At 50.0% G+C, this 288,358-nt stretch overlaps 1 protein-coding gene across 2 annotated transcripts; it reads right to left on the reverse strand.

Annotated features, from left to right (window-relative positions):
- Window positions 1-24,784: 24,784 nt before the first annotated feature.
- On the reverse strand, window positions 24,785-204,641 carry GLI2 (GLI family zinc finger 2). Of its 2 annotated transcripts, XM_063115748.1 has the most exons (14): window positions 204,497-204,641; window positions 81,863-81,968; window positions 59,094-59,296; window positions 55,449-55,634; window positions 44,047-44,248; window positions 42,431-42,644; window positions 41,025-41,147; window positions 40,446-40,451; window positions 38,328-38,504; window positions 35,003-35,152; window positions 32,383-32,547; window positions 30,491-30,772; window positions 28,662-28,998; window positions 24,785-27,225 (listed from the first exon to the last, which is right to left on the reverse strand). In XM_063115748.1, exons 1-14 carry the CDS (start codon window positions 204,639-204,641, stop codon window positions 24,785-24,787), a joined length of 4,737 nt encoding a protein of 1,578 aa, XP_062971818.1. The 2 variants fall into 2 exon arrangements, with proteins under 2 accessions (XP_062971818.1, XP_062971823.1); XM_063115753.1 differs by lacking the exon at window positions 40,446-40,451 and having other exon boundaries at window positions 38,328-38,462.
- Between the last annotated feature and the right edge of the window lie 83,717 nt (window positions 204,642-288,358).

Consider the following 288,358-nt stretch of genomic DNA (forward strand, 5'->3'; position numbering starts at 1 on the left):
ATGCCTATGGAATTGTTGGGTCATATGGTAACTCCCTGTTCAACTTTTTGAGGAACCACCAAACTGTCTCCAGGGCAGTTGCACCATTCCACATTCCCACTAGCAATGCATGAGGATTCTAATTTCTCCACATTCTCACCAACACTTGTTATTGTCTCTTTTTTATTTTAATCTTCTTAGTGAGTACAACGTGTTACCTCATTGTGGTTTTGATTTATATTTCCCTAATGACTAATGCCAAAGAGCATCTTTTCATGTGCTTATTGGCCATTTGCATATCTTCTTTGGGAAAACGTCTGCTCAAGTCATTTGCCTATTTAAAAAATTGGGTTGCTTGTCTTTTTGTTGTTGAGTTGTAAGAGCTCTTTACATATTCTGGATAATAAAACCTTATCAGATATAGGATTTGAAAATATTTTCTCCTATTCTGTGGGTTGCCTTTTCACTTTCTTAATAGTGTCCTTTGGAGCACAAAAGTTTTAAATTTTGATGAAGTCCAATTTATCTATTTTTCCTTTGGTAGTGTGTGCTTTTGGTGCCATATTTAAGAATCCAGTGACAAATCCAAGGTCATGAAGATTCACCCCCATGTTTCCTTCTAAGAGTTGTATAGTTTTTGCTCTTGCATTTAGGTCTTTGATGATTTATTTATAATTAAGTTTTGTGTGTGGTATGAGGTAGGGGTCCAAATTTATTCTTTTATATGTGGCTATCCACTTGTTCCAGCATCATTTGTTGAAGAGACTATTCTTCTCCCACTCAATGGTCTTGGCACCCTTGTTGAAAATTTGTTTCTTTCTGGACACCAAATTCCATTCCATTGATCTATGTGTTTATCCTTTTGCCAGTACTACACTGTTTTGATGGTTGTAGCTTTGTGATGACTTTTGAGATCAGTGTAGTGGTCCGAATGTCCCTCCAAACTCATTGAAGCTTGAATTGTGTCCCTCAAGTTTTGTGTATTAGAAACTTGGCCCCCACCATGACTGTTGGGAGGGTGGGAAATTCTTTTATGGTAATTGGAAAGTGGGGTTGAAGGTGATTAGATTGTAGGAGCATGCCATAATGAATAGATTAAAAATGGTGGTCAGGGGTATGGTTCTGAGGGCTTTAAAAGAAAAGCACATGAGAAGTTAGTCTCTCTCTGCTTCTACCATTTCTGCAATGTGATACCCTACCATCACTGTCACCACCACTAAGACCCTCACTGTGTGTTCCCTGGACTTTGGACCTCCCAGCCTCAGAAACTGTAGGCAATTAATTTCATTTTCTTATAAATCACCCAGTTCCAAGTATTTTCTTATATGCAAAAGAAAGGACTAATATAGAAAATTGGTACCAGAGAAGTGGGGTATTGCTTATAACAAATACTTGAAGAAAATGTGGAAGTGGCTTTGGAACTCAGTGTTGAGGAGAGGCTGGAAGAATTTGGAGGAGCAGGCTAGAAAAAGCCTAGATACTGGTGAAAGTTTAGAAGACAAGAAAACCAGGGAGAGTTTTAGGGATTGGTTAAATGATGGTGACCAGAATGCTTATGGAAATATGTATTGTAAAGGTCATCGTGAGAAGATCTCAGACATAAAGGAGAAAGGACTTATTGGAAACTGGGGCAAAGATCACCCTTACTACTAACTGGCAAGGAACTTGGCCACATTGTGTCCGTGCCCTAGAATGTTATGGAAGTTGGAACTTAAGAGTTGTGAACCAGAGTATTTGGTGGAAGAAATTTCTAAGCAGCAAAGCATTATGGAAGCTGCATGGCTAATTGCAACAGCTTATACTGAGTTGTGGCAGAAAAGGCATGAGGTAAAGCCAGAATTTATAATTCAAAAAAAAAGCAGAGGGCAAAAGAATTGGAAAACTTTCAGCCTGGCCACAAAAGTAAGGGTATAACTCTTTCCTAAGGAGATGAGTACAGAAGACAGGGAATATCAAGAGAAGGAAAAAAAGATCTTGAAGGCATTCCAGAGATCTTGGAGGCTGAGACTTCCATCACAGGCCCAAAGACCTACGGAGACAGAATGGTCTTGGGAAACAGGTCTGAGGTGCCCTCCATGGGCTCACTGCCTAGGGCCACCTTGGGAAGCTGCTTCCAGCAACAGTACCCCGACTGCTTTGGCTGCTCTAGCTGTGGCTAAATTGGCCCCAAGTGGTTTCAAAGCATGTATGAAAAAGCCTGGGTACCCAGGAAGAGATCTGTCACAAGGGTGGAGTCACCACATAGAGTTTTCACTAGAGCAACACCGAGAAAAAACATAGGGTCAGAGTTGCAGCAGAGAAACCCCATCAGAGCCATGCCTAGTAAAGCTGTAAGAGCAGGACGGCCATGAAGACCCCAGAATTGTGGAACGACCAGTGTGCAACACCAGCCTGTGAGAGCTAAAGCATCACCTGGGACCAGGAAAACCATAGGAGTGGAGTTGCCCGAGGACTTGGGGACCCAACCCCCACACCAGCATGCAGAGGACATCGAACATGGAGTCAATGTACATGATTCACTAGCTCTGAGATTTAATGCCTGCCCTGCCAGTTTTGGGACATGTTTAGGACCTGTTACCCCTTTCTTTTGGCCTATTTCTCTCTTTTGAAACAGAGGTACATAACTTATGCTTGTCCCACCATTGTATCTTGGAAGTAGGTAAGTTGTATTTTCACAGATTGGACTCTGAACTTTGGACTTTTGAATTGAAACAAGTTAAGACTTTGGGGATGAAATGAATGTATTCGCATGTGAAAAAGACATGAATTTGGGGGGCAGGGGTGGAATGTAGTGGATTGAATGTTCCCCCAAACTCATTGAAGCTTGAATTGTGTCCCCCAAGTTATATGTATTAGAAACTTGGCCCCCACTGTGACTGTTGGGAAGGTAGGAAATCCTATCATGGTAACTGGAAGGTGGGGTTGGAGGTGATTAGATTGTAGGACCCTACCATAGTGAATAGATTAAAAACGGTGGTCAGAGGCATGGTTCTGAGGGCTTTAAAAGAAAAGCACATGAGAGGTTAGTCTCTCTATGTTTTCACCATTTCTGCAATGTGATACCCTGCCATCACTGTCACCACCACCCAGACCCTCTCTGGATGTATTCCCTGGACTTAGGACCTTCCAGCCACAGAAACTGAAAGCAATAAGTTTAATTTTCTTATAAATTACCCAGTTCTAAGTATTTTGTTATAAGCAACAGAAATGGACTAATACAACCGGGAAATATGAATTTTCCACCTTTTTCCCCCCAAGATTGTTTTGGGTATCTGGGAGTCCCGTACAATTTCATATGAGTGATAGGACCAGCTTTTCTATTTCCGCCTACTTTGATTTCTGATTTCAGTAGTTTGAGTCTTCTCTCTCTTTCTCTCTCTCTCTTTTTGGGCAGTGTAACTACAGGGTTTTCAATTTTGTTGATATTTTCAAAGTATCAACTTTTGGTTTTCTTAATTCCCTCCATTGTTTTACTATTTTCTGTCTTATTTGTCTCTAATCTGTGTTATTTTCTTCCTCTGGTAACTTTGATTTTAGCTTATCTTCTTTCTACAGTTCCTTAAGGTATAAAATTGGGTTATTGATTTGGAATCTTTTTTCTTTTTAAATATATGCATTTACAGATATAAATTTCTATTTTATCACTGCTTTCACTGCATTTGATAGATTTTTGGAATGTTGTTTTTTTAATTTTTCCTTATCTCCAGGTGTTTTCTGATTTCCCTTGTGCTGTGGGTTGATTGAATTGTGTCTCCCAAAGTCCATATAATTTGAAGCTTAATCCCTACTGTAACTGTTGAGGGTGGTAAATCCTATTATGGTAATTGAAAGATGGGGCCTTGAAGAGGTGATTAGATTGTAAGACCATGCTGTAATAAATGGATTAATAATGGTGGTCAGGGATGTGGTTTGGAGGGCTTTAAAAAGAGAGTGAATGAGGAGGTTAGTTTCTCTCTTCTCCACCATTTTCACAATGAGATACTCTGCTGTTACTATTGCCATCACCAAGGCTCTCAGCAGATGCATTCCTTGGACTTTGGAATTCCCAAACTCAGAAACCGTGAGCAATAAATTTTGTTTTCTTTATAAATCACCCAGTTCCAGCTATTCTGTTATGCCACAGAAACGGACTAATACAGCTTGTAACTTCATCTTTGACCCACTGGTTAGTTAAGAGTGTATTGTTTAATTTCCACATATTTGTTCTCTTTCAAGGTGCTCTCTTCACCTTTTGACAATTTGATTACAATGTCTCAGGAGGAGGAGGCAAGATGGCCAGGTAGTCAACTCTAGTGATCATCTCTCCACAGATATATCAGTTTTGGATATCTATCAACAAAAAAATCCTTGGCTATAATGTATCAATGTGGGTCTTTTTGAGTTTATTTTGCCTGGAGTGTGTTGAGCTTCTTGAATGTGTAGATTCAAGTATTTCATCACATTTGGGAAGTTTGGGGCCATTAGTTTTTAAAACATTCCTTCTGTCTCTTTTCTCTGCCTTTGGGACTCCAATTTTCATATGTTTGTAAGACTGATGGTGTCCACAGCCTCTCTATGTTCATTTTTCTTCTACTCCTCAGCCTGGATAATCTCAATTGACTTACCTTTAAGTTCACTGATTCTTCTGCCTGTTCATATCTGCTCTTGAACTCCTCTGGTGAAATTTCCATTTCAGTTATTGTCTTTCTCAGCTCCCAAATTTCTATTTGGTTTGTTTTACAACTTCTACCTTTTTATCAGTATTTTTTATTTGGTAAGGCATTATTCTTTTGCTTTTCATTATTTTTCTTGGTTCTGTATTCATGGTTTCTTTAGCTTTTTGAGTGTATTTATGACAATTTATTCTTAAATCTTTGTCTAGTAAGTTCAATGCCTGGGCCTCACATAGACAGTTTCTATTAATTTGTTTTTTCCTGTGAATGCACCATACTTTCTTTTTCTTTACATGCCTTACAATTTTTTATTAAAAAACTGGACATTTTAAATATTATAATGTGGCAACTCTGGAAATCAGATTTCCCTCCTCCCCATGCTTTGCTGTTGCAGATTGTGGTGAGCTGTTGTATTTTTTTAAGTGAATTTTCTAAACTATTTTAGTAAAATCTGTATTCTTTGTTATGTGTAGTCACTGAAGTCTGTGTTCCTTTAGCTTAGTGGTTAACTAGTGATTTGGGTTTTCTTAAATGCCAGGAGCCAAAAAAAAAAAAAAATCTCTTCCAGTCTTTGAAGATTGGCTCTATGTTGCAGCACTTCTTCCCTGTTTAACCAGGTCATTTACCACCCTGCTTTAGCTTCCACTTTCTGCTTGTATGAAGCCTGAAAGTCAGTCAGAGGTAAAATCTTTGAGTCTTTGCATGCTTTTTCTGAGTATGAATCCAGCCCTGATTGTACATGACCTTGTCAGTACCCTGGTATATGTGTGAACTTTTAAAAGCACTTATTCCCCCATTGTTGCTTTGCATCCCACGGATTTGTCACCCCTTTTCCCCTGGGTGATGGAGCTGCCAAAGATTACTCAAAGCCCATCTCTTCTGAGCAGTGAGAAGCCCTGAAAAGGGGTTAATCTCCTGGAACTCTCAAGAGAGAGGCATTCCTTCCATTTGGAGAATTAACCACAAATTGGGGCTCTCTTCCCGCATTTATTCTCCAGACCAGGAAGTTACAGGAAGAGAGCATAGGTGAGGTTTTTTCTAAGTACTGTTTGACAAGTTTAAGAATAGAAGCTGGTAACATTCAGTAAGACAAGCAAGGTGACATTCTATAATGCAATTAAGTCGATCTACTAACAAAAGCTTGATTTTAGCAAACATTTTCTTCTTACAGCAATTTCCCAGTATCTTTACATATCAATCAGTAACCTGTCTTTGAGCCAGCAACCTTGCCCTGTTACAATTCTTTATCTTACAACAGAGACTATAGCCTGGGGAAAATTTCCTGTCCTTTGCAAGGTCAATATTTGAAACTGCAAGGCTTTGGAAAACCAGGCCCTGTGAAGTACATTTGCTTTATGCATACTCCACACCCCATGTACCTCCTTTCTCAACCTCTTCCTTCCCAGGTTTTTTGGTGTTTGTACTGCTTGTCTTGACTGTTGTCCCTTTCCTCAGGCTAATAACTGACTGCTTCTCCTGACTGTTGTCCCTTTCCCTACTTTGGCTAATATGTGAGCATTTAAATACTTTTGGCAAACACTATCCAGGAAGCCATCTCAGCCTTAAAAATGCTGTGAGTTGAGTGAAACAAAAGCAAGCCCTTGTAACAGCCATTCTGGGAGATGTCAGACAGGTCAAAATGCAACCACAATTCTTTGAGAATTAGGTCTGTATTGCTCCCTCTGGCTCTAGCAGTGTGCACGAGGAGTGAGGGTTGCTGTCTTCATGGCCGTTGCCGTAAAGTTGGAAGTGGGGCCTGGTACGTGAGCAATTTAAAAGCTACAGTGCTCACTAACCAAAAATCAGCAGGTTCTTTCTTCCCCAGTCCTTCCCCTGTACTATGGACTAAGTGTTTGTGTTCTCCACAAACTCATATGTTAAAGCACTATAACCCCCAATGTTATGGTTTTTGGAGGTGGGGGCCTTTGGGAGGTCATGAGGGTGGAGCCCCCAAGAATGGGAATAGTGCCCTTATAAGAAGAGGCATGAGAGAGATGATCTTTCTCTCTGCCATGTGAGAACGTAAAAAGAAGGCAGCCGTCTGCACATTAGAAAGGGGACCTCACCAGGAATAGCATTGCTGGTTCCTTGATCTTGGACTTCCAACTGTCCTGAATAGTGAGAAATAAAATTTTATTCTTTAAGCCACCCAGTATATGGTATTTGCCATAGCAGCCCAAGCTAAGATAACCTGGTTGTTGCAAGTTTTTGAATAGATTCCAGAGTTTTGCAAAAGCTGATTCTGACAGTTTTGTTTTGTTTTGTTTTGCCAGATCACAAGTTGCTTTTGTGTAGGGATGGAGCCCTGGAGTTTCTTACATTGCCATTTTCAGTGATATCACTCTTAGTTCAATATATTCCAACATGGTCCCAAGGTCTTCACTACCATCAGTGGAGTCTGGGAGGCATTTCCCATGGTACCCATTCCAGGCACCCCCATTTGCCCAGCTCCTCATGGTCTCTTCTCCCCAAGTACCCATTCAATGGTGTGGTTTCCACATCCCTGCTTTTCATGGTCAAGGTCTTCTAGATCTTTTTTAGTTATTAATGTCCCTCTTTAGAAATGGCCCTGGGGACTGCTCATCACACCCTGGTGTGGCCTGGCCCTCTCCATACGGGCACAGGGCAGCTGTCCCTTTTGTGGGCTCATTTTTCTTTAATTTTAATTTTTATTTGTTTATTTTATTTTTTTAAAATTTTACTTCTCAATATACATTGTAGTTGATTTTCATGCTCCTTTACCCATTCCTCTCCACCCTCTCCCCGGCCCCCACATCTTATCTGTTCACTTGACTTAAATAGTTCAAGGAATTTTTGTGGTTATTCTGTCTTCTCCCCACCCCCCCGATTTGTTTGTGTGTTTATTTATTTATTTATTTATTTATTTATAGCTCCCACAAATAAATGAGACCATGTGGTATTTCTCTTTCTGTGACTGACTTGTTTCACTTAATATAATCTTCTCTAAGAAGTCCATCCATGTTGTTGTGAATGGTAGTATTTTGATCTTTTTTATAGCGGAGTAGTATTCCATTGTGTAGATATACCACAGTTCCCTTATCCAGTCATCTGATGATGGACATTTGGGCTGGTCCCTGTGGGCTCATTTTTTGCCCCTCATCATGCAGCCTGAGAAAGCTGTAGTGTTATCAGCTGTTGAGCCTCTCGGTTAATGACCCAGGACAGTGCCCAGGGCTTTTTCACAGGTACTGCTGTCAAGGTAACACCTCCCACTCCACGGGCTTGGCATATTAAAATCGAGCATTTGGAACAGCTCGCTTTTCCTGTTGTTCATTTGAGTGGTTACAAATGATGACCAGGGAAGGGGCAGGGTCAAAGCTCTGCAGGACATGATGAAAGAACCTTTACCAGATGGACAAGGATTTGGATGTGAATAGCCTGTAGGAGGTGGTTCCAGGAAGCACAGGGAAGTGAGCTGGGGAAGGGAGGACAGCCAGGAGAAAATATGTTCATGAGTGGGTCACAGCTCTGGTCACCTGGGCCAATCCCACTGGGGACCTTGAGTCATTATATATAACACACTTCAAAATCACCTGCAAGGATTGAGGAAACTGTTCCTCATTGTTCGAGATCACTTCTGAGGCGTTAAGTTCTGGCCTGCCCTAACACGGAGCCAGCAGATGCCCATGGCCAGAGAATTCCCTCAGGTAGACACAGGAAGCTGTTGGTGTGTGCAGGAGCTGGGCTGGTGACCTGGGACTTCCAGGGTGGGCCAAGTGGGAATGGGAGGGACACTGACAGTGTCTGTGACAGTCCCCAAACATTTATGGAATTCCTACTGTATGCCAGGGTAGGGATGTAGCTGTGCCTAGCAGGTGCAGTTTATCCTGTAGTGGGGACAAGGGTGACAAGGCAGTAAATTTGCAGGCAAGCAAGTAGACCGGATGACATCGTGTATGATGAGGGCTACAAGGAAATAAAGCGGGACTATGAGACCTGGTGACTGGGGGGACTGGGAACTGTGGCCCCTTTAGATTGAGTGGCAGGGACATGCTCTTTGAGGAAGGAAATTTTAACTGTGAGCCCCAAGGAGGCAGCGATGGCAAATCCTAGGGCACAGTGGTCCAGGCAGAGGGAGCAAGTGGTAATGGTCCAGTTTGGTTTGTTTGAGGACCAAAAAGGACAGTTTATGAATAAACTATGGTACATCCACACAGTGGAGCACTATGAAACTGTACGTGGGGCGGGGGGGGGGGGAGATAGATCTCTATGAACTAAGATGGGTCATTTTCAGGATGTACCATCCATTTCCAGAACATTCTCTGGCCCTGGAAGTGGGCTAGGCTCATGTCAGGGCAGTGCAAAAGAATATCTGTAGTATGCCACCCTTCATTTAAGAAAGAAGGGAAATAAAATACACAGGCATCAGCTCATTTGTGCAAAAGAAGTATAGGGAGGAGAAACTGGAACTAAAAACAATGGGTTATTGGTTATATTTGAAAAGGACAGAAAGAAGAGTAGGAGGTAGAAGGGTGAAATGGGGAGGGGTAGCAGTAGGAGAAGAGAGTGACACTCCTTGAGTATGTCTTTCTGATTAGCTCCGATTCTTAGAACCACAATAACATTTCACATATTCTTCACATACCCAAGAAACGAAACACATAATCGAAACCAACTAGGATAAGCAGGGAACCCAAGGTGGAATAGAAACAATATAAACTTAGCTGTATTATAAATAGTGTAACTGCACTGTAGGGTGTGGAGAAGAAAAGAAATAATCTAAGTAACTGTGAAAAGGAGCATCTTGATTGTATATTGTGTGGTAAAGACAAAAAAGTTACACATAAATGTTATAACCCAGTTATTAAGTGTGTGTTGTTGTTGTGTAACAAGGGTAAGGTTAGCAAATCTGAAACACTTTATGTGTACACTAGAATTGAGCAAATAAGTAAATAATTTGTAGATAAATGAGAGCTGGGTTTCTCGCTATTAGAGAAGTTACAAATAAGGGAAAAGGGAAAGCTAAAATGAACCCTGCAGTGTTGGATTAATATAGAAAATATCAACATAAATTTATGATATTTAATGTAGATAGAGAGATGAATAAGGATGTGTGTGCACACAAGGATGAGTATACACACTTGTATTTCAGCTCTATCTGATGAGAGGGCCTGAAGCAATGACACCCAGCAGCAATGAGCATACCTGGTTCCTCGCCCTCGGTTACTAAGCACCATTCTCCAACTAAAGGAACCAGGAATGCTTAGAGAAAGGATAGTTTCCAGGGATGAGGCAGGGAAAATTCAAGCTGAGCTTATGGTGCTAGAAAGTAAAAACTCCTCAAAAAGCAAGAGAGAGAGAGAGAGAGAGAGAGAGAGAACCTCTGGGATCTCCTAGTGGTCAAAGCCAAAACAATTTGAGCAATAAAATAAGTAATGATGACATTAGATTTTAACCCAAAGAGTTAAACCAATATCCACCTGCCCATACTAATATAAATAAATAATAAAATAAACACATAATGGGGGAGAGGAGCTCTTTCTTACAGTAAAATTCCAATTAATACTTGTAGGAGAACAGAGGGAAACAGAGTCTTCATTAAATGAATGCCATTTTGTTGCAGACAAAATCTACCAATAGATGCCAAATTTGAAGAAAAATGGGACTTGCATAATCTCAAGGTATATCTCCCAATATAATAACTACAAAGGGAACAATAGTAACTTTACAGTGGAATAATTTGACAGACACCTGCTTAACCAAATGATTCAAGGTTAATGCCATGAATCCCTTGACATGATTCACTGAGCAGGACACTTCATTTCTGTTGTGTTCTTTTGCCAAACACTTGCAATTTAATTCCAAAACATGAAAAAACATCAGACAAGCCCAGATTGAGGGACACCCTTCAAAAGTGCCAGGTTATGAAAGATGAGGCAAGACTGAGGGACTGGCAGAACTGAGAGGAAACAACAGAGAAATAACTACTAAAAGCAATGTGGGATCTTGGATAAGATCCTGGAAGAGCAAAAAGACATTAGGAGAAAAACAGTGAAATAAGGTCTGCAGTTTAGTTAATAGCATTGTACCAGTGTTCATCTTTTGATAATTGCATTACTATTAAGATGTCAAAAGTACAGGAACCTGGGTGAGGAGTAAATGAAAACTCTCTGTACCACTTTTGCAAATTTTCTGTAAATCTAAAATTAGTTCAGTATAAGAGCTGAAGTAAACAAAAGGTCAGTTTGGTTAGAGGGAGTGAGTGGGTGGAGGGTGCTGAGAGATGAGATCTATAAGGTAGGCAAGGGCTACATGGTGGAAGTCTTGCAGAAACCATGGAAGGAATGTGGTTCTGTCCTGAGGTTGAAAGTGACCACAGGAGGGCGCTAAATCTGTCAGTGATGCGATCTGATCAGTGTTTTGATTTGGCAAGAACTGACCACCCCCAGTCACCTGCCTCTCCTCCAAAAACCTTCTTGTCAGCACTTGATGCAAAGGCCAAATCCAAAAGGAAATGAGTCATTTTACTTTATTTCATTTTTATAGCCAACATATTTAACAGAGCTGTTTCTGTTTTCCAATATCTGGTAAGTCAGGCAGACAAAGTTGAGTGGACACAGACATAGCTACACTTGTGCATGTGTGCTACACACACACACACACACACAGACAAACACACACACACACACACACACACACACACGTGCTGTTCTCTGGCTTCCAAATTTCTTAAGTGTTAGGTCATTTTCCTCCCTGGCCAAATGGCTGTCTGCAGAGTGCTGGGGCGGCCCATAAATTGTCCCGCCCGTAATATAAAACACAGTCCTTATTGACAGTGGGTCTGCTCGTTGAAGCTGCACTGCCAGCTCGTAAAGCAGGGCCCGGTGTCACTCCTGCCGAGCGGAGGCAATAAAGGGCATGGGGGAATTACCTCTAGCTGCAGCAGCTGGCCGCGCTGCAGGGACACCATACTGGTAGAGAGTTTAATGGGTCTCCCTCCCCCACCCCCACCTTGTAAAGCATTACACTTAGACATCATCCCTCCCAGCCCTAGAGCAATTTCTTTCAGGGAGGGAGGCAATTCCCTGAGAGAGCCAGTGTTCCTGAATCCCAACCTGGCACTGGAATCTCAGCATCTTCCCCTGATGTGTAGCTGGGGGCCGCTGCAAACTCCCTGCCCCCAGCCTGCTCATCAGAACTTCTCAGCCAGGGCCAAGCAATAACCCCGGCTCAGCTTTCTCTCTTCAGACTCCTGAGCAGCACAGCCCTACTGGAACAAGGCCTCCAGGGCATAGATGGCTCCCCCCCATCAATTGGTGGTTGCCATCCTCAGAAGTCCTCAGGGTTTTTCTAGACAACCCACTCCCCAATGACCAACCATCCCAAACCCTCTCCACCTCTTCCAGCAGACCACCTCAACTCCTAGGTCAAGGAAAAGGATGGAAACTCTCTTTTCTTCCCAGTGTTAAATGTATAAGCTACCTCCATCTGCCCCTCTCCTCTTTCCTTCCCTTCTACTTGTCCATCCTGCTGTCTGGGGCCAACCCTCCTCCCTGTTGACTGCCCCCCCCCCATTTTGGCTCCCATCACAGTCTCTGGCTATCCACGCAACCCCTACTTGTCTATTTGGCATCTCCCTCTCAACTAGATCACCTCAGCAATTCTTGAACATACTTAAGTATTTCCCATTAAAAAAAAAATCACAAACAAAATCTCTTCTGCTATTGGTCTCTTTCTCTTTTCCCTTCACTGGAAACTTCTGGACAGAGTTGTCTCTACTCGCTTTCATTTCCCACCTCCCACCCTTCTCGCCTCCCTCCAACCTGGCTCTGCTTCATCACACACCAACATAGTACCTGCTCCTGTCACCAATGAGCTCATTCAGCAAGTGTAAAGTACACAGTGAGTTAGAAGTTCATTTGTGCTGCAGGAAAAAAAATACAGCAGGTCAGGAGATGGGGATCACTTGTAACTTTAAGTAGGGTGGCTGGGATAGCAAAGACTTGGAGGCAGGGTATGAGTCATGTCAATATCTGGGGAAGAGCATTCCAGGCAGCAGTAACAGCCAGCACAAAGACCCTGGGGCAGTGCACAGGAGTGTACTTGGGACAGCAAGGAGGCCAGGTGGATGAAGTGAAGTGATAGGGGGAGGAAAGGTGACAAGGTCTGAGAGAGCCTTGTGGGCCATGGGACTTGGGCTGGGTGGGACAGGAGCACAGGGTTGGTGCTGAGCAGAAGAGTGACAAGATTGGAAAGTACTGCTCTGACTAGAGAATGAGAATGGGCTGTAGGTGACCAGAGTGGGGCAGGTGGACCAGTGAGGAGGCTTGGGATAAAATGGGGAGACTGCAGGGGAGCGAAGTGCTGGTAAGCCAGCTCTCCTAGAGCGGGCCAAGACAGCCCTGATCATTTCATGGTGAAAACGTTACCACTATGGCAGATTAACATTGCTGATGGTTTAACAAATGGCTAGCAAATTTCTTGTGAATTGGTATTAGTGGGCTTCTGCACACCATGGAGCCCCAGGGGCTTATGGTGAAACGGGAACAGATTCTGAATAGCTCTGAAGCAGAGCCAAAAAGGTTTCCTGACAGATTGGATGTGGGATGAAGAGAAGAATGAGGGTCAAGGATGACTATGACTCTGAGGCTGATCAGTCTCATGGTGAGGAGGAGCCCTTGCTGCTGTCAGTGCCGCCACCGCCCCTCCTGGGGACACCACTCCCTGGAGTCTGGGGCACTCCTAACCAGAGCCAGAAGTCTGCTTCTGCTCTGCCTCTTACTGCTCCTTTTCAGCCTACTTGGCAGCCTCATCCTCCTGGTCTGGCCCTGACTGTTGGTTGGGGTTTCTCAAGACTTGTGAGCAGGCCGTCACCTTTCCAAGCCTCCATTTTGCCCCCTGATGAGCTCATCACGGCTCCCACAATCTCCATGATCTCCTACAGGCAACTGACTCGCAGGCTGTCCTCGTTGCCCTGGCTGTCCTCGTTGCCCTGGCTGTCCTCGTTGCCCTGGCTGTCCTCGTTGCCCTGGCTGTCCTCAGAGCTCACTCCAGACCCACAAATCCTAACACCTCTCAGACTTGTCCTCTTGGATATCTCAAAAGCACATCAAGCTCAATGTGTCCGATTCTGAACTCACAGTGTCCCCCCACTGGCCCTGCCATCACCCTGGCCCTTGACCATCTCAGGTGCTCCCTAACACCTCCCGCTCTCTTGCTCCTTATGTGGAACCCATCGCCAAGTCCTATTCATTTCATTCCCACAGTAGCTATCGAATCCAACCCACTGTCCATTTCTACCAGCATCCCTCCCTGGGCAACTCGTGCCTGGCCTTCCAGTATTCCCGTGGACATCCTGTCAAGCCCATCTCCATCCTGCCACTAGATAGAGCTTTCCAACAGGCAAGTCTTCTTTAAAAAGCCTCTGTAATGCTCTCGAATGCTCTCAGGGTCAAGGCTATGCCTCATCCTGGCCTACAAGGCCTTGTGCTGCTGGCCCTCTTCCTGGCCCCTCAGCCCTCTCACAGCACCCTTGCCCTGTGTCAGCCATGCCAGCTTTCTTCAGTTACTCACCTGGGCCCTCATACCACAGGGCTTTTGCACGTGCTCTTTCCATTGCCTGAGATTTCCCTGCCTTTTTTGCATGGTCATCCCTCAGACCGAGGCTCAGTCACCACTTTCCCAGGGAAGTCTTCCCCAAACCCTTTGACTTGGGCCAATCTGCCTGTTATGTTGTCTCATGGCATCGTGTAGCTCTCCTTCACGGCCCTGAGAGCTGCGAGCTGCCATTGTCTGTGCAATGGCTTGATCGAAGCCAGCCTTCCCCATCGTCCATAAGCCTCATCTTGCACAGCTCTGTCCCCTCACGTGAACGGAGGGCACTGGGTTTGGATGGCCTGAGTCGGAATCGCCACCTGCCACTTCAACCTCGGGCAAGTTTACTTAACTAGAGATAATACGTGATGGTACTTCGAAAAACTCAAGGAAAAATGAAATTAAAAGATAATATGAATCTTTCCAGGAATATTATAAAGATCCCTCATAGCTCCTACCTACCTTGCAGGGTTGTTGTGAGGATACAGAACTCAATGTACTGTCACAGTGCCTGTCACAGAGTAAACCCTTGTGTGGTAGATAAACTCATTGGTCCCAATTCTTCACCTTTCCTGGAGTCCATGCCTGGCCTTGGCCTCCTTATGGGTGGAATGAAAATCCCTGCCCCTGACTTTGGGTTTGGCTATGTCACTTGCTTTGGCCAACAGAACAGGATGGAAGTGACAGTGCATCAGAGCCCAGGCCTTAGGGGGCCTTGTGAATTTCTGTTTGTCCTCTTGAGCTTCTGCCATTGCCATGAGAAGAGTCTCCCCCAGGTCACTTCTGCCCCTTCAGCCTGGGCCCCAGAATGACCACATGTGGAGCAGGGCCACTGAGCCAAGCCTGGCATAGACCAGCCAGTCCCTGGCTGACCTGTAGGTCAGTGAGAACAAATGATCATTGTGTTAAGCCTAGGAGTTTTGAAATGGTTGGTTTCTAGCAGCTTGTGGCAATAGATACCCTGCCCAATAAATGTAATGTGCTTGGCATAGTGTCTGTGACAGAGTAAACACATATGGTAGCTCCTGCCCACAAGTAGCTGTGGCATGTCCCCAGGCTTGCCCCCGAAAGCTGTGCCAGATCTCCAGAGCTGCCTTCCCTTCACACATCTTCCATCAGCCAGGGCTCATGCAGGGATGCAGAACCACGGTGATGGATGGATGGATGAATGGGTGGATGATAGATAGATAGGTAGATAGATGACAGATATAGATAGATGATAGATATTGATAGATAACAGATAAATAGATAAAAGGTAGATAGGTACATATAGATAGATGATAGAAAAATAGATGACAGATAGATAATAGATAAATGATAGCTAGCTAGATAGGTAGGTAGATAGAGATAGAAATGGATCTGTTGTTACAGGATCTGGCCTTTGGCAATTGTGAGGGCCGATCAGTCTTTGCAAGGCCCTTGTCATTGTGTCTGATGCTGGAACTTGTTGTCCACAGACAGGTGGTCAGGAAGGGAAGATGGAAATGGAGTAGGGGGAGCAAGGACAAGCTGGAGCCAAGAATGAAAGCCTCCAGTTCTTGCTGCCTCCGATCTTGATGGTAGGAGTGTCGTTCTGAAGCCAGGGCCCCTCCTCATGGGACTAAACTCAGACACCTGCCCAGAAGTGGCAGAAGGAGGAACTGAGGGACGTGGAGCAGCTGCAGCCCAGGCGGCTGCCCCAGACCGGGTGAGCAGACAGACACCTGACACCGCGGATGTGCTATACAATGCCCGCTGCATCCTTCCACCCCCAAGTCTCCCACAAGAATCTCTCATGACCCATCCTAACCGGAAACCCAGGAAAAGGTATTGTGGCAAGTGTTGATGAGCCTAGCCAAGTTGCCATACTGCCTCAGACCTACCCTGCAGACCTACTTTTAGGCCAGAAGGTATTGATTAAATGAGTTCTTGTAATGGCAGGACCAAGGGTAATCTTTTCCAGGGATATTTCTGCTTTGAGTCGGTCAGCCAAAGAACTGTTTCTGTGACACAGCTCTCAAGGTGGAGAAAGAGGAGGCAGGGCTTGTTGAATAACCCACAAAGGGAGACACATTTTACATATTTGGTCTTGTTTCATCCCTGCCACAATTTCCGGGGTGGGCAATTTATCAAACCTATCTAACAGATGGTGAAATCAGGGTTCATGGTCTCTGATCACTTCCCATAGGGCAGGGCTTGTAGCTCCAAAGGGAAGTGAAGATTTATTTTCACAATATAGAGAAGAGCAGAGGAAAAGTGGAGAATTGTATGGTTGTCTCTAACGGTGCTTAAATTTGCATTGCCCTAGGCTGATTGGCTGGCTCAGTAGGTTAGGGCGTGGCCTTATAACACCAAGGCAAGGGCATCAGACCCCCTTCCCAGCCAGTCACAAGAAACAAACAAACAAAAAAAGTTTGTATTTCCCTAATGGCTAATGATACTGAGCAGCTTGTCGTGTGCTTATTTGCGATTCATATCTCCCATTTAGTGAAGCATCTGTTGAAGTCTTCTGCCAGTTTTTAAGGTGGACTCTGTTAGTTTTCCTACGGTTGATTTTGAGAGTTCTTTATATATTCTGGATACGAGTCCTTTGCTGGACACGTGATGGAAAAATATTTCCTCCCAGTCTAGCTTCTCGTTTCATTCTCCTAACAGTGTCTTTTGCAGAGAAAATACTTTTAATTTATATGAAGTCCAATTTCTCAATTTTTCTTTTACAGGTCATGTTTTTGGTGCCATGTACAAGAACTTTCTGTCTAACTTCATGTCACAAAGATTTTTCTGCTATGTTTTCTTCTAAAAATGTTATGGTTTTATATTAGATCTAAGGTCTATTTTAAGGTAATTTTTGTATGAGATATGAGGTTTAGGTTGAGATGTGTTTTTTCATTTTTTTGTTTTGTTTTGTTTTGCCTATCCAGTTATTTCAACACCATTTATTGACCATCCTTTTTCTATTGAATTGCCTTTGCACTTTTGTTAGAAATCAGTTGTCATATTTGTGTGGGTGTATTTCTGGATTCTCTATTCCAGGTATTAGTAAGTGTTTTTTGTGAAAGGTAAAATTGTAAATATTTTACGCTTTGTGGGCCATATGGTCTCTGCTTCCTTTTATTTTATTATTTTTAAAGAACTCTTTAAAAATGTAAAAACCATTCTTAGCTCACCAGTCATACAAAAGTAGACCATAGCCAGAATGGTTTTTGGGGTTATAGCTTGCTGACCCTACTTCGTTCCATTCCATTGATCTGTGTCTTTCCTGTCACCAATACCACACTGTCTTGATTATGGCAGCTTTACAGCAAGTCTTCAAAGCAGGTGGTGTAAGTGCTCCGACTTTATTCTCAGTCTTTTAATTGGGGCTTTCAGGCCATTTTTATTTTATGTAATTATTGACGTTTGGATTTAGGTCTACTGTTCTACTCCTTGTTTTCTGTGTTTGTTGCTGCTGTTGCTACTATTCCTGTTTTCCCTTTCCTGACATTTTTTTTTTTAACTTTTGTTTTAGTATTCCATTTCAATTTATCTATTGTGTTTTTGCCTACGTCCCTTTGGATAGCTTGTTTTCCTGATGGCACTAGGAATTATAATACACATACATAACTTTTCACAGTCTAAGACTCAGAGCTTTACCACTTCAAGTGGCATTTAGTTATCTAACCCCACAGTGGTCCGTGACCCTCCCCCTTGTGTAGTACTTGTTTTATGACTTAGACATACACTGAAAATCCCATCAGACAATGTTGTACTTTTTACTTTCAACTGTTGAGAATATGTTAAAGAACTCAAGAAGGAACAATAATCTGCTATATTTACCCAGACACTTGCCATTTCTCTCTCTCTTCCCTCATTCCTTATGCTCCGAGTTTCCTTCTTGTATCATTTCTCTTCTGCGTTTTAGACCAGGTCTGTGGCCAATGAATTCTCATAGGTTTCCTTTATCTGAGAATGTGTACTTATCTAAGGGTGTCTATTTTACCTTCATCCCTCAAGGATATTTTCATGGATATAGAGCTCTGGGTTGACAGTTTTTTTCTTTCAGCATTTAAAAAATATTCTACTTACCTCTGGCCTCCATGGTTCCTGATCTCCAGTCCCTTCAGACAAACTCCTATTTGTTTTTCAAAACTCAGGTCAGATTTTATTTCTTATTCAGATTATGCTGATCTTTTGTGTCAACTCCCTCCCCCCATGAGCTGATCACTCCTTACAAGAGTGAGAGAGAAGGAACAGGAGGAGCAGGAGATAATAAGAAGCCGGCAGACTAACCACCTGAGGAACCTCAGAGAATGTCTCAGGAATCAAGCTAATTAGTAAACAAGGGTCTCATGCGTGGAGAAAGCAAGTGTGCAACCACACAGGTGGGTCTTCCATGCCCACCCAGTTGCAGGAGATTCCCAGGTGGCTCAGGAAGCAGTTGATGAGAGCTTAGAATGTTACTGTGGGCTCATTCATTTATTCAACAAATTCGAAGGTCCTGAGTAACACTGGCATCTTTCTCGCAGACTTTAATGCTTCAGTGATAAGTTTTCTGGAACCAAGACAGGCCGGTAGAGCGCATCTTGGAGCTGGAAGGGTCCATCAGGGACTGCTAGCTCCTAGTGACAAGGCAGCTATTGGTTCTGCGTGAGACTCCACCCCAAGGCCTTTGGTCTCTGCTCAGTCTCCAGCCTGCCCAAGAGGTTATGGCAAGACAGATTCCCAAAGTGCAGCAGTATAACAACCCCAAAGTTGGGCTGGAGGGGACATGGTTGGCAAGGCCAGAAAGTTCCCATACAACACCGCCTGGGGAGCACAGTGAGAGAGCAGAAAGTGTGGATTCTGGGAGATTGACATTGTTCATTACCACGTCTTCTTAGCTGACACTTCCCTTTTCTCCCCCTCTCCCTTCCTCTTTCCTTTTCCAGAACACTGGCATGTTTCCTCCTGGGATATTACAATAGTTAGAGATGGTGAATCTGATGAGGATGAGAAACATCATTCTGAGCATTTCTTCTCCTTCTCTCTCTCTCTATCCAATGGGAAAGAAAATCTCTTTCAAGAACACCCTAGAAGTTTCTGCAGCTTCATCTCTGTGTTCCAAATTCGTAGAAGACAACTTTAGATGTGGCCTCAAATACATTCTGAAGGGGCCACTCACCAGATCCAATGTCTGCCCGTCTCTCAAAGCTATGTTCACTTCCCCTCCCCATGAAGCCTTCTAGAAACCCCAAATTTGGAAACAAACTCAGCAGACTTAATGAAGACTACTGACAGGTTTCCATGTGCTGGACACCGGGAAACCAGGTAGATCAAGCTTCACCCCTGCCTTCTAGGAGCCCACAGTCTACCAGAGCAGAGAGAGAGGGAAAGGGTTGAATACTTCAAGAGTGCTGTGCTCTGTGTTTGGGTGTTGGGGGGAGTCAGCTTACTTCTGAGAGTCTAGACAGAGGTGTTAGCTCTTTTACTCCCTTGCTGACAACTTTTCTGGGATTCTAGTCATTTGGTGTTGAACTTGATATTCGATTTTCAAACTACTCTATGGACCCTTGTCTATGCTACTTCTGGTTGGTTGCAGGGGTGGCTGCGGAGGGTGGGATATGGAATGTGCATGAGCTCTGGGTCTCCTGCTCCCAACTTCAGCCAGATGAATTCCACTTTTAACTGTGTTCTTTACCTTATAGAGCCAATTCCATTTGAACAGAAGTTTCCATGGCTATTAAAGTTTGAAATCACTCAGCATTTAAAAAATATTCCACTTACTTCTGGCCTCCATGATGACCCAGGTAGCCATGCCCACAGCACTCTGGACTCACAAGGTGCTCCACAAAATGAGTTCTGTGAACATGTATACTTAGAAAAGACCTCTGGGCACATCAAGCTATTGGCAACTCACATTACTTGAGTATGATCTTAGGTATGCTCTGGGAGTGAAGAGGGGGAAGCCCTGATTTGTAGTGTTTGTTGATTCCCACAGTGTAAATTCTCTCAACACAGCCAAGTCAAGTTACTGATGTGATGCCTCAGAATGCAGCTTTGGGAAGAGAGGCACAGTGCAGTAACTGGCCTCGGCACATTCCTGGTTGGTTGTGGGACACCAGTGAATGACCCACTACCATTTTTCCCTTCTGAGTTTAGAACCAACTAAGACTACAGACTCAGGAGACAGACGCAGGTTGCGATGTCAGTTGATGATGACAAAGTTGGGTTAGAGGAACGGTGGGCTGCCTTGTGGCTCAGACACCTGCCTCCCTCGTTGAATGGTAATATGCTTCCTCGTTCTATTGACTCGGGCTCAGCTGGGTGAGCTGCTTTCCCTTCCTAGGCCTGAAGAGGCCTCCTGTGCTCTCACTCGCCCTTTTGTCCTTCTGCCATCCCCACTGGTGTCCCAGCGACCCTGGCCCAGGGAAGGACAGGCACAGGTACAGAACTGAGCTGCCTCTGCAAGTCCAGCCTTCGTGAGCCCACCTCGTTGACTCACAGACTCTTGAGCCAAACAAATGCTTCTCCTATGCTGTTTTTGTTAGACAACATTACTGAGCCATAGTTAACTTATTCAGAAATTGGTACCTAGAAATGGGAGGTTGCTATTCCTGAAATATGTAGCGTAGGTTTGGAACTGGGCAGTGAGGAGATTTATGGGAGGTTGGTTGGAAAAATGGCAAGAAAAATGATGACCTATGCTATGTGGTAGAGAAACATTTGGTGAAATTATTGCCTATAGTAATTTGGGGGGGAGAAAATGTACTTATGGATTAGTGGAGTTGGGCAGGATGGTTTCCAGGCAGAATATTGTGAACACGAGCTGCTTTGAGCTGCAAATAATAAGGTACTACGAGTAAGAGATGAAGTTCAGAAAGGTACTAGCCAGTTTGCAAGCAGAATTTAGAAAATGAAATTATTTCTCATCTCCAGTCTCTCTAGCCAGTCAAAGATCCTTAAATTAAGGTTTGGCCTTGGAGGCAAAGACCAGATCCAGAGCAGTGCCAGTGAAACATGCTTCAGAGTAAAAATGAAATCCATGGTGTGCCTTTAATTGTAACGCCCTTTGTCTTACAACCCTCAAAAGGAATAGGCAGCATCTAGCATGTCCTTTCAGTGACAATGGGGTGGCTAGAAACCTTCAGGCATGGCCCATGGAACCCTGACGTGGGGGTATCAGTCATCAAATGTAGAGAGAGGCATATCGCTAAAGGAACTGTGGGTGTAGCTTCTGGCACATAGAATGCCCTAGGATCGAATATATAGAAAACCCACACAGTATTTGAGAGAGTGACACAGGCAGGTGCATGACCAGCATGGGGACTGAGACTGTCCACAACATAAAGGGTCTCAAGCTCCCAACTTCCTACAGGCAGGAAGAGGTTGAGTTACTCCATGCCAAAGAGCACCTTTACCAATGCCCTTGTCAGAAGTGGGAAGGAAGACGGAAAAGGAAGAAGGCCTTCATGGTGGAGGTGGAGCTGTGGGCACAGTGGGATGGGAGTCACTCGAGGAACATTCCACCCCCGGAGCAGGGGCACTGGCGACACCTGTCAGCGGGACTTCAGAGGCTGTGAGCCAATGACTGCCATGTGCCTCCTAGTCTTCTCTTTTCACATGGGAGTGTTAATTAGTTATTCTAGCCCTGCATGTTGAGTGTTTATATGCGGACTGGTGGTTGGAGGCAGGCAGATAACTTGTCTTTTTGGCTCATATGTCTTTGGATCAAGAAGAGCCACACCCAGAACGGATGTGGGACATAAATAACTATGTCCGTGAGGGCAGACTGTAGTAGATTGTATCACTGTTGAGAAATATTCACTCTCTCCCTCACTTCCATAGAAAAGGTATACCGCCCCACTCCACAGCTATGAGTCTGGCCATGACACTTGCTTTGGCCAAAAGAAGGCAGTGAAACTGACGGTGCAGCAGTTCCAAGTAGAACCCCTGGGGGTTCCCGCGCTCACTTGACCAGAAAACCCTGCTCAGTCCACTTGGTCTCATACCATAGCCCTGGCTTGAACTGAACACCTGCCATGCAGGGGTGATGCCCCACGTGGCTTTGGCTTCCAGACAGCCTGCTCTGTGTGCTAAGGTTTTTCTTGTGGAGAGGAGGAGGCAGATTAAGCAGCCTGGCCAGGAGTTTGGAAGCCTAGCATGCCTGGCCCTGCAGAAGGTGCCCCTTTAACCTGGTCTTGGGGCCTCCTGTCCCTGTTCCCATCTCAGTTCCAGAATCTGTCCCGACCACCCTCAGGCCAGGCCCCATGCCTCATTCATGGGCTCCCCTGAGGTCTACTGAAGTGCCCTGATCACTGCCAATAACTGACTGCTAGCTCACAAGTCAGGCTCTCCCTGTCCACCTGCCAGGTGGCCTCCTAGGGCTTAGAGCCCCTGCTCATGCTGCTCACCATGAGCTTGTTTGCCCAAGGTCAGCTGCCGGGCATCCTGGAGGCTCTACCTGCCTGCCCCAACTCTCTCCTTTTGCCTGCATCAGGGCACACACTTGGGGTCTACCTGTCACCTCACCCCCCGACCCCAACTCAAATGTGCTCGATCAGACTGCCCACCAGAGAGAGGAGTCTGACTGAGGAGTGTTTGGATCTGGTATGTGTGGTTCTTGGCAAACCAAATTAGATGTTCAGACTGGCTCTCTGGAAGAACAGACAGATATTCACCATAAAACATCAACCCTGCCCACCCCCTGCCAAAGAGACAACAAACAGTCACTAAATGCCCCAACATTAAACATTTCTTGGTTAAGGCGGGAGAGTCAATTTCGATGCTGTTTAGAAAAAATACAGCCTAATTTCCGTTGAAATGAACCAAATTTACTGCCCAGGTTCTCATTAACTAATGTCAAGGGAGAAGCAGATAGACAAGATAAATTATGAAAAAATTACTTTTTTAATGTACAAAAAGACTTATTTACAAGTTGAGCATGTCATCTCAATTCATAGCATGTAGAAAAAGCTAAAAATGTTTTGGAGATATAAATTTGGCTGGACAATTCACCTACAGTATATTCAGTGATGGTGTCTTCTGTACAGAATATATACAGGTTGGGAATGGCGAGCGAAATCTTCTCAGAAAGTGAATGAACACCACCCCAGAGACACAGACCTCTGGCCATGTCCAGGACTGTCATTTGGAGTTGGCCTTGTCTCTGGACCTTAACAAAGGATTTGATGTGCTGGGATGCAGAGGGCCCAGATAATAAGGTTTTGGCCCTGTCCACAGACTCTCCTCAGAAGTTCCTCACTGAAGCCAGGATCATGGTCAGAATCGAGCTCAGGGTGGTACAGTTAGTTTGGCAAGGATGACCCAAATTCAACATGAGAATGTTTGGGGTGTGTATGGTGGGGAAGATGCATCAATTCACCCTACATTACGTTCAGGAATGATGCCTTCTGAAACCAGTTTCAAATTCCATTTCCAGGTGGGACTTGATCACACTGAACAGGAAAATTCAGTGACAGTCCCTCAGAGTCCCCCAAATCAACCCTTTCACCCTCCCGCACCCACCCCAAACACCATGCATGTCATCATTCTCTGCCAAATGACCAGGGAGGGCAGAGGGAAAGGAATCCAGAAGATGCTGGGACTGCACGTTGTGGCTTGGCACAGACCACCAGGCTGCTGGTGAGTGGACAGCACGGCCTGGAGGGGCCTGGGCAGAGGCTGCCCTCAAGCCCTGGAGTTTTCCATGGTAAAGTGGGCAGATAGTGCATTGGAGAAACAGGATTCGGTAAACATGCGACTTCCTCTTCCTACTGGGAGATCTCCTGGGTGCACCCTCATCTCCTAGAGGCCTCAGTCCATTCCTAACCCACAGCAGCTCCAGCAGCCCCGAGGTATTTAGAAACAAGCGGTCTTTTCAGAAAGGGCTACATTCTACATGCAGGAACACTGTAAACACTGTCTGGAGAGGCCAGGGCAGCTTCTGGGCTTGCCCCAAGTACCGTTGTTTCTTTCCTTTTTCCGGTGATACTTACATATTCTCTTCATTCATATACACTTGGACAGTCTGCGGTCCCAAACTTAGCTTTATGGAGTAGAGACGCCAGCTCTACCAAACCTGGAATCAGGATGTGCTTCTGAATCACCCAGGGAGAATCCATTTTCTTCTTCTCTGGCAAGGTACACTAGAGACCTAAAGAACTAAACTTCATAGCATTCAGGTGGGCCAGGAATTCCCTTTCTTTGCGGGAAGCAGAATGAAAAGCTCCTCTTCCTGGAGCAGAACATCCAGTATGGCTCTCAGATTCAAACCCAAATGTGGCTCCCCTACCCTCCTTCCGCATGTCCTTGGAAAGCCCTTGGCCAACGTCATTCCTCATTAACCAAATGACAGAGGTGGAGAAGCCAGAACAGAGTGGTCCTATAAACAACAAAAGCTGGAAAGCACTGTGTAAATGAGTTCTTCATTCCTTCCTTTCCTTTCCCATTGAGATGTTGTTCAGTGTTCTGAAAAATAATCCAAAAGACCAGCAAGGATGCCCATAAAACTTCTTTTAAAACATCTGTAGTCCGAACCAGCCATTGGCAAAAATCCCTCAGGCATATTTAATACTTTTTTGGAAAAAGACAAAACGGATGAAAGCCCCACGCTCTGGGAGCGATGACCCCTGCAGGCCCACTCGGTTCCAGGGGCTGGGGCCTTAGGTCATCATGTTCAGGAACTTGCTCTCCTCCGCCAGGCTGGTGAGCATGGAGCTCATGTCCCCGACAGCCATGTTGCTGATGCCCGTGGGGATGGAGGGCAGGGTCAGGGAGTTGCGGGGGGTGGTGAGGCGGGAAGAGCTCTGGGAGAGGCTGTGGAGGAGGCTGGGGCTCAGCGCACCTGAGAACAGGCTCGAGTGATCGCCATCATCCATGATAGCGTCGAAGTCAATCTGGGGTGCCTCCAGGAGCTGGGAGTCCACAGTGCTGGACACCTGGTTGACCCCTGGTGAGGGCAAGGGCTGGGGCTGCATACTGTCCGGGCAGGCCTGTGGCTGTGGTGGCTGGGGCCGCATGACCTGGCAGCCTGCGTGGTTCTCCAGGCCTCTGTTCTGTTCGTACATGTGGATCTGGCCATAGTAGTAGAGCATACTGTGGTCCTGGGCCCCACCCACATCCTGCAGGGGCAGCTGTGGGGGCAATGACACCATAGTGCCCATCGCTCCCTTGGGTACAGCCCCTGCTGTCTCCTGGTTGGCTGGCACAGCAGCCATGGCATGGCCAGTGGCTCTGGCATAGGCTAGCTGCTGCTGCCCAGCACGCACCCCACGGTGGCAACCAGCAGGATTGGGCTCGAGAGGTGGCCGGGGTTGCACCAGGCCAAAGCTTGATGCAGCCTCCCCCACTGCACCCTGCTGAGGCTCCATGAAGCCAGGCTGGTGGGAAGGCAGAAGGCTAGCCACCTGGTGGTAGCCCTCCTGGCTCATGGGGGCCACCAGGTGATGGCTCTGCTGTGGGTAGCTCTGGGCTGAATTGGGGACCCCGAGTTCCCTGTGGCGGCTCCCCATCATGGTGGGGTTGGGGGCAACTTCCATTTGCTGAGGGAGCCCCAGGTGGCCTGACTTGGCTGCCATGTTGCTGCAGGATGTGGGGAACGGGTTCAGGGCACCACTGACAGTGCTGGGGCTCAGCTGGGGGTGGGCTTGGCCATAGGTGGGGTGGGGGCTCGCAGCGGTGGTCATGCTGGGACACTGGCCACCTGTTGCTGGCTGCTGCATCTGCTGCATGTAGTTTACCCTGGGTGCGGAGGGGGCTCCACCGCGGGGCTGAAGGTGTGGCTGGGTGCTGTCCAGTCCCCTGGGGCTCGGCTGCAGGCCTTGTGGACTGTAGCCCGGGTACTGACCAAAGGCTGGCTTCTGCTGCACCACGGCCAGGTTGCCCTGAGGAAAGGGTAGAGGCTTTGTCTGGCTGGCCAGGGCATCCACGGTGCCGGAACTCACCTCATTCCACTGCACGGGCATGTTACTTTTGTTCAGACTGGAGGGTACCCCATAGCCCAGCTGGCTGCCTCCCAGCACAGAAGCAGAAGGGCCCACGTTGGAGTCCGCAGCCGCCAGCCTGCGCTGGCCGTGCAGTCCTGGGCTGGACAGTTTGGAGTGGTCAGAGAAGCCGGTGCTTTCCGTGGGATATCCCTGCCCAGCGCTCTCATCCAGAGTGCCACGGGCGTGAGCCTTGATGTACTGTACCACGTCGTCGGGCAGCACCAGGTCGTCCTCGGGCAGCCCCAGGTCGGCCTCCGGCCCCGCGCCGCCCACGCCTGCCGCCACGGCCTCCATCACCATATTCTCGCTGATGCTGGGCGGCCGGGGCGAGTAGGCGCCGCGGGCCAGGCTGCCGTCGGCGCTTAGGTGGCTCTGCAGGCGAAGGCCTCTCCTCTCCGCGCAGGGTGGCAGCGAGCCCGGGTTCACGTTGTGGGCGCTGAGGAAGCGCTGCACCCGCGGCAGAGCCAGGGCGTCGGGCCTCCGCACGGGGTCGCTGGCCCGCCGCGCGCCGCTGCCTGGAGCCTCGTGGGGGAAGGTGGGCGCCGCCCCCGCGTAGCCATGGCCGTGGCCGTAGGCCGGCCCGTCGCTGCCTCGCCGCGGCCCCAGCGGGCGTGGGCAGGCCCCGGGCAGCGCGCGCTCGGGCGCGTCCAGCAGCGCCAGCCTGGTCCGCAGGCTCATGCGCTCCAGGCCAGGCAGCGGCGTGGGCGGCGGGCCGCCGGTGGCCGCGGCGTACTTGGCCCGCAGGCTGTACTGCTGCGCCGGCGTGAGGTTGAGCAGCCCCGAGCCGCCGCCGCTGCACTGGCTGGCCTCGCTCGAGCGCCGCGACGCATCGGTGGAGATGGGGTCGTAGGAGTCAGCGGAGCTGGCGTTGTGCGGGCGGCCGGCGCCCAGGGGCGAGGCCTCGCTGGAGCGGCGGCTGGAGAAGTAGGGGGAGATGCCGGAGGAGCGGCGGCTCACGGTGTAGGCCGAGCTGACCGTGCTGGTTGAGCTGTCCCGGCGCTCCTGCAGCTGGCTCAGCATGGTCACTTCGCTCGCCGACAGCTCAGACAGCCGCGGGTTGGGCAGCAGCCCTGTCGGCCCGCCACCCCCACTACCGCTGAAGTTTTCCAGGATGGAGCCTGCGAGAAAGCAGAGGGGTCAGCTCTCCAAGACAAGGGGCGGGTGCTCTGCCTGCCTGGACCATGTTGAGTCAGTCTGCAGAGCCTAGAGCGCTAGAATGCAGCCTGGCACACAGTAGGCACTCAATAGATGATCTCTGCATGAAAGAAGGGAAGGAAGGGACATATTGCTAAGGGGGGACAAATGGCAGTCAGGAGACCTGAGTCCCAATCTAAGCTCTACCACTGCCTGCCTGTTTCCAAATCCTCCTTACTCTGGCCCTCAGTTTCTCCAGCTGTAGAAAAATGAGAGGAGGGGATGAGTAGCCTAGGAAGGCCCAGGCCACAGTCTCCTTGTACTCTCACAGTCCGTGGATGGGTATTTGTTGCCAGTTGGATCCCCTGAAACAGAGTTTAATCAGCAGGCAGCTTATAGAGAGTGCCCTGAGACCCACACCTGTGGAAGGAAGGAAAGGCTGCAGGAGTGAGCAGAGGAGTAGTGAGCCTAGGATGATCTCATAGGGAAGTCAGGACCTCCAATGGCCCTTCAGTACTGCCCCAAGTTGGGCTGAGACGGCTGGTCCTTTATATTCCTGCAGTGATCTGTCACTGGATGTGGGCCACACTGAGAAGGGGTAACTTTGGGTGAGGCAGCTGACTGCAATCCAGGAGATCCCACAAGGGGCTGAATTCAAGGCCATCTGCCAGCAGTCTCCCCAACAGCTGGGACAACACATCCTCCCTTCAAGGGAGAGCTGTGTGGTATATCACAATGTCCAGCACAATAGGCTGTCAGGCCCTGGAGGGCAGCCTGAGGCCTGAGTGCCTGGTGTCCAGCACAGTGCCAGGCACAGAGTCAGCACTTATGTGCTTGGTGGGGATGACTTCCATTTCAAAGTCTGGCCAACCTGCCCTGAGGCTGAGCACAGTGCTGCCTCCTCCAAGAAGTCCTCCTGGCTCTTCCCCACTTGGAAGTGCTTTCTGCTTCCTCTGCACAGCTCCACCCTTAGCTCTGTCTTTGGATCTTCTCAGCTTGTTCCGCAGAAGAGTGTGAATCTGGCAGCACAGGCTTCTTGGGGACTGAGATTATATTACTCTCCTTCCAAGGGCCTTTGTCAAGGGCCCATAGCAGGTGCCTAATAAATGACCGAATAACTGGACGAGGAGAGGATGATATGAGCATGGTCTGCCTATTTTTAGGTAGTTACAGGGATACAGCCTGGTGTAGGTGAAACAGCGTGGGTTTTGGAGCTATACAGGCTTAGGCTAAGTTTCAACTCTGCCAGATTTGGGTAAGGCACTTTCACCTTTCTGAGCCTCAGTTTCCTTATCTGTGCAATGATGTGTCCTATTGTGGGCATCCAGTGAGACGGCATATGGTGCTTGGTGGGTGTGAACCAGTTGGTGCTGCCCCAGGCCCTCTCCCGCCCCCACTGCAAGCCCCAGGCTCTACTCACCACTTCCCGGGAGGGGAGGCAGCTTGGTGTTCCGGGTGTGTGGAGCTGGCCCAGCCCATGAGCAGGAATCCTTGAGTGACTTGAGCTTCTCCTTCTTGAGCTGCTCGAACCGGTGCATGGCGGTCATGTGTTTGCGCAGCTGCAGGCCACCAGCTGCGGGGGCAGCCAGGGCTGAGGCATCGGCCCCTGGGGGAGTGTCATCCAGCGCTGTCAGGTCTCCCAGGCTCCCGGGCCCCGTCCCCGGCATCTCCACGCCACTGTCATTGTTGGGGGCACTGCCCAGGGGAGAGGGCTCACTGCTGCAGGATGACTGGGCACCGGGGCTGGACTGACACAGCTGCAGGGGATGAGGTGAGAAGGCACAGACTCAGAGGGTGTGAGAACCTCCCTGCTCCTGCATCCATGCCTGCACACACACCACACCCTTGCACACCCAGGGGGCAGGAGGTGGGGGCAGAGAAAGGAAGTTGCCTCGGAGGAGCTTGCAAACCATCACTGGTCTGTTTGCAAGAGATGGTGTTAATCTCGGCCTCCCCAACTGTGAGGTGGTCTTGAACTGCCTCTGGTGCAGGTCAGTGGATGGATGGAAGGCACCTGGCACGCAGAGGGCACCCAGTAGGCCATGGAAGAAGGCACTTAAGCATTCCAATAACAGCAATGTGCGCACAGTGAAGTGAGGAACACCAAAAGCTTGCCGACTTGGTGCTTTCTACTGCGCAGGGCAATCTCAACAGGACAGAGGCAGGTATTTGGAAAGGTTAAGCACCATAGCCATCCCAAAGCAGCCCTCCCTCACCTCTGGGTTGGGGTGGAGTGGGGCCAAGAGCTCATGGCACATGTACATAGTGCAGAACGCCGCAGAACTCAGGCTCCACTCCTATAACCTGGCATCTGAGCCCATCTCTGGGCTCAGTGCTAGGGTGAATGCCCCCAAATTCTAGCCCCTCTTTGAGAAGCTGCAATGTTCCTCCCTGACAAGTGCAAGCGAGCAGGGACCTTCTAGGTCTCGCCTTTGGAACAATCCACATTCCTCAGTGTAGCCCTCAAGACCCTCCAGAGGTCAGCCCACCTCACCTCTGCAGCCTGGACTCACACCTCCCCTCCATGCTGTCCCTCATGCAGCTTGGTCCCCACTGCTCTCTGGACCTGCCAGCTCCACTCCTGCTGCTGGCCTTTCCCTGTGCTGATGGTCTCATCTGCGGTGCCCTGCTTCTGCCTATCCAAAGCCACGTTCCTGGCCCTTCAGGCCTGGACTGACAGGTCAATCTCCACCTGGGAAGTGGCACTGGACAGGTACCCCATCCCCGCTCATGCCAGCCCACCCACACACCCCACCCAGCTCCTCTGCTCACCTCAGTACCGTCTATCCTTAGGGGAGGTACAGTCGGGAAGAAAAGAGGTGGAGACAAAGAACAGGTGGTTAGAACAAAAGGAGCAGAGGCCAAAGGGGTGAGGACGCAGAGACAGGACAGAGGGTTGGGGATCGGCAGCGGTGCAGGGTGCTGGCTGGAAAGGCAGACACTCAAGAGACCCCCCATCATCCCATGCACAGACTGATCACATGGGGGGTGGGCATCCCCATTGCCACAGCCCTGCCACATATGCCAGCAGGAGCTGGGTCAGAGGTGGAATGGGACCTGGACAAGGCAGGGTTGATGAGAGGTCCAAGCTGGTCAAGGGAGGAATGCTGAGTTGGAGAGAGGAGGGACATCATAGCACCCTCAGAAGAGGGGACACAGGGCAGAGCCCACAGCTGTCATCAGGTTCCGGGCCCTGGGCACGGCCGTGCAGTTGCTCTCATGCCAGCCGGGCCACCAGGCTCTGCTTACCCCGGAGCTCTCGGTCTTGATGGCTTTGATGTGCAGGCAGTCCTCCATGGCCTGGCTGGTGCTGCTGGCCTCAGCATTCTCCTCAGACCCCCGGCCGCCAGGTTCAGCATTGGTCTCATTGTCCCCATTCTCCTTGAGCAGTGGGGCACGGAGGTGCATGTCATTGCGTTGCTTCTTGGTGACATGTGCATCTGGGCCATGGACCGTTTTCACGTGCTTCCGGAGAGAGCTGGGGTCCGTGTACCGCTTGGTGCAGCCAGGGATCTTGCAGATATAGGGTTTCTGGGAGAAGAACGAGGCATGTATTACGGCTGGGGATATGAGCACAAACTCCGAATGGGTGCACTGCCCATTCTCCTGAAGCCATGCTATGTCCCTTGGCAGAGTCTGGCCGGCACAGTTGGTAGGTGCTCTGTCCCTTTGCAGCCAGTACCCTGTGGATGGAGCCACAGGCCTGCAGGAGCCCCGCCCCAGCCCAGCCTTGTCTGCCTCCTTTTCATGCAGGTAAGTACATGATCAAGGGAGCTCCTGGCACAAGACTGTGAGGACATAGATCAGAAAGACTGTGGTGGGGTGTGGGGTGAGGGAACATACATGCCTTGTGTTATCACAATGCTGCCTCCCCTGTGAATAGAGTACTTGGATTCCGAATATCAGCAGCAAGTGTATGAGCTCAGCATATCCTGCGAGATAGCACTAGCACCCTTGATCTCTCTGATGAGGAAAGATAGGCTCAGGGAGGCAAAGAAACTTGCTCAAAGTCACCAAGTAATAGGATGGAAACTCAGGATTTCTGAATCTCAGTCCTGGGGTTCACACTTATACCCACACAGCCCCTACACATACACGCATGCATACATATACTTACAAACACACATACACACGTATACACACACACTCCTCTCCAAGGCTGGCTCTTCTTTGTTGTGACTCCGAGGGGTTCAAATGCCTTTGGGGATTCATCTAACTTATCACATGCATTGGAGCAATGTCCCTTCAGGGTTCAGACGGTGTCTAAATTTTTAGAAACATTCCCTCCCGAGTCTGCCTGGGTGACAGTATCCTGGGTGACAGTCATTGTGTGGCTAGGCTGGGACCGGGAGGTGGGTGCAGTGGGCTCCTGCTTGACTTCCCTCTCTGGGCTCTGGCTACCTGGGGAAACAGAGGCTGTTCTGTGCCCCATCTGTGGGAGGCTGATGGCCACAGCAGGCCCAGGCAGTACTATTGGCTGAAGGTGTCATTGCCGGCTGCTCAAGCTGCTGGGGCCTGGGCCTGCCAGCACGTGCTGAGCTCAGACAGCAGCTGCTCCACAACGGGACGCCTGCTTGTGAGTGAATTTGGGGGGATGAAGTAGTGTCCCAGGGTGTTTTGACCGCTGTGGAGGAACCAGCACTCTTGGGCTCCAAACCCATGGGACAACTGGCAAGCTATGTGGGACTGAGGCTTTCTGAGAGTTAGTTTCCTCACCTATAAGATGGGGCAGCAGAACCCACCAAGCCCCCTGAGGATAAGGAGCAGTCTTATGTCCTGTGACACAGCAGGCACTCGGAGATAAGAGAGGTCACTCCCCCCAACCTCGGCTCCCATGGGCCTCAGATGGCCTTAGGGGAGGGCACTATTACATTTATTGCAGAGATGAGGAAACTGAGACATAGAGAGGGTAAGTATGCCATGGGACCTTACGGGGCATCTTCCCTTTCGAAGAGGATGTGGTACAGAGAGGGAGACTGGCCTATCTAGGCCTCTGAGTCCTGGTCTGTGTCTGAGGTTGTGCTGCAGGTTAGTGGTGGGGGAGGGGCACCTGGGCACCTGGACACCTATTGGCCTACACACATCTAGAAGCCAGGGGCAATGGGTCCACGCAGCCCCCATGCATGTGCCCGACGTGGTACCTCATTGGAGTGGGTGCGGTTCTGGTGCTTGGCTCGGTCCGAGGCATTGGAGAAGGCCTTGTTGCAGCCCTCGTGCTCACATACGTAGGGCTTCTCCCCGGTGTGGGAGCGCAGGTGCGTCTTCAGGTTCTCCAGGCGAGAGTAGGCCTTCGAGCAGCCCTCGAACTGGAAGGAGGCTGTACTGTCAGTGAGGGCACCCCAGACCTCACAGGGGCCTGACCTCAAGGGGTGGTCCCCACCTCCTCCAAGACCTCACCTCTGCTCTGCTGCACCCCATCCGTACACCCAGAAGCATGTGTTTTAACAATAGCAGTTACTTTCCTTCCCAGAAAATGTGGAAAGGACTGAAAAGGACAAAAAGGACAATGAAAACGGCTGGCTGCCCAGGGACAGCCACTGTTGACTTCCAGGTAGGTCTCATTCTGATGACTCTGCAGTTCTCCCCCACATGTTTTTAAAACCAAAAGTGGCAACATATCAAGTATTTAGTTACCTATTCCACTCTTTAAAATCAACAGCACATTGTGGGAATCTTCCCATATCATTAAGAACTCTTGGAAAATATTATTTTTAACTGTTTCCCAATACCATTCTCAATAATTTTTCTGTGCATTAATATGTGCCGAGAATAAAATCCAAGAGTCCTTTGAGTCTTCGAGTGAGCCTCACCACCCTCACCCCCGCGCCCACCGTGCTGCCTCCTTCCTTGCTTTACACCCACTGGTTCCTCTGGCTGGAAGCTTCCCCCACCCCCACCCAACCACCCCGACCCCTCTCAGTTTTTAGGTCATCTCCTCTGAGAGCATTTTTCTGATATTCTTAATCATAACACTCTACCCTTTCTCCTCTGTACCCCTTGACACAATTATTATCTTAATCATTTTGTTATTTGGCCTTCCTAGCAGGATACAAGCTCGAGAGAGCAGGGACCTTCTAGATCTGTTCATTGTGGTCTTCCTACTATTTAGTGCCTGATGAAAAGGACACACTCAAGAAATATTTTTGGAAAGGAAGGAAGAAAGAAAGGAGAGAACACGAGAGAGAGGCAGGGAGGGAAGGAGAAAAGGAGGGAAGAAGGAGAGATTGCTGCAAGAGGCTCTGAATGTATTCTAAAGATAAGGCAGGGACCCAACCTCTTTCTTTTGCATGTGGTTATGCTCAACACCATTAGTCACTAGGGAAATGCTAATGAAAACCACAATAAAATACCTCTTTATACCCACTAGGATGACTAGAGTCAAAAAGACAGGTAACAAGAAGTGTTGGGGAGGATATGGAAAAATTGGAACCCCCATTCATTGCTGGTGGGGATGTAAAATGGTACAGCCACTCTGGAAAAAATTACCATGTGACCTAGCAATTCCACTCCTAGATATGCATACCCAAGAGAATTGAAAGCATATGTCCAAACAAAAACATGAACATGAATGTTCATAGCAGCATTATTCATAATAGCCAAAAAGTAAAAAACAACACAAATATCCATCAACTGATGAATGGATAAACAAAACACCCTCCATCCACACAATGGAATATTATGTAGCCATAAAAAGTAATAAAGTGCTGATTCAGGCTATAACATGAAATAACCTTGAAAACGTTAATTGAAAGCAGCCAGACACAAAGGTTATACGTTGTATGACTTCACTTTCATGAAATTTCCAGAACAGGCAAATTCATAGAGACAGAAAGCAGATTAGTAGTTGTCCAGGGCTGGGGGAAGGAAAGAATTGGGAGTGACAGCTAGTGGGTTTGAGGTTTCTTTTTGGGGTGATAAAAATATTCTGAAATTAACTAGTAGTGAGGTTTGTACAACTTTGTGAATATACTAAAAACCACTGAATTATACATTTTTTTAAAAGGATAAACTTTATACCTCAATTTAAAAAAACTAACTTGCCAACAAAGGTAATATATTTTACTAGATCCTGGACACCATCGATTTTAAGACAGCCTGATTTCAGAGGTATTAAAACAAGAACTAAATGTGTGTCTCAGAATCTATGAAATACAGTGATTCACAAAGAAGGGTTCCCAGATGTCTAAGCCGCAGCCACATGAGTGGACTGGACCACCACTCCTTTTGAGGGGGAGCAATTTCTGTGCTAAAAAAAAAGTCTCACCAATTATAGACACGAATCCATAAGGGAGGTCGTATGAAATGTCTAATCTTTGAGCTTACTTTAAAAAAAAAACAAAAAAACCAAAGTGATTTTTAACCCATCATTGCTCAAGCTGTGAGTCACCAATGATGCTTTTCTCCCTGCATGGTGCCAGCCCCTCTGCCCAGTGTCCCTCAGCCAAGCACACTGTAGGGGTACAGCTGTGCCTTGGGCTCATAGTTGCACATAAGCAACCACAGAGACACTGGCACACTCTCGCCATGGTCACCAAGACTCTCACGCCCAGAGAGCAAGCTCACCAAGGTCTGGGACAGCAGCAGGTGAGGGGCCTCAAGGACTCAGGATAAGCAAAGGACCAGGTGGGCACAGACACGAAGACCGTTGGCAGGACCTGTGCCAGTGCAGCAGGTTGGCCTGCAGTCAGCCATGTCCACACGTGATCCCCCTTGCTTGGCCAACAGACCGGCCCTAAGGACACCACTGGCAGGGGCACTCACCGTGCACTTGTGGGGCTTCTCGCCTGTGTGCCGCCGCATGTGCACCACCAGCATGTACTGCGCCTTGAAGGGTTTCTGCTCCCGCGTGCAGGCCTGCCAGCGGCACACGAACTCCTTCTTCTCCCCGTGGATGTGCTCGTTGTTGATGTGCTGCCAGGACCGACAGCCGGAGGAGGGTGAGCCCAGCTGCCCGCCCCACAGGGCCACCTGGTGAGTGCAGACCACCCACCCCCTGGAACCCCCAGCACATACTATGTGAAGACTGCTACCCCACAGAGCCTGCCTAGTATATGCAGACCACCCACTCCCCCAGGACCCCCTGTCTACTGTGTGCAGGCTGCCCACCCCTCCGGGGCCCCCCACCTACTATGTGCAGACCACCCCACGGACCACTACCTTCTGGCAGTTGACCATCCACTCCACTGCATCCCCCCATTAGATACAGACCACTCACCCACAGGACCTCGGCTTCCTATGAGCCTGAGTCCCCACCCCACTGCCCCCTCCCTCCTCTTATGTGCAGACCACTCTCCTCATTGCCCATTCCACCTGCTATGTGCAGCTCACTAACCCAGCAAGACCAGCTCTACATGCCAGGCCACACCTCCTCATGAATTACCATCAACCAGCACTAAATGAAGATCTAGTGTGTGCTACTTGTCTCGTCTGTATGTTCCAGTTAGTCATCAGAGTGACCATCTGTGATGGTCAAAGGCATTCCGCTCACCTCAGGGTGGGCTCTGGGCTCTGGTAGGTACGGAATTGGTGGCTATGATGATGCTCCCAGGCTGCAAACACTAGGCACTAATTAACTGCAGCCAGGCAGACGTACACATGATGGGTGCACGAGAAGCTCCTCCCAAGCTTGCCCCTATTGTTTCAGAGATTTTCAAATAAAATTTATTATAATGGAAAAATAATGCATTCTCATCTCTATTTTTGGCATCGACCCATGAGATGATGGCTTTGTCCCCTTTTCACCGAGGCCCAGACAATTTAGTGGCCTGCACAGGGCCCTGGCAGTTAAAGTGTGGGTGGAGCCAGGTTCTGACCCTAATGGTGGGCTCTGGGCTCTGGGCACTGTGCAAGGCTGACCCTGAGACAAAACAGCCCAGGTGAGCAATGCTGGACTGCCACGGACAGCACAGCTGACTCCGTGGCATCAGAGTGGAAGCCCTGCTCCTCAGGGCAAGCTGAGAAGGGCACAGGCAAGAAGCCTTCCCTGGGAGAGTGGTCCCCAGGCTCATCCTGGCAGCACTGTCCCGGGCCAGGCACATGGGGTGAACACACACCTTCAGGCCTCAGCCCTGGATTTGTCACTGTGTGCTCTCCCTAGAGTGGCTCCTACCTTTGAACTTGGGATGTGTGGGCATGTGCGTGGAGGCCCTTTAAGTCCGCTTTAAGTCCTTAATCTTTTGGGTTGCTTACTTAACTGAAGAGTGGGAAGAAGTGGTATGAGTCACCTACAGACTAGAGTGGAGAGCATACAGATCTCCTGCTTCCTCTCCCACGGGGTTTCTCTCTAAAGGGCCCCATCCAGATCCTATCCTTCCCTTCCATCTCCCTTAGTTCAAGGTCATGTCGTACCTCTACCTTGGATCAGGGTGGGCTTGATTCCACCAGGGAGGTGGTGAGGGTGAGACTCAAGTCTTAGAGGCTTCCCATTCCCTCTCCTTTCTTCTCTGTTCTCATTCCCCTCTCCCAGCCTTCGTTCCTCCCACCTGCCCCTCCCACAACCTCTAGACCCGAATTGTCTAGTGCAGCAGGCACTTGCCACGTGTGGCTCTTGAACACTTGAAATGTGGCTGGTCTGAACTGGGATGGGCTGTAAGTGCAAACTACACACTGGTTTCAAAAACTTAGAATGGAAAATTTTTTTTAAATGATGTATAATATCTCAATAAATTTGTTTTATATTGATTATATGCTGAAATGATAATATTTCAGATATATTGGGTTAAATAAAATATATTACTAAAATTAACTTAACCTGTGTCTTTTTTACTTTCCTAGTACGGAAGTGTAAAATTGCATGTGTGGCTGGCATTTGTGGCTTGCAGTATCTTTCTACTGGACAGTGCTGCCATGGACCGTGCAACCTACAAGGCTGTCCCGAGAGCTGTGTACCAGGCACTGGCAGCACCTGGCCCCAAAGACGAGAAACCACCAGGCCCCCCATGCCCTGTGCAACAGGCCTAACCATCATGCATACAGATGCCACCTTGTGAGCAAGTAAAATCTATAGTACTTTGAACTTCCAGAGAAATCTTATCATATTAGCCTCACTTTCCATTTTTAAAGCCTTTCGAATGATAAAAATGCTTCCTGACAGTGCCCTTCATTTTTTTTCTTATTGGTTTACTTAGCAACAAATTGTTAATAATTGACTGGGGGCTGCAGCTCGCCTGTGTGCCTGTACCATCCATCTTCCCAGGGAGCAGAGGGACAGGCAGAGCTGGGCAAAGGGGCCTGGCTCCCCTTTTGCAAAGGAGCCTGTTCTTTTCAGGGCCAGGTGATGACTTCTCAATGTGAACAGGTAGCATATTCAATCTTGACCCCTCTGTGGGGTGGGCAGAACCACTCAGCTAACTGTGATGGAGCCAGGTTTGAAGCCAGGCACCTCCCATGCCGAGCCCCTGCTCCTCCCACTGCACACATCGCTCCTTGACTGCCACCATAATGGATGCAGTTGTGTAAGAGTTTGGAGTGGGGACCAAGAGACATACCCTGAAGGTATGTCCTTCTCTGATCACCTAAGCTGTCAGTACCCAGGCATTTTTAATTAGCCCCCTGCCTGATCTGGATATAGACCCCCAGCTGCACCCATAACACTGGGTATCTGTGAATGGTCTCCAAGAGAAAATTATCAACTCCTTCCTCCATGGGAAAAACTTCTTTCAGGTTTCAGAGTCAAGTTTATTATTCTCTTGTAGACATTGGCTGGTTTAATTAATCTTGTTTCCCTCTTTGCATTGGCTTCTAGGAAGCTCTGGAAAAAAGATGCTTATGTGCACTATAGCTCAGAGCACTTACTTTTTAATACTAACTCTATTCCTGGCTTCACCTTATTGTTCCCCTTTCTCTCATTTTCTCATTATTTATGTTTCTTTTAATCTCTCGCCTCATGTATATATTTAGAAGCCCCCTTTTAGAAACAGACAGGACACACATAAGTAATCATGCCTCCCACTTGGAGAGGGAAGCAGCATCTCCCGGGGTCTCCTACTCCAGCCCGTTCTCTCCCACAGAAGCCCTGGAAGGCTCAAGGTCTCGTGTGGGCTGACTTTGCCCCCAGTAGGCAGGCTGCTGGGGATCAGAGGCTTACGTGCACCAGCTGCTCCTGGGTGTCGTACTCCTTAGTGCAGTCTTCCCAGTGGCAATTGGTCTCGTAGATGACCACCTCGGCCTCCTGCTTACAGTCATCCCTGTCCAGGTCTTCCTTGAGATCAGCCAACTGCTCCTGGGAGAAAAGAACACAACCATGTAAGCTGTGTCCACATGCCTGGACTTTAGGAGAGGGCACTATTAGCCCCATGCAGTCTGTGCCGAGGATCCTGGACTAGTAGAGATGCAGCTGCACACCCATGCACATGTACACATGCACACCTCAGCTTTTTCAGCCCCTCCCATTGTTCTCTGGTCAGACAGCCATCCTGTTGTCATTACCAAGGTATCCCATCACATCCTGGGTCTACTAACATGCAAAGAGAACAGGAGAAGAAGGGGCCGTGATTTGTGCTTTTTGGTTTGGTTTCCCCTGTGGGGAGCCGGGGTGGGCCCCATAGGCTTTGGGGCTGGGGCATTTTTACCTATAATGTATACAGGGTCTGCTCCTGCCTGGAGGTAAGAGAAAACCCAACATGCCTTTCACCCTTCAGAGTTGTTACTCTCATATGGTCCCCTCCTCCTCAGGAGCACACAATGCACCTTGGTTCAAACCCAGGGTGGTGCTACGGCCTGCTAAATGCTCTGCCAAGTGAATGCATTAGGCACATTCTCCCAGCACCAGTTTTCCCTGCAATAGCCCTAAGCATGTGCATCTACATTCTTGCATTACAGCCGGGGAAACTGAGGCTCGGGGAAAGGTTGACTCATCGTCCTTAGAATACACAATGAGTCTGTGGCAGCCGAAATATGGACTTGAGTCTCCCAACCATATTAGGGCCCACATGACCATTTCAAGGAGATGAAGAAAAACTCCCTGAGACATTCCTTCTGCTGATCAGATGTGCTTGAAATTCCTTTCAAAGAGGTGAAAGTCTTTTATTCCCAAAATAGTAATAGACTGAGAACCCCACTGGCTCAACCTGCCCCAGCTGATGCTAACTCGGAGCTGGCTAAGGGCAGCCTCTGAGCAGAGGACATGGCAACAGGCTGGATGTCCCTGCCTGGGGCTGGGCGGAGGCCCTTTGAGAACTGGGAGTAGATTTGCTATTTCCATACACTGCTTGCTTCCCAGGAGACCGGAAGCAGCTGACAGATTGACGTGCAGAGCAGAGGGGGGGGACAGAGGCCGTGGCACAGCCTAGGCCACAATTTTGAGGGTTTCAGCAAAGAGGGGACTTGTTATGCCATATTTTTTGCCCACAGAAAGCAAGCCATCCACCTTGCAAATGAGCCAGGGGTCCTTGGTCAATCACGATGCTGAGTGACATGTGAACAATCCCCTCATAATAAACATCTTTCTTTCTACTAACACACTGGGAGGAGCCAGCTGGACAGGAAGGAGGCCTCTTGCAGCCCACCTGGGCTGCGTCTCCCAGGTGCTCCAGGCCTGCCTCCCAGCCTGTCCTCCCCACTCTGGTATGTTTATCTTCCCTGGATATGTGCCGTCCTCATCAATTTCAACAGCCCCCGCTGATGGCCAGCCTTGTGGAAATCATGCATCATGCGGAGAACGGCTTTGGTGTCAGCAAGGGGAGAAGAATTTGTCAGCAGCCCTTGTGTTTGCCTGACAATAACAGAACCCAATAATTCATGAAAATTAAGTGCCCAGAGCATGCCCAATGGTTTACAGTTTTGATAAAAGATGGTCTAGCAAATGCAGGGGGATGGGGAGTGGAGGCCTGGAGCATCCTTGGTGTCCAAGCTGGGGATTCTGTCATAATGGATGAATGAGAGGACATCAAGGGAGGGCCTGGGGGGCTAGGAGGCTTATCTTCGAGGTCAGCAGGCATGACAGGCCCCTGCTCCAAAAGCAGGGACTTCCTGTCTACTATCTTGGGAGTGTTAGACTAAGTGGTCTGCACAAGGTTCTTGGCTATGCAACAGGCCTTCCCCAGGCTGTGGGCTGCTCCTTACAGTCCCCACCAGGAATGGTCCTCCCTACACTCCCCCTCACCACGCCACCCACTCAAATGTGCAGTCATTGGAAATATGACTTTTCGGTGACTGCATGCTAGGCCCTGCGCAAACCCTAGTGACACAGAGACAAACCCTACACTTCTCCCTGAGTGCCACCTCTACAAAGCTTACAGTGTCGTGGGGGAGATGGGTGTGAACACGATTCATGCCCTGAAGTGACCCAGGAGCCAAGTCAAGTTACGCATTAGGACAGATGCCAGTCCCATTACCCAGAAGGGTCAGGTAAGTTGAAAGGTTAGGGAAGAGGATGGGCTGGGCGATTTAACACCAGGAAGGAGAACAGCCCACAGGGGCTTGAGCCATTCGGGGGACATGAGCAACTCAGTGTGGCTGAGGCTTGTGCTGCTCAAGGCTGAGGTGTTGGGTGAGATGGCTGCATGTGTGGAGTACAAGGGGGAAGGGGAGGCAGAAGTTCATGCATTCATTCATTCATTCGGGTTGTGTTTCCTGAGCATGTAGTGTGTACAGGGTACTGGGGACAGAGTGGTGAGACGATCACAGCTCAGTGCTCCCACCCCCTTGTCTTTGATTCATTCATTCCTGCAGGCAGTCATCCATCTGTCCATCCATCACTGGAGTCTTGACCCCAAGACAGCCAACCCAGAGGAGACCCAGCCTGGTCCCAGCCAGAGGATGGTCAGAATGGCCAGCAGGTTACCTGCGTCAGCGCCAAGGGGGAGGCTGGCCGCAAGCCCTCGGCCTCCGTCTTGACCTTGCTGCGCTTGTGAATGGTGATGGGGTTGACAGTGCTGCTCACGGCGGACTCGCTGTTCTGCTTGTTCTGAGGGAGGGTGCAGAGGACAGCCCGTCACACAGGCTCAGGGCAGGGACACCCTAAATTTGGTTTGGCCTTTGCCTTTGGGTCCTCCCCATACAGACTGTCTTAGGTCAACCTTGTATTTGAGGTATCAGAAACCAAGTGCCCCAGCTTGGTCCTCCAGCCAGAGGTATAGCCGGCCAGGAGAGAGCCCAGGCCTAGGCTGCCACCTCCACGTCCCAAGACTTCAGAGAAATGCAAAAGAGACCCTCTCTTTGGAAAATGCTGGGCACTCTTGCTCCATCCTGATGTGGTTCCACTTCTCAGCCTCACAAAGGAGGGGCGGCCAGCCCAGGGAGCAGGAGACAAGGGCATGGTTCTCAGGAGAAGGGGCTAGAGCTGTAGTATCAGGTGACGTTTTAAAAGCCAGCAGTGACTGTCCGAAGGAGGTGCTGGTGGCCACCTGGAGACCTGGGATAAAGAGGAAGGTCATTCTGGCAAAGGGGACACTTCTAAATTGTGCGGTGTCTTGTCTTCCTCCTCAGGATGCAGTCTTATCCAGGCTCCGCCACTTGCCAGTCGGTGGTCTGGGACAGTCACTTCACCTCTAGCGTTGCCATGGTGAATGCTTTCTAGGATCTAGGGTCCACAGGGGGGTTTGTGCACACATGTGCTCATTTATATGCACAACAACCCAAGCCAGGTGGCAGGCCTCCCACTTTGCAGATGAGTTAGCTCAAACTAGAGAGGTAGAGAGATTTGCTGCTTTTAGGCAAGTCAGGATCCAAACCTGGTCTGACTAATTCTAGAGGCTGTGCCTTCCCATGTCCTCATCTATAAAATATGTAACTTCATTCATTGCCAAATATTAAGGGCTCCTAGTGTGTGCCAGGCACTGTGCTGAGATGCTCAAGATGTCAAAGGCCCATTGGAGAGGTCAAATAAGATGGTGTGTGAGAGCCCACAGTATACTTGTGCTCTAAAACTAAACTGCATAGTATTATCATTGCTCATCCACCCATTTCATGTGCTGTGCATAGAGTACCTACAAGGTAACACTCTGTGAATTAAAGGGTTTCTCCATCTACTTATGTTTATTGGACAGGAGGCAGCAGGACTGAGAAGCTGGGAGCTTGCCATGGACTGAGCCCAGGTCTCCTGACCTGCCCAAGGCCCTTCCATCATGTGGCCTCTGCCCAGAAGGCCTCCCACCAGCCAGAACCATGTCCAGCATCCTTCTACAAGTTCCTGGCATGAGATGGCAGTGAACAGCCCTCATGGAGGCACTGCTCCCTGCACCCACCTACCTGGTTGGCATCGCTCAGACAGTTGCTGCTGCTGCTGAGCTGGGTGGGAGTGGCATTGATGGAGGTGAGGGCTATGGGCTGCTGGGCCAGGAAGGTGGGTGAGGGCTGGATCAGGGGTGGCGTGTGTCCGAAGGCTGAGCCCAGGCCCCTCTGTTGGCTCAGGATCTGCTGGTAGGCCATGGGGTTGATGGGGTGCGGGAAGGTGAAGGCTGGGCTGCAACAGAGAGCAGACAAGAAGGTGGGGAGGGGTGGGGGGCTCCGTTAAACTGATGCTTTTGGGGAAGAGAGGACACTGCCCAGGGGATTGGGATGGGTATGTTGCTAACCCCACCTTCATTTTGGCCTTCCCTCACTCAAGAACCAGCAGTGGCTCTCTACTTCCTGCCACTTGGGCTTCACCTTCTGTGCTTAGCTGCCAGGCCCTGCTGCAGGATGCAGCCTCCGCCCTGGCAGGTTGGCCCCCAGCAGGTTCTAGGCTCCATCTCACCCCCATACCCTGGCCCCTCCACTTCTCTGGCACCTGAGACGCATCCTGTACTCCCGCTCCCTGACTATTTGAACCTCATTCAGCCTCCGAAGCCTGCTCTAATGCCCCCCATCCAGGAAGCATGGCCTGAGCCCTCCGGATCATGTTATCCCCTTTTCTTTAACATCTGCTGCACTTGGTTCTGTCACACCACTCACACACGAGCCTCTCTTTCCACAGCAGGATCCCGAGGAAATATTGGTGACCTCTGAGGCTAAGCCATCAAAGGCTTCATGGCTTCCTCCTCGTTCTCTCTTGCATCATTCGCTCTGGGAGGCAGGGGGGTGGGGAGCCAGCTGCCATGTTGTGAGGACACTCAAGTAGCCCTACGGAGAGGCCCACGTGCAAGGAACTAAAGCTTCTGCCCACAGTCCTGAGTGAGCCTTCATGCAAATGGATGCCCCCGGCCTGGTCAAGTCTTCTGATGGTTGCAGCTCTGACTGACAGCTTGATTGCAGCCCCATGAGAGAGCCAAGCTAATTGTCTCAAATTCCTAATCCTTGGGAACAGTGTGAGGTAATAAATGCCTATGGTTTTAAACTGCTAAGCGTGAGAGCAATTTGTTATGCGGCATAAGATGACGAATACACTTGTTATGACTTCCATCTCTGGGTCTGTGAGCCAAAGTCTCCTGACATTCCTAACACTTCCTGGCCTCTTTCAAAAGGGTCAGGGCAAGGACACAAGTTTCAGTCAAGCTGGCTGGGGTCAGAGTCCTCAGACAGTCAGGGGTAGCACAGAGGGAGGCCTGCTGTCAGCCCAGAGACTTGCTTAGATCATGGGCTCACACTGCCTTGCATGGCCAATGTTGGTCAACACCTGGCTGCTTCACTGTACCTCGTTAAATGCTTGGAAAGCTACTTTTGATCTCAAACACCTTTGATTTCATGACTGACTCATTCATGACAGGCTTGGTGCATGAAACTGTACTCAAATATTGATACATTTCAATCTTATAGTTCTGAATTAACAAAAAAGTTGCAAATATTCACAAATGCAACAAGTCCTTTCTCCTCTGGTTGAAAGTATCAACCAAAAAGCCAGACTCTCCCCATGTGGTCTTGGCCCCCTGCTTGCAGGTGGGGCTCACCTGAGGGCACCTGCTGACAGGTGCCCGTAGGAGCCACTGGCTGCCGAGCTGCTGCGAGAGTTGTTGATGTAGGCCACCAGAGAGTTGGGCGAGGTCCGGATCATGCGCTGCAAGTCAAGGCTGGCATCTGAGAGTGGGGAGATGGACAATGCCCGCTTGCGGCTCAGGCGGGGGGTCACCCGTGGGCTGGAGAAACGTGACACTGTGGGACAGCAAACACAAGGCACATCAGCATCACTGGTGTTGGGGGTAATAGAGTTGGGTCAATGGGAATGGGGGACAGGAAAAGCCAGTAAGGATAGTCTAATGGGAATCACAGCTCTGCCAACTTTCCAGCTGTGGGCTCTTAGGCAAAAGACGTATCCTCTCTTGGCCCCAGTTTATTCATCTGTAAAATGGGACCGATCAGCATAGGGTGTGGTGAGGACTTGAGAAGTACACATAAGGTGTTCAGGTGAGTGAATGTAAGCCTTGAGGATCTGTTAGCATCTTTACGATTGGGTGCAGAGACCAGGGCTGGAATCCAGCAATGCTTAAGGCACAATAGCAAAGTGCATGAACTGTAAGTGAGCAGCTTGGTGGCCTCTCACAAAGCAAACTCACCTAGGAAACTAGCTCTGGGTCAAGAAACAGGGCATGGCCAGTGCCCACGAGCCCCCTACCCCCTCCGGGCCCACCCCAAAGGCAGCCACTGTCTGGCTTCTAACACGCTGCTTGGTGTTGCCTACTTTTGAGCTTTATAAAATCCCTTTAATAGCTAGCTTCTTTCATTCACACTATCAGTTAGTGAGATTTCTCCAAGCTGTATGTGAGGCAGCAATTTACTCATTCTCACTGCTTTAGAGAGAGAATTCCATGGGAAAAGAGTGAATGGAGTGAAGTGTTCCAGGGTCATGGGTCATGTTGTAAATGGGATCATCACTAAAATGTCCCCGATAGGCTATTTCCCCAGATTCTTAGCATGATGCTTGGATCTTTGGCTGGCTCTCCAGAGCCTGCTGGGCAGGCTGCCATGAAGGGGTGAGGAGCACACAAGAGGAGCAGCAGAAGCAGTGAGAGGACACCTGACGCATGCAAGGGCTCTTGCACACCAAGGTCCTCAGTTCTGGAGTTGCTCAGCCTCTTGCAGCCTGTTGCTTTAAACATGCACACCACATATGCATGCATGGATACGCACACATGTATGCAGGTGCACACACCACACATACCACACATGCATGCATATACAACGCACGCACACACACCTGAGCACACACACAGATACATGTACCCATGAATGCACACACACTCCATACACACATGCATGTGCATGCACACTCACACAAACACACAATACTGCTGCTCTAACCACCCTTTGGATATGCCCTCACCCCTTATTACTGCTGTCACACATACATAACCATGGGAAGGGAAGATGGCCTGCCCTAGACCAGGGCTCCATGCACCCCAGGGCCACAGGTTCTCCTGCTGTGGCTCCAGACTGCTCCCACTCACAGCATCCGCCACCCTGCATCAGGATTCTGAGTTTCTCCTCCAGACAAACAGTAGCCTAGAAAGGTCTGACATCACTGGATGATTCTTCACACACAGAGGTTTGTACCCTGTCCAGATCCTCCCTGAGCCCATTTCTTCTTTTTAAAGGGGACTGATAATAGTACCAACTTCCAGGGCTTCCATGAGACGTAAATTAGGAGATGTGTGAGAGGTGCCTGGCCTATAGCAGGGTATAGTAAATGATCGGTTGTGTCCCTGCCTTCTGGATACTTTTATGGGACAGTCTTCTTCTTGGGCCCTACTGGCCCCTGACCACCCTGTCTCCTTTCAGTGGCCCCCAGGTTCCCCACAGGCTGGAGGTGTTGCCCATAAACTACCCTGGTGACTGCTCAAAAGCACCCACATCTGTGCTCAGCTATTCCTGGGCTTGTTATGACTGCTTTCCTCCCTTCTGCCTGCTCAGTCCCTGCCTGGATACTCCCTCCTCCAGGGGACAGTAGGCTGCCCTGGCCGCAGGGTCTGGCTCACCCAGCCTCCTGCCCGCAGTCCACATGGCTCCGTGGGGCTCCTGCAGCTCTTCTACTGATGTGGCTCTGCCCACCAACCTCAGGGTTGTTCTCAGTCACGCGTGTTTCTGTGCCTTGTCCCCATAGTTGTGGAAGCACCGAGGGCAGTGGAGATGGCTTGTAAACCTTAGGGCCCCCACTCCATGCCCACCAGCCCCCAAAAGGCTGCATGAGCTCACAGAGCCCACACCCACCAACGGAAGAAGCTGCTCACCTTGGGATCCATTTCTGGGCCCTGGGGGGCAACCATGCCTGGCTTACTCCCCCTCCCCCCCACTTGGCCTGGGGAGTCCTGGGAATCCCCTTACTGCTGGGCCACTGGGAGAAGCACCTCTCCCAGGCTGTGGAGAGGACAGAGGAGGCCCCAGCATCCTTGGGCCGGAAGGGGCTTCCAGGGTTTTCTCTCCTAATGGCCTCCTCCGTGGATAAGGGGAGTCCGAGGCCTCAGAGTGGCTGGAGATGACAGGCTCTGGGTACAGGGATGGACACCCAAGCTGGACCAGTAAACTGCAAGGGGGTGAGGTGGGGTGAGGGGTGCCCACAGGTGACCTTGAGCTGAAGCCATAAGTAAGCAACATGGCTTGAGGCAAATCACTTTACCTGTCGAAGACTCAGAATCTTCGTCAATGACCTGAGCATAAAAACGTGTCTCCTGCCAGCTGTGGGGTTGTGATCTAGTGGATGATGGATGTGAGGTGGCCTGTACACACCAGAATGGCCCACGATTGTTAACACTACACTTTGCATACTTTGTTTTCAATAAGAAGGGTGAAGCAATTTTAGGAAAGCTCCCCGTGGGAAGAAAAAGTTGAGCAAACTAGAATATTCTTTTCTCTCACCGTCCTTGTCAGCTAAAGTTTTTGTTTTTGGCTGTCTGCTTATTCTATTGGGCTCTGATGATGGGGGCTGACAGATCTTTTAGCAAGCAGAGGTACGGTGAGTACCCAAAAGGTGACCCACAGATGCTTCTGGGGAGCTGGCTGGCTGTGCCCTGCAGAGGGGCTGGGGGCATGCAGGTAACTCACTCAGAAAACTCCTCCTTTGTGCTGTGGCAGGAAGGATCCCAGCCCACATGCCTAAGGACACAAGAGGCACAGGGGGACGGCAGAGCAGGCCCACTCCCCTGGCAGCACTACAGCTATGCTACAAACGTGACCTCCCATTCTGAATGAGGATCCCAGATGGCAAACAGATATATCCTGGCCAGTCAGCAAGTACAGCAGATAGGAGTCCCTTTGGTGCAGTATTTGGAGAAGGGCCTGCTTCTGAATCCTTGAGTGATTAATAATCCAGAGACAACCACCGCTTAGTGACATCTAGACCCACTGTCTCATGTAACAGCTACCTCCATCCTCTGATATCAGCTTTCCAGATAAGGAAACTAGGCATGGGAGGTTAGTAACTTGCTCAAGGTCACAGAACTACAGAGGCAGGATTTGAGCCCAGGTCCAAAGGAGCCCTACTGTGTGGACTTTCTGGGGACCCAGTATCTTCACTGTCCATCTTCAGGGGTTGGGGTGAGGCCCAGGGCCAGGACGCTATCTCCCCACAAGCAGTTTTTAACCTTCCACTTTCAGCGGCTCTGGATAGTGAACTTGGTTTCTCTACCTGACTGAAAGGCAGCTCCAATTCAGCAGCCCAGCCCAACACTCCTGATCTGTGCCTGGACGGGCTCCTCCTGCAGGGTCGAGCTCAGCAAGCACCCACCACCCACTCAGCAGCGGGGTGGGAGACCCATGAGTCAGTCAAGCCCTCCCCTCTCTGTTCTTTCACAACTGAGCCCACAGATGTCAGCTCCTGAACCCCTATTAGCATCCCATTTCTCCCAAACTCCACTATCCAGCCCAACTCATCACCGACTCAGATCATTCCAGGGGCTCTTAGCTAATTGCCGTCCAATCTTCCTTGCTGCGGCCAGAGAGAGCTTTTCAACTTGCAAGGGGGATCATGTCCGTGCCCTCCCCTAAACTTCCCAGAGCTCCCCACTGCTATTGTAAAAAAGGCTTCCACGGTGGCCCTGTGGGGGTGTCCCCGCCCGCCTCTCCAGCATCACCAGGCCTCATGTCCCGTTCTCAGCTCCAGCCACTCTAGCCTCCTTCCAGCTCCTCCATCATGTCACTGGCACAGGGCCTTTGCTCATGCAGCTTCCTCTGCCTCCTCTGTGCTCAGACCTCAGCTGAGTTGTCATCTCCCCGTGGAAACCTTCCCTGACTTCCCTGAGTTGGGCAGATCCTCCTATGCTCAGGACCCTCTCCCCAAACAAGGGTTGCCCTGGTGGGTTTGTATCCACTTGTGTGGTTATCTGCTTGCTTCTGTCTCTCTCACCTTCATGAAATAGGGACTCAAATCCTTTTCCCGCCTGACCATCACATCCCCAACACTCAAATACAGCTGGCTCAGCAGTGAGCCCAGGTGGAAGGTGCCAAGCGCTGACCAAATTCCCAGATACGACGTGTTGAGGATAAGCAGAATCACAGCCACCAAAAGTCAGCACTTACCGAAAACCTCCATCACGTGTTCTAGGTACTAGTCTGAGAACTTTAAAGAATGAAATAATTTAATCTTCACAATTGCCCCACAAGAAAGAGGCTATTATTACCTTCATTTTATAGAAGACAAAACAAACGTGTAGGGAGGCTAAGTAACTTGCCCAAGGCCACACAGCCAGGGGAAATGGAGACCAGGATTGGAAGGCAGGCTCGCAGACACCAAAGCCACCTGCCATGGTGCCTATGCCCACGGTGGGGAGGAAAGGTGTCTCGGCAAGTTACGACAACGGGAGGGCCAGGAAGGGTGCCCTGCAGGGGAGGAGGCCTAGGTGGACACGCTTGTGCATGCACATGATGTAGAGGCACACAGGACAGTCTGCGCCGATGGCCACACCGAGCCTGTCACTTAGGGGCTGCATTGGAGCACATTCCTCTGCCTCCCTGAGCTTCTCCCTATATAATGGGGGCTACATGGTTTGTTTTGCAGGGTTGTTGTGAAGAGCACCAAGGATAGTGTCTAAAACCCAGCAGACGTTCCAAAATGAAATTGCTAATTGATATAGCTTCCTCAGGGATTAGGAGGACTGTTCTGATGGGCAGGCTGGGCCTACAGTTAATCATGGAGTAAAGGACAGCAAGTCTGGAAAAGATGATCGGGCCTCACAGCAATTCAGCTGGCACGAAATGTTCAGCCATCAGCTTTCATTCAGTGTCCTCTAAGCTTCTTGGTTCTTATTTACTGAGTTACTCCTTGTCAATCCTTACTTCAAAGAAAACTCATAGGAAGATGCAAAAGTGAATCCTCCGAAAGACTCCTATTCCTTACAAACTGAGTGACAAATGGAGAAATAAGAGGAAAAGAAACATCTAACAGCATATAAAGTAAGAAATACAACGCATCTTTATAATACATTTTTTTTAAAAAAAGGTTTTACTGCTAATATTTGGATTCCCACCCTCTCGTGTGCCCCTAACAAGAGGAAACAGGCCAAATCTGACAGTGATATTCATCTCTGTTACTCCCACTCTCAAGGGAAATATGTTTAGTAATGTGCCTCTTCCCTTGATAAATTACTAAACAGAAGGAAAAGCCTGGCACTCATTTCCCGTGGTTTCTCCTGTGATTTATGACCAGAGACTGGTGGGGGCCTGGCTTCCATTCATCTGTGGATTCGCCTGTTCTAACACCAGTCAGCCACTGGGTGACCAGCCACCTGCCCGCTCTCACCTGGGTGGATGCTCGACACTGCCTATTCCTGTCGCCACTTGCCTCTGGATCCTATCTCATCCACTAGTTCTTTCTTTTACTCATCACATGTTCATTCATTCACCCATCAGACCCTCACGCAGTGCTGAGAGTATGCCAGGCACTGGCTGGACATCACAGGGATTATAAGCAAGGAAGACCCTCGGCCACGCCCTCGCGGAGCTCACCGTCCATGTGAGAGATGAAAATTTCACCCCACAGCACCAGGCAGGATTTGCAAAGTGCCACCTAAGCAGATTTACCCTAGAGAATCCTAGTGCTCAGGAGGGAGGGTCATTGCTTGCCCTGCGGCAGTGGGAGGGGCAGGAGATGTGAAAAGGCCCTGGACCCAGGCAGCCGAGATTCTGGCCCTGCTTGACCACTCTGAACTGGGTGGCTTTGGGCTGGTCACCAGCATATCATCCGCAGCTTTGGGTAGGCTTCCTTGGGGTCGGGGCCAAGAACTCCCCCACGACCTGCAGACCCAGGAACCTGGGCTAAGTAGCAGCAGGAGGGAGCTTCATCCTGGCACAATGTCCCAGGAGCCTTCTCTGTGCCAGAAGCCATCCTCAGCACGAGGCTAGGAGCCCCTTTCCTGGGGACATCAGAATGCAGCTTTGCGGTGGGGCTTGAGTGCCCTGAATCCTCACCAGCCAAGGGTGTTCCCGTGCCACCCAACTCCCTTGCACAGATATTTCCTGGACTCACTGAGGAGACGTTCTAAGGAAATCCAGCTTGAGGACCTTAACCTGCCCCACATGTAGCTGTCCACAGCCCCCTCGCCCCCTCTTAAGGAAGAGTAGAAAGAGCCCAGGGGCTTGGCTGAGGCCAAGCAGCACCATTTCCTAGTTAGGTGATAAAGACAGAGAAACTTAAGGCTCTGGGCCTCAGGCTCCCCACCTGTGAAGTGGCTTCATAACCCTGGTCTGGCAGGAGGGTCTGTGCAGGTTTACCCAATGACCCATATACACCGTTTAGCCTGTGCCCGTATCCAGCAGACCTGCCCCTCTGGGACCTGTGGCCTGGTCTCCTCTGCCTCCGTCTCCCCTCCTGCCCCAGGCTGGGCATGAACTCCCTGCCCAACTTGGGCCTCTAGCAGCCTCTCCACCAGCTCTTCCTGCCTTTCTGTGCTATGATCAATGTAATTGGTTTTTGACCCCACCCCCATCAGCACACAGCATAAAGAATGACAGTCAGAGTGGTGACATCTGAGTCAAATTAGTGTCAATATGACAATAAAATACACAGCGCAGAGGAAATATGGGCTGTAAACAGACAACATTTCAATCGGAAACATTTCAATCTTCTCAATGTGGTAGGAGCGGAGGCGGGGGGAAGACTGCAGCTGCTGCTGTTCTGTTGTTAAATCACCAGTATTCAACTGCATAACACGAGAAAATTCCATTTTAGGGCCGGGTAACAACCGGTGAATTCCCGAGAATGATAACCTTCAATGCCCTGACTGGCTCTCTGCATTGCTTCTCACCTTCCTGCTGTAAATCAGGCCCCCTTTAAGAACAAGAGGAAATGGGCCTCCACTGACCACCAGGAGGCCAGCGAGGATGGGCTTTCACCAGAGCTCAGGAAACCCCTTTGTCCTGCCCACATTCTGGCCTCGGTGTTTTGGGAGGAATGCAGGGTGTGGTTTTCCAATCCCACAAGCGCCCCATCGGAGCCTCTCAGCCTTCCAGCCTTTCTTCCACCACTGGAGTGTATTCCCAAATGGAGGGTGTACACACCACCCGACTGAGATTATCTTAGGCTTGACAAGAGACAGGGACATCCTCCTCAGATATCAGGTTTTCCATCTTAGGAAAAAATATAGAGTTCCAATTTAAGATTCATTTATTTAACCCAAAAAAGAATATATTAGTAAGAACACAGTCGTGCAGAAGGCACTTGGCTAAGGTGAAAACTGTGCTAGTGGTCTGCAAAAGAGTGGGCTAGGGACAGGGATCAGTCCCACTTGGCATTCCTGCACACCTGCCCAGCTTAGCTTGCCTCATGTCTGGCAGAGCCTGTCCCCATGCTTCAGCTTGACATTCAAAGCCTCTGGAACTTTCTCTCCCCTACAGTGCTCCTTCCTCTTGGAACATGAAGGAAGGTGCTGGGAAGGGAGGCTGGGGAAGAAGGGGTGACAGGTCAGGATGGGCATTCTGTGTCCTGCCAAGGAGCTTGCACAGAACAGTCCTGCTGCAGTCTAAGCGCTACAAGGGCAGGACATGCTCTGTCCCTAGCACGTAGAACTGAGCCCAGCAAATAGTATGTGCTCAATAAACTTGCTGAATGAACCAGTGTGTGGGTATGAGAGAGGGAGAAAGAGAAAGACACAGAGAAGACCTGGTTACTCCAACTTCCCATGAGCTCTCTGTCCCCCACTCCCCGCACCCGCACATGTTCAGAGCTAACATGTTCAAAGTCATGTTTACAGGCAGCTTCCTGGTGTGAGCATGCATGTGCTCAGAGAGACCCAGGACCCTTCCATAGGTGGTCTTTGGGACTGCACTGCCAGGCCCCATGATGGCCTACACAGTTTTCTCTGTGAGAGTGTTGAACAAAAAGCAACTGGAAGGAAATGCTCACTGATATTCTCTATGGAGTGGACCGACTCAGACCTGTGCACCTGGGAGGGATGCTCTGCAGACCTGTGCATCTGGGTTCCACCAACAACACAGGAGCTGGCAGGGCCTTCCCTGGCTGCCACGGTTCATAGGAAGGGAGGAGGCCAGGGAACGCCCCAGGGGCAGGTCTGGGCTGAGCAGAGTACAAACCTGGGCTGAGAGCACCAGCAATGTGTTCAGAGTCTCTTAGAGAGGCCCATGAAGCTCTAAGAGATTTTAATGCATCCACATAGGCATCGGAGCTGAGCAGAAGTGCCTAAAACATTTTCTAATTCTAGTTTAAACTGCTTTGAGAAAAATGTATTAAGTACCAACAAATACAGGAGATCACCTGGGACTACTCAGATTTCCTTGGACTATAACTGAGTGGGAATAAAGGGAAAGAAGTCGTCTGTTCCTAAAATCCATGTTAAGGAAAATGGCCCCACCCCCACCCCACCCCTGAGCCTGAGTAACTGAGCCAATCACGTGCCCACTACCAAAGCAGAGAAGGGATGGCGGGTGGCTGTGATGAGCGAACCAGCAGCAGGACATGAGTGGGAGCTCTCTGCCCACATGGAGCTCACCTCCTCGCCCCCCCGGGCCTAGCCTTCCCGTTTCCCGGTGTTACTCAGCCTCGGGTGCTGCCAAATGCTGAGCTGTTCCCAGCTGCCTTCCAGGCTCCCTGTGAGCCAGCAGCTGCTCACCCCCAGCAGTTTCTATCCTAGTTAGTCTGCAGCTTTCCATTCCAGGTTCTTTTGTAACTGCCACTCACACATGCACTCACCCTGCAAATGCAGAGGGCCTGCCTCTTGCCAGACATGCGCCTGGGCCCTGCGGGGTTCACCATCTCGTTATATGTAAGGGCACCAGCCAGGTAGAGTCAGGCTGCCTTGGTCCCACTGGTGCAGTGGAACCAGCTGGTGGCCTGAGAGGCCAGATTTGGGTAGTGTCTCAGGAGAAGTCCTAGTACACCATGCAGGAATGAGCCCAGGGAGGCATGTGGGAGCCTGCAGATGGGGTTGTGGGAGCCTGCAGATGGGGTGGTGTGTGGGGCAGTACTGCAACGTGCAAGTGAGGCTGGAGAGGAAAGCTACTTGCCTGCATTCTAAAGTCTGAATTTCATCCTGACAGCCACATGGGCTGATCACAGAATGGCGGAGGGGATGAAAGACAGGTATACGGGGCAGTGCCGGGGCTGCAGGAGCCTGAGCCGAGGAGCAGTGCTGGGGGAGAGGCAGATAATTGGCTGACCCAGGAAGGCTGACGAGCCATGCTTGGCAGGCCTGGGGGATGGGAAGGACAGGGAGAAGGGGAGGAAAAGGCCTGCCTGGGCTTAAGCACCTGGTGGACAGTGGTGCTGACAACTGAGAGAATCCTGCAAGATGGGGTGGATGGGAAAAAGAGAAAAGGATACTGGTGGCAAGTGACCGGAACTAGCATTAATTGAGCACCTACCACATTCACACATGTGATCTCATTCATTGTGTTTAATGCATACAGCTCACAGGGCTTGGTACCACCCCCTGCCCTGGTCCCCCGTGGTCCCATCACCACCTCTAGGCCCAACTATTATAGCTGGACATGGCGCAACCAGGTGCTGGCCCAGGTCTACCCTACAATCTCCCCAGTTCCTTCCCCAGGCATGGTCATTCCAGGAACACACTGCATATAACTACTCCCCTCTCCAGCCCAGCTGCTCTGGGCTGAGCCCAAACACATCTGGCCCAGCTGGCCCTCCCTGAGGCTCACAGCCAGTCAGGTGCACTGTGCTGCTGGAGGCGGCGTGACCCAGGAAGAGCAGATGGTGTGGTACCAAACAGAGCGGGGGTTGGAACTCCAATCTGTGGCCTGGGGCAAGTCACCTGATGTCATGAAACCCAGTTTGCTAATCTTAAAGATGGGATCGTAATTCTAGCCTCAGAAGGGGGCTAAGGGAGCTGCCTGGGAGAATGTGCGTAAAGCACACAACAGAGGCAGTTCTCATTCCAGTCTCCTCTCTCTTTCTCATGTGTGTATGTGTGCACACACATGTAAACACACACACACGCAAACACACACACACACAGAGCAGGAGCTCATGTTTGCCGAATCACTGGAAGACTCCTGGCTGCCTGGCTCAGCCTCCCCTCCCCTTTAGGGACACCTGCCTCATCTGACCCCTCTCAGACATGGATTCTCTGCCTCTGTCCACTTTCTAGCTGGCCTGGTGCCACTCCTAGGCCTTTGGAAGGAAGGCCACTCTTGGAGTAAACTGACATTTAGGCATGGTTGTTTGCCCACATCCTTGGTGACCTTCATGAACTGTGCTGCTGCTGTTTGGTTTCTAAGCAGAGGTGCTGAGCCTTCTGACCCCTTCTGTCTCCCGACAGAGGCTCCATGCTGACCCCAGGGCCCATGGTCAGGGGGCTGCAGGTATCTCTGTGGAAGCACCAGTGAGGATGGCATCTGGTGGAGGGAAGGACTTGGTGTCTAATGGGCACCAAAAACTGCACCTGTCCAGGACAGGTGACCTCCCTCCCTGTCAGATAGGCCCCACTGCAGCCTCCCCGTTTCAGTGACTCAGCCCTGTGCACCTGCCATTTTCTCTGCCTGGAGCGTCCTTCTCCCAGATTTCTGCACAGCTCCCCTCTCTCAATTCCGTCCTCGAATGTCATCTTCCCAGTGAGGCTTTCCCGACTTCCTCATTCTGAATTGTGCCCCGCTCCACCCCAGAGTTGTGTAGTGTCTATTTCTTCCCATCACACTGCAAGTTCCCCAGAGACAGAGATGAGAGTGTTTTGTGTGCTGTGATGTCTGCAATGCCTAAAACACTCTCTGGCCATTCAGTCCCCCTGTGAATGGGAGTTGTGGCAGGCATTAGCATACAGCCTGGACCTCTCCTTAGGGCCCCTCACCCCCAAAAGGAACAGTGAGGGCCCTCCTCCACCTCAAGGGCACCCCCATCAGCCCCCATCCTCCGTCCCCCCAGACCCTCACTGCAGGGTTCACGGGGCCCGGCACTCACCATCCACTGGGTTGAGGTAGTCATGGAGATGGGGAGTGCTGGTGGCACCCCCGCCCTGCATCAGCAGGTCCCCGTACGGTGCAGGGTGGCCTGCCATGAGCGTCATCTGGTGGTAATAGTCTGAGGGGTTGGCGCCTGGAGCAGGCAGGCCAAACAGTCCCCTCTCCTTAAGGTGCTCATGGGCCACTGTGGGTGGAAGGGAGAGAGAAAGAAGCCATTAGAATCCGTCACTGGCCACACCTTTTCCCGACAAAGAGGCTGGAGGGGTCTCTCCACGGTGCCCTCTTGCCCCCGGCCCCGCTGCCCGTGGTCGGCATGAGCTGGGCTGGGTCGGCTGGTGTGCGGGGCTGTGCCGCTGCTGCCGCTGCTGAGGGAGACCAGATCCCGGCCTCCGCATTCCTCCATTTCCTCAGATTCATAAACAACCTCTCCCTCCTCCCCCTCAGGCCCCACAGAAGCCCAGAGCCCCAGGCTGAAAGAATCCTCGGTCCAGCAGAGTCTTCAAAGGAAAGGAAGATGCAAAGGGAAAGGCAGTGGGGCAGGTCATTCAGGGTGAGGCCAGATGCCGAGAGCCTGCAGGGCCTGGCCAGCTAAAGCTGTCCCTGCCACAGTCCACCAGCTCCCTGCCCTGCAGGGCACTGCCTCGGGCTGTCTGCTCTGACCTGCACTCAGCCTGCCCAGGGCTTAGGAAAGAGGCTGGGAGGATGAAATTCGAAGTATGTGAGGGCCTCGCACGTGGCAATGTGGTGCCAGAAACGGCGGATGGGGGCTGGAAACCCACACCCGCCCACTGAAGGTCCTGGTCTTGATTAGGCTAGCAGGACCAGGAAATTTGAATCTAGAGCACACGTTCCTAACCACTGTGTCCCATGGCCACTCTGCTACCAGTCTTGGCAAATACCAATTGAGATCTCTTATGTGCTTGGCAGGGAGAAGAAACCAGTCAATGGGAGCTGACGTATTCCTCTTCCCCCCTCCTTCTCACCATCTCCTGCTGTGTCCTCCAGAGATAGTCCTGGCCTCCAGCCAGTTTGACTGCCTTGTGGCCTCTGCCTGCCCCGGACATGCCCCAAATGCCCTCCGCCTTCTTGCCTATCCACCTCAGCCCAGAAGCCTTCCCTGGAGATCCCGTTTGTCCCCAGTACACACACAGTTTGGCAGACACTGCCTAGGGTGGATAATGAACTTTGCAGGCTTCACGCAGGCAGCTCTGGGGCCGGCACAGAGCAGGGACACAGGAGCACTCAAGTTCAGACCTCCTGACATGGCTGCTGTGAGCCTGATATGCTATCTCTGCTTACTCAGTAGCTTGGTCCAGGGCTGGCGAGGCCTCAGGGGATCTGGTCTACCCCCATAGGAGTCAGGGCCATGCAAATGACCAGGCCCCTCTGGGGCCGAAGCAGCCCCTGCTGCCTCCTGGGGCTATGGCTGGGATAAGTGGGTGTTACAGGAGCTCCATCACGGTTTATATTAAAATCAGGTATAAAATGATGCTTCATCAATTCAAAATCTATCCTGCAAGGGCAGCCAGCTTTTCGTGGGCTACACTGCAGTCAGCAGAGGCCATAGTGCCCTTGACTCCCAAACATCTCCAAGAGGGCGCTCTGTTCCTTCATTCCTCCTAGGGATATCTTTCAGGGTGCTCACGGCCAAGGCCTCTTCCCTAGGGGCAGCTGTTAACAAATTAGCACAAACTTGGTGCTAACTGCTGTTAAAACAACAGAATTTCATTCTCTCACAGTTCTGGGAGCCAGAACTCCAGAAATTTGAAATCAGGGTGCCAGCAGGGCCACACTCCCTCCAGTGGCTCTAGGGGAGATCTGCTCCTTGCCTCTTCCAGCTTCTGGTGGCTGCCAGCTTCCTTGGCTGTGGCTACATCACTCCCATCTCTGCTTCTGTCTTCACATCGCCTTCTCCTCTGTGTCTGTCTTTTTTGGCATCCCTGGTTGCATGAATGTATCCATCTCCTCTGTGTGTCTCTTATAAGGATATTTGTTACTGGATTTAGGGCCCATGCAGATAATCCAGGATAATCTTCTCAGCTCAAGATCCCTAACTTAATGTCATCTGCAAATATCCTTTTTCCAAATGAGGCATCGCACACAGGTTTGGGGATTAGGATGTGGACATGTGTTTTGAGGAGGCAGCATTCAGCCCAGTATATCAACACCGGGCAGTGTTTGGAACCTGACTGCATCCTCACGCTCCTGGCCAGCCTATCACTGGCTGGGTCATCAGGAGTGTGCCTGGGCCCACTTCCCACATGATAGCAACTCGGCATGGCAGTAACAGAACTGTCAGGGTACTCCAGCTCAGTCAAGGCCACTCAGGAACCCATGCAGAGTTCAGGGTTGGGTTTTGACCCCTAGGGGGCATTTCTGAATGGCACCAAGGTCTGCTGGCCATTTTCAGGCCCTGTGGCTGCAACCATTCTCCTTATTTGTCTGGTTTTTCCTTGGTGAGGACCAGGCAAAGTGCAAACCTCCCAGCCAGGAAGATGAGCCCAATACTTTAGGGAGCCTTTCTGCATATTCAGAGGCTAGAAGCCTCCTTTACATTGTGAAACTCCAGCCTTCACCTTCTCAGGGCCTGGCCTCTGCTCCAGCTCATAGTCACATGAGCTGGGACGGAATACATTTCTCTGGGGAGAATGGAGGTAGCAACAAGCGAACCACTGGGTTTGTTTCCCAGAGCCTCAGCCCACAGGGCTCCAAGTGCACATTGCAAACATCCTCTAGCCTGGAAATGATGCCAGCCTGAGAGGTAATGTCTCAGCTGGGCATGTTTTGAGACGATGCAGTTTGGTTGCTTTTAAGGATGGGAACAATGAGAGGCTAACAGAGAACTGTCAGAGCACCACTGGGCAGAGGGTGATGCCCTCACCACATTGGGGATAAGGGTATATCTTCCCAGGAAGACAGCATGATGGGACCAACTCCCAAGTGTGCTTACTCTGTCCTGGCGTGTGTGTGTACATGTGTTTGCATGTGTGTGTTGGGGAAGTGAGGGTGGGGGCTAGAAGTATAAAATTTTAGATCTAAAAGACATATTTGTACCACGTGACCCTACCCTTTCCTGGCTCAAATTATTTGGACCAGGGATGGCCATCTGATCTCAGAGCTGAGCCAATCAATTCTGTCAAGCCACAGGTTCATCTCTGGAGGCTTGGGGCCTGAGCTGCTATCTAGAGGCCACCTGTGTTGAGGCAGGCAGTAGCCAGCCCCACTGTTCCTTCTGCTCTGGGGCTCCAGGAGACACTCTACACAGCCCCCCTTCACTAAAACCAGCTTCTGCAGACTTTGGTTTACTGCAACCGGTGAGCCTACCTGAATAGACCCTTAACATTATTACCATGATAAATCACGTATGGTTTTGCATGCAAAAGGGCGATTACAAAGGGCTCTTTAATAAGCACAGAAACCAATTGACCCCCAAATCTTTCACCATTCATTTACCTAAAATAACTCATTGTTCAGGGGGAGTGGGAAGGAATGCCAGTCTGGTCACTATGTGAGGGGATCCAGGCTGAGGAATCAACAGTGTTAGTGTGAGCAAGGCTAACCACATTGACAGAGCTACTGGGCTGCCCACCAGGCTCTGTCCCAACACCCCCCTGCCCCTCCCGATTCCCCAGGCCCTACTCACCATCAGCGGGGCTGAGGCCCCTGGCTGCAGAGATCATGGAGAGCGTGGGGCTGCTGTGCACGGAACGGAGGTAGTGCTCCATGTGGGGGTTCACGTATGGGTGGGGGGCATTGAAGGGGGACTCTCCAGGGCCAGCAGGGTGTGGGGAAAGCCGGATCAGGGAGATGTCAGAGATGACAGGGCTGCCACTCAGGGTGGGAGGCCTGCAGAGACAAAGGGCAGTGTTCTAAGAAGGAGGACACTCAGGAAATCCCACGAGAACTCAGAGCCAATATGGGCAATCCTTGACTCTCACATGAAGACTTTCCAGAACAGCCTGCACTTTTACTTTTATATGTCCACATCCCTCAGTCAACTTTCATATGGAGTCTGAACTCCTAAGCGTTAGCCAGTGAATTCAGGTTGAAAGCACCTGCAGGCTGATGCAGCCGCCCACTCCCCAGTCCCATGTTGGTGCATGGAGCTTCCTGCACACTTGTCTGGATTTGCTGGGCCACAGGCTCAGCAGTCCCCACATATGTCCGAGCTGCACCCCTGCTTCCCCAGTGCCTGCTCAGGGCAGGGCACACACACAGCAAGGGCTCAATGAATATTTGTTAAATGAACAAATGTGTGCATTCTACAAACATGTACGAAAAACAGAACGCGAACATACTAATACCAGGGGTAAAATGCAAAGAGCTCATATTACTAAAAGATATGAGAAAAAGAGAGGAATCAGGAGATGCCCTGCAAGTGGAGAATTTGGGGCTTCAGTTGGACAGCCACTGGTGTGATGTGCTCTACCACAGGATTAGCTGTGAAGGAAAAGATCACGGTTCAAGACGAGTTTTGAAATAGGTGAGCCAGAAGTAAAATTTTGAAATATTGTTCTATCTCTCCTTACGTGGAATTCCTTCTAATGCTAACAGAGCCCCTCCTTGGATGCCTAACAACGGTCAGGCATGCATCTGGCATGGTCCCTGCTGCCTGGGCTGGCTGCGGCCAATCCTTATGTTCTTTGGTCCACCTGCCAAGAGGTGCTGGCTCTCCTCAAAATGACGACTGGGACTCATGCTGGGCCTGCTAATTTGGGCCCCCCCCCAAACAGCTGCAGGGGTGTTTTGAGGTCATCTACTCCAAAACTCGCCCATTAAAGATGAATCAGACTTTGCAGGGAAGCAGCTACAAAACCACAACTAAGTCGCTGGGAACCAAATTTACCAAGATTTCATTTTCAATTTTTCAGAAAAATAGAGTCTCTCCATGATTTGACATAGTGCAAAGACAAACTTGGATTAGAATCCCAGCTGAATCACAGTGAGCAATTTAACCTTTCCAAGCCTTGGTTTCCTCATCTGTAAAACGGGGATAATGATGGTGTCTATTTCATAGGACTGTTTTAAGTTTGAAAGTCCCTAAAACTGTGCCTGAGATACAGCAGGCAGTCATGAAAGGGGAGCTATCAGTACAACAGAGCCCAGGGGCAAAACCCAGAGGGCCCAGGAGGCCCTCAGAATCTTCACACTGGATGGTGCAGATTTGTGAAAGGGCACTGTTAGAACTGATTGTTTCAGGGGAGCAATAATTTGTCTGTTGGCTGAGTACACCAGAGATAATTACTGATTATGCTTGACAGTGCATGGAAGCTGGGCTTACAATACTGCACAGACCAGGACCCAAACAGGTGACATCCAGATTTCACAAACTTCCCACTTGGAGGTTGTCCCCAGGGCCTGGAGGTAAGCATTCTTCCAATTGTTGTCTAGCTCTGGCAGATGTGACTGCCCGGGACATGCAGATCCAATGAGCCTGCCTGGCTACTCCTCTGTTTCTGTGCCTTTGCCCACACCAATCCTTGGCCTCGAATGCCTTCCTGCAGCCTATACCTTGTTGGGCAAATCCCTTCTCATCCTTGTTAGCTCAGCAGTGGACCTCTCAGTGACACCCTCCCTGAAGCGCCTTCCTCTGGCCTGAACTCTCTTCTCTCTGCTCCCCATGGGGTGCACTGTCCTGGTCTCAGGTTGGTGGGTCCATCTCCCAGGGTTACTGGCTCCACCTGGAAGCAGGGTGTGTCTGAGGCTCTTCTACATGCTCAGCACCTGGCAGGCAACTGGCACTCAACAGGTGCTCACAGGTATTTCAGAATCAGTCTGTGTGCCAGGCACCAAGCTTGGTGGAAGGGAGCTGTGAGATATGTCACGAGTCACAACCTCAAGACGTTCTTGCTCACAGGCCACCTACAGAGGCAGATCCACCTGACAGGGTACTGCAGTAAATGTGGGGGGCTTAAGAGATGGCTTTGCTCTGGGCAGGGGCTGCCATATGTGCCTAGCACAGGAAAAACGGAACCACACTGATGAACCCTCTCGCCAAGGGCAGGTCCTGCTGGCCTTGGCATGTGACTGTGGAAGGATGGACACTCACATTCCTGCCACGGTATAGGTGTTTTGTGAAGAGAAGACTTGGGAGAACACCACCTCTGTATGGCTTTTAGAGACAGACCTGAGGCTGAAGGATACAAGTTCTGGAAGGCTGACCATGGCTCGATAAAAGGCAGGCTGTCTACTGGCAGGAGAACAGCTGAGGTGCCTCCTGTCCTCAGCCTCTGAGGTCCTTGCCTGGACATTCCCATCAGGGCAGGTCCCCAGAGCCTGCAGGATGCTGGCCAGGGTGTGAGGTCACAGTAGCCTGTGGTCACTGAAGCCGGTGGCCCTACGTGGCCTGCCTAGGCCTCCAACCCAGGAACGCTGGCCTCCCTGACAATGGGGTTGCCCTGTGGGGCACACTGACCACAGCTGGAGCCCAACAAAACAAACCAGTGATAGCATGGGGATTTCAAGCAACACACTGAGGCCACATGGCAGCCCAGTCTGTCTGAGGTCACGCAGATCCCACTGGCCAGGGAGCCTCATCCGAGCAGAGGCTAGGAGTGGCTATCATCACAGCAACATGCACACACTGCTGTCTGGGGCTGGAAGTCACTCCAGCCTCAGCATCTAGGCCTGTAGGAGGCAGGTGGGGCCCGAGTTGCCACGCGGATGAATTAAGGCTTTTGTCTCCACACCTCATTTGCCATCATTTGGGGAAGGTGAACTGTACCTCCTCGTCCCACTGTGTGCAATGGCCAAGAAAAAAGGAAGCCCATGTTTCTCCTAGGGCACCCTCTTCCCTCTCTCAGGCCCTGGCCCAGTAGGGATGCCCAGGAGTTCCTTTAGGGGTGCCTGGCCTACCTCATCACAGCAGCCCCACGAAGGAAGCACCAGCTGTATGCCCACCGGGTGGGCACATGACAACTCCTACACCGACAGCTGCACTTCACCATGAGGACTCTGCATCCAGACGGGGGAGTCACTTCCCCATGTCATGTGGCCGGAAAGAGGCAAGCAGGAGTCTATTCAAGTTGGCCTCACTCCCAGGACGAGCTCCCCGCATCCAAGGGTCATCCCATCCCCTCAGAGAACTCTGTGTTCTCTTGGTGTGAGGGGGCTGGAAGCTTGGAGAGGCCACTGCCCTTCCCCAAAAGATTCAACAGGGGACACAGGTCAGCTCCCAATAACAGGTCTGATTAAAGGTGTGCAGGGCTACCCCTTGCTCTTCCCCAATGCCAGAGAAGGCTGCTGGTGCTGGGCCTGGAAGGCAGAGGATCTGGGTCATAGAGCTGCCCAGCAGGGACAGAAGCAATGCTCTTCCTGGCACATGCAGAGAAGGACTGGAGTCTGGAGTCTGATGGGGGGACCCAGGGCCTGGAAGTAGTGAGGCAGGACCCTGCATCTGGGCACTGCTGCCCCTTTGAGAGCACTGGTTCCCTTGCTAACCCTGATCCTTCCCACTTGGCTGTGTGGCCTCAGCCAGGCTGCTGCTCCTTCCTGGAGCCTCACCAGGGTGGTATAAACAGGCCAGTGCCAAGCACATGGTAGGGGGTAACATGCATTCACTCCCTTCCCTTCCCTTCTCAGCACCATGTCAACCTGGAATACGGAGCATCTGTTGACCTGGGCACCCAGCACCTTAGACAACAGGCCCATCAGCCAACACAGCCACAGATGACTGTCCAGACATCCCCCCCAGGAAGCCTCCGTAGATGTCCCCTCTGCACAGGATCACTTAGATTACAGCTGTGCCCTGACTTGCCATCTCAAGAAAGGGCTGACTGCATGCCAGCCATCAAGGGGCCACAGACACATATTTCCTTTTTGAATCCAGATAGAAAATCCACAAAGTAGGCATTTTATTACCATCTTACAGATGAGAACACACAGATAGGCTAGATCTCTCAGCCAAGGTCACTCACAGCAGGTGGTGGAACTACAACCATCCCAGGTGGGTCTGGACCGGAGCCTGTGCCTGTGTCATGGGCAGGTCAGTAGTGCTCTTGCTGACTGCTATTCTTTGTGAGCAGAGCTTGGGGCGGGGGCAAGATCAGGGACAGGGCAACACCTGAGAAGAGGACAACTTTCTCCCCAACCTTTTTCTGTCTCTATCACCACCACCCCCCACCCCATCATCACACACGATCCGACCCAGCTCTCAGGTGGGAACTGGAGCCTCTCCCTGACATTTGCTGTGAATGACTGGTAAGGATCCAAGGGCACAAATGCTCGAAGAAACGGTCATTCTGACAGACCAAACAAAGCCAAAGGAATGAATCTCAAATGGCAGAATTCTAAGTATTATGAATGCATTTGGGAGACTAGGGAGCTTCCCAGCAGCCTAGAAATCACACCAACATTGCCAACCTACAAAGCAGGTCCTTTAGGGACCACAGGTTTTTTCTTTTTTGAATACGTGGCCCCATCCGAGGGCCCAACCTAAAGTCCCTCTGCATAATGGGTGCTACCAGTGCCAGTGAACAGACGACCATGCCACAGGGACACCACCAGGAAAGATGTTTACTAGCGAAATCCAAGCCACTGCTTCAAGTCGGTCCCTGGCAGCAACCTGCCTTTCTTCTTCCACTTCCACACCACTGTGCTAATTGTCCCGACCCTGCCGCCAGTCCAGGCCTTGAATTCTAGCAGCTGGGCAGAGATTCAAGGAGGCGGCCTCGAGGATGATAGGAGGAACCAGCTGTATGAGCTCAACTTAAAAGACTGCCACAGTGTCCTGTGTCACAGATACACATGTGCACGAGCTCACACACTCCCAGGGCACAACCAACCAGACGACAGAGCCAGTCCTTCCACAAGCTGCACTGCTTGGACACTGATCTTAGGCACTGCCTTCTCCCCTCTGTCCAGCTCTGGCTCATCTGAGCCTGATTCTCCAGATAGTCCTTCTTACATCTGTTCATACTCCCAACAAGGCTGTCCTGAGCACTTGCCCAGGCCTGTGAAACAGGTAAGCACAGGGCGGTGTAACGAGGGCTCCAGCAGAGGAACAATTTTCTGACTCTGCCTGGAAGTGTGGAGAAAGCTTCTTAGAGGAGGTGACATTTGGACTGGGTTCTGAAGGATGAACAGGCATTCATGAGGAAGTACGTTACAAACACAGGAAGCAGCATGTGCAAAGGAAGTCTGAGCCTAACGCCGTGTGCGTGTGAAGGTTTTGCCTTTGAGGGTGGGGCACGGTCCACAGACAACTATGGGCTGGGTCTATATTGGACCCACTTCCTTTCTTCTGCTCTGGGCAGGGAGACACGTTACCAGAGTCCAGCTGAACAGAGCATTCCATATCCCTGCACACCATGTTTGGTTCAGAGACGGGCACGTGCCCCAGACAGCAGCTTTGACTGGGATCTTTGGGAAAGAAGTTCTTTCTGTGCACAGGATTGCTGAGCTGGTAGGATGTAAGCATGGAGCTCCTGGAGACCTTGAGAGCAAAGTCCAAGAATGAATGATACAGAGAACACCAGGGCTGTGAGATGGAGAGCCAGTTTCTTGATTTGAGCCCCTCTCCTACAGCTAGCACCCTCGGCCTTTTCAGTATTTGAGTCAAGACATTTGTTCGTTTGAACTGAGTTTTTCTGTCTTAGGTAACTGCCAAGGTCTGTCAAGGCAGGCCTTGACTAATACAGCCTCCCATTGTCAGTGTGACCTGGATGTGGCATCCTGCAAGGCAGACCTGGGCCACAGTCCCTCAGGCCTGTCCACCCACTCCCCTGCAGAACTGGCAGAGAGGGTCCCAGATGTACCCCATAGCTGCTGAGGCTGGTGAGGGCAGCTGTGTTAGTCCTTCTGTGTCCAGGCATGAGATACAAGCAGAGGACTCTGGGTGGGCAGAACAGCCTCTCCTCCTCGTGCGTGCACATGCGTGCATGTGTGCCTTGCTCACATGTCGGTGAGCAGCAGCGGCCTGGAGCAGCGGCCCAGGCGCACGGGCCATCTCTGAGGCAGCAGACGAGGCCTGTGCTTCCTCCCATCCTGGAAGGCCTCTCCCCAGCAGGACCCTTCCTCTTTCCATTTCCCCTCCCTCCTAAGAGGGGGTGCCTGGCAAAGCCCCTGGACAGGATTTCAGGACCAGGCCCAAAGGTCAGCATGGTGGCTAGAAGAAGTAAGGAGGAAAAGGAAAAAGGGGAGAACAGACAAAGTAAACTGAGGCATAACCGGACGGCTGCTCTGTAGCCTAACTGGACGATGCCCCAGGAAAGTTGCTGCTGCTGCTGACAAAGGCATCAACATTTGCTGAACTACTACTACACGCCACACATCCAACAAGCCTGCAAGGTAGGTTTGTTATTTCCATTTTGAAGACGAGGAAACGGAGGATCAGAGAAGTCACATGACTCACCAAGGTTGCAGAGTTAGTGGCAGAGCTGAATGGAAGGCAGGCCTCTCTGCCTCCATGAAGTCAGGCTGGGCATACTGACAGTTCTAATAGTCCTCATAGACGCAGGCTTCTGGTCGTCCTGTCCTCGCCACCTCTGCCCTTGAGGAGCTCAGCTGGTCCCCAAACTGACCCTGAGGTGGTGCAGGCTGAGGGGGCCGCCCATGCTCATAGGCAGAGGCTGGACTTTTAAGTCAGACACATCTGGGTCTGAATCGTGTCTTTGCATCTTGTCACTTTGGTGCTAACTGCCCCTCAGCCTCCGTGTCCTTGCTTGCAGGATGGGACACTGGAGCCTGCCTGCAGGGCAGCTATGAGATGGATGAGCCAAGTACAGGAAATGTGCAAGGTGGCACCAGCGCTCACCTCTCCTCCTGCATCTAACAGACAAGCCAACAGGAGTAGCCCAAGGGTGGAGGAGACGGCCCACCCCACGTCTTCCAGTATCAACTCCTAGGCCCCTTCCCCACATGCTGGCACAAGGTTTTTGGTAGGAGACAAACGGAGAGGCCAAGGTGATGAGAACCCTACACGGCCACAAGTAACTTTGCGCCTGACTGGCTGGGCATCAGTGAGCACACCCAGACCCTCAGAGATGGGTGCCGTGCCTGGCAGCTAGAACAATGGGGGCACATTCCTAAAGGGTGGGCAGCTTCTGCCAGGCTGGGGCGACCAGTAAAACTCTGCAGACAGGGAGAAGGGAGGGGTCTGACCCACAACACAGCCCCGGCCAGGACACAGGGGCAGAAACTGACATGTTCCTTAACTCAGGGAAAGGATGGGAAGGAACTCCAGTGATTGAGGCCCCGCACTCCATCCATGGTGCCTGTTTGGGGAAGCCAAATGATGCAGAGCTGAGGGGTACTGGTTCACCCAGCCTCTGCACGAGCCATTGGGGCAGGCTCTTCTTCTTGGGGGTCAGAGCCGAAGGAGGGACCAACCCTTGGCAATTCAGGACGGCTTCGTTCAGAGACCTCCTGTGCTGGTCAGTGAGGCCAGAAACAGGCAGGCCTGGGCCCTTGGTGTCCTATTTCACAGATATCACTACTGAGACACAGAGTGGCAGTGATGTGGCCACGGTGAGGTCAGCACAGCAGCAGGCTGACCAGTGGAACCTGGGTGTCCCCAGACCAGTCTAGGGGCCTTTGCAGAAGATGTAAATGGGGAGGTCCAGTCACTCGGGGCCTTGTGTCTACAAACCTCAGCTCCAGCCTGCTACTCGAGGTGACTGTGGCCTCACTGTAGCAGGAGGGAGACTGGAGTCCCATGTGGTCCAGCGCTTGCCTCTCCCCTCCACATCCTGTGTGTACCAGTCTGGTCCTGGGCACATGCCAGGCTTGGTCCTCACAGCTCCACTCCTTCACGTCTGCATCTCCAGTCACGCCCTTCTCCTCTGCATCCCTTTCCCCAGTTTCCCCCCCTTTTCCCCCAAGAGGTGCCAGCTCAGGTGCTCCACCCAGGATACCTCCCAGGCCCAGGTCAAGCTCAGGCCCCTCATGAGATGCTCCTTTGGAAGGCAGCTCCTTCCCTCACCCCTGAGCACATCCATCTCACTGGATGACCTGGCTCCAGCAGGGATGAGCTCACACATGGCTTGTGTCCCCACTGGACGGGCAGCCCCATAAGCAGGTGTCCACCCTGCTGTTGCCCACACTGCTTGCCTAGTACCAGGCTCTGTCCCCACTGGGTGCACGAAGTATACTCAGTATGTGCCTGCTGATGAAGGAAGACAGAAGCAACAGTGTAACCCGTGAAGAGCACAGGCATTGTAGCAGAAGGCCTGGGCTCCATCTCAGCCCAGCTCACCCCTAGCTGTGTGGCTGGGAGCAAAGTATGTGCCCTCTCCGAACCTGTTCCTCATCTGCAAAGAGTAGTGTCATGACGAAGGACATACGCAGAAGGAAAGCACATGTGGGGGCTGCTGCTATCTCCCAAATATGTGTCCACGTCCTAATCCTTGGAAACTGTGACCTGATTTGGGAAAAGAGACAGATGGGATTGCAGTAAAGATTTTGAGATGAGGGAATTATGGATTATTCAGTTTGGCCCTAAATACCATCATAGGGTCCTTATAAGAGGCAGAGGGAGATACGACAAAGAGGAGAAGACCATGTGACATGGAGGCAGAGATCACAGTGATGTAGCCACAAACCAAGGAATGCCAGCAGCTGCCAGGAGCTGGAAGAGGCAAAGAAAGGGTTCTTCCCTGGGACTTCTGAGGGAGCGTGGCCCAGCTGACACCTTGATTTCAGCCCAGTGATGCTGATTTCGGACTTATGACCTCCAAAACTGTGAGAGCATAAATCTCTGTTGCTTTAAGCCACCGAGTTTGTGGCAATTTGTTACAGCAGCCCCAGGCAACTAATATAGAATGTAAAGCATATTGTACTTGCTGGAGTTGGCCCTCTGGAGGAGGCAGACTTCACTGTCATTATTATTGTCACCTTCCTTTGAGACTGCAAACTCTCAGAGTTATTTCTTGGAATAACCCAGGCTCCAGAAGGTGCTTCCTCCATGGCAGGCTGGCAGGGAAAGGGACCGCCCCATACTGGGGTGCACTTGGCAGGGGAGGGCTTCTGAGCACCACATTCCAACCCCCCATGCTCACAGCACTCTGGAGCGTGCTTTCCTGCCCACCATCCGGATTACACGGTCACTGACTTCCATAGCTGAATCCACCCAGGCACGCAGCCCTGACACGCCAACTCCTCCTGCTCCGGGACCGCTGGCCTGTGTGCACCAGCCCTGCCTCTGGGCTATGGTGCCTACCACCCACCAGGATCACAGCACCATGGGGGGTTCAGCAGAGCTCAGAAAAGGGGAGACCAGGACCCTTCTGCAGCTGCTGAGCTGCTCAGGCCAGGTGCCCACGTTCTCAGAAACATTAGGCAGGTGTCCTCCGGGCCCACTGACCTGATGGATGGGAGCCAAATTCCCCACAGCCCCAGCCTTGCTGCTCTGTGCCTCTCTTCCCCAAACCGGGACTTCTTAATGCCAGGGCAGGGCAGGCATGTGGCTGCTCTCACCAGATCATCCCTGCAGAGCAAGCCCAGAGCCTGCTACTCTAGGCTCTCCCAACAAATACAACAGAGCTCCAAAAAGCTCTTCTGGATGGAATTCAATCTCCTCTATAAGGTTTTCATTTGATGGTTTTGGTTTTGTTGTGTTTTTTTTTTGTTATTTGGTTTTGTATGTGAAACGGTATGTTGGCAAGCTTGCTTACCATGCTTTCCATACATTCATTAAAAAAGCTCCAGAAATCAAGACTGTTCCAAAATGTACTAAGGGGATTTGCATGTTTAAAGAGATGTACAGCAGATTATTTTGAAAAACACTGGAGAACTGCCCCATCCCCAAACTGGAGCCCAGTTCATTTTCTGTGTCAATCTGCACTTCTCTATCAGGGTGGTAGTCTGCCCATGTGGAGGAGGCTCTGCAAACAGGAGCTGGGGCCACAGCATCCAGCCATTCATTGATTTGTTCCCATGTCCACACATCATTCCCTCCATCAGCCAATGTTCACTGAGTATGAGCCTCTCATGGCACTGGGTGGGGAGCTGGGGGTCTGAGGAAGAGTTGGACAGAACCCTAAATGCATCCAGGCAGTGGGACAGTGGTCACAAACCCCATTGACAAGTGCTGCACCAGAGTTGTGCCTGGTGGACCCTGACATTCCGCCCTGACCCACATGTGCACAGATCTCAGCAGAGTGCATGAGCACCCATAAGGCTGTGGTAACAACAAGGCTGTTGGGGTGCCGTGGCTGGGAGGGGTGCCCAGCTCCAGCTACAGGCTCAGGAAATCACAGCCCCCAAGCCTATAGTTCACATTGGTACTTTGCCAAATCACCATGCTGGGACCTCTGGGGTCATGAAGGGATAGTGGACACTGACTGTGGTACTTGTAAACAGTAGACAAGAGGTTGAAGCAGGAAGAGGGGTGGGAGGGAAAGGATTCATCCACTCTGCTGTGGCAATCTGAGAGGGCTTCCAGCAGGGGGTGGCATCTGACCTAGACTCTTACAGGGGAAAGGGAAGGAGGCACTCAGTAGTACAGGCCTGGTGTTCTGAAACAGGGAGAATAGCTGAACAAGTGCAGGTCATATCAGGGAATGGCCATTATGGTCCAGGGCTGAAGGTCTGGCCACACACCTGGGTGGGAGGAAGTGTACGAAAAACCATGAAGGAAAGGTCAATAACCTACCTGAGCTACTTTAGAATAGAAACTTCTCTTCCTCCAAACTTGCCATCAAGGGAGTGAAGAGCCCAGGCACAAATTGGGAGAAGATATTCACAACACATATTACTAACCACAGAACGGGTGGCCTTAATATATAAAACGCTTATTCAAATCAATAGGAAAAAGACAGCCCCACAGAAAAACGGGCAAAATAGCTGAACGGGCATTTTATAAGAGGGAAAAACATTAGTGGGCAATAATAATATAAAAGAATGATGAGCTTCATTAGTAATAAGGGAAGTAGAAAATTAGAAGCACGGGGAGATGCCATTTTGGCAAAAAGTACAACACTGACGACATCGCCCTGGTGACAAGGACGTGCCAAGCTCTCAAACCCCACTGGCAGGAGTGAGTGTTGGCAAAACCAGCTGGCAATAGTCTGGCAACATCTAGGAGGTTAAATTGTAAATACTCTACGACTCAGCAATTCCATGCCTAGACACACAGTTCACTCTAGAGAACCCGCTGCACAGGGGGCTGGAGGACAGCACGTGAGCGTCCCAGCAGTTATGCTCAAAATGGTAAAAACACAGACTGCTTCAGAGCAGCAAGAATAAACAAATTAAGAATTCCCATGCATGAATGAGTGAATCTCTGGGACATAATATGGAGTGTGAAAAGCAAGTTCCCAAAGAACACATCTGCAATGATTCCATTTATATAAAGAACAACAAAGCAAAACTAAACAATGTATTAGGGGTCAGACAGAAGGTAAAACTGTCATAACTGCGAACGGATGATAAACTCCAAATCCCAGAGAAAGATGGAGTGGGGAGGACCTGGGGCAGGAGCATGGGGGACACACGGCACCTTGAAGGTGCTGGCATGTCCCCAGTGCTTAAGCTGGGCAGGGGACAAGGGTGTATGTGTCATTAATGTGTGAGTATCTTAAACATGCATCTGGTTTTCTTCTGTATGTCTTCAATATTTAACAAGACCAAAATTTTTTAAAAGGGTGGCCGGGTGGAAACTGGCCTCTGTTTAAAAGTTGGCTGGGTGGACTGGCATTCTGGGGTGGGGAGTGGGTGGCTGTAGGGCTGTGGTGGAGAACTCATGTGGGCCACTGGAAAGCGTTTGAGGGCTCAGGGGTTGTCTCCCTGACCCACCTTGGCTGCGACATCTACCTGCTGCCTAGGATACCTGCTGACCAGCCCTCGCCCCGTGTGATGGGTCTGTTCTGCAACAGACACCCATCTGTGTACACATGCAATCCATTCAACCCTCCATTCCCCCTGTTCCCATTACAGACCCTCCACTCTGTCAGACCCTGCCGAGCACCAGCTTTCAACTGTCACTCCCCACGCAGGGCCATAATAAAGAAATCACTGTTTTCAGTTGACAAAGAGCAGATTTCTTACTAAGTAAACACTGATGTTTTGGTAGGGAAATTAGGTTATAAAAGTGCGCCTACAAAGGAGGCCATACAGATGGACTCGGTTAAGATCCAGCCGCATGGTCAACAGCGGTTTGCAATTGCCCACCCTTTCTCACATTTTTCTCCCTTGCAGCAGAAGGACAGGAAGGTTATCAGCTTTTTCAATATAAAAATCAAAATGTGTAAAAGACAAGAGGGAAATATCAGAGAGACTTTTTTCCTAGCAAAGTGATGAATTGCACGGAGCAGGGGTGGGGGACTCCAGAGGAGGCCTTGGATAGGCACCACATGTCTGGGGCCCGGAACACGGCAGGGTGCAGGGAAGAGGCCCTGAGAGAGCTGGTCTGGATTAGGCCCTCTCCAGGTGACCTGCCGCACTGGTTAACCTCTGGACATGTGGGGTCTTTGTCCGTAGCAGGAGACACCCTTGGCTGAGCACTTTTGAGCCAAATCTTCCAGAAAGTCAGGGCTTTAAAGCCATAGGTGGGAATAAGACATGTAGTCTTGGGAGTAGGGGGTGAGGGCTGGGAGGGATTTCACTCCCTTTGGTAAAGGGAGGGATTTCACTAGACTTCACTCGGGGCCTGGGTTAAGCAATGAGAAAAAGCCTGGGTGGACGGTGGAATAAACACAGGGAACCTCCTCCACAGTGAGAATTCTTAAACTCTAGCCTAGGCTGCCAAAGTGGTGTATGGAATTTCCTTTCCTGGATGTCTGTCAAAACTAGATGGATAATGCTGAATAGCTGAGATAAATCTCTTCTTAGAGGCGGGTGTGCTGCTAATTTTTAGCAAGCTTTTGAGTCCATTAGTGTGTGCTTTGAAAAGGTCCCCCTCCTTCTTAGTAGCACTGGTAGTGGGAGTGGAGGCCCCTCACTGGAACAGGGGCAACCCCAAGAAGGTGGCTGGGGCTGGGGTGGGGTGGGGGAGAGAGAGGCAGGCCTCCTCACCTCCCTGCTGATAAATACTTTCCATTCCAGTTTACTGGTGCTCTGGGCTCCCCCTACTCCCCTTCCAGCTTGCCATCCTTTAGCTATTCAAGTCCTGCCCCCTCCCCGGCCAGACCACGAGATCTCTGTAGGCACAAGACTGTGCCTCTTTGCGCCTGTATCCCCAGTGCCTGGCATGAGGCTGGCACATCACAGGCACTGGGTGAGTGTCCTCAGATGAACGAGGATTAGGAACACTCCCCCACTGGGTTAAGCAACAACTGAACTCTTTACTTTGCTTGGGTGGGCAGGCCAAGTGCACATTTCAGAAGTACAGCTCCTAGAAGGAGAGGATGGGAGGAGGGGCTCCCAACGTGCTCAACCTATTTCTTCTCAGTGGGCACCGGAACGTGTAACTGATGCTGCAACACTGGCTGCAGTCAGTGACGGAGGCTTGGCGAGCAGCAGCAATGGTGATGGACTTTTCTAAGCATGGGGACTCAGGCAGGTCACTGCTTACACATTCCCTCAACACATGGTGAGTGAGGCTGGCAGGAGTGACCCTGAGTGACAGCACTTGGAACACAGATAAATCCAGCAACAATGAATTAGCCTGAATAAATGAATGTGTTTTGGGCACTGGTATCAGCTTCCACCCAGAGTGGACAACCTGAATCTGTGCAGTCTAAGAGGAACCCCACGTCAATGGCCAACCTACCCCACAAATGCCTAAAATTCTACTGTTAGCAATTAATTCCTTTGGGTTGACTACTGTTGTGTTTCCATATGTGGTGGCCAGGATAACATGCTGAGGACTGTAGCAAGATTCTCCTTCCTCTCTGAGGATATCATAGCATAGGGAAGAGCTCAGGCTTGGGGGTCAGATCTCACCTAAAAGCTGAGCAATCTTGGGAAGCTTTTAAATTCTAGGAACCTCCAATTTTCTTCACTACGAGTTGCAGAGAATGTCACCCACCTTACAGGGTGTTGGGAGGACAGAATATGACACCATCAGCCCAGCACCCTGCAGAGTGCCTGGAACAAAATGTGGGTTTCCTTCTAGTGTCAGCATAAGAGTGATAAGAGCAGAGGATTGTCTGATGCTCACTATGTCCCAGGCACTGTTCTCCATGCTTTATATAAACTCAGTTACATAGTCCTCACAGCAATTCCATGTGGGTTACTATTATATCCCCATTTTAGAGATGGAGAAACTGAGGCTCGGGGAGGTTAAGTAGCCAGCCTAAGGATGGAAAGGACCTACGCAGCATAGGCAGGATCTGAACCCCAACACAACAACACCCTGTATCCTGGGGGTGTGGATAGGAAATCCCCAAGACAGTGGGAGCCATTGGAATAGGAGAGATCCAGAAAGGTCACCACCCAGCCTGCAAAACCTTCCCGCAGGCAGCCCCTCCCCACACTGCTGTGTACTCCTTCCCCCACTGCAGACCCACCTTGACTCTGCTCATCAAGATTTGTTTCACTCCCTGGGCCCTTCCTGCTCTCAGCTGACCAAGCTAGCTCTCTCCAAAGCCAGAGCCAGGCAGCTCCGATTCTGCAAATACTGGCATTCAGTAAAGATCAAAGACCAGGCCATCTTATCAGACACGTTCCTTATTAAAATTTTACAGGCCAGATTCCATTATAAATGAGCTGTCTGTCCCACGCAGCAGAGTACGCTCCTGGCGTTGGGAATCTGAAGCTCTCAGAGCCAGGGGAGATTTTAGCATGGGGCAGGGGGCCGGGGGAGTGTTCTAGGGTCAAACTGCCTGGGTTCAGATCCCAGCTATGCTACTTGCTAGGAGTATATCACTGAGAAGGTAGCTAGCCTTCCTATGCCTCAGTTTCCCCACTTACCTACTGGGATGCCTTCCTTGCAGGGAGGGTGAAGCGATGTAAGTAGAGGGCTGGCCATGGTCTCCTGCTCTTGCTCCTCAGCTGGTCTGACCTCAGCATCCCACAGCCCAGAGAGGGAAGGGGCCCACCAGACAGGGTCTCTAAGGGCCTTTCGCATCACAGTGAGTCAAGGCTCCACATTTTGTCACTCAGTCCTCAGGCAGCCACGGGAGGAGGGTGTGCTGTTCTACAAAATGCCTAGACCCAGGGTTTCTGGGTCCTCGTCTGCCTGCCGTCCAGTTGCTCTGAAGTGGTCAGCCACGGCGAGCTTTTAGGAGCACTCCCTGGGGATGGGAGGGCAGCGTGGACCCAAGGGGGGAGGAGGGACAAGGCCTTTGGTGGCAACCCTGGGCCCACCCAGCATCTAAGCCTAGGAGGCAGGCAGACATGCCCTTCGGAAGTCTCCTCCTCCCAAAAGTCTCTGAGGAGAAACACGCATGTTTACTGAGGGAGGAGAAGGCTCTTCGTGCAACACAAACAAAACCAAACCCTCTATGAATCGTGAACCTGGTGTGTTGTGCCAAGAGTTAAGAAGAAAATATCCAAATGTCTTTCTGCCCAACAACCCCACCTTGGAGAATGGCTAAGGATAGAGTCACAGGGCCCAGGACAATGCCGGTGAGTCACAGGTGGAGAAGACTGCTGTGTTTATTAATCTCACGACAAACCGGTACAGTCTTTACGGAACATTGACCTTGGAAAAAGCCATCTTCAAATCCCCCCAGACTGGAACTTTCATGAGCTCAGCCCAACAACAGCAAAGAAACTACTTTCTTAAGTGAAGCCACACCAACACAGGGGCTAAACATCCCCACTAATATGCAGTTGCTGGGACAAAGTGGGGATGCGGACATTCCTAACAGCTCTCTCAGGGGGCTCCTGGAAATGCGCACTTCATGTGGTCAAGTGTGCAGATGACGGGAGAGGGTCTAGGTTCCCACCCCCACCAGCTGGCGTCCCCTCTTCCTTAAAGTACCTGGGCCAGCGTGACTCTCCATGAGTTGGTAGCTACAACCCAGAGCCATCTGTCCCCAGCAGGAGCCCCCTCCTCTCCTTTTCCATTAAGGGTGGCCTTGTGCCGTGACTGACAATGCAACGCACACCGAGAACAGCTCAGGTCAAGTGATCTTCAGGGAGCAATTAGCAGCGGTCAGGCCCAGAATCTGGGTGATGCATGTCGGAGGTCAGGTAAGAAGCCAGGTAGGAGGAGAGGGGAGGGCACTGTCCTCCTGTGGCCGTTCCCACCCCATATGCTCACTGCCTTCTGTAAGCTGAGAATATGAATAGGTTTAGGTCAACTTGGAAAGCCTCATCTGTGAATGGGTTACCAAAAGGAACCAGGGGATTTTTAATAGCCCGTTTTCAGAGGCAGAGGCAGACGCATTATCAGTGAGAGAAAAAGCTCTACAATCTGCTGGCCCTGTGACTCCAGAAAGCCAGCAAACAGCTCTGGGCCTGCTTTCTTGGGTATCAAATCAACAGGGTGGCCTGCAGTGGTCCTCAAACTCTGGCCTGTGCATACCTATAAATAAGCAGATTCCCAAGCCTTACCTTAGCCTGAAAGAACCAGAACTTCTGGGGTCAGGGCCTAGGAATGTGCATCTTTATAAGACACACTCCACCTGTTCAGATCTGCAGCAGATTTGGGAACCGCTGCACGGCAGTCTCTATGAGCCCTTTGGGGTGGGAAGCAGCTGGAACTGGCCCTCTCTGAAGCCCCAGGGCAGTGCAAGGGTGGACTGGTAAGAACCCCACAAGCTACATTTATAGCTGGCCTTCTCTTCTCACCCTTGGGACTCAGGAGCATGTGCCCATGAGGGTCACAAGAGAACCTGGCCTGACCAGCAACGACAGTCCCTGACCCATCTGTCTCCCTATCACCAGCAGTTTACATAGACCAAGGATGCTGCACCAGGAGCTCATGGGCAGTGTCATTTCCTCTTCCTGAACCACGTGAGCTCTAGTGAGCAATGCAAGTCCTTGAGGTGACTGGGAAGAGTCACTCTGCAGAGGGGTGGGGAGTGGGTGTCTACATGGGAAGCCACCTGGCTGGGCTGGGCTGGATGGGTGTCCCCACGTGCGCTGCCTGTCTGGAGCAGTGTGGTCAGCTCTGGCCCTGGTGCTCTGCTGCCCGGGGCCCCTATGACAGCTCTGTACGGTCCCCTTGCTGTGTTCCTGCCCCTCTCCTGTCCATCCCCTAAGTTCTCCCACAGTTACCCTGGAAATAAATATGACCACTCCCTCCTGCTCCTGGTCACCAAAAGGAGGAAGTCCAAATTCCTCAATGGTAAAAATAAAGACTGCTCCTGCTTTTGCCACACTTGTCCCTCAGCCTGCAATGAACCCCCACTCGAGCAGGCAAATGGGGAGGACAACATAATAACAATAACCACTAACATCCATTGAATGTCTCCAGAGTGTTCTAAATGCTTTACTCACATCCCCCATTTCATTCTCAAAACAGCTCGGTGGCTGGGTTATCTGGTTTTCTCAGTAGATCTGGCCCTTTCACAGAGGAGAAAACTGAGACTTGTTAATTCACGTCAATCGACTCCCCTGAGGCTAGTGGCCTCAGCGCTGGGTTCAAGAAAGGCCATAGCAACAGCAGCTCCTTGGCGATGACTGCAGTAGTCCTGGGGGACTGAGGGAGGGTGGAAGGAGAGAACGCAGGGGAGCTCCTCACCTGGGGCCGCACATGTGGAGCTCTCCATCCCTGGAGCTATCAGGGTCCCCAGGGGGAATGGCGAGGTGTGGTGGGTGTGGAGTGCTGGTAAGCAGGAGGCGTACCCCCAGTGGGCCATGCAATGCAGCCCTGTGATTCAGAGCAGTGGGCCAAGGCTCAGACTCTGCTGACAAGAGATGACACCGCACCTCATTTGCTGTGCAATGTTTGTGTAATTAGACACATTTGGTGCCGACACGGAGTGGCTGGCTACATCATAGGCTTGATGGATCGGGGTGCTCCACCAGGCTCCGACCACATTAATCACACAAGCCAGAGCCATGGGGCCATTTTTCTCATAGGCTTTGTCCTGGTTCTCACCTGGGGCACTAAGGGGGGCTTCCAGAGCCCAAGGCCAACCTGAAGCACTCACAGTGTCCGCCGTTGTCCTGGGCAGGGACCATCTGTCCTGAGGATTACACAGAGCTACTGGAACACCCCCCCGCCAGCAGGATTGGGGGCTCTGGGAGCACTGTGCTGCTGCCCACCACCAGGGTTTAACCAGAGAGGCCCTTCTTGGCTGGGGAGGGGATCTGCACCTCAAGAGTCTGGTCTCCTCAGCCCTCACAGAAGCAACCACCTAGCGGTGATGATGCATGAATGTTATTGAGCCTCTCTGAGTCTCAGTGTCTGCATATGCAGGATGAAGCTTATAACCCCATCTCACAGGGCAACCAGGAAGATTAACTAATACCATATGCCAGGCTCCAGTGCAGTGCCTGTCCCGTGCAGACCTGTGTAATTTGTCAACACGCTTTACTGTATTCTACTGGGTGACACCAGGCTCCCCGCTGGAGCTTGGTGATCCCAAGTGAGCTGAATATTGACTCCCAAGGATGCCTGCCTCCTAATCTCTGGAATCTGGCAAAAGGGACTTTGCAAATGTGATTACACGAAGAATCTTGAGATGGGGAGAACAGCCTGGATAATTCAGGAAGGCTCTAAAAGCAATTGCAGGTGTCCTTATAAGAGAGAGGCAGAGAGAGAAATCTACCACAGACAAGGAAGAAGGTGACATGAGGACAGAGGTGGGGAGAAAAGGTAATGTCATGGGAAGTTGTGGTCTCAGGCCAAGGAAGGCAGAAAGCTTCTGGAAACCAGAAAAGCAAAGAAACAGGTTCTCTCCTGGAGCCTCCAGAAGGAACAAGCCCTACCCTGGTTTTAGTCCCACATAAGACTTTCTTCAGATTTGTGGCCTCCAGAACTATATGAGAATAAATTTGTACTGTTTCAATGCACTAAGCTGGTGGGAATTTGTTACAGCAGCAATAGGAAATGAATACAATGCCCTTCAGGAATCTAGCCTAGTGAAAGAGCCATGCAGACTAGTAGTGAGTGTCAAGGACGTTTCCACATCCCGCCAGCCAGTGCCCTCTCCTGCAGCCTGCCCTCATCCACGTTCTGCCTTGCTAGGTTCTCTGCTCACACCCGGTCCCTCACTGGCCAGGAAGGAAGCAGGCCCAGACAGGGTGGGTGGCCGCGTCCAGCCCAGAGCTGGAGAACAGCAAAACCTGGAGAAGATCTGGGTTGTGTCCCGGCCCACGGCTCCCCACCTGCCCAGGGAGGGACAGCACCGGGGGCTTTTCTCATTCAGTGGCAGGCCTGAGCCTGCAGCAGCATCACCAGGGCCTCATCCTCAGAGTCTCTGACTCAGCAGGTCTGGGCTGGGGCCTGAGAATCTGTATTCCTCATAGGCTTCCAGGGGACACTGATGCTGCTGGTCCAGAAGTTTTCTGAACCACTGAACTAGGGGCAGTGCCCTAACAAAGGGCTGTATGGCTGTCAAAAGGGATCAGCTGAACCTGTCAGAGGGAGCTGTGATCCATACTTATGCTCCAGGAGAAAGGCCAGCATGTGGTCAGGGCCTGGGCTCAGGGCGTTGCACTTCGATTTATAACTCCCCCACTCCCTAAGCAAGTGACCTTGAGGATTATCTTTTAACCTCTTGGTGCTGTCTCAGTTCCTTCATCTGTAAAATGGGGAAGACATGAAATGTCTACCTTTTAGGGTTGTTGAGAAGATTAAATGACATGAAACACATGAAGTGTTTACAATAGATCTTACACACAAGGTCAGAGTTATTATGAGAAATAGCAGTCATCAACATTGGGACCTTCTTACACTTCTGGTGGTGGCCCTAGGTGTGTGGGGAGATGTGAGCCAGGACATTCACCTGCAGAGTGATGCACACCCATGTGGACTCTCTCTACATGGAGCTCTCAGTATGCTTATGTCTCCTGACTAGCACTGGGACTGTGTGCAGGGAGCATTTTGAGGTGGGCCTGCTGTGCCCAGGATCTGTGCCACTGAACCAGCCAAACATTTCTCACAAACAGGAAATCAGTAACACCAACCCCTCAAAAAGGGACTGAGCTCCCTTGATGCTCTCAGTATTCTTTGATGTCAACAACCAAGCAATTTTCGGGTAGTCCAACTAAGTCCAAATATATGCACCTTCCAGAGATCACCTGGGCTGTGCTCTCAGCCACCCACACAGGGAGGGGCGCTGGAAGTGGGCAGGGGGTGGAAGTGGACCCATCACCCACCAGGTGGACTCAAGGGTGCTGCAGCAGATGCTAGTCAAGTGAGAACAGGTGCATGCACTTAAATAAAATTAAAAGTTCCCAGCATGTCAAAAGGACACAGAAGGCACCTTGAAGGGACAACCAATGGCCAAATTTGGGGCAATTTAAACAACACTATAAACAGTGATAACAATAGAGCATAACCCATAGAATAACACAAATATCTGTGCATCTTTATATATAGAATAAAGAAATGTGAGAGAAGGGACAGCTCTTCCTTACGGCAGAATTCCAATCAACAAATGTGGAAGGAATGATGGAAATAGGAAATTGGCATTTGGTAAACACTAGCAATTACTGTTTCTGGCAAGACTCATTAATGGACGTTTAAGTTAGTGAGTGAAAAATATGATGAGAAACAGAGTATTTACATATTCTCAAAATACCTCCCCCCAAATATTTATTAATTACAAAGGAAATAACTTGGAAGTGGAAAAACCCAGCAGACACCACCTTAACCAAGTGATCAACATTTCTGGTGATGAGAAGTATGAACACCACATGCCTCCTGAGATTGTGCAGTGGAAAGGACTCACGTCACTTTTATGGCATTATTCTCCTGAATGCATAAAATGAATGCAATTATGAAGCAACATCAGGCAAACCCAAACCAAGAGACATTTTATACAGTAACTAGCCAGTACTCTTTAAAATTGTCAAGGTCACAAAGGATAAAGACTGAGGAAGTGTCCTGGATTAAAGATGACTAAGGAGGCATGACAAGCAGTTCTGGATCCTGAACTGGGAAAAAAAAAAGACATTAGCAGGCAACCAACCAAATTTGGATAAGATTTGTCAGTCAGTTAACAACATTACATCCGTCTTAAGTGATGTAAGATGCTAACATTTGAGGAGCTGGGTGAAGGGCATACAGAAAATCATTTATGAGTGGTGCAACTGCTTTTGTACATCTGAAATTATTTTGAAGTAAAACATTAAAAGGTAAAAAAGATTTTTAAAAAGTAAATAAAAGTCCTAGGTTTGTCCTGTTTCGGGGAGGCAATGGAGGTCCTGAAACAGGGTCATCTGAGGTTTGGCTGGGACACGTCTCAGGCAGAGTGCTTTGGGTGTAGTGAGTGCTCAGCAAGTATTTATGACTTCGCTGGATGAGAGACAGGAGAGGCAGTAGGATTTGTCTCCAATAGGTGGAATTCGTGGAGAAGGTTCTCCACTTCAGCAAGCATTGATTATGCACCTATTGTGTGTTGGCTGTTATAGACAAAGAAATGAGAGGGAAGTTCAGAGCCTGCTGGTGGGGGTGGTACGCAAACAGATAATTCAGGTGTAAAAGTGCGGTGAGAACTTAGGTCAGGGGCCCTCACTCTGTGTGGGGGATGACAGTGCCCCCAGGAAGAGGTGGCTCCTGAGCTGAGGCTTGGAGGTGACCAGGTGGAGGGGACATTCCAGGCAGACATTCCAGGGAAATATGGGACAGGGTTGTGTGTGTTGGAGCCACAAAGAACAAGTTGGCATGCACCGGTGAGATGCTGCAGGGGCACGGGAGGGAAGGCACTGGGTCAGGAGGGGCTGAGGGGCCTTGGGACCAGTTGTTGCTTCCTAGAAGCTCCCCTCCAAGGCATGTATGGGGAGCAGCAAGAGGGTGGAGGTGGGGAGAAGGGTGAGGCCTGTCTCCTGGAAGGAGAATAGATGGGTAGCAAGGGGCCGAGCCTTCGAGTCATGAAGACCAAGAAAAGTGACATCAGCCTTGGGCTTAGGGGACTGAGATGGAAATGAAGAGAGGCAGGGCTAGGCATATTGAAACTGCACAGGTGAACACACCCCTTCTGCCTGGCGACCTCGAAGCAGGGAACAGAGAGAGGTCCCAAAGCATCAGTTTGAGCTTGTCCTTATAATAGGGTGACTATATAATTTATTACTCAAACTGGTACACTTGAGAGAGTGAAAGGAAGTGCTCTGAATTATTATGCTGGAACAACATATATCTAAGGTGGCCTTACTTATACAGGATCTTTGGCCTGTAGGGGATTCCCACTTCATGGATGGGTAAAGAGCCTCACACGGTGCCTGGATACATCAAAAAAGCCTAGAGCCTTAGAATCAGTGACATAGGAGAAGGCACCAGAAGGGGAGCTGGTGTTCACATGCCACCCACCTCCACACACTCACAGGTGGCAAAGGTGCATGCCCATCCAGGAGAATGTGGATCAGGAACTCCAAAAAGAAAGACAGAGAGCAGAGGTGGCCAAGGCTGCCAGCGAGGCTCCATGGTGGCAAGAGACCGCACACCGAGAACAGCAGGCTGAGCCCAGAACTTACCCATGCACGCTGTGGACAGAGTGAGGCTCGTAATGGTACCTTCCTTCCTGGTGGCGCATGTCAATTGGTAAGGGCGCATGGAACGGTGGCAAGAGGTGCTGCGGCACTGCAGAGGGACAGAGAGAAAGAGGACTTCAAAAACTTTCCCCCTCCCTCGAAAAGCAATTTTCAAAGGACGTTAAAGCTCAATGAATTTCAGAGCAAGAGCAACCAGGATAAGGGGCTCCTTGGTGCCCGTGTTATCACACACCCATGAAGGGGGATGAATAAATAATCAAAGTCAACTCAAGAAGTCTACATCTTCCACATAAAAGATCCCCAACCGTGCTCTTGACAAAGACAAGCAGCTAAGCGCTCTTTGAACCACGAAACCGGGCTCAGGCCAAATCAGGGCTGACAGAGCCAACAGGCTCCGACTCCACCAGCTCTGCCCATCCCCGCCTTGGCTCCAGCAGGACCAGGTTATGCACATGGCCAGGGAATATTTACCTAGAACCATCTGTGAAGGCAGGGGCCTGCTCTGACGGCATAGCCAGCCTCAGGAAAGCCAAATCCCACCAAGCTGTCTGCCCTGTCTTGGCAGCATAAAGTGAACATCTACGTGGTTCTATTAATTCTCTGGTTCTTAATACTAATGACTGACCCCCATGAGTGCTGGCGGGTGCCTCCTGGATTGAACACGTGAGTGTCAGTTTCCAGAGTTGAGTCAGCCTCCTGTCTGAACTTGGCCTGCCCTCAACTCATCATGATAATTGTAGGATGCTCTTTGCTTATTAAAAAAATTCCTGGGTACCCTGGAGGCAAATGTAATTATAGGATTTAGGAAAACAAGGTTCTTTCAAAAGTAGTTAGACGGGGAAAAGGGCTAAGAAGTGGAGATTTCTCGGTCAACTTTCCTTCAGTCTGGAGGCTACAGGCCAGTGGGAAGCAGAGTTGAGTGTGGACTTCTGAATAATTCAAAGAAATATGTATGGGTTTGTTTTAAATAAGTACTGGTCAGCTGACTGCTGGGCCTACTGTAATAAATGCATAAAAATAATGCTGCTGTTTCTGCTCAATCAGATCCTGGCAGAGTACTGTAAACACTATGAATTATTTTTTTAAATTGTGGTAAATATACATAACATAAAATTTACCATCTTAACTATTTTTAAGTGTACAGTTCACTGGCATTAAGTATGTTCAGGAGGTGCTCAGGTTCCCTGGGCTGGGGTTTCAGAACAAGCCTCTGGATTTCTAGCCACTCCCTGAGGTCTCAGGCCCCCTCCTGTGAGCTCTCCCCTAGAGGAAAGTTACTCTTGCCAGTTAGACCTATTTTCAGCACTAACAGGGGAAAATGAAACCACAAGGGGCTGGCTAATGCAAATCCCGTGGCTGGGCAGGCTCAATAGAGAGCACAGAATATTCTTGAATATGCCTGGTGCATGTGATAGGATCTGACCAATGAACACACCCCAGGAAGACCGACTGAGCATGTGCACGATGAAATGTTACATAACTGGGAGCCACCCCTTAAGTGAATATTCATAAGATAGAGAAACTATAAAAGCGGAATCCCAGCAGAAGGCAGGGTTGTTGCTCACTTTCCTGGAGGCAACGTGTACTTTTCTGGCTGAGGTGTGTATACTTTAATTTGCTTACTTTCAGCAAGCAGCTGCTTGTTTTCTTGAGCCAGCCTGCCCTCTGTACTGAACCTTTTTTTTTTTTTTTGTCTTTTTCGTGACCGGCACTCAGCCAGTGAGTGCACCGGCCATTCCTATATAGGATCTGAACCCGCGGCAGGAGCGTCGCCGCGCTCCCAGCGCCGCACTCTCCCGAGTGCACCACGGGCTCGGCCCTGAACTTTAAGTGTGTTTTTCTTGCTTTTGTGTTAGACTTGATGTCTGTACTTGATGTCTGTCTTACTTTTGTGTTAAACTTGGTGTGGGCTCTGCTCAGTCTCTGGAGCTGTGCTGCACTCTCTCTGTGGAACCTGTATTTCTTATCTGTTATATTAAACTTGTTCTCACTCTCTATCGTGACTCTACCCTTGAGTTCTTTCCTGTGGTGGAGTCAAGAACCTGGTAAGAGAACTGGGCGGGTTGAGGCTGACTATTGGGCCTGCGGACCCTACCTCAAACATCATAGCCATAACCACTAACCATCTCTAGAACGTTTTCATCCTCCCAGACTGGAACTTTGTACCCACTGAACAGTAACTCCTTATTTCCCTCCGTAAGCCCCCAGCAACCACCATTCTACTTTCCATCTCTATGAATTTCCTATTCTAGATATTTCATACAAGTAGAATCATACAATATTTGTCCTGTTTTGTGACTGGTTTATTTCACTCAGCATAATGTCCTCAAGTTTCATCCACGTTGTAGCATGTGCCAGAACTTCCTTCCTTTTTAAGGCTGAATAACATTCCATTGTGTGTATACATCACATTTGTTTATCCATTCAGATGCTGACAGACACTTGGGTGGAATGCTATAAATTTGTAATAGGAGGAAACTTATCTCCTGAAATCTTAACTTTAATTTTTACATATTCAATTTTATCTTCATAATTCCACAATAATGGCACCTTCTGTGGGGACTAGGAAAAAAGAAAGCAAATCTTCTCACCCCGATTAAATCAATTTGCCAAACCTTGACTCAAAGAGGAATTGGCTAGTGGACATGAAAGCTGACACATGGTCCAGCCCCACGGCCCCACTCTCACTTCTAGAGCCTCCAACCGCTGGGGCAACCACTCTTTCCCTTAGGCCCCTGTCCTCTCAGTGCCCAGCCCTTCTCTGAGTGCTTTGCAGATACAGGCACACCTTGTCCTATTGTACTTTGCTTTATCATGCTTTGCAGATACTGTGTTTTTTTTTACAAATGGAAGGTTTATGGCAACCCTGCTGCCAGTACGTTCACTGGCGCCATTTTTCCAACAGCACATGCTCACTTCATGCCTCTGTGTCACATTTTGGTCATTTTTGCAATATTTCAAACTTTTTCGTTAATACTATATTTGTTATGGTGATCTGTGATTAATGATTTTTGATGTTACTATTTTAATTGTTTTGGGGTGCCATGAACTGTGCCCGTATAAGAGCTTAATCGAGAAATGTGTGTTTTTACTGCTCCACCACCAGGCTATTCCCCCATCTCTCTCCCTCTCTCCAGGCCTACTTACTAAAACACAACAATATTGAAATTACACCAAGTAATCATCCTACAGTGCCCTCTAAGCATTCAAGTGAAAGGAGGAGTCACATGTCTCTCATTTTAAATCAAAAGCTAGAAATGATTAAGCTTAGTGAGGAAGGTGTGTTGAAAGCTGAGACTGGCCTCCTGCGCCAGTTAGCCAAGGTGTGAATGCAAAGGAAATATTCTTGAAGGAAATAAAAGTACCGCTCCACGGAACAAGTGAAGGGTTGGAAAGTGAAACAGCCTTATTGCTGTTACGGAGAAAGATCTAGTGGTCTGGATAGAAGATCAAACCAGCTACAACATTACCTTAGGGCAAAGCCTCATCCAGAGCGAGGCCCTAACTCTTCAATTCTGTGAAGGCTGCGAGGTAAGGAAGCTGTAGAAGAAAAGTTTGGTGCTAGCAGAGGTTGTTTCATAAGGTGTAAGGAAAGAAGCCATCCCATAACAGAAAAGTGCCAGGTGAAGCAGCATGTGCTGATGCAGAAGCTGTGGCAAGTGATCCAGAAGATCCAGCTGGGATCATTGATGGAGGTGGCCACACTCAACAGATGTTCAGTGTAGATGAAACAGCCTTTCATTGGAAGATGATCTCATCTAGGACTTTCATAGCTATAGAGGAGAAGTCAATGCCTCCCTTCAAAGCTGTAAAGGACAGGCTCTCTTTCAGTGGAAGCCAGTGCTCATTTACCATTCTGAAAATCCTGAGGTTATGCTAAAGATACTCTGCCTGTGCTGTTTAAATGAATCAACAAAGCCTGGATGACAACACATGTGTTTACAGCATGGTTTACTGAGCAAGCCCACTGTTGAGACCTACTGTTCAAAAAAAGATTCCTTTCAAAATACTACTGCTCGTTGACAATACACCTAAGAGCTCTGATATACAAGGAGATTAATGTTTTTATGCCTGCTAACACAACATCAATTTTGCAGCCCATGGTACAAGGAGTAATTTTGACTTTTAAGTCTTATTATTTAAGAAATACATCTCATAAGGCTGTAGATAGTGATTCCTCTGATGAATCTGGGCAAAGTAAACTGAAGATTCACCATTCTAGACGCCATTAAGAACATCAGTATTCATAGGAGGTGGACAAAATATCAACATTAACAGGAGTTTGGAAGGAGTTGATTCCATCCCTCATGGATGACTCTGAGGGGTTAAGATTTTGGTGGAGGCGGTACCTGTAGATGTGGTAGAAATAGCAAGAGAACTAGAATTAGAAGTAGAGCCTAAAGATGTAACTGAACTGCTGCAATCTCATGGTAAAACTTAAATGGATGATGAGTTGCTTCTTATGGATAAGCAAAGAAAATTTTTTTCTTGTGATGGAAACTACTGGTAAAGACAGCATGAACATTGTTGAAATGACAACAAAGGATTTGAATATTACATAAACTTAGTCAATAAAGCAGCGGCAGTGTTGGAGAGGATTGAATCCAGTTCTGAAGGAAGTTCTGCTGTGGATAAAATGCTATCAAACAGATGCTATCACGTTACAGAGAAATCATTCATGAAAGAGTCGATTGATGCAGCAAACTTCATTGTCATCTATTTTAAGAAATTGCCACAGCCACCCCAAACTTCAGCAGCTACCACCTTGATCAGTCAGCAGTTAACAAAATCAAGGCCAAACCCTCTACCCATAAAACGATTACAACTCACTGGACTCAGAAGATTGTTAGCATTTTTTAGCAACAAAGCATTTTTAATTAAGATATGCACATTATTTTTTTAGACATAAGGCTATTGCACACTTAATAGACTACAGTCTAGTGTAAACATAACTTTTACATCTACTGAGAAACCAAAAAATTCGTGTGACTCACTTTATTGCAACACTTGTCGTGGTCTGGAATTGAACCCGCAATATGTCAGGGGTAGGCCTATATCAACTCTGGCTCTTCGCAGCAATCCCAGGAAGCTGCATCAGCCCAGAATGCCTAGTCTTCCCACTGGCCAGCCCCTAGCACCTTGGTGTGCCCCTTTCCTCCCCAGTCTTGCACCTGCAGCGGTCAAAGAGGGTCCCCTGATGCCATCAGAGGCCAGACCCCACCTCACCCCCAGCTGTAAGATGAGATGTTGCTCTGCTCAGGACTAAAGCAACTTCATCCAGGTCTAAAGAATCTATAAAATCTGAAGCAATGAAGTGCTCAGACATCATGATCTTCAGGAGTGTAGCAGGCACACCTGAAATGGGGGTAGCACTGAGGCTGCCCCACAAGACCACGCTGTGTGAGTGTGTGTGTGGTGTGTATATATGTGTATGTGGGGTGTGTGTATGTGTGTGGTATGTGTCTAAATGCAGTGTGTGGTGTATATGTGTGCAGTTTGTGTGTAGTGTGTTTATACAAGGGCACTTCAAAAAGTTCATGGAAAGATTCATATTATCTTTCAATTCTATTTTTCCACAAACTTTTTGAAGTACTCTCGTATATGTGGTGCATGTGTATGTATGTTGTATGTGGGCTGTGTGTGTGTACGTGTGGTGCATATGTGTGTTTGTGCAGAGGGGCCTGAGCCTTTAGGGAAAGGCCTGAGGGACAGCCACCTATACTGTAGTGGGGCCTGCTTCCTCCTTTCTGGCAGGTCCCTGGGGTAAAGGCTGTGCAGATTACAAGGCAGGGCTGCAGGTTGGCTGCTCTGCAGGCAGCTGCCCCCAACCCTGACACCCGTGGCACATGCAGGCCATACCCCTGCACCCCTTCCTCACCCTCAGCCCCTTGAAATCCTCAGAAGGGTCCTGGGGACATGTGTTAGAGTTCCTCTGGTCCTGGTGCTCATGTGTTAGGCTTGCCAGTGGCAGCGTGGCAAAGCACCCACTGGGATTAGTGTTCCAGGTGCTCACCTTTAATGACATGTGCTGCCATGGGGCTTTGCTTGTGGCACCTCATTTAGCTTCACCATCAACCCTGACCTTATTTCCATTTTTCAGGAAAGAACATTGAGGCTCCAAGTGGTGTGACCCTACTTCCAGGTGAGCAATGACTGGGCAGGATATAATTGGTGGCCTCCTGGTCTCTTCCCCACTAAGCCCTGAGAGCCCAGCCCAGCATCCAGCACACAGGAGGCCCTCAGCAAATAGGGCCTCTGAGCACTAGTGTTCCAATGCAGTAGCACAGTGTTTGCCCCAGGACTGATGGACCGTGCGAGGGGTCAGCCAGCAGGAAAATGAGCAATGCCCAGACCACTCTGACCAACCTCAGAGAGGAGACCCGGTCCATTAACATCAGTATGGAGAGCAGTCACCATAGGAATATTCATTCATACATCCGTCCACCCACCCGTCCACTCATCTATCTAGTCATTCACTTATGCATGCATGCATTCATTCACCCATCTTGCACCAAGCACTTGCTACGTGGCAGGCACTGTTCTGGGCCCTGAGAACAGTGTCATGAGGAAAGCAGCCTTCACCATGGCCCAGTGGGAGGAAGACAGGCAGTAAACAAGCCAGCAAAGACATTTATAACAACGTCAGAGGCACGAAGCTGAGGAGGAAACCAAGCAGGGCAAGGGAGCAGAGAGGAGATGCGGCTGATGTGAGGGAGTAAGTCAGCCTCTCTGGAGGAGACGGGCACAGGCAGCAGCAGGTACAGCGGGGGGAGCACTCGGCGACTTCAGTGTGAAGGTTAATTTGGCTATGCAGAGGGGTGGATGGAGGTGGGAGAGACAGGAGAGAAGGTCCTATATGACTGGGTGGGCTGCGGGAAAGACTTAGGGATTTTTTGTGAGGAATTTGGGAAGCCGCCGGGAACTCCTGAGCAGGGAGTCACCTGATCTGATGAAACTTTTCAAAATGCCACACAAGGAGGGCCCAGTGGCATGGGACAGTGACACATAGCCAGGAATCCCAGACTGGTCCTGCCACTAGGTGGCCATGGGACTTCAGGGAAATTACGTTCCTTCTCTGAGTCTCACATTATCCCTCTGTCTAACAGGGATTAGAGGAGCTCTAAGATCCCTTCCAACCAGCATGATCTTGCTGTCTGTGAATGGTCACTTGCTTACCAGGGAAAGGGCCAGGCTTGTCCCAGCCAGTGACACCCTGAGGCTTCACGAGGGATCCCTGGGCAGGGCACAGGCACTGTCTCATCTCTATGGCCCTGTATGTATAACTCATTGACCCAGTGGTCCTTCTAAGTCACTCAGCCCAACAGTCCCAGGTCCAGTCACATGACCCCAGTGGTAGAAGGACAGCACCGCCCCCCCCCCACGGTCTCTGGGGACCAGCTTTCACCCAAGGGAAACTGAGGGATGGAGGTTGACCTTGGTTCATCTGAGGTCTCAGGACCTCTTCAGACCAGCATAGATCGTCCCCACATGCCCCTGAGGGAAACTTTCAGAAGCAAATGCTTTGCTTGGAGGCCCTCGGCCACGCCAGGAAGAGGAAATTCCACCTTCACACTCCTGCGAGAAATCCCTCCACTAAGAGGCCACAGAAACACCTGAGGAATGTGAAGACAGACTAAAGAACAAGAGCCGTCCTCAAGGGACATGCTGAATAAGACCCTTTCACACACTGTTTTCATTGTGGGCTCTTTTTCTGTAAGTAAAAAAAAAAACCAGAAAATCTAAATTCAATCATGTCCTTCCGGCAGAGGGGGAAACACGCACGCACACGCACACACACACAAACACTCGCCATATGCCATTTCAAAGAAATGGCTCTTTTTAAGTTTCTGAGGAAGAAACTCTAAGATGGGAATTTTCAACGCATTGCCTCTCCCCCTCTGAAAAAATGTACATTTGTTTTTGATCTTGCACAGAAAGACCAACAGCCTGAGAAGCTGGATGGAGGGGCAATGGTTTTTTTTCAGTAAAACCCCAGAATTTTTCTGTGCTCAGTTTAAACATCAAATGCTCCATGGCTGGCGGTCCTGGGGTGAAGGGACGTCTGTGTCATCAGTGTCCGTCATATAATGATCTTGCTGTATGAGTGAGCAGGATGTAGAAGGGGGGCAAGGAGAGCCCTTTCCTAGAAGCCTAGCTCGAGTTAATGCCTCATTAATAACAACTCCACTGAATTTCTGGGGAGAGAATGGGGTGGAGGTCCACAGAGAGTTCAGACAAAGAATCGGGAAAACTGGGTCATCGAAACATGACCAGGCAGCCACGTCAGCAGCTGGAGGAATTCTCTGCAGATGAAGTCATGTGTTGCTGTAACATGGGGGTGCTGCCCCATGGGCTGCGCTCAGAGAAAGCCTGAAAGGCTGTCCCTTGGCCGGAGAGGCCAGCAAGGTAAAAGCGACCACCTCCCAGGAGAAACTAGATGCACTGGGGACGCCCCAGCCCTCTGGGCTGTCCAGTCCCCAGAGATTAGCCCAGTCTCCAGTTACTATGGTCTCTTCAATCTACAGGAGGGTATTGGCTCAGAGCACGTGGGCCACTGTGAATCAGGTCGGCCTGGGACCAGAGAAGAAATGAGTTTCTGTGAGAGAAGCCACATTGCCCCAGCACCAGCTGAATTTACAATGAGGCACAAACACATCCCAGTGTAGCTTGTGGGCCCAGGAAAGGAGGCCACTGGCCAGGGCTGGCGCATGGATGCCCTGCCTTCTTGGACAACTGGCCCTTGCTCAGGGGTCGCCATGCAGGAGGCCTGTGCAGCAGCAGCATTCATGGCCAGGAATCAAGGAGGCGAGTGTGGGGGTCCTCAATCCTGAATGCTGAGCCCCTCAGCCCATGGGATGTGGCCCTGAGATGGAGAAGCCCAGTGATGCTCAGCGTTGCTGATGAGGGTTCCAAGTGGATTGGCTTGAATGTTGTGTGGGTGTGAATCCAGGGAACAGAGACAGACCCACAAAGAGAGAGGCTCCTTTGCAGCAGCTGCTCCCTGCACCCCTCAGGTAGCCCTGGTGTTAGGACCACAGATCGCCATGCCCTGTCCATCTGTCACACCCAGGTGACCACTGTGATGACCACGCATGCCTTCACAGCCTCCAGACCAGGAGGCCTGCATCTCCATGTGGGACAGTTGACACCATTCATGCACCAAGTGCTCCTTGGGCACCTGCTTTGTGTTGGGCAGTCTGATGTGCTCAGGGAGGACTCTGATTAGCTGGAACAGAGGCATTCCAATTTGATATGGCTCTGAGGGGACCAGGGAAGTGCTTCTAGGCCCCCAATTTTTCTCCCACTCTGGGGGACTCTGCTTGGGATCCTGTAGCTAATGACTAATTTATCATGTTCTCTTACCTTGGAACTTGTGTCTTAAGTAGTATTCAGTGCAATTGTTTCATTATTTTTCTTACAAGCAAACAGACCACGGGAAAGTTACGGGAATGAACTCATAGGAAACAGCAGGGGGCTTACTGTCATTTTCCTACTAACGGAAGGACCTATGCAGCAAGGGACACAGATATCTTTGGTGAAAGAAGGTGTGAGTGTGGAGGAAGGAAAAAAACGGCAGACGGGGCAGTCTGGAAGTCAGGCGTGGTGAACTCCACAGTTAGACTGAAATATGGCTGGCTCCTGAGCTGCACATACATCAAACGACGGTCCCACAGGAGACAACCTGCTCCGTTGTCTAAGGAGCTTGGCACAGGAGTAGGAAGCATGTGAGCGTGAGTCCAGATGGACCTGGGTGTGAACCCTGGTTCCGTTGTTTGCTAGTGAGTGACAATCACTCTATACTTCAGTTTCTTTGTCTGTCAAACAGGACTGTGACATGAGCCAACTGTTGTGAAGAACACTCGTAGTGTCTGTGGAGCAGGAATTTCATAAGTGGCAGTGCCCTTCCCATCACTGTAAACCTCAGAGCACATGGGAACAAAGCCCCAGGGCTGCAGTGATGAGGAAATCTTTTCCTCGATCATCACTGTAAGTGACACTGAGATGCGTCAGGCAGAAGCAAATGTGGCATCCACCATTAGAGGTGCACTCTGTGCAAGCTCACTGCCCACTGACTCACGGCATCACGGAGGGAGGATGGTGGAAAGGATGGAGTCATGGCTTTAGGGCACTTCAGGAAAAGTCTTCTACACATCAATCCCTGCTCACCACCCACTCCTATTCCCAGATGCCCAATGCTCAGGAGGCTCAGGCTGGCTACTCCCAACTCCAGTGGTTCCCCCCGTTCTTTCCCTAGTTCTGTGCCCATGCTGGCCAAGATCGAATAAACAGGTGCAGGGACTCGCAAGGTGTCCTGTGAGTTCACGTGAACGTTGTGTGAAAAAAAGGAGCATTTCCCCCCTCCTCCCCTCCTTCAGCAGCAGGAGAAGCCCAAGGCAAAAGAAGGTGTGACCAGGTCTCAGGCCGTGGCATCTTGGGGCTCTGGACAAGGCAGGAGTCAGTCAGTCAAGAACAAGCCCACTTCTGAGTAGGACCCACTGGCCCCATGGTCATAAATGACTCTCCAATACTGGAGAGAGAGATTGCTACTCTCCATTCTACCCTCAATGCCTAATTTGGTAAATTAAACCCTTTAAGCCTACATGAGATGGAAATGTGAAATGAAAAATGTTAATCTTGTGGGTAAAGATGGTGGTTGGCACTACCATTATGTGCTGTGATGAACCCAGATCACTGGCTCTTCAGCTGATGCTGGACATTAGCTTGTGGCTTGCACAGCTGAGATCTGTTTTGGCCATTTAGGCTGGGCTTGTCACAAACCCCATAGTGCAGGACTCTTTGCTCTCTCATATCCCATTCCTTGGGGAAGATAGAGCTAAAGGCTTCCCAGAAGATATCAGAAATGATGGCCCCAGCTTCAAACAAAAGAGTGTGTCCTCTCTTCCTCAGCCACATGGGTCTGATGTCTGATGAAGGAGACAATGTAACTCAGACACATTGGCCCGCTAACATGGCCTTGGCCTGCACAGACTGTGGGCCCCACCAAGTTCAGCTCTGCAGCCTTCTCTGGAATCCACAGCAGAGCCACCCGCCATCCAGGGCAGAGTTGTCAATCCCCAGCTGACCACAGTGTGGAGGACGGAAGTCACCCACAGCCTGCCAGCCCACCTAAGGCTTCCCCCAGTAAGTCTATGTAAGAGGATGATGTTCATGTGCTCTGGAGGCCACCAAGAACAGGGGTAACTCTGTGTAGGCTGGCCATCAAAGCTAGATAGAACAATCCTATGTGATTCAGCCAGATCCATGTGACAGATGGCCAGAATATCCTCATAGTTGGGGAAGGGAGATTTTCATAGGGCCCAGAGCAACCAGGAAGGCTCCCTGGAAGAGTTGGTTTTGGAGCTGGGTCCTGAAGGGGCCAGGAATAGGAGACCCAGGAGGAAGGGGGTGGATGATGGGTTGTTCAGGCTCAGGGGCAGTGTGGACACTGAGCCCAGGAGGCTCACTTGTGCCCTGGTGTTGAGCTGTATGAAGTGTGAATCCTGGAGCAAACCATGTGGCCTCTCCTGTGCATGTGGGATGAGGAACATGGTGTAATGTGCACAACAAGAGGCATGCTATGGAGCACCTACGAAGTGCTAACAGAAGTGCTCAGACCTGAGAATCACCTGCAGGGTTTGTTAAAATACCACTGCTGGGTCTTATGCCAGAGTTCCTGCTTCAGTGGGTATGGGGCATTTTGAACAAGTTCCCAGTGATGCTGACGCTGGTCCAGGGACACACCTGGAGACCCATATGTCCATCCTACCCTTTAACATTTCCAGCACCCACTGCAGCACCAGAGTTCCCACATGCTCAGTAAGTAAGGGGAGATCATCTCTCATATCTGTGCCTACTAGGCATTGAAGTAGCTGGAGAAACTCAACGTGGGAGATGAGAGAGGCGGCTGTGCAGGTGACATTCAAATCCTGGTGACCACAGCGCTGTCCCATTTATCAGGGCTTCTGAGTAGCAGCTGCATGTGGTCTGTGCATCATTAGGAATGCAGGCTTTGAAGACATCCAGGTGTCTGTGCTTTTCAATGCTACAAGAATGAAGGTACACACCAGGGCTGGGAGAAGCCATGGGAGACTTCCTCCCCTGGCTTGGGTGGCTCTAGTCCACTTTGAAACTCTGACAGTTTTAAAAGCCAACCCTTCAGGCATGTGGACCTAGATAACCAGGTGTGCTGCCGGTAGGGACAAAGTCACTGGCTCAAGCATCAGAGCTAGCAGGCACTGAAAGCATAAAGGAGTGGAGGAAATCTCACCCCATAGGGCTGGGCAAGCCTTATGCAAATGGCACTATTATTCCCAATAAGAAACCACAGGAGAGGCTACTTCCAGAGACCCCTCCTGATGTCTAGCCATAGCCCCACAGGAAGTATTTAATAATAATAATAATAATAATAATAATAATAATAATAATAATAATAATATACTGAATGGCCACTCCACAGCATGCAATCAAAAAGTACTTGTGTCTCACGTGGAGGAGAAAAGAAAGAAGAAGGAATTAAAATCAGACAGGAAATTCCAACACCATAAGGTGGCTCGTGTCCGGTGGGCTGAGGCCTGGGCAGCTCGTGCGTGCAGTCAGACCTGCTGGGCAGGACCACAGCTTCAGCTGGGCCTGCCCCGCACACAGCCCACCCCAGGCAAGGTGTTCCTTGACAAAAGAGCTGCTGAGAGAGAGAGCTTGCTGGGCTGGGGCCAGCGCAAGCCACTCTACACCGGGCAGCGTCCAGAGGCTGGTCCTGAGGGGGGCAGGCAGGACACAAGGAGAAGTGCACATCCACGGGCCAGGAGTGCGGGGACCGCACAGGGAGAGGCCGGCCGCATGCCATGGGGCCTCGCTGCACGGAACCTAGGCAGGTGTAAGATCTGTACCCTAAGAGGGTGATCGTAAGATCACAGGGACAGGCCACAGGAGGCGGACTGGGACATGGCCCAGCAGTGGCACGGTGTCATGGACAGCACTGAGGCTGCAACCAGTGCTGCAGCCAAAGCTGGCTGCCTCACTTACCCTTCCTGCACCTCGTCTCCTCATCCATAAAGTGCAGGTAGTGATAGGACCTGCATCAGAGGGAGCCTGCAAGACAGAGGGGGGCTAACGTGTCAAAGTTCCTACAGGGCCACATGCAACAGTGCCCCCAGGCGTGCTGGCATGTCCATCTCCTCTGACCTCTCTGCTGGACTACTGCCTCCTTAGCAAGGGGTAGGAAGCTGGGGTGAGCTCCAGAGGGACTCCCGGGAGATCCCTGACATTGTAGGGAATGGGACAGGCTGCCTACCTGTCTGGGTAGATGAGTGGGATCCCAGATTAGAGAATTTTAGGGCCAGAAGAAGCATTAAGGATGGTCAAGCCTGATTCAAACTCTGTCTTGGTCACAAACAAAGTAGTTCCAAAAGATTAGTGTGCAGTGGCCCAAAATATACCACGGATTTGTTTTTGTTTTTGTTGTTGTTGTTGTTTTTAATTTTTTGTGACCAGTAAGGGGATCGCAACCCTTGGCCTGGTGTCGCCCACACCGCGCCCAGCCAGTGAGCGCACCGGCCATCCCCATATAGGATCCGAACCCGGGGCCACAGCGCTCCCGGCGCCGCTGCGCTCCCAGCACCGCACTCTCCCAAGTGAGCCACGGGGTCGGCCCTATACCACAGATTTGAAGCCTAGAAGACTCTGGCTCCAAGGGACCCTGGGACCTCGTGGAATATAATGGAGAAAGCATGAATTCAGCCCAGGGGCCTGGAGAAGAGGATGACCAGTGAGTTGGTGCCTGGTTCCCAGTGCTCTTCCCACCAGTTACAGAGATTGGAGCTGGGCCAGGTGGCCTGGGATAGACAGGGCCATTTCCCTAAGTCTTGCCACCCCTTGACAGACTCTCCTGCCCACTTGCACAAGCCACCCTACCAGCTGGCAGGAATCTGGTCAGCTGCCAGCTTCATTGCTGTCTGGTCACTGTCCAAGAAGCCCACTTGTCATGGGGGGTGCAGTTAGCCCTTTCAAGAGGACGTCTGGGCCACGCTCTGCCTGGACCCCACAAGCCCTGAAGGTAACACCTGCCACTCTGCTTACTTTACCAGTGTCCAGCCCCTTCCTGCAGAGTCCTAGAGTGAGGTTTCCCAGCCTGGTGCTTAGGTCCTGCCTCACACCCTGCCCTGCCAAGAGCGCCCAAAGACCTGCTTTTCTCTTTGATGTAGCTCTCAAAGGGACAGTGAAGCCACCATATTTGGTTTCTCCGGGCACTGGTGACAGTTTCCTGGGCTGAGTGAAGACACCCCTTTACGCTAGGGTGTTCTGAGGCAGAGCCTGCCAGAGCCAATCAATGACCTTTAAAACTGGGCAGGAGCATCTGTCGCCTGAACAATCAAACATTCTCCAAGCACCTGTGAACACCAGCACTGCACTTACCATCCTTCCAGCAATCAACAGGCTCATTACAAAATGCTCGCTGTTCCTTCATTGAAGCAGGTTCCTTAAGGACTACTTCTTGGGAGCCCCTTATCAGGATGGTCCCAGTAATTATATGTTGCTCACAGGGATTCTTTTCTTTAAAATATTCTTTACCTTTAACTGGTCTCTTCTCGAGGTATCCACCCCTCAAATGCAGCCCTGGCCAACAGAAATACTATGTGGGCCATGTATGTTATTTTATATTTTCTAGTAGTTCTATTACAAAAATCATTTTCATCATGCAATTTAATTGACCCTGTACAACAAAAATGTTATCACTTCATCATAGAACCAGTATAAAAATTATTAATGAGATATTTTACATTCTTTCATTCCTAATAAGTCTTCAAAGTCTGGTATCTGTCTTGCACTTCCCACACAGCTCAATCTGGACTGGCCACATTTCAAGTGCTCAATAGCCACATACGGCTCGTGGCTATCCTACTGAAGAGCTCAGGCCTAACCAGTTATCAGTACTGACTTTTGACTGCCTATGGAAGTCTAGCCTAGGTTAATAAAAGTGTCATTGATACATAAAATATGGTGATGAGAATTCTCCCCAAACTTTGGTTCTTCCTCATTTCTGAATCTTAGCTCCTTGCAAGCTTCCATTTAAATTAACTGATTAACAAATGGTTATTATTTCTGCCCTCCTTTCCTTCCTTCCTTCCTTCCTTCCTTCCATTCATTTAACTTACAAAGGCTCCCAGGGTCTCAGGAGGGTGACTTGAGAATCTGCGGGTGAAGCTGGTGCCCTGTGCAGGGTAGTAAGGTAGATTTGTGCCCCTTCCCCACCCACACTCTTGAACCTGTCAGCGCAGAGCCAGGCAGTAGCATCTCCCTTCATTCCGCCCTGGATTACTGCCCATTGCCTTCCTGATAAGCTTGGGGTGTTGGCCAACAAGGCAGTAGGCGTGTGGACTCCTGAGACCTCCCGACAAATAAGAGGGTATCCAGAGAGCTAAGCCGATGCAGGGGTCGTGAGGGGCAGGGGGCAAGGCCATGGAGAAACATCAGCCAAGCCAGGTAACACTTCTGGAAGCCTGGCTCCCTGTCCAGCAATCCCAGCCCAATCAACTGAAGGATGGTTCCAGCACATGCCTTCCCACTGCCCCTCCCCACACTCTGGCCCACCAACTCCCACTGCCGCTGATGGAAATAGTGGTTCCCTTTATGGGGGAAGCTGGGGATCCACCAGCAGGACTGAGGGTCAGTCCACGAATCCATCAGAAGAGCCCACTCCCCCTACTTTGCCTGTGGAGAAACTAAGACGCAGAAGATAAAGCCTCATGACCCAACCCACGGGTTGTGAGTGGTGCCCAGGATCTTGTTTCCTAGAATGAGATTGTATAAAAAGGGGAGAGAGGGAGGAAGAACACTCCAAAGACTTCCTGGACATCAAAAAAACCTCTTGCAAAACAATATTTTGATGAGCTAAGTATGTGAATTAAAAGCAGACGGAGCCTACTTCCTTTCAAATAAACAGGGTATAAAATCTAGGGGAAAACTCCCCCACACAATGTATTCTGGGGCTGGAGAAATCAGAGCTGCCCTTTCACAAGCCCAAGAGCAGCCTGGCCTGTTAGCTATCATTCAAGGTGTTTGTGGGCAAAGGCCCTGCTCTGTGGGTCCAGCCATACCCCAGCAGAGAGGGCCCGGAGGAGAGACATGACTGCTTACAGGCGGCCTCCAGGTCCCGGTGTTGCCCATGGACTGCCTTATCCCCTAGGATCAGACTGACAGCCTTGCAGACCCCTCCCCATTACACGTCCCAGCCTGCTACAGCCCTCCCCAGCCTGGAAAGCCCCTCCCCCCCACACCCACCTCCTTCTCATCACACCAACTCATCCTGCCCTCAACACACACACCCTCCTCTAGGAAGCTTCCTGGATCTTTCTTCTGCCTCCTCCCTCCACAGGCAGAAGATACCCTCTCCACAGCATTTCGCCAAAGTCAAGGACAAGCCCAGTGGAGAGAGGGTAAGGGATATGTCTCCAGTGAATGAATGAATGAATGAGAAAATGAATGAGTGAATGAGTGAATCCTCTCACTACTGGAAAACAGACCTTAAGGATAACAGTGGTGGCCAGTAGCTGCCGATGAGCTGTATAAATTAATTTAGGACCTAGGAGAGAAAGTCCTGCTATACAGAGCAGCAGTAGGCAGAGGAATACACACAGATGGAGACTGGAAACCAAAGTGGATCTAACAGCAAATGCTGGCGCCTTCCTGAGCATGTCACATCTGTTAGTTCATTCAATCTTCATAGCACGTGATGAGGAAGGGATTATTATCATCATCCCCATTTTATAGATGAGGAAAGTAAGGCATGGAAAAGTTCGGTAACTTGCCCTGGGGTCAGTCACAGGGCTAATCAGTGCCACAGCCAGTCCTCACACCCATCCATGGAAATTTCAGATGTGTCCTTACAGGCATGATGGGGCAGTGAGAGTCTAGGACCAAGAAGATAAAATGTGAAGCCAAGGGTGGCGGGCCCAGGCCACTGTCTTTGTTCATCACAGGTGTCCTGGGCACCCAGCTCCCCATCCCACCCTCTGTGGCTGGCCGAGGCATCAGTGTGATTAAGGGACACAGGTGTGTAACCCATGATGGAGGAGCACTGTGTGGCCCACGACCCAAGTCAGGAGGCGTCAGAGAGCCAGCAAACTCCAGGAAACACAAGGCTGAACTCGATATTTCCACTTGGTTCATGGCCTTTCCAAAAGTGGATGTACCCCCAACACAAAAAGGGTACTCCCTGCAGCGGCTTCTACGAGCTGCCGAGGTACCCAGCAAGTGGGAGGCAAGTCCGGGAGGGACCCACAGGAGGGGAGTTATCTGTTTTCCCCAGCTGTGTTCCTGGTACCTGCTAATAACCCCCATGGATCATTCTGCCTGGCTGGGAAAACATCCTGACTGGCATTAAAAATGGGCCCCTTCCTGCCCGTGGCGGGGTGCCCCGGTGGCACGTGCGGGGTGCTCTTGTTAGCATGCTGCTTGTTTAATTAGGGCGGTGAGGATGGCAAAGGGCCCACCCCTGGCCCCCAAGAGTGATTGCAGTTCAGAAAAAGCACCCACCTGGTTTTGCACTGATTAATGATGGGCCCTGCTAATAGCCCTGCTTAACACAGGAGTTTGTCAAGATTAAGTAATTGCCTTAAACAAAAAGCGTATTATCTTTAAGGCCCTGCTGATGAATGACTGGTGCTGGGAAATGGGGTGATGGATGTCTGTGACTCCCTGCCACCACCCCTCTCCCATTTGCATAAATTAAAATGCAGCCCCAACAGACCCTGCCAAAGGATGGGGTGGCTGAGGACCCCTGCCATCACCCCCTGCTTCAGTCCTGCTGGCCACCAGGAAACCCCAAACTGCTTTTTAGCAGTACAAGCTCCTGGGATGGGCAAAGGCCCCACTGGTAAGGGTGGCCCACATGCCCCACAGGGATCGAGCTATACTAAGTCATGAGCTACTTATGAAATAAATACATATCAAGGCTTATGAAGACGGATCTTCTGCCCCAGGGTGTGGTACTGGAGGATGGCCAGGGACGAGCCAGGATCCCCATAGGTAAAATGGGTTTATAAATGAGGTGGCATGCACGATCTAACAGCCATCTAGCCATAAATGGATGTTTGCATTTTTATGCCTCTGAGCATCAGGTTCTCAGGTCTGGGCTATGAATTCCTCTCCCTTCTCCAGGTCTCTTGAAAGTTTCACTCTCTTCCTCCAAATGGCACTTTGCAAGAGCCAATTCATAGCAAGGATGGAGCCCCATCCATGGAAATGGAGCTGACAGGGCAGTCTGACCAGAGACAGTGACCTCGGGAAGGGCAGCTGCAGAGGGCAGCTGAACTAAGTGGGGAGAGAAGGTAGGGCCACGTTTGAGAAGAGGTCAGTGGGACCCAGCAAGGCTGGGAGCACTAGGTGGGCTCTCTGGGTCTGCGACACACCTACAGATGATCTCCGTGTGGGACCCACCCAGGAAGAGCACCTACGGTGGGAGCACCTCCCCACCCCAAGCCAGCCAAAAGGTGGAGGGAAGATTTATTCCCCAAAAGGAATAACAAAGATTATGCCCCAATCCTATAGCATTTGGTGGCTCAGGGGACAGGAACTGGGGGACCCTCATAGCTGCTCTGCTGGGGGGTCACTCTTGAGCACAAGTCGTGAACAACACTGCACCCCAGTTCTCCCCATTGGGTCAGCAGAGGAGGAGGGTAACTTTGGCACTAACCCAAAACCCTTGTCTGCCTGCCTCTGGTTTCTGCAGACAGTCTGCCTACCAAGCATAATCCACGCGGTGCTCTCCCAGTGGTTGATTTCCCTTCCTTTCTAGGCAGAATAAGACTCCCAAATTAAACCACCCACCCCTAGTCTGCCTCCAACCAGAGCCAGGACCTGTTCCCATAACACTGGTTTCCCCAGACCACTGCTTCAGGGCAGATGCCATGGGTGGCATATTGGTGGGGAGGGGCTGGGGCCAGAGGGCCCAGCAGTGGCCATGTATGGGTGAGGAAGGGGATACAGTGCCTTCTTCCTGTTCCTAAATGTGGAAGAATCCTCCCACCTCATCATTCTTAACCCAGGTGTCCTGGCTTCTTCTCCTTTTCCAGGTGCTGAGAAGGACCCACAGTAAATGATCCATAAAGTGCAAGTCTGCAGGGTGGAGCAGACCAGATGCTCTGAAGATAAGGCCCTGACACGCAAGGGACTCAGGAAAGTTGTCCCCACATGCTGCATGTTGCTTCTCTTGTTCTACCCATGTCGATACTCCATGCTCAGGATGGTACTGGGCCTCCCTGCTCCATGCCCAGCCCCACTCAGGCCGAAGCCAAGCAGAGGCTGAGTGGACAGACCCCCAAACCAGGGCTTGCAGGGTCTCCCCCCATCACCACCAGATGATGGCAACCCAGGCCACAGTTCCTCTACTGTAAGTGTCCCCACTATTGACCATTCCTGTTGGCCCCAGAGTGCCATGGGCAGGTTGAGTACATGGCCTTGATATGCCATCCACACCAAGATTCCCGAGGACAGTCTTCTGGCTACCACCTCCCCTGAAGAACATGAAAGACGACCAGTGCATGCCCATGAGCACAGCACCCACGCTTCTGTGTTGCTCACGACAGTAATGTTGTTTTCCCTACCCAGAGTACACAGGGAAAGACTCAGTGAGTATCTGTGAATGACACCCAATGACAAAAACAGTTGTGAGTGCTCCTGCTGGCACAGTCTTAGGCACTTGGTATCATGTGTTGGTTTGCCCTTCACATTAACCCTGGGGGGGGGGGTGTAAAATGACTACTCCCATTTTACAGATGAGGAAACTGAGGCTTGAGGAGTACATAACTTGTCCAAGATCGGACAGTGAATAACTGTTGAGCAAGAATTTGAATGCTTGTCAGTGATTCCAGAGCCAGCAGGCTTAGCCACACACCCCCCATCACTGGCTGACGAGAAGATGCTGTGCACACGATGCCTGCTCCTTATCACAATACCCTGGCTCGAAGAATGGAGAAGCAAAAGCCCCCGACCGCAGAAAACGCTCTCCCCAGGGTTAGGTATAAATCAGCCCTGTGGGGTCTTCCCAAGGGAGGCCACTTCCATGCAGAGCCCCTCGGGATCACTAGGCTCCCAGTGCAGTCTTCTCCACTGTACACGCACATCTTGGGTCAGGGAATTTCCTCTGCATGTACAGACCTCCTGAGGGGTCCTGGGCCTGGAGATGCAGAAAGGAAAATACTTTAGCCCAGATCTCAAGGATCTCCCAGGCCAGTGGGGAGACACACAGGTCAACAGGTGACAGTCAAGCCGATGAAAAGGTCAGGAAGGCACATGCAAAGGCAGAGATGAGAAGCAGCAGGTATGTCCTGGGACCTGACAGCTGTGTACTGTCCTGGCACCAGTGGCAAGGCAGAGGGTGAGGGCTAGCCTGTGACAGACTTGTGTAATGTCAGGACATATCAGCCTGTGCGTGATGGACAGACATTGGAAAGGACAGGGTCAGATGGGTGTGGAGGGCAGGTGTATGGGTGATGCTGGAGGCAGAGATGAATGAAGACACCAATCTGACCTTGGAACAACTGACGTTAGAGATGGAGGGCCTCCACCAGGGCAGGGATGGCAGGAACAGAAAAGGCGTTCCTGCCCCATGCAGGATGCAGGGTCAGTAGGACTTGGTGCTAAGTGAGGCTGGGGGTGAGTCAAGCATCCTATGGGCAGGTGATGACTTGGGGCTTCCGTGGGTGGTGGCATCCCCAATTATGAGAGAGGACACAGGAGAGAATGGCTGTTTTGATGGCAAGAAAAGGTGGTTTCTGACATGCTGAGTTTGAGATGCTGTGGAACATGAGGTGGCCAGTGCCAGGGACTAGTTGCAGAAATGAGGCCAGGGCTAGGGGCAGCTCTGGGTGGGAGGCTGTGATCTAGAAGACATTGGGTGGTGGCTGTAACTTTGAATGATGAAAATGTAAAGAGGGAGTGGGCCAGAGCCGGAGCCTGGGGAACAGAACTCCTGTCTGAGCTGTCCAGTGCTCACTTGGCTCCTTGGGTTTTCTGACACTGAGGTAAAGTCTATGAGCTGCTGGCCTGGCCAGCTGAACCCAGATCTGGGGTGCCAGCCTGCTTGGTATCCAATGCAGGAGAAGGCGGACCCCCCCGTCTGCACCCAGAAACCCTGGGCTCAGTGCCTGACGTGGTCAGTGAGCCTTACCACCCACATGCTGGTGCAGGTAGGGAGAGGGGAAACCACTATGGAGACGTGGTCCTCCAAGCCCTACATCTCCCACCTCCTCCCCTGGAGTCAAGAGTACAGGAGTCCTAGTCACACTTGGGCCCCTGACTTCCTATGGAACACACATCATCTGCTCCCCACCCTACTGCCCGAGACCAGGCCCCCGACCTGGCTTCCCAAGTGGCTGCCGCTGGTGGCAGGCAGCTGAGTAGGTGGGTGGCTCTGCCCATGGCTAGCAGAGTGTGGCTTTTTGGAGAGAAGTGCTAGCCTCCTCTGGACAGCACGGCCTCCACCCAGGCTGGAGTGGGCTAAGTAGGTAACCAGAACCCAGCATGGGGCAGTGGGAAGGATGAACTGAGTGTACTGACCCCTACCTTGAAATTTGAACCAGTGCAGGGTGACGGTGCAGCCCACTCCTAAATCAGTTCCTGGGAACCTCAGGAACTGAATTAGGAGTGGCTAACCTGCTTCGTAATTAGCTACTGTGTGTTCAGCTCTATGTTGGGTCCTGAATGGACTAAAAGGAACAACAGAAGCTTGAGCCTGCCTTGAGAACCTTGCGTTACTGCCAAAGAGTTCTCCAGATGTAGGCAGGAAACCTCTCTTTGGCCTAAGCTGCGACCCAAGCCTAGGCACTGGAGCAGCCATAGGGTGGTGGGTAGAGACCTGCCCAGGTCAGCCTGGGCCTCCAGCAACTCCCCAGCTCCCAGACAGAGAGAACTCATCCTAGGCTCTGGGTGCCCTGAAAAGAAGTGGGCTTTGGTTTCCTAATCCTTGTCCTGCCATTTAACAGCTGTTTGTCCTTGGGAAGATCATTCAATCTCTGAGTCTCAATTCTAACTTCCTTACCTCGCAGGACATTGGGAGTGGTCAATGAGATCACATGCACATAACCTCATGCCTCAGCTGGCTGTCAGTACAACTACCCCTCAGGTAAGCAGCCTTCCCACTCTGCAAATTGGCAGCTGAAGGATGCACAAGGAACTGGCACCTGCTTAAACTGTTGGGGTGATTTTCCCCACTAGCAGCAGGCCGGGTTTTGGCTTCCCATCCCCTCTCCTTCTCTCCCTTCCACCATCTTTCTTTGCAGGAACTAAGAGTACCCTTTTACAGCCCCTCACTGCAGGCCCCGGGAGAGCCCCAGGCTGGCAGAAATGACTGCTAATACTTTCAGGCACATTTACTGAAACCTTTTGACACGGAGGATATTTTTATGAGATAAGTGCCCTATGTCCGTATCAACTGGCAAGTTTCATTGCTCACATTTCAGTCCTGCAAAAAGCCTTTTTCAATCACTGTCCGTGGCAACGATAAACTTTAATGGCTGAGGGAAAGCCTGCAGCTCAGGCGCTCTCAGTCTTTCCTGCCTCCCTGCCCCATGCTGGCAAACCTCCCTGCTCTCTCCCTGCTGGGCCAGAGGCCTAGGCAGCGGGGCAGACAGAGGCGGGAGAGATCATCTCCTCCCAACTGGCCCCCCATTTCTCAACTGTGGTGGGTCGCAGGCCCTGGAAGCACATTAGAAACACTGAGGAATTACAAAATGCCATTATCCAGCCCCGCCCAGCCCAGAACCACTGAAACAGAATCCCTGGAGTGGGCTACACAACATCAGTATTTTTAAGAGCTCCCCAGGGATTCCAATGGGCGGTGGGCCCTGAGAGCAGCTGCATCTGCCCCTGGGAAGGAGAGTCCTAGTCACTATGTTGTGGTCTCTTGGCAGGCACCTCTGTTGTTCATGCACACATGCATCCCACCCTGCACCCAGGAGGTGCCTGGCAGACGTGACGTTCTCTACATGAGAAAACCAAAACCCAGAGGTCACGAGGTCACACAAACAGCCGGGGACCAACATGCTATCAGAGCCTAAGGCCCTGCCCTTCCCAACAGAATGAGCATCTGGGTAGAAGAATAGTCCGGGGTTACCAAACAGAGGGCAGTTAGTGCTCAAGCAACGAAGAAGGAGTGAATGAATGAATGAATGGATGAATGAATGAATGTTTCTACGTATAAAATTTTGATTCAACCATCTCAGTGTCCTACAGGTAAGGGCAGTGCTTGGTATTCCCCAAATTCTCACTTTCTAGGAGATCCTTGAATGTTCCAGAACTCCATCGGGGCTGGGCCTTCATCCTCCCAGTCACTCCTGGCATCCCTTGTAGAGCTGTGCCTGCTGCCCATGGCTGTCCTCATGAGATGAACACACACCTGGACTGAGGTGAGCCAGGGTTGTGGGGGACAGCTTCCTCCCGCCAGGACCACACTCCATGCTTGCCACACACCCCCTCCTCAGTGCTCTCCCACCACCCACCCACCTCTCCCCAACCTCACCTCCCCGGCCCCTACGACCCACCTGCTGCAATGAACCCAACTTCCCTGGCCCACAGGAATGTGCCTGGGCAGACTCTGCCTCATATGGAACATGTCCCACCAGCCAGCGCTGCCTAGGCTCTTTTGTCATCACCCCCTGGATCCTCTGGGAGGAGCAGCTGTGGGATGAGTAGGAAGCGAGGGCACAGCAGCAGGGGGCAGGGAGGTGAGGTGCAGAGGAGCTTGGGAAGGCCCAAGGTCTGTCAGTATGTGATGGGTCACCAGTGCATTTCGAAGGCCACTCTCAGAGCCTGGCTGCTGTTTCTCACGCGTCCTCAGCCAACCTATCTTCTCGGGCTGTGCCAAAGTCTACGGTTCTAAGCAGAGGCTCCTGCAAACTTCTGGCAGAATTGAGAGTGGGTCCCCATCTCTCTCAATGAGGCCCTAAGAAGGGTCGCCAGCACCCAGCACCCACTATCAAGGTGCTGGTCTGTGGTTTAAAGAAACTATCTGAACTGCCTTTTTTTTTTTAAACCTGAATTTATTTCCCCTGGTTGTCTGGCCCCAGATTCTGCTGCAGCTAACCGGCCTCCATAAATGCCCCCTCTGCCATTCATTTCTTGTCTCACATCTCTCCCCCCCCCCAGCTTGAACCATTTATTACACACACACTCTCAAAATGAACAACTTCTGCAACTTCCAAAGAGCCTCATAAGCTCCACCTGTCCTCCCCCATCCATCAAGGCAACAAAACTCATTTCTCCTTGAGAGATGGAAAAAAGCCCAGCTCTGGGGGCCAATTAAGCATTTCCTTTGAAATGCATGTGTGCTGTAGATGGCTGAGGGTGAACCCCAACCTCTGATGAGATGGGAACCAGATGCCAGGAACTGGAGGTGCACAGCATCCTGCCACCACAGCTCATCACCCAGGAGGGACCTCAGGGAGGGGCAGCACAGACTCTGGACAGGCTCTGGCTAATGTCAAAGCCCAGGTTCACAGCATCAGCTGGAATTCTCATTCTAGCCATTCACTATGGCAAGGAACGAGTGCCTCCTGACAGCCCCAGAAGAACACCATGTCTCCAGCCTTCACTCCCTTTCCCTGCTGACTTTATATGCTGTCAGGGATCTATCTGGCTTAAGCTCTAATTCTCCTGCAAAGCCTTCCTGGAGGGAATGCTTTCTCTCCCATGTAGGAAGGGATGATGAGTGCTGCAAAGATATCACCCTTGGTCACAGAGTGTCAATTGCTACTAACCACCACTGCTTCTTCCCTAACTAGATGCTAGGCTTTTCTTATTATTAGATGTTTTTCCAGCAAGCCCTCTATAGCCAGTAGTTAAATGGCTGCAGTGATGTGCTGATACATGTTAACAACCAACTCTTAGGGGGAGGGGTGAGCTATGGTGCCTTGGGTTGAATGTCCCCCCAAATTCATTGAAGCTTGAATTTTGTCCCCAAGTTTTATGTATAAGAAACTTAGCCCCCACTGTGACTGTTGGGAGGGTGGGAAATCCTATTATGGTAATTGAAAGGCGGGGCCTTGAAGAGGTGATTGGATTGTAGGACCGTGCCAAAGTGAAAGGATTAAAAATCATGGTCGGAGACATAGTTCTGAGGGCTTTAAAAAGAGAGCGAATAGAGGAGGTTAGTCTCTGCTCTCTCTACTCCACCATTTTCACAATGTGATACCCTGCTGTCACTGAAGTCACCACCAAAGAAAGCCTTCAACAGATGTGTTCCCTGGACTTGGGAATTCCTAGCCTCAGAAACTGTAAGCAATAAATTTTGTTTTCTTTATACAATACCCAGTTCCATGTATTTCATTATAAGCAACCAAAATGGACTAATACAGAAAATTGGCACCAGAGAATTGGGGGGTGTTGCTTATAACAGAACCTTGAAAATGTGGAAGTGGCTTTGGAACTGGGTGTTGAGGAGAGGCTGGAAGAATTTGAAGGAGTGGGCTAGAAAAAGCCTCACTGCTGGTGGGAGTTTAGAAGACAAGAAAACCTGGGAAAGTTTGGGACTTTTTAGAGACCAGTTAAATAGTGGTGAGCAACATGCTGAATGAAATATGGACAGTAAAGGCCATCCTGAGAAGATCTCAGATGTAAATGAAAAGGAACTTATTGGAAATTGGGGTAAAGATCACCCTTACTATGAACTGGCAAGGAACTTGACTGCATTGTGTCCATGCCCTAGGACTTTCTGGAAGTTGGAACTTAAGTATTGTGAACCAGAGTATTTAGCGGAAGAAATTTCTAAGCAGCAAAACATTAAGGAAGCTGCATGACTACTTGTAACAGCCTATGCTGAGTTATGGCGGCAAAGGCACAGCATAAAGCCAGAATTTAAAAGGGAAGCAGAGCGTAAATATTAGGAAAATTTGCAGCCTGGCCATGCTAGAGAAGCAGAGAGCATTTTCAGAAAAAAAATGCAATGGTACTAAGATTAGTACAAAACAAAGGGATTATCAAGAGGAGGGGGAAAGGGCCCTGAAGGCATTGCAGAAGACTCTGGGGCCAACCCTTCCATTTCAGGCCCAGAGGTCTAGGGAGACAGAATAGTCTTGGGGAACAGGCCTGAGGTACCCTCCACGGGTTCACTGCCCAGGCCACCTCGGGAAGCTCCTTCCCACAGCAGCACCCCAGCTGCTTTGGCTGCTTCAGCTGTGGGTAAATTGGTTCCAGGTGTGGCTGGATGTGCCGCTTTGGAAAATACAAGCTGAAAGACTTGGCGGCATCCACGTGGTGTTGTCTGCAGGCTTGCCGGATGACAGAGCTGTGGAGGCTTGGGAGCCTCCACTCCAATTTCAAAGAATGTATGGAAAAGCCTGGGGACCCAGGAAAAGATCTGTCACAGAGGCGGTGTCACTGCACAGAGCCTTTGCTAGAGCAATGCTGAGTGGAAACAAACGGTCAGAGCTGCAGCAGAGAAACCTCATCAGTGCCTTGTCTAATGGAGCCATTGGGAGCGGGACCACCAGGGAGACCTCAGACCTGTTGAGCTACCAGAGTGAAACACCAGCCTAGGAGAGCTGAAGTGTGACCTGAGACTAGGGAAGCCATAGGAGTGGAGTTGCCCAAGGACTTGCCCAATCCCCACACTAGCTTGCAGAGAAAGTTGAATATGGAGTCAAGGTATGTGATTTGCCAGTTTTGAGATTTAATGCCTGCCCTGCTAGGTTTTAGACTTGTTTGGGACCTATTACCCCTTTCTTGTGGCCTGTTTTTCCCTTTGGAATGGGAATATGTACCCTATGCTTGTCCCACCACTGTGTCTTGGAAATAGATAACTTGTTTCAAATTCACAGATGGGACTTTGAACTTCGGACTTTTGAGTTGAAACAAGTTAAGACTTTGGGGACAAAATGAATGTATTTGTATGTGAAAAGGACATGAGTTTGGGGGGCCAGGGGTGGAATGCCTTGGGTTAAATGTCCTCCCCAACTCATTGAAGCTTGAATTGTGTCCCAAGTTTTATGTATTAGAAACTTGGGCCCCACTGTGACTGTTGGGAGGGTGGGAAATCCTATTATGGTAATTGAAAGGTGGAGCCTTGAAGAGGTGATTAGATTGTAGGACTATGCCGTAGTGAATGGATTAATAATCATGGTCAAGGATATAGTTCTGAGGGCTTTAAAAAGAGAGTGAATGAGGATTCACTCATTCATTCAGTGAATGAGTAAATTAGTATCTGCTCTCTCTCTCTACTTCACTATTTTCACAATGTGATACTCTACCGTCACTGTCACCACCACCAGATGTGTTCCCTGGACTTTGGACTTCCTAGCCTCAGAAACTGTAAGCAATAAGTTTTGTTGTCTTATAAATCACCCAGTTCCAGGTAGTTTGTTATAAGCAACAGAAATGGACTAATACACCTGGCTTGCAGCATTTGCCAAATTCCATGGTGTAAATACTCTCACCTTGGCTGATTTCTAGCTTCCAAGAGAGGTCATTGAGCATGGAGTTCTAAAGACATGGGTAGAACCGGCTTTCACCAGCCAGCATGAGCTGGCTCCAGCACAGCACTGCTAAATCAGGTCTCCAGAACCCCCAGTGATCCCTTAACCAAGGACTCACTCTTTTCTTTGACCCTCCCCCCCCAAAATCTCGATTTCCTGAAAATTAAATAATACATTTTCTACCTAAAAAATTACCAAGGTTTTTTTAAATGAGAATACCCAAAGCTGTGTTGTGAACCACCTTGTTAGAAATAGCTGTTAGAAATAATCTGACAATATATCTCAAGAATCATATACTTTGTCAGTAATCCCGCCTTCTCAATCTACTCCAGGTTAAGATCTAAGTGATGAAAATGCTGGCACAAAGATTTTCATCAGAGTAGAACTTCTAATACCAAACAATTACAAGCAATCTAAAAGTTCAACAAGGGGAAGTGGTTAGATTAAGTCTAGAATCAGACTTCAAGATGATATTGCAAGGATCTTATCACACAAAATAGGAAAAAGGGGTGCACCCTGTAGATGTCACCTCTCATTGTTATCTTTCTCCAGTGTCTGTGAAGACTCCTGGGTCTCTGTGCTCCCCCAGGTCTAGCTGGGGGCTGGGGCCACGATGTCCTGCCGAACAGAGACCACCGAGCAGCATTTCCCCATCAGATGCTGCCTCTCCACCAGAGGCCTAAAGTAATGGGTTGGCCAAACAGATGGGATAAATCAATGCCAAGGACACTGTCACCCCAGGCAATCTGGCTCCACTCAATTTTCATGTGAATTTAGCAGCTCTGCATGGTTTTTAAGAACCCAATTGTATCCTGACACTTTTTAAATGATGCCTCTTTAGATCCGCCATAATTTATCTTTTACTTAGGACAAGCTCTACTTCCATAACCATTTGGAAGGAAAAAAACACACAGTGACTTCACTTAATTTACAATAGCCCACACTCAGTAAAACACGGAGGACAGAGGTTTGCCAAATGTGAATTCCATGTCAGAGGCCCATCTTGGTAAAGCTTAAGTGGCTTTATTTTGAAAGAAAATACACATTTAAAAGATGTTTACAGATGGGAGCAGGGTTAGGTGAGTGTGTGGGTGTGTGGAAGAATGCACACTGGTACGAACCAACCCCCAAAGCTAAGATTTACACCCGTCAGGCAGAAGGGCTCGGTTCTCCCTTTACACTTAAAAAAGAAAAGTAATAATGATTTCAATTCTTGAAAAGCCCCAAGGAAAATGAGTGACCAGATAGGTTCTGTGATGGGTCTGTACTCCCCACTCTCCAGTCTGGACATATGGCTGTGAACCTGGACTGGGGCTTGGTGGACACAGGGTCACCTCCAGTGCCCTCTTAGGCAAACCGTTCAACAACGCCGACCTCCATTTCTTTGATATGACTATCACCACACACATCCCTTGGCTATTTTATCCAGGCTGTGAAGGAAAAAGACAGTCAGAGGAAAGACAGCAAGTAATGTTTATCCAGGGCCGAAGTGGAACTAGGCGTTATCCTCTTATCTTATTTCATCCACGCAGCCCTCCTGGTGATGGTTCATCATCACTTCAGAGGGGAAACTGAGGCAGTGAGTGCTCATACCCCAAGCATAGGGTCACCAAGCTAGCTGGTGAAAGCTTCACGGAGAAAATGGCAATTGAGTTCACCAAACAGAAGTGACTTTAATATTTGGAAACTGCCTGTTTTGGCCTTGCCACTCACTCTAGTGGTGGTGGCGTCACCTGGTGTGTGTTTAAAATGAAGAATCCCAGGACACTCCCCTCCCCCAGATCTGTGAATTCAGGAGCTACATTTTGGCAAGATCCTGGGGTGGTTCTTTTGCACCGAAGTTTGAGAAGCACTGGTTAAGGGATATATTCTGTTAAAGAAGGAACAAGAAAACACAGGAAAGGAACAACAGTGACCAGAGACATATGGCTTTGGCGGCAATAGGGGCAGCAACAAGCCAGGGCCTCATTTGCATCCAGTCCCCCGGACAGCCTGCCTCACTGACTTTGAACTCTGGGAGCCTGTTAGAAATGCCATTGCTGGCAGCATTCCAGACCCACAGAATCAGAAATGGGGACTGGAGCTCAGCAATCCCTGTTGAACAGGACTCCCGGTGACGCAAGGCACTGGAGAACCAAAGCACTAATGATACACGCTCCCACAAAGGGCCACTGTCCACAGGCAGAGCCATTTACATTTTACTGCAGGTCCACACCTGGCTTGGACATCAGTAAGAAAAACAGCCTGCATTTGTACTTGCTGTGCAAACCTCATTTCTAACGCATATTTTCATCTATTGCTTCATTTAACCCTCACAATGGCCACAAAAGAGGCAAGACCAGCACCATCATTCCTATTCAGGTGAAACTGAGCCCGGTTATTGACAGGTCCAAGCCACGGCTGAATGGAAAGTGGGTTCTTGGGCTTCAGGTGCCCAGGCTTCTGAAATGCTGCTGCGGCTCATACAGTTGCCCTCAGTTCACTATAAGCTGCACCCGCACAGCCCATGGAGGCCTTCCAGATCCAAATGGGGTAGGGGTGATGGTCCTGCACTGGTCCAGCCAGGAGCAGGCTCAGGGGTTGTCCAATCCACCCCCCCTCCAGCACTTGCCTTCTTTGGGGGGGGTCTTACTGCGCAGCTGCAGCCTGAGGAACAGTTAGACTGTGGGGTGGTGTGTGCGTGTATGAGAGAAAGAGAGAGAGAGAGAGAGAGAGAGAGAGAGAGAGATTTCCAAATAAGGAAGGCCTCAGAAGCAAACCCCTAAAGTGAGAAATGTGCTCTCCCTCCTATCCTAGGGCTTTCGCTTCTGTATTACAGGGATCTGCAAAACCTATCTCCCACCAAGACGCCTGCTTGTAAAACACAAATGCACAGATGAGACCCAGCTGCAGTCTGGCTCAGAAGGAACCCCTCTCTGCAGGTGTATCCCCAGGAAAGGGCCGTCCTGGCGAGGTGCAGGAGGCATGCTGTCAGAGGAGTTTCCAGTGGACACCCCAGGTCTGGTGGAGAGCTATAAATGTGTAAGCAGCCAGGCACCCTCCTGGAAGGGGTGGAGGGAAAGGAAAAAGGACTCCTGCCCTCCTCACCACAGACACTTTCACTGTGTCTGGAAGTACCGTGTGCTAACAACTGCTGCAGCTGGTAGCTTTCCACCCCTGGTTCTGGATTCAGGAAAGCGTCACCTCCAGCACGCATGCACGCATTTGTTCAGTAACTTGCTCTTTCATTCTGGGTGAGGGAAAGACCTAGCTACCCCAACTAGCGGCTGGGTCATTTTAGACAGGTTACTTCATCTCTCTGAGCCTCAGTTTCACCATCTAAAAAGTGGTAATTATAATTCTTAGCACCCAGGGCTGGGTGGTGACAAAATGAGACTCTCTATGTGGAGTGTCGAGGCCATGGTGTAAGCCCCATAAATGTTCATTTCTCCGCCCACAATGCCCGCTCTGCACTCCTCACTGCAGAGAAAGACAAACGCACCCCAGTTAAGAGTAAATATGGGAATGCACGCCCCGAGTTAGGAAGCCCGTACATACATCCATTTGCATTTCCTTCTGCAAATGCTCCAATTTTAAAAGCTTGATATTTATTTAGATATTTATTTTTCACTGTAAATACAACACATGTTTACAGAGATATTTATTTTTCCCTGTAAACACAGCAAATGTCTGGGGAAAATATAATCCCAAACTCACAGGACTGGAATGGTTTTCTTTATGACAATCATTTTGGGTTTTTTTAAAAAAACTCGACTATACCAGTGCATTACACCACAGCATTTTACTCTAATTCAGAGGGATGAGGGGGTGAATGGGAACAACAGCAACAAGAAAAGATGACATGGGAAGGGGTCCTCACTGGGAATATAATACATTTACTCCTCTGAATGGTGGAAGCTAGAAGGGTGGAGCTCCCCAGGACTGGAGCCAAGACCAGTCTTACTGGACATGACATTGGTGTCTACTGAATAATAAAATGTCACTCTACGGGGTAGAGTTATTGGATGATATCATGAAACTGGGTGAGAAAAGTCTCATCAAATTTTAGCAACTTGAAGTGATGACCAAGTTATAGTACATGTATAGGAGCAAAGCTGTCATCAGCTCAATGTGAGTGATAATCAGTCAAACCCACTCATTGTACAGACAGGGAAACCGAGGCTCTGAAAGATCTCCAGCCCTTTCTGAGACCACACAGGTTAATGGCAAAGCCTAATAGAATATATTTCCTTTGTGCTTCCCTCCCACCCCCCCCATAGAGAGAATTCTGGGATGTGTGTCTGAAAAAATAGTGTTCTTAGTTAAGAAACAGATAAGGGATTTCAGGTCAGTGTGTCGTCCAAAGTAGATGGAAAAACCCAACAGAACCCCCTCCCACCCCTACCCTCCCACAAAACCCTGTGCCCGTAATTTGCATCCTCCTAACAAAAGTAATACAGATGCACCTCAACTTATGATGGGGTTTCTCCTGATAAACCCATGGTAAAGTAAAAAAAAGCATAAATTGGACCATTGGGGTCGGTCAGGGGCCATCTGTATTGTGAATGCTTTATTTTTATTTTATTTTATTTTTACCCTTTATTAGATAAGTGGAAGTGTTCAGGCTCCTGCATGTGGAAAAGCATAGCCTAGAGAGGACATGATTTGCTAATCTCTGACAAATCTGGGCAGAGTAAGGGAACATGGCCCACACCACTTGAGAATGGAAAGAGATTTAGGACCCAAAATAGAGATTTATCTCCCCTAGCAGGAAATACACTCAGGGAGTTTGCTACCTCTGAGGTTCATATAGACAAGATCAGGAGGCATGGACATATCTGTGACTGAGAGGTGTGTGATGGAGATACCAGTGAGAGAGGTGTTGGGGAGACAGCATCATATTTAGGGTAATCCGATGGGCCGAGGGTGAGTTATGTTCTTCCAGAGCATCCCTGGGGCCCCTGCCCTTCTGCTCCCTAGGACAGACTGGACACCTGCCCCCGCAGCCTGCAGGCAAGCACTGGCCTCAACTTCAGCATGTTAATTTATATTTTATGATCCCCTTTTTTCTTTACACTGCTCTCTACTTTTTTTTTTTTTTTTTTGACCCTACTAAACGGTATGCATTTTTGGAGACAGCCTCTAGGACTACATAGGGTAAAAATTAATTTTAAAAACCTCATCAAGAGTTAACTCTCAAGTGATTAACACCCAAGCTGGGGATTCCTTAAGAAAGAGAGAAAAAAGCACAGGCCTCAAAAGAGTTTTGTGTATGCCGGTTTCAAAGGAAGCCATTGGTAGAGACCTGTTGACACTCACACCTTTAAAACAAAATCCCAGTTGTTGGTGGTACTATTTTACCCTGGAAACTTTTACTGTTGTGACCACGGCAGTGGCACTATTGGCCTTTTAGAGTTTCATCCTTCAGAACAGAAGACCACCTCTCTTATTTCTGTAAATACAACCCCCATCCTAACTTGGTGGCCTGCTAACACATCCCAAGACCCATTTCTCTCTCTCTGAGCCATGCCTGACCCCATCCCATCTTAAGAAGAAAAGACAGGGCCCCTCTGGGTTCCTTCTGGACCCAAAGGCCTTCTGAGGTCCTGGCCTTCTGACTCCCCACACAGCCCTGGTGTGTCTTACTCTCCCACTAACCCACAGCTCTGAGAGCTCGAGGACTAGGCCTGGGTGGGGCTAGGTGATGCCTCCAGGCAGTCCTCAGTGGGGGACAGAGAGAGAGGATGAGAGGAAGAAAAGGAGGACAGGAGGGAGAAGTCTGAGCCACACCTAATGCTATGGGATATACAGACCAATGAGGCAGGCTGCAAGCCAACCTGCCCAATCTCACATGGAGGTAGGGATGGAGACAGGAAAAAAAGGAGAGTGCTAACTCTTGGCTCGATAGGAACCACAGCCTAGAACCTTCACACAGTTCAAGGGAGCCCTTGTACGTCTTCCCCAAATCTGTTTCTTCATCCGTACAATGGGAGGGAAAAGTCCCATCTGTCCCACCAGGAGGTGATGCAAGAGAAACCGCTCTAATGACTTCAGAGCCCTTTGCAAACATCAGGGTGTCAGTTAGAAAACCTTAGCAACCAAGTGGGATCAAACCCTTCACTTTGGAAAGAGTAGAGGAAGGGCGATAAGACCAGGGAAGACCAGGGACCAGAAGCGAGCGTCTCTTAGGTCCCAGGCTCACCAGCTTCCATGAAGCCCACCCTTCCTTGAAAACTTCCTGAGAAGCACGTTTTCTTCTTGATCAACCTTCCACTCCAATTCTAAAAGCAGCATGCTCAACTTCCCCCTCCTATATACGATTGTTCCTTCCCTCAATTCATTCTGTGCCAAATCCAAGCAAGACTTTTCTGCTCCATATTTACAACCAAGTTCATGTTTTCAGTTTTGTTGTTTTTGCCTTGTTGTCTTTTTCTTCTCAGTTTCCAAGGAGGAGAGGTCGCAACAGAGGGACACCCAGGCCAGCCTGGGGTGGGAGGGTGAGGTCTGGGAGGTGTCCATAGCTTCATGACCCAAGCCCCACTGGACAGCCCCTTCCCTCCCCAGGCCAGGTCCTTAGAGCGTTACCTGCTGAGGCACAAGAAAGAAGACCTCACTTATCCTGGAGGAAAGAGGCAAAATGGGGGTGTGGGAATTTGTGTGTGAGCTTGAAACCACCTCGTACCCCCCATTCTCCCATAATGACACATTTCCTCATCTGCTGTCCTCTTGACAATGCTGACATTCCTCCCCACCCATCCCCACCAGAACACAGATTTAGAGCTGCCAAAGTGAACACAGATTTAGAACCCTAGCCCTCGCCCTGGGCAGTAAGGACTGTCCCAGCACTGGTGCTCTGGAAAGAGAGAGGGAAGGGAACAGAATGCAGGGCGGGGAACAGAGCAGGCGCTTTTGAGAGCTAGAGGCACCTCAGCTGTGCTTACTGAAGGCTAAAGGCCTCCAGAGGCACAGCTAAACCAGCCTGTGTCAACCCGGCAGTCACGTGGGTCTGGCGCTGCTATCCCTTCTCAGGGGCGGGCATCTGTCACAAAAAATGAATTAAAAAATAAATGAGTTTTGCTCTCAGAACATGCACAGATGTGAGAGTTGGGCAAATGCTTGGGAAGAACTAAGCCACAGCATGAGACCCCTACCCTTTCTGGCAAGTGGGATTTTCAGGCGAGCGGTGAAGAGAAAGGAAACAGGAATCCCAAGTGCCCCAAACTCAGCTGGAGCTGCCACAAAGCCCCGGGAGGACCCCAACTGTCCCCACAATGGGCCTCTCCTGGGCCTCAGCCCTGGGCAGTGATTAACATGCAGCGGGCTGGGAAGAATGAGAGTTTATTCTGCAGGGGAGGCTGGGAGGTGTGGGGGTCAGGTGGCTCATCCTTAAATCACGCTGCTGTCAGCCCACACAATTCCCCTCCTCTCTGCTGGCTCATTACTTGGGTTTATGCAAAATAAACAGCTTTGCTAAATATTCCTCCAGACTGGGTCCACAAAGCCCTGGTCTAAGGAGGCAGATGCACCCAGAGACCCAGAAAGTGGCCTGGTTCCTGGCTCAACTGCTTGGGCAGGGAGTTGGGAGGCCTCCTGTCTATCTTTTCTTAGTCTGCTGAAAGTTTTTCTTTCTTATTTCTTTTTTTCGGTTGGTTTTGTGTTTAGCTTTTCTTTTATCCTTTCTTTTTTTCTTTCTTTTTAGGTAATTCCTCCCAAGACACGACCATGAATACTGTTCACTTCTTCTTGTCTGGCTCTGACTCAGTCCCTCCACTTTCTTTCTTGAGCTACGTAAGACTTACAATTCCCCAATTTCTATAGGGGAACTGAGCCATGAGAAATCTCTTATAAATGCTCCCAGAAAGAAACCAGTTCTCAGAAGATCCTTCAAGACAGGCTCAGTGGCGGGGGCTATGGGCACCCAGCAAGAATCTTAATTGTCCCAGAGCCCCACACACGTACTCTGGGTGGGGGAGGGGCAGGGGCCACCAGGTTTTGAAAACCACTCTCTCTTGGGAGCTGGGTTTAGTTATTCACCTTGAGCCCACCCTTCTCCCACTTCCGTCCAACAGCAAGAAAAAACCTAAAACAGAAACAAGAAATAGAAGCCCCAACTATCTGAGGCAACTCAGCCTTCCTCCCAAGCTAGGAGACAGGCTGAGCTGTTAAGACATTAACAGTGAGATGGTCACTTCAAGACACCTTAGTCAAAAAGCTAACAACTATGCATGCTGGGTGGCAGGAGCTCTCGTAGGCGGGTGTCACTCTGCTGTGAGTGGTGTCTACCCTGCCTGACTTCAAATCCACAGTTTCTGCCAGGGAAGTGGTATCAACCCCACCTGGTTTGGGTCCCTCAGATGCAGACCCTGAGTCAAGGATGTGAGTGCAAATGGTTTATTTTGGAGATAACAGGACGTCTGTACGGCGTTGGGGAAGTGGATCAGATCATGGACGAGCACCCAAAGGTGGCTAATTAGGGGCATTAGCACACTCCCTACCACTCTGGGCAAGTGGAACTGAACTCCACATGGAAACTCTGGGAGCCAGTGTACACCTGGCCAAGGGGTGAGGAAGCTGTGGTAATTATACATCAGTTCTGCCAAAGCCATTCGTTAATTAGGATCGTTGATTTGGGGTCCTAATTTCCTGGCCTGACATTAGGGCACTGGCAAGATAAAGCCCCTCAGGCACAGACATGCAGGAGCCTGGATCCCCTGCAGTGGTCAGGAGGTGGTGGCAGTAAGTGCAGGGCATGATGGCTTCTGCTGCAAACACTAACAATACCAAGCTGGCACAGGACCGATACCAGAACACTCCCCTCTACAGCCCCTTGCTAGCTGGGAGGCACAGAGCAGGATTTATGCACCCACTTTACTGTGGGGCAAATGGAGTCCTGTGCCCTGCTCAAGGTCCCACAGGCCTTCTTGACTCCACGCCCAGAAGTTCCACCACCAAGTGGACCAAGTGGTTCCCTGGCCCAGACCTTAGCCTTCCCAGAGCCCACCACCTGCAGAAGCCTCTCCTGAAACAAACTTCTCCCTTGTGACCCCGGAGAACCTTCACAAGGTCAGAAACACCGAGGGGACATCTGGGTAACTTGAGAAAAGAGACCAAATCTTTCCTTCCTTCTCTTCCCCTCCTGCTCTTACTGGGAGAGAGATGGATGGGGGCATGTTATGATGGGACAATATTTTAATGAACACCTGTGCAGATGTCAAGCTTCATCCAGTGTTGGGTTAAGTAATCCAAGGAGCTGACAACAATCTGCATAGCCAAGCAGGAGGTCACAAGGCAAAGAGGGGGCTTCACCCACTGTCTTCAGTGGGGTCTGGCATTGGTGTAGTGGAAAGAGGGGTCACTATTCCAGGAATGCTGTCACTCCAGCTTCTCCCAAATCTCCCAGGTTTCTGTCCTCAGCACTGTAACTGAGGAAGAGAACAGCACTCTCCACTGTAAAGAAAGCATGTGTGGTCCCCTCTACTCTAAACAATTCAGAAGTGCCAGTCTGCACCCCAAAGGACCCCTGCCCTTTGCTGCTGCTGCTCCTGCTCTAATTGCTCCCCACCTGCACCCCCATAGCCCAGGCTTCAATGACATTCTGCAAGTCCCTTCATCTATCCATTGCATTTAATTTATCAAACACTTACTCAGCACTCACTATGGACCAGGTACTGACAAATGTCTATTCATTTGATCCTCAGAACCATCTCTGCAAGGTAGGCCCCCTTCTTGTCCTCATTTCACGGAAAAGGAAGCTGAAGGAAAGGGAGGTTAAGCAGAGCTAGAATTCAATCCCAGGCAGTCGACTCTTAATAGCTAGGCGATACTGCCTCTCAAGGAGTTCCTCTCTGCCTAACACCCACGTGGTCTTCAAAAGGCAGCATGAGCACCACCTCCTCCAGGAAGGCTCCCTGATTTCCTCTTTTCCCATCCTTGTGCTCACTTCTGGGCAAGGGCTGCCTGGTGACCTTTGTCACAGCACCTTATCATGCAGCATTTATGCCCCTGCCTGCTTCTCCACCACATCTCTGAAGCCAGAGGGTCTGTATTTTCATCTCCGTGGGCCCCATGCCTGGTGCACAGTGGTTGCTCAAGAAATCCCTGATGATAAAAGGATTAACTGATGAATGAACACACGGACACAATCCTGGGAAGACATTAGGAGAAAGCCATTCTCAAGAAGCAAACTCCAGGAGGTAAAAATGGCTAGAGGTGAGGTAAAGGACACTCACCCTCGCTCCTCCACACCACCTGACTGCCAACTTCATGATGCCAAGCCTCTGAGGGACCCCTTCCCCCCACCCCCATGGCCCACTAGACCGCAGGTAAGTGAAGATGTCCTGAGGGAGGCCTGATCCCTTGCTTACTTGGTGACGAGCTAGTGAAGACATATGACTTAATCCACATTGCATTTTTTAATTAAATTTTTTATTTTGAGATAGTTTTTAGATTCAACTGCAGCTGTAAGAAATAATAGAAATTCTGTGTACTGTTTGCCCAGACTTCCCTAACCATGTCTTGCAAAACTACAGTGCAACATCAGAACTAAGATATTGACATTGATACAATCCATCCATCCTGTTCTGATTTTCCCAGTCTTACTTGTACTCGTGTGTATGTATTTAGTTCTATGCAACTTCATTACAGGTGTAGGTTGATCCATCCACCATCTCAGTCAGGATACCGAAGAGTTCCACCACTGCAAGGACCCTCCGTGTTGCCCTTTTATAACTATACGCAGCTCCCACCTGCTCCACTTCAACCCCCAACTGTATCAACCCCTGGCAACCACTTGTCTGTTCTCCATTTCAAAAAGTTTGCTTTTAAAAAATGTTACATGTATGGAATCATACAGTTTGTAACCTTTTGGGACTGGCTTTTTCATTCAGCATAATTTCCTCCAGATTCATCAAAGTTGGTACACATATCCGTAGTCTGTTCCTTTCTATTGCTGAGCAGTGAGTGTTCCACGGTATGGATATACCACAGTCTGTTTAACCAGTTGACCACTAAAAGACATCTGGCTTGTTTCCTGTTTTTGGTTATTACAATGCTGCTATAAATATTTGTGTATAGGTTTTTGTGTGAACATAAATTTTCACTTCTCTGGGCTAAATGCCCAAAAATGCAATTGCTAGGTGATAACGTTGCATGTTTAGTTCTATAAGAAGCTGCCAGACTGTTTTTCAGAGTGGCTGTACCATTTTACATTCCCACCAGCAATGCATGAGTGATCCAGTTTCTCTGCACCCTTACCAGCATTTAACGTTGTCACTATTTTTTATTTTAGCCATTCTGATAGTTGAGTAGTGATATCTCTTTGTGGTTCTAATTTGTATTCCCTAATGGCTAATGAAGTTGAACATCTTTTCATGTGCTTCTTTGCCATTTACATACGTCCTCTGATGAAAAGTCTCTTCATGTCTTTTGCCCATTTCCTAATTGGATTGTTTCTTTTTTCACTGCTGAATTTTCAGAGTGTTTTATATATTTTGGATGTCAGTCCTTTGTCACGTAAGTGGTTTGCAAGTATTTTCTCCCAGTCTGTAGCTTGACCCTTGATCCTCTCAACAGGGTCTTTTCAAAAGCAACATTTTTAATTTGGGGGAGGTCCAATTTATTAATTTTTCCTTTTATGGATGATGCTTTTGGTGTCCAGTGTAAGAGTCCTGTGCCTGGGCTGAATTCTGGAGACGTTTTTTTTTTTAGAAGTTTTGTCATTTCATGTTTCACAGCCACATTGTGTCTTGGTTTCTCATTCCTTCCTCAAGTGAAGGAGCTTGCACTCTCTGAGGTAGAAAGTATTCTTCTCCACCTTTACCTGTCTAGTTGTGTACGTTGCAACCACCTTCTGAGGACAGGTACAAGGTGGTGTATGAATGGGCAGGAAAGACGAGATGCAAAGAGTGAGCAATTCAAGCTTCCTCAGAACAGCTCAACAGGCTAAAATAACCTCACATACCTCCCATTATTTTTCAAGCCTTTTTTGAGAGACAGGAGCAGAAAAGGGTTAAAACAGAAGAGAACTTTCTTCTGTGGCCATCCCTCTTCCCTCCTCCAAGGACCAGGTATAAAATTCATTCCATTCTTCTGGCATCCCAAAGCACCTGGCCCATTGACCTCGCTGAGGGAGGGTCCCTTTCTGGATCTGTCCTCACAGCCACCTATCCTGGACCATCTTCACTCTGCCCTTCTCAACCCCCAGGAGGAGGTAGACTTGGTCTCCTCTTGGGGAGAAGTCAACTGTCTCTATTTTAATCATCAACAGAGAGAACTAGGAACATTGTCACTGCTAACTGACAAGTCTGTGAATTGTTGGACTCTGTTGGAAAAAAGGGATTCATGACTTAGGTCTCATCCAATGCTAGCTTGTTTGCATCACCTTAAGCACTGTGAGTGGAGTCTTGACCCCAGCTGTGAATCCTGGCCCAGTCTGGATGCCTACGAGAGGCAGCTCTGAATAGAAAATGCTTTAGAGAAAAACTGGTATCATTAATGCCAGTCAACTCTTATCACACAATTCTGTCTGTGACAAGAGAAAATACCTGATGGTTCTGAATATTGATTGTAATAAAAAAAAACTTGCCCTCCCCCCATCACCCAAACCAAACACCAACTAGCAGTCCCATTTCTATACCAAACACCAGGCTTCTTAGGGGAACATGTCCCTCCTGGTCTGTGTGTCTGTAACTGCTGTGTCCCCCCACCCCCCAATCACATTGCACAGGCTCTTTTGTGTCTGGAGAGGGAAAAAAGCCATGAAAATTAAGAAGATAAAAGGGATGGCAATGTTGTTCAAGGAGAGAATTCGGGAACATTGGGTTTGGTTCCTAATGCTCAGCAATGATGTCGCATTGAGAGAACTAATGGAGTCAACATGTGTCCTGGATGCCCCAGAAAAACACGGAGGATAAAACCAAAACATCTCCCACCTCACCCAAAGAGACAAGCAGCACCACCAAACTGCAGGGCATCTTGGCCACTGAACGTGTTTACCCAGAGAGGCAGGCTGCCCTTCCCCGCGGCAAACGGGCTCCTGCCTCCCAGCCCGCGCCCCTCCCGTCTCCCTCTGGAGGTTTCTTTTCAGCACCCAGACAGACAGAAAGAAGGCAGGTGACAGGGCAGGGGCTTAGAGGGCCCACGCAGGGCTGACCTGGGGGAAGTCCACTCCAAATCACTTTGGCAAACTTGAACTGAACTGCAGGCCACTGTAGCTGGCAAAACAAACAAGAGCCCACAGGCCAGGTTCCTCTAGTGTGACCGAGCTGCCTGCCGCTGCCTCTGAGTATATTCCTGGGGCCCTGTCGGAGCCCGCAATGAAAGGGGGTTGTGAATGTGTGTCCTGAGCTTCTTAGCCGCCTGTCATATTGATCTAGCACCGCCGTAGTACCCCCCGGCCCTCTCAAGGACCTGGGCAAACGCTGGTATTAGCACTCCCTTCCTCTCAAGAGTTTGCTGAGAAGCCACTCCACTGTTTCCCAAGGAGGAGACCCCCGACCCTGACAATCCATCAAGTGAATGCAAATCGTGGCCCAGACAAAACCAGGCAAACAGCACCCCGCTCCAGAATAATGGCCTCTGTGGGAGAAGGGCGCTGGCAACAAAGATTGCTGTGTACACATCCGCTAAATACCCAAACTTCTGATTAGCCTCATCGTGATTTGTGTGTGCACCCGCCTCTTTTGAACAGCTCCCAAGGACGTGGAACAAGTTGACTCAAGGCTAACCTCAAACAGTGGCCTCCCTGGGCCTCGCAAGCGCCAGGGAGCTGGCTATACATAGCTCTCGCTGCTGTTGATTACAAGCCTTTGGGAAATCCAACACGCAGCCCAGCAAGGAAAGGAGCACTTTGCAAGGTGATAATCACAGGCTCCACGCTCTGGCTGGAACTGATCTAATATGGTGAGCATCCACTCGGATTCCCTACGGAAGAATATTCCCAGGTCACCCGTGTTGCGTATTTACAGGGAGAGATCAAAGTGCCAGCATGGGGTGTCCCCTTGCACTGGCAGGTGGGGCTCTGGGGGCCTCTGTGGTTATGATGTCTACCACTCATCATGTGGGTGTTTTCAGACGGGGTATCTGGCTGCCTGCTTTCAATGACCACAGGCATGCATCAGGGCAAGCTCCTGAGGTGTGTGTGGGAAGCCAGGCATTGTCCTACACTGTCACTAGAGCCTGAAGAGAAAAATCGTGATGTGTTGGATGAGTATATTTTGTCATGTGTTTCTGCATCTGCATCATAGGCCCAGACCCATCTTCTGAGCCCTAGGCACATCTGTTACATCTGACACAGACACAGCTCAGCACTTCTCCCTTTGCAGGGCACCTGTCCTGGCCACAGGACCACCATCCACTCAGCCAGCCCTGTCCTGGATTCCCCGCTGCTCTGGAGTCCGCCCACCAGATAGATGCATCTTGGCCATTGCAGCCCCACTCCAGCCCCTGTGTCTCTTACCTAAGTCCCTGCAGCCTCCTTGCCTCTTCTCACTTCAGCCGCCGCCCTTTCATGCCCCTCAGGAAGGCCAGCACGAGCTTGTCAAAGCACAGGTCTGACTCTGTCACTCCCTTTCACACACTCTCAGCAAAAGGCAATAGGAATTCCCGCCTCATGAGGTCAGTATGAAGATCACATGCTAATCAGTTTAAGAAGATCTGACATGTAATAGGTGCTCAATAAACAGGAGTTATTCCCCATTTTCATTTTCTTAGAGCCACGCAGTGAGAAAAGCATGGTTTTAGCTCATGGTCCTGTGTGATAATAATCATTACTCATTACATGAATGCTAATTTGCTAATGGCCACATGCAAAGTCCCCTCCTCCAGTGGAATCTGGTGCTACCAGCTTCTTCCTCCTTCTGTGTCTGACTTCCATCCTCCAACTCAAAGCACAGAGGTCAAGCCTGAGTCTCTCTGCCCACCTGCTTGGTGCCTCCTGGGCTAGCAGCCACCTGGTGTGCTCTGCATGTCCACGTGGGCGCTGGACAGTGTCTGTTGCCACGGCCCCCATCACAGCCCTCTGAGTCAGCCAGAGAGACCAACATGGGATCAGAAAGGGGAGGGCCATGAAAACGCATGCTGTCCCAGAAGAGAAACAAGAGGAGCAGAAGACTCCAGTGCAGTGGAGTGGCAGGAAGGGAGCAGGTCAGGCGGAACGGCCTCATTGGTGTTTCTGAGGCAGGAGCAACCAGGTGCAGGGAAGCCCCTTGGAGCCCTGACACATTGTGGCTGGCACTCGGGCTGTGAGGAGGGCCTCAAAGAGGCAGAGGGCATTTACAAAGCCCAGTGAGGGTGGCAATGTACTCGCACCCTCATTCTCTGGGGCAGGGGCCTGACAACATGGCCTCGTGACAATGATAGAGTCTACTTACTGGTGTCTTCTGCAGACCAGGCCCAGTAGCAACCAGACATACACAGAGAGGCTTACCCTAAAAGACCCCCAGTCCACAAGGGGACACGGCCTCTAACAGACAGCAGTCTTCATGGGGGCAGAGCCTGTCTTTTACTTTCAGGGCTGGCACAGATCCCTGCTGGTGGTGAGGGCAGTCAGGGAAGGCTTCCAGGAGGTTGTGACACTTAAGCTAGACCTTGAAGGGCAATAGGATTTGGACATGCAGAGAGGTGGGGTGGGGGTACTCAGGTGAAGATGCTGGGCACCTCCAGGGAGGAAAGCCAGAAATGGACAAAGAGGGAGCCAGGGGGCAGCACAGCGGTAGAGTGGTGGAGGAAGGCGCAGGAGAGGCCAGGGCTGACAGTAACAGCAGGGGAGTGTGGGCTGTGGGAGCATACAGAGTGGGGATCCCCTCTGGCCGGCGAGGGGTATGTGGGGCCTCATTTCCAGCAGGGAGGTGGAGGCAAGGGTTGGCATAGGAGTGTGGCTGGGAAGACAAGTACTCGCTGGCTCTGTGCTGCCCACTCCAGCTGGACCCTGATGGCGTCCTAATGTCACTCAGCTTTGGGGGCGGGTGTACTGCGGTGACCCAGCCTGATTAAATCCACCGTCTCCACCCAGGCCCAAGCTGTATATCTCCAATGTGGGAGAAGTGACACCTCGCAGGCTGCACACAGCTTCATTTCCGAAAAGAATGTGTGAGGGGGGGAAGGTCAGGAGACAGGCACAGCCGTAAATTTGATGGAAGGTTTAGCTGGAAACCCCATTAAATTCACACATGGCTCGATGCTGGGCAATGTCCTTCCTCTGAGTCTGCTGAATGGGGCCAGGGAGGTGAGGGACTCACTAAGTAATGTCCTCATTTTTTGGTGTCTCCTATTACCCGGGGGATGAAAAACCCATTACCCATAAGGTTTAGTGGCACTTGGTCCCAAGACTGTGATATTGTCCTTTACCTAAGCTCTCCCCTTGGACAGCACATGCAGCGTTCAGCCTCTGGTTGCCTCACTGTCCACTCTACCATCTGTGTAAACAGCCCTGTTCTCCCTGCAGCCCAGGCCCAGGTCCTACAAGGCCCGGGGGGTGCTATCTTCCCTGCATGGTGGGGCCTGATGGGGCCCAGGCAGTGCAGCAGAGGGTAAGTGTGATCTATGCTATGCTATGCACTCCATCCTGGACCCTAGGGAGGGTCCATGGTGCAATGCCAGAGGGGATCCAGGTTAGAAAAGCCTGTGTTCTGTGGCTGTGAGCCCAGCACTGGGCTGCCCCCCAGTCCCCAGAGTGCCCCCCTCAGGAGATGGTCTTGCAAAGGTACAACAAAAAACACAGAGGTGGTCCTGCAGAAGAGAACAAATCCTCATTCCTAAAAATCGTGCCTCAACACATGCATCTCCTAGGGAGGGTCCAAAGCACAGACTATTTTATTTAGAAGGGAGCCCCCCTTAGAGACAGAGACTGGAGGCATGGACTTAAGGGTTTCATTCTATCTCCACCACTCTCCTGCTCCACCCTCCAGGTGCTAGACCCTTACCAGTTACAGGTAAGTATCATCCATCCGAACTCAACTCAAGAACCACACAGACGAGTAAAGATGACAGAATTGAGTTCAAACCTTAGCTGTGTGACCTTAGTGAATTACTCAACCTCTCTGAGCCTCGTTTCCTCATCTATTAAATGAGATCACAATGATACCTACCCTCATAAAACTATTGTAGGGATGTAAGGGATAAATGTAGCAAATGCTCAACAAATACCTCCAAACATGATGACTTCCTTCACAGTGAGGCTGGTTTCAAGGTTGTCCTCTTCTAGGCCTGACAACAGCATGGGCTTTTTCATTAGAGCAGGTGCAAATAGAAGGCTAAACCCCTTGTCGGGATTGAAGCAACCTTGTTCTTTCTCCCCTAAAAGCTGCAGCTAAACAAACTTTCTGCTGCCATTTATATGGTATTTTTTAAAAAGTAAAATTACAGAGACAGAAAACATAACAGAGGTTGCTAAGGATGAACATTTTGGGGAGAGGAAACTGTTTTACACATTAATTGTGGTCATGTTACACAACAGTTACACTTGTTAAAGTTCATAGGTGAATTCTACTGTTTGTAAATTATACCTTAATAAACCTGACTTTAAAATACGGAAAAGAGGAAAAGATCCAGTTAAGACCAGAGGTGGGACTAGTCAGCTCTCTCTCCCTGAAGGTGAGGAAGAGCAAAGCCAAGAATGTCAGCAGGACCCACGAGGGGACACCTTGGAGGGCAGTGGGAGCCCAAGGTCCACCAAGGCAAGGGAGGCAACCAAGTAGGTGGGGCCCAGACCCCAGCGCTCAAAGACAGTATCCAGGCCTGCCCTTGGGGTACTAACAGCTCTGCCACAGCCAAAGCCCTGGCCCTCTCTTTGGCTTTCTCTTCTCCCTTCTGCCTGCACTTCACAAGTGCACAGAGCTTTGGAGCGGCTCCAGGGATGCCTGCATTGCACAGGTGAGGAGACCAAGGCCCAAGGCAAGTGAAGAGCCTTGATGAGGTTCTGAGCCCAGGCCAGGTCAACCTCCCAGCCAGGTGCCTCCAGCCTACACATCTTTCTCCTTGCTTCCTTCTGGGCCACTTTTGCCCCTTCCCTGTGGGTGACCTTCCCTGGACACCCACCGGAAGATGCTGAGATGCCTGGCCCTGGCCACCCTCTACCACACTGTCTATATTATCTGGGCTTCCCTGAAGATGTGGCTCCTGGAACAAACAGCTCCAGGAATGTGGCCACCTCCCTCGTTCCAGAGGCCAGCATCCCCAAGGTCAAACCAGCTGTGGGCAGCCACATCTGTCCAGAGACCAACTGTAAATGTACAGCCACGTAAAACTCCTGAAGTAGGTTGAAAGTTTAATTTCCAAGCTATATACCTCTGACCTTGTACATGGTCAGTATATTCTAGAATCAACCTGTAGGGTCTTACTGGTCCTTGTTACATTCCATTCCAAAGAACCTAGGCCACTGAGAGCTATCTTTGGATGTTTGGTCATCATTGGGAGTTCTGACTCCTTTTTCTGCTCCACAAATTCAGTGTCGTTGGCTCTGCCTGCCCTTCTTCCACCTGCCATCATTCAAGCAGGGCCCTGGGGAAGTGGGCCAGGCCATCCACATTGCCCCAGCCTCAGCATTTCTGCGTGTAACATATGTAACTTCAGGACCGTGTCAGCCAGAACAGGATATTTGGCAGAAGAGCCCAGGGGCCCTGAATTTGAGCAGAGTTTCCTGAAAGCATCACATTCAAGGTCTTGGGACCTCTGTGTGCCTGACAGGGTGCCAGATACCTTACATGAATTTGCTTAGTTAATTCCACTCACCATCCTTAAGGTTAGTGACTCACCCCCATTTTACAGATTTGGAAACTGAGGCACCGAGAGGTCATGTTACCATGGTAACATGAGGTGCTAACTATTCTCATTTCCGTCCAGGTAGCTGCAGAGAAGTTGAGCCAGGTCTTGTGCACAATGGCTGAAAACCATTATTTGATGCACCAAATTAAGCTCCGCTTTACCTTACACACCAAAATTTTAATTTTCAAAACCAGTTCATAATTCTACTTGAGAAAGACATAATTTAGCCAGGGGATATACACTTACAAGCTCTCTCATATGTAAATATCCCAACTGTCCTAAGCTAGTCCTTAGCTGCTTTTTCTGGCTTTTTCTTGAAGTCTGGGTGTTCCAGGACTTGGATAGAAAAACCGCAAACTCAGCCTCTTAGTGGGGCAAAGCAAGGTTTGTGTTTGTTTGTTAATGACCACATGTGTGACCTGGTCTCAAGGGCAGAGCTGGGGGGTGTGACGGTGGAGTTGGAAAGAGCCCGCACTTGAGAAGAGAGGGAGGAGGAAGGAGGATGTCCCGCAGTATGGAGACTTCAGACAGCTGGAGAAAACCTTGGTGACTGGACCTCGGCTGGAAAAGATGGGGGATTTTAATCAGCCCCTTGCTTTAAACCTGAGTGGAAAGTAATTAAGCTTGCCCGATTCTCTAATTAAAATTCCCAACTGGCAAAACCCCGACGGCTGTGCACTGGAAATTCATGTAAAACAGAGAGGAAACCAAGTGCCTGCTGGTGGACTCGAAGCTGGCAACCGCTCCATGCTGCCTGTTTGCAAAGAGAAATATTCCGCCCTTCCATCCCTCACACCTCAGGGTCCTTAAAGGAAACTCTCCCTCCAATAAAAGCCCCCCACAGATGAAGGTTGAGAAGTCAGACACGCTGCCAGTTCAATACCGTGCGCACAGATGGGAGAGGGGAGCTTGAAGAGGCATCTCTGGCTGCTCCAATTTATTCCTACCCTCATCTCCAGCACAATATGCAGAAATATGAAAATACACACATACTTCTCCATATGGGCATTTTAACTGGCATTTAAAATCCTGAATGCTGAAATACAGCTGACCGTGGAAGCTCAGCTAGATGCAGAAGAAAATGCTTGGCTTTCTCCTCAGGCTGAGGGTCTGCCTCACGTGGCAGAGGGGCTCTCATACGTTAAAGCACCTCATTAGAACGGAGTGTGTAAATGGAGTTTAGCACACTGAATTGGAATCTACTGGTTTTCGTCCACAAACTCCTAAGTAGTAATTATGGGTTGCTGCGGGTGACAGCTCAGCCGTTAAGTGACACCAGCCTGAGATTCGCCCAGGCGTCCAGCCCATGGCAGGGCCGCAGCCAGAGGCAGCAAGTGGCCATGCGTTTCCTGAGAGCACCGTCCAGCCCACCGTGGCCTGGCTGGGGTGCTGTCCAATGTCTCCACCGCCCTCGTCCTAACTGCCTGCTGAAGCTGTATCTCCTCACACACCTGTGAGAGCCTCTTAATGGTTTCTCAGTGTCCACTCATGGGCTCCCTCCAATCCACCAAAGTGAAAATTCTAACACACAAACCTGACCCCCCACCCACTCACTGACCAAAATCCAAGCTTTGAAGCGGGGCACACAGCTCCTCCAGACATGGCTGCAGCTGACTCTCCATCTATTCCCAGCTCAGCCCCAGCCGCTAAGAGCCTCCACTAATACCAGGCCCTTTTCCATTCCCCCTACTGCCCCAGGAACTCCTCTAGGCTGCCATTCCCCCTACTGCGCCAGGAACTCCTCTAGGCTGCACGGTGCCCTGCTAAAGGCCTTCCACCTAAATCAAAGCCTTCTTATACCACTGGGCATGGGGGTCACAGAAGCCATAGAAAGTGAAGTCCCTGCCCTTCCTGGTTAAGGAAACATCCACAACTGAGGTCCATGAGCTAATACCAGGCCCAGGCCAAAGCAGCCAGCCACACCCAACAGCCAGTGGTGCAATGCCAGAGGGGACAAGCACTGTCCTCCCTGAGGCTGCAGACCGGGCTTCTGGGGGTGCTGAGGGGGCCGACCTGGGCAAGAAGTTGGGGTTAGGGCTCAGAGGGCTTTAAGCAGAAGAAAGATTTTTCAAACCAGGAAGATTAAACCAAGTTTGTTTTTTTCTTTTCACTACAGGATATGGGTTTTAAAAATAAATTTCATACTGTATGTATAATTCTGTATTCTGCTTTTCTCCTTTTAATGTTGTACTGTGTCATTAAGCTCCTTCATAAATATTTCAGTGGATTCATACTGTCTCAGTCCGTAGCTGGGCACTAATTTATTTAAACTTTCCCCTTTATTCAGCCAAGTCTTTAAACACCATAAAGTGACTTTACTACAACCATGATTCTGCTTAGGCAGCTCTTCTTGGATCTAATTATTTGTATAAAGCGATGGCCTTCTCCAGTTAGAGCCATTATTGGCAACAAGAAATAACTAATACATTTGACTGGGATATCATAAGGGGCAAAGATTCTGTCTTTGTCTCTTCTCGGTCTGTCCCAGGAGGGAGGAGGGACACAATGAACATCTGTGGCTGAAGGAAGAACAATCAGGTAAGCGAGTAGGTCAGTGCATAGGGGAATATTCCCCCAGCTCTGTTTTTCTGAAGTTCACAATTTTTCTATTTCCCATTAGGGACACAGGCTCAGCCAACACTTTAATGTATCCATCTCAATCTGACCATCTCAATTTGAAGTTTTTCCTAGATGTCAATATAAAGAATTTAAAAAACCGAAAACAAAAAATAGCCTTTTAGTAGCACATTCCAGTATCTAAACTGAGGCAACTGATACAACCACTCTGAACAACTGGCAGTATTTATCAAAGCCGACTGCACATGCCCTAATATCCACCAGTTCCACTCCTAGGTATTCCCAGGAGAAATGCACACATATGTTCACCAAGACTGTACAAGGATGTTCATAAACAGCACAGAATTGCCCCAAACTGGAAACACCCCAAGTGTCCATCAACATTAGAATAGATCAGTATATTGTGCTATATTCCCCCAAAGGAATAAATAACATTCAACAATGAGAACAAACAAATCATAATTATATGTACTAACACAAATAAATACCCCAAAGATAAGAGAGAAGCCAGTCATTAAAGTGTACACACCGCATAATTCCATTTATATAAAGAGCAAGCAAAACTAAGCCATGCTGTCAGAAATCAGGTGCCTGTGTGATTGATTGCCCTGGTGGGGCGGCTAGAGAATGGGAGTGGGTACAAGGGACTGGGCTGCAGGTCAAGGTCATGTTCTGCTTATTGATCTGGGTACTGGCTACAATAGGTGTGTTCACACAACAAAAATCCACCAAACTCTATACTTAAGACGTATGTGCTTTTCTGTATGTATGTTATACTCTAAAACTTTCTTTGGAGAATGCATGGTCATTTTTACGCCACATCAAAATAATTTACCTAAAGACTTTCTCAAGCACCGTAGTCCCTTCTTATCCTCGGTGTTGCTTTCTGCAGTTTCAGTTACACATGGTCAACTGCTGTCTGAAAATATTACATGGAAAATTCCAGATATAAACAATTCATAAGTTTTAAAGTGTGTGCTGTTCTAAGTGGCGTGATAAAATCTTGCACTGTCCTGTGCTGTCCCACCCAGGATGTGAATCGCCCCTTTGTCCAGCATCCTCACTCTGTGTATGCTGCCCGCCCCTTAGTCACTTAGTAGCTGTCTCCATTATCAGATCGACTATGGCAGTATCGCAGTGCTTGTGTTCAAGGAACCCGTATTTTACTTCATAATGGCCCCAAAGTGCAAAAGTAGTGATGCTGGCATGCTGGTATAATTGTTTGGTTTTATCATTAGTTATTGTTGTTAACCTCCCACCGTGCCAGCTTTATAAATTAAACTTCATGATCGGTATTTGTGCATAGGAAAAAACAGTATTTGTTACTATCCATTGTTTCAGGCATCCAGAGGGGATCTTGAAGTATATCCCTCACAGATAAGTGGGACTACTATATCTCCATGCAAGGCCCAGAAGAAACCAATAAGTGACAGAGGGCGTGTGCACCAGGCCCACAGTCTAGTCTTGGGAATTTCAGACTTCCTAGTGTGATGGGCGAGCTCAGCAGTGCTTGGGAGTTGACCTCCTGCTCTGAGCCTGCTGGGAGAGCAGGGCAGGCCAGGCAAGCAGCCCTGGGGTTCACTATGAGGAGCAGGAGGCTGGGTCAAGTCCCAGGCAGACACATCACCTGCAGCCCCAGGGTGGAGAGCTGGCCCCTCCTGGGGCCACACACCCACACCCCACCGGGTCTTCTCAGACCTATCATCTCTAATTCACTGCTGTCCGTTGTGGGAGTGATGGGCTGGCCCAGGTTCGGCAGGGGTGGAGGGACACAGGGTGGCTTGAAACTTACACAATTGGGGGGAACTATTTAAGTAAAATAATAATAAAGAATCTGCAATTAGGCAGAGGGCCATGGAAAGGGCTGTAAAAGCAGGGCCCAAAGCATGTGTCATTGGCCCCCCAGTAGGTCTGCCTCTGCTGAATGAGGCTCCACCAAGCTGGGACCCCATGTGCCTGGTCCCGACCCTGGCCTTCCTCAGCCAGGGCCAGCAGAGCCTTGCTCCTCCTGGCAGACCAGCCAGCCGGGAGCTGGATGCAGAGGCCTTGTGGAGAAAAGCACTACCTCTGCTATCTGGCCAGCCTCTGTGACCCTCCTCCACTTCAGGCAGCCAGCCACAAACCCTGGCAAGAAAAGCCACCTTCCCTCTGAATCTGTCAGCCCCCAACTCATCTTATTTCTACAGTGAATATTTAAAACCATTTTAAGTGATTTTTAAATCTTCTTCCTGGAGATATTCGATCTCATTCATCGGTGTAGCTGGGAGTGCATCTGTGTGCATTAGGGGCTGGCGTGGCTGCCAAAGTGGCTTAGTGAATGAAGGAACCCACTGTTATCATTTTGGCTTTTTAAAAATTCAGTTCTTGAGTCCATTCTGAATTTATTTTTGTTAGAAGTATTCCACATGGTTTTAACTTTTTCCCTATATAACTGATTGTTTTAATACTACCTACTAAACAGCTCATCCTTTCCCTACCAATTTGAATAGCCTTCCTTGTTAAAAACAAATTAAATTCCCAATTGTACTTTGATCTATTTCTGGACTCTCCATTCTGTTCCAATGCTCTGTTTTAATCACTACAGCTTTATAATACGGTTTACTGTCTGGAAGGGCAGATCCCCCATCTCACCCCCCATCACGGTCATCTTTTGTAAAACAGTCTTGGCTCTTTGGGGTTATTTTGTCTTCCATGTGAATTTTACAATCAGCTTGAAGAATTCCATTAGAATCCTCTCAGGATTTGGATCGTGACTGACCACATGGCATTAATGGGTAATAACACACAAAGGGGTGTCTTGGGGCAAAGAAGAGGGACGGTGTCTGCAGAGGGCCTGGACCCTAGTGCTGGACAGACAGGAGCAGCCATTAGCACTGCTGGTAACACCACAAGCAGGGCAGGGCTCCAGGACAGGCCACATCTATTGTAACTCTTTCTGCAAATCCTGCCAAGCCTGTCCCCTTTCCTGCCTGGCCTCATGGGCCATTCCCCCCGATACACATACATAAAACTTTCCTCCTTTAGCTCCTTCCCCACAGACCCTCCTCCGAATAAGCGGCACCTTGGCTCCTCTTGCATCCAGGCCGTGAGGCCCAGGGGCTCCAGTGGCCAGCCTAAGGTCATTCTTCGGGCTTTCCCTCTAGATTTCATCCACTTTTCCAGGTTCTTTATACACACTGTGCCTGGTAGCTCCTAGAACCAACTTAAGATGCTGATACAGCCTCCACTTTGCTCAGACATTGTGCTTACAGGTGCAGTACCTGCCTGTCCCCAGGCCCCAGCTTAGGAAGGGACCCTGCAGGTACCAAGTTAGCGCTATGCCAGGCACAGGCACCACCACCAAGGTCCCTACCCACAGACAACAAGGCCACCACTGAGCCTCACAACACCTTCAGAGGTGGAGGTTACTTTCCCGTTTTATGGATGAGGAAACAGTCTACGAAAGTAGAGAGCTTCAGGTTGGAAATATCTGGGAAGCTAGGACTTGAACCCAGGTCTGCCTGACATCTCAAGCTGTGTTCCTCCTAGTAATGACTAGCAGCAGAGTCGACAGTCCCAGAGACAAATATACTTAACCTTAAGTTAGGGCAGACTCTCAACTGAGCTCTGGTTCCCAGGCACCGAATCCCCTCTTGCCCCCAGCTGTGGCTTCTCCCAGCATCTCCCACTCCTTTTTCTTCTTGGTGGGGACAGCAGCTGCCACTGCATGCGGCTGTTGACAAACTAGTCAGCATGCTGCCGAGGCGTCTTTCTGAGCTGCCTGCGTCCTCCTGAGCAGAGAGATACCTCATTAGCGTGCTATATTTCAGCCCCGAGAAAACAATGCATGCCAAGAGACCATAAACAACAAGTACAAATGCTACAGGTCATGGATGATAGATGCCACCCTCAGACGTTCTACGCGGGCTCTGCTTACTCAGACAGGAGTGAGCCCGCTTCCAGGCACATCCGTCTTTCCCCCAATGCTGACACAGGGAGAAGTCAGCACAGCCTGGGCTCACACAGGTGCGGGGGCCATGGCTTCCCCCCACCCCAGCACCATCAGCCTCTGTCCTGATGGGTGAGCTGTTTTGGGATGACTTTCAGTATTTCCAAACCCTTGCCACTCTACCTTGGCTACTGGTGCTTTTGATCATTATTGCAACGTTTTCCCCCCTTTGCTACAGGTCCAGAAATTTTTCTCTTTGAAAAAATAAAGTTTCAAAACACGCCAGACAGTTTCTGAAAAGGGCTGGCCAGCCAGTAGAGAAGCCAGGCCAGAGCCAAGGCAAACAGGGGCTCTTGCGCAGACCCACCGAGCCCTCACAGACTGGCACTGCTGGCTGGGAGGGGCGGGTCTGAAAATGAGGCGCCTGCGCCACTGAACGCCACCACACCGGCCAGCTGGGGCCACAGCCTGCGTGTGGCTGGGAGCCCTCCCTTCAGGGTGAGGACAAGGCTGGAGTTGGGTTGTTCTCCTGGGGCCAAGGTCCTGCAGGATGAGCTAGACCAATGGAGGCAGACCCTAGGACCTTGGGGCAGCAGCTTCTTCCTAGAGCAGGCTCCTGCAGACCCGCTGCAGACCCCCTGCAGACGGCAGGTCTGGGCAAGGTGCCAGCCTGCTGTGCACCCCAGGTGGTGCAGTCTCCTGGCTGTCTACCTCAAAGGTGACTGTGAGAAGGTTTGAAAACGCTCTCTGTGGTTACAAACTCTTCAAACAAGCGAGATTTTATGTTGTTGATGGAGAGGGAGTATCAAATGCTCTGTGGACAGGGATTTGGTCAGATGAGGTGGCCCACGGAGCCTGTGGTTGCTAGAGGGGTGTTCCCAGCCCAGCCTTGGGTGGGAAGGTCAAAAACATTCTGTATGCATTTAAAAGTTAGTCAAAGGACCCCTGGGGTTCCCCGAGACCCTTTCAGTGGCTCTGTAAGGTCAAAACTATCTTTATGCTAAGATATTATTTGCCTCTTCACCTTCTCTCTCCAGTAAACAGCGTGGCTTTCCAGAGGCCACCATACAACAGATCCACTGCAGAAAAGATAGAATGCTACCTTCTACTAGGCCCGACAGTACAAAGATCTGCAAAATCAAAAAATAATGCCATCCTTCTCTTTTTTTTTTCTGTTTTGGAAAGTATTTTTCATAAAAAATCAGCTATTTTCATTAACATAAAATGGGTGTGTTACTGTTTTTTTAAAATGAGTTTAAAATATCTTCTAAATTTTTCAGTTTTAATTTCTAAAATGGTAAATATCAATAAATACACAACACAAAAACAAAAGCTCTTTGAGGCCCTCAGTAATTTTTCAGAGTGTAAAGGGATCCTGAGACCAAAAAGCTTAAGAACTTTAGCTGTAGAAAACCTTGAACTGCGATGGGTGGACAGGATGCATTGTCTGGTGAAAAGGTCACAAAGTAGCAAACACAATACAACCCTATTTTGTAAAAAGGAGATAGATATCTGCATGTATAACACATAAGAACAGAATAGTGTGAGCAAATTCCAAAATTTTAACACTGCTCTTTCTGGGTGGTAGACTGCAGGTAGATTCCTTTGTGTCTGTCATTTACACACATTACCACTGCAATCAAATGAAGTGACTAATTAATGTTTCAAGTTTAGCCTGTCACACTCAGAAGAGCCCACCGAATAGCAATTGAACACGTGACATTGAGCCCTCCCTATGGGCTAGGTTCTGTGCTGGCTGTTTCAGGGATAGAACATTCATTCCTAGAAATACCTATAGATTATCGACCCTATTCTCTAGAAAAGAAACTGAGGTTAGAGCAAGCTTGAGCATCTTGTCCACAATCATGTAACCAGTAGATGACACAGAACTGGGGACTCCAAACTATGCTGGTCTGTCCTCAGAAGCCTGTACTCCTGATCACGGGGCTAGGAGGCCTTCCCAATTGGCTCCTTGGTGCTAACCATGCACGGCCCACCTTATCATTCTGCAGTGTGAACTTCATGTCTGGTGGACAAAGACCCAAATATCATATGCATCCTACAGCCTCTGTGTCCACTCCTAATCTGAGCAGGTGACTAAAGGATGGGGTCAGGTGATAGCAGGTTTCCAGCAGGATCTAACAGGGTACACTGTCCTAGGGGAGCTCACTGTAGGCTGCCTAATTCCAGCCACTGCTCTCTCTCTCATGGGGCACATCCAAATCAAAACCCAGGCCCAGGCTTTTGGTTCAGACTGCCAATACCGTGGAAGTGAGGTGATGACTGAGGGGCTACTCTGGGCACAGATCCACTACCCTACCTCAGCTGTGACCCCAGACGTGGGGGGGTGGATGTCACAGCCTGTGATCACGCTGCTTCCTTGAGTCCTATGACCCCAGCCATCAGCCTACCTGCCACTGACCACCTGGCACAATGACAAACTTTGTGTTCCCCTTCTGGGGCCCCTCACCTGCCTGCACAGATGGCTCCTGTCTCCTTTGCCTCTGGCATGATGTGACGTTGTCATCGTCACAGCCAAACCCTGCGGGCACTCCATGCCCACCCTGGGAAGGGCCGGAACTCTTGGCTGATTTCTGAACTGGTGTGCTTGCTGTGGGAGTTGAGAAACATAATAAATGGGCCCAGCTCTGTTTGCAGCACCTAATTTGCAATAATATTGAAGTCTCCAACAATAACTCATTTACTCTTATAATAAATATATAAAAAAAAGACAAATTGCTACATTGAACATGCATTTTCTTCACTGCAAGTAGCTGCTACCCCAGGGAGAAAGCCCTGTGCTGCTAACTAATAGTAAATCCTTTGGAAAATCATGTGTCATAATGATGGACAACCAGGGAAGGGGTATTAAATAGATTTAGAGGTTAGCTACTCTAACAAGAACAAAAGACGTCCTTTGCAAACCCACACCTATAACAGCACAGATCAGTCCTCGATTAGCGCTCACAGCTTGACAGCCCAGTGCACAGGAGAGAAAAGTTCTGTCCTGAGCAGGGTGTGGCCAGCCAGGTGTCAGGGCAGAGAGGCAAGGGGGTGAAGGAGCATGGGGAAGGCCTGGCAGGTTCAGGTACCAGACCATGATCCCCAGCCCTGAAAGTCTCACCTCTGTTTTCAAGGATCAGCCAGGCCCTGTGTATTGCTGAGCAAACACTTGGGGCAGGCACGAGGTATGCAGAGGGTACGGCTCCATCTTCATAAAGAAAGCCATGATCTTAGGGAAAGAGAGGCTCCCATGGTCATCCATGTCAGGGACCTTGGGAGCACAGACCAGCCTTGGCAGTGGGTGCTTGGGGATGGCTTTCTGTAGAGACTGCTGCCTGAGTTAATGTTAAAGCCCAGTGGCCCTGCCTGGAGAAGAAAGGGCTAAGGAAAGGATGGCCTTGTTTTCCTACTTTCTTTCTCTTCTTTTCCTCTTTTTTTTTTGGCAGTTGGCCAGTCTTTTACCGTGACATTTCATGGACTGGTGCAGCCACGAGTCTTCCCAATCTCTTTATCCAAGTCCCAGCATTTGCCTTCCTCAATTTTGAAATCCTGACAGGGGTTGACAGCTCTGTCCCAAACACTGAGTGGCTCCTGCCTTCCCACCCATCTCTTGTCTAACTTTGAGTTTCTGTGCCAGCCCAGGACCTGGCACCTGATGGTTGCTCACTGGTTGGAAGGTGGGCATGAGCATTACATGTATTGCTCTGTACGAAGAGCCTCCTATGTTACAGAGGAGGAAGAGGAGGCTCAAGAGTTACAGGACTTGTGGAATAACACACACCTATGATGGCAGCAACAGCAGTCCCACACTAGGCTCTGGGCTCTAGCACTGGGCTCCACCAAGGAGCCAGGGCAGATCTCTGGCAGGAGCAGGTCTGGAGCAGGCACATAGCACAGCCACTTGGAGGAGTCAAGGAGAAGTGGGCCAGCTCAGCAGCACCCACCCAGTCTCACCATGGGTATCAAGGGCTGCCAAACCCTGCTCTCCGATTATAAGCTGGTACTAACCCAACACAGGTGTGGGCCAGTGTTACTCGTGGAGTTCAAATTCTGTCAGATTTCACTGCAAGTCATATCTTGACCCACTCCAATCTCTTTTACCAATTCCCTATGAGCCCTAAGCCAAGATGCTGCCCTCTCACAGGACTCAGTTTCCTCACCTGTAAAATGAGAGCATTGACCAGACACTACACAAGATTGCTATGGTTTTTCACCATTCATTCATTCATTCACTCACTCACTCACTCATTCATCCAATGAAGGAAAATGTTTCCTCTTGAATTGATGATTCAAGTAATCCGCAGCCATGAAATAACTAATCCAGACTGAAGAAATTCTGTGAAAACAATGCCATGGACCTCATTTTTCCCCCTAAGAGCATTATTTTCTCCAGCACAAACTAGTATTTAGTGGCTTTGTACTCCAACCCTCTCACACTTTTGATAGACTTTCCTTTAAAACTCATTACTACATATCAGCCCAACATGCGTATACATTTTAGAAATTAGGAAACTTTCCAAAACCATCTAGAAACAGAAAAAGAATACTAAACCAACTGTAGAGAGTCCTGCGCCCCCATCCCAGGAGGGGATGTCCTATGACCTTGGGGGAGGGCTTGCTTGCACTTCCTTCCTTATACCCTCGACCACTCCATTCCTCTGTCTTCAGAATACAAACACACAGATTTGATTTCACTGGTCCTTTATGCCTTTGGGATTGCCAAACTGTTCCTTCTCTGGCTTCCAGCATCTCACTTTTGGAAACCTTTCTCTAGTTTAAGCAACACTGCTCAGTGATTGATGACTATTTTGCAACCACTATCAGTTTACTATTTTAACCAATATATCATAAATCAGGAAGAGGAATGCTGGGCCCAACTGGAGAATGTAGCTTTCGCTCATTACCGGCGAGGATTATAGCCATTTTATAAAATCCATTATCTAGGAAAAGGATCCTATTGGCAGGGGCCAGCGAAATTCATTTCATGCTTCAAAAGTTTGTGATGGGGCTAGCTAGGAAAAAAACTAAATTGTTTGGAAGGTGGGGATCATGATTTGTTTAAAAACCACAAACAGCCGAGACTGAGTTGTGTCCGTTATATCGAGTGGCGCTTTGTACTCAAAATGCCAGTCTCACAATCAGCCGGAGGGAGGAAACTGTCCCAGCAGTTGCTTCTCTCCCCTCCCCGCCCCCACTCCAGGCAAGACCACTCTCATTGATTCCAGGCCCAGAGATGGTCTCTTCTGTAGCCTTATTTCCACTCTTGGGCCTCCAGTCCTATCTGAACACAGCAGCTAAAGCAATGTCCCCATATCACCAGCTGGTCATGTGCCCCAATGCCCTGACAATCAGGATCCCAACTCCCATGGCCTCTGACACCATGTGCCCTCCACCTTCCCTGCCTCCAGCCACACTCCAGGAACGGGGACTTTTCCCCTCTTCCTTGAGCTCCTCCCTTAGCCTTCTGTCTCAGAGGATGCCCGCAGGCTGTTGCCTCTCCCTGGAATGGTTTCTCCTCTATAATACAGAGAAGGGTCTGTCCAGCTGACAGCTGCTGTTTTCCTACTGTCAGCTACCTGTGGGATCCCAGCCTCGCTGTCCTCGTCCTCCCTGACCAGTCCTCCTTTAGCACAGCCACACTCTGTCTTGATTCATGGTCATCACCACCATTTCCCCAAAGGCAGCCACCAGGAAGGCCTCTCACCTCCTTACCTAACTTTGTTTCTGAATGGCAAAGAGGAAAACACAAATGTCCCAGGGGCAGCACAAACAAGGAGGGGGCGGAGGGGACCTTCTGCCTCTGCCTGACCCTCCCCTGCAGGTGCAGTTTCCTCCAGCCAGGGAGCAGCTCACTGGCCTTAGTGGCAGCATCACCCCCCACCCCCGAATGAGTCTCCCCACTTTCAGGACCCCTGGGGCCCCAAAGACCATACTGGGTAAGGGCCTTTAGGAGGCGAAAAGAAGGAAGATTCCAAAAGAAAAAAGGGAAGGAAAGGGTCTTCTAGGTTTGGCCGAGGCTCTAGAACATTCGTTTGCAATATGATTTTGTTTCCTTTTCTCCTAAACTCAACCTTCCCCAAATTCATTCCTCATGCGAAAACAGCGTGGTCCCGGGGGGAAGCTCAGTTTTAACACACATGTTTTTCTAAGTAACTCTGAGCTGGGGCTCCGCAGACAATAAAGATTCTTGTCTTGAGCCCTCCTTGCTGCTCAGACCACCAGGGAATTGAAGTGGTGAAGACTGAGCTCTCAGAAGCTCGGCTCTGCTGGATTTCAGAAGAAACTCCCGGTTCAAAGTTCTCTCTGGCACCGGGGAGTTTGAGGGGCTCTGAGTACATCTTGGGAGGGTGGTGCAGGGAAGAATGCCGGTGGTTGACAATGTGCACCTTCCTGCCACCCGCTCCCTGCCAACCTCACCCAACCCCAGGCAGGAGTCACCGCGCTTTCGCAAACGCGTTTTCTCTCCAGGCCTCCCTTCCTCCCTCACATTCCCTTTCTCTCCTCCCTCCCGTTCTCTGCCCACCCAGCTCCTTCCTTCCCCTCCCCCAGCCTCCCACCCCCCTCCCCTCCAGCTCCTCTCTCCCTGCGGCCCAGCAGAGCCCCTGCCTTGGCGCCGACTTATTCTCGCTGGCTTCAAACTTGCGGCGTGCCAGACAGGGGAAGGGGCACGGGAGGAGAGTGGCGGGCCGGGCCTGTGCACACAAGAGCCGCCTCCTCATTTCCACTTGAAGCGCGACAGGAAAAGCTGCTTTTCTCCTTCAACTTACCCAGCGTGCGGGGAGGAAGGAGGGATGCAGCGCCCAGAGGCGGCCGTGCGGGGAGGGCAGTGCCCGGCCTCAGGAGAGGCCGCCACGGAGCCGCTGGCTGGAGCAGCGGGAGGGAACATCAAGTGGCCTCGGGAGGGAGGCGGGGCTGCATGAATCATTTAGGACCCGGCTGCGGCCGGCCGGCCGGGTTTAGAAATGCTTGCTAATGTAAAGGCTGTCTTGACTGGGGGATCCGGCTGCTGAGCCGTCCTCCCTATGGATGCCTTCCCCTGGCTGGGACCCGCAAGCTGCCATCTGCCTGCTTTCCAGGGCCAGGGATTGTCCCAGAACAAGAGGCTGGAGCTTGGAGGCTATGCTGCCCTCAGCTCCCAACTTTGCAACTCCAAGAGAGAAAGAGGTAGCTGGGTGGGACCTTAGGAGCCATGTGGATCAGAGGGGCTGCTGGGTACAAAGAGGAGACTGAGGTCCAGGAAGAGAGGGTGACTTGCCCAAGATGCACAGCAAGGTTGTGAAACAGACATGACCACCCCCCCAGGCCATTGTCCCATGCCTTCCTGAGAAGGCTCCCTGCATCTCCATGTAGGCACTGAGAGCCACAGAGTCAAAGAGTAGAGTCCCCACAGCAGGGCAGCCGCAGGGTGGCCCTTCACATGCAAAGGTCAGGGGGGTGATCCATACCCCCATCCCTGACCAGCCTGAAACATCACTGGTTTCAGTCTTTTGAATGTGGAAGGACTTTCAGGCTGTGAAAATCACCACCTGCCCATCCTCTCCCTTCCATAGGGAGGGGGACACAGAAAGTTCTTTGGGACAAGGAGCTCCAATCCAATAGAAGGTTGGAGCCTCATCACCTCCAAGGCTTACAGATCCACAGATAAGTTCTGCCAGGACAACTGATTCCACCCAGCCATCTACTCACCCCTGCCCCCCCAAATGCCAGGTGCTGTGCTAGATGTAAGGACATGGTATTTTCTGCTAATGAGGGGAGGGGGCAGGCATAATGAGTTGGGGAGGGGTCAATGTGGTTGTCATCTTCACCCCTTCCTACCCCAGTGACATTCTGTACCCTCTTTTACATTTGATCTCAAGGGATCTTTTGGGGCATCTGTTCCCAGAAGGGAGGTCCTGCCTTAAGTAATGGGATTAACATGAGTACAAAATGCTTGAGATTTACCCCAGGACAGGAAGGGAGAGAGGAAGGGCCCTGACCAGGAGGAGAATGGCTCCAGAGTCAATCACCCCCTTCCCACGCCCTGACCTGTCTTGTCCCACTCCTCTTTAGAGGCCCCTGACTCCACATCCCCACCAGAGACCCTCTGACCGTGACTAACCCCCAGCCCTACCCCGTCCCCTGACACCTTCCAACACATTCCTTCAGGGGAACAACCTGAGGCCTCTAAAGCAAGACACGCTTCCAACATAGGAGGGAGCCTCTGTGACCCCCTCCAAAGCCACGAGAGCAGCCAAGGCCTCCATGGTCCTTACTCGAATCCTGAAGAGACTGTGGACATCCCTCAGCACAAGGAGCACAGATCAGTCCCATACACACCAAGTGCAGCCCCTGCTCAGAGCCTGGGCAGTGCTGCCCAGAGGCACAGGGCATTGGGCTGGAAATCGCCTGCCTGCCTGTCAGCTCTACCTCTCCTTTGAAGAGGGGCTGCCAGGACCAAAGACAAGGTCTGACCTGCCCGGGGTGCCTGGAGCGGGACACACAGCAAGGCCTTGCAAACAGCAGGGGCTGCATGAGCAGGGCCTGGGTAGAACGCAAGTCTCCAGACCCCCACCTAGCTCTGTTTGAGCACCGCAAACATCCCCCCGGCCAGCACTGTTTGAGCACCACATATGTCCTCCCCACAGCAAGCAGCAGCCTTCGAGATGAGTCACGCCGCTTCCTGGGATGGGCAGAGTGGCGAGGAGATGGCCAAGCCAGACACTGCTTCAGAGATGCTTTTTCGGGGCAGTGGGGTTGCAAGGGGGTCAAGGTTTGTCTCGGTTAATTACGCAAAAAACTCATCCCCAAAGCTCCCAGGTCAGCAAAACTAAAAAGCAGACCCCCTTCTTGGGTGGTACTGCCTCAGATGGTACCACAAAGGCCACAGAAAGAAAACAGGGAAGTGAACCAAGCTTTGCCTCAGCCTCAGGGGAGCATGAGGCCCAGCGAGGCTGGCGGCTGGTGGAATGGGGCCTCCATCCCTTTCTGGATGGGGACCCTCACCCAGAAAGGACCCTTCCCTCCTGGTGGTGAGGACATGACTCCTTCGACTCAGAATCCTGATCCTTCTGACAGGAGTGGGGCGGCGACCATGGGGGTAGGAGAGGTAAAGAAATTCCCTTCTCTTCTAGGACTGACAGCTGCCCCACAAAGAGCAAAAGCCATGCTGTGTCTAACACCTGTCTCAGGTAAGAAAGGGTGGGAATCGCTTCCAGGAAGCCCACCTCTAACACCCTCCCCCCCACACCCTCTCTTGGTACCCAGACATAACAGCTCTGCACACAGCAAGACTCACAGGCCAGAGGCTGGAGAACAGACCAACTCTGACTGCTTTGATCCCAGGGAACCTATCCATACAAGAGATAGCAGATGGAAAACAGACATGGTCACCAACAAAACCACAGTCACGGCCAGACTCTCTGCTCCTGTCCCAAGGGCAGAACCTTCCAGAACTATGTTCCCGGAAGCAGCTCTCCCTTGCTCCTGTGTGTACAAGCCCTGCAGGAGGACCACGCTCCTATGTGTGCAGCCCACCAGTATCCTCACACCAGCCCTCACAGGGCCTCCTCCTACAGGCTCCCATCAGGACCCTGCACACCCAGAAACTCCCCTGGCTCCACCAAAGCTCAATGGATAACGTTCATGTCTAGTTACCACCCTTGGAAATCTGTCTACATCTCCAGCCGCTCCCTTCACACACACACAGGCCATTTTGCTGCCAAACTGGCCTCCTCCCTGACCCTAATATGCCTGCAGACATGGCACATGCCGCTCTCTCTCCTGCCCACATCCCCTCCTTGGCTCTTCAGCTCTACCTCCTCCAAGCATGAGCCTTCCTAGCTGGGCCACCAGCCTCACCCTCCTGTGGCTGGCTTATCTGTGCTGTTCCTGAACACATCAGACCGTTTATTTTATTCTGAATACAAGCTGTTCCCACTTACAAATGAGCTGTGTTCTCAAAGTTCAGCATTTTGTAAATCAATGATTTGGAACTTAAATGCATGTTTCCCATAAAAAATAATGTAATGTAATATGGGTAGGTTTCCAGGTTAGCCCACAACTGCCAAGGTAACCTCCAATGTGGCTAAGATATTGCATATTTGCAGTTAAACTTCTATTTTAAAAATACAATACTAGTAATTAAGCAGAGAGCCATTAAGCACTTGATTAAAACAGAATAAAGAACTGTGTGTTATTCACACTGAGTCCTAGTGCTTGAAGCAAACCAGACTCTCATCACAAAAGCAGAGGTGGCCTTTGGTGGATTCCACAGACCAGGGGTTGTGAAACCTCGGGGGCTGGGCTGGGGAGAGGAAGGAGCCAACCAACAGTCCTCGGCCAGAGGCGACATGAGCACTGGCAGGCTGGGGGTGCTGAGGGGCAGCAGGTGGCTGCCAGAGAAGCTCCTGTAACAGCTCTGTTTGGGGGAACTCAAAGCAGACCTTCTGCTTCTAGGGTCTCCCAGTGGCTGCTCTAAATCCATCGACAGGCACACTGTCTTCTTAACTAGCCTGCTGATTGAAGCGGGGAGAGCCCCTCGTCTTTAATAAGGCCACGATGTGAGTGGTCTAAGCCAAGTCTTCCAATGGCCCAACCACAGCAATGACCACTTCATAACTCTATGAAGCAGCTGCTGTTAACAGATGAAAACCCAGTGCTCACGTTCTCAAAGCCAGAATGTGGCTGCCTCCCGAAGCTCTCAAACTTTGTACCCATAGGCACCTGTGGGGATGGCCTCTACTTTCCTCTGTGTAGGGAGGGACAAGATAGAAATAAGCTACAATTTCATGCTACCAAAGAGGACAAAACACAGTTTACAACACATCTACTTAGCTGGAAGCCTGAGCAGGCTGCCGCCTCAGAACGAGAGGGACCCTCTCTGAGCCAGGGCCAGCCTTGTACTTGTCAGCTGGGTTGTTAATGCATCCTCCACCCAGAACCCACGCTGCTTGGGCACTGGTGGAGCTATGATGAATAAGATACTGTGCATTTCCTCAAAGATCTGAGAGGGCAACAGCATGACTCCCTGCTGCCCCAGCATGGGGACCTTGCCAGCCCACCTGCATGCTAAGTGCTCACGATGGCCCGCAAGCGGCTTCCAGCTCCCACAGCTCTTGCCAATCCACCCCACAGGAGAGAGAAAGACCAATAGACACTGCTCGGCATATTTTAGAGATAAGGAATCAGGGGTGCTTGAAATCACAATACCACCTTGGTAGCAGGACAGACATAACTTGGGAGCCCCCAGACAGTGAGGATTGCTGTGTCCCCAGCATCTCACACACAGTAGGAGCCCTGGCAGAGGGGTGGGTGAACTGCATCCTTCTGTTAGGAGGCATCTCCCACGTAGGCATTTGCTCATTCCACAGACATTTAGGAAATGCCTTTGGGGCCAGGGCTCACCCCGAGTTCATTCCAGGTCTCCTTTGAAGCCCTCCCGCAGAGACATCTGCTGTCTATATGATAACTCCCCTTGGCCACCATGTGGCCTCAGGCAGACCTGAGCCTGGCCTGCCAAAACTGGGCACCTTTTCTTACTTGTTTCCTTCTGGAAGAAAGAGGAAGAAAAGACTTGCACACAGGGCCATGTCACTCCTTCTGCGGCAGCTGTATGTTTCCATGTTCCTCCTCCCCATCTGGGGTGGCTCACCCCTCAGATGTATAATGAATCAGGCACTCGCTCATTAATAAAAAATGACAAGCGATCATCTCATTGAAATCCACCATGCTGCCAGAGCCTGCAGACACAATCCCGCCTAGCTCGGCAATTCCTCTGTGGTCAAGCAGTAATGAGCCTGTTGGGTGGACGGGCCAGCTCGTGAGTGTCTTAGCGCTTAGTGTGCAGACAGGGAAGTCACCTTTGCACTGTGTGCGGCCGTAAGACCTGCAGGTTAATGCCTTGTTCATCTGTATTAACAAAAGGGCTCAGCTCAGCAGGCCCCGGCTCCCCCAGGGTCAGCGAGGCAGGGGAGTTACACTGGCTGTGGAGGGCTAATCCTTGCCATGTCAATCAGCAAACCGCTGTGTCCAAATTCCCAAGGGGGCCTGAAAGCAGACCAGACTTGGAGATTAAACCACTTGAATGCTTTTTTGTTTTAAAAATCAAGTAAGTGAGCCAAAGGCCTTGACAGGAAGCTGGATGGCTATAGGGTGGCTGGTCCCCAGCCACAGGCCCAGCAGTGGGACCCCTCCCCATCTCATCTCTACTCAGGGCTGCATCGCAGGGAAGCAGGCCCTGACCAAGGGAAAAGCTACAGATGGCACCTCCAAGAAGCCTGCCCAGAGCTGCTCAGGCTTCTTCCGTTGGCACATTTACTGTTCTGTACTCACTGCAGCATCCACTACCTGCAGAGTTTCATAGGGCAGAGGTGGAGCCTGCCAGTATATGAGCCACTGTGGACACAGACAGAAGGCGTGGAATTCAGGCTCCACCACTCAAGGGCTATGTGGCTTTGGGGACATTGGGAGCCTCAGATTCCCCATCTGCAAAGTGGGGTGATGAAGTCTCTTTTACAGAGAAAATGAAATGAACCCTAACCCATCATCCATCCCCCGAGTTGTTGCACAATAAATGACAGCTATTATGCCTGGGGCAGGAGCCTTGGGGCCCTGGCCTTGCTCATCATCATTTACACCCACTGCACACTCCTGCGTGTGGGCACCGCACCAGGGCCATACCCTCTAACTTTCACAGTCATCCTGTGGGGCAGATACATTAACCCCTACTGTATTAGAAGTGGGGTAATCCATCCAGGTCCTCAAGGAACCAAGTGGTAGAGCCAGGGTTCTGGTCCAGACTCCTTCCTAGAGCTCTAGAGCCCTTGATGTCTCCCTATTAACAACAGAGCCAGGTCCAGGCTCTATCATGAGCTCTGCCTGCACACAAAGGGCCTTCTCTCAAGCAAAAGGGTTATACTCAGGTCCCTCACACATTTTTGACCCACCAGGACAGCTGCCTGAAATGTCTTCCCCAGATCTCTCCATGCAGCTCAGCCATTCATCCTTCAAAGAAGTTACTTCCCCAAAGTGGCCCCTGACCACTACAAGTCATAGTGACTATGACTGAGTCCTGCTCCCAGAATCCCAACAGGGAGCCGAGTCCGAGGGGGCCCTTTGAGTTTCTGAAATTGACACTGACGTAAGCCTGGGTCAGGGGCTTGAGCGAATCTCAGAACCCATGACAAAGGCAGGGCAAGGACAATGAGCCCCACTGTGCAGATGAAGGAACCCAGGTTAGGTAAGGTGAGAGGGGACAAAATGTGCCAGCGTTCACATAGCGCCTTGGTAGCACTGGGACCAACCGAAGCCATGCCTAGGTGGGGGCGCCTTTTGTGGTATTGACATCTTGGCCTTACTCTCCTTTCCTGTAAACTGGGAGATGAGTTTGGACACCACCCTGGTCCATTCCCACTGCCTCTTGCCTGGCAGACTTCAATAATACTCCCCAGTCCATTTTCTACACTACAGCCAGGAGAAGGGCATGTGCCTGCCTGGCCATGTGATGACCTCTGGGGAGCAGATGGGGTGGACAAGGCTTGTGTTTCTGTATGGGCTTGAGTATTGTCTGCACATGTTCTAGAAAATCAGATAAGTTTTTTTTTTTTTTTTTTTTTTTTTTTTTGGTGGCTGACTGGTACAGGGATCTGAAACCATGACCTTGGGGTTATAAGGCTGTGCTCTAACAAACTGAGCTAACTGGACAGCCCCAGGATAACTTTTTAATAACAAGAAAGGGGAACAATCTGTAGGGTTGTTGTGAGTGTTAGCTACATTCATTCAACACAGTTCCCTGCTGTTGTTTCAGGGAACACCCCTTCCTAGAAGAGGGGTAGGGGCTGCATTTAGGTGCCAATGACATTCCAGAACAAAGGAAGGATGGAGTAGAGAGAGCTTTGGACTCACGGGCAGGAGGCCTGGGCTTCTGCTTTTGTGACCAACTCAATGTATGACCTCAGGGTGATCTTTGCCTCCTCAGGTCCTGAGTGGCCACAACCATGAAAATGACCATAAAAATGCCCCTCCCATCTCTAACATTCTCAGATGTTTCAAGGATCCTGGGTCAGGGTCCCAGAAAATAGCAAGTAACTCAGGAAGCCCAGCCCAGGCAACCTCCTTTAGAAGACTGCTTAAGGAAATACTTGTAATGAAGCTATTAGCCAGGACTTCTTGGGGTACAGGGAAGCAGTGCCCACTCTGCTGTGCCTCAGGAAAGCCTGGCTCAGGTGGAGGCACAACCAGGGTGAGAAAGCTCCAGTCCTGCCCACGCTGGAACACGCATGCAGGAGGCAACTCGTTGCAAAACCCATGGCCCCAGGGGTAGAGTCTGCCCTACATTAAGAAACATTTTCCAAATGAGATAATTATTTAATAGGTAATAAATGGAGTCGGGGAGAGGAAATTCAGTTGATTGAATGCCTGTGGCCCCCAGCACTGCATGCCCTCCACAGAGCCTAGCTTCCTGCCCTCACCTCCTGATGTCTTCTCCTGCTCATCTCACCTCCACCATTTCCTGTGTATTGATAACCCACACACCAGCCATTGGGCTGCACAGACAGCTGAAGCCAGGAGTCCATAGTAAAGCACCACCCTAAATTCAAGCAACCCTACCCACCAGCAACTCAGCAGCTTGTCTCTTTCCCCATCCTGCCTTGGAGACCAGGGGGCCTGTGGCCAAGAGGGAAGACAGATATGACCAGACAAGGTTAGAGGCAGGAGAGAGCAGTGGCCAGAAAAATTAGAGGCTGTCCATTGCTGTTCACCAGCCTGGCCCTGGCCCAGGAGTCCTCTGTATCCTCAGCAAGCCTCATCTGGCTTTGCCCAACTCAACAAGGTAGGCTTGATCAGTCTTCACCTCTACAGACATGGGCTGGGGAGGCTATCACCCACTAACCACGTGTTAGGGACCACAAGGAGTACTTACATGGGCATTTAATTGCACAGATTTGTTCATATCTTGTTTCTTGACAAATAAGGATACTGAGACTCAGACAGGTTAAGTGACTAGTCCAAGGTCACACCGCTGTCATCAATCCCACCTTTGCTCGACTCTACAACATGGGCTCTTTCCCTAGCACCAAGCTTTTGCATTCTCCCCTACACCCCAAGAATCAGCCGGTACTCAGCAAATGTGAACTCCTGTCCCACCTCAACCACCCTGGACAGATGCCAGGCAATCCCTATCTCAAGGAATTGAAGTTTCACAGTAACATTCCCATCAACCCACAAAAGACGCTCTGAGTGATTTCTCCAAGGAGGACTCTAAGAGAGTGCAAGACAATTGGAGGCAATGAGGACTCTGAGTGAAGGAGCTTACAATCTCTGGGTGGGTCACAGAGAGAAACAAGTAAAATCCTAAGAAAATGGTGAGGAGGGTTTGCAAGGCCAACGGTAATTATCAGGCTGTGAGTGCAAAAGGAGATGAGAAAATGGTGAGAGGTGGTTGGTCCACTGGGGGCCACATCGAGATGGGACCTGAATGAAAATGGCTGGGACACAGTAAGTGATTGATAAAAAAATGCATTGGATAGGTGGATAGGCAGGTGAATGAATGGATGGGTGGATGGAAGGGTAGGTGGATGGGTGGTTAGGGGGATAGAAGCTCTACAGTCAAGGCATTTCCTCTTCTCGTTTCTGTCTCTAACCCTCATCCCCACCTCACTCTCCTCTCCTTCACAGCCATTTCAGCTCAGATCATCCTGATTTTCTGCAGGTGCTCTGCATGTCTTGCAGCATATCACTAAGTCTTCCTCTGGTCTTTAGACTAGCTCAGCCAAAAGGCATGGAAGAATTAGCTTTTCTTCCTGGCCTTTCCCCACCCCATCTTCCACAAGCCCCCAGCCCACACCTTTATTACCTCTGCCTGCCCAGGCAGCTCCCACCTTGATATAAATCAAAAGGCCTCTGGGCTCAGTTCCACCAAGAGAGGGCCTATTCCCTTGGGGCCTGAAAACAAGCCAGGCACACCAACGGCCCAAGTTACCCATAGGGGCCTATCTGTCTGTTTTTTATCTTCATTCCAACCACACGAGGCTTCTTCAGACGCCCCTGAGGAATGCACTGAGACAGCCAACAGAAGCAGTCCGGGAAAACGCTGGTCTGCAGACAATGAGAAGATAGGGAGGTATAAGGACACAGTGAGCCCTGTAGCTCTCCTGGAGCTTAGAGGGTCCTAGAGGTTCCACATGCTCTGGGTATATCCCATGGGCAGCTGAGTCAGTTCCTTCACACAGCAATGGTACCAGGCCAAAGCCAGGCCCAGACACCGCAAAGTCTGCAGGCAATGGAGATCCTGGGCAGGAGCAGGCCCACTTTAGAATGAGGACCATGACTGCAAGAACCTCATGCAAATCCCTTCCCGTGGGAAGGAGCTGGAAGGTGTAATGATGAGTGAAGAGTTAAGTGGCAGCCACGGCTCTGACTGCAGGAGGCAGCCACCAAAGCCCGTGAGGTGCTTGAGCAGCACCCCTGCCCTCTAACACCCTGGGAGATGTCATGAGAGGGGCCCTAGTCAGCAGAGAGAGCAGAAAAAGGGAAGAGGGCATCCATCCAGCTCTCAGCCTGAAGTGGCAGGGAAGTCAGGGTGGATGGCAGGGAGAACTCAGGCTCAAGTCAGCAGCCCAGGGTCAAGTTCCATTCATACAGCTGTGCTTAAATAACCAAGCCTCAATTTCCCCCTTTGCAAACAAGCACAATGGCCTTGCTATTATCAAGAGAGTCTGAGATGATGCAGGACCCTGGCTCAGAGCAGGCATTGCACAATGATGCCTGTTAGTGTTTTAAATAATGTAACTGACTTTCCTTAATGACCTTAACAGAACATATGTATGCCTTAACGAATGGAGAGGTGGTCCAACACAGACGTTAAGAGCAGGGGCCGGGATCAGACAGCCAGGGGTGGAAGGCTGGCTCCCCCATGTGCTAGCTGTGGGACCCCAAGCCAGTTACATGACCTCTCAGGTCTCCATTTCCTCAACTGTCCATTGAGGGTCATGGGACTGTTTTCCAGGGTTGTTGGAAGGAGTAAATATGCAAATGCATGTACAGATGAGCAGTGCATGCAACAATAAGAAATGTGAGTTCTCAGTATTTTAATCATCGCAATCCTCCTGGGAGGCTCCCCACCTTCTCTGGATGCTGTCTTTGGGAACATTCTTTTGAGAACCTTGCTTTTGGAAAGTGGTTTCAAACCTTGTGAATATCTCAGTGGTGGGAAAAGAGTGAGGTTTTGAGGGTATATTTTATTCTACCTCGACCCATTCTGTAAATATGCCAAGCACTGGAGACACCAGGACGTTGAACTCACAGCCTTCACCTGGCACACACACTGATGGATGGCCCAGATGGGTAGACCATCTGGGTAAAAAACAAGGTACAGCCGTGAAGCCACCTGACTAGTTTTCTTCAGCACTGGCTCGCTGACTTTGAAGATAGCTCCAGGCCTGGGACAACCACAACGCAGCAGGCTGAAAGTCCCCACCAGTGTCAGCTAGGAGCTGGGAACACCTCCGAGAGCTCTCAGGGACCCGTTTTCTTACAAAAGCGCTGTCTGCACAAACTCCTTCCTGTAGCATTTCCCCTGATCATCTTGAGAACTGTTTGCCTCTGTGAGTTTGCATGTTTGATGGTTTCTACATTTTTCTCTGTTCACTTGCTGTGTTTTTTTATGATCCTGGCATGAATAAGCCTCCTCTCGAGTGATATGAGGAAATGGAGTCACTCTCAGACAGCCTAGAGCGGATGGTGAGCTCTGCTCCTCCAGCCTTTGGAGGGTCCTGTCCCGTGCTGGCCTAGGATTGCCTGGTGCCCAGCACTGAGCTAAGCCAGGGGTTCTCTGAGTGTAGTCTGGGCCAACAGCATCAGCAGCATCTGGGACTTCTTAGAAATGCAAGCTCTCAAGCCCCATTCCAGACCTATTGAGTCAGAAACTCAGGACAGAGCCCAGAAACCTTTGCATAACAAGACTTCTGGGTGATTCTGATGCACAGAAAGTTTGAGAACCCCCATACTAAGCAAGCAGTGGCCACTCCAAGAGTCAACGTTGGCAGATGTGCCTTCCTTCTGGTTTCTTCTCATCCTCTGATGTGTTCCAGGCACTGAAAATGGAAAAACTCAGAACATACATAATGGAGACCAAGCTTAATGGGGTGACAGAAAAAACCACCCCTTATGCAGCTACAGCCCCTCTGGATTCCAAAGGCCTTTCTGGGATCCTGATTTTATCAGATTGTCACAGCCTATTGGGGAAGAGACTGCTCACGCACTCAGCACATGGCGCTGACTGAGAACAGCACTCCTTGGAACCACATTGGAAGCAGGACTGGGTCGCAAATACAATGCATCTCCTTGGACCTCAGTGCAGCTGCAACTGGCAGGCAGGCCTTCCTGGAGGTGGGACCCAAGTGGACCAGAGGATAAGGGGAATTTGCCCAGGCCTGCTCAGGCTGCCCACCCATGCCTGGGCCTTTGCACCTGCTGTCTTCTTTGCCTCGAATTTTTGACCCTTTGGCAAACTCCTTCTTATACTCAGAGCCAACATGATGCAGGTTCCTGAACCACCTTGCAAAGGAGGTATCAAACCCCTCCTGAGTGACTACGTGGGGGCCAGAGAGGGTAACAGATTTGGGATTTGCAATCTGCTCAAGGACACACGCTGTCTCCCCTGTGCTCCTCCATTCCTGGCCACTCTCTTTCACAGCATCCTACTCTCAATATCCCTTCCTGCATCTGTCTCCCCCACAGAGAGTGGGGTGCTCAGAGTCTGGCCCAACTTTGCATACCCAGAGCCAGCACAGTGGGCAGCACACAGGGCGAAGCAAGTACTGGCCAGTTGTTCTGCTGAATGGCAAAGGCCCTGATGACCTCCCAAGGCACAGAAGATGCTCAGTACCAGTGGCAGCTCAAAGGTCACCTCCTCACTGGGATGTTTGTATTCTAAGCCAAAGGAATGAACCTATAATGGTGGAAGTCTAGGCTTCAGCCCCAAGTGGGCTGAGGAGGTGGGAGAGGTGTCTGCGGGTAGAGAAGCCTTCTTCAAACCAATCCCGTAAACAGCTGCCTCCTCTGTCCATGTTTACAGGCAGTCCTGCCTCTGGAATGTTGGCACTGGGTCCAAATGCCATACCTCAGAAACACACTCGTCCCTCAGTCCTGTCTTGACTTCATTGGCACCCATGCTGCATGTCACCCAAGGCTGGAGTACTGGGGGGAGACATGGCTCCTGCTAGACAGTAGTCCCCAGCTGGGGGTGTGGGCAGAAGTGTTCTGGCACCTCCTCGGGTCTGAAGCGGCCCCATGCAGACCCAGCGCAGAGCTGGCCGCCCCACACACGGGTCTCAGGAGGGTGCCCCTGCACAGGAAACGGCCCTCATGCCATCCATGTCTGGGCTTTCCACCAGCAGGGGCAAGGCAGGGATGACTCCACACGTTCCAATCTGTCCTCCTCTCTCTGATTCCTCGTGGGACTGCAAGCTCAGGAACTGCCATCAAGTGCCCTCCTTGCGGCAAACGTCATCTAGAGCCGCCAGGAGTCCTGCAGGGCCTTCCCCACTCACTCTGGGCCTGTGGCTTCTTACGCTTAGTGTGAAGTTCAAGGTTCCTCACTCCACCTTCCTATCCCTGTCACTGAAATTTGTTTCACTTGTGTTTACCTGTAGATTGTCTATCTCTCCCACAGGAACAGGAGCTCCACAGACGCAGGGACAGCACTGGTTTGGCCACTGCCCGCTGCCCAGCTGGCACTCGCTGCCCTCCCTGTGCTTGGGGACTGCATGATGATCCATGATGGGGCCTCTTATGCTGCCTTGAGCCACATGTAGTTCATTACAAGATAGGCCCCAACGGCAGGGACCAGGCTTAAGTCACCTGCAGGTCATCTCAGGACCTAATGACCCCCAGGCACATAGCAGGGCCCAGCAAAGGCTTTCTAGGGAGGGGGCATGTCAGCGGGGCGGGGTGCACAAAAGGCAGGTGACAATAGCAAGGGCCACTACCATTCAACTGGCTCACCATTCCAATGGCCTGGGGCCCATTAAAGAATTTTGAAAACAAAAATTTGCATATATATATATATATGTTTTCAAAAAAAGCAAACCCAGACAGAGCAAAATAACAGCTGAAAACTCCTCACTTGAGAGGTCACTCCAGCCTGAGCGCAGCCTGGCCTTCATGACTCTCTAAAGGTGACCATGCCTGCAGCTCCAGAAGCACCAGGTAAGGCTCTTAGGGCCTGTCTGGTACTTCCCTGAGTCTACCCCCAACAAGTTCTTGTTGAAAACTGGAGCCCATTCAAGTTGTTTCATTTTAACTTTCATGATTCTTTTTTTGGTTTTAAAAAAAAATCTAAGCAATCCTGCATATGATTAAAAAAAATCCACAGAAGGGCTCATAATGAAAAGCAACAGTCCCCTCCCTGTGCCCTGGAGGCAATTACTTTTAACTTTTTTAAATGTTCCTGCTTTTAATTCCTCTGGCAGCTATCTGATCTATTTAAGGAATATATTAAAATACTACATTTTGATTCTTTAATCCTATGAGCTCAGTGTTTCTGATTGATCAGTTATTTACACGGAGGACAGCTCAATTCACTCCGACCTCCACCGCCGCACTCAGAATGGTGTATAAGGCCAGCCTGGGCCTCCTGTGCAAGTGAGGACCAACACCACCTCCCAGTCCTCCATTGGCACCAGCCCTGCAGAATCTCTGCTGATGCTGCTTTCCAGCCCTCCCTCGAGCCCTTCACACGTGGGGGCCCTCTGCCCTGACTGCGGCGGCCTTGCCATCATGCCCCTGCTGGGGGTCTCCCTGCTGGCATCCCACGTCTTCCCTCTGCTCATTTACTCTCTTACTTTGCATGAGAGCTCTGTGCAAGGTCAATGCTTTGAGACCATCCTGCAAGAGTGAAAGTGTCGCTATTCTGCCTTCACACCTGACTGAGAGTTTGGTGATGGTGTGATGGACAGCATCCCTCATATGGCCAAGGCACACTCGCTGCTGCTGCTGGCTGAAAGGTCAGCACAGCTGATCCTCCTTCCTTTGCAGATGACCTGGGATTTTTGTTTGTTGGTTTTCCCTTTCTCTACAAGTTTTTAGAAACATTAGTCTATTCCTGGTTATCTGAAATTTCACAATCACATGTCCAGGCACTCTGAGGACTGTTTCAATGTGAGGATTTTCATCCTTCTGATCCAGGCAAGTTTCTTGTATTGATTCTTCTAAAACTTTTTCCCGTCTGTTTTCTGTTTCAGTTTCTGGAACTTCCATTAGTCACAAGCCCCATAACCTGTCTGCATAGTCCATCTTTCTCAATTTTCCTCTCAGATGTTCCTCTTTGTCTTTTTATTCTTCTTTTCAAGAGATTTTCATGAATTCTTACCTCCCATCCCTTTAATGAACTTTTTATGTTGACTATCATATTTTTAATCTAAAGCTCTTTTTTGATCTCTGGAAATTTTTATTTTGTAGCATCCTGTTCCTATTTTATGGATACAGTGTTTTCTTGGACCTTTCTGAGCATTCAGAGAGTTAGTTTCTCTACAGAAGGATCCAGTTGTCATCACTGTCACGGTCATCACTTTTGGTGTTAAAGACAAACGCCTGGATACTTCTACACAGGGGAGTCAAGAAGAGAGAAGTCAACAACCACTGTTTAAGTTTTTAATAATGTGGTAACGTATACATAACAAGATTTACCATTTTAACCATTTTTTAAGTGGCTCAGTAGCATTAAATACTTTCACATTCTCGTGAAACCGTCACGACCATCCATCTCCAGAACTTTTTCGTCATCCCAAACTGAAACTCTGTATCCTTTAAACACTAACGCCCCATTCCCTCTTCCCCCAGCCCCCAGCCACCACCATTGTGTGAGGGATCTTCAAAAAGTTCACAGAAAGATTCATATCATTTTTCAGTTGTTTTTCCATAAACTTTTGAAGTTATCCTCATACTTTCTGTCTCCATGAATTTGACTATTCTAGGGACCTCATGTAATTAGAATCATACAGTATGTGTCCCTTTGTGACTGGCTTATTTCACTCAGCATAATGTCCTCAAGGTTCATCTATGCTGTAGCATGTGTCTGAACGTCCTTCCAGTTTAAGGCTGAGTAACATTCCATTATATGTACATACTGCAATTTGTTAATCCGTCCATCCATCACCCGTTTAATCTTTTTTTAACATGTCTGGACATGAGCCATTTAATCTTAATTTAACGTCACCCATTTAGTCTTAAAGCAACCCGGAGTAGCACCTGAGTGAGATTGCAACCTGTCGTTATCACATAGGGGCAGGTGTGCTGCTCAGCTCTTCAGAGATGGTACCCAGCCCCTCCCCGCCTTTCCTGCCCTCTCTCCCAAGGAAAGTGTCCATCTATGAGCTTCTAGGCCTTTACACAGAAGCACCTCTGTGTCCAAGGCTCACATCTCACTTTCCCCAGTCCCCAGATCATTGGTGTGGGTGGCCTTCTAGACAGAAGACTAGCTATTTTTAGCGGAAATGCAGAACTGCCACCATTTTTAGCAGATAAGGCAAGGGAGCCAAGGAGACTTCTTTCTCTTCCAACTCTTCCCTTCCCAACATCCCCTTCCTGCCAGGCCCTTCTGCAAAAGTTGCCAAGAATAAGATGAACAATGAAAAACAGACCCACATTTTTTTACTGAATACCCTGCTTCCACCACCCCCCCCCAAAAAAAGAGAAAGGCTGAGGGGAAGGGACCAACCCAGGCGAGTCAGGAGGAGGGTACTGCCCTGCTGCTCACGCACTGTGTGACCTCCCTGCTGGACGCCAGCCTCCTTGTCTGATGAGATGAGGATAAGGCTGCGTAACTCCAAACACCGCCAAACTCTGCATGGAGGAGCCCAAAGTCTAGCTGGTGCAAAGCCACAGGCCAGGGCAGGGGTCTCCCTCCTGTTCCGCTGCCCCTTCCTGGGCTGTTCCAACCAGATGGCTCAGTTGTCAGGCCCATCTCGTCCCAGGAGCTGAGAAGCTTTCTTCCCAAGTTCAGAAGCCAGGAGCATTCAAAGCACCGGCTCAGGTGCGTGCTGCATTGTCCACGGCAGCCCGATGAGCTCCATCAAGATGCAGCCTCTATTATTCATGCCATCTCCCCCTTTCCGGCTTCTGCGTGGAAGGTCTGCTCTGAGCATTGCCCCCACCTAAGCGCCTGCCATTAATAAAAGATAAACAAGAAGTGCTGTGCAAGGATGCTGACATCTGCTGCACCCCAGCGGGTCTCCCCCTTTCTGGGCTTTGGAGCCACATGTGGTGAGGGGAGGGGGCTGGCAGGGACCCAGCTGCGTTCTGAGCCTCCGTGCTGGGTACTGGCCTCAGATGTATTAAATCAGCTCCCTGGCTCCAAACAGGAACCTCCACCCCTGCCCCCCACACGGCCAAGGCAGGAACATCTGAACACCAGAATCTCCCAGCTCACTCTGGGAGGGCGTGGGGTGGTTTCCAACACTGACATTCCACCAGCCTGTCTTCAACCTCCCAATCAACCTCCAGGACTTGGCAATCCCAGAAACAGCCATCACTCCCCTTCCCTTCCATTGCTAGAAACTCAGGAGAAGCCCTGCTGGTGCCTGGTGGCCCTGTGCCCCCTTTTCCTTCTCCTTGACATATTCTCTTCCTCTTGACTTTCAGATGAAGAGGACTGGAGGGCATGGGGCACCGAGCACAGCGTTCTTCCCCAATGTCACACCGAGACTCTCATGACTCCGAACACTTTTGCCTTTGTGGGCCCTTCCTCCATAAGACATATTAAAAATTATAATTTACAAATGTGTTGTTTTAAAGATGATATAATCCAGGCTTCTGGGCTGAATTATATTCATTTATTTTCTTACTATTAAAAAAAATTAAAACATGGCTTTTTATGGGCCCTTAACAGTATGGTGGGCCCTCAGCACCATGCCCACTGAGCCTAAGTGAGCAGTCAACACTCTTCTTTCTTGCCAGCACCCCAGGGCCAGCCTGTCCCTAGGGTAACCAACTCGTCCAGGTTTGCCCAGGAATCCACTCAGTCCTGGGCAAGCCAGAACAACTGGTCACCCTTCCTGTGTCAGACTCAGAGCCCCCCAGAAGCATGGACAGCCAAGATGGTCTAACCATTACAACCTCGCCTGTACCAAAAGTAGCTGAGCTCTTGCCACAGACCAGGACTGGTTAAGAGCTGGAGAGATGCATCTAAAACCCATGCCTGTGCCAGGGAGTGAGGCCCATGCACTGGAGCTGGGAACAAGCACTGCTGTAATGTGTGCAAGGCCTGTGCTGGAGACCTGGCTGCTGGCACTCCTCTAAGCACACAAACTCTTCTGCGCATACAGCAACCCCAAGATGCAGTTATTAATGTGGATTTTATAGGCTAAGAAAGAGTGTCTCAGAGAGGTCAAGGAACTTGCCCAAGCTCACCAGCTTTGAAGGGAGAAGAGCGAAGGAGCAAATGTGGGACCGCCCAGTCTCAAGCCAGGGCTGTGGCTTCGCTAGGGCTAGACTCTTTGGGAGGAACCAATACTGCTGCCTCTTGACCTGGCACCATAGGGCGGCCTGGAACAAGTGAGCAGGATGGGTGCTCTGGCATGACTAGGGGGTGGTAGGGGACAGCCTGAGGAGGTGCCAGCCTGCAGGGCCGCCTGCAGAACAGGTACAGTGCTGCCACCTATGCACTCAGCCTGTACCAAGCCATCTTTAGGCCAGGGACCCAGCAGCTGTGAAGAGTCCCCCTTGGATAGCTCTAACCATACGGATCCCTGGCACCTTCAAGACTCAGCCAGTTATGACTGAGGCCTGCAAAGGTTTGTACAAAACCTCTTCTGAGAGATTTTGCTGAGCAGCCAGAAAAGAGAGCCCAGAACCCCACAGTTCTATCTGCAGATGGACACACATGGAGGGTCTTGGGACCAGGACCACAGTTTAACTGGCTGTGTCTGGTAATCTAGAAGAATGACCCCAATGAGGGCTTTCAGGAAGTTGGAAGGAAGGCCAGCTCACAGCAGGGAAACAGAACAGCTGGCTGAGGAGATATTAACTATGCACACTGCTAAAGTGACAACACACTGACAGGTCTAGTCCATGCTTGGGGCCCTGCTAATCACATCCCCCAGCTGACCTAGGGAAAAAGCAGGTCACCCAATGACAGGCCCAGATCCTGGCTCTGCCTCTAACCTGCTGTGTCACCCTGGACAGAGAATCTCACTTAGCCTTGGTTTTCCTCTCTGTAAAACGGAGAGGGTTGTTGTGAGGATCAAACGAGTTAATCTGTATAATATTTAGCTCCTGTTTGGCAATTAGGAAAACCTCAGTAATTTTATCTATAGTACTACTACATACTCCAAACACAATGCCTAGAACCTGATAAATAATGAATATTTACTAAGTGAATGGTTTACCATGGAAACTGAGGTATCCATGCAGATACCACCAATCTCATAATTCGAATCAGGAAACTGAGGCTCCAAGAGTCCAATTAACGCCCTGTGTTCACGAAGGGTAGAACAGGCCGAGTCAGCACAAGAAACTGACTGGGGCTCCCGACCGCCATGCAGCTTCTTTCCAGCTCTCCCAGGCCACCCAGGGCTGGGCGGGGTGTCTGAGAACAAGACTGGAGGCAGCTGACCGCAGCCAACTGGCAGGCCTCGACCGAGCTGGGAATGCATGAACGGGTCTGGTTTATCCAGCTTCCTGAAGCCAGGCAAGGCTGTTTCTTTCTCATGCAGCAGGTTGTCCCGTGGAACAACCAGAGGCCAGGTAAGGGCCATAGGAAGCCCCAGCACTGCCTGTCTTTCCAAAGCACCTCTTCCTCCTGTACTTTCTCACTTGCTCCTCCCACCGAGGTTACACGTGGGGGGGGAGCCTGTTCCAGGTGGGCAGCAGGAGGCATGATCCTCCCCTGGGATCACACAGCAGCTCACAGGTGAAGGCTTCTTTTCATGATACAATGTGGGCCAAGGAAGCACCAAGGCTTGTCCCTACCCAACTGGCTCCTGAAGGTTTAGGAGCTAAGATGGGGTGCCCTAGAAGGGAAGTGCCCCTTGGGGTGGAGATTACAACAAAAACTTGTCCTCTCCACTTTGTCTTGGTGACCAAAGACACAAACTAAAACCACAACTTCTATAGAGAAGAAAACATTAATTTCCTTTCTAACTAGAATCAGAACATTTTGGAGCTGGGGAGAACCTTTGAGAAGTCATAGTACAAACTTCCTATTTTACAGATGGGGAAAGTGAGCCTCAGAGCAACAAAGGCTGCTCCAGACTACACAATCAATTAGCTGTAGGTCTTCAGACTCCCCCGCCAGCACTCCACCACTGCACTTGGTAGTGCAGAGCCAAGCAGAGGATGGAGACTCTCCAAGCCTTGCCTGCACTCACCACAAAGACACATGAAATGTGGTTTGTACCCAACTAGGACTGGATTCATTAATTTTATGCAGATTCAGTCTAATGCCATTAGCAAATTAGAGTAAAGATTAGGAAACTACAGCTTGAGGGCCAAATCTGCCCACGGCTTATTTTACTGGAGCGCAGCCCTGCTCATCATACACAAACTATCTATGCTGCTTTCAAGATACAACGGCAGAGATGAGTAGTAGTGACAGAGATTGTATGTATATCCTGGAAAGACTGAGACATTTACTATCTGTCCCTTTACAGGCAGGTGTTCTGGCTGCTGATTTAGAGCTGGGGAAAATGTCAAGCAAATGCTGCCAGGTGTTACCCAGGGCTCTTCTGTGACATCAGGTAGAATCCCAGTAAGAGGTGGGTCCTGCCTGGGACCATACTGCAGGCTCCACAAAGCCACACTCCTCCCTGCTCCAAAGCCCTCTGACACCCTTCAACCTCGAGCAAGGAACCCGCAGTCACAGCTGCCCTGCAGTTCACTATTCTGACCCTAACCAGGGCGGTATTTGCTTTCCTTTTCAGAATGTTTTCATGGAAGAAACCTCTGTTATCCCTGAAGTCCCTTGTTTGATTTATTTTTATGAACTCCAAAACATGAACTGGGTGTGGCTATATGTATGGACAGATCAAAACCCCTCACCTCACAGCTCAGTTTGGTCCTGATGTTTAAGTTCCAATCATGCCTCGTGGTCACAGTGAAGGGCTCAGCTCTCAACAGTGCAGATGTGTGGGCCAGAAGCCTGGGCATGAACCCTGCCTATGGGACTTTGGGCAAGTTAACTTCATAGCCTGAGCCACAGGGGTCTGTAAAGTGGCAGTAACAAAAGCGTTCTTGGGAGGACTGGGTGAGAACATCCTGGCAAAGAGTTAGGAGAGAAACTGGACTAGCCCATAATACAAGCTCAATATATGCCAGCTGTTCTCGATCACTCTCACTGTATTCTAGAATCTAAGAATGAAAACCAGGCCTTTATTTAAAGGTATGTTCCAGCACACATAGACCTTATAACTAAAAAGTCGTGTGTTAAGTCAAAAATGAAGTTTCCACCAAATGGAACATTCATATTATTTTAGTGTCATCATAGATATCCTCATCTTTAATTTGGTGAGCCAGTTTTTATAGCACAGTAAACGATCCCTCAACCAGACTTCTACCTGGGCCACTGGAAGTCTGATTAAGCAGCTTTTGTAGAATGTATTAATTTCAAAAACAATTAGGAAACCCTTCTTTAAATTAATTTGCAGATGGTCTGTAAAACTGACAAATAAAACTATTTCCTATGCCTTCTGCTGACAGCAATTTCTCTGAAGATGAGTATTTTCATTCACTCCTTCGTAAACTACACATTGCATGTCTGTGGATGAAGGTCTTAGGAAAGTTCCTAGGACTATAGGTCCAGCCTATAGGAAGGCCAGGCGGCTGAGGCTAGCCAGCCCCAACCCCTGGCAGCCTGGATATGGAGCACTGGCTGTAACTTCAGAACGCCAGGAGCTCCCCGTAAGCACAGCATTCTGTATCCTACAAACACGTTCTCAAATGTGTGAAATACCTCGGGCACAAAGACGATTTCTTGCAGCATTGTTCGAAAATAGCAGAAGATTGGAAATCTAAATATCCATCAGAGGGGGACTCGTTAAATAAATTACAGTCTGTCCATATAATGGAATACCAAACAGCCATAAAAACAAATGAAGAAGCGCTTCAGGTTTGATATGGACCAATTTCCAAGATACATTGTCAAGCAGAAAAAGCAAGATGCTGACAATTGCACTAAAAAACATATATATCTGTGTATGTGTATAAATTTATAGATGAACACACATATATAAATATTCACAAATGTATGTATTATTTCCGTGTATACATCTAGAATATCTCGTAAAGGGTATGTGAGAAGCTTGTGACATTGGTTGCCTCCAGGGAGGAGAACCTGGCTGGGAGACAGGATTCGGAGGGGAGATTTTTCACCATATGACCTTCTGTAACTAATGAATTTTTTTGTTTCAATCTCATCAACTTTAAGCAAAGACATCTGGGGTTTTTTTTAATTGAAAAATACATAACTATTGATTTTCGAATCACGTAAGTTACTCTACTTAAAATAATAAAATAAGTAAAAACTTAACAGAAAGCCAAATACCTCCAATAGTTCACCCAAAAGCCAACTAGGGTGAGGCAGAAGGGGCTACACTAATCTTTCCCAGACCCCCCCAGCAGCACCACCACCAATAACACAAATACACACACACCCTGCAGACTGTATTGCCATGGGGGCCCCCTCCCCACTGGGGACCTGGAGACTCAAGCTAACACCTGCATTCTGTTCTGCAAAAGGCCACTGGGGACGGGCCCTCTCCCACCACATCCTAGCAAGGCTGGGAGGCAAGTTCAGTTCTCCTTTGGCCTCCTAGCACCTGGCACACCAAAGGCAAAGAAGAAAGGTTTTAAACAGTGCCCAGAACAGTGCCTGGTACACAACGTACCTTCAGTAAATATTGTTTGAATGAATGAAGACAAAGAGGAAACCCAGGAAGAATTCAGAAGTTAGCATTCCTGACTTAAAGTTACCTTAAGCTTCTGAATTTGGAGCCTGGGGGGAATCACCATTACAAACACATTAGATAAGGATGCACTCACAGAATAGTCAAGTGACCTGAAAAGATGACATAGCTGGGAAGCATCAAGAATGGCCCAGCACTAGGTTGGAATGAGATGAAATGGGCCCTCCCCTTCCTCTCCACTAGGCCCTCTTTATAATCCCCAAACACTGTGCCTTTAGTATGGAGACTGTGAGCCTTGGTCCTCATCCAAGAGGGCTTAGTCATTCAGTGACTTCGCCAGTGGATTTTGGAATAAGGCAGACGCCAAAGATTTCCTCCTCTGAAAACCGACCACTTCATGGGTCTTTTGCCTGGAGTGGATAATAATTACAGTACTTTCTCAAAATATGGGTTTCTTTCTCTATCAACCTCATTTTCTATCTTTAATTTTGCATATGAAAAACATCAGCATAGTAACCTCCAGTTTCAACAATACAATTGACAAACTCAGTAAATAGAATGAACATCTGTTTAGACGTACATTTAAGCTGGCAAGAAAAGAGAGACCACCTGAGGACAGAAAACAAAGGGAACCTGAAGACCCGAGCAGGACCAGGTAAACTGATGCTGGACATCACCTACTGGTTCCCGTTATGGTGACCACGTGATGAGAGAACAGGGGACCTAGAATTGTGAGAGATGATAAATGGTAATGGAGACCCCCAAGTGCAGTCAAGGCAACCAGAGGTCTGCATTTCTGGTAAAAGGCTGGACCCCACTCACTGCTCGCTAGCACAGGGACACAGTCTCTTCTGAGTGCTTGTAACCACATGCCTGGCTTCTTTCCAGGTAATGGTTCAGATTACAGCCCCTGGGTGATCCAGGACCCCCAAGCTGTGAAATTGACCCCATATCTGTATTACTCTTGAAGAACAGGAGAACAGAAAACTACTCTGAAGAGAGAGCCTCAACTCAGGCCACATAGGTTTACTATAAATAAATCTCTACTTATAATCCAAAATTGAAAGTGCATGCTTACGTACACACGCACACATACCCACCCACACATACAACCGTGAGCAAGAGTCAGCAGATACTGCAAAGAACATATCAAAGTCAGCTTAAGAGAGGATTAGTGAATGCATAATAGAAAGATAAAACAGATAATATAAAAAACAAGATGAAGAGACTTGGAGAGTAGAATGACAAAAGTTCCAGAAGGAGAGAATAGAGAGAATAGGGGAAAGACATAATATAAAGAGATAGTGAATGAAAACTTTTCAACACTGAAGAAAAACATGGATCCTTAGACTTAAACAAATGACAATAAGATTGTTACACATCAGAACTTGTGGCATGTAACTGAAGCATGACTTAGGACCTGTTTATATTAGGAAGAGTAGGAAAGTAGAAAGGCTGGAAATCAGTCACACAGGTGCCCAAATCAAGGAATCAGGAAAATATACCAGTGCAAACCTAAAGAAGAAAGAATAAGAATACAATGATGATACCAGCAGTCAATTAGATTAATAAACCTCTGTAGAGACTGACAAGAAGCAGAGAAGGCACAAAGAAACAACATTAGGAACAAAAAAGGTGATGAAGTAACACACACAGCCCATAAATTTGAAAACAGGAGAAATGAACACATTCCTGAAGAAAGAGATAGACTGATTGATTTAATGAAAGATGACTCAAAAAGAAATGGAAAGCTGGAATTATTCCTAACCAGTAAATTAAAAAAAAAAAAAAAAAAAAAAAATCAAGCAAACCAACAAACCCAGTCTGAGGCAGTTTTACAGTTTGGTTTTTCTAAAACTTCAAGGAATGGATAACCTTAACATATACAAATATTTGAAGACAATCCTTAACATATATGAAATATACAAATGTGAATATACATGAATATGTTAAAATGCATAAATATTTGAAGATATTCCTTAACACATACAAATATTTGAATATTTGAGAGAGAAGCACTCCTTAGCACATGTTATGAGGCTAATTTGGTTGAAACTTCAATTAAATAAGTTTGGAAGGAAAGGAAAAGCCAACCTCACTAGGAAACATGGATTCAAAAGTCTTAATAAAAATATTATCAATTAAATCCAACAATGTAAACTCAATCGGGTTTATCCCAAGAATCAATGATGTTGCAGTAGTACAAATTTATTAATATAAGTCCTCCCAGTAAGGGCATAAAGAGGAAATGTTATGATTGTCTCCATGGTTGCAGAAAAGCATTGATAAAATTCAACACCCATTCACAATTAGGGAGCCTTAACAAAATAGAAACAAGAAAACTTTTTAAGCCTAATACAGGAAATCTACCAAAATACCATTAAACATTATTCTCATGGCAAAATTTCAGAATTATTCCCTTTCAAGTCAGGAACAAGGAAAGGATGCTCACTCACCAGACCTCTATTCAACACTGATTGAAGATTCTAAAGTGGTGCAGTTCAACACAATAACCATTTACCATTTGAAATGTGGCTAGTCCAAACAGAGATGTGCTCTAAGTGTAAATACAAACTGGATTTTGAGGACACAGATGAAAAAAACCGAAAATATCTCAATCATTCTTTCATATTGATTGCATGTTAAAATAACAATTTTTAGATATATTGGCTTAAATAAAATAAATTATTAAAATTAATTTCACCTATTATTTTTTACCTTTTTAAATGTGACTACCAGAAATTTTATAATTAAACATATGGCTCACATTATATTTCTATTGGACAGTGCTAATCTAGACAGCCCAGTAATATGCAAAAAAGAAAGAAAAGATAAGAATTAGAAAGGGAAAGAAAACTTTAATAATTTGTAAATGACATGATTAAATATCCATATAATCTACAGGGACAAATTTAAAACTAGTAAATAATCATCAAGACTGCTGGAAACAGGATCAATATATAAAATTTAACTACATGCCTAGACAGTAGCAATAAAGAATTACAAATTGTAATTTTTAAATATATGTTTACCGTTTACAATAGCAACAAACATTGTAGGGTACTTATGAGTAAATTTAACAAAAAATGTGCAACACCTTTATGGTACATTATAAAACTCAATTAAAAGACATAAAGGAAGCAATAAACAGAGAGACACCATGATCATGGGTGGGAAAAACTCAATATGACAAAGATAGCAATCTTCCCCAAATTAATCCATAAATCAACTCAGTTCCAGTCAAAATCCCAGCAGAGATTTTTAGGAACTAACAAGTTGATTCTAAAGTTCTCATGGTAGAACAAGGCCCCCCAAAAGTCAAGACCATTTGAAAGGGAAACAAATGAGGGATTCACCCTACCAGGTGTTACATGTAATAGAAAGTTATAGCAACTAAGAGAGTGGGAGGTGGAGCAAGGAGAAACTAAGGGAGCAATGGAACAGAGTAGAGAGCCCAGAAAAACATCTGTACATACAAACTTCAAAGAGTTCGTGGAAAAACAGAATTAAAAGATAACACAAATCTTTCCATGGACTTTTTGAAGACCCCTTGTATAAGGAAAATGGACATGTTGACAACTTTTGCATTTAAAAAATCATTGAAAATTTAATTTTTTGTTTTGTTTTGTTTTTTGGCAGCTGACCAATAGGGGAATCTGAAACCTTGACCTTGGTGTTAAAAGGTGGTGGTCTCACCAACTGAGCTAACTGGCCAGTCCTATTAAAAATTTAAAAATGCAATAACTGCTACTGGGACAATTGATTATTCACATAGGAAAAAACCCAAACTTTGATCTCAACATTATATCAAAGTCAAAAAAAATACCAGCTAGACTGAAAACTATATGTAAACATACAATTTTTAAACTCTTAGAATAAAATATAGAACAGCTTTATGACCTCAGAGAAGAAAGGGGCCTCTTAAGTAAAATAGAAATCCAAGCCATATCAGGAAAGAATGACACATTTGATTGTGTTAAAATGTGCAACTGTTGTCCCAATACGTCATACCATACACAAAATAATGACCAGCCAAAGACTGGGAGAAATGATTATTATCTCTTAAAAGTTTTCTTCAAGGGCTGGCCTGTGGCTCACTTGGGAGAGTGTCGTGCTGATAAAACCAAGGCCACGGGTTCGGGTCCCTATATAGGGATGACTGGTTGCTCACTTAGGTGAGTGTGGTGCTGACAACACCAAGTCAAGGGTTAAGATCCCCTTACCGGTCATCTTTTTAAAAAAAAAAAGAATTTTTTTTCAGAAAAAGGCCACCACCCAGTACAAAGCTGAGCAAAGGAGATAGGCAAATCAGGGGAGAGGAAACCCAAATGTCCGATACATTGCAAACTAGGGGGATGCAAATTAAAATAGATCATTCACACTTATTAGATTGGGAAAAACTCAAGTCTAATATTGTCAACCATTATATGAAAAGTGGGGGGTGAAAAATTTGTCCAGTCACTTTAGAGAGCAATTTGGCAGTAACTAATAAAGCTGGAAGTGCATGTACCCTACAACTCAGCAGTTCTCTTCTTACACTGGGACGTGGGCTTTTGAACTGTTCAGTGTGATACAGAGAAAGAAATATGTTTTACATTGCAGCACCTCAATATGTTCGTGCAGACACACGTGCAAACAAATGAAAAAGCTGAACAAAACTTCACTACTTGCAGTGCACTATGATATTTTCTATTTCATCTTTTCTAATGCTGTTGTCCACAAAATTGGTTTCATAATCCCTCACCCTGAAGAACTCATCCCACATGGACACACGAGGTGTTCCACCCATAGTAACAGTGTCTACAGTACTGTAAACAACCTAAATAACCTCAACAGGAGAGGAGATAAATAGGTTGTGAAATGTTCATTCATTGCAGAGTCTTACAAAGCTTTCAGTGAGATCAGAGCTTCAGGTAGTAACATAGATACATCTCAAAAACATAATCTTGTGTGCGGAAAAACAAATATATAGACACACACACAGTAAGATAATATTTTAATAAAATTTTTAAAACACGCCGTGTACGAATATGTACATATACAGTAAAAATACGGAAACATGTCCAAGGATAATAAACACAAAATTCTCCTGTCTGCCGTTTCCTGGGGGGTGGGGGTGGGGGCTAGTGGAGTCAAGGAGGAGCAGATAGGGATTTAAATTGGTGGTTTAACCTGGGGGGGGGGGAAATGGGATCAGTCTACCCCAGCGAGGACCATTTTATCACTGACACAAGTTACAATCACCAGGACGTGGTAATAATCACAAGTGGACTGTTAGCCAATTTGGTTACTGTTTGTGAATTCTCTCTACACAATGCACATTCTCTATTGTCTGCACCCAGAGCAGACCAATCCCCACCTTGATATATTACAGATCAAAAAAATGTTTAGATGTGTGGAGGCACAGGTATCGGTTACATTTTTTTTATGTGCTTAAAATATTAAATATTTGTGTGTGAGTGTTTGTGTGTGTGTGTGTGCGTGCGTGCGTGCGTGCGTGCGTGCGTGTGTGTGTGTGTGTTCGTTCTCCAAAGAGACCAGATGTACCAAGATAAGTTACTTCCAGAGCTGAATTACATGTAAGGTCAAAACAGTCTGGTGCCTGTCACCCTCTGGGGACTGGGAGGTCTTGGCTGACACATCAGCCAGGGAGGCCAGGTGGGCCCACCCAAAACAATTATCTGAGTGTTGCAACAATTCTTGAACCAACAGTTCCCTAATGTCACATCTGATCATTTCCCACCAAAGCTCATGTTGGCTGGGCTCAGCTACTGGGCAGCTCTGTGAGACTCTGCCTTAGCTCTCCTATTCTGCCTCAGTTTCTTTGTCTGTCCAATGGGTACAGCAACATCTCCCCTATCTCAGAGCATGGAGTGGATCGAACGGACAACACACATGAAAGGAAGAATGTCCTGGTGTGGAGCATCCCAGTGTGTGACTGCTGCTGGCCAGTGAGGCCTTAGGGCAGGGGATGTGTCCACACTGGGGACATGCCAACACCCAACGAGGTGGCACAACTGGACCCACCAGGCATGTTCCTGATCTCCTTTAACTCTCGCAACATTATCCCTATTACAGATGAGGAAACTAACGCTCAAGGTCATTTTCCCACAGTCACCAGCTAATATGTACCAGAGCTACCATCTGAACCCAGCCTTCCAATTCTGATTCCAGGCAGAACTCTTTCACTGTGCTAGAGCTACCCGCATCTGAAAGGCCACCATCAACCCCACCAATGCCATCCCCAACTCCTGGCCTCCCCCATTGATGATCGCCTGCCTTTCTTCAAAGAAATTGCTTCTCATTGGTTTATCAAAAACCACAATCGATCTATCAAAATAATAATGTTTGCTCCAAAAATGAGAAGGCTGTCTGCCTGGTCACAACTGCATCAAAGTGTCACATGCAAACAGTGGAAAACTAACTGAAGAGTGCGAACCCATGTGGGTTTAGCTAAGAAAACCTGGGACTGCAGAGTCACTGAAATGCCCCTATGATGACTGCACAGCAAGGCCCTTCCTTCCACATTACCTCCCAGCCCTGGAAACCAGGGCAACCCCAGGATCATGCTTTATGCATAATCCCCTGCAGAATATTGGTGATGACTTGCACAGCATGGTAGTAATTACTGCATGGGCCAGAGTCACCAGAAACAGCTAGCAAAAAAAGCCCAGGAAAAGGCCTGCAAGCACAGGAGTCTATAGGAACCTGGAGCCTAGCCTATCTCATGGCTTCTGATTATTTGTATTAACTATATTTTATTTTCTGTGTTTTTGATGCTCTGCTATCTGGGGCCTCACTGACTGGGGAGAGACTGCCCCTCCCATGGCTAGCCAATTCTTGCAGATAGTAAAGGACCAACCGAGAAGTGAGCCTTTTCATATACAAACCAACCAATCCACCCAATCCTGTATCTGGCTCTTACACTCTGGGAGGAGATGTCCCTGGTACCAGACAATTAGCCACAGCCCCTACACTCCAGACCCCACTGAAATTATACTAACTAGCCAATCCTAAGCCTGCTGGCCTGCCTTGCCTATTCCTTCCCACAAAAACCACAATAAAGTCTCCTTCCCACACTTCCCCCTCCCTCTTCCTCCTGATGACCCTGGTGCTTCCTCGGGTGGCCCTGCATGGCATGATGTGCTCCCTCCTCCTGGAAACTGTAACAAACCATCTTTTCAGTGGCAGTTGTCTCCTGAGCTGTTGGCTTTCTCATACCTGAATAATGATAAAACCTTCATTCTAAAACTACTGTACATTGTGCAGAGGATCCAGAGTGTGATGGTGTATGGGGGCGGGGGGTGGGGAGTGAGCACCCCTAGAGCTGTGCAGTGGCATTCACAGGTAGGTGACTTTGAATCTAGACTGAGAGGCCAAAGTGCCACAAGATCTGACTTCAGCCGAGCCAAACAAGCCAACTAAGGACTCGTTACGTGCCACTCATAGTTAAACTGCACTAAGATGACTTTGGAAGGCCTGGGGATTGGTTTCCAACTGAATTTTAAACTTGGTTTGTGGATTCTGCTAAAAAAGAATCTTAGATTTAAATGCTAAGTGTCCCTAAATGGCCTTCATGTTTCCTAACTGCCAGCCAGGAGGTTTGGGGAGCAGAAGGATGCTCCTAGCCCAGGAGTCTTGGCAGTCCTCCGCTTCCCATTGGTGACCAGTAGGGTGGCAGGAGGTAACCTTGGCAGTGGGAGGTGGCCACTGTGAGGTCTGAGCACCAGTGTTCATGGAGAGCTAAAGGTTCTGAGGGTAGCAACACATTTGAGGGGTCTGCTCACCCAAGGTGGGGGGACAAGGCTTCCAATCAATCCTCATGACAGCCCTGCAAGGGCAGTCTGATTCTCTGGGTGCTCTAGATAGGGATACAGTTCTCAGAGAGGTGCAGTGACTTTCCCAAGGTCACACAGCTAGGGAACAGCAGACATGGGAGGCAGACCCAGGCCTATAGACCAGTGCCCAGAACTCAGCTTAGAACCCATGTTCCTATCCCGACTACAGACACTCACCCTGCTCAGGGAGCTGGGAGGCTGCCCTCTGGCAGGGGGGCTGTTCCTGGGGTTCACAGTCCTTAGAAGCCCTCCCCAGAGGCCAGGCATCAGCCACACTGGCTCTGCGCCCTTCGAATCCCCAATGGGGAAAAGTCTTCTCAAAGGCCCTGGAGCCTCAGGCACAAGGAGAGGAGGAAAGAAAGGGAAGGAAGGTGGGGAAGGGGAGTGCAGGGGAGGCCAGGTAGGAGAGAAAAGCAAAGGTGAGAAGAATGGAGGGAAGGAGGCTTGGTAGGTAGTTGGGCTGGGAGAGGAAGAGCCACAGAGCATCCAAGCTGCTAAGACCAAGCAGCAGCCACCTCCCTGGGCTCCCAGCCCTAAGCCCTTTTATCTGACCCTGTGCCTGAGCACACACCATCCCATCATCATCCTTCAGAGGAGAGTCTTTTCCAGCTCTCCTCACCAGCACCCAGCTGAGGAAGAGTCTCAGAGGGGAAAAGGACATGCAGAGCCCCTAAGCTGCCTGCTGCTGCCCCGTGGAGGAACTGCTGGGTCTGCACTGCCTAACAAGTCCATCCATCCTCCAAGGACTCAGCAGCCTAAAGCCCAGGGAGTGAGGTGATAAGCCCAGGTCATGCAGCCAATAGGGGCAGAGCTTCCCTGAGCACAGCCCTATCTCCCCTCAAAGCAGAAAGTCATGGATTTTCCAACTGCCCAAACATGCTCTGTTGGAGTCACAGCCAGCTGCACCCTGGGGCCGAGGCAGCAGCCCAGGGGGCCAGCAGCCTGCTCAGCCTGGGCTGGAACTAAAGGGTGGACGTGTTGTCCCCCTTCAAGGACAGACACAAAAGCCAACCCCTAGCAGGCAAGTTACCTGGTTGGACACAGTGAGCCTAGAGGAGCAGGCACCCGAGGTTTGAGAGTACTTAGTGCTCACAGAGCTGGCTGTCCTGGTGCCCAGGCTCAGGCTGTGTCAGTGGGGCACAGCCTGGGCCTCAGCTCCAGATCCCCCTGCCCGGGGTCCCCCCAGATGGAGCAGCCCCAGGCCCACTCTCCCACCTCAGATGGACTCTACAACCCTGACTGCCTCTCCCTTTCCTCCCTCAGCCATCTCCCTAAAACCCCGGGTCTGAGGGGGAACTTCATTTCCAGTATGTCCAGTAAGTCTCCTGGACATAGGCCCTGGCCCTTGGTGGTAGCAGCCAGGGCGCAAACTCAAGACTGATGAGCTCTGAAGACCCATGTTAGACAAAGCACTCAGGAGCATGGACTCTGATTCCCTGTGGGACCAGTCGGCACACCCTGTACCAGGTGGGCATGGACTATGGTCAGGATCCGTGCTGATTTCTCTCCACCAAGCAAATACCACACTTGTGTACCTGGTTTTCACTGCTGGCTGAAAGAACCAGCCGAGAAACTATGGTGCCAGTATGTGAGCAACACTTCCCCAAGTGCTGTGGCAGATGCAGCCCGGTGTAGGCCGATCCCACTGGCTACTTCAGCGGCTGTGACTCTGGGCAATAATACTCAGGTTACCCCAGCACAGCATTCATTTAATCCTTACTACATGTGGGCACTTTATAAGCATGGCCTCATTTAACCCTCCCTCCCAATGACCTCATGAGTAGGAACCATGATCAGCCCCATTTACACATGAAGAAACCAAGGTAAGTAGTAGAGCACGTTCAAACCCACACTCCCGGCCCCTCCCTAGTGCTCCAGAGTGGGACAGTAACAAGCACCATCAGGGGCTGTGTAGTGATCAGAGATGACACACGGCAGGTCTCTTCACAGGCTCAAGAGCACTGCAAATGCTCTGAAATGGAAACGATTATTTTTCTGAACACCCCCAGCCAAAAACAGGAATAAAAACACTCCGAGCCCAGCTTTTATTTTCCTGGGTGTGAGCTGTCCTGCTTGTGATGCTTGTGGCCTTTCCCTCAGGAAAACACAGGTGCCTCCCGGCCTGACGTCAAGCATCCTGGCAGACACCCTGGCCACCCCTAGACACCTGTCCCCACACCAGAAGCCCTGCCAACCTCCAGGGAGGTCTGGTCCCCGTGGCAGAGGCCACTATGCCATGAAGGTTTTCCTTGGGAGGAGCACTAGCCAGCTGCCCGTTCAGTACAATTACCAGCGCCCAGACTGGATGCCCTGGAATCAGTTCAGGTCTGTCCAGGAGGCCCTCACAGAGGGTGGCCAGACATCAAGATAGGCCAGCCTCCCGCCCAGGACCGACCTAGTGCGCAGAGGCAGAGAGAGAGACAGACAGGGAGATAAGAGAGAGACAGAGAGAGGAAGAGAGACTGTTAGAAAGAAAAACAGAGAGATGAAGAGGCAGAGACAGAAAAGGGGACCAGATGAGGGAAACAGAATGACAGGAAAACACAGAGACTGAACAGACAAAAAGAGAGGCAGAGAGACAGGTAGACAAAGAGACAGTGAGAGGCAGTGGAAAGGAGACACAGAAACATACAGGGACAGACACTGAGTGAGAGGAACAGATGACAGGAAGAGACGTACAGACAGACAAAGAAACAGAGTGCCAGGGATGGCAACAAGGTCACAGAGGACAGAGAGACGAGAGACAAGAGGTAGAGACAGCCACCCACAGAGCAGACAGAGCGTGACAGGGACAGAGACAGGCAGGGAGACAGGAATCTTGCAGGCACAGCCATAAGATTCTGGAAAGAGCATTCCCCTACCACCTGCACCACCCACCAAGGCCCACATGCCCTCTTTGAGAGTGCACAGCCCTGCCCTGCTGAAGCCCCAGGACACAAGCCATTGTCCTTCTGCCCTGAGCTCAGTTGGCCTCACCTTGGTGAAACAGACTCCCAGGTCCATGAGGGGCCTCTGCTGTGTGGGGAACATGTGACCAGCACTGTGCCCCCTCCCAACAGATGGATGTGGGGACTGGCGGGCACCATGCACTCATGCAGCTGTCTGTGTCCACTCATTCATACACAGCAGCAGGCGCAGGCAGCCAAGCTCACGCATGCACAGGCTGGATGAGCACGCTGCCCTGGCAGGGCTCAGCCTCCTCTCTGCTCACCCCACACCTGCTCCACGGCCTCCTAGGCGCCAGGCACTGTGCCGGCAGGGGCTGGGATATGGTGTGGATGGCAGGGGGCAGAGCAAGACGCTCTCAGGCAGAGGGAGCTAAGCCACTCAAACGCGATGACAAGGAGGGACACAAGACACCACCGGATGATGGTACTGCACAGCCCACGTGGCTGCACCAGGAGCCCACCCAACATTCACCCCTCCAGGGATGGCAGATGCTCAAAATGAGAGGCAGAGAAGGGCACATGACCTTCCCAGGGTCTTGTGGCTGGTTAGAAAGTCCTCTCCCCACCACCACCACCAGATTCCCACCAACTCAACAGTGAACATTGACCTCCAAACCTACCATAATTTTCAGTCAAAACTCTTCTGCTAAATAGCCACCTCTTCTAAGCAATCTTTACGCATGTGTGCACATGTGCACACACAAACATGTGCCCACCGCCAGCCAAGCCGCCTTCCATCTGAGTGCCCAGCACAGTGCTGACTTCCAGTGCAAAGCTCCCCGTGGGGAACTGGCCTCCAGGACTCACATGAACTCAGTCCTGCACTTGCCTCTGAGCACCCCAAAGCCCCCGGAAACTCCCTCCATGAACTGGGAAGGAGCCCTGCAAAGGAAAAGGCCCTACCAATGTGCACATAGGAACTCCAGGCCCACACAGCCCTCCTGCAGACACCTTGGAGGAGCAGGGTCTCCCGCTCCCCGGGCCCTGGCCACAGCTCTGGCCAAGGAGGCACTTGGTGAAGGGATAGGACACCAGCATTATGGGATGGTGATGATAATAATGATGCTGACCAACTCAGATAAGAACCTCCTTGGAAACAGCTATCATTCACAACCTTACTTATTCCTCAAATGCATCCTATGAGGTCAACATCTTGTTACCACCACTTAGGGATGGGAAACTGAGGCTGGGGGAACTCGTTCTACTTGCTAAACATCACACAGTTCCTAAGTGGCTGGGCAGGGGCTCAGCCCTAACACTGTACAACTCCTAAGTCTGAGATCTTAATCACTAAACTGCTTCTGAGCTAAGTCAGCCTCATGAAAACATCAACTGTGGTCAGAAATAGAGACTCCCACATCGTGCCCACTCTGTAAAATACGCAGAGTTTACTGATCTACTAACCTGCTTGAAATCATTCTCTCTGTTGGCTCTAGGTACACAGGTGTGCATGTGTGAGGGATGTGTGTGTGCACGTGTATGTGATGGACTGGCAATGAACATGTGCACATGTGCACGTATGTGCCTGTATGTGTCTGTCTATGAGTGTGGGCTGGCATGCGTACATGTGTGACTGTGAGTGTGTGGGGCCTGTGTGTCAGTGTGTGGGTGTGTGACCACAGGTGAGTGTGTGTCATTGTGAGTGGGCAGGGGTGTATGCTGGCTGCATGCTTCCTTCAAGAGCTTTGGGCCCAGCCTCTTCCTTCAGAGACGTTGTGAGGAACAGTGACCATGGAGGATGACTTTTCGGGAGCTGGAAGTCACGGCTTCAGCAGAGAATTCATTTTAGTAACAAGAGAAATGGAATGACATGGCAAATTATAGTGTCTGACCAAATAAATTATTCCTTTCATTTTGGCGTTTTGTTTGGCTTTAAACCTCATCTCCAAGCACATCCAGCAAGTGCTTACTGAGCAGATTTGGCTGTAATTAATATGAATTTAACTTTCTTTTCTTTCTCAAGGCACAGAACTGGAGGAGAAACGGGGCAGGGCAGATTCCTCTGGGCTGTGGGCTGCTGAAGGTTTAATAGCTTCACAGACCTGTGCAAGCTGCAAGGGCAGAAGGGAGAGGGAAAGTATAAAGCCTTTAATTGCTACTTCCCAAAATAACCTCAGTCTGCCTGTAATAACCTTATGCTGGATTTTAATTCTTTTTGCAGAGGAAAAAAAAATCAGAGTTAAATTTCTAAAACCAACATATTTTCTGCAGGATCCACCCTCAGCATCTGCCCGGGATTGAGAGCCCCAAATGCCGCGGAAGTCTCAGGGCAAGGCACTCAGACCAGAGGCTGGCCTCGCAGGAACAGGGGCCATAGATCTGGAACATTTCGTCAGAAGAGCCAGCTGGCCAGGGGTCACATGCCAGAAGCTCTCCTCATGTATAAAATGGTAGGGGGGCGCTGAAGCAGGGGGACCCAGGTTCATCAAAGTTTTGAAAGTCCTTGGGTATTTGGACCTGCTCCCCACAGACTCTTTTTAATTATTTCACTTTTTTTAAATTGGGGTAAAATATACAAAACACAAAACTTACAATTTTAACCATTTTCAAGTGTACAATTCAGTGGCATTGAGTACACTCACAGTGTCGTGCATCCATCCCCGCCTTCCATCCACAGAACTTTGTCTCCTTCCCCAACTGAAACTCTGCACCTGTTAAACACCAACTCCCATTACCCTTCCCCAGTCCCTGGCACCCACCACTCTACTTTCTGTCCCAATGAATCTGACTACTCTAGGGACCTCATAAAAGTGGAATGATACAGTATGACTGTATTTATGACTGGCTCATTTCACTCACACAATGTCCTCACAGTTCAGCCATGTGATAGCATGTGTCAGAATTTCCTAACTCTTCAAGGTTGAATAACATTCCATAGTATGTATATACCACATTTTGTTTATCCATCCATCTGTCAATGGACACTTGGGTTGCTTCCACCTTTTGGCTATTGGAATAATGCTGCCATGAACATGGGAGTGCAGGTATCTCTTCAAGTCCCTGCTTTCAATTCTTCTGGTATGCTGGGTCATACGGTAATTCTCTGTCTAATTTTTTGTGGAACTACCACACTGTTTTCCACAACAGCTACACCACTTCACGTTCCTACCAGCAGTGCACAAGGGTTCCATTTTCTCCACATCCTCAGCAGCACTTGTATATTTTCTGGGTTTTTTTTTTTTTTTTTTGACAGTAGTGGGTATGAATCCCCACTAATGCTTCGTCGCCTGCTCACAAGCAGAGGCCCTACTCAGAGGGGCTGAGCTCACTGCTTAGCAGGACAAACCAGCTGAAACTCGAGCTTAGGCTATGGTAACTCCACTATCCTAAAAGAAGACAGCAACAACATATTAGCAAGTTTGTGTTTCAGGCTGGCTCTGGAATGTCCCTGCAGCATTCATCTGGCCACTGATTCAGTCAACAGACTACTGGCATGGACAGTGCTAGACACTGTTCTAGGAGCTGGGAACACAGCAGTCTCCTGTGGACTCATTAGGAGTCACCACTCAGTGAGAGCAAGAGATGGGAGCCCCACTTGTCCTGGGGCTAGCAGTGGTTCTGTGTGGTTGAGGTGTGGGAAGGTGCAGCCAGTCGGGAGGTCATGGTGAAGAATGTAGCAGCATTTGAAGGAGGACAAAGGAAGGGAGAGCTGGGAAGGCTGCCTGAGCTGATCTGGAACAGGCTCTGAGTTATCACTGGCGACAACAGTTACAGAAAGATCGAACTGCCTGCTTGTCAAATCATCCCCTGAGCAGCCTGCAAGGGATAGGCTGGGGCTTTGGAATCCAATGGGGCTCGGTCCAGACCCCTTCCCCCACCTGTGTAGCTCAGACAGAGCCCCTGCTCTCTCTGGGTGTCAGGCCCCTCATCTGTAAAAAGATGGGAAGCCCATCTTTTGCAGGGATTAGATGCTAAAGTCCTTACATAAGATAATAAAACAAAAATATCCATGAGCCCAAATTACCCATGTATACCTCAAGCAAGGCTCCATGCGGAGGTGGACCCATATCCTGGAGAGTCCAGTTCAGGGGTCTCCCCTGCATGGAGACACACACTGCCTCCCAAACCAAACAGCGATGGAGGAGGGAGCGGGCTGCTTTCAGAGGCCTGGGTAAGAAAATTCTGCATATGAGAACAGCAGAAAGCTCACAATACAGCAGGCACAAGTGAACATGAAGTGGTGGAGACTGGCCCATGCCCACCTCCATCCAACCTGTCTCTGGCCCACTCAGGCAGTGGAATGGGGGTGAGGATACTGCTTCCACCGCACACGCTTAGTCTCCGTCTCAGCCTCTCTCTTCTCCCTCTCTCCTCCAAACTGAATTTGCTAAGTTGGGTGCATGCAGATGCACACTGGCCACAGCTCCCTCTCGCCCCGCCCATTGCAGCTGTCCCTGGACAGAGGCTGGCCTCGGCCCAGGCTCTGCTGCTCTGCTCTGTCACAACAAAGGCAGCCAACACCGGGCAGCCCAGCAGTGAGGGTTGGGGTTCTCACCCCCAGCGTCTTGTCCCTTGCTGGGACACTGCTGGGACACAGCTGGAGTACAAAGCTCTGAGTAGCCGAGGCTCATGCAAACCTTCTGCAAACCAGCAAACACAGGAAAGAGCATCCCTATGAGGCCCCTCCTGGTTATCCAAACAGCTCCTGGCCAGCAGGGCTCAGTCCTGGGAACAGAAGAGCACAGCGGGCTGGTGCGGGAGACAAGTCATCAGACACGGCACACACAGGGCTCTGGTGGCTGCAGGGAGCAAACAGGTGGGGCACCTGGAGGGAGGGCTGTGATCAAGGAAGGCTCCCTGGAGGGGGCAGGCACAGGATAGGAACAGACAGGTACATCTGGGGCACAGCGATTCTCAGGTGAGTGTTGTTTGAATATGGGTCAGCGAGTGGCTGCAGAGGTGGACAGAGCCAGGCCTTGTTTGAGCTTTATCCTATGTGCCTGTGTTTTTAAAACCCGAGTGATAAATGGGCTCCTTAAAGATGGAATACATTCTTTAAACTCTAAGCATCTGCTTCAGTTCTCCCAAAACCCCCAAATTACTACAATGCCAGAGGCTATGAGAATGCTGTGAGGATGTCAGGTAGTGCAGCTGACCAGGGAGTTCAAGTGCTGATGTCTCACTGTGGTTGGGACATCAGGCCATGGGGACAACCTATCTCATGGCAAGGTTCTCCAGAGTGCGCTTAATTTCTCAAAGACCACTGAGATTGCCTCCTCAGAGCCAGCTTGAAAGGTGCTGGTGTAGGCCCAGGTGAGGGTTTTCAGCCAGGGGTGGAGTGAGGGGCACTGGCTGCGGTGTGTACTACTAAGAGGGTCACTCTGGAGATGTGGTTTTACCACTTCTGAGCCCCAGCACTTATGGGCGTAAGAGCCAAAGCTCAGAGGGAGGGCCTGAAGACCACCAGCTTCCTGAGTGAGGAGGGGGACAACCAGCTGTGTGAGGGAGGGGCTCCACACACTTGAGCGTGGAATAGGACACTGCCAGGGATACCACCCCAAACAGCCATCTCTGGCCAAGGGGTGAAATGACAGCAATCACAATTGACATGGGGGGTAAACACTGCCCCCAGCACCCCACTTCTGGGCTCAGGGACAAATTATTTTTTAGCTGCCCCCCAACTGTCCTAGTCACCTCCCCCACCTTTATATGCATGCCCATCCCCTCCCACCAACTGTGTGACACTGGGTAAATGACCTAGCCTCTCTGAACCTAGGCCCCATTTGTATTTTTGCTGCATTACTGCCTCCCACTGCTATAAAGTCATCCCAGAGTAAACCACCCAAGATAGGAACATTTAGATTTTAGCTGACAAATCAGAAAAGTCTGTTTTCTCTTTATTAAATAAACTTAATTCACTATACAATTCCATTAATTAATGAACTGCCTTTGTGTCCATCAAATATGGATAATTTTGATCTGTGTGTGGTTTTACAGGAATGGGATGAATTACACAGCAACATGGAAAGCTCAGGGCCCCCAAATATGTAAATCCTTCTGTGGGGACAGAAACGGCCCCTCCGCTCTTGCCCCTTAGAATTCTGCAGGGCTTCACTTCCATGTACTCACAGCTCCCAGGAGGAGTGTTCCCATTAAACCACTAACAGATCCTGGACCCCACTCCAAGGCCCATTTCTCTCCCCCACAGCCCACAGTTGAGGGGAGCGGGGTCCTCCCACGAGAGTGTCCGGGGAAGCATTCCGAACCCTGCCTCCCAACACCAGGTATTCGCTAGATGTCCCCAAGCCACCGCTTCCATGTGCTCCCCAAGTCCCATAGGAAAACTGCTGCAAGCAGCAGACCAGAGGGATGCCACATCACGCCTTCATCCTCACCCACAAGCAGCTCAAGACCAAATGCTGCTGGGCGTTAAAGCACACTTCAGCATCTACTGGGCAAGAAGTGACCCTCCTCTGCCTCTTCCGTGCCCAGTGACTGGAACCAGCACCCAGAAACACAGGTTAATTTAACAATGGGGGGTTTCTCACCCAGTCCCCCCACAGCTCCAATCCCTTCCCCCAACCAGTACAGCTAAATTTATAGATTTGGGGTTGCTGTAAATTATAAGGTAATTATACCGCACCAGGGGCAGCTTCCCACGGCAGAAATTAAAAAGCAATTCAGGTAAATGATCTTTAGCTACAGTGGAGCGTCCCTGCAGAACTCATTAAGCCCAGGGACCAAACGGCATACCAAAGATGGTGTGCAGCCGCTGCATGTCAAACACCCCCTGCCTTGAAACATGGGCGGGGGGACAGGAGCGGGTCCCTCCTGGGACGCCCTTCACTTGCCTCTCACCGCAGACTCTGCATGCACCCGTCCAGGTGTCTCCCCAGTGCCCTCTCTGCCTGCTACTCCTAGACTATCCCACAGAGCTGCCCCCTGGAGAAGGAGAAGAAAATTTGGGGATGCCTGTAGAAGAGCTAGGGTAAGAGGGTTCAGAGCGTATTTAAAATAAAATCAGATGTGTAATTAACCATTTTGGTTGTATTAGTACCATTTCCTCTGAAGATTTGAATTCCAAAAGCCCAAAGAATTCCTTCGTTTTGTTTTGTTTTTAATTTCCTTAATTGAACCTACCATTGGAAAAGGAAAGCATTGCATAGAAAGAAAGAACTGGAAAGAAATATACTAGCACATGAATGATGGTCAGCCTTGAGAGAGAATCAGGGACGAACATGATGATGTTCACTGTGCTTTTCTGCATTCACCAAATTTTTAATTGCTTTAATAATCAGAAAAATAGTAAACATGTAATTTGCAGAAGCTTTTCTTTTTGCTGTCCTTTTGACCTTAAGCCATGTACAAAGGGGTGGGGTGGGGGGTAGTACCATCTCTCCTGGTATTAATTGTGGCAAGTTCTCACAATGAGCCCTCATGAGGGTCAGGATGGGGGTGAGGTTCAGGACTGGGGGACATAAAAGTTCTGGAGCCTCAGGACCAACCAGGCCATTTCCTAATATATGTGTCCAGAAAGACCATTTTGTCCCTGCGCCGGGAGCTGTAGCCCATACCCTTCTTGAGTGTTGCCAAGAGCACCCACTATGCAGGGCATGATGCCCACTGTGCACTGCCAAGGGCCAGTGACGTGCTGGAGCTGCTCTAACCCCACCAACACTTCTGTGAGTTTGTCGCCTGCCGGGTATTTTATCAAGTGCTTTACTGATAACAGCTCATTCAGCCCCTGCAATAATCCTTGCACCCATGAGAGTACTTTGCAGACGAGGACACGGAGGCCCCAAGAGGCCAAGTCACTTGCTCCAGGTCCCATCCAGCTGTCACTGGCAAATCGGGAACATAAACTTGGCCCACTGCCACTGCAGCCTTGTCTCCAAGTCAAGGACCACAACAAAGGCCAGTGGACGAGCAGCCCTCTTTCTCAATGCCACTCTTCCTTGGCCAGGGGAAAGGGTTCATACCAGGGAGGTTCGATGTAACTCCCAACCCCACTGCTGTCCAGCTGGGTGGCCCTGGACAGTTACCACTTGGTGAGGAGCCTCAGCTTCCCATCTGCAAAATGGAATTGCATCTGCCTCTGGGGGTTGCAGCACCGACCTGGGCAACCTCATAAAGGGCTGGTTGGGGCAAAGCAGAAAAAGACGTCTTTTCGAGTGGATGTGAGAGTCTCTAAGTCAGCCTCTCCGAGCGCAGGCACCTCCCCTCCGTTTTTTAGAAAGGAGGAAAGGCAAGGAAGTGGGCCAGATCACCATGTCCCCCCAGGGCCCACAAGGCCCCCCACTCCCATCCTCATGACGGGTGAGGCCAGGGCAGCTGATTAGATGTGTGAGCTGCTGGACCCAGGTTTACAAGCCTGTCTGAGGGTTTGACAGGCTGGGACAGAGCGAGACCAGACACCCACCCCAGAGCAGGGACTCCCTTCTCCGTCACCCATAAACGTCCATCAGATCTGTTATGTTTCTCTTACGGTGGACGTTCACTCATCATTCTGTCCAGCTGACCCACAAGCCCAGCCCTAATTTGGACATTTTTCTCCCAACAACCAGTCAAAATAGGAAAGTACATCACGCACCAGGCCTTTTCTCATCCTAGGAAACTCCATCCACGAGTCTAGGGGGCAAATTAAACCACCCTGGTGTGTCTGCGCCTTTGCAACCCACGAGAATCTTCCGCACGGATGCCCCAGAAACACGGTCCCCTTGGAGGTCCGTTGACTTGGCAGGCCACACCAAGACAGATGCCGGTCAGGGAGGTGCAGATTGTCCAGGCTTGGTGTTCTGGGCCCCAAAAACACTTTTCACATTTCCTTTTGGGGGGGGGCACATTTTGGTCTTGGCAAATCATCTGAAACCACGGGGAGGCCACACACTAGTTACTGAGCTGGCACATGTCAACCCATTGAAATGCCTCCTGGTCACAAACAGATTGAGCAAACATGTACTTAAGCCACCTCAGGAAACTGCTCCTCTGGCCACTCAAGACTGCACACCCGGGTGGGATGGAGCACCTCCTCGTAGTCCCCAAAGCTGTGGGTGGGCCACCCCTGTCTGCTTCTGTGGCCTTTGGGACACTCGAGCCATCATTTAAGAAAACGTCAGTCCCCTCCCCTCTAGAAAGAGAAGCAACCCTCTCCAGCACCCACACCCTTTCCTTCACTGAAGTTTTGCCACTGCAGAAGGAGAACTCTCACAAAGAAACGCAGGCACATGCCGCGTGCACATACAGACGCACGCTGGCCCGGGACGGAATCCACAGCTCGTCCAGATGCCCACATACCCAAAGCCAGCCTACCTGGGGGCTGCTGGGGCGGGGTCGCAGGCCAAGTGCCCACCCGGGAGAGCCTCAAGGCACCCCTCTGCCTTCTCCTGCCACCAGCTTCCTTCTGCCTCCTGCATCAGCCTCTGACGTTATTGCCTGGAGGGGGGAACTAATGCTCACCAGCTGGCTGGGTGGTTTAACCCTCTTGGGCTTCCAGGGAACTCCGGCATCCAACCGAGAAAAAAGCGCACAGTCCCCCTAACAGGGGCCCCTGCAGTCAAGTCACAGGGAATGCGGCAAATATGAGGGCAACAGCTGAGAGTTTAGATTAGATGAGAAAGCTCGGCCTGGGGTAGGTGAGGGGAAGAGAGACTGTTCCAGAAACCCACCCTCACTCTACTGTCCTGATTCTAAAGGAGCCAGAGAACTCAGACTCAGTTAAGAGAAAAACAGTTTCTTAGCTTTGTTCCTTTGGGCGAAAAGGTCCAGCCTGGACCTTTCTTACACCTGCCTTCATCAACACCGGTCTTTCTAGGGCAGGACGCTTCAGGAGAAGCTGCTGGAGAAGGTTTCCTCCAACAAAACAGTCAACAGTCCCAGACCCACAGTCTCAACTGCCACCCATCCCTCTGCCTGTGCTCTCTATACAACACTTTTCTGCCTGCCAAACTCCTGTTCGTCCCTCAAGACCCAACTCAGGCAAGCCTCTTCCAGGAATCCTTCCCTGGAGGAAGCCAGAAGTGTCTGGAAATGACCTCTCTTGAAGTCGTTACCACACTTAGATGCAGTCCCTGTGCTTGGCTGGTGAGCTCCCTGGGGGTTTGGACAGTGGGGTACTCGCCCCAGCACAGTGACTGACACAGTAACTGGTGAGTGCCTGCCACTAGATAAACAAACTGCCTGTTGCAAAGTCCCTCAGATTTACTATTCTTGAAAACGAGGCTCATGTTGTAGACTTCTCTATGCCTGCCATTGGGGTCAGCTGCTAATGGAAGAATGGCAAAGGGAGAAAAAAAAGAGGAGATGGAAAGAAAATACAAAAACAGTCTCTATTATTATCATTCTATCACTCTGAATTATCAGTACTTTCAAAGCACAGCACAAACCTCACCCATCTGGAGGTCACACACCCCTAAAAGGCAACTAACTCTCTACCAACTGTAGCCAGGAACCCAGCAAGAGACAAAAAGCTCCTGAGCTCCAAAACCTAGTTTCAGAGGCTTTGCACTAAGTAGAGTGTAACAGAAGACTTCTTAGGCCTTTACTCAGTGCCCCTGGACTCTTGGTTTAGAAATAAATCTAGCATAACTATATGTTTTCCCAGTACATACACTAGAAATGGGTATAAGTTAAAGAGGGTAGGGGACTGTGGCTACTTCAGATAAGCAGATTATCAGCAGAAGGTGGGAGGAGGGAGGCTGTGCTATAGAAGAAGAGGCGCCTACACTTTGAGGGTCAGAGAGACTCAAGTTCAAATCCTGGCTAAACAACTTAATAGCCGGGTGGCCTTGGCAACATGCTAACCAGTAGGCCTTCCATAAACATCTAAATGCTTTTTGAATTAAACAGAATTGACTAATTGAATTTGGCTTTGAAGGATCCTTGGGATTTGGAGAGACAGAAGGTCTGGAGGGAGACATTGGGGAATTGTAGTATAGCTGCAGAGACTAGTCTGTGGGACCCAGACAAACTCAGAAGGCTCACAAGTGTTCAGTGTTTGAGTTGGAGGGGGGAGTCATATAAAGAGGGAACAGGGGGAGCAGGGAGAGATAGACACAATAGCTACCAGACTCCCTGGTTTCTTCCCTGTGGCGCCCAGTCCCCACTCTGGAAGGACTAAGCCAATGCCAGTGCCTGGCTTGGCTCAGCCCCACCTGGGTCACCCTGCTTGGTCCTTGGCTTTGTCCACACTAAGTGCACCAGTTGAAGACCTAGACTGGGCCCAGCTGGTTGAAAAGGTCAGTACACAGCATTTATCTCCACTTCAGGCCAGGGGATGCCTATACATACGCTCCTTTCTGGGGGTGCTGCTTAGAGAGGCAGAAGCTATGTTCTTTTTGGATGGAAAACAAAAATCTTGAATGTATCCACTGGCCATCCTGGTATCAGACTCAAGCTGTTCAGAGGCACAGGGCAGTGCTGTCAATCTACACACACCCCCAGGCTTGGAGGACACACTGCCACCCCATTTGGGTGGAGCTGAGGCTCCTAGGAGTTTTCTGGCTCTTCCCACCATCTCTGCAGGGAGCCAGGCCCCAGGGTTCAGGTGGCCCCACCAGGCACAGGCACAGGGTAGAGAGGAGCACAGGCTTCAGAACAGGGACCCTATCAAATCCCAGACTTCCCCTGCTTCCTGGTGAGGCCCTGGGCAAGTCAGGGAACTCCCATGTGTGATAGCAGGGCACTAAGGCTATGGAAAGCCATGTCCATGAGAGGAGCCGTGGGGATCCGTCCCTTGCGCTCTAGCACCATGGATCTTCGCCGCCCGGGGCACAGGTCTCTTTTCAGTCTGTCTCATACAAGAGAGTGGTTGATGATGCTGTTCCCTCGGGTGGGAGGAGTGTGTGTGTGGAGAGGGAGCGAGACGTCAGGCGGCCGATGGATCAGCAGGGCAGAGCTAATGAGTGGATGCAGGAGTCCTGGGGCAGAGAGCACTGATGTCTGAACACCCAATTGCACAGGCGAGGGCCTGTGGAAGGAGTTTCCAATGAGAAGAGAAGGGCACTGAGGACAAAGCCCTGGGACCTTCCATCAGGGGAGATGGGAGGGGGCAGGAGAACAAGAGGGAGAACCCAAAAGCCAGGGAAGGAAAGGGCTGGGGTGGAGGGGCCGAGCACTGATGAGACTGCAAGAAGAGAGGGAATGAGGACCACCCCGCTGGTCCAGTGAGTTCAACGGGGCCATGGGGTCAACTGACGCTTGTCCTGATGGGTGTGTACAGATGGGAGGGGTGGCATGCAGGCAGTGAGCTCGGCCAGCTTCTTGAGGAATGGAGCACAGCCAGGGGTGCAGGGGAGCTCGGGAGAGAACCCAAGGAGGCGCTGGGAGTGGCTTTGACTGAGGCAACTTAGCTAAGCTAATGCTTGCCAGTATGGCTCCAGGTTAGGGCTGGCCATGGCAAAAAACTGTGTGAGCTCTGGAGGAAGGACGGTGCAAAGCAGTGGCCCTCTTTCAGGGGATGGCAAAGTCACAGCATTTTCATAATAATACTAAGACATGATTTGTCTCTCTCTCACAGTGTTTTCCACTGTGCATTTGGAAGATGTGCACAACTCTGTGACTAATAATTCCAAATGACTAATGTACAGTGGTACAAACTAATGCATGGGTAAATATATCCATTCAAAGTGCAAGGCAGACCAATGGATTTTAATGAACAGAGTATGGAAAGGTCTTTGATATGCTTCAGATTCCTTGATGCAACTAACATCTAAGAAACAACCCCGCGTCAAGTTTTAGTAGAGCATCAAAGAAGACTGTCCAAATCAGCTGTAAGGGCTTTTAAAATATCCCTGTCTTTTCTAACTCTCTATCTCTGTGAGGCTGGATTTCTTTCATATATTTCAACCAAAACAACACAGGGCAACAAACTAAATGCAGAAGTAGATATGAGAATCCAGCTGTCTTCCATTAAGCCAGAAATTAAAGAAATTTATAAAAGTGTATTCCTGCTCTTCTCACTAAATTTTTTTGGTTTTGGAAAATAGTTCCTTTCCATAAAAATTATTGTTATTTTCAAATGAATTTAAAATAAAATATTTTAAATTTTTCTCATTTTAAATTTCTAGTAAACATTGATAGATATAACACACATAAAATAAGATCTTCGTAGTTCTCAATAATTTTTAAGTGTATAGGGATCCAGGCATGAAAAGGTTTGGGAATCACTGGTGTGGGGCCTCAGGTGCCCCCTCGGTCCCTGAACATCACTGCTGATCTGTGGGGTGGCTCTTTCAGCTCTGACAGAGCAGTAGTGAACACAGCTCCAAGGGTGGGGGGGCCTTCTCCTGCAGCCTCCTGCTTGCGTCCACCTGTGTGTCATGAGGCTGGAAGTGCAGGAAGGCAGACGTGAGCTCTAACTGTCCTCGTGGGTTCCAGCTTGTCCTTGCTGTCCCCACCCCCATGTCACACCCTGCCTTTCCTCTGCTGCCCAACACCAGATGCAGAGACTGTGGCCTCCTGGAAACTTCACTGCTCCTACAACTGGATAGGGGTTGGTCCATCGCCACCCTTGTCCCTCACAGTGGCTCTTCTCCACTGATTAGACTGTAATTGGTGTATAGGTGGTGCCTGGATAGCCCTCTTAGGGGTTAGAAAACCAGAGGAGAGCGTTCTGGGAAGAGGGGAGTGTGCAAAAGCAGAGGCACAGGAGGACCAGGCATCTGGAAGGTGGACTAGGCCACATGTGCCCGCAGAGCTCAGACTTGACCCCAGCTGAGACAGACATGGAGCAGCATGATCCCTCTATCAATGCAGGAAGGGGACTGGTGGGATGAATGATGCTATCTGGAAAGTAGCAAGTCAGGTTTAACTCCTTCTCCCACTCCAACTTTTGGCTAGGGTTGGTCCGCAGCCAGAGGGTGATTTGCGGATCCTGTTGCAAGTGGCCACAGCGCCATAAAGGCTGAGGTGCTTTCTCTCCCAGGCTTCATTGTGTTTTTTTATGAGTAAACATTTCTCGATAAAGACTTACTGTCTGCAGAGACCCTTTTATACCCCAAAGGTAAGAGTTTAAGTGGCCTGAAAACTGCCGTTACTTATCTTTACAGTGGCCGGCGAGATCCTGCTCAATGGTAGAGACTTTCATTTCACTGTATATATTTTCAGTGACTGGTTATAAATCAGGCTCATCCCTGGGGCTCAGGGTCTGGGGTCTCCTCCATTTTAAATGGCCCAGCTGGGAGAACCATCACTGTCCTCCTGTCCTCAGAAAGGCAGGACACAGGCTCTTGTCTCTGAGGATATACCAAGGGGATCTTCAGGACCCTCAGGCCTGTTTCTGACCCCCATTCTCCAAGCAGCAGTCTCTGTCCTTCTGTCTTGTAGCCTCATAAAATCCTGCTCTCGACACAATCTGATAAACTCATTCCCAGGGAGGCACTGATATCTGACAAGGGCTAGGTGGTTTGCCTCATCTCCAGGAAATATCCATTGTACCACACCTATGCATTCCTAAGCCATCAGAACTAGCTTTTAATGATGAAATCATGCAGGGGACACAAGGAAAAGGATTCCTCCTCTCCCAGAAGTCACGGCCTATAAACACTTACCACTTCCATCTCTGTAGCAGATGTTGCTGTTTGCCACTCAAATCCTGGTGCCCTTAACCTCTGGGGCCCTTACCCTCTGGTGCTCACACAGCCACTTCCAACACGAGCACCAGTGAGTGTCTGAGGGTTTTCTCTGTCTCCAAAGCCTGTTTTGTCCAACTGTGCAACAGGCCTGATGTCCCAGAGCAGCCCTCAACCAAGCACTGCCAACCGTAGTGTTCAGACCGCAGCCCCTCCACACTGGCCCTGGAGCTCCCCCACGGCTGAAGCTTCAGCTGTTCTCGGTGGCAGCTGACTTGCTGAGCACGCTTTACTGCTGCTCTCCCTCCTGTCTCACCTCCCCACACGCCTCCCTAGACCTCCAAATGAACCATGTGCACTAGAATCCTTATCAGAAGAGCCCACTTCGGAGAATGACTATGTGTGGTAGTAACCTTAAGAAGAGCATCTGCCCCTCCTATCAGGGCACCATCTGAGACTTCCCTGGACAGGCTGGGGAAGCTGGGGAGGGCCTTGTTCTCAGGATGATGTAGCCAACAGGGCTGTCACCAGCCTAGTGATTTGGTGTGGACAAGACCACACACAAGAAAGGGAAGAGGTAGTATAGAAACTGGCAGTGGGGGCCAGGTGGGGAGGAGGCACCTGAAAATGAAGGACTGGGTGCAACTGTACGTACAAGGCCATCATCAGACAGCATGGTCTAGCAGACTTGCGAGGTGGCACCCATCTGCCCTGGGCAGCCACCCAGCTGGAAAGGTCTTGCATAAGTGGGGCCAGAGTCTCAGGCTGACCCTGGGGCTTGTCTCTTCCCCTTCCAAGACACAACCCAGCTGAGGGGGTTCAGGATGTTCCGCTGTGTGCAGCTGGAACATGTCCGGGATGAGGCTGCTCAAGGACTTGCGGCAGCCATGCACATGAACCACATGGCCACATGCACACATTCACGTGGTACCCACTCACAACCCATCCCCCCAGAAGAGCTTTCAAAGGCTCTTCTTGCCCTCCTCCCAGCCCCAAAGCAATGAAGCTCCTAGAATCACAGCACAGGGAAACATTTACTCTGGTTTCTTTTGTTTTGTTTTGTTTTTTAAGTTCCCAGAAGCTCCCAATTCCTCTTTGGGGATACTGCACGAAAAGCGTGTTTGACCACCCATGGCCCTATTGGGACATTTTGTCAGTGTTAGTGGTACTCACGGTACTAAGCAGGACAGCACTAACTCTCATAGTCTGTGGCATGCCAAGAATTCTTCAGGAGCCTTTCACAGCCGTTGCCCGGGGACCTCACAGTGCTTGGGAGGCCCATAGGCCCACAGAACAGAACTGTGTCTCCCGCTCCAGTTCAGCACTCTTCCCCTACCCAGGAAGGCTGCATGACATGGCCGGGTCCCACCCCTTCATCAGGGCCTGGGGATATATTGAAACAACAGAGGACCCTCAACCTTTATGCCCCTGAAGGACTAGGAATTGTGACGTCCCCAGACAGAGACTGTGGGGTCCCCCCATAATCTCTTAAGCCTTCAGAGGGTAGGGAGAGAGTCAGAAGTGCCCACAGAGGACCACTCTGGAGGTGATGATCACAGGGACAGAGAGCAGGACCTGAGGTCTCCTCACAATGGCACTGCGGTCAGTCCTTCTGCAGCCCTGTGAAGACGGCCCTGTTGTACAATCTCGCTTGTGTCATAACCACAGCCTTAGAAGGAAGGTCACTATCATTCCCATGGGAAAGATGAGGACATCGAGGAACCACCCCAGCTCCACAGTGGGTCTAGAACCCAGGGCATCTGCCTCCATAGGTCCACTGCCGCTGTCCCTGGTGAATCCCAAGCCCTGATGTGGCACAGGGACCAGGCCGTGGCATGTGCATGTGGCACTGCTCCACTGCACAGGTCCTGAGCCAGCTCTTCAGCCTGCAGCTGGCTTTGGGATGAGCTTCCTCTCTTGCCCTGGCAGAGGAAGCGGTTTTCCATTGTGCCTAGCCAGCACATTTGAGAGAGGCAGTGGCTTTAACGACCCTGGGAAATGCTTTCCTGTCTGGGTGAAGGCTGGGGCTGCCGAGCCCTGTCTTTCCCTGCTAGAATACCCATTTTACATTCTTCTCTGCACACATGGTCATTTATTTGGGTTCTTGCTTGTGTCTTCCGACTAGAATGTTAGTTCCAGGAGAATTGTGCCTTGCCTGTGTGTTCTCTGCTACAACCCAGCGACCACGACATCATTCAGTGCACAACAGGCCCTCAGTAAACATTTGTTGAAAGAAGGAAGAGAAAGAGGGAGGGAGAGAGGGAGGAAAACAGTTTTCAGAAAAGCAGAGAAATCCAGCAGGAATCACCTGCATTCCATGTGTGGGTACGGAATGCTTCAAGTCAATCAGCAAAAGGATGCATTTATTTTGAATGTCCCTCTTCTGCACGAAGCTTTTCAATGGCTCCCTATTACCCACAGTCCAAATTCCCCCACAGGGCATCCAAAGCTCCCTACAGCTATTCCAACCTCCCTTTCCTCCTACTTCTTTGTCTGGAAGCTCCTCTCAAGCAGAGCGCTCTGGTCCCTGCCCTCACATGTGTCCTCTCACCCACCTCCATGCCTCTCACAGGAGCTCTCACAGTCACTCATTCTTTACCGAACAATCTTCAGCAATGCCACCCTGGAAATTTCTGGCATTTCCTCTCTAAGGCTGTCATCTGGCAGTTCTCAAGGAGCACTTTCTGTTCCCTCATGGGGAGCTCAAAAGGACAACTAGGGAATGGGACAGGCCTGGTCATTCCTGGTGCAGCCCAAAGGACAAGGGTCAAGGACAGAATGACCAGAGGAGTTCTTGCTGCTTCTGAAGGTCCAGAGCTCTGACTCTGTGATACACCAGTGAGTGTCTTCAGGTGCCCAGACCTCTCTGGGTGTCCTGCCCACTCCTCCTGCCAACTGGCTGCAGTGAGGGGGACGTTTGTAATTGGCCTGTCCAGCATCACATGGGGCCATCCTTCTATGCACAGCCCCTTCTATACAGGTAATGGGGTGACCCTGCCCACACCACAGGGGTGTGCATGGGATCTGTGGAATACACATGGCCTGGTCACAGTGGCTAGATCATTTGGACCCAGGCCTAGTCAATGAGAAGTCCCCCTGGACTATTGCTGGAATCACCAGGAATGAGACATGGGAGTTCATGGGAGTCAGGCCCACATTCACCTGCAGCAACTCTTCACCACCTGGTAAAGAGAGGCTGCCTGGATGCCAACCCAGAGCATGGAGAGAGAGAGAGACAGTGTCACAGTGACATCACTGCAGCCTCAAATTTAGCTAGTCCTGAAATCAAACCTAACCCTGAGTTTCCCAGTTTTGGAGGCCAGCAACTCCATGTAGCTTCAGAGATTCTGAGTGGGTTTTTGTCAGTTGCAACCAAGCATCCTGACTTGGTTTCCATCAGAGAAGAGCTGTCTTTTCAGGCCAAGGTGTTGTCCTCCAACATTGCAAATGTCCCTATCAGGGCACTGCATATAGCTTGAGTGCCTGCCCATTCTCCATGGCCTGAGGGGTGGGTGCACTGGGGAGAGAAGAGAGGGCCTCTGTGGAGCACCGGGATGCCCGCTGGGCCTCAACGAAAACAGGGTGAGGTGATGGGGTAGAGGGAGGAGGGACAGTGAAGGGAAGGGAGTAACTGGAGGCTCAGGCCATGACAGGGAGGTGGGAGGCTGCACCAGACAACCTCACCATGCTGCCAACACTGCCACTTCCCAGGAGCTGCGGTCTGCCTGGCGCTTGCCCGCTGCAGATGCTGCTCTGAGCACAGAGGGTCCGGCACGCCACAGCTGGGAACACCACTGAGCGTGGTGATGCTCACCATCCCAGGCACCCATGTAGGGGCAGGGGTCCCAGCTCTGCTCCTCACCAGGATCCATCACATGCTCACTGTGTGGCACTGGCAAGAACATTGCCCTCTCTGGGCCTCTCTGGACTACATGGGCCCTGAAGTACCTCACACTTGTGAGCTCAGAATCATCTGACTGTGTTCTTGCTCCACTCTTGGTCCTGTCCAGCTGTGGGCAGTAAGGTGAAGGCCGGCCCTGAGCCCTGACTCCTTCCAGCAAAGCCCCTAATCTCCAGCAGAACAGGGACCTGGCCCCAAGACTCACCCACCCGGAGGCCCCGCAGTAGACAGGGCCAGCAGGGTCACCCTGGAATGCTCGCAGGCCACCTCTCTCAGCCCCTGCCTGACCCTGGCAGCCCCCACAGCTGCAGAGCTTGCCACAACCAGTGACCAATTATTCAAAGTTCAAGGGAGGATGTAATCTGGTGATAAAGGACTGGAAGCGAGCTGGAGGCTGGTGCTCTTTCTAAAGTGATTTACTCAGCTCCCCTCCAAACTTGCACCCTTAATGTAATTATTTACTTTGTCATTAAACACCCTCCTTCCACTTCAGTTATTTTTAGAGCTTCTGGAGCCTATAGAATCAGCCGGGGAGGCTGCTCATTGGCTGGGGGAAGTCGAGTCCTCCCAGAGGGGCAGCCTGGGGACCTGTGTGGGGGGTGAGGGGGCCGTGAAAAGGCCAGCCCCAGATGCCCCACAAGCACAAAGGATAACAGCTGCCCTCCCTCCCCCCACCTCCTTCTGCTCTTCCTCCCTTCTATCGTTTCTTCCTCCCTCCCTCCCTTCTTTTTTAAAACAGATATAATTCACATACCATCAAATTCACTCTTGTAGAGTCTACAATTCAGCGGTTTCAGTACATTCACAGAGTTGTGCAACCGTCACCATACTCTAATTACAGAACATTTCCACCACCCCAAAAAGAAACCCCATGCCCATAGCAGTCACGCCCCATTCCCTTCTGCCCCAACTCCTGGCACCTACTAATCTACTCTCTGTCTCTGTGGATTTGCCTGTTTTCGTCAGTTCATATAAATGGAATCATACAGTATCTGTCCTTTTATGCCTGGATTCTTTCACTTAGCATAATGTTTGCAAGATTCATCCATGTGTGGTACATATCTGTACTTCATTCCTTTTTATGGCCGAATGATATTCTATCATATGTTGATACCCCATTGTGTTTATCCATTCATTAGCTGATGGACATTTGGGTTATTTCCATTTTTTGGCTATTATGAATAATATTGCTACAAACATCTGTATACAAGTTTTTATATGAACATAGGTTCTCAATTCTCTTGGTTATTTTCCTAAAAGTGGAGTTGATGGGTCCTCCCTCCATGTCAGCCTAGAGCTGGGGAGCAGGGCCGGTGTGTGCACCGGTACGCACTGGTCAGCTGCAGAGCTCTGTACTGCTCTGGCCACTAACCGTATACCCAGGAGTAGCCCTGGCCTCTCAGGCAGGCGATGCCACTATCCAGTGAGTATAACCACAGCAGCCCCATTGCCCACATGCTAGATCCCACTGTCCTACACAGGTGATCGAGGTAAGCCTTGTCACCCGCACTTCACAGACAAGGCAAGCGCGGCCCCCATTCCTGGACCTGAATGTGAGCTCACACCTGTCTGTCCTCTAAGTGAAGGTGCCTGTTGCTTTTCTTGTCACCAACACAGTGGGGAGAGATGTGACCAGACTTCACAGTTTGCGGACCAGAAACAGGACAAAGGTCCCACCTGCAAAGAGCCTCAGAAACTCAACGAGTCAGCAAAGCACGTCGCTGGTGCTTCTCACTTCCTTCTCTGGCCCTCTTCTCCCCAGGTTAGCTTCTGCAGCCACACGGACTCCAGCCCCAAGGCTGCCTAGATCCAGGGGTCACTGGAGAGAGGCCACAGGGGAATGAAGGGCACCATGGGCCTCTGTGAATACCCAGAGGCAAGGTGACAGCAACAGAAGAAATGCCTGATGGTGGAATGTCAGCACTTGGTGGGGGAAGAGGCTTCCCCGCCCTGGCCACCATCACACCTTGCAGTGACCACAATCTCTGCCCCACACGAGGCTTCTCCTGGATGTCTGTCCATTTCTAGAATTGCTGGGACTGAAGAAGGTGTAAAGCCAGTGCCTGGTGTCCACTGCCTGGCCTCACACTAAACCCAAACCTCTTCTCCTATTGCTGCTGAAAACAGGATGGAAAATCAGACGGCACACGGGGCCCCACTCTGCCCAGAGGCCTGGCTGCCTGTTGCCAGGGCTTCAGACTCCCCAGTCCCCTACAAACAGAAAGCAGTGGCCCATGCCCTCTGTGAGCAGGGCCAGCCAGGACATATTCACAGGGAACTGCCAAGGGCAGCTTCTCAAGACAGAGCTCCTCTAGCCCCTTCCCCACCTGCCCACCCAGGAGGAGGAGGAGAGGCCGGCACCCAGCCACAGCCAGATGCTGCAGGGGGTCCCAATAAGCTGTGCACACACAGTGCCCGGCTAAGTGGCCAGCATGCACTTGTGGTCATGAGCAGCTGGAGGACAGAGACCCCGGAGGAGTCACTGAACACAGCCTCAGACGTGAGCTTGTGCCAGGGCCTGGGAGTAAAGGGAGCCCCTCACGAGGGACTGACAAAACCAGCCTTGTTTGCTGGCACTCCCCACCCACCCACCCCAGGACCTGTGCCCATGCTGTTCCCCAGCTAGCCCACCATCTCCCTTGCATACCTTCATTCCATCTCTCAAAAAGTTATTGGGAGAATATGTGCTACTCTCAGGAAATAGTTCTTGAATTAATAATCATAGTAATAGCAATAACAATAACACTAATAGCAGCAACTACCATTTACGTAATGCCTACTATATGCCAGGTGCTATCTAAGCACTTTAATCTCCTTATTGGTAATCCTGGCCCTAGCACCGGCCCCAGACCATGCTGGCTGCTGTGGAGCTGGCCACTCTGCACATTGTCCCCTGAGACTTGCCCTAATCCCTGCTAAACTTTGTAAACACTGCTTTGGTGACCTCTCCCCCGCCACATGATCTGAGTGTGCGGTGGCACTGCCTTTGGGGATTTGGCCAGGCAGCAAGGGCACAGGGCTGTAGGCATTACCAGGGCCCTACTAAGACCCCAATCCTTCCCTGCCATTTTCCTGGATCACCCCAGCATGACCACATCAGCATCACAACCAGAGGTGTCTGGTTTCTCCATGTGGGGGGACCACAAGCTCTTGGGAACAGGGACCATGGCTCCCGTTTCTTGGATACCTCTCCCCCAACCTCCTACCCCCATGTTTCATAGAGGGCAGCCGCTTCAGATGGATTGTTTCCCTCTTTACCCATCCATGTCCATTCTAAGAGACTCCGACAGCCCCTACAGGACCTCAGCCTGCACAGCTGAGTGGCCACGCACCCACTTGGGTGCCCCAGCCACCCCTGGGCCTTGTCCTTCAGGTCCCACACACCCCAGCCTAGAGCTTCATGGACCGAATGGCTAACCCCCAAGCCCCCCACACTCCTGAGTGGCTGCTCTGCTGCTCCTCCCATCAATGTCCACCTACCCTTTCCTCTTTCCACCTGGTGAAACCCTGCACATCTCTGAAGGCCCAGCACAGACACAGCCTCCCCCATGAAGTACCCTGGGCAAGATTTGTCACCATTTCCTGGGTATCACCTCCAACTGCAACTTCTAGGAGGCAGAGTCAGGGTCTGCCATCACCACATCTCTGATCCACATTCCAGAATCTCTATGAACACAGGGAACCCAGAGGTGCCCAGGCCACCTTGGGAAGGCCCGGGTCTTCCCCTCCTCCAAGCTTTCACATGCACCCCAAATGCCATGCTTGACTTCATTATCCTCAAAGTGTTCCAGAGATCAGAGACCTGGCCACAAACATAAAATAAATTATCTCCCCCCTCCCAACACCAATGATAAATGGTTCTATTAGGAATCCAGATTGTTAAACTCTGATATAACAGAACGCAGGGAACTGGGGCCCATCCATTCTCCCTCCGGCGCATACTGAGTTGTAAATAGGTTATTTTGTGTGTAAATAACACATTAAAACACAGCATTAGCTGTGTCTTTTGATAGAGAGGAAATTGTTACAAATAAATAATTCCAGACAGGAATGTAAAATAAGCCAGATTTAATAGTGCACGCCTGGTGCAGCCGTGTTAAACATGACTAAAATGATAAACCCCAGAATATACTAATAGTAAACCATGCACTGACATCAAAGTAATGAGGCTGTATTTCTACCAAGCTTTAGAAATGCTAAAATTAGTTTTGACAGAACCAAACGTCAGAAAAATGTTTCCAACATAAACACCGTCAATTTGGGAAGTTGGGATTTGGGCAGAGAGGGGGGCCGAGCTGGGGGACAGCTGTGTCCCACCCGATGGGAAGTTCCCAGGGTAAGAGTTTCCAATCCCAATGGTATCACTAGGTAACCACTGGCACTGAGTGTGTCTGGACCTCAGTTTCCACACCTGTAAAATGAATAGATTCAAATTAGATGATCTCTAAAGCTTCCTCTAGTTCTATAACTGGAAATGACTTCAAACCTCCCCCAACTCTGTATTAGTTTAACATCCACAATGACCAAAAGAAATGAGGCAGCATCTTCCAGGCCTGGCCAAGGCCTTGGGAGCAAACAGCAGCAGGAGCCACCAGCACTGTCCTCTGATGGTTTCATTCTGAGTGGGCAGAGCTCAGTAGCTCATGGGCACCAGCCAGAAAACAGAGACAGATGTGACATGCAAACGCATGTGTCAGCCTCCACAATCAAGGGAAGCAGCAGGCAGGGGCTGGGGAGCCTCCCAAAGTGCAGACTCTGGGCTGAGGCCAGGAGCAGGGGACAAGCCTGCTGTGCTGGGGGACGTGAGGCTGCTGGTCTGATTGCAGATGGCGGCCATGTGGGTGGCATTTAGAGCACACTGGCAGTTTGAGGCCAGGACAGGCCAGAGGAATGCTCGGGCTTATTTACGTTAACATTTACTTCCTCTGTGCCCAGGCACTCTGCTAGCCACTCTACAAACCTTGTCTCACCTAATCTCACAGTAGCCAGAAGAAGTTATCATTATTATCTCCATTTTACAGACTTTGGAGAAGTTCACTGACTTGCCCTAAACACATGACTCTCCACTAGACCCTACTGTGGACAGGAAAGAGCCTCCAACCTCATCCCTCCCTGCCAGGCATCCTGACCCTCCAGGGCACCCAAACACACCTGAAAAATGCCTGGATGGTGGCACTGCACCCTGCTTCCTGGGTGAGCCTGGCTGGCGGGGGAACTGAGCTCTGCTCTCTGTACTAAGTCTGATGAAAACTGGCTGTTCTGTGTGGCTGGGCCATAAAACAAGCTTAGAAGCAGCATCAACAGCAATCCTGAAAATCACTTAAATAAGAATAATTGCTCACTTAGTCACACCTGAGTGCATCCCCAGGCCCAAGGCAAAAGTGTGTGGCCCCGGCAGAGAACTCGGGTAAGGAGGAGAGGCTGGCCCACTCAGCAAGTTCCCTTCTGTCCATGGGGCCTGGAGGGCAGGGGTTGGCCAGGGCCAAGGAGTGGGGGCAGCCCCAACTGACCCTCATCCCCAGGGGACCCCAGACCAGTAAAGGCAGCCCACTGCACTCACACCCGGCATGATAGCCTCAGACTCACTCGATAATCACTTATTGGATGTCTGCTGCATGCGGGGCGGGGGCCGGGTAGTGGGTACAGTAACAAACAACACCCTGCCCACATGGACATCCTGGAGGGCAGATGGAAGGCAAAGAAACAGATAAAGGGCAAGGACACCAGAGGCTTTGAGGTATATATCAATGAAAGGGTATCAGACATTCCTAGGTGGACGGGGGAAAGTGGAGATTTCCAGCCCTGGGCAACTTGGCAAAAATGCTCTGTGGTCAGAGTCATTTAAATATTCCAGTATTTGGCATGGCATTCAAATGCAGATGTGGATGCCTCACCACAAAGCAAAAACATGCTTCAAAGAAACTTTCCAAAAAGCCATCAGGGCCAGTGAACAAGGTCATGGGGTAGCTGTATGAGCAGGTAGCACAGAGGCCTCCTGGAAAATCAGAGCATGCAGTGAGAGTCACTGAGTGCTTAACCTTGGTCACACACACCAAGTCCTAAGACCCACCTGAGACTCTTCAACACTCCAAGGTCCATGCCTTGGACCAACTGTACCCAATGATCTGGGAAGCCTGACACATGCCCAGGCCCCAGCCCTGGAGGCAGCCTGGGAGTCTGCATTTATTACAGCCATCTCATGAGATTCTAAGGACTAGCCAGCTTTGGCAGCCACTAGTCTGGTCCTACCCTCCAGTGTACAGGGAAGAAGGTGGAGTGGGAGAGGCCAGGGACCCCCTCAGGTCAGCTCTCCAGGGCAACCTCACGGAGCAAAGCAAAGAAGACAAGAGTGCGGGTCTGATTTCCAGCCTCAGGCTCCTGCCAACACTCTTGAGTAGGAAGACACCAGAAATCAGGGCTTCCCACCATCTGTCCGGCCTCAGCAGGTCAGTGGGCAAGGGTTATCAGTAAAAGGAAGGCTTTCTGAGTCAGGCAGAGCCTGCAGATCTGGTAAGAAGAATGGTAATAGTTAATAAAGCAAATACTTCACTTGGACCTCACACAGAGCTAACTTTGTGCCTGGCACTTTTCTAAGCACTTTCATGTGCTAACTCCAGTAATTCTCACAACACTATGAAGTAGGTACAATTATTATGTCCATTTTATGGATGAGAGAACTGAGGTACAGACCTGCCTGAGGTCAACAGAGCTGGGACTTAACCAGAATCTGGGCTGCTTCTTACTACTACTCTGCACTGTTTGCAATAAGAGAGTATTAGCAGCTGCTGTCCATGGAGTGCCCCATGTCAGGCATGTGTGAGCACATTATGTCTCCTGTAATCTCTATACAGCAGCTCTGTGCATATAACTCCCATTTATATGTGGAAAGACTTAGCCTACCTCATGTAGCCAGAACATGTGATTCTCCAACTTAAGAGCACATCAGAATCACCCAGAAGGTTTGTTTAAACACATCTTGCTGGGCCCTATCCCTATAGGCTCAGATTCAGTAGGTCTGGGGTAGGATCCAAGAGTGAGCATTTCTAACAATTCCCCGGGGGATGCTGCTGCTGGTAGGGGACCACACCGGGAGGATGTCTGGCCCTACCCGTAGAAGACGCTCAGTGTGAGAGTTGCGTACTGGCCACTGCAGGCACTTCCCAGGATTTTAAAGCCTATCTGGCTGCTTGATTTCAGAGACTAGCAACACTCATGAGATCAAGGGCCAGCTCCGTGTTTCAAGACCCCAGCCTTCCAGATTGTCCCAGAGGCTTCGAGTGGCTGGGTCACTGGTGCTCAGCTGAAGCACACAGAGAGATTCAGAAATATTTTTGGAAAGAAAATCCACGATGGAGGAGGAAAATACGACAGCATTTGGATAGTTACCAGTGAAAAGCAATGAGAAACATCTGAATCAAATTGCCTTTAAAATTACACCATTTTAAAAATTAAGGGGGAAAAAAACTCTAGGCCAAAATGTATTTTTTAAGATTTATGGCTTCCAAAGTGTTAGCACAACAGCTAAAGAGGCTGGGAAAGAACCCACCCTCACGGCTTCTGCCATCCACTCTCATGAGCTGCTCCTGCCAAATGATTAAAGTAACCTTTCCCAGTCTGACCACAGGGCTGCTTTTTCCTTTGGCCAGGCCCAGCCCAGCCCTGCCCTGCTCTGCAAAGGTGTTTCTGACGCATGTTTTGGCTCAGGGAGGTGGAGACTGAGTGGAAACACCCAGGCCCCCGCAGGTCCAGCCTCATAGATTCCTAAGGGAGGCCATTTGAGCCAGCTGACTTTGCAAATAAATAAGTCATGGCCCCAGACCTCAAAGAACTGGCTGTCGGGAAGACACAGGTGCTGTCAGCCCCTGGGACAGATGAGGAAACTGAGGCACAGTTAACACGAGGAGACCTTTCCAAGGCTGTATACTTACCCCAGAGTATCAGTAGGGCCCAAATTAAGGCCCAGATCACCCCCAACCAATCTAAATAACAACCCACAGGCAAGAGACACCATGTAAGAGGCAGGAGCCCCAAGCCCTAGGACCAGCTCTGTTGAAGCAGCTGGTGGCCTTGGGCATGTCTCATTCATTCCAACCTTGGCCTCAGTCTCATCTACAAATTGAAAGGTATTGAAGGAGAGGCTCTGACCACTCATGAATTAGCCGTGCTGCCACTCCAGCCTAATGCTCAGGAGTTCCTGCCGGGGTTTCCCAAGCTTTGCACCAGGACCCCCTGTCCTCACTCTGGACCCTCACTCTCCTCATTCCTAATGGGGCTTCAGTTCAGTTGCACCCTGCTTTTTTCACTTAATATTAGAACACAGGCATGGCCCCCTTTGCATGATTATAGTCTTGATAAACATTTTCAATGGCTACATAACATTTCATTCAAGATGCTGCAGTTTGGTGAATCAATCCCCTACCACTGAACAGTTAGGCTGGTTCCAATTTTTTACAGATATAAATAATGAGGAAATGAAATCATTCTACCTAAATGTAAGTTCACTATTAGAACCAACCGAGGTCATACAATTGTGGTGGTGAAGTAGAAGCACCCAGAACTGGTGACAGCTGGGAAGAAGGCTGAGTGAGGAGCCGGAAGCTGGCCTGAATACTCGGTGTCCCCCATGTCTCGACACCTTACGCTGGTGAACACAGCCCCTTCCTGCTTGTAGGATGTGGCCCTTTCCTCATTGCAGCCCTTTCCTCACCACTGTGCCACTGACATCCTCAGACAGGACCCACAACACCCCTCCACGGATGTTACAAGCCAGCAAACACTAGGCTGTTTAAACCATCCCTTCCCGCCAGACAGCTACAGATCATGGTGCAGACCATGCAGATAACATCACGGGCTCTGAAGGAATAAACCAGGCCTTGGAGGAGCCAGGCATCTGAGTGGTCACTGTGCAGCCCAGGGAAGTAGAACAGCCACACTCTTGCCCTGAGCAAACAGGCCTCGGACAAGCCCTCCCAGACTGGAAAGGTGACTCCATCTTTTCCAGAAACAACTCAAGAAAAGGAGCCTCTCAACAAGCAGTTCCCAGCTCCCTGACCCTTCCTGTGGCCCAGCGTGCACCTCCCAAACTGTCCCTCTCCAGGGCCTTTGTGCAGCCCCCTACAGCCCCTCCCACCCACTGTACACACCCAGCCCTGTGCCTGTAGGCTGAGCGCCCAACTTCTCATGCTGCTGGCCCCACGGAGCCATGCACTTCAGCCTCACTCCTCACCAACCCCACACTTTCTCTTATACCACTCAGGTCCACAGGAGACCCTTGGTGCCCCTCATACCAGCAGTCCCAGCACCAAATGCTGAGCCCCAGGTCTAAGCACAAGAGCATCCCTGCCCCCGAGGGGACCCATGCCAACCACCTGCTGCTGCTGGGCACCTCCCATACATTCACCTCACCTGTAGACAAGTCCCGCGGGCAGCAAGGCCCACATTAGAGGCTCTTTGGAGCCTTCTGGGCCTTGGTTTGCTGAGTACATGAGGATTCTCGCTCACAGCATCTCTGCCACCATCTGGTAACATTTAAGGAAGACCCAATGTCCAAAGATCATAAAGACTATGGCTAACATCTGTCAAATGCCTTCATGACACAGATTAGTAAAACTAGGGCCCCAGGCCAGCGCCCTGTGGGCCACACCATTGGGCATCCCTCCCCTCATCCATGAATGCAGCAGCCACAGTTCACCAGCACTGGGAGACCTGCCCCAAGATGCCCCTTTTTCGCTCCATGCAGGAACAGCTGCTCTTTCCTGCCTCCAGAAAGGCCCTTCCCAAACAAGCTGCTCAGAGAGAGGTGCTGGGGGCTGCGATAGGACAGGAGGCTCTGGGGTCCCCAAGACTCTCCAGCAGCAGATACACCTGGCTTGAGAGTGCCCTGAGGCCAATAAGCTGCCTGCCCCGAGGCCTACAGGCCGCCTGCCCCGTGGCAACTGGCATCAGCCAAGCTCCCCTGTGTCAGGTAACAGGGTGCAGAGGGCCTACAGAAGAGGGCAGGGAGGCATCTTGGGGTGGAGGTAAGGGGTGAGAGTGGGGTGGTGGGTGCCTCCATGGAGCTGCTGTACTGCCTGCCCCCAGCTTTGGACCTGCTGCCTGCCTGCCCCCAGATCAAGAATCCCTTAGCATCTGTTGTTATTGCACCAATGGCGATAACCAGGTCTGAAACTAAAGGGGCTCCCCCCGCCCCGATTACATCCTAATTATGGTCTAATTACTGCCTAAGTGTGTTCACCACTGCTGTTGTTCGGCAGTAAATTGCACCATGGTGGTTCAGGATCCATTCACAGCTTTCGAGAGGTAGGTAGGCAGCCAGAAGGGGGTCCTGCTGAGTACCCTGGGGCAGGCCAGATACATGGGAGGCCAGGCTTCCTGGAGCTCACTTGGGCCTCAGAACATCAGGCAGAGAAACAGCTTGAGACGTCGCCACAGGCAGGGCAGGCTTTGACCCAGGGAAAGGAATAGACCACACGGCCCTGGGACCAGGCCGCCAGGCCTTACAGCCTCCTCTCCCCTCCAATCTTCCCACCCTGGGTGATGGACTACTCTTGGCTTTGGCTCCTCTCCCACCACCTAAGAGCTCTTCCTCCATACATCCCCACTCCCCACCAGCCCCGCCTCACAGAGGGAGGACCTGGAGAGCCCCTGTCCAAGGGGAGCAGGGGTCAAGGGACACAGTCCAGGTCAGATGCCCACTTCTCTGCAGGAGCCTTCTCAGATCCCCCTTTCCTGACTTGGGCCACACATCCTGATCTTGACCTCCAATTTAGAATCACAGGTAAAAAAAAAATAAATACAATAACAACGACCTAGAGGTCCTCAAGTCCACTCTTAGAAATACCAATTCACACACCCCTTCGAGGGTCTTCCCGTTTCCCTGGGCTCCAGCCCCAGGCTTCGCCCAGTGTGGCCCGTGGACCAGCAGTATCAGCACCATCTCAGTGCTGGACAGAAATGCAGAACTCAACCCCGCCCTGACTTCCTGAGTTGAGGTCTGCACTTTGACAAGCCCCCACGGTTGGGTGTGCATCAATGTGAGGGGCGCGCCTGCACGGCCACCCCGCGAGGGCATCTTTAATTCCCTTCCTGCTCTCTGAGCTGCGCTTGAGCAGTGAGAGCAACAGGGCATGACTAAATGCACTTGAATAAAAAGGGGGAGAAAAGAAATCCAAGTCTCTCCATTCCTCAGGGACAGAAATAGTTCTGTGGCCTCCAGATGGACTGCGCAGACACAAGGGGAGGTCTCGCCTTCCCGCCAAACCTTCCCAACAGGACGCTGGCACGGGCCAGTGGAAACCATAGAGCATTTCTCTTTGGGGCAGTAAAATGAGAGGCTATGGCTCATGTAGTCCCTTCTGTTATAATTAAGTTGGCCAGAAATTCACCTAAGATACTAAATTCCATACCTGACCCTCTAATTATAGCCAGAAGGCATCAGGAGACAATTACTTTCCAAAATAGTCCTTGGCGGGCAAGAGACTAGAAGAAGTTCTGTGGGCACATCGGGAACGTGCCAGTAGAACGCACCCCAGGGCTGCCCAGCAGCCACCGCCCCGCTCCTCTCCTCCCTTCCCTCTCCCCATGTTCAGGCCCCACCCTCCAGAGTCTGAGCCAGCCCAGCCCCTGCCCCCCAGATCTGGGGTGGCCAGACCTCCTAGAAAATCTGCAGGCGACTGTCACAGTGCCTGGGATTCCCGGGGGCAGGGGTGCCCTCCTCTTGCCCCTCCATAAACCCAGCATGCCTCCCTGATGACTTCGGCCACCACTCTAATTAAAACCTAACAGGCTAATGAAAAACACCCCTGCTGCTCTCCAAGTGTGCAAAACAGAAAGTACCTCCTTGGGCAGCTACAGCTGCTGCCGCTGCGGCCACCGCAAGAGGAGAGGCCTTTTTGCCCGGGTCGGGGAAACTGGTACCGTCCAGGATCCCACTTTTGGCTTCTTGCTTGTCCACGGCAGTGGCTGAGGCGGACGTCTCCATTTTAGGCGCTCATAGTCCTGGGTGGCAACCCTGAAGGAGAAGACAAAGACACTCACCAACACTGCACCCAAACCCAGCCGGGAAACGCCGACCCACATTCACGCCGCCGCTCGCTTCTAAAGCGACTAACTTCTTTCCCATTCTCTTATAACTGGGAAGGAGGCTTTAATTAATTTTGAAAATTATTAGTCCTGAGATTCATCTGGTCTTCTGAACGACCTCATGGACAACAGCCAAGCATTTTTGTTGTGTTTTACCCAGACTTTTAAAATCTAAGCAAGTTCCCCCTGATATGAGCGGGCAAGTAGCAAAAAAACTACCTTGAGAAATGAAGGCAGAAGTAACGACATCCAGCTTAGAATCACGGGGAGTATAAAAACACATACAGTAACCACAACCTAGAGGTCTTCAGAAAGGACCTATTTTTCCTTTCACTTCCCTGCTCATCAGAGCCTGTCCTTTATTCACCTGTATGTTCGTTCATTCACTCGCCTGATCATTCAACACACCGTCATCATTTATCAGTTCACATGTAGTCAACATATTTTTAAGCCCCTCTTATGCATCAGGCGTCACATCTGGTGCTGAAGGTATACTACATGGAGTTTACATTCTACTTAGGAAATGAATAAATAAGAAAATAAATGTAGATTTAATTCCAGTTAGTGGGAGGTAGCAAGGGAAAAGAAAGCTGAGTAGCAGGCTAGAGAAGGGCTGGAGGGGCAGAAAGGGACGTGTGAGGGGCCACCCCTGTGAAGGTTTGAGAGCCCACGGCAGCCAGAGTATGAGGCAGGAGCCAACGACCCAGTGGGAGCAGGCTGGCTTCTTTGAGGAGAGCAGAGAAGGGGACTGCAGGCAGGAGGGTTTTGAGAGGAGGGGCAGGATGTGACTCAGGCTGTGAAGGGATCACTCCTCTGAGGTGGAGAGCAGACTTCTGGGGGGAGAGGATGCTCCTGCAAAAACCCAGGGAACTATGATGGTGGTTCGGGTTAAGGCGGTGGCGGTGGAGCCGGCAAAACATGAGCACGTTCTGAAGAGCCCACAGACCTCGCCCCTGGCTGGATGTGAGGGGGGATGGAAAGAGGCGTGGCTGTGGTTAAGGGAGGAGCCCCCAGAGGGATGCAGGGCACAGGTGACATTCCGTTTCCAGCTGGGTGGTAGATCGGAAGCAAGTGTTTTAATACGCTTCATCACTGGCGGACACTGCTAATAGCACATTTGTATCAAATATCACTGAATAGAAATTTGAAAGTCACATTTTTAAAAAGAAAGTGGGTGGTGTCAAGGATGGCTCATATTTTTGGCTGAGCACACGGCTGAATGCACAGCGGTGCTCTTTAATGAGATGAAGCAGGGCGGTGAGGAGCAGGTTCAGGGCAGAAATCAGGAGCTCCGTTTGGGCCACGGACTCACGCCACGTGAAGTTTGAGATGCCCATGGAGACCTGCCAAGATGGTGTGGAGGAGACTGTTGGGGACACACATCTGGAGCTCGGGGAGAGCTATAGGCTAGAGATGGGAGTATGGAGCCACTGGGCAAGAGCTCACAGGAAAGGGGGAGGGTGGAGAAGAAGAGAAAGTTCCAGCACTGAGACATGGGAGAAAGAGCACAAGCCAGCCAAGGAGAGTGAGCAGAACAGCCAGTGGGGGAAAGCTAAGAGGAAAAAAAAAAAAAAAAAAAAAAAAAAGAGCGTGTGGTCCTGGAAGCCAACTCAAGAAAGAAATGCTCTCTGGAGGAGGAGTGATCGGATCCGTCACAAGCCACTGAGAGCCTGAGACTGAGAAGACGAGTTGAGGCCTCGAGTTGAGGCCTCGGGGCCAGGAGCTGAGCAGTTTTGGCCACACGGTGGGGGCAGGGATGGAGGGGAAGGGGTCTGGGAGGGGGAGTGGAAACGGGGGCACAAGGCAGTCCTGTCAGGAGATTTTGCTATCAAAGAAGCAGAGGGACGGGGAGACAATCGGAAGGGGATGTGGAGTCGAGGTTCATGGTTGCTGTGTATGAAAGGATGCAGGTGCGATCTGCAGGCCCCTAAAAGAGGACAATTCGTGGACTGCAGTGAGCAGACACCAAAGGCAGTGGCCAGCACCGTCCCAGGGGCCTCGAAGCTAAGTCCACATCAACAGGCCCTAGAATCTTATTTTTTAATTCCACCCAATACTCCCACATCCTTCTAAGAAAAATTTTTTTTAAGTTTTCTAAGAAAATCGAAGTAATGTCTGCAAGAACAATAGAGTAAGATGGTCCACAGTCCCCACTGGCTCCTGGTTTCATCTGCACATACCAGCCTGTCTAGTTTCCATGATCTTTCAAGACTCCCTGCCCAGAAAACCCAAGAAAGTCAGGCAGATAGGGGAGAGAAAAATCTCCTTGAGGACTTTGGTGAGTTATGGGGTTCCTTTTGGTCTAGAGATTCAGAGATCACTGTCTGCTCCTTTAAGACCATTTTTAAAATCTGTTTCTTAAGACTTTGGCTATCTGAATGGCCACCAGCAACATACTCGGCCCATACCTGCTTCTCCTTGGCCCTCATAGCTGGGTCACAGGCACCACCCCACCCAGCCACCTAGGCTATACCTTCAGGTCACCTCGTCCCCACCTTTATCCTTCACGTCCAATCAGCTGCGATCACCATCACTTCATCCCAGAGCACCTCGCCCACACTGCCTCTCCTGGCTGGCTGTTCTGTACCAGGCGTTTCTCCCTTCTGGGTCCTGGGCACTTCCCACAACCTCTGGTCCTCCCCCACATCATCCCCTACTCTACAGCCAAGCATCTTCCCAAAAACCAAGTCTCACCCCTTCCCTCCTCTGACCACGGTCCTGCTGAACCTCTTTGGCCTTTCTCCCTGTGTCGACCTGCAAGCCAGGAATGACTGGCTCTGTCCCTGCACCACCATGCCATGTCACCCACTGGAAACACTTCACCCATTCTGTGTTTGATGAACTCCTACGCTTCCTTCAAGACGCCACTCAGACGTCACCATCCCCAGGAAGTCTGCTGCCCCTCCCAGCCCATGGTCAGAGCCCTGCAGCAGTCAGATTGTGCAGCCACCCAACACCCCCTTATTGTATTCATCATCACCTCCAGGTCAGGAGCTGTTCAGTACAGCATCCACATAGCCCAGCCCAGCCTAGGCTGGCATGGCACAACTGCTCAGAAATGCCTGTCAAAGAAAGCCATGAGTGAAACTTTGAGGCAGAAAATCACAGCTCCTTTAAATGCAAGTGATTTTGTGGACAGTCTGGGTTTTCCTTCCCACAAGCTCAGGTGAGGGAATTTAGGCCCAACTTTGAAACAGACCTTGAATTTGGAAATAGGACAGAAACCAAAATAACAGCTACAACACCAAACCTTTAACAAGTGTTTAGTGGGAGCCAAGCACTTTACAGGGGTGAGCTCATTTAATCCTCAAAACATTTTCTATAGAAGGAAACCAGTACACAGAGAGATTGAATAACTGGCCCAAAGACACACACCTTAGAAGTGGCTGTGCCAGGCCTTGAACCCAGGCTGTCTGGCTCCAAAGCTGCATTCTCATGCACCATAGTGAGCTGTCCCTTGAGTAAGGACCTGCACTGCAAAGGGATTTGCCCCAGAATTCCTTGGCAGGCACTGATGATCAGCTTCGTGCCTTCTACTGAGCTGACAAGGCTAGCAGAATTCCTCACACACACACACCCCAAATGAATTGAGTGTCCTTCCTTTGGGTTCGGACACCCCCCTGTGGCACCTCTCACACAGCCTAGCCATACCTGTTCTGTGCCCCTCTGGGTATCTGCTCGACTGTAACCTCTTTTAGGAAAGGGCTTGGCCTTGCACCCCTGGGTCCCCAGGTCCAGCCAAGTAGGTGCTTAGACCACTTGCTGAGGGGATAAGGTAGGCACAGGGAGCCAGGCTTGTGCCAGGGGGACTTGGGGCTCTGTGGAGCAGAAACCAGCAGAGGACACGAGGTGCCCCCAGGAGCAGAGCATGCGACCAAACGCCGGGATTTAAACCCCAGCCCAAGCCCCAGGAAGGGGTGGGCAGGCTCTTGAGAGGTATCAGTCCAACTGCCTACAAATGCAGATAGGGAAACTGAGGCCCAACAACTCAAAACCCCCAAACTTTAGTGTCAAAAATGCCAAGAAAGGAAAAAGGCTTCAGAAGGGACTGTGACAACTTCTGTTAGGGACATAAGCAGATTGGAAAGAAGAGGAAAAAGCTAGGAATGTTTCTGGTAACAGCATGCTATGGTCTAAATGTTTTGTGTCCCTCCCAAATCAATACGTTGAAACCTAACCCCCATGGTAATGGTATTAAGAGGCAGGGTCTTTGGGAGGTGGTTAGATCATGGAAACAGAGTCCTCATGGGATTAGTGCCCTTAAGAAAGAGGCTTGAGGGAGTCTTTTTGCCCCTTCCACCATGTGAGAACACACAGAAGACCATCTATGAGAAATAGGCTCTTTCCAGACACTGAACCTGCCGGAACCTTGATCTTGGACTCCCCAGCCTCTAGAACTGTGATAAATAAAGTTCTGCTGTTCATAAACTATCCAGTCTATGGTATTTTGTTACAGTGGCCCAAACCAACTAAGACACAGCAGCTTCAGTCCCTCACGCCAACATCCTGCCCTGTTATGCTGGCAGAGCAGACGCCATCGCCCAATTCTTACAGACCAGGAAGCTGAGGCTCCTGTAGGAAGTGAGCTGCCCACGCAGCTTCCCACGAGGGACAAGGGCCAGGTCTCCATCAGACCCACGGCTGAAATGCCTCCCGAGGCCTTAGGGTGTGGCCACCACAGGAACAGAGGGCAAGGAGTATGGGGAGGGGGTATTTATTCAGATTCCCACACTCAGACCGGGTGGCTCAGGGAATAGATGTGCACATAGGAGCACCTGGGGTCCCAAGAGTACCCAGGGGGAGCTGATCCAGCAGGGGCCCAGGCAGTGCCCACCACATCCCTGGCCTTGCCTTCCAGAGATCAGCCACTGCCCTTCTCTGCCCACGCCTTCGCAGAGAGGAAAGCAGGAGACAGAGCCAAGAGGCTGCATAAATCACAGGAATTAGCAGGATTAGCACAATTTTTGGGTAAACAACAGGCACCCAGGGTCCCAGGCAGCCACTTTCACTCTCTGGAACTCCTTTGAAGCCCCAGTCAACAGCCTACCTGGGCCCCCAGAGGCCACCTGGGGATGGCGGGGACAGGACAGGCTCCAGGTTCCCAGACCTAGCTGGAGGGTGTGATGGTCTGTCTGTGATAGTTCCCACGGGCTCCATAAAAGCTCTAGAACAAGAGGGGCTGGGAGCCACAGCACTTACCAGGGGAAGGAGAAGAGTCAACAGCCTCACTTTACCTCCAAAACTCACATGGATCCAGCACTGCCCAAACAATTCGCATAAGAAACACAGCCACTCTCCAGGACTCTGCTAAGGGAAGAGGGGGCACTGGACCGAGGCCAGGAGGAGCCCCCTTCCCATTAGGAGATTGCAACAAAGTCACCTATCCTCTGGGGCCACAGCAGGGGCTTCTGCAGCACCAAGAATCTCTGGGAACATTCCTGGGCCTTCCCCTGGAGACTCTGACTACACAGGTCTGGGCAGAAGATTGGGGACAAAATATCTATCAGCATTCTTTAAAAAGTTGTATGGATATTTCTGATGCACAAGTAAGCATAGGAAAAAGTGAACAGGGTGTTCATAAGGTCCCTTCCAACTTCCAAATAATTTTTAAGTTCCAGTTAAAGCAAGACTGCATAACCTTAATAGAAAAAATACATTTTTTTCGTCACTATCTTGGAACTGGAAGTTGGCATCTCCCTCGGGAACGAATGTAGGCAGTGAAACATGGTGCCTGGGAGCCTGCCATCAGCACAAGTCAGTTGTGTCCCCACCATGCACAGAATATTACCTATGCTCACCATGGCTTCCCACTTACGGCAGTCACTAGACCCACCTCTGACCTTGCCACTTGATGTGTTAGTAAAGAAGCACATGCATTACTATATCCCAGGCATAGTCATGCAGTGCCTTTAACATTTTATTTGTTGCATGCAGTATAGTTGGTTTCTTTCATAATCCTGTGCATTTTATTCTGTGCATTCATAGCTTTATTCTGAGAACAGGTCCATAGGCTTCACCAGGTTACCAAGGAGTCCCCGGCACAGAAAAGGTTAAAAATTCTGCATTAAAGGACTGGCTTGAAGAATAAATTAATAATCAGTGCAGAATGAGCAAATCACCCTGAAACCTGAAATCCCAGACACCCTCCTGCCACCTGGCTGCTTTGAACTCCTCTAATGAGTGAGTCACAGGAATTAGAGCATTCTTCCCCGGGCAAAATCAATCTCCAGTACAGAGATGAAACCTCACCTCCCAACGATCGCAGCTACCGCGGGGCTGTGGTGTTCTCACCTCTCCTCTGATCTCAACCATGCGGCATGCGTGCCCAGGCCCCACATGAATAGGCACGCACGGGAGTGCACACACACACACAGGCTCACACATTCACAATGCACACACAACATATACTGACAAGCCACATACACAGCCACACATATGCATGCACACACACACACACACAAACCATATAGACACACGTGCGTGGTCACACGAACACAAGCTCACACATTCAAACGTGGCCACACACAGCACACATACATATACTCATACACCACGTAGGTAGCATACATGTAGTTACATGCAGATACATACACAACACATGCACATGTATATGTACAAAAAACACAGAGATCCAGACAAACACATACACACACACACTCACACACACACACACACGAGAAAATAAACACCCGCCTTGCCTTGATCACAGATTTATATTTAAGATCAATTGAGATAAAACCTGTGAAAGTTCCTGGAGTGAAGAGCACGTTGCCAGTGCAACACAGACTGACAGTAATAATAATCATAACCTCCTTATAACTAAAAGAGGAGCAGCAGACCAGTGGCCCCAAGGCCCTGAGGACTTGTCCTCTATTTGCCCAAGTGACAAGCAGTAATTGTTTCATCTCCTGTCACATCAGTGTCTCCATCTGGGAAATGGACATCCTGAAGGGTGCTCTCGACCTAAAGGAGACCAGCCTGATGCCACAACACAAGGGCCAGCAGCTAAGAGCAAAGAGGGCTCTGGTTCCCCATGTCAGAGGCACCTGGAAGCCGTCCATGGGCTTCAACTCAGTGCCCACTGTGCCACCCCAGCCAAAACTCACGCTCACTCCTCCACCCTGAACAGGGAAGGCACATGGGAGAGGTGAGGGCACCCCAAGACTGCAGTGAGCTGGGGATGCTCTGCTAACCCTTCACAGCCAGCAGCAAGATAATCCCACTTTAAAATATAATGCATTTGATTCTCCCAGATTGGGAAGCACACGTGTGCTCGGACCAGCACCGGCCACGCCCACCGTGTGTCACTGGCCATGTTGCTTCCCCTCTCTGAATCTCCATTCACTCCCCTGTGACAGGGAGCACACTCCCTCCCTCCCAGGGCAGTGACAAGATAGTCAGTTGGCCATTCCCACACAGTCGGTGATATATTACAGCAGCTGCCCCATAAACAGGGCCCAGCATGGGGTCTGGCCTGAGTTGGCCGGGCAGGGGAAGCTCTGCAGGTGAGCACCCTTCTCCAAGAAAAGATTAGGGACCCAGGGGGTTAGGCAGGGCCATGACTTCTGCCGGCTCCATGTACCTGCCTGTAGGGCCTGTTTCTGACTTCTCTGTCCACCTGCCTGTCTCTGTATGTGAAACCAATTCCTGCCATGTCTCCAACAGGGCCCAGCAGGGCAACAGCTCTGAGACTCAGAGAGCAGCACCAGCAAGGGGCTCCAGCCTTACAGAGTTGGGGGGAGGGCAGCTGTGTCAATGCCCTTGTTCTTGGCGCCTCACTCTTCCAGCAACCTGACACTGGGAGGGGAACCACACAGCTCCTACCTGGGCTGGCCCCTCTTCCACCACCCCAGCCAGGGGTACCCACGGCCTCCGGATTCCACTCTGGGTCCCTGGGGGAGAGGACAAACTTGGGAGGAGAACCCAGACCCTACAAAAGATGCTTGGGACCCTGGACTGGTCATGTATACTAGTGGGAGCAGGGAGGGAGGGCTGTGGGGTCCCAGCCAGCTTCAGGGCCCTCAGCCTCTGCAGCCTTCATCTTGGCTCCCATGGACAGCGAGGGAGAATACACTCCCCAGCAAGGTTATGGAGAAACTCAACCAGATCCAGCACACGGCAGCTGCTCCCCACCCATTGCAGACCCCTACGTCTCTGCATGGACTTGGTTCACAGCCTACTGTCCAACCTGGAGCCCAGCTGTGAGGACAACAAAGAGAGTCATGTCTGGAAAAGAACAGAGCGTTCTTCTGAAACTCCCATGGTACACTGTGCAGGGCCCTCATCCCTGTGTGACTCCTGTGCTCTTTGCGCTGCTCCATACTTCCTTGGACCCCCCTCCTCTACTGAGGGTATCCCTGCATTAGGAGCCTCTTGACCAGAGAAAGAACAGAACCTTCAAGCACGTGTAGGTGCCCTGAGCCAGACCAGCTCCTCTCCTCATGTGATCTCACCTCTCACCACAGTTACTCCTACCAAGGCCAGGCCGATATCCTGATCCTCAACTTACAATCAAACAGAAGCCCAGAGAGGGTAAGCAACCTCCCCAAATCAAACAGCTAAGATGTGACAACACTGGTGGTCCAATGCAGGTCCCTTAGATTCTACTTTTCTACTTTTTCCATCAAGGCTGAATTCTTTGGGCACGTAGATGTGGAGCACAGTTGCCACTCTCAATGAGGCAGGCACGTTTGTAGGGAGTTCATCAAAGTCTAAGGCAGTATATGCTACATGTCACATAAGCAGCAGAGAGTTGATGCTTGTGGGAGCTCAGCAAAGGAGGGCTACTGACTGGGAGGTCAGCGGAGGCTTCCTGATGACCATCCCATCTGCCCTGTGGCTTCGAGATGGGGAATGAAAGGACCTTGAACTTGGCCTGCAGAGTGGAGAGGGAAGGACACTCCAGGGGCAGGGAACAGCATAAGTGAAGGGAGGGAGATGCCCTTGGCACATTCTGGAGCAAGAGAACAAGAAAGAAGAGCATTCCCACAGGGAGAAAGAAGGAGGTACACCAGGTGGAAGGGGAACTGTGGGGGCCTTCAGTGTCTCTAGGAAGGGAAGGCTGGGAGAAGAGTGAGCCTTAGGAAGGATAACAATGTGCCTCCAAGCCTCCTGGGTCTTGGACACACTTTTGCAGAACAGCCTAGCCAGCCTGGCGCTCACTGGTTCCCCTGCTGATTCCAGGAGCTCAGGAGCCTGCAGGTTGCAGGTGTGGGGAGGCGGGATGGAGTCGGTGGTCAAAGCTCTTACCCTCCTGGTGTGGCTAGAGGCAGGCACCATGCAAAAATCACCCTCCTAGTGAGTGCACCTGCTTTTTTTTTATTGCTCCTTGAGTTTATTTTCCCAAGGACGAAAGCTTCCTAATTTGCCAGCTCCTGTGCTTGCTGATGTTCACGAAAACAGACAATTAGCCCTAATTCACTGACTTGCTGGAATGAAACAGGGGCCAGAGAGAGCCCCGATGAGAAATGCGGGCACCTCTTGCAGCAGTCAGCCTCAAATAAGAGGAGGTGGGAATCAGGAGGGCTGGTCTCTTCTGGGAGGCTGTGGGGAAGTCCTACTTCACAGTGGACACTTGAGATGGCCTCACAACTTCCATCTCTTTGCGCTGTGCTTACTCCCTGAAAACACCAGGCCCTCTCTATCCCCATTTTTGCACACACATGTTTGCGGCCTAGAACAGTCTTCCCTCCCTGCTCTACTGAGGACATCACACTTTAAAACCCGAGAAGCCTGCCCCAGCACCCTCTTACCCAGGGTCCTAGTTGGAGCTAACCAGCCTCCTTGTGCCCCAGCTGGAACTTTGACCCCACTCCCTGCACATGTGGGCAGCTGGCACAATCAGAGGGAGTGAGTACAGACTCTGGAGAAAGAGCATCCATGTTTTCCACCAAGAGCTGTCGACAGGAACCGACTTCTCCCTGAGCCTCGGTTTCCTCATCAGTAAAGTGGGGATGAACAGCACCATCTTCACGGGGCCTGGCACACACAGGCCCTGGCGTTATCACTGCTGCAGCCCGAGCAGCCTGCCCACAGGCCAGAGGGGCAGGAAGGCCTGCCACCACCCCCAAACAGGAGGCTCTGTCCCAGACTGGACAGGGCAGCCCCATCATGCACCCCTCCTCCACCCACCCACGTGCCAGTGTCTCTGGGGTCTGACGTCAAAAGTCTCAGGCTGGTACTTTATGTAATGTGCCCATTTTCCTCGATTCCAAACTCTGTCACCTTCCTCCCTGGGGAGCCCTGAAGCCCAGGGAGCAGGGGTCTCTCCCTGAAACCCCTCACCAGCATCCGCCACCAGCAGAGTGTTGGAACGTGCTCCAAGGGCTCTGAGGCCGCCATCTGCGAGGCGAACAAGGGGCTCACTGTGCGGCCACCCCGCCAGACCCAGATATTTTAACAGCTGCATTGTGTGTTTCTGAGGCACGATTCCTGAGCGGAGAGGAAAAACAAGCTTGGCCTCTGCCCCGAGAAGGGAAAACAGACTGGCTAGGGCAGGCTTCAGGCAGGAGCCCAGGGTTGCAGCAGACACCAGGAACTGCAAGCACCAAGACTCCTGCCAAAGCCCCCTTAATCCGAGGCTGAGGGTACGGGTGGGAGGCAAGAACCAAGGGCCAGTGAATGGAGAAAGTCCCCCAAATGGGCTCTGGAATGAAAAAAAAAAAAGGACCAGTAAAGCAGAGATGTGCCCACAGGATAAGGCCCCAGTCTCCATCATGGCACCAAGGCCCCATCTCAGGATTTGACCCTCCCACCTCTCCAGGCTGGCTGTCCCCTCCTCTACCTAAGCTGACCCAGTGCCCCACCCAATCATACTGCTCACTACTCTGGCCACGCTGTTCCCTCTGCCTGGAAGGTTATTTCCTTGACACCCCCTAGTGTTCCCTCTTCAGGGACCCCCACCACCACCACCACCAGGCCAGGCTAGGAGTCTGCTCTGTCTCTGTGTCTGTCACCCTTTATGCCCACACCAGGCAAAGGCTCAGCCAACATTTGATGACTGACTCACAGGCAAACCAACAGACAAATGCTCTCAGGCACTTAACCCTGCAAGAATCCTTTTCTTTGCTAGCCTCCCCTCAGGACTCAATCCCTGCAAGGTCAGGGAAGCAAGCAGGTTTCAGCTCCTGTGACCCATAAGCACTCTCCAGGGAGGGCTGGGAAGAGGACAGGATCAGGCTATCTCTTAGGTCGTGAGAGGTGCGATAATCAACTGGTAATGTCTGCCATGGGAGGTGCAGTAATTAACTCATAATGTCTGCCATGGTCAGCATTTGCGAGCACTACGTATTGAGAAGGTCTTCAGGAGAAAATTACTGCTGGCCTAAGAATGCTTTCCTTCCCCTAAATTGTAAACTCCTTGGGAGCAAAGATTTACCATGCTTAACACTGAAGTCTATATGTACGAGGGTACTTCAGAAAGTGAACAGAAAAATAGAAATAAATAATATGAATCTTTCCATGCATTTTTTGAAGACCCCTCATGTTTACTAAGTACCTGCTGTGCTCTTAGCGCTCACTATTTTCAGTATGAATAAAAAAGTCATTGTTTTTGCTTTAAAGGAACTTTTCGAGCCTTTACAGTCAAAGGGGCTAATCTCTCCTGATGGAACTGCAGGCTGGGTGGTGTTATTTTGGGGTCAGGGCATGGTACAGGTCGCCTTTCCACACCCTTCCAGTCAGAACCCAAATGGATCAGCACCCAAAGCACAGCCTCTTAATGAGCAGGAGGCCCCAGGCCTTTGCTCAGGCTGGGGGTGGGGGAAGGAGTTGCAGACCCAGGACAAATTTCACCTCTTCATAAACCTTGGCCCAAGGACCCAACCTGAGTGGTGGCAGTCTGGGCTGGTGCTGCTTGCCCACCATACCACCCCTCAGAACTTGGGGATGGGCTCTGGGATTCGCTGAGCCTCGCCCAGGTGGTGAAGAAAACTGGTTTGATCTTTCTGCTTTAGCCCTCCTAAGGATCCATGGGATTATGAGGCTGCCTTGCAATGAGCCACTCCCTAGGCCCAAACTGTGTCTATCTGAGCCCTTCAGTATTTTCCTTCTGACCCCAGAATATGGCACCAAGAAGGCCTACAAGGGTCATCTCATCCAGCCCTCTGCTAAGGCAGCTCAGCTACAGAGCAGCCCCTAGCCAGTGATGCAGAGGGGCTGTCACCAAGCCCCTTACCCAGTTTATACCACAGCCAGCTGGGTACAGTTAACCACATCATTCTCCCAGCCCAGACTAGCTGTGCAAGTCTGGGTAAGTGTCCCCCCATCTCTGGGCTCAGTGCTCCATCTGGGAGATGGGCAGGCTAGACTCCCAGGGAGTACAGCACCATGCCACGATTGGTGTGGAAACAGGAATTTTGGCATGTGAGGGGCACAGACAGGATCTAAGTGAATGAATCCAAGCCACTTGCAGCCATGAACCAGCAACTGTATATTGGGCACCAACAATCTCTAAGGCCTGAGGTCACCTCTCCATGGGTGGTACTGGGTTTGGGGTAGGGAGCAGGGCAGGGGTGGGGAAGGCTGACTGCAGATTCTTGCTCTGCCCCTCAAGGCTCCAGGGAGAAATGGGCCGGTGTGTGGCCCTGGCACCTCCTGGTTCGGTCTCCTGCTCTGACTTGCCCCGCTGCCACCCTCCCCACACCTCCCAGCTGATGCCTGCACCCGGCTCTTCTGTCTGTGCCTCTGTGGTGGGTGCTGCCTCTATCAGGATCAGCCACCAGCTTTCCTCAGGCTCTGCCAGCAAACAACGGCCAGCACCACCCTGGTGAGTGGAACGCCACCTTTCTCTTGCAATGAAGCCAAGAGGAGTGCCCTGCCTCTGGCTGGTATCTTCACGCATGAGGAGGGAGCAGGGCACCCCAGGCCTGCCTGCTAAGCTGTCCCAGATGAGCCTCGGCCCTGCCCAGGCCAGGCCTCTCCCAGGCCCAAGAGCCCACACGCCCTCGTACGCCCTTCCTGTCTCCTGGCAGCCCCTCATCACAGCCTGTCAGGTGACTGGCCCCCTCAGCCAGGTGACCTGACACCCACCCCAGCCCTGTGTGGTCATCTGCATCCTGGGCACCCACCCTCTCAGGGAGACCAGGAAAGTTCTAAACACTCCTTGGCTGACAAGTGTGAGGTTCTTCATTCAGGTGGCACAAGTTTCCCGAGGGCCTACTGTGTGCCTAGAGCTACATCCTCAAACACAGAGGTGAATTAAAGACAATACTACCATCCTGGAGCTCCCAGCCCAAGTTGGGGGGGGGCAGGTGGGCATCAAGAGAAACAGACGATGCCAACCCAGAAGAAGCCTCCTACCAGAGACAAGGGGCCTGCCTGGGACTCAGCTAGCCCAAGGGAGGTCAGGGAAGGCTTCCTGGAGGAAGGGATGAATAAGTATTGCCAAAGGAAGAACAGATCAGGTCCAGAAAGGTCTGCCAAAGCAGAGGGGCCTGCAGCAGATGGAGGGCAGCATCTGGGCAGCAAACAGGGGGCAGGCAAGTGAGAGACGCTTCTGGCTCTGAGTGCTCGAGGTCGGTGTCCCACAGAGGGTGAGCAATCACCCTTCGGGGCTCCCCACTACCTGGGGAATAACATCCAAATTCCACATCTGGGCACGTGAAACCCCCAAGGCCTGTGCTCTCCCTGCATCGTCAGCCTCACTTCCCACCAGCTCAGGCCTTACCCTTCATGGTGTTTCTAGAAGCCTGCACCCCCCAGACACTGCCTGTCAGGCCTCTACACTCACACTCTTCCCCCCACCCCCATTACCTTCTTTAAAGCAAAGGCTGGTGTCACCTCCCCCAGCAAGTACATCCTAGCCCTCTTACCCCAGGCAGGACACGGTGCTCCCACATGGCCCTACATAAACCTGAGCAACCCAAGGCACAGCACTCAGTGACATTTCAGCTCTCTGCTTAATATCTGCACCCTGGACCATTCAGCTCTTTGGCCTTCGTTCCCAGGCCCTGACACACTGCCTGGCAAACTGTCAGCATCCAGTAAGTGTGCAATGATTGAGCACGATCAGAGTGAGCCCAGGGTTCTAACATCAGCTGTCTCCTGGACCCACTCCCCATTCCATGTCCACTAGTGGCTGTCATAGAGTACATGGCTGGTCACAGTGGCTTAACTGACCCGGGAGCCTGACAGCCAGCTGCAGCATACTGGTTACTGGTACCTTAGAAGGCACCGGACAGACCTCACTGGCTAAAACTAAAATCACCCTGGCTTCTCACCTGAAATTCCACCATTAGAAAGTCACTTCTTTGAAACTTGTTAGTTTTCAAGAACCAGTCTGTTAAAATGCAAACTGCCCTGGAATGAAGTCAGACCTTAAATGGTTTTCACAGAAAAAGTTAATTTCTCTAAGTAGAGGGGGATGCAGTATGGAAAGAGCCAGAAAGGGGAGAAGGGAAGCAAAGAGCCAAAAACCTGCACCCTTTTGTGGACAGCTGTTCTTGGCTCTCACTGCCGGTCCACACCCTCTTGATAAAAGGAACCTGTCTCTGTGCTTGTTCCTACACTCCAGGGTTTCTTGGCATGATACTGTATACAATATTAAGTGGCTTTATAGCGTGCGGCTGGCTCTTTCCCCTTCTCCTCTCGATGACGCTCTCCAAGGCACACTCAAGTGAGTCCCTTTTGTTCCCTGCTCCTTTTGAAGGCTTCCGGAGAGGAAATGAGAGTGCTCTTTACAGTCCCATCTAGATGGAGCCCTGCAAATCACAGTCTCCCTGCCAGCCCCACTGCAGCCTGGGTTCATGAGTCAGGGTGCCACAGGTGGGCTGGAATCTGGGCTCCTCCACCAGGACTGTCCCTGGGGAGATGCTCATGGATATCCTCAGTCTGCATGGGCATGAGAGGACAGGGTGCCACATGGAGTTTCCTTGTATCAGAGGAGTCCTCCAAATTAGCAAGCAGCTGGAGAGGGGGTAACAGGTTTGGGTGCCCCTTGGGCATGGCACTACTGCCCGCAGTCCTCACTGGGAGCTGGGTTCCCCACCTCAGGGCAAAGGTGATGAATTCAGGACTTTGCACTCAAACTTTGGGCCTGCATAGAAGAGGCACTCCAGGGCCCCCCCGAGCCTGGATCACATGACACTTGCATGACTGCCCCATGCCAAGCCTTCCAATCAAGCACCCACTGATGGGCGCACAGTCTGCCAAGGGAGCCTGTCAGGCATGGGACCCTCATGGAGGTCCTGGGGAGTTCACAAGAAATCTTGCAGTCAACCTCACTTCCTACTCAGGAATCCTCTACAGCAGCAGTTCTCAGCTGGGGACGAGTTTGTCCCCCAGGGGACATTTGGCAATGTTTAAAGGCATTTCTATCTCCAAATTGTGCTACAGAGGCCGGGATGCTGCTAAACATCCTACAATGATCAAGACAGTCCTCCACAATAGAGAATTATCTGGTTGGAATATCTATGATGCTGAGGTTGAGAAACCCTGATCCAAAGTGTTCTAAACACTTCGACATGCAGGCTTTACTTGAATATTCCCCAGGGATGGGGATCTCGCTACATTATGCTTTAAAGAGGCAGTGCAATTGATGTCCTGGATCTAAAGCCTGGGTCAGCCTCTTGCTGCAAATTGTAAGCAAGTGACTCAGCTTCTCCTCACTTCAGTATCATTCCATAGAAAATGGAGTGAATAATAGGATGCTCTACAATTGTTAAGAATGAGTTCATGGCTACTAAACATCTAGTACAGCACCTTGCACACAGAAGGCACTTAAACCAAAGGAGGCTTGCTCAACGGTTCCTGGTTTTAGAACATCCCAGAGAGCAGAACTCCAGCTATCCCAATGACTGCTGGAAGTCCACCATCTGCCAGAAAATACCTGCTAAGTCCCCAGCCTGCCGTCTGATGCTGTCACAGAGAAGAAGGAACATGTATGTTCACTGAAGGGTTAACCATATTCTCAAAACCCTGACAATAACTTATATGTTTAACAGGAAGAAAATCATTTTTAATATATTGATAGCATAGCAATATAACGGGACAGTACTGCAGCTATTTTAGGTTATTGTTATAAAGAATGAGAAATACAGAAATGTTTAAGATCATACGGTAAGTAAAAATAAAACAAAACTGAATGCATACTACAATTGCGACAGGAAGATGAACTGTACATACAAAAGAGACATAATATATAGGGAGCAAATCTTGTGTTAGAAGACGGGATCATGGGTAATGCTAAATTTTTTGGTAATGTTCTTTCACGTAAAGATCATTCTGCTTTTTCCATTAAAGTGCCATTTACTAATGAATACAGAGAAAATAAGTTTTAAAAAGCCTACAAATCTAGTCTTTCTTCTGACCAAGAAGGAGAAGGGTGTAGGAGAAATGTCAGAAGAAGGTGACCATGTCCTCAACCAGTCCCGGGGGAGCCTTCTGGGCCTCAGAACGGGGCACGAGAGGTGGGGGAGGCTGCTGCCTCCTGCGCTCTGACCCCAGCAGGACAATCTGCCTTCTGCCTGCCTGGGCCTGGATTCAAAGCCCCAGCCTCATTCTTCTCAGAATTCATTGCCAGCCTCTTATCTGAGGCCACGTACCCTCATTCCTCCCCACTCAGTTGACTGACCCTCAGCTCTGGGTGGGGGCTGGGGCAGGCCAGGCCAGGACCCTGCTAGGGGCTCGGCTCCTAGTCTCTCCTCTCATTCTCCCAGTAGACTCAGAAGTGGACACAGCTAGTTCTCCTTTTTCAAACAAGGAAACTGTGGCAATGGGAGGTATAAGCCAAGGGCCCACATGGAGTGGAACAGATGTGCATACTGACACAACAAAGCCACTGTGGACTCAGGCACACTGGGGTGGAGGCAGGAGCCAGCTCCAGGCTCCAGGACAGCTCAGGATGCCTCAACTGTGGTCAGTCCATGAACGGAGGTGGTAAGGTCACCCAGCTAGCCTTCTGACCCCATAACTGCTCAGAAATATCACAGAAAACCCTCCAGAGAGCTTTCACAGGGCTTCGATGGGAGAGGGGAGAACCACATCTCTAATGTGTGCACTTCAGATTGGACAACCTCCAGGCCCCCTCCAGCTCTGGTTTCCGTGCTGGACCCGAGGTCCAGGGCAAAGAGTAGGAAGAGGAGCCAGAGCTGTTGGTGACTGCTGCCCAGGCTTTGAAGCTGCACATCACAGAAACTGGTGGGGGAGGGCTCAGAAACAAGCCAATATGGGGTGTCATTCGGTCTGGGGCGCCCCTGACCCACAGGCTCAGCTCCAAGCAGAGGGAAGAACCAGGAGAGAGCGTGTCCGCCAGGGCCTGGCTGTCAGCTCTCTTACTGGCATGCTTCTCCACCTCTTTTCAAGTGCTCGTGTGGCCAGCACTTATCAAGGGGCCAGGCCCTAGAGACAGAAAGAGGACCCACACCTGAAGCCTGCCCCTGGGGCACTCCTAGCAAGGCTGACAGGCAACAGTAGACACAGCGTGTGACAAGTACCGTGATGGAGAGAAGCACAGGGAGCTGTGGGGGCACTGGAGGGCTTCCTGGAAGTAGTGACACCCAGGCTGTGGGACAAGGTGGAGTAAGCAGCTTGGCAAGGCCTGGGGGCAAAAGGTGAGACAAATGTGCTGAGCTGTGCAGGTGACAGGGGACCTGCATAGCCAGAAAGCAAAAGAGCAGGGTGGGCAGGGCCCAGCCAGGGACTGGGATACAGGGAAGGAGAGGATGTGCTGAGCCAGGAGTCTGGGTTTTTTTCAGAAACTACTGGGGAGACATAGAAGGGTTTTGAGCAAAGGGGTGAGGCTTTGCAAGGCTTTGCATCATGATATGAATGCTCCTGGGCACTTTGCAAACCAATGCCGATTACAGATGGCTCTTGGGACCACCACAAGCCATGAATTTCCCTCCACTGGGCCAGGCTCCTGACCTTGCCGCTTCTAAACCTGGAGGTATCAGCTGTGAGGGTGGGCTGGAGGGCAGGCCCAGCAGCAAGTATCATCATCACTGTAACTCCTGTTGAGGGGAGGGCAGGGTCATCTATGCTCAGGGTCCTGGAGGCTCACCACTCTCTCAGAGCATGGGGAAGTGGCCCACCTGAGAAGGACCATCAGAGAGGCCAAGGCAAACAGCATCCTCCTGCTGGAAGGCGAGGGGACAGCTTGGCCAGTATCAGGCAGATGAGGCACCCAGGCTCAGCTCTTCCACTTATCAACTGGGGGACCTTGGCAAGAGGCTTAACCTCTCCAAGCTGCAGTTTGCTCATCTGTAGTCCATAGAGATACCATCTATTCCGTAGAACACAGGACACAGGACACAGAACACAGGACCAGGTCCCCCCACCCATCATGGCCTCAGATCCCACACCACCAAGCCTGCTAGAGACTCCCTACTCCGGTTGAGAAAGAGGAGCCCAGGACAGCCACTCCAGCTCGGCTGGAAAAACTTCCACAGGCTCTGTGTCGAGCTTGCTAGCTTCTCTCTCTCTGTCCTCCCTCCCTCCTTTCACATCCAGCAATGGGATAGACAGTTAGGACCCTGCATCTCAGTGGAGATGGCTGTCTCTGCTTATCAGGAAGAAAGGACGGAAGACGGCCCTGCTTGTGGAGCTGAGCAATTAGACCTTCTTGGTCTCAACACGTCTGCCTCATCTGAATTCAAGGCAAGTCTGCTTTCCAGCTGCTAAAGGGTGCGCACTCGTGTGTATGCACGCACAGTCACACCAGCCTTCCTTTTCCAGAGATAACTACTCTAAGTAAGACCTGAGTAATAGATGCCCTTCTGAGTATTTATGTTCTAAGAAGAAAAAAAACTGTTGTGCCGAATCCACATTCCTTCACCATGCAGTGATGTCTATGAGGCTGGAAAAGCACGCGTGGGTTGTTTTCTTTCCCCATTTGCCTAAACACAAACACTCCCATGACACATGCACCCTCAAATGCACACTCACACACACACTTTCTGAACAAAGACAGCTCAGACCTGCTCCTTTCCAGGTTTGGAAAGGAGAACAGGGCATGGGCAGCCAGTCCTGGCCTAGTGAAGCAGGACAGCTCAGTGGTTAGAAGCAAGGCTTAGGGGTCAGGCTCCCTTAAGACTCTAACCCCAGACCTACCTCTTATCTGCTGTGTGTCCTTGGGCAAGCTAGTGAACTTCCCCGTGCCTCAGTTTCCCCTTTTAAAGGATGAGTTAGATAATATAGCCATGGTATACCGAACACAGAGAAAGCCCTCAGTAAATGTCAACCATTCTTACTTTTGAACCACATGAGTCTAAATCCTCTTGCTGGGCAGGGAGGGTGGAAGGCACAGTAGGCCCCGACCCTCTGGGTGATGGCTCCAATCTCCTGGGCCACGTTGCAGGTTCATCAGCCCCAATTTCTTCTTCAAGTCAGGCATGTGAAATTTATGGCAACTTTTCACCCAAGCATCACAGTGCTCAACACCCACAGCTTCCAAGGCTGCCCTCAGGAGCCTGTTAAGGAAGCAATTAGCTGCAGGAGGTCCTGGCTGCACTGCCCAGCCCTGGCCAGGGGCTCACAAACACCCCTGGGCAAGACCAATTGTTAGCGGGATTTCCAAGGTTGCAGCCTGTCTCAGGAGGAAGTGGGACCTTGAGAAAACCACCCAACCAACCTGAGCCACAGTTCTCTGATGTGTAAAATGCAATGATGATAGTGACGATTTCATAAGGTGGGAAGATGTCCATCTGTCTGTCTGTAAGTGCTTCACTCGAGCCAGTGTGCCTAAGTACATGGCATGTGACAGCACACAGCAGGTGCCATCCTGGAATATGGGCAAGGGAGTTATGCTCTTCCCCATGCCTTGCACCGCCTGAGAGCCTGGCTCTGAGACAGCCGCCCTGGGGTCTCTAAACTGAAATTCTCTACTTTCCCATTTCCCCTGAAGCATCCTCCATCTCATCCCTTGGGCAAGGCTGGTGGCCCAAGTGTCCAAACCAAGTGTGGGCTGGACCCAGGGTAATAATCTTCTCCTAGTTCAACCTAGCACTCCCACTGGAAAAACCAGGAGCATATTACAAAGTGTTCCCAATCCAGCCTGTTGGCTTCCCTGTCGCTGCTCCCAAGAGCAAGACAGGCAGGCCAGAGGCCCTGGATTTATGTGGCCAGGGGAGCCGGGTTCTCCAGTGTCTTACCTGGCCATGTGTAAGCCCTCTGTGCCTTATGCACCTGGCCACATCCTCAGCCTGCTATGTACCCACCAAACACAGGGAGACAGGTCCTGAGTCCTCTTCAGCCCCCTACCTCACCCCCGCTCTCCCCCAGCTACAGGGAAAATCTGAAGCTCCCACCTGTCTGCCCTCAGACACCCCAGCACCTGGGCAGAGCACCTGCCCTTGCCATTCACATGCCTGTCACAGAGACCAGGGCTCAGCTCAGCCCTATGTCACCTGCCTTGGGAACCTGGCAAATAGCCCACTTTGTGCCCCTAATTATTTTCTGTCTGTGTGGGCGACAGACTGAGAAGGGAGCATTTTGAGTCAAGAAGCAGAGGGACTGTGTGAGGAGTTCTGAGATGCAGAGGAGCAGGCCAGGAAGCCACAGGCTGCCAGGGAAATGAGCATTTCCCAGCACAGGGAGGATGGCCAGAGCAGGGAGGTCCCAGGCTTTGATGGCCATCAGCTCAGGAGGCCTGCAACTTCTGCACCCCAGAGTCTCTGGGCTCCCCATGCTGGGCTCTGCACCCCATCCTGGGCTCAGATGTCCCAAATCTACACCCCAGATGCACAGCCTCAATAGTCAAGTCTCAGGCAGCAGATCCCCAGGGCCACTCACCACATACTCCCCCAAACAGGGAGTCCCTCAGAGGAAATGTCTGCTGAGATCCCCAAGTTTTATCTGCAGCTGCTGCCGCGCACCTGGCCTCGCTCCTCCCCAGGCCATGCCGGGTGCAGCTCTCAGGTCTGCGTATTGACTGGGGGCTCTGGCCCTGAGCTCACCTCAAGCTCGGCTGTGGGAGATGGAGGTGGACACGGACCTGCACAGCAGGAAGAGCGTCCAGTGTGGCCTGCAGCCCCACACCCCAAAGAGGGCTGGGGACCCAATAGGGACTGTGCTGTCACCTCCCCTTCCCTCATCTCACTCAGACACACCTCACCCACTCACTCTGTCTCACACACTCGCTCACACGCAGCTTCCCCCCCCTTTGTCCATGGACTCACACTCAAGTCCCTCACATGCATGGTGAGTCATAAACTCACATACACGCTAACACACGCGTACAGGGCTCACGCCAACGAACACTTGTACACGCACACTGTCACACTCATGCAGAGTTGCGCACAACCATAAAGGCATGCACGCATTCACTCCCACATTCACACATTCACACGTACCGCTGCATGTGCTCACAGTCCCACCCTCACCCACACACACCCCACTGGCAGCACTGCCCCCAGTGCTGGGCCCCACCCCTCACTGCTGGTGGGGTCCCTCTGGAGACAGTATTCCCAGCTGTGAGAGGAGGGGCTTTGCAGATGGGAGAGGCCCTGGGCCCCTGCCCTACCCTACACACAGGCTGGCCCAGAGGCAGCCCCGAATCAGCAGGACTCTCTCCTCCCATCCCCACTCACCCCTGTGGCCTTTTTGGGGAGAACACCTGCTAGGATGCTCTGCCCCGGCTCAGCCCCGGGCCTCCGCAGCCCCCACCCGGCCACTTCTTCTGGATCTCACAGCCTCACTGAGGCAAGCTGGACTGCGGGGTCAGAGCCCAGGGATAAGTCCTGGGTCTTGACTGGGTCCCCTGCATTGGACCTTCCTACCCAAAAGACCCCAGCTTCCACCCAAGGCTCACTGTGGTGCCCCCAACCCCAATCAGACCTCACTCCATGGCCCCAGGCAAGCATGCCTAGGGCAGAGAAGCTGGTCCAGGGCCTAACAAGACCCAGGAGTATGCTGGAAACCCAGAGGAACAATATCCGTCCATTCTAGCCTTCAAACATGCTGGGACGAGCAGGCAGGCCAGGCCTCCAACACACACCTGGGCACCTGGCTCAGAACCAAGCTTCCCAGAACAGCACCCTGGGCCAGGACTGCACCTTGGGGCTCACAGAAGAGGCCTCCTTCAGGTTTTCTGAAGGAGTGAATATATGGGTCTCTCTTCCATTCCAGAACACACCTGGGCTCACAGCAGCTCCTCCATCTGGCCCACGACTCCCTGTCTTCCATCTGACACTCCCAGCTTGCTGCTTAGTGTTTCCAACTGATGGGGACCTGTGGGACCTCTCGCACAACCCCCACTCCATCCTACAGATGGGGGCCTGACCCAGAGGGGAGAAGACACTCACCCAGGCTGCACAGCAGCACCAGACCACAGCTCACCTCTTCCTCTTGGCACAGCCAGGGCTCGGGACAGGAGAGAAGACAAGGACATGAAACGGGGTGGAATTTAGAATCCACCTGCACTAAAAGCTCGATGGACCCACCTCACAGCACCTGACTGACTGCCCAACCCCAAATCCCACAGGCCTCATCACCATCCCAACCGGAGGAAAAGGTAAGCCCACAGGACACAGCCACAGGCCATCCAGGGACCTCTCCTACCCCAGAAAGGGGCATAGAACATGCACCAAGACCCCAGCATAGCAGGTGCCTTGGGAGGAAGATGGGAGCCCCATTAACTGAATACAATGCATGCCCACTGCCCATGGATGTTTCTAGGTGTCGGGGCCTCAGCTTCCTCCAGCGTCTCTACAACCCACTGCCAGAGACTGTCTTGAACCACAGCCCTGGGTTCTAGAAAACTTGACCCCCACTCCCATGCACCTGTCTGACTTTCTCAATAGCAGGGGGCCCTGACCCTGCTGCAGGCCTCCTCAGTGCCCACCAGGTCTCCCCTTAAAAGCTGACTGACTGGAAGGAGTCAGGCTTGGAGTTAGAACTGAATTCCAAAGCTAATAGTGCCTCTTACACCTATGTAACCCAACCTCTCTGAGCCTCAGTTTCCCCATCTGGAAAGTGGAAATAACACGACCCACACTGGGAGGACTGAATGTGTTGAGACATGTCAAAACCTAATCAGTGCCCAGCAGGTGCTCAATGCCATTGCCTCACCACTATCCACTCACCTGCTGGGCACCTGATGGGAGTGGCCTCGTTCAGGAGCTTCCATCCCTACAGAGACAACATCCAGTTCAGCCCCATCTCATAGCACTTACTGGGCCCTGCCTTGAGGATGGGACAGTCCTAGCCCCTGGGCAGGCTGAGCCAAGGAAAGAGGTTTGTACTTGCCTGGGTGAGAAGTTACAGGAGGCCAGGGGGCCAAGGGACACAGAATGCAAAGTGACAGGAGCCCAGGGAAGGGTTAGGCTTGCTTTTCCATGGCCTGGCCTGCCTCTGTCCCCTACTCTATGCCAGCATCACATACATGGTCTGCCTGGCCTCACGCCCCCCCAGAGGGAGGCGAGGAGGACAAGGCAGCTGGCCCAAGTTCACACTTAAAATGCAAGTCCACAGGATGTCCCAGGTTCCAGGCTCTCTCCATCACGTTGCTCTCCTGCCTCAGAGAAGCAGATTTTTTTTAACTAGAGAGGCCATTCCCTAACTAAACAAACAAGGGGTCCTCACCTACCCTGGGAGAGAACCCCTGGTGAGGAGCCCTCAGTACCCTGCTGAGAGGTGCATGGGGGGAACAAGGTGCCTTTACTCCAAGGCAGTGAGAGGCAGCCTCCTCCAGCACCATAAGTGGCGTCTTGCCCACCTGCAGAGCATAACCGTGCTGTTCTCATCAGAAGCCATCACAGTAGGCATGTGTGAGATGCCACCAACTAGCTTCCTCTGGATGGATACCCCTGAACGGCACCAGGAGAGGTAGAGCCATATAAATAACACGAGCGTCACGGAGCATAATTATTAAATGTTGTCATTTCGGAAGAAAATTAATTAGCAATAGCTGTAGCTGTCTTGTGTCTGCTTAAGCAGCGTGCATCTCAATTAAAATTTAATTGCCACAGCTTCAATCACAGCAGGTTAAATGGCTTGAAATGCTCACGTCTACACAAAGCTTAAATTAGTGTGGAGTAGAGGAGCTGTCACGGAAGGAGAGGTGGCAGGCAGGGAAGCAGGCAGGACAGGGATGCCCCAGGATATCCCGTCCCAGTGTCCACTGGTCTTGGCAAGGGGCAGCATCTCCAGGTGTAGAGCTAGAGATGTAGAATGGTTCCTTGACCTCCCACACAGACTTGCCCTTGGAAAAAAGATATTTTAAGGCTGGCATGAGTCAGGTGGACTCTCACAGAACCCAGTCTGTGGGCAGTAGGCCACATAACAGAATAGGGTTTGGGTTGGAAAGGTCAGGAAACAGCTGACAACATGTCCTCCACTGTAGGAAGCAAAGACCTAGGGAAAGGACTGCCAAATCCCATGCTTAAAAGGTTATCAATTTTTGACTTCTTGTCTGGAAATCTGTGCAAGAAAACACACCCAAAAAGTTGTCATCTTAGACAGTAGATTGGTGGTGGCCAGGGAAGGGAGTGACTGCTAATGGGCACTGGGTTTCTTGTTGGGGTGATGAAAATGTTTAGAACATTTAGATTGTGGTGATAGTTTAGGTAGTATAACAGTGGTCACAAGTATAATATTTTAAAAACCACTGAATTATACACTTTAAGGGGGCGCATTTTATGGTATGTCAATTATATCTCAATAAAGCAGTTATGTACAAAAAAAAAGAGGTACAATCTTTACCTCAATGCACCCAACGGCTGCCAGTTTTCTCCCCAAAGCATCTTTCCCTCGTATCTTTCAGCCATGCACTGAGGACTGGTCCAGGCCGGCTCTGGGTCAGGGTCTGGACAGACAGCAGGGGAGCAGTGTCAATGGTCATGTGCTTCTAAGTCGTCAGATTGTATAAAGGATACTGGTCCTCACCTCAAAATTAGGAGGCTGGTAAGTGAAGGGTGGTGGGGGAGCAAGGGAGGGAAGAAAGGAGGAAGGTAAGGTCCCTCTGGTCAGGAGGCCTGGCCCTAGCGAGCTCCTAATTGTCCTCCGACATCATCCAGGCTCTCCTCTCCCTCTGTGAAGGTGCCCCTGGGCTCGCCAAGCTCACCATTCTGTCCCACTGGGAGCCCCGAGCTGTGCCGCCTGTGCCACAAGGCTTATGAGCCTGCACGTGCAGCTCTGCTGACCGGCCACCTCCCCAACCCCACAGTCAACTGGGAGCTGCCTGCAGGCGGGCACTGCGCGGCTTCTGCAGCACGCACACAGATAAGCGGTGCCTGTCATCTCTCTTTAGCACCAGCCAGAGCCTAGCCTGGCACAGACGGTGGTGGCAGACGGCAGTGGGGCTGGCATGGCATCCAGAAGCAGAGGATGAGGAAAGCGTCTGCATGTCAGGCTGAATGAAGAGCCCCTGATGACTTTCCCATCCAACATGCAGCACCCTGAACAAGCTGCCTGAGCCATCACCAGTGGGTGACAGGATGCCACATAATGCATGGATTCTTCCCTGCTCAAGCTGCAGGGCTTGTCTTTCCTCTTTCAGAAAAGCAGAATCTCTGAATGTCACCCACCATCGAGCACACCAGTACTCATCCTGACTTTATAGTCCTGCATTCCAAGACCAGCTCTCTCTCACCTTTTTCCCAAAAGTGCCTTAAAAACTTTATTCAGGTCATTGCCGCTCTGACCCACCAGTTCCACATCAAGCAATCTGCCCCACAGAGAGAACTCAAGAGCTGTTACCTAGAAAATTGTCTGTCACAGAAAAACACATGTCAGAAGAGTGAAAACAACTCCAAATGGCCAAAAATAAGGGTCTGGTTAAGTAATCACAGCATGTCCAGATGATGGGATATTAGTCATTGAAAATAATATCTACAGATTTACAGAACAACAAGAGAAGTAAAGCATCCAAGATGCAAAGTTACAAACACAGGAAGCTGTCTTAACTGTGGGCCCTGGAAGGAAATGGACCTGTAGCTAGTGGTTGTGGCTGAATAATGGCATGATCAATGGCTTTTTTTTTCTTCTTCATTTATACTTTCCTGAACTTTACCCATTATTACCTTGAGCATGGATTATTTGTTAATAATTATTAAAATTATACCCTAAAACATTTGTCCACAGAAGAAGATGTTAATTTCCCCCTCCCCAGCAAGTGCTAAGTGTCAGATACTCAGAGCTGGGAGCCTCTGAGCCCATGGTCAGGTCTTGGGGGGCTCATCCAGCTCCATCCTACAGCTCAGCCTGGAATTGGCCACCCTGGGTGTTCCTGGGGACTCAGACTGCTTCCAGTAAAACAATCACTCTGGCATTTAGCTCCCTGGATGCTCGGCCCCACACTGGCCACCATGGATAATAAAGGTGTTCTGTGCCCTCCAAAGGCTTTGTTGAGTGGAACAAAACACAAGAAGACAGTAATGAATTGCAGAACAGAATGCTGACTCTTGGGGAGCTGGAGAGGGAAAGAGAAGCCTCCAGAGGAGGGAGGCCTAGGGTGCTACCTAAGAATTTGAATATCACCCTGTCCTAAGGTGTGCACAGGACCAGAAGTGCCAACCCTCTCTGGTCCATGGCAGACATCACTGATCCATTACAGCACTTTTCCCCAGCAGCCCTTGAAGTCCTCATTCAGGGCCTCAGACAGCTTCTACCAATTAAACTGCCCTAGCATGGGAGACAACCACCCCCCTCCATAACCCTCCATCTGTGAGTGTGTGCAATGGGTCATCTAAGCCAGAGTGGCACAACCACATGGCACCTGAGACAGATCACTCTGGAAACGAGGGTGGCCTGGCAGCAGGGAGGCCATTGAGGATAGAGTTGTAAAAACCCAGGTTCTGGAGGTGTAAAATATGAGTGCATAGTCTGCAAGTCACGTGGGCTTCCACCACAGAGGCCCTCCTTGGGAAGTGAAAGGGAGGGAGGAGAGGAGGCCACACTGCCCATTTGGACACCGGCTTCCACTCTCCTAACTTTGAGGAGTCCTGGCCTGGCAAACCTAGTGGCCCCCCCGGAAGGAAGGAGATTCAGTGCTTGGCTGAGCAGCTGAATCCTGCTGGTCACACGCCCGCTGGCCAAGAGGTCTGCATCAGGCAGCCTAAGGTTGGGATGGACAGAAGGACCCCAGGACAGCTCCAGACTCCTGCCCGAGACGGCCTCCTGGCCGTAGCAGCAGTCTGAGGCACAGTGAGTCACATTGCTCTTCCACAGCATGTGGCTTCCAATGGCAGGTGTCCGGTCTTCAGAGGAGACTGCAAACGTCTTTGAGAAAGGGAAACTGACCCCTTAGAATCACAGACATCTGAGTTGGAAGAAAGGACCTTAGAAACCAGCCAACCTCACCCGGTTGTTTTACAGATGTTGAAGCCAAGCTCAGAACATGAAGCTATTTGCCCGCGGTCACACAGCTGGTGAGGGGCAAGTCCGCTGCTAGTCCTATTGTATAGCTCCAGCCCCTCAAGTCCAACAGAGCACTGAACCTCAGAGGCACCCTCTGAACATCTGCTGATTGGCTGATAGATGCAGGGAAGGGCACTGCCTGAAGTCAGCCCTAAGCTGCCAGCCAGCACCCTCTGTGCCAGTCCCCCTTCTCTGCAGAGCACACATGGAGAGGTCTGAGCCCTTGCAAAGTCAGGACTCATGCAGAGTACATCAATGGTACTATGGGCAGGATCAGATGGCTGCTGTTTTGAGTTCACTTGGGCATGCTTTCCAAAAGACTCTGATTCACTGCCACAAAGACACATGGGGCCAGGCAACATAAGAACTCCTGTCTGGACCCGAGCAAGCAGGGCAGAGATGGATGTCATAACTAGGGTCTGGGCTGGAAAGCGTTAACTCAGACTCAGAAAGAAAGAATTAACTCAGAAAGAAAGAGTTAACTCAGGTGAGAGTCTAAGGGTGTGGACAGGTGTGGAGGGCATGCAGAGGAGGCCCCTCACACCTAGTCCCAGCAGCCTGGTAGGTAGGTGGAGTCAGCACTGGTGGCTGAGCCCCAGTCACAATAATTAAGTTTAGAGAACATACCTCAGGTACCTGGCATACTGCTGAGCACTTTCCTTTGGTGACCTTTCCTGAGCCACACAGTGCTCTGTGGGTTACCAGCCCATTTTCAAGATGAGGAAACTGAGGACCCCGCAGGTTCACTACCTTGCCCAAGACCACAAAGCAGGTGGGGGTGGACCAGAATTCCCACCCATGTCTCCACCTTGTAGTGTTCCACCTCAAAACGCCTGCCTATCAGGAAGCAGGAAGCACATGGACTTTCTGTAGCACTCGTACCCCAAATCCCAAATGCAGACCATCTTCCTGGGTGTCATTAAGTAACTCATCGGCAGCTCATCAGCACCTTGATCTCTGTGCCAGGCAATGAGCTGGGACACAAGGACAAGGGCTGCCCCCCACCCTCAGTGCGTTCATGGTCCAGCTGGGAAGACAGACAGGTAAATCATCATCGATACTGGAGCTGTGCCCAGAGGCAGCCGGGGACCACAGTGGGGTGTGAAGGAGGAGGGTCTGGGGACAGCCAGGAAAGGCCTGGAGAGGAGGCTGTGAGTAGGAAGGGAGGGCGAGGGGCAATGGGAAGCCAACCAGCAGGGAATGAGGAGGATGTGTTTAGAGGGGGAGGGGGACTGGGAAAATGGAAGTTGAAGGTCAGTGAGCCTTACAAGGGGCCACCAAGTTGCACAACTCCAGGGGGCACCAAACTCTATTCTATGTGATCTTGGCTCCCGAATACAACAATAATACAGAGTAAGTGCTGCCTGGAGTCGGACCACCATGGGCTGGGGCCTGGGGAACTGAGTGCCAAGTTTTCTTCCAATCAGCGTGATCAAGGCAGCTTCCTCCCTCTGCGGGGCCAAAGTGAGGGGCAGGAGACAGCAGCTACCCACTAGCCAGCCAGGACCTGTCCTGTGGACTTCTAGAGGCTGTGCCCACACATGCATACACACGCACACACACACTGACATACAGGAGCACAACAGGGTCAAGTCACTGAGCTTGCCTTCTGTGACTCAGGGAAATTACTTCCTAGAAGGCAAGCTCCAGAGCTCAGAGTACACAAGATTTACACTTTCCTGGGCAGTAGCAGAACCTAGTGTTAAATCCTCATCACCCAAGGTAGGCATGAATGATCCCTTGCCATCTGGAAGAGCTGGGCTAGGTCTGTAGGGCCTGGAGGGGCCTTAGTGCAGAGATAATTTCCCAGAGAAGGGGCTCAGGGTCCTGAGGTTCAGGGGGTGCCCCCAAGGCCTGGGTATCCACAGAGCCCTGGAATCTTCCTCCCTGCACCAGAAAGGGCCCACTGGATTTGACAGCGCTGGCTGCCCAGCAGTGGCCATGGGCTCACCAAAATATAAGGGCTTGCTTGCTTTTGCCTCTTTACTGAGGAAGCCCATAGTGCTGAGTGAACGTCCAAAGGCCAGAAGCCTCTCCTGATTTTCCTCCATTTCTCCATTGAGGGCTCTGTCCATTCATTCAATCAACACTGGTTGCAGGTGCCCGTGCCCGACCCCAGTCTGGGTGCCAATTGGGGGGCTGCAAAGTCAAAGTGAAGTCTAGAGGTACTACTTCATGTCACAGATCATGATGCTGTTTGATCATTTCTGAATGAGGAAACTTGCTACATAGCCTCAACACTGAGAACCACAGGAATAAGGCCTACCCAGCCTGGGAAGCCCTCAAAGTTCCTGGCTGAATGAACGAATAGCTAAAAAAATGGGGATACCACTGAGCCGCCCAGGTACATTACCTATCTGTCAAATGTTCCTGGTCCAACTCTCCAGAGAGCCCAGCCACCAGAGCCGGGTCTGCTACAGCCTGCAGGGCCCGACACATGCACATGTGGGTATGGGAGACCTCCTCGCAAATGAGGCAGACACAGGCCCCGATGTTCTGGAAGAATAGGACGCAGGCCCGAGCAGGAATTTGGGTGCCCCATGCAAGGCATGAGCTCACCCAGCCACGGGCAGCAGGCAAGGAGGAGCCAACAGATCCGCCCACCCTCCAAGTCCAGCAGGAATGAGCAGGACCTCTGGGTTTTTCTCAGGGCTCCCCTGAGAGCAGGCGTCACTCACAGAAGGCCCTCTAGGTCTAAGCATCATCCAAGCAGCTACTACCATTTCATCTTCATGACAACCCTACGAGGCAAAAATGAGGACCTCCATTCCGTAAGTGAGGAAACTGAGGCACAGAGGGAGGCAGAGTGCTCTGGTCACTCAGCTAAGGGACCCAGGTCGCCTAACACCAAAGACTGGAGAATCAACAAGTCACTACATAGAGCCCCTTCTGTTCACAACAGTGGCTTAGAAGCAGGGTTCTGTGGTCTCTGCCCTCCAGCAGCCCGCAGGCCAGCTGAACAGCAAACACATCTCACCTGCTGTAAAACAGGCCTAACAGCAGCACCCAACCTTCCTAGAGAGAGGCCCTACAAGCAAAGCTCAATGGGCCTTGCCCAGAATGCCGGCTCTGCTCATCACTTTGCCTCTCTGCCTCAGTGTCTTCCTCTATAAAATGGGGATAAATCTGCCCACTGTGTGGTACAGCTGTGAAATCATGCACAGGAGTGCTGAGCACAGATCCTGGCACTGAGGTGACAGGCAAGCTCCTACAATCATCAGCATCAATGTATGCAATACCATTATTCCACCGCAATAGATGCCACAGGTTTTAATAAAAAAATATGCCAAATACGTGGTTTAGACAGGAGTGAAAAGAGTTTGTGGAAAAGAGCCTGGGGTGGGTGGATTCGAGGTTCCAGGAGTGTCGGGATGGACATGAACGGACCCTGAGGCATGTCCACGGCACTGACCATGGTAGCGGTGGTAGCGGGGGTGGTGGTGGCAGCAGTGCCAATCACTTCACAACCACTGACACAGCTGGCACTGCTAGGTACCATCTCCCTCACACCTCCTAGGCCCACATGAAGTAGTGATGACGTCTCCTTTTCCAGATGAAGAAGGCTGGCTCACTGGGCAGGAGCCAGGGCTGTAGCCAGGTGGTGGGGTAGGGGTGCGTGACCCAACGGAGCAGCGGGGGCTGGGCAGGGGGGAGTGGGAGGGAGGCCGGGGGTGGGAGAGAAGCCCCTGCTGCTCCTGTGCCCCATGCCAATTTGGTGCGTGTATTAAAAAGTTTATTTTCAATTACCTCTTTCTTGAAAATTACTAATAGCACTCTGATGGAGATGTGATTTAATTTCCCAATTGGCTTGGAAATGAGGAGACCCATAATTGTTTGACCCTCTCACCAGCAGCAGACAGGGGAAGGGGGTTGGCTCCTCAGGGGCCCGAGCACAAATAGAAGCATCCCGGCTGAACGTGCTCACCCCCAGGCACCAGACGGCGAGCACCCACGCCCTGCACCCTGCTCAGTGCGCCCAAAGTCCTGGCCTTTTGCTCTGTTCTAACCTTGGAAAAGCAGTCAGTGCTCTGGGCCGGCCATGCTGCAGCCGCCTCCTCAGAGGTACCAGGCTCAGCCCCTTAGGGAAAATGTCCTCTCCAAAGCAGCTAAGGAAGTGGCTTCCCCAGGCTCCAGACCCCTGCCTGGAGGGCAGGCAAGCTGGCTGCCCTTCGGAGCAGCTCTCAGTTAGAGCCTGCTGTGTGTTTGTCAGGACTTCCAGACAGCTTTGTAACTCACACTCGCAAAACCGCGAAAGAAGGACATAATTACGTCCATTGGACGGGTGAGGAGGCTGAAGCCAGGTGCCCAAATCCCTATGGGTGCGGACTTGCTCTGACTCTGAAGACTTTGCTCTTTCCCTCCCAACCTCACTCCATCTCTGCTACCTTCCCTCTGACGAGTGAATGCAAAACCTTCCTTTGGTTGGGCCTCCTGCTGAGGGACACTGCAGACCTTTACTCAAAGCCTCTGGAAACAGCCCCAAGAATCTCAATGGAACTCTACAATCTACTTATATGATATGATGATAGCCATTGCTTTCTTCAGGTGCCAACTCTATCATGTCATCTTATCTCAGTGACTCATAAAAATCACCCTATTATAAATCACACTGTTGTGTCCCCATTTTACAGATGCATAAACTGAGGCACAAAGATCTTAAACAGCAGAGCCAGGATGCAACCAGGCCAGTGTGAGTATACAGCTGATGCCCTCACCTCCTCCCTGGGTTTCTCCTACTTCTGGTGAGCACAGAACCCAGCCTACAGGAGGAGGGCCTTTCCCTCCCATTTCTGAGGTGTGGTCCCTCCTGGCCAGTGGCTATTCTCTGATGAGGGCAGCTCCTTGCCCTCCTACCCCGGGGCTCCCCTCAAATCCTCTCCAGACTAGCCAGAAGATGCCCCAGGAACCACCTTCCCTCTAGGTGAGTAGCCTGAGGACAGAGGTCAAAGACAAAGGTCCAGGAGTGTGAGGCCCTCTGTGTCCCCACTAGGTGGGCACATGTCTACTGGGGCCGGCAAGGGCATGCTGGCCGTTCTTCACACTGCCTGGGGGGCAAGAAGTGACTTGCTGCCTGCCACGTTTCCTGGAGAGACTGATGTGTCCAGGCTGAGGCGCCACAGCTGGACTGAAGGCTATGAGGTCACAAAGGGTCAGCCAGCTCCAGACATGTTAAAGAATAGCAGGAATAACTCATCCCAGCCCCAGCCTTGCCTGCATGAACCCCTGAACCGTCCCCAACCTGATGCAAGGAAACATGATCCAGCCACGCTAGAGAGGAGTTAGGCAAGAGACCCAGCCATCTCTGAGACCTTGTCCACAGAGGGACTTTTGTTTGGAAAACAGGCGTTATCACTGTGACAAATGCTGTCTGGATTCCAGGATGGGTGTTTTTCCTGATGCTTTTTAAATTCCAAATTCTCTCTCCACATCAACATCCCCCATCTCGTTCCCCAGCCTGCGTCAGTGCATGCCAAAAGGTAATCAGGCAGCGAATTTCAAAACACAAGGAGAGGGCGGTCTCCAAGACACCTAATGAACTCCTTTCACCCTCCAGCCGACAAAGCCTAGCTGGGCCAGCAGGACCCATCCCGCCGTGCAGAATCTCCCACCTCCCTGAAGCCTGTTCCCCAGACAAGTCCTAACAGAGGGAAGCCAGATCCAAGTTGTCGCTGACGGGCAGGCGAAGGAAAAGGTTCAGGCACACCCTCGCCACCTGAAGGGCCAGCAGTTACCAAGGACCCTCCCAGCCCTGGCCTGGCCCAGACATCCGAGACACAAGGCCAATTGGGCCCTGTCTCTTGGCCCACCTCTGCTCCCTTGTCACCAATACCCGGCCCTCTCACCCACCTCTCATACCCACAACTGCCTTGGCCCTGCTGCCATGTTTGGCTGCCCTGGCTTGATGACCGACACTCCTTTTAGCCACTCATTCCTTCATCCGGGAACTGGCCTCACTCAAAGGCAGAAAGAGGCCACCATCAAAGTCAGCAACAGGCCCTGGAAAAGGTGGCTCTGTCCCTAGAGGCACAGGGATAATGGTACAGGATGCCTTTGGGTCACCTTCTGCCCTCTCCCAGTGGCATCCAGAACTGGGTTCAGGACGTGAACAGGGGGCTTGCCCTGAGGGCACTTGGAGGGGCCCAGGGGTCCCAGACTGGGATGTCTGGAGAGAGGGTGGGACTGGCAGAGAGAGCCCTCAGCCCCAGGGGCAGAAGGGAGGTTCAGGGAAAGCCCCCATGGGGGGATTGGGGAGAGGGACTAGACCGGCTTCCTCAGAGGGCAGGAGCCACAGTGCAGGGAACCAAGGCAGTGCTCACTACATACTGGATGGGGAAAAACCACCATCGCACCTGCTTCTGCTGGACAGTTGCTGCATAAATGAACTGTGAACAAATGAACAAAATATTACAGCTCTTAGTTTCTTTGTGTCTCTTAGACACAAAGGCAGAGTTCACACAAAGATACTAGAGCTAACTCAGAAGGCTTTTACTGGAGAAACACCTAACTACTCTGGGTAGCAACAGCTTCCCACAGAGTCAGATGCTCCATGTGAGGTTTAGAAATGCTGGGTCAATGTGAAACAAGTTTCTTTGGTGCAGGACTTCTCAGAACCTTCAAAATAGCAACATGCAGTTTTAAGATCCAAGAAAGCCACAGAGCAGGTGGCTTCTCCCAAGCACACTTGGCACTATCTTTTCTGCCTATAGCAGCATGTGCAAAGGGGAGCTGTAAAAAGCAAACTCTGGGGAACCCTGTTCCCTTCCATAGCACATGACCAAGGACACTGAGCCAGGTTTACCGGCAGCCTGGCACCTGCCCAATGCCCAGCTGTGATCCAGCCCCTCACTCCCACTTGGGTGGGAGGTCCAAGTGGGTGAGAGTGACATTATGAAAAGGCTAACTTGGTTAAAAAAAAATTAAGACATTCACAAAAACACCTGTAGAGCACCTTGCCTTGTTAGCAAATGGCTGGGGACACACCTCACAAGCGTGTCAAGAAGATGGAATCAAGAACCCTGTTGTTGACAGCTTGGGAGGCAAATCCTGGGTCTCCTCTGGACAGTCTCCATGCCTGTGACACCAATACCTCCAGCATGTCCTTGTGCAGTACTGTGGAAGGTGTCCACTGTGACCCTTCAACAAAGGCACCATGGGCATCTGGATGCACCAAGAGCCCACAAGTCAGCGTTGGCACCTTGTTTATGCCCCTTTCTGTGCCAAGCACCTTCAGGGCAGGGGCTGTCCTCCCTGAAGCCCTGAGAATCAGTGGACAGGTCCAGGTGACAGTGCAGGAGGACCCTGGAAGCTTCAGCCCAGCACAAAGGGCCTGGTGGACACTGAGGGCCCACATCACCAGTGTGGCTCTCCCAGGGCCCCAGTAGGAAAGTTCTCAGAGTGAGATGTCCTCAAAGAGTTATGCAATTATTGCCCCAGACAGAGAGACTGGCTTCGCAGAGCCCTGGACGGCCAGCCCCTTGTTGATAAAACCCATCCTACGATAGAACCTGCCCCAAACATTTGAAAATGATTTGGGGTTTTGGCCTCGACTTGCCTTTCACAGCCCCATCCCACAGACACATTACTGACTGGCCAAATCCTTGCTCTGTTCCTTGTAACGGCGGTCCCGAAAGTCCATGAGCACTTCCTTCAGGGGGCAAGATGGCACATGCCAGCACAACTGACAGAGTGTGGCTTCTTGTCATTCCGACAAGAAGGCTATAATTAGAAGGCAGTCCCCCCGCCCCCCGTCTGCAAGGGAGCGGGTGGGCAGACCCACAGCACAGAGAGATCCTGAGCCAGCACCTTCCTGCTTTTTCCTAGAGAGCTTTCCCTAAGGGCCAGATGGCAGCGAGACCCCCTGAGCACCCACTGGACACCTGGCCTTGGCTGTCACCAATCCTGCTGCTTAGGACAAACCTGTCCCTAATCTTTTCATAAACAGTTCCTTTTACACCCTCCTGGACTTTACCAGTGACTCAGCCACCACAGATGCCTTCAAGTCCCATCAACCCAACAAATGTGTCCATCCTTCCATCCATCCATTCAATAAATGTTGATGATGGCCAGTAGATGCCAGATACTCTCCCAGGTAAAGGGGACACAGAGATCTGAGGCCCAGTTAGTCAATCAAAAGTGTGACAATGGTCTGACAGGAGTCTGTCCTGGGGGAAGGGGTAGGCACAGGGGAGGGCATGACCAGCTGGGCCATGGCAGGGCGAGGAGGTACATTCAGGGAACCCAAGACCAGTCTCATCGGAGCAATAGATTGACACCAGGGCACTGTGGGAAATGAGGCCAGAAAAGGGGGTAGGGCCAGTCCTACAGGTCTGGTGTTCCAGGCTCCAGAATCTTCCAGAGCTATGCCCATGGGGTCCCCCGTCTGTAATGCCCTGCCCTTCTCTCCATCCCATCAGACCCTTGGCTTGGCCTCACAGCCCTCCCCAGTCCCTGGCCAAGGAAGCCTTTCCTCCTCAGATCCTCCCAGCCCCGGTGCCCCATCACAGGCTTAGGACTCCACTTCTGTAACAGCCAAGGGCCCTTGGAGTGTCTCTTCAGCCCCATACCTTCAATAAAGGGGCAGAAACCATGGCCCAAAGAGGAGCCAGGCTCCACTTCTCAGCAGGCCTACCTTTGGTGGAGGGACAGGCAAAAATGGGAGCCAGGAGTCTGGGCGCTGGTGCGGCATCTGAGCTAGCCACAGGTCCTTGAAACCCCCTCCATGGGGAAGCCTCTGTGTCACGTCCAACAGAGTTCCAACTCCTTGACATCCTGAGAGCCTGTTAATTCGTTCATCTTCCCCTACTCCAGCCCCACTACTGAGGCTCTGTGAGGGCAAGAACCAGGTCTTCCTCAGTCATGCATCCCCAAAGCCCAGCACAACGCTGGCACCTGCAGTGCTCTGTAAGTGTTCACAGTGTGGATGGAGCATCCCCCAAAGTCCATGTGCTGGAAATTCAACCCAATGCAACAGTGTTGGGAGGTGGGGACTAATGGGCAGTGTTTAGGTCATGAAGTCTCTGCCCTGATGAGTGGGTTAATATCATTATGGCAGGAATGGGTTTTTATAAAAGTGAGTTCGGCCCCCTTTTGCCGTATCTTGCTCTCTCTTGCTCATGTGATGCCTTCCACTATGTGAGGACGCAGCAAGAAAGCCCTCACCAGATGCGACCCTCAGTCTTGGACTTCCCAATATGGTGAGCCAAATAAATTTCTGCTCATTATAAATTACCTATTCTGTAGTATTCTGTTATGGCAGCATAGAATAAACTAATATAGATGGACAGACAGACGGACAGATGGACAGAGGGATGGATAGATGGACAGACAGATGGATAGGTGGATGGAGGGAGACAGAGAAAAGAACAGGAAAGGAAAGGAAGGCTGGAGAGAGGTAGGAAGAAAGCAGCTGAGTCAGTCACAGATGAGGAAACACTCCTTACCGACTGTAGGGAAGTGATGGGGTTGGGACTATGTTTTCTGAGACCCTCACATGATTCTTCGGCTGCCACCTCTGCGCAATTCTCCCAGCTCCTGTCTCAATCACTCAGCTGAGGACTGTGGTACGCCAGATGGCTTGGCTGCAAATCCCAGCTGATATCCTTGCAGCTGTGTGACCTCCAGCGGGTTCCTTAAGGATGTAGCACCTTCGTTTTTTCATTTCTAAAACAGGCCCACCCACAGGGACCACTGTGCAGTTAGCTGCTGAGATCACTCAATGAGAAACACGGGCAAAGTCTCCAGCACGCTCTGTATCCCCTGTAAAGCCCAGCCTCAGGCCTATCCATCTCCCAGGGCCAGGAACCCTGCCCCTACAGAGCTCCCTAACCAGAGACACCTCCTGAGAGGCCATGACTGCCACAGGCCTGGGCTACTTGATCTCATTAGAGTCCCTGGGTACAGGTGACAGCTGCCTCCCTGTGTCTCCAGCAGTGTGTGGCACCAGAATGGCACAGCTCGATGGCTGCCTCTAATTACCTGAGTCTCAACCATCAGCTGTGCCGAAGGTAAACCACACCAAAGACTGACTGCCTCCACTACTCTGTCTAATGTCACTTGCCCCTGCAGTAGGGAAACAAAGCTTTTCTGGAAGCTGCTTTCTCTGGCTGAGTTAGGGAACACCTCATGCTATGCCACAGTGCAGTATCTCCCACTAGCAGTCACTCCTTCCCCACCTAGCACCCACTCCAGCCCCACCCCAGCCACACACCTACAAGGTTGTCTTCTGCACTGGCACAGCACAGAGCCTTGGGGAGGAAGGGCTGGCATCCTGGAAAGGCAGAAAGCTGCTCCTCCTCCTCCTGCCTATTTCAGTTCAGTTTTTCACTGCATGACCTTGGGCACATTCCTCCACCTCTTTCAGTGACAGGGCACTCCTGGGTGACAGTGTCCATTGAACAGAAGTCAAGATGTACAAGCAAGGGGTGATCATGGGGGGACCGACTATGATGATTGCGAAGACCACAGGAATGGCCAGCATTTTCTCTAAGGCCCTCTCTTACACCCCAAAGTCAGAGGCCCTAAGTTTTAGAAAAAAATCAGCAGGATCAACTGGATCCCTAGTGCAAGAGGGACCCTGCCAGATCTGGAGGGGAGGGGGGTCCGGGGCTCCAGGGAGTGGTCCTGGGGTGAAAATGGCAGCTTTTTGGTACCATTGTCAGTGGCTGGGGCCAAGGCCATCATAGTACGCAAACCTTGCCGTGACAGATCCATGCACGGGTAAGCCCAAGAGCTCCATTCCTTTCTACTCCTCCCCCCGCCCAACACATACATGTCACCTTTCATAGGGCTAGAGGAGAAGGGACACCCCCTTGGGGTAGGCATTGTGCTGAATGTTTCATAAACTGACCTTAATCCTCCAAAGACCCCACAAATGGTGGTACCATCCAAAATATCCCTGGCCAGTTTGATACAGGCATCAGAAGAGGCACAGATGGCCACAGCTGTTCCAGTGCACACTGAGCATGTCAGTCCTCTGCCATGGGGGACACAGCCCAGAGAGGTGGTGCCACTCACCCTCAGATAGGAGGGCACACGTGGAGCTGGAAGCCACGTCATCCCAGGCCTCACTGGTTTTGTCAGTGAGAGAGAGCTGAGGAAAGGAAGGTGGGCAGGAGGCCAGAGGAGGAAAGAAAGCAGAGGCTTGAGGGCCGGTCCCGTGGCTCACTCGGGAGGGTGCGGCACTGGTAGCGCTGAGGCTGCGGGTTCAGATCCTATATAGGGATGGCCGGTGCGCTCACTGGCTGAGAGTGGTGCAGACCACACCGTGCCGAGGGTTGCGATCCCCTTACCAGTCAACAACAACAAAAAAAGAAAGCAGAGGCTTGAGGGAGGCAGGGGAGGCAGCTCTCCTGGGCTGGGACCTGGTGCTCCCCCCCATCCCCCCATGCCACTCTGCTGTCCCGAACCTCCTCCTGTGTACCCTCTCCCCCCAGCCTCCCTCCACTTCTGCACACACTGGACCCCCACTGGGTTCCAGCTGCAACTTCCTCCTGCCTGCTCTAGAAGAGTCAATCTGAGGGAGGGACAAACAAGAGAGGGAGGGCACAGCTGCCCCCTGGGCTGGGGCAGAGTGCAGGAATAGAAGCGCTTGGCCATGAAGACATTCTGGTCTCACCTCCCTGGCTCTGGGATCCCACAAGCCTGATGCTTCTTCCCTGTTTCTTCCCCTGCTTACCTCTAGTTACATCCCCACCTGGCCAGTATGTCCCCTCCTTCCAGTCAATTCCCAAAGCATTCCCATCTAGCCCAGATCTAGCCTGAATGAAGCTGACAGAGTCTGGTAAGCAGGGTAATCTTTCTCTTTGGGGACCTGCCTTTCTCCTGCCACCTCATTCTCCTATACCAAGATCCAAACCACCCATTGATGGGAAGAAACGTCTGGCCATAGCATTTGCTGCAGCAAACCCAAGGTGTGGTCTAGGCCCGGCCACTCTCCCTCCTCCTTCCTGCCCAGTTTTCCCTGCGCAGGACAAGGCCCAGTTCAACAAACTCCATAGCCGCCCCATCAGGATTGCACAAGAGGGCATGCAGGGTCAGGAGAACCGTCTCAGGACAGGCTTAGAAGAGAAAAGCATGTCTAATGAAGAGGAATTAAAGGGCAGCATTCCAGAAGGACCTGGAAACATTATGGCAGTTTTGTTTTGATTTTGCAAGGAAGCAGACACAGAAATTTTAGGCATGAGAACAGAGCAAAAAGAGGCAGGGGTGAGGTCTGAGACTGACCGCTGTGGTCCAAGAGCTGACCAAGGCACGGGCACAAGGCACCAAGCATGGGGTTGGGGGGTGCACTTCATCCCTGGCCTAGGACAAGTCACCAAGGAGCTCGGGTGATAATTAAAATGCAGTCATCTCCCCAAAATAATCTGAAAACACGCCTCCACACACAGATGCCAAAGGAAAAAAGTTTCCCAAATCTCCTAACACTATCTCAAGAAGTTGCTCCAGCCTGGAGAAGGAATCCACTCTAACCCTGTTCGTGGGAAAGCCTCGCTGCTTCTGGTCCTGGAAACGTTCAGACGTTCATACATCCCCTCCAAGGCATGGTGATGCCCTCTGAGAGGCCCCAGATACCTCTTTGGACACCACACTAGGGCCACCCTCTGGCTTGGCATCTCCAGGAGGACCCAATCCCAGGGCAAAGGGAGCCTCTGAGAGGTTTTAGAGCTGGGGTGGGCCCTGGGACGATCTAGCACATCCCCTTCATTTAACAAATGCAGCAACTGAGGCCCAAGGAGGCAAAGGCCACCCCCAAAGTCTCAGAGCTGGTCTACCTCACCCTGACCTTCGGAGGCTGACCTGACATCACCGGAGAGGGAGGATACTACCAAGGGACCTTTAGGCCACAAGGGCTCCATCAGGTCTCTCACCTGAGGATGCAGAGGTGGACTGTCCAGCTGTGATATTGTGAAATATATATTTGGTTTTCAACCCATTTCCCAGCATACAACTCCCAAAATCCTTGGAATCCTCAAAGTGATAGTGCCTCTTTGTATATTAATGAGTTGATCGATGTGCTGGCAGCCCCTAGGTAGCTTCAAGATGGGAGCTGGTCACCAGAAAAGACCAAAGCAGGACTATAGGATTGGGACTTTCAGCCCCATCCTCCAGGGAAGAGGGGCTGAAGGTTGAGCCAATGATTTAATCGATCATGCCTATGTAATAAAGCCTCCATAAAAACCCAAAAGGACAGGGTTCGGAGAGCTTCCAGATAGTTGAACATGTGGGAGTTCCTGGAGGTTGGCGCACCTAGGGAGAGCTTGGACGCTCTGCACCCTTTCTCACATGTCTTGCCTTGCGCATTTCTTCATCCTTTATAATATCCTGTGTCATAAACTGCTAAACATAAGTGTTTCCTGAGTTCTGTGAGCCGCTCTAGCAAATTAATCATACCTGAGGAGGGGGTGATGGGAACCCTGATTTACAGCCAACAGGTCAGAAGCACAGGAAAATAACCTGTGCTTCATACTGGCATTTGAAGTGGGGGCAGTCTTGGGGATTGAGCCCTCCACCTGTGGGATCTGACACTATCTCCAGGTAGACAGTGTCAGAATAGATTTGAATTAGGGGACACCCAGCTGGTGTCTGTTGAGGAATTAATCACTTGCTTGGTGTGGGGAAACCCCTCCACACACACATTTGGTCACAGAAGTCTTCTGTGTCAATCACTGAGTGAGAGTGCAGGAGACCCCGAGTCTGCTCTTCCTACATTCTCAGTGCAGCTCTGTAACTGCCTTTGTTGGCCATGCAGCCTCACACAGCCATCGACACCTCCATGAGCAAAGCGGGAAACCTGCCAGATGTGTGGGGTACAGGGAGAATCATGCAGGACCGGGCACTGAAAGGACCTGGTCCCAGTCGCTGTGCCCCTTTCCTTCCCCCTCTCTACAGAGGAGGTGGGAAGGCAGCTGGACCTCAGCCTTGGATCAGGCAATATGTCCTTGGACAAGTGGTCACCACTGCACTTCCCCTTCTGTGCAAGGAAGACTGGAGTGGCAGGTCTCTAGGGCCTGCTGACCCTCACTCTGCCTCTCCCATGCTGATCTGGCCTGGCCTTTGGACAGTGGACTCGCGGCTCTCTCCCCAGGCCAAGGAGGACAGGAGGCAGCTCTCCCAGCCTGCTGGGTGATTTACAGCCTCCTCTGGCCACCTCTCCCAAGGCTGCAGGCCCAGCAGATATCTTCCACGACTGTGGCCAAGTCCAGACGTTACAGGAAGCCTGGGGTCTGGGCCTTGGGCCTAGCCCCAGCTTCCCCTCTCCTGGGCATGCAGGCAGGCCAAGGGCCCAGGCTGAACATCTGTGCCTAGGACCCAGCACTCAGTCACAGGGGAGGGTGAGATAAAGTCCAGGGTCTTGCAGCCAGGCCTGAGAGGCCCCGTCAGGGGGAGGGAACCAGGCCTCCCAGCCAGCGCCATTCACACCAGCCCTTCCCACTTCCGCTTTCCCCTCTCTCCCCATGACAACATCTTGAATGAGTGCCTTTGCTGGCAAGCCCCAGCACTCTGGGGTTTTCTGCCCTGACGCGGCTCCCACGCTCGGCTGTGCACACAGCCCTTGGACAAGCTGCTGAGATTGTGTGTGGTGCTAGGAGTAAAACGCAAACCTCCAGCCCACACAGATGTTCTCTGGGGCCTCGCTCCCACAGGGCCAGGCAGCCAGGATAACTGGTGAAGTGTCCCTGCACCTCCTCAGCTCTCCTTCTCACTCCTTCTGACCATGCTAGACTCATTCTTAGGGTGGGGACTATCCCTACTATGGAATACTTTACACCATTTTAAATTGGAAAGGTCCTCCTAGTGAGAAAAATGCAAATTAAGCTTTCTGCTTGCAACCAACATGAAATAACAGGGACCAGATTTAGGCTCCCACCCAAACCCACCAAATAACCAGACAAAACATTTAAAACAAGGGTTTTTCAGAACACTGAACATCAGGCAATGAAAAAAAAGAAACAAACCAAGTGAGGACTAGTCTGCCCCAGCTCACTGTCTGGGGAGCGCTTCCAGGCCACCGGGCAGGAAGGGGCAACCCAAGCAGGAACTAGTGGATGCCTGAGTTAAGGAGACAGAGTTGACAGTCCTGGGAGACCAGGGTATCTAGGGTTTGCATGACAGAATACCAGAGAGGGGAGAGCTCAAAAGAGGGAGAACATCGGAGATCTGCAGGGACCCACCCTGGAATATTGCAGAATATAATCAGCACATGCCCTTCTTTCCCCAGGGCCAAGGAAAGAACCAGCAGAAAGGATGAGAGGGAATGGTGCCTGGTACAGACAGGACCACTGCCTATGCTCACCAGCCAGACTGGAATACCTCACAGTCACAAAGCACTGGGCAGAGAACTCAGAAGGATTTTTGCCTCAATAGTAAGGAATAATTAGCCCTAGGTCCCATCTAACAAATCTCAGAAGAAAGATTAAACTTTCCAAGTAAATCAGCTATGTCCCAGAGAAAGCTCAAGATTATTCATATGAAAATAAAAATATGCAACACCCAATAAGATAAAATTTACAGTATCTAACATCCATCAAAGATGGCCAGACATGCAAAAAAAAGGAAAAGAAAAAAAAGGGAGAAAAATACAACCCATAATGAGGAAAACAATCAATTCACCAAAACTGAGCCAGAGAAGGCACAAATGTTAGAATTAGATGAGAGCATTAAAACAGTTATTATAACTGTAGTCCATATGTTCAAAAAATTAAGTGGAGACATGGAAGACATAAAAAGACCCATCAAACTTCCAGAGATGAAAAATATACTTGATGGGATTAGTGGCAGATTAGCCACCACAGACACAGACTCCTAAACTTGAAAAAAAAAAAAAAAATAGAAATAGTAACAATCCAGTATGAAAAACAGAGAGAAAAAAAATTAGAAAAGAGCATGTGAGCTGTGAGAAAACTTCAAGATGCCTGCTATGCACATCATTGAAGTCCCTCAAAGGAGAAATGGGGAAGACCGGGTAGAAAGAAGAAATATTTGAGGAAATAATGGCTAAATATTTTCCAAATTTGATAAAAACTACAAAACCACAGAAAATCTTAAAAGCAGCAGGAGTAAAGAATACTACCAGACGTAGTCATTTGATGATGACAAAGGAGTCTATTCATCAAGGGGATACACCAATCCTAAATATCTAAGCACCTAATAATAGAGCTTCAAAATGTAAGAGGTAAAAATGAAAGAATTGGTTTAATGTTTGAAAACCAATCAACGTAATTTACCGTATTATCCCATGCAAGATCAAGAATAAGGATGTCTACTCTCACCACCTCTACTTCTAGGCATTTGTCCTGGACCCAGGCAAAAATGGCAGATTATAAAGGAAGAAGTAAAACTGTCTTTATTTGCAAATGACATGAACATTTATGTACAAAATCTGATAAAATCTACAAAAAAGGATAGAAGAGCAATACACAAAAATCAACTATATTTTAAATACTAGCAAATTAAATTTTTAAAATGGAAAAAACATAAGATATCCTGGGATAAATGTGAAAAAAGATGTGTAATACTTGTATGCTAAAAACTATAAAACGTTGCTGAGAGAATTTAAAGAATACCAAAATACATGGAGAAACATATCTTGTTCATGGGTCAGAGTATTCAATATTATTAAGATGTCAATTTCTTTCCAATCAAAATCTTAAAAGCTAGTTTTTTTGGAGAAATTGCCAAGTTGATTCTGAAACTCATATAAAAATGCAAAGAACCAAGAATAGCCAAAGCAACTTTGAAAAAAGAACAAAGTTAGAGGACTAACACTACCTGATTTCAAGACATTATAAAGCAACAATAACCAGGAAAATACAGTGTTGGTGTTGACATAGACAAATAAATCAAAGAAACAAAATATAGAGTCCAGAAGTAGGCCCACACATATATAAGAAACAGATTTTTTTTTATGAAGGTGCAAAGGCAACTTGGGGCAGAAAGAATATCATTTTAATGGTGCTGTAGCAATTAGATATCCATACGCAAAAAAGAAAAAGAACTTTGACCCATACTTTGTTCTACATACAAATATTAAAATACTAACTCAATATGGATCATAGACATAAATATAATAATTAAAATTTTAATAATTCTAAAAGAAAACACAGGAGAAAATCTTTATGACCTTGGTTTAGGCAAAGATTTTTTAGATATAATACCAAAAGTACGATCTATAAAAGAAAAATTTGACAAATTAGACCTCATTGAAATTAAAATCTTTTATTCTATAAAAAATACTGTTAAGAGAATAAAAAGATAAGCCAAGACTGGAAGAAAATATTTGCAAAGCCTATAACTGAAATAGGACTTGTGTCCAGAATATACAAAGAACTCTCAAAACTGAACTATAAGGAAACAAACAATCTAAGTTAAAAAACAAACCAAAAAAAATTGAGCCAAAGATTTGATCAGACATTTCACCAAAGAAGATATGCAGATGGCAATAAAGCACACCAAAGGAAGCACAATATCATTCATTAGGAAAAAGCAAATTAAAACCACAATGAGATATCAGTATACACCTATTAAAAATGACTAAAATTCAAAAGATTGACTCTTCCAAGTGTTGACAAGGATGTGGTGGAACTGGAACTCTCATTCACTGTTGGTGGGAATATAAAATGGTACAACTGCTTTGTTAAACAGTTTTGCAGTTTCTTAAAAAGTTAAACATATCAACCTTCTGACTCAGACAAACTTACCATATGACTGAGGCATTCTACTCCTAGTATTTATCCAACACAAAAGACAACATATGCCCATATGACCACTTATGCAGAAATGTTCATAGCAGCCTTATTTGTAATAGCCCAAAGGTGGAAACAACCCAAATGTCCATTGACAGGCATCTAGATAAACAAATTATGGTATATGCATATGACGAAATATTACTCAGCAATAAAAAGGAATGCACTATTGATAAGTACAGCAACATGAATGAATTTCAAAATTATTGTGCTGAGTGAAAGAAGCCAGACAAAAAGAGTACATCCTGAACGTTTCAATTTATATAAAACTCTAGAACATGCAAACTAATCTATAGTAACGGGAAGGCAGAGGGTGGGGTTGGGGGACAGATTACAGAGGGGCATAAGGAAACTTCTGGGGATGGTGGATATGTCCACTATCTTGATGGTGGTGATAGTTCGCATACATAAGTCAAAATTTATCAAACTGTACATTTAAAAAAAACTCCACTGAGATGTAGTTTTTCTTCCAACTATCAGACTTGCAAAGATCGAAAAGTTTGATGACACTCCCTATTGGCATGGATATGGGGAAAGAGGCATTCTCATAAGCTGCTGGTGGGAGTGTAAACTTCTATGGAAAGCAATTTGGCAATATCAATCCAAATTACAAAAACACCTGCTCTTATACTCAGAAATTTCATTTCTAGGAATTTATCTACAAAGATAACTCATGTATGTGAAATGACATATTATAAGGTTATTCAATGCAACTTTGTGCAGAGTGGCAAATGTTCACCAGTGGGAACGAGGTAAATAAAATAGGGTATAGCCTCCCTGACATAAGGAACGGGGAAGCCTTCTGTGCTCACATGGAAGGGTGACGGAAAAAGGCAAGTTACATTGCAGGTTGTAAAATATGCTTCCATCTGAGTATAATAAAGGAAAACAAGATTACATATTCATTCCCATGCCACTTTAATAAAATTTATTTCTGGAAGGATGCTAGTATCACTGGTTCAAGGGAGAACTATGTGGGTGGCTGGGCTACATACAGCAGTGGTAGGAAGATTTTATAACGTATTTATAACCTTAACACTTTCTGAAATTATTAACCATGTTAATACATTACTATTCAACAAATAAGTGTAAATAAAAAATAAAGACAAATAAAAAATAAATTGAGTGTGGTTGATCTATGTATATATTACAGATGTGAAAAAATGCCAAGACATGAGAGACACTGCATTGCTAAGTGAGCACAAAGAGGGCAAACTTCTGAACACCATGATAGTATGATCCTACGGGCGTGAAAATAAAACACGATAATAAAATACTGGTCTATGTCAATTGAGAAATGCTGGAAAACACACGCATACCTGTTATCAATGGTTATCTCTAGTGGAGGCACTTTTTCACCCCACACTATATGTTTCTGAATGTTTACCCTTTTTTATCTGTATCATGTTTGTATCAGAAAGAAATTGGCTTCATGGGCTGCCTTCCCCCGGGGCAGTTACATTTTTTAACTATTTGCCTAAACATATGAATAAAAAGCCTCAAACATGACCTCACCTTTGATCAGGAATTCTACTTCTGAAAAGGTATCCAAAGAATGTGATCAGTTATGGTCAAAGTCTCACATCTGTAGGAAAACATACACAGTAATGTGGTGTTAAGTGAAAAAAGGAGATTACAGAACAATATACATGATGTAATCCCGTGAGTGTAGAAAATATTAGTAAACATAGAGAAAGGTCTAGAAGGACATCCACCAAGGTGCTAAGGGAGCTACCTACAGAGAACACCAGGAAGATTGGCCTGGGGTCATGGGTGGCTTTTACTTTCTTTAAATCTCTTACCATAATTAATTTACAAAGGATCTGTTCTTGTTTTAAAAAAAGAAAGTTACGTATGAGGGGTCTTCAAAAAGTTCATGGAAAGACTATTATTTTTTAGTTCTATTTTTCCACAAACTTTTTGAAGTACCCTCATATACTAATAATCTCAGAGTATTTATATACAAAGGTGTTTTGAGAAGAATTACTTAGGACAGAGAAAAATTTACTTTTATGTCCAAAACAGAGGAATCATTTTGACAGAGCCTAGAACAAATGCTTATCAAAAGTATTAAATAAAAATTACAGGATACAAAACTGTAAAACATACAATCATGAATCTGTAAAATGGGGGAGGGAGATAAATATTCACATTTTTAAAAAGACTAGAATAGAAAAAAAACAAAACAAAAACAAATCCAGGAGAACAAATGTGTTATTTTAATATTCAATCCATCGTGATCCCTAAGTTGGGGTGAATCTGCAGGAGAGGCCAATTTGGGCAAGGGAGCCTTCCGGGCTTCGTTCCAGCTGTCCTATCCAGCAGAATGCCCACTGAGCAACTCCAATAAAACCTCAAAGCCTCAGTGGCATCTTTAAAATGCAAATGATAATAGTGGCTGCATCCGGTTGTTACCATGGTGCAGCGTGGTCATCCCATACCTGGTGGTGGTAGGCTAAAGCAGCAGAGGGTCTCCCAGGCCCCTTTCATCTGGAGACAGGGTAACAGCATTTAAATACATCACTGCCTGTGGGATTGCTAAGGTTAGGGGCTGCTTCCTTATTTATGTACATCAATAAAATGACCATCAATGAGTCTAAAAGCCTCATATAAAACCCTCTCTAATCACTAACATAGAGAAATCGTGCTCCCAGTCACTGAATGTCACAGCTTAAAAAGTGCTAGATATGATCTGTTCCAAGAAATAAACTAGGAGAAGTTCAAAGAGGGACAGTGGCCCAGCCTGAGGTCTCATGTTAACTCACAGGCAAAGCCAGGCTAGAACGCTGACCACCTCACCACGTTTCCAGGAGGCATCCTGCCTGTCTCCTAAAATCCCCCCGAACTGCTTATGATAATATTGTACCCAGAGATTATGTGTGGGGCCCAAATGAACTATAATAAGTGCTAAGATTATATGAAAATACAATTCTACTATATTAAAATTAGTTGTTAACAATTGTTCTTGCTCTCTCAAATCGGGAGACTGATATGGAGACTGCCTGGTTTCTTCACATTTCTTAAGAGAGATGTCAAAGAAAACTGAACAAAATGTCATATTCCCCCATTAAAAAGTTTTCCAAAACGCATTCACCAACAAACACTTACGAAGCACAAATAAACAGACAATTGCAAGACAGTATTAATGAGTGTTATAAGCAAGGGAAGCCCCAGAAACAAGTGACAGCCTAGCACTGGGGCAGGAAAGCCTCCATAGAGGAGGTGACCCTTGAGGTACTGACTTCGTGGACAGGGGAGGAAGGGTACACCAAGTACCTACAGCAAAGGCCATTAAGATCTCTGAATCAATGAGTGGAGGATGGATGCGGCATCGTTCCTTACCACAGGTGTTCCTGAGGATCATGGTGGAAAGCATTCTGAGAACTAGTCTCATCTTCTCCCCTTTTCCAGCAGCCATCCTCTCCAACAGGCCCAAGAGGTAGCCCTACAGATGGGCAGGGGTTGGCAGATGAGGAGAGGTGTGTATATGTGCTGGGAATCCCCTCTCTACTCCACATTCTATTTCTGATCCACCTGGCAGAAAAAAAAAAACTTCAGAAACTCAGCCCAAACCCAAGAGGGGGGAAAGAAAAGAAAGTCGATGATCACTTTGCTGCATTTCAGAATCTCAAACGTTCCAGCCTCAGAAACAACCTGGGTGTGCTACACATGTACATCTCATGACCTGAAGGTAAACCACAGATAGACCGTAAGACGGCAGAGCTGTCCTTGGGATCACAAAGCCACCTTCTGAGGCATCCCCAGGCTAACCCCCTCACAGACTGTAGGTTCCAGAACTGCCCCACTCTGTCTGGCATTTGCCCCTGTGGGCTCCTATGCCTACACTGCCCTTCCTTCGCCTGCCCCTCTGTCAGCAAAGTGCTCATCCTGGAAGACCCAGCCTGGCCCTCTCTTGGAGGAAGCCTTCCCAAACTGCTCAGGCACAACTGTTTGGTTAAATAAAGGAGCCAGTGCCAAAGGCCCCTGCTGCAAGGCTTTTTCATTATTCTGACCCAGGACTCTGCATTCCCTAACTAGTAGCTGCCAGGAATAGCCCAAAGCAAAATTTATTGTGCAGTGGGAAACTTGTCAAGCCTGGGCCTAGGAAAACAGACTACATCCAGGCTCTCCAGGAGAACAGTTTGGGGCCTACATTCCCATGTAGCTGCCTTTCAATATCACACTGGCCAAATCACAGCTTTCCTGAAGTAGCCTCCCTTTTAGGAAGATGCATATTTGAGAAACCTGTTGGGATTTTGGAGGCTGCCAGCTCTAAAACCAAGTTAGCAAGGTGAGCTTAATAAGCGACAGGCACGTAACAGATGTTCCAGTAAGTGCTAGGTGATTGACTGATGGATTACACAAGGAATTCCTCGTGATGGCACCTGCCACACTGTTTCAAATTCAAGGCACAGAAGAGAAGGTTAAATTTCCATCCTGATGTGAGGATGAGGTATGAAAAAAGCCCTGCTGCCTGCTTTGACAGCCCCATTATCGGGGTACCCAGGACGCACCAGTGGCAGAGTCCTGTTGTATCAGTCGGGGATGGGACCCCACTGGCAGGACTTGCTGGTTACCACCACCCAGGGTTTCTAATAGCAGCACAGTTGACATGTGGGCTGGATAAACCTTTGCTGGGGGCTGCCTTGTGCATTATAGGATGTTGAGTGGCATCCCTGACCTCTACCCACTAGATGCCAATAGCAACCCCGCAGTTGTGACAACCAAACATGTCTCTGGACATGCTGAATTCACCCTGGGGACATCACCCTATTAAGAATCAGTGCTACAGCCCTTGCTCTTGACAGACTAGCTGCTCCCAGGGCAGCACTCAGGAGCCAAATCTAGGAGAGGGTCCTGGTTTGGGGTCAGGAAACCTGGTTCTGCTCAGAGCTCTGACCCCTCCTGCCCAGGTGAATGTGGAAATTATTTAATGTCTCTGAGACATTGCCCACCTGCAAAATGAGGCTATATTTTACAAGAGACTTGCATACTTCTGGGCATGCAGAAGGCACTCAATGACTGCTTTACACTGATTTGTGCGTAGTTGTTCTGAAAACCTCAGGCTAGCACCTCCCATCTCTTCCCAAAAGCAAAGGAGATATTACTGGGAATCCACTAAGGCCCAACGAGGGCCTCAAAGACAGCCGTCCAAATACTTGGGCCAAGTTATTTCACTTCTAGAAATCCATTTTAAGGAAATAATCAGAATTTCAGGTAAACATTTACATGCAAAGAAGTGTATACCAGCATTATCCGTAACAATAAAAATTAGAATTGGAATCATCTAAATGCCCATATATAAAATATGATAGAGACTAACAAATATTATATAGCCAATAAAAGTTACATTAATAAAAATTATTAATAACATGGAAAAATGTCCATATGAGATGTAGTGGATTGAATTATGTCTCCCCAAAACTCCCTGAAGGTTGAATTGTGTCTCCCAAGTTCTATGTTCTTAGCCCCCACTGTGACTGTTAAGAGGGTGGGAAATCCTATTATGGTAATTGAAAGGTGGAGCCTTGAAGAGGTGATTGGATTGTAGGACCCTGCAGCAGTGAAGGGATTAAAAATGGTGGTCAGGGTTGTTCTGAGGGCTTTAAAAGAAGAAAGTCTGTCTCCTCTCTCTGCTTCCACCATCTTGCAATGTGAGACCCCTCGTTCACTGTTGGCACCATCAGATGAACTTTGGACTTCCGAGCCTCAGATACCATAAGCAATATATTTCATATTATTTATAAATCACCCAGTTCCAGGTATTTTGTTATAAGCAACAAAAACAGACTAATACATGATGTTAAGCGAATCAAGAGTACAAGACTGTATGTAATATAACTTCAACTTTGTAAGAAAATACAGAACAAAAAAAATATTTCATAAAAAAAAACCAGGCTAGCAGGAAATTTAACAAAATTCTCTTTTTCTTTTTTTTGGCAGCTGGCCAGCCAGTAATAGGGATCAAACCCTGGACTTTCGTGTTAGAAACACCATGTTCTAACTAACTGAGCTAACCAGCCAGCCCCCAAATTTTTCACTTTATATTTTTCCTGATTTTACAAGTTTTCCGTAAAAAAGCACGTCTTAGTTTTAAGATCTTGGATGGCAAATAATTTTTCATTGTTGTTTCCTATATTTTTACACCAGGAAAGAAACTCTGCTTGAATTCCCAAGAACTAAGCCAAAGTCTAGACCTTGAACACAGAGCAAAAAGAAGGATCTTCAAACTTAAATAAAGGGAAATCTGAGGAAAAGAAGCAGAAGAAAGGGGGATGGGAAGGACCTGAGCCACTGGAAACCTGTTGTAGCCACAGGGTGAGGTAGGTTGGGCAAGGAGCAGAGTGACACCCAGGCCTGTCCCAGGCTCTCTGCTTCCTGGCTGGGTGGGTGTCTGGACAGCCTCGGGGCATGTAGCTCAGGGGGACACATGGTGCTAGCTCAGGAAGCTGCTTCACAGGTGAGCACTGGTCCGGGAGCTTGCCTTCTCACTGCTGAAACCGTTATAAGCATGAGAACAGGTCTCACACCACTGGGGGAGGTTCAGGACCCAGGAGACTAGCCAAGCCGGGCTTCTAAGTACAATTTCAAAGGAGCCTGATGTCACCTCCAGTTTTCCTGCCTGCTCACTGACCACCCATGCCAAGGCCCCTTGAAGATGCGGAGGCAGGTAGCACTGAAGGAACACTGCACTAGAGCATGGGGCCTCAGCTGATCTTGGTAAAACAGCTGGGCTGGGCACCAGGGGCCAGTGAGCCCTGGAGCTGGGGGCTACAAGTGCAGAAGCACGCAGCACCCAGGCCTTGCACACCAGACAAACGGAGAGATGGAATGCCTGCATCCCACTTCCCTCCCCGCAGGGTCCTCAGTGCCAGCAGGATCACTCAATTTGCCTTACAAGTCTGCCCTGCAGGGTGTGGACCTAGCAGAGGATCTACACAAATGTGGACAGGAAAGGCTACTGTGCGTCTTCAACCCAGCCAGATTGCTCCAAGTGGCCACCATTTGAACCATCTGCAGAGCAGATGAGAATGAGTCCACACATCAAATGTTTTCTTCTTTCATGCTCTCTGGAAGTCCTTGCCCAGGTGTGTTTGTAACATTAACATAACGCGAACAGAGTCTGCAGTACAGGATGGTCCCAGTCACAAAGCCCCATAAGCTGCCCCACGCTGCCAGAGCCGCAGGCATTTGTGAGCCCACATCTCCCAGGCCAGCAGGACCATAAGGCAGAAAGGCCACCATTCCCATTCCCATGAGCGAGGGCCAAGTGTGGCTCCCACTCAGAGCCTCATTAGATACTAAAACACACCTGGAAGGCAGCTGTCGGGATCCCTGCTCAGGGCAGTGAGGCTGGAGCCACGGGGACAGCCATGGACGTCCTGACATCCCAGATGCCCCACGTTTATCAGGGGCTCCTTCCAAGCGCCTCAAGTCACAGTGAGGACACAGGACATTCTCAAAACATGCTGACGCCAATGTCAGAGTGCAGGGAGGGGATGCCGTGAGCTGAGGGGCAGGGTGCCCATCAGCACTGCGGAGCACTTGGGCCACAGGCTGACCTTGCCAGGGACGCGGGCAGGGCAGGGCAGCGCAGGGAAGGGCAGGATGGCCTGCTCCACTAGCCCATTCCCCCTCCACCGTCAGGGGCTTGGAGCACTGTAACGCTCATTTCCCATCCTCAGCGCATTCCTCTGTGAGAAAAGCGCCTGTCCCAAGGTGTGTCATAGGGCAGACAGCATGCAGTGCAGAAACCAGAACCACCACCCCGGGTCTACATAGGGGATGGGACAAAGAGATTGGAGACTCCTCCCCTTCCCATGCTGCCAAGCACCCAGGACCTGAAGGGCAAGAGAATCTGGGAAAGATAGAGGGACACTGAGAAACAGAGGGCATAAGAGGAGAAACTGGGAAAAAGAAAAAGACAGGCAGACACCCCACCTTCCCAGAGTTAGCCAAGAGAGTTTAAGGACAGGAGTGATTATATCACCCTGGCCCTACTGAATCAGGCACACACCTGCCAGCTGAGCCTGAGAGAAACTTCAGCAGAGAAGCGCTTTTTCAGTCAAAGGAGAAGGAGCCTCAATTTCCTAGGCCCCTACTAAAGCCCACTATCCAGCAGATGCCTAGGATGGCTCTGGTCAGTCAGCTCAGCAATGACGACAGGCAAGCCTGGGACCCTGGCTTCGGGCTGAGATAATAACAACGCCTCCCCTCTGGACAACATGTAAATGTTTGCAGCCCCTTACCACTTACAGCTCATGTGATCCTCACAAACCCCAACAAAATGTGACTGAACCATGGGGACAAGAGGGAGACCGAGGCTACACACCCCACTAAGATATAGGGAGCTGGCATTCCCCACTCATAGTCGGTATGGTTCTCTTTGGCAGCCATCAGCCTGCATGTGGCACCTCCCGTTCTGCAGAGGAATAACAAATTTACTCGGGGGGGCTAAGTTTTGTGTCAACTTTGTTCCTTTTGCTTGGTCCCTGAGCCTTTCAAGGGAAAGACAGGGATGACAACTAATATTTAGTCAGCTCCTAGTTCTGTACCAGGTATCATGCCAGGCACTTGTCATGAGCCATCTCATCTACTCATCCTCACAATCTTTCAAAAGAGTCTCTCTCCATTTTACAGTTGAGGAAATAAGGACTCAGAGAGGTTAAGTAACCTGCCTAAGACCACACAGCTAGTAACGGCAGGGCTGGGATTCAAACCAGGCCTTTCTGCCTGAAGCCTGAGCTCATAAGTCCTACATTCTGATGCCTTTTTAACAGAACATTCCATGGAGGAGAGGGAAGAACAGAGTTGACTATGGCCCAAGCGCCCACAAGATTTTACTACTGACACGGCAGTCTGGAGGCAGACATGCCACCTATGCCCACGTACCTGGCCAGTTTTGGGCAGGGATATCAAAATCAAAAGGACAGCAGAGGCCAGGTGCCAAAGGCATGGCAGGCAAGGTCCACCCCCACTTGTGAATTAGGCCATACCACTGGATCCTGGACCCAGAACCATGAGGCGCCCCTGGGGGAGAAATGGGAGGCACCGAAGCAGCCTACAGGACTCAGAAGACATTTTCTCCACTGACATGCGCTGTGCCTCCGAACAGAGACGCCGCCTCCTTCCTCAGGAGGCAGAGACTAAGAAAACGGAGGGGATCTAGGCTTCAGCAGAGGTGGTCCAGGCTTCAGCCTGAGGTCCTACAGCCAAGGCCCAGTCTTCTCATGACCCAAGATGCCAAAGTTTGTGCATAGAGCCTGGGATCAGTGGGGGACCCAGAGGAACGTGGGTAGGTCTGGGTCAGACATATGCCTATGCTGAACCTCCTTAGCAATGACCAGTAGAACCAGGCTGGTCTGCTCACCCTTAGAGCAGGCGCTCCTGCACCAGCTCCTCTCCTACATCCTCACCCTCCAATCTATCCCCTTCCTATCCTTCTTAGGGACAGTAAAGCTGTTCACAAGGTAAGCCCTTCAACCTCACCGAAGTGTAGGTCAAACTTCCAAGAGACCTACTCAAACTGTTAAACACCCAAACTGGTCCCAAAGAGGGTCTGATTTCTGGCCACTTTAGCCATGAAGCAATGAGACAGCCATCATGATGCACACACATTTCTTACACAGGAAAAGAAAGGGGGCATCCCAGGGACCCTCAGGACAGAACTCATGGCACATAAACTAAGGTGCTGATTTAATACACTCTCATTTCTCCTTGGGGGCCGGCAAAAGCTGGTGACCACCAGAGCCACCTAATGTCTCAGCCACCATCCCATGAAAGACAGGTCCTGCCCTAGAATTCACTTATCTGTGCTGTTTTGGAAAAGCAACCCAGTTCTTAGTTTGCCTGCCCCAACCTCCAGTTCACAATAGCTGACCAGGCAGCTGAAAGTCTTTACTATCTGTTGACAATCCAGTCCTGAACTGTCGCAGAACTGAGAGACATCATTGTAAAAATAGTTAATCTCCAGCATCCCACCCTAAAAATCCTTGACAAAATGCAAATTCTCTACCCCACTCCATAGGAATTCTCATTCAATAGGTTCTCCCAGGGGAACCTGAGGATCTGCATATGTAATAAGCTTCCTACTGGAATCCCATCCAGAGGGCCCAAGAACCCCACTTAGAGACCTTATTCTCAGATTTTCCTCTATTAATTAATTTCCAGTTCTGACCTTATTCTCTTATGCTCTTTCCCTTTTTCATATAAATGCATTTTAGAAGGGAAAACATCTAATTTATAAAGGGTCGGATAGTTAAAGTTTTACTGATACAGATGTATATGGGCATCAATATACATATCACAATCCCTCATTCACACTTAACAGTAGGAGAATTAATCTAACATGCTATATTGTGTACCTAACTATATCATGTACTACATCTTCTCTAGATGAATGCATCTGATTTACATTCTAACCCTACCATCCTGTTCCAACTCTTGATTCGCATACCTGAAAAGTCTCGAGCAGTGGCTGAGACTGATTTCTTTTTTTCCTCCATAAACAAGGCAACTCATGCACAACCTGGCCCATGAACACCAGAGACATCCCCTCACCTTGATCTCACAGTCAGTGAGGGCCAGCCCTAAATATACTGTCACTGCCTGGACACACACAATGTATCACCACAGCACAACCCACTGCCGTCTGCGGAAACGTCTGAGTGATGTGTGCCTTCAACCTGCCATCAGACTGCAATGACCTCAATTTTTTGAGAAGTAAAGTCAAAATTCTCCCCTTATGTTCAGAGAACCAAGACATATTTATGTGTCAGCCCTTCCTTCACTCATCTTTAGCCTTCAGGAAAGTCTGAAAGGGCCATCACAGGCTGGGCGCTTCTCCCACCTCTGCCAATGTTTAGGGACACCCAGTCCACACTCACCCTGTGACCACATACCAAAGGTACGCTGAGCATTGCAGGTAGCTAGGGAGAGTAGCTAGCAGGGAAAGAGGGAACATATTCCTTGAGAGGTGCCTAAATGCACTCTCCCTGGAGAATGCCAAAGACCCCTCTCATTGTCCAGACTCTGATCCTCCCACCCTACCTGCTGACTCTGAGAAAGGGTTTTGAAGCTGGCAGGACCACAGAGACCATGTCTGCCAAACCCCTCCTTCCACAGAGAGGTAAAGCAACTTGCACAGGGTCACTCTACTATGGAATGGCTGGGTCTCACAGTCCCTGAGGGTAACCTTAAGAGGTTTGAGCTAATTCCTCTTTATAGTGCAGCCATTTATCACTCTTACGCTCGTCCTCAACTTCTTCCAGAGGACAAGAGCCTGAAAAGACGATATATGTAAGAAAGTCATCCTAGCAGTTATCTGGGTCATCCTCTGGCCCAACTTTCTACACCACTGCCAACTTCATAGGCAGGTATTTAAATGAGTGGCTCTTAAGATCTTAACTAGCAAATGACCAAGGATGGGGGGGGGGGGCATCAGAACCCTTCACCTTCCTGTACCAGGCACCAGTTAGTTCATGTGTCATACACATCCTTCAAGACCAGTTCAAATGGGAAACCTTCCTTAGATCCCAAAGCAGAGCTAGTTCAGTCCCATAGACTATGTATGGTACCTCGATAGTCATACTAGAATTATATAAATGCATTTCTGTGTCCTCTCCCAGACAGAACCTGGAAAGTCTTCTTTCCTCTTCTCCTTAGACCACTGCTTGATGAACTGTACCTTCTCAAAGAAAGAATCAACAAATTAAAAGCTATTTTCTGGTCATCAAGGTCTGCCTACACTGCAAATACTTGCATACTAATCTCCCCATCTCAGGTTTAAAAATATAGACTTGTTTTTTCAACTCCCAACATAATGAATGAGCTTAAATATTAGAAGTTGAAATTATTAAGTAAATCACTTCACCTGCAAAGCCTCTATTTGCATAACATTAATTCATGATGGCAGCTAAAACAAATTCATCACATTCTGTATATTAGAAGCTGATTTATGTAGGAATTGAAAAAAATCATGAGCTCAAATTATGTTGACATGATGTACGTCTTCAATGGAGAAAGATTTTTCTCTTTCCTTCTTTCCTTTTTTTTAAAAAATATCATCCAAACAACTGAATTATGGTGAGAAGGAAAAGGATTTGAAGAGAGGAAGGACTGGCATCTCGGAAAATGAATAATGCTACAGCCTCACGTGTGTGGTGGGCTCTTGGAGTGCGTACACACACGCTCTCCAGTTATTAATGTCAAGTATGCCAAAGATACGCTGGAAAATCATTACCATTCATCGCCTCTAACCGCCATTAAATTTCAATCAATTCAACTTAGCACAAGTGTACTTGAGCGGCCCTTACAGTTCCTTATAAATGTGGCTCAGAAGTCGGGCTGACTTATAGCATTGTCCGCCGCACAAAGCAGCACGCTAAGCATCTGCTGAAAGGGGCTATCTTGGACTTGGGACGATGCTCTTTTAGCATCCTAAGCATTCAAAGATCTTCTTTTTCTGAGCGTTAAGAGGTCTTGAATCCCTACAGGTCAAGACGAATGGCGGGGAGGCCCACCCTTCTTCCCCGTCTGTGGAGTGGGGACAGGGCAGAAGGAGGCCTTCGTGGTTACTAAAGGCCACCTCGCAGATGCCTTACAGGAAAAGTTCCAGGCGCCACCAAAAGTTTGGTAACGGGGGCCTCTCTCTCCTGGTCCTCGTGAAACGCTCATTCACTCCGCAAACTGTACACTGAACTCCAACCTCCTTCTCGGGAAAGGGGGAGGAGGGCGAGCCAGCGAGCAGGGGGCGGGAGATGGGGCTCCCCGCACCCCCGAACAGGCGCCCCTCCCCGGGGGCGGCGGCCGAGGGGATCCGGCCCGCTGGCGTCCTTCCCGACTCGCCACGAGCAGGGTCCGGCCTCCCGCCACTCGCCGGCGGCGGCCGGTGTGCGGCCGCGACAATGTGGCTATTGTTTGGGCGCCGCAAACCAGGCCGGCGCGCAGGTGGGAGGGACGCGGCCGGGTGGCCGCGGGCGCTCGGGGCACGGAACGTTCCTCGGACACGGGCACGGTCGGCGCCGCCAGGACACGCGGCCTCCGCAGGGCGGAAAACGGAGCGGGAGAGAAAGGGGACGGGGGAGGAAGAGAGGGGAGGAAAGTCCAGACGGGGCGGGGGCGGGGAGGGGGCAGAGGGAGGCAGAGAGGGGACAAGACGGGAAGGGAGAGAAATGTGGGGGAAGAGAGAAAGGGGTGACAGAGAGGGAGAGCAAAGAAAGAAAAAGGAAAGATCAAGGGAGGAGCACAGCGAGGGGGTGAGAGAGAGGGAAAGAAGAGAGAAGGAGGGAAGGAAGGAAGACTGAGGAGAGGACGGGAGAAAGAGAAGGGGAGACAGACAGACAAATGCACAGTAGAAGTGGACCACAGACAGCCCAGGAAGCCTCTGGAAAGATCAAGAGTTCACCCCACTTCATACAGGGAACCGGCTCCAAACCCAGCCGAGTCAGCAAAGCCTAATCACACCAGCGACTTTGCTTAATTACAGGTTTGAGAGGTGGGTCTGGAGGAAGGGAGATACTTAACTGTGTCCCCGGGAAGGCCCAGGCACTCAAATGGTTTGTAAGGTTGGGGAATACAAATATCCCTGCACCTCCTCCCCACCCCAAGCCCACTGAGCTAGGACCCTGGAGTACAAGGCTGGGGGCTCCAGCGTGGTTGGACACAGACTCGCCCAGGAACAGCCATCGTGGATGAGCTTTTAATGTTCTCTTGGGACAGGAGTCACGAGCTGAGCCCGTGCTGGTCAGCCAGGAGGCCACAGGGCTGGGGAGGCCTCTCTTCAGCCTGCAGCAGGGCCACCCTTCCTCCACCCCACCAGCTCCTCTGCAGGAGTCCTGGGGCCCTCCACTGCCGGAAGGGGGGAAATCAATCCCAATCCCATGCTAATGAATAAAAAGTCCCCTTTATTTCACTGCTGTTTTTGGTTCATTAAATTTTCCACAGATTTGCAGAGAAGAAAACATAATCAATAAACCTTGACAAAAGTGAACGTGTGAAAAAGGCCAGAGAATGGAGAAGCGAGATAAAAGTGATATCCGATCACAGATTTCAGAGGCAGATGACAAGCGCGCGGGGCTGCTGAAGAATCTCAATGGACCATCACCCCTTTGCGGCTTTCCTTCCTTTGCTGAACTCTTCATTCAAGACAATTCTAAATGCACTAAAACTTTTTTTCTTATGCTAATGGATGAAACCCGGCACTCACAGTTAAAACACACTTCCCAGCAACCTGGGGTTTTTTTGTTGTTTTTTTTTTTTAGCAACACACATGGGACACACACAAAACCACATTAACTTGTTCAATTTAAAACCTAATCTCAAAAGAGTTTAATGTGTACTCTTTGGTCACTTCTTAAATAAGTTACTTTCCCCCATATGTATGTTATGTATGTTTTTTAAGAAACCAGAAACAGAACAGAAACAGTACTGAGGATTCTTCTGTTGATGAAAGAACTCAAGAAAATAAGACACAAAGCATGCCAAATGCTGTTGTCATCCGTGCATTTTCTCCAGGGTCTTAAATATAGTTCTGTAGGTTAAGGATGCTTTTGTCACCCTCAAAATCTAAAAACAATAATGAATAATTGTATTCCTTTACATTCTACAGCAAACAAATTAATTTTAGAGAAAATGATTAATATCGAATTTGGTGTTATGTGTTTATTTGAAAACCAGGAAAATGAGGAAGGTCCACTCTTTACAAAGGACACTATCAAATGTCATTGTCCAGTGATCCTTCCCCAAACCTTTTCATAAGCTGGAGGAAACATTACAGAACAGTGTTTCCTCCCCCCACTCTTTAGAAGCAAGTGGACCTTGTTCACTGAAATTGCCATACATTCTGGTTGTTGGTACAATCACCTATTCTGCCACTCTGAATTTTCTGGAATCTGAGAATACTGTTTCTCTATTTGGCATTCTTCACATGTTTCATTTGTCCATGACTCTGACACTTACTGAAAAGAAGAAAGGGGGAAACTGCTTCCCCGGGGTTCCTTTTCAAAGGGCCCCGGCCCAGCAGGAACAGCTACAGCTGTCCTCAGCGAGGTCCACCTGGCCTGGCCACCCTTCGTGCACCAGGAAACAGACTTTGGCACAGGTAGAAACCCGCGCCACCCGCCCCAGCCTAAGGAAGCAGGCTGGTTTGCCCACCTCCCTCCAGCCAGCACCCTGCCGATGAAAGAAAGCCTGGCTGAACACACTTTCCCCGGGAAAAGGCCAGCTGCCTTGCCCACAGAGTACATAAGGACGCAAGACTCCAGTTTTGAGCTTTAACAAGCCAGCTGGGTGTGAGGGGGGTCACACAGGCTTTCAAAGTGCACACGACAACCTCCTGGTCTCGTTTAAAGGGAATTGCTGGCATCTGTGGAGTGAAGTTTTCCCCTGGCGTGGCCAAAGGGGGCCCCATGGAAGAAGGGTGTTTATTAGGCAAATATCCAATTTTGTCTGCCTGCGTGTTGAATCCCCAGGCTTGCTAATCCAGCCCCAGGGGCTGCACTGTGTACAGGGCACTTGTGGGAGTACAAAAAGCGTGAAGTATTTGTGTATTTTTCAGTCTGCAGTGCAAACAAGCCAGCTACAGTACACAGCCCCCAAGACCCCCACAGCCAGGCAATGAGCTACTGACCAGCAGCCTGTGGCCCCTCTTCCAACCAGGCAACTCAAAGGATTTCTTCTCTGCTCAGTGCTCTCCCTGCGAGTGGACTGGAGCATCCCTGTGAAAGTGTAGTGGCACTCCATTCTAAAGCCACCAGGCTACAAGGGCCTCAGCTAGCTCCACACATGTATCAAAGCCTCGGCTTGGGGCAAGCTGAATTTGGGAACAGCATGGAAGTTTCTGCAGCAGGAGTCTGAACCCTGTGCAAATTCCAGTCAAATCAATTCCCACAAAGGAGAAAAACATCTCTAACAGTTCCATCTTGTTCCTTGGTGACCCCGGCCCTGGCTTGGGAGGGGTTTTCTTCCTCTCATTCTCACTCTTTCCAACTGACGGTGCAAACAGACTGCTTGGTGCAAACAGACTGCTCGGACCACAGTCACTCCCTCACTCAGATGCCAGACCAAGGGAAGGGCAGTTCACCCGAGGGCTAGCTCTTGGGCAGGCAGACTCCTTGCAAGCAGGCTCTTCCTTGCGTTAGCTTAAATCCCCCTAGAATCACGAAATAGCCTCATGAAATTGGCATATTTCTCAAAGCAGAGGGCAAATACAAAACCACCCTAAATCTTACAAATTATAATTATCTTTAAAACTCATTAGACAAGTGACAACTTTCCATATGGCTGGGTTTGAGTGGAATTTGAGTCCCAGAGAGAACACCTCCACAATTTCCTGTGACCCTCAGGAGAGAAGCAGCAAGTCTAGGAAAACAAAAGCAAGAAAGAGGAAGAAAGAAAGAGGCGCAAGAAGAGAGATCAGAAAGAAAGAAGGGAGGCCCCAATAGGATGTATCTTCAGGGTCTAGATTCTACATTCTAGAGTTACCGCCCCAGGACTAATCAGAAGCTGGGAAAAGCCTAAGGTCTCAAAACACAAACCAGCCAGGTATTGCCAGGGTGCCCTCCCTTCCCCTGGGGAGACCAGCCCAGGTAGCCGCACAATGAATTTCACTTCCACCGAACGACTAAAAGCAGCTCCCAGGCCCGGGGAGTGCCTGCCCCCAGACGCACAGAAGCGGAGCGAAGGAAACTCCCAACGAGGCAAGGAAATGGGCGGGGGGCCTCGTAGGTGAGGTGGCTAGAACAAACAGATCTCATCAGGGAGACCTGTGACAATCCCGCCTGTTCCGCCGCTTCCACCCACCCCCCACCCCCCCGCTGTATATTTTGGATTTCACAGTTTATTTACTTTACTTTTTGGCACCGAGCCCCCTGAGCATGCCAATACAATATTTGTTTAAACACTATTTTATGCCGCTTGCGAGGGAAACGTTTACTTTCAAATTCTCGTACATCCCCCAGAGCCTCGTCTGCAAACAGCCTATGAGCGTTTTACAACTGCTCCCTTTAACTGAAGCTGTCGGGATAAACCTTCACACGCCCGGCAAGGGCGGCGGGGCAGGGGACCAGGACACCGCCGCGACCACCGGGCTGCAAAGCTCGCGCCACAGGCCGCGCCTCGAGCAGGATGTCGGGGTTGGCAGACAGAGGGGCGCGCAAAAGACCCCCAAGGCGCGGGACCAGATTCTAGGGATTGGTCTACTTTTCCAGCTGGGATCAACTCGGGAGCCCCACAACAATTACATAAAAGAGAGGGCAGTGGGGAGAAGCACTCTGGGGGGCACCCAAGGCCCTCGAGCGCCTCTGCGGCCGGTCACCCGGGGTGAGGCACGCGGGCTCCATCCCCTGCTCCCCGCACTGTAAAATTCGGGTTTCCTAGGAAATGACAGCAATTACTGCCGGGCTGAAAAGGCGCCGAGTTGGGTGGACTTCCAGCTCCCCGGCGCGGCGGGCGCGCTCACACTCACACACGCAAGCACACGTTCCCTTCCCCCTCCCCCCACCCTACTCCTTCCCGCCCCCGTCCGAGGAAAATGCTCCCCTCTCTAAACCCTTAATAGGATTGGCGCCCTAGTCTCTCCGCGCCTCTCCCCATCCATCACACACAGATCAAGTTGCAGTAGTGGATTTTTCAAATTCCTCAGCAAATATACTTGTTGAGAGATTGTCCTGGGAGGGGAGGAAAGACGATGAGTGGGGGGCGGGGAAGAAAGTGAGAGGTGGGGGCACCGGAGGACCGGGCGAAGGATTACGTGTGGATCCCTTCGGGAAGTCAAGCGGATCTCTGAGCCGAGGGCAGGAGAGAAGAGAGGCAAGGAGGGAGGCCGAAGGCCGAGGGGGAGGGGGCGATAGGGCCCGGCGAGGGGGAGGAAGGAGCGAGAAAGAAAGAAAGAAAGGCAGGGCTCCGGGACGCGCAGCGCGGAGAAGTGGAGTTAGAAGTTCACTAGTGGCTGTCTGCAGCCCCTTCGCACACAGCACACTCCTGCAGACACGCTCCCACTGCCCTCCTACGGGAACTTCGGAGCATCCCAGCCTCCGATCCCAACCCCCGCCCCCTGCAAAAACAGCCCCCGGCTTCGGCGTGGTGGCTGCGGGGCGGAGGCCGGCCTGGCTGTGCGCCCCGAGAAGAGAGGCGCTTTCCCCTAGGAACGGAAGGGGTGCGAAACCGACCGCCGGTCAGGAGTTCCTAGCCCCAGGACCCACCTTACGCCCCCGCCCTGCTTGGCCAGAGCCCGAAGCAGGGTCGCCCCCACTAGCCTCCAGTCTCCCTAAGCCCGGTGCCCCGATGCCTGATCCGTGGCTCCGATTCCTGGCTGGACCCTCCGGTACGGCGGAGCATCCCAGTCGGCCGGGGTAGGAGGTGCTTCGCAAGGAAAAGCAAGCAAAAGAAGGCCAATGCAACTTTACCGAGGGAGACAAAAGTTTGCCTCTAGCACGCAGGTGGCCTCTCGGGCGCCGGGCGGTAGCTGCAGGCCCCCATCCCAACTTGGCTGGCGTGGCGACCAGCCGCGGGCTGCCGTGTGCCGGGGATCGGGCCGGCCGGGGCAGGGCGGGCCAGGCAGGGGAGGGGACCGAGAGGCGGGCGGGAGCCCAGCAGCCCCTACCGCCGGCTAGCGGTCAGCTCCCGGAGGCTACGGCGCGCCGCGCGGCCCGCGCTCCGTCCTCCGGCTCCTCCTCGCCTTTCTCCGCGTCCGCCGTCGCCGCCACCGCCTCCCGCTCCTCCTCGAAGTCTCATTGATGGGAGTTTGAAAAAAAGTCCGCGGAGCCGTGCTGCCTCGGCTGGCGAGCGCCGGCACTCCTGCAATCCCTCAGAGCTGCCCGGACGGCGCAGCGCCCCCGCGCGCACGGCGCGAGCACACCCGGGCGCCGCGCTCCCGCCCGCCCGCGCCGCGCGCGCCCCGCCCGGGGGACCCGGGACCGGGGGCCCTGGGGGGAGGGGGACTCGGACACGACCGAAGGGGGGAGGGGCCGGGGATTTCCCCCCCCGCCCCCGTCACCAAGGAAAGGAAGCACACCTACGAGGAAGTTTGAGCTGGGAACGAAAGAACACGCCAGTCTCCAACACTTGTTTTTAAAGCGCCGGGGTTGGGGGTTGGGGGTGTCGCTAACTCAAGTCAGATGAGCTTCGGAGCTGAGGCGCAGGGACTGCTCTGTTTTCAATCTCTGAAATCCGCCTGCCCTCCCCGCTCCCCACTCCCTACCTCCCTCTTCCCTCCGCCGGGAGATGCCCCGGTCGCAATTCCCAGGGCACCCGCTTCTCCGGGGGCCCGGGCGGAAACCAGGGACGCGAGGGAAGGGAGGCGGGGGCTAGGTCCATGCGGACCCTCTTCCCGCGAGCAGCGAGCGCAGGTGCCGGGGGTCCTGCCGGCGCCCCCCGCCGCGGCTCGCACACGTCGCCATCTGAGCGTTATGTTGGCGAGAAGCGAAGCAACCTTATAGGTTTGGTGCCTGTGTTTTGTAGGGAGGGCTTTTGTTTTGTTTTGTTTTGTTGCAGACTCCACTCGAGCTGCTGCAGCCAGATGGAAGTAATCAGAACCCAACAACAACAGAGGGAGAAGGAAGGAAAAAACCTCACTGAATTTTTGGCCGAAGTGTGTATGGGGCTGTGTGTGAAAGAAGTTGCTTAAGCAAACTCGGTGAGGAGCCTTGAGCCTTCAAGCCACACCACGGCCCAGGACAGAGCCGCCGGATTTGGAGAAGGGTGAAGACGGCTGGTTAAAGTGTCCTCCCAATCCCGCGGGGCCCACCAACCCCTCCAGAGCCCAGGGGCCTCACCAGAAAAGTGCCTCATGGTGGAGTTTTTTGCTTTTCTTCCTGACGTTTGCAGAACACTTTACTATGTGCCAGGTGACATGTATCATTTAACCTTCACAGCTCTGCGATGTAGGTTCTCTTGTCTCCTTTTCACAGGTGAGAAGACTTAGGCTTAAAGAATTTAAGCAACTTGTTCAAGATCAGAGCACTGGATCGCCATCCTCCATGAGGTTCAGTGCGTCATACCGTTGGTCAAATTCGCCCTGTTTAAGTTTGGGGAGTGTCTCGCCCTTCAGCCTACAGTGCACGTTGGAATTCAAGGGAACCGAAGGCTGGGGACCCAATTCTCCCCTTCCTGTGGGGGCGTGGTCTTCACAGGCACATTTCACTGATGCATTCTCTTTTTGAAGATAGCTCTCTCCATCCATCTTTTGCCCTCCCCTAACTTTTTACTTTTCAATCAAAGGGGAAGCATTATGACCCCATTCCTTATTACCTTCCTTCCTTCCCCTCTCCTCGCATTCGTTTAGAGGAGAGAAGCAACGATTTCTTCTTGACCTACAGGAAAAAAATATGTAGGAAAATATTAGAACAATTCGATGCTAATTTTGTTTTCCTCAAGTATGCTCTCCAAATGACGAAAGAAGAAAAGAAAAGAAAAGAAAACTTGCAGCGTTTTTAAAAAGCTAAACTTGCAGAAACCAATGTATTAAAAGGAAGAGAAGTTTGAAAGGGGCTTTTTCTTTAAATATCAGATTCACCATTCCTCTGTGCTATTTGTTTAAATTCCTGCTGAGCTTTCAGAACACAGACTCTAAGGAGACAGAAAAAGTAAACTCTCCCTCCCCTCCTTGGCCATATTTTAATAACCCTATTCATATCTACCCCATGAAATATGGGTAATCATTTCTTGTTGCTGGAATATTAGCAGCGTCAGCTGATTACTTCATTACCAGCTTGTCTCTGTTGGTTTCCTTATGTTGTAAAGTTTGTGAAGAAGTTTAAACAAATCAACATTTGAGGATATTTCCTTTTTCTCTGTTTTTCATCTCAGACCAGCCCAATTCCTGCTGGAATCCAGGCACTGACATAACCCTTTCTGGCTTATTTTGGCAAGAGGTGGCTGGTGGGATGAAGACGGAATGTTTTAGGTTTGAGGAGAGTTCTGCAGACATGGTGGCTTAACCTCTAGATGGTCAGAAGTTTGGGTGCTGAAAAAAGTAATAAGTCTTGGAGTGGAGCAAAATGGTGTGGCAGAGGAAGCCTCTCACTGAGTACTGGGATACCAGCTCCTAGTCCCAGATCTAGTACTAACTGTATGCTCTTGGGCACGTCCAGTTCATGCAATCAGTGACTTTCTGTGTGCCAGGCACCAGGCTAGGTGGCTTGACACCACCACGGGCAATACTGACAAGATCCCTCGTCTCATGGAGCTTATGTTTCATTAGTAACCACAGACAAATATATAATCACAAACTGGGTAAAGAAAAAATCCAAGGTGCTCTGAGAGCCTTTGATTGGAGACCTCAGTGAACATGGGGGGTGGTGCAGAGAGGAGGGTGCAGAGAAGGAGGAAGTGAGGTTGTACTGATATGGAGAGGAGCAAGGGAGGGTGGACTAGGAGAGGGGACAGGAGGAGGCACCAGTGTTGCAGTTATTCCCTCTCTCTCTCTGTGAAATGGGCCTGAGTGATGAGGAAATCCAGGCCCAAAGAGATGCAGCTTGTACCTTATCTCACAGTGTTCTAATTAATAGGATTGTGTGACAAATCACCCCCAAACTCAATGGGATAAAACAACCATTTATTATTTCATGGCTTCTGTGGGTCAGGATTTTGGACAAGGCATAACAGGGACCATTTGTTGCACAGTATTGGGGCTTCAGCTGGAAGGCTGCATGCTGGAAGGCTTCATGCTGGGACTGGGATGGTCAAGACTTGCTCACTTATGTGGCTAGTGGTCAATGCTGGCTCTTGGTTGGGAGGCCTCAGCTCCTTTCCATCTGTACCTCTCTATGTGGTCTCTCTACTTAGGCTAGTTTGGGGTCCGTCATAGCATGGTGGTAACTGGATACCAAGGGTGAGCTTAACAAGAGCCAGGCAGAAGCCCCATGGCCTTTTATTAAGCCTTGGAAGTCACGCAGCATCACTTCAGGTGCATTCTATCCATTGAGGCAGGTGCAAAGTTCTGCCTACATTCAAGGGAGGGAAAATAGATTCTACTTCTTGATGAGGAGTGGCAAGATTCTGAACCAATCCCCATACTGGCCACCCACGGGGAAAAAAAAACAGGTTCTGTAAAAGTAAAAGTATACAGGAGCAGAAATGTTGCTGCAAAAGAGGACACAAGAAGATGGGTAGATATCCCATGCTCTTGGATTGGAAGAATCAACATTGTGAAAATGTCCATACTACCGAAAGTGATATATAAATTCAATGCAATCCCCATCAAAATTCCAATGACATTTTTATCAGAAATGAAAAAAACTATCCAGACATTTATATGGAATAACAAAAGACCATGCATAGCCAAAGCAATTCTGAGCAAAAAAAATAAAGCTGAAGGCATAACATTACCTGACTTTAAACTATACTACAAAGCTATCATAACCAAAACAGCATGGTACTGGCATAAAAACAGACACACTGATCAATGGAATAGAATGGAGAATCCAGAAATCAACCCACACACATACAGCCATCTGATCTTTGACAAAGGCACCATGCCTATACACTGGGGAAGAGACTGCCTCTTCAGCAAATGGTGCTGGGATAACTGGCTATCCATATGCAGGAGAATGAAACTAGACCCATACCTCTCACCATATACCAAAATCAACTCAAAATGGATTAAAGAATTAAATATAGACCCTGAAACAATAAAACTTCTTAAAGAAAACATAGGAGAAACACCCCAGGAAGTGGGACTGGGCACAGACGTAATGAATATGACCCCCAAAGCACAGGCAACCAACGGAAAAATAAACAAATGGGATTATATCAAAGAAAAGCTTCTGCACATCAAAAGAAACAATTAACAGAGTTAAAAGACAACCAACAGAGTGGGAGAAAATATTTGCAAAATATACATCTGACAAAGGATTAATATCCAGAATATACAAGGAACTCAAACAACTTTACAACAACAACAACAAAAAACAAGTAACCCAATTAAAAAATGGGCAAAGGAGCTAAATAGGCATTTCTCAAAGGAAGATATATGAATGGCCAACAGACACATGAAAAAATGCTCAACATCACTCAGCATTCAGGAAATGCAAATCAAAACCACACTGAGATACCATCTCACCCCAGTTAGGATGGCTAATATCCAAAAGACTGTGAATGATAAATGCTGGCAAGGTTGCAGAGAAAAAGGAGCTCTCATACACTGTTGGTGGGACTGCAAAGTGGCGCAGCCTCTATGGAAAATGGTATGGAGGTTCCTTAAACAATTGCAGATAGATCTACCATATGACCCAGCTATCCCACTGCTGGGAATATACATAGAGGAATGGAAATCATCAAGTCAAAGGTATACCTGTTCTCCAGTGTTCATTGCAGCACTCTTTACAATAGCTAAGAGTTGGAACCAGCCCAAATGTCCATCATCAGATGAGTGGATATGGAAAATGTGGTATATCTACACAATGGAATACTGCTCTGCTCTAAAAAACTGAAATACTGTGATTTACAACAACATGGGTGGACCTAGAAAGAATTATAAACAAGTCAGGCACAGAAAGAGAAATATCACATGTTCTCACTTATTTGTGGGAGCTAAAAATAAACAAATAAATACACAAATAAACTGGGGGGGAGGGAAGAAGACACAACAGACACAATTCCTTGAAGTTGTTACAACAAACGAACAGATATGAGGTTGTTGGGAGGGAGGGGGGAGGGAGGTTTCGGTAATGGGCCACAATAATCAACTACATTGTATATTGATAAAATAAAATAAAATTTTTTTAAAAAAGAAAAGAAATGTTGCTGCAACTATTTTTGGAAGATATAGTTGGCTACACAAAGCCAACTGGAGACACAGAGAAGACCAGAAAACATGCTCTGAGACAGTCTGCCAGGTGTGTTTCTTCATGGCTTGGCTTCAAAGCCTGTCTTAGTCTGTTTGGGTTGCTATAACAAAACACCTTGGACTGGGTAATTTATAAGCAATAGAATTTATTTCTCACAGTTCTGGAGGCTGGGAAATCTAAGACCAAGGCACTGGCAGATTCAGTTTGGTGAGGACTGCTCTCTGCTTTGTCAATCGCACCTTCTTGCTGAGTCCTCACATGGCAGAGGGGGTGAACAAGCACCCTCAGACCTCTTGTATGAGGGCACTAATCCCATTCATGAGGGCTCCACCCTCATGACCTAATCACCTCCTATAGTCCCCACATCTTAATACTATTGCCTTGAGGATTAAATTTCAATGTATGAATTTTGGGGGGACACAAACTTCAGACCATAGCAGTCTGGTAGTAAGCACTTAGGAGCACTAGAAAGAGTCAAGAAACCCAATCCCTACTCTCAAGGAGTCTACGTTCTTATTCAGAGATACACAAATTTACCAAAATTGAAGGACACAAAATGGTGTGATCAGTAAGGGGTGGGCAATTTCCACCTGAATAAGGTAGACTAAGCAGCCAGTCAGTGGCCAGAGAGGAGAGGCAGTGAGGATGTCCATACAACAAATAAGGACCAGTCCCCAACGTGGACTGATCATCTGCTGTTCTTTCAGGGCTCCTGAGAACACCCTCAGCCCCCAGCACCACTCCACCACTGTATGCCTCCCACAGACTTTGTGTAAAGTCTGGAGTTACTCGTATGACTGAAGGCTATGTCCCACCTGGGAGGATTAACACAACCTATCTCCTTTCTCCTTACCACATGAGTAAATTTATCAGATCTTTTCTGAAGGGTGCACTTCTACAGGAGTAAGAAACATAAGGATGCCACCTGAGGGGGCACTACTAAGGGGACAATTACACAAAGGGAGGGTGCCAGGCAGGCCAAAGACTAACAAGAATTTCTTGCAAGCATTTCCAACAAGCGTTAATTTGTAGCCCACATCTTAAAACCTCTCCCAGACAACTTTGAGGAGTAAAAGCCGTGCAGAGATGGACGCAGGGGGTTTGCACGGAATTGGAAGATGTTAGGAACCCCTCACCATAGATGCAACATGAAAACCCTTTTCCTCTACAGAGATGCCCCAGAAGACACAGCTGGGAGAGACTCACGTGCTGAAGGACAAATCTCTTTGGGTAACAGACTCATTCATGCATTCATGCATTCATTCATTCATTCATTCATCCCTGGTGAGTTCCTACTATGTGCCATGCACTTTGGAGTTAAAAAAAATGAATGAGATTCAGTCCTTGCCAGTTCTATACCCTCTAGCCCCTGGCTGGGTGGTACTCCCACAGGCCCCTCCCTCAGCCTGGAGTGGAAGGGCTACGAGGAGAGATTTGGATAGGAAGGGACTGGGGAGGGGGACCATGGACATTGTTGAGGTCATCCAAGCAGGGCAGAGGAGAGCAGGGCAGTAGAGTAGAGAACAGGCACCAAAATCAGCAGGGCTTAGAGGAAAAGTGGATATTTGTCAGTCAAGGCCTTTCGTTTCCCTAGGGGCCAGTCCTCCCAAGAACTTTTCTCAAGATACACTGTGGGTTTCTCAACAAAACTGGGGAAGATAGCATCTTCTCACCGTCTCTAACAATTCTAAGAAATATCAATAGTCCTCACCAATCACGTAAAAATGCAAGACATTATTTCAAGACAAGAAGAAATTATTGAAGATATCTAATTAAAATGTGATGGAAGTATTATAAGATAGGCTGGCCTACATGTTGATCTTAAAGATAGATCTTAAGGATATCCAGTCCCTGCCCATTAGCAGTGTATCAAATTTCACTTAAATCTGTCTCCTTTCTTAGGATGCGATGCAGAGGCGGTGTGGGAGAGGCCAGTTTCCAATTCATCCACTTCCTTGGGTTCCAGGCACTCTTCGTTGTGTCCAGCAGAAGGAAGATAACGTGGAAGTCACTTGAGGACTTCCTTTAAAAGTGCATTTAAATCTGAATCTCCCGCAACAGTGTGTAGATCATTTCTCCTCTTCAGCACCTCCTTTGTTATCCATTATTTCGTCAACATTTCAACGTGTCTTTTTTAAATGTCTGTGTCAGAGGTTCCTTTTGTGCCTGTGTGTTAGTCGGTGAGCACCCTTTTGCTAGAAGTCAGTTGGAGAGAGGCAAGGTCACTGCCCTTTGAATGAATTAAAGAAGGGGAGACATGGCTTGAAGGCTGCTTCTGGTCATGCCTCACAGTGGCGTCCCAGACAGCAAAGTTGAGGCAGGAAACTCGTTCACAGAAGTTGGACTTGATCACTAGCTGAGGCTAACCCACATGGGTGTATTGGATAGCAAGTCTTTCCCCCCAAATTATCATACAAATCAAAGGTTTTTCTATAAATGAGCAAAACCAGTTGGAAGATAAAATAGAAAACTTCAATTATGGTGGCAAAGAAAATGAAAGTATAAAATATCTAAGCATAAATGTTAAAAGAAATGTCCAAAACCTGTATGAGAAAAACCATAAAACACTACTGAAACATGTAAGAGTAGACTTGATCAACTGCAAAGATATATGTTCTTAGATAAGAAGACTCAACAGCATAAAGAAATTAGTTCTCCCTAGGTTTATGTATAAAATATTGTGATCCAAATAATAATACTGTCTTTTCTTGGAGGGGAGAAGTGGGCTAGATAACAATTATAAGATTTATTTAGATGAAGAAAGAAATGAAAATAGCCAGGAAAATCCCCCCAAAGAGAAGCAATTTACGGGGAGGGGGGAGCCCTATCAGCCCTGTCAGACCTTAAAACATATTATAAAATCCCTATACTTAAAACAACTTGATATAGACGAATGAATAAAAAGACCAATGGAATGAAATTTTAAAATAGAATTTAAAAATAGAATTAAACATGTAGAGAAATTTCAATTTTGATAAAGGTGGCATCCAGACTGAGTAGGTGAAAGATATGCTTTTTAGTAACTTGTACTGGGATAATTAGACAAACATATGGAAAAGAAAACTTGAATCCACCCATATAACTTGCATCACATTGTACTCAAGCATAAATAAAACTTAGATGACATTGTACACCAGCATAAATTCCAAATGTATCCATTATGTAGATGAAAAAAGTAAACTGTGCAAATACTAGAAGAAAGCGTGAGTCAATTCAACTATAGCCTGGGAACAGGAAATATGTTCCCAGCTATGACTCAAAAACCCAGAAACAAAAAGAAAAAAAAATTGATGTTGGATTACATTTTTAAAAAGAAAAATACCTTCCTGGAAAATGCTGAAAATACTAAAAGAGTAAAAATGTCAAATGGCAAACTAGTAAAAACTATATGTAACTTATTACAGAGAAATGTTACTATCCCTATGTATGTATGTTTACATATATATATACACTTCTAAAAGTACAGAAAAATTCAACCTTATAACAAAATGTCAGTTCTCTGAGAAAGACCTGCAAATGACTCAAATCTATGAACAGATGCTCAAACTCACTCATAATAAGAGGAGTGCAAATTAAAACTAGACGAAGATACCATTTCTCACCTATGAGACTAACAAAAACCCAAAGCTCAACCACATACTCTGATGGTGAGGATGTGGGGAAACAGGCTCTCTCATGTGTTGCTGGTGGAAACGCAAAATGGACAGCCCCTATGGAGGGAAATTTGGAAAATTAAGCAATATCACTTATGCATTTACCTTTAACCTACCCATCTCACTTCTAGGTATTATCTCAAACAGAATACAAAAAGGTGTTTGCAGAAGACTATTGATAGCAGCCCTATTCATAATATCAAAAAACTAGAAATAACCCGAATATCTTCATGTGAGGAAAGATTGAATGAACTATAGCAAATCCTCACACTGGAGTATTACGCAGCTGTAAAAAACAATGAGGAAATATTTGTATATGTATTGTTAAGTGAAAAAAGCAAGGTTGGGCAAAGTGTACACAGTATACTACTGTTTGTCTTAAAATGATGTATACATACATAAGGTCTGTTTATATGCAGAGTCATCAAAAACTTCATGGAAAGATTTCTATTATCTTTTAATTCTATTTTTCCATGAACTTTTTGAAGTACTCTCATATGTTTAAGTGGGCACTGGCACCTGGTGGAGGCCTCTGGAGGTTTCTGGAATACATGAAGTAGTCAGGCCTTGGGCAGGACCTGGGACAATGGACAGGGTGAAGCGTGGCCCCTGACCTCACAGTGCCTAGGCTGTCGGGCTGGCAAAGTGCACACTGTATAGACATTACAGCAAGTTAGCACAGCAGTTTGGGAAGTGCAGAGCATGTGCCAGAGCCTCAGAGACCCACTCTGGAGCAGAGGTACAGAGAAGGGCAGACTGTGGGTGAGGCAGCCATATGATTTGTCACGCAAACCAGGACACAGAGTGAATGATGCCAGGACAGCAGGTATAAATGGGACTGTCCCAGAAACCTGAGATGAGTAGCCACTCTACATGTAAGTTGCAAGAAATTTAAAATGGGTTCATACTTTTACAACAATCCTTCTTCCAGGAAATGTGTCTTAAACCTGGGGAATGCTTTAGGCAAAAGATATTCATAAAATGTCATTTATAATGGCCACAACCTAAGAGTTCCACTCTAGGGGAATCAAGTCAGCTGTAGCATATCCATCCACACAATGGAACAGTAGGTAGCTATTTAAAAAGGTGGCAAGGATTTGCATGACATAATGCTATGTAAAAAAAGCAAAACACAATTTCATTTCTATAACATGATTACATTTCCAGTCTCAAAAAGTCAACCCATGAATAGAATGAAAGACTTGGAAGGAATTCAGTAACATGTTAACAGTGGTGGTTTTGGGGGCTGGGACTTTTTTTTCCCTTGCACCTTTTTTGTATTTTCCAAACTTTCTTTAATGTTCATGTGTTTCATGGGAAAAAATCATTTGCTGGATGGCAAGAAGCAGCCTGGTGAAGGCCAGGGAGCCTCAGGTGGACAGAGCCTGTGATGAGCTCTGCCTACCCAGTGTGGCTGCACAAAGCTCCTTGGTGAGGCTGGCAGTTGACTCTGTTTTTGATCCTCTTGAAAGTGAACAAGGCAGTGTGGTAGTCAGAATAATGGTCCCCCCCAATGTCCATGTCTTATTCCCCTGATCCTGTGATTAAGTTACTTTATGTGGCAAAAGTCACTTTGCAGATGTGATTAAGGACCTTGAGATGGGGAGAGAATCCTGGATGATCTGGGTGGGTCCATCCTAATTATATTAGTTTTTAAACGTGAAAGAGGAGGCCCAAGGGTGAGTCAGAAAATGCAACTGAGTAGGACTCCACCAGCCACTACTGGCTCTGAAGATGGAGGAAGGGGCCACGAGCCAATGGATCGGTTGGTTTCTAGAAGCTGGGAACTGCTCTGACTTTACAGACAGCAAGAAAATGGGGACCTCAGTACCACAACCACAAGGAGCTGAATTCTGCCAGCAACCCAAATAAGCAGGGAAGATTCTCCCCAAGACCCTCCACCTCAGGGATGCAGTTTGCCAACACCTTGATTTTAGTCTGGTGAGGTCTGTACTGGACTTCTGATCTATAGAACAGTGAGATAAAAAAATGTGTGTCATTTTAAGCCACTAAATTTGTGGTAATTTGTTATGGTAGCTGTAGAAAACTAATACAGACATGGACACAGCATGGCTGGGGGTCGGGACATGGGGTCCAGGCCTGGTTCCACCATCAGGTGTCTGCATGTCCATAGTGAACCCTTGGTTCTTGGGGCTCCTTCCGCACAGGGCAGGGGTGATCTCTTAACCCCTTCCACCTCTGACCCCCTGTTTTGCATGCGTACTTTATTAGCCCTGAAATTTGAAAAGGAAGTGGGTTTTTCCTGCTACAAAGCACAGAACACCTAGCCTCATTCACCAGATGGGCTGTCTGGGGTGTGGGTTGGGGCAAGGGGACATTGGACACTGGAGCCCAAGGCCTCCCTGTCCTCAAGCTGCCAGGTTAGGGACACACACTCTGACCACATTGCGTTCTCTGCACCTGCACTTCAAAGAGAGGTCAGCATTTTCTGGCTGGATGTTCCCAGACTGCCCCATGATTTGCTGGCAGCCCTGAGCGTGGGGCTGGGGGGACAAGCAGAAGCTTGGGGCAGGCAGGTTTCCACTGGGTCAGCAGAGTTCCTAAAAGAGGCCTGCTGGGGCCTAACAGCCTCATCTTGCCGTCCTCCTAGACCCTTTGCTGGGGCACTGAGTGAGAAGGTGGCCTGGTGTGGCTCTCTGCGGGGTGTGACTGGGGCCTCCCTGGCCCCAGAAGCTGCTGCTCTGTGCTGTGCCACAGCCTCCCACCCAGCACTTTGATCTGGTGCAGACAGGCCCCCAGGAACTCCCTGTCTGTTCCTGTCACTGGGCCTGAGCCAGCTGGAATGTGGGAGGCCTGCCTGGCTTAGGGTTCCCCACCCTATCCGTGCTGCACACATCATCCTGGGGTTCCCTGTGTGGGAGCTTGGGCCCCTTCTCAAAGCAAAATCCCCCCAGAAGTTCAGCCTCAGTTTCCCCATCCATCAAACGGAGATAGTAGATAGCACCTGCCTCAGAGGGTTGTTAAATGATGATAAAATCAGAATATTTCTAATGAGGACTTAATATGCCAGTGCCTGGCATATTATAAGTAGGTGTTCAATAAATGTCAACTTTTTTATTATTAACTACCATGTTAACAAAATCATTAAGTCATTGTGAGGACTTGGGCAATTCACTTTTCTCCCCAGGCCTCTGTTTACATGTCTAACAAGAATGATTGAACTTGGTGATCCCTGGAGTCCTGCCTCTCCCTGAGATTCTGGGTTGCCTCAATTTCCCCACCTTCTCCTACTCTACAGACATGCATCAAGCACAGGCTGATGCCCAGGACAGAGCCCTGATGAGATAGCAGTACCTAGGGGCTGGTTCCTGATCCATAGCCTGCTGCCTGGGGGCCTCAACTGAAAAATGGGGCTGGCAGAATTTTAGACTCTCCTGTGCCTGCCCCTGCCTGTCTCCTCGAGGTACCCTGCAGGTTTGGCCAGGATGGCGGCTGAAGAATGGGGAAGTCTGGAGAGGTGATCACAGCCATGCTGACATGCAGATTGGGGCCTGGTGCAACCTGGGTCAGCTTTCACCATGATCTCCACCTCTGCCCTCATCTTCTCTAAGGTAAAGTCCCGGCACTGTGGTGGCCAGCTCCACCCCCATCCTGTGCCTGTTCTTGGATTCACACATACCCGTCCTTGGGTGTCCCAACAAAGCATCATGCCTTTCATTCTTTTTGTCTTCCCATGCACTGTTCATCTTGCCTGGGATGCATCCCCCCATCCCCCTCCAAGAGGTCCCCTCCTCTGGAAAGCTCCCCTTTGACCCCCTACTCTCCCCTCTGGCTAGACAAGGTTAGACGCTTCTTCCAAACTCCCACACATCTCTCAGATTCTCCTGCATTTACCCACCTCTCCACAGAATATTAGCTCCTCGAAGGCAAGGGACACCATCACTTTCTCTCTGTTCATAGCAGTTAGCCTGGAGCCTGCCGCAAAGTAGGAGTCAGAAACATCTGTCAAGTAAACAAGTGAACAGAGAACAGTGCATGAATAAATGAGTGAATAAACTAATCAGTGTCAGTGTGTGTGGGTGTACGTCAGTGGCAGAGGCCATCAGGGAGCAGCTAGGGAAATTGCCTGCCCTGGCTGTGCAGCCACCAGTGTAGGGACAGGCCAGCTCTGTGGGTCCAGGTAAACAGCAGTCCTGGACATGGCAGTCCAAAGGGTCAGGCCCTTACTCGGGACAGAATACCAGGAGATGGGGTCTGAGGCTGGGGAAATGCTGAGCCTGATTCATCATCTGCAAAAAAAGGCAAGAATAATAATCTCAGCCTGGGAGATTTGTCGTGAAAATTAAGTGAAATAGTATCAGCACAGAGCCTGGCACGGACCTGGATTTCCATAAATGGCAGCTTACTTGGGATTCCAAACCTACACTGGTTTTCACTTTATAAAAGTGATATAAAGTTTCTTTGGCCAGGAATTAAGTTCTTTTTTAAAAGAAAAAGATCAAGTTACTAAGCACACACGTGGTCTGCACTTATGTGGAAATAGGGTAACAGTGGCACATGACAGTGAAGGTTTGGGGACACCTCTGTGCCCAGAGTCTGCCAGCTTCTTGTGCAATATATAAAGGTTCAGTTGTTCCATAGCCTCTGCTTACACTCGATGCTCCCAACCGACTTTAATTTGGCGCTAAACTACTCTCATCACACTCCAGTTCAGAGTAAAACTTTTGGGAAAGCAATTTGAAATTCTTTCTCAAAATTTAAAATAAGCATATGTCATTTGACCCAGCAGTAGGACCTCTAAAATTTGTCATGTAGATCCTCTGTGGATTCCTAGAAATAGTGAAAATGGGCATGTAAACACCATGGGGTCCTGGGAGTGGAGTTTTCCTCAAAGGATTGCAAGTGCTGGGTCTGGCCTAGTGGACGGGGAGTATTTGTCAAGTCTGACTGGGTTGGTGAGGACCCATGAAACTCATCATCACTGAAGCTCAGGCTAATGGTCCAGACTGTTAGGTGGTATCGTGGACTTGGGCAACCAGGAAGGCTGTGAAAGCTGGGGCGGAGGGACATGGTGGTGACCTGCCTGCATTCTCTCACCCTTTCCATTTGGTGTAATCCATCCTGGGACCGATTTCAGCTGCCGGTGCCTCTGTCTGCTTGCCTGGGGGTCTTTCTGGACACTGAAGGCCATTCTGCCAGCCTATGAGCTGGAAGCCTCAGGGAATTAATGACCTGTGGGAGCAGCCTTCCCTCACTGACAAAGGGGGGCTAGTGGGTGAATACTCCAGCTCCCCAACCCCTTGGGGTCCTCACTTTTTTCAGAGTTCCCCGTGGAATTTCAGTTGTCCACAACGAAGACCAGCTTGATAATATGCTCTTTATAGCTTCCTTCCCTCCCTGTCCCAATTCTCCACCCCTGTGATGGGTTCAGTTGTGTCTCCCAAAACTTATACAATGAATTATTAACCCCCAGTACCTCAGAATGTGACCTTATTTGGTAACAGGATTGTTGCAGGTGTAATTTGTTAAGTTAAAGTTAAGATGATGTCATGAAGGTGGGCCTTGGTGCATAAGACTACTGTAATTTTAAAAGGGGGGTCTGGACTCAGAGACATGCACACAGGGAGAACAACATGTGATGATGAAGGCAGGCATTGGGGTGATGCTTCTACAAGCCAAGGAATGCCGAAGATTGCCAACACCACCAGACACCAGGCGAGCTCCATGAAACAGGTCCTGCCTCACAGCTTTCAGGAGGAACCAACTCTGCTGACACCTTGATCTTGAGCTTCTGGCCTCTAAAACTGCAAGACAGTAAATTTCTATTGTTTAAGCCACCCAGTTTTTAGTACTTGTTATGACAATCGTAGAAGAAGGATACAACCTCCATCCTGCTGTTTTCTAGACTTGCCAAATATAAGTCAAGTATTTGCATTTAATCTCTGTCTCAGGGTGGATAACCCAGACTAGGGGCGGGGTTAGGGGGGGCAGGCTGGTGCAGCACAATTAAAAGGACACAGAGAACTTGTGAGGCATGGGCAGATCAAAGGCCCCACCCCCACCCACCTCCTTGAATCAGAGCCTGGGGATGTTCCCTGTATTCTGTGTGTGGAGGTAGAGGATGGCAGGGTGGGTAATCGGCCCAAGTTGTCAAGGCAATTACCCATTTAGAATCTCCCTTGACCAATCCTCTGCTCCCAGCTGATAGAGAGAGGGCTGGGCGGCCACCATGCCCACAGAGGCAAGATCAGGGCTTGGTTGTTCTCACACTTACAGAGCAGGAACTTCTGAGAGCTTCTTGCAGAGAAGTAACCTCCTGCTGCTGAAGATGGGTTTGTGGCCAATGTGCCAGCCCCAAACAGGGTCCCCTGAGAGTATTACTGTTTAATAAGACAACTGGCAAAAACAAAGAAAACGATCTTAGAGAACAGTCGTGGGAAAGTAAAAAATTTGGTTTTGTTAAAAAATTTAATGGTACTTTTTGGAAGCTAAATGTTCATCAAGAGAGGAATAATTAAGTGCACAATAGCTCCTCTTCTGGACTTGGCCAAGGTCCTAGCTCGTATTGTTCCTGTCTCCTGAATTCTCATCCCCTCTCAGTAGATGCATGGCTCCATTGTTAGCATATGTGGCATGTCTGTCCTGGTTGTGTATCGAGGGCTGATGACCAGAGGAAGAAGAAGGCTAAGAGGGAGCATGGAGCCTTGACTGTGCCAAACCTAAGTCCCTGTACCAGGGGTCTCAAGTCCCCTCTACTCAAAACAGGCATGTACAGGGTACTGACAAGTCTTCCACTCACTGGGTTCATCTGGTTGGAAGCACCTCCTGGCCTTTGTCTGAGATCCTGCCAGCTCCAGTCAGGGAGCGAGAGTCTGGGGAGGTCCCTGATGGTGGAGTGACGGTGGGGGGGGGCAGGGTGGAGGCAACGTGGGGGGTGAAGGCAGGCTCGGAGCTCAACGGCTGGAGCTGATCTCAAACAGCCCGTGGGTGCTGGAGACAGAGAAGGATTCTTGGTGGTTTGGGTGTGATCTGAAATTCTGCCATTTTCCCTTCTTATCTCATCATCGGAAGGAAATCAGGCAAGAGAGTGTGAGCTCATCCTAATGGAAGCCATTTTGCACCTTCTGGTTCCTATCAATTAAATCCACTCTCTTCTGTTGATCATCCTCAGAGAGTCTCTGAAAAGCCTTTCTGGAGTAGACAGCACAGAGCAAATTAGACCAGCAAGCACTTGTTGACTGCTGTCTCTGCAGAAGCCACAGAATAGCTTCAAGGTCTTTGCAGTACTTAACTTGGATTTGAAGCTGAATTCTGCCATGAACCAGCTGTGTCACTGCCAGTAGGGTACTTGACCAATCTGAACTTTAATTCCCCATCTATAAAATGGGAACAATAGCAGTCCGGGCCTAAGTACCCTATGCCTACACGACACCACTTCTTGGGGATATACAGGAACCTCAGACTCAACCTGTCTAAACTGACCTGACGCTCTTTTCTCCCAATCTGGCTCCTCTTTAGGAATTCTCTGCCTCACCATCAACCCCACCACACATCGAGTCCCACACCTGGATGCTTTAGGCAGAAAGCTGTAAAACTGACTGATTGTCCACTTCCTCCAGGAAGTCTTCCTTGAGCACAACCCATCTCCCAGCAGGTTAAAGGCCCCTCCAACAGACTTCCATGCCATCACGTGTGTGTCTCTCTCACTCTCAACACTTTACATTTTAATGATCTGTTGATGTGTCTCTCTCATTAACTTGTGAGGCCCTTGAGGTTAGGGACAATGTCTTCAGTTTTCGGAATCCCCAGGGCCTAGTGTAGGACCTACTTTAGATGGTTCGGGGAGTCTCCATCACTCCCGCCCTCACCCCACCTCCAAATAAACAGTCACAAAAAATAAAACAAAACAGTGTGTTGTCTCCAAGATCAGTCCTAGCCACACCCCTGGACCAGACTACAGCTCTGCACCTTCCGGTATGGAAATCCTGTGCTGCCACTGTGGGTTTGGTACTCAGTGGGAGTTCTGTAAAGGAACATGGAATGAATTCCAGAGTTATCCTAGTGCCCTTCCTTTCCCTCACACATCACATCTAGCTAATCCCGAGTCGCCAGCCTGTTCCTCTCAGCATGGCTCCTGGGTCCCTGTCCTCCCCATCTACCCTGCCCTGTGCTGGCCCCAGCCCACCGCATTGGTGCAAGAGAAGTCGCTCCACGACCCTGCTCTCCTCCAGTGTGGGAAATGCTTAGGACCCTCTCAGAGGACCAGACTTCTGTTAAGAGAACCTGCCCTGTTTGTAACCCCCTTCCCCACCGCCGCCTTCTAACCAAGCTTAGCTCAAGAATCAGTTGCTCCCAAGTGCCCTGACCACTCCGTACCCCTTGCCTCAGGCCCCTCTTCTGTGCTGATCCCTGTCACATCAGCTGTTACACAGCTGTGCAGTAACCACGGTTCTGTGTCTTCCTCAGAAATAGGCGTGAGGTCCCTGCATCTAACGTCTGGCAGGCCTTCAGCACACGCCTGCTCCCTTTTTCATCACTCTCCTCCTTCCTGGGACTCAACTTCTAGGCCTGCTCAGTGCGGAACTGCTGTGTGATTTCAGCTCTTGAATCACACTGGAGGGTGCTGTGTGGCCCTGCCAGGGCCGACGCGTCATGGGCCTGTTAAGACATTTTCACTGCTGCCATGTGTGTGTGGAATGAGGAGGAAAGCCCACATGGAGCCGACCCATCCCAGCTCTTAGTACTCCCCTCAGCCATCTCCCCCCTGCCCTTGTCACCAGGAAGCAGCCTCCCAGGGATGCCTTCTCCTCCCCCAGGGGGAGCCTGAGGTGGGCAGGGCACAGGCCCTCAAAGGGGCATGCAGGTGTCTCAGGGGGAAGCTACTCCCAGCCCTTCTCTTTGTCCCTAAATGTATTTCTTCTAGCTAGACATGGATATATCAAATCCTATGTTACAATTACCTCTTAGTTTCAGTTCAAAGTTGGCAGTCCCACAAGTGGACATTTTGTTACTTAATAAAATAAATAAATAAAAGAGGATTCATGGGAAGGAGGCATTCTAAATTTGATAAGGTGTTATCTGGTTATTTACTACATTAGTTGCTCTGCAGGTGTGGTTCCTGGACCAGCCCCAGCATCGGCATCACCTGGAAAACTGTTAGAAATGCAAATTCTCAGGTACTGCCCCAGACCTGCTGAGTCAGAGTTGCTGAGGGTGAAGCCCTCGGTCTATGCTTGAACAGGGGATTCTGTGGGCCTCTAAGATTGAGGTGCATTGCAGTCATCTCTACTTCCAAGTGCTCAGAGGAATTAGTTCTGAGAGATCCCATGAGAATTCAGACAGACAATTAATGGCTTACGTTCTTTTTAATTCAAGCCTAAATCAGTGGTTCTCAAATTTTAGCTGCATCAGAATTACCTGGAGGACTTGTTAAAACACAGCTCACTGGGCCCCACCCTGAGCCTCTGACTCACTAAGTCTGGGGTGGAGCCTGAGCATTTGCATTTCCAACAAGTTCCTAAGTGATGATGATGACATGAGGCTTGTTCAGGGACCACATTTTGAGAACCATTGTTCTAAGCAATTTCCAAAATAAATACTTGACTGACTAATGGATATCAACATGGATAATATGTACTTAGGGATTTGGGCCATAATCCTGAAAGACACAATTCCAAATGCTGTAATCCTGAATGTTGAAATCCCAAGTCAAAATCCTGAAAGATAAAGTACATAGCATAGCAAACTGTAAAAAGTAATGCTGACAGTTTAAAATAGTGGGGAAGTGGGCTGGCCAGTTAGCTCAGTTAGTTAGAGAGCAGCCTTATAAGACCAAGGTCATAGGTTCAGATCTCTATATGGTCAACCGCCAAACAAGAAGAAACAACACGAACAACAGCAAAAACAAAAAAAACTTTTGAAAAACGAAAAAAAACAACAACAACCAACCAACTAAACAAACCAAAAAAAAAAAAAATGTTAAAAAAAATATGTACAGTGGGGGAAAGAAAACCACTCTAAAAAAAGAAAAAAAACAAAAACATCAAGACCAATTCTCCTTCTGTATTTGTTCTCTCTTGGTCCCTGGCCAATTGCATGGTGCCACCAACACTGAGGACAGATCTTCCCCACCTAGTGCATTCAGACACACACACTAATTTCCTCTGGAAACACTCAAAATGATATTTTACCAGGTTCTGGGTATCCTTTACTCTAGTAAATTGAAATAAAATTAAGTCCACAAGTCCACCCCTTGTCAGCGTGGCAACCATACACATCTCCTTAAACCATACTTAACTCCCAAATAAAAACAATAACGAGGAAATAGTTCCACCTAATAGGATGCAACTATCCTGCATACGACCAAAAGACATGAATCCCTTTCCCAGAATTTGGCTTTCAAGATTTCAGCATTTGGGGTTTTAATCTTTTGGGATTGTGATTTTCTGGATTTTAGACCTTAGGAATTTTAGACTTTAGGGATTTAGACTTTAGGGATTTCAACATGGGGATTATGGCTTTTGGGTTTGTGTCTTTCAGGATTATGATCAGCACTGGTATTTAGCATTAGATCAGTACCATATTGGTTGATATCCTACTCTCTGAGGGTTTTTAAAAATTTTTGTTTGTTTTTTAAAATAAATTCAGAGGTTTTTAGTGGCAATATCTCATTGTGCTTCAGCCTCCTCATCTGTAAAATGGGCAAATCATAGTGCCTACCCCAAAGGATTGTTGTGAGCATTAAATGAACAAATCCACCAAAAGCTCCTAGCCCTGTGCATGGCACACAGTTAAGTCTTCTCTAAATATTAGCTGTTATGGTTATAGTCTCACGTTTGTATTAAACTAGGAAATTAGCACCAAATTGTTCATGCAAATTTCAAATCATCTGAAACGCATGTATGCAAAGTAAGTGTGAATTGCAGTTTGTTCGAAGCCTGTGAATAAGAAAACTTTTCTCAGTCCTCGCGGGCACATCCCTGGAGGTAGCAGGGCTTGGGGTCCCAGAGATAAGCTGTATCTGGAAGAACACGAATGAACAAAGAGTGAGAAAAAGTGTTGCTAAAACAAATAGTTGCTCGTGCCAAATTTTTACTGGTTTTTATTATTATTATTATTATGAAAGTAATACACTCTCACTGCAAAAACTTGACAGGCCTCTCTCTCTCCTTCAGAATCCCTGGT

Source organism: Cynocephalus volans, chromosome 1 (assembly GCF_027409185.1).
Source record: "Cynocephalus volans isolate mCynVol1 chromosome 1, mCynVol1.pri, whole genome shotgun sequence".
Lineage (NCBI taxonomy): Eukaryota > Metazoa > Chordata > Mammalia > Dermoptera > Cynocephalidae > Cynocephalus > Cynocephalus volans.

Excerpts from the sequence above, each read along its gene's own strand:
- GLI2 (XM_063115748.1), bottom strand. The coding sequence starts at position 204,641 with ATGGAGACGTCCGCCTCAGCCACTGCCGTGGACAAGCAAGAAGCCAAA. Across the intron at positions 81,969-204,496 it reads AGCTGTAGCTGCCCAAGGAG|TGCCGCAGCACCTCTTGCCA; the intron begins GTACTTTCTGTT and ends GTCCCTCTGCAG. Across the intron at positions 42,645-44,046 it reads CTGTCAGCAGGTGCCCTCAG|CCCAGCCTTCACCTTCCCGC; the intron begins GTGAGCCCCACC and ends TCTCTGTTGCAG.